The following is a 217,427-nucleotide window of genomic DNA, read 5'->3' on the forward strand; positions in this document are numbered from 1 at the left end:
ACCTACTGACTCCAGTTACCACCAATCGCCTCCATTTCTACCAGTGACACAACGGGAGGAATATTCACCCGCTGGCTCAGGCATCACCGTGAGATGCTTGCAATGCACTCTGAAGCTTGGGAAATGTTACAGGAGGCCCCAGTGTCGCCAATTTCAAATATGTCAAACCTGTAAATATTTGTTTAGCCTGTCTACAAACGGGCTTTGTAAAATCACAGCAGATAAGCTGTTTTTCTGCCCTTCTGTACTAATGCAGCCAGAGAGAAGAGAACATTGCAGTAACTTACAGTACCACAACTGCAAAGATACCTGCTGTTATGTCTCTGGATCTTTGAGATATTTGCAACAACCTGACAAAAAAAAAAAAAAAAAGACAAATCCCTTCTCCAAAGGTACATAAACTGCCCATCAGCTACTGACAAATTATTTGCATGTTGGTCTTTTTTGCAACAGAGATTCCTACTTTGAATAACACGAAGATGTGTATAAATCTCTCTATGTAATATACACTAAATCTTCCAGTTCTGTCTGAGGCTGTCCTGTAACTTAAACACTTCCCTATGACACTTTTTGTATACATTTACTAATAATCACTTAATGGTTTTCATGGAGATGTATGTTTGCATGCACACTTGCACATTCTGCTTGATTTTATTTAAGTCACATACTGCTTTTGGCAGACAGAGGGGTAGGTAAGGTTTTTCAGTTTTGCTTTTTTTTTTTTTGTCCTCCTAGCCTGGGAATAGCAGATTTGGTTTTAATCAGCCTCTTTGCAGTCTTGAACTTTTGTCCTCCTGGAATACAGTGCCATTCATTTGAGGATTTCCCTCTGTCTAATAAACATTAATGAATCGCACTCTACAATTCCCTTGTGATCTTATCTCAGTTTCACAGATGGGGAAACCAGAAACAAATTAAGGGGTCTGCACACACCGCGGATCAAAGGCGGAGCTGGGGAAAGAACCCAGTAATCCTAGCACAATCCCCTGCTCCAGTGACTGTAAAAACGCGTTTATACCCACGCAGCTGCGCTGTCAGTAACCGCGTTGCACGGGGCAGCGCGGTTACTTTCAGGTTAGCCAGGAAGGATGAAATTGCTCCGTTCCTAAGGTTTGGCTTTACACATGACTGCAAATTCTGGGAGGGAAAAAGAGAGCCGTAGCTCTGCCATCTCCCTCTACTGAATTATTCCTGAGGATGTCTTATTTTCCCTTCTGAGCAGAGGATATCTTTTCTCTTCTGATGAGCAGCGAGATAGCAGGATATGGGGAATATTCCAGTCCCTGCTTGTATACCACAGCTTTACTGGTCTTCCCAGAGAAGAGGCCTGACTTCCTGGGGAATTTTCTTGTCCTTGCCCCGGACAAAGCGGTCCATCCCATGATGAACATGGCATACCTTGGTGCTTGTGAAGAAAACCGCAGCTGTTAATTACATTGAGCAAGTGAAGACGGAGAATTGCCTTGTGCCTGGAATCTCTAAGGAGGGCCGCTTTCTAGAAGGAAGAGCCCCAAGCTGTCTCGTCACTGCAGACGAACAGAATAAACCGATGTTCCCTGTGAGCTGCGCTCCCTGTCAGCCAACCAGCAGTTTTTCTGTCAGCCGGGATTTTGGTGGTGCTGGCTGTGAGTCATCATTGAAAAAGCGTTATTCTTAAAACACAGGATGAGCACTGTAGAAAGAAGGTGCCAGACACAGAAAAAAACCAAACCCCCTTTTACACCTCCATCTGCTAACAGTGCCTTGCTACAAAACATTTACAAATTGACAAGTTTCATTTCAAATTTTGCTCCGCTTCTTAAGAATTGCTTCTTTTTGAAGACAGAATCAGATGCCTTAGCCTTTCTGCACAATGGATAGATTTTCCTTGTGTTTAGCTCCATGGAAAACAACAATTTCTACAGTGCAGCCTTCTGCCAGGATAGCCAGGTTGCTCCTAACTGCGGTCACAGGTTTCTGCTAAAAAAGGCTGCAGGAAATACAGCGCTGGCAGCAATCTGCACTTCTACCGGCTCAGCTTGTTTTGTTCAGCAGGTGGCAAGGGACAGCGTATGGCCGGATCCAGGCCAGGAATTGCTCTAGCAGAATAAAATACAGGTATTTCTGTGCCGGGAAAGGATTTGCAGTGTCAATCTAGCCTGAGAGCACATCTCAGCTGCAATCATCAGCATGGTTGAGCCCCTGTGGAAGCTCCTCAGCCAGATCTCGCTTAGCTTGGCACGAAGGATGAGGTAACCGCTACAGCAATTCCTCGTCCGCTTGCTGCTGGCCAGACAACCCTGCACAGCTTGCGCCGAAGCCTGTACCCTCACCCCTTCCCGAGCCAGCCGGTCCGAGGGTGCCGGGGCTTTCTCGGCACATGGCCGCCGCCGCAGACCTGACCTGCGGTGAACCGGTTACCGGCTCGGGTCTCAGAGCCCCAGTTCTGCAAACGTTTCTGCACGAAGCTTATTGTATGCAGCAGAACAGACCTGGCTCACCCCCTGCTAGCCTCAACCGTTACTCTTAAAAGTCTGCTTTCTTTTGTCTTTAAAGTTGGTCTACGACAGGCCAGCAACTGGTTTTGTTAATTCACCACCCTGACACGTACGCCTGCGTCACCCTTTTTAAATTTAACTCCAGTGTCAGATCTGCAGCTGTTTCCGAGGGCACGTACGTGAATGATTGCTGCTCCTGCCAGGTGCAAGCGTGAATAAAAAGCTTGCAGGCCGGGGAGAGGATTGGGCTTTGCTCAGCTGTTTGCATTCTCACACAGAGCACGGTCCCTCCGTCCATCAGCCCGCACGCACCGACCGGACCGGTGAGGAGCCGAATATTGGAAACAATTTGGTGATGCTCGTACAAAGCCGCTGCTGAAGATGTGCACTCTCTGTGGTTTAGAAAAAGCTTTTACAGCAATCCTCGGAGCAGCCCTTGGATCAGTGAAATTATCTGTACAGAAATATAAATGCAGGATGGCATGGGAACAGTCTCCCCGGAGACTAGGGTAGGGTAGATTGGAGAACATCTAATCTTTAAATGGTGCCTGAGATTTTCGTGTTAAATTGGAACATTTTCTTCCCACGCTCACCTAAGAAGATGAAGGCAGGCAGCTACTTACGGGCAGTTAGCATGTACACTGACTGCTGAGAGCAATCAGGGGGAAAAAATCCACCAGGCATGGACCTGACCCATCTCCCTGAGTCCCCACCTGAAGTGTTTCGCTAATCCAAGACTTTTTGTACCTACAGTAATGAAAGCTGATGGCTATTTTAAGAACTTCTCAGGCTTGCACTTCTGTTACAACCCATGGGAGGCTTCTAATCTATTTCTGTATGTTGGATATAATTTCTCCTTTGACTTCCTTATCAAATGTGCAAAATAATCAATAATTCACTGAGGCTCTACATTCCCATTAGAGTGGACCATGGCTGTGGTTTAAATATGTTCCTGTGACTAAAATAAGCAGATACCCTAGGCTCTCCTGGAATTGACCTCTTGGATGTGACAGCACCTCCTGCCGCCCACAGTAGTTTTGTTTCCCCGGCTGTTAAATCTGGGTCAAAATACTGCACTTTTGTTCTATATTAAGACCATAGAATAAAAGCAGATGACTGCTTTCCCAGCCTCTCTTCTCCCGGAGGGGAACTCGGGGTGAAGAATTAACCCCTGGTGTGAGCTTTTCTCACGATAAATCATTAGGAAAAGCCAGATCTCCTCGACGCTCTCCCAGAATTAGTTGGCGATGAACTGGAGACACCCATTGCCTTCCTCCCCTTCCCGCAGCCCTCACCACTGCAGTTAAAGGCTCAGCCGTGATTACAGGGTGATTTCCTTCCACAGCCTTGTTTTGAAGGACCTGGGATTCATGTAGCTTAATTAAGAAGAAAAAAGCAGGTATGAAACCCTCCCACCCCTTACCACTGGTGCTGTCACCCCTCCCAAGTCGGTAATAACCTCATCCCTCGCCCTGCTCTGGGGTCAGCTCGGGTTGTGTGGGGAGCAGGAGATTAAGTGACTTGGCCAGGGTTAGATGTGTCGCAGAGGGTGTTCGAAGCCCGAGACACCCAAGTGCCACATCCCCGGGTTAAGAGGTCTGGCTAGACCCAACCAGCACCGAAGCTCTTCCTTACCAGAGACTCAGCCTTGAGACCCGGGCACAAGGAGACAGGCCTATCAAACAGACCATGAAAAAACAACTCACGTATTTTGCCCGTGAATCTACAGACCAGAGGTTACGTTTCACAATTTCCTCTTGTCCCGGTGATTAACCCTTCGGTATCTTCAGCTGTGGGTGTCTGCAGGATCCAGCGACAAGGGCAGAGCATGCAGCAGCCACGCATGTCCTGGTAATGACTTCGTTTCTTCCACCAGCTCTGGAAAAACAAAAACAAAACCAAATCCCTGGTCATGCATAATTGTGGCCCTTTTATTCATGGATCTTAAATTGTACTCCTTCATGAATTTTAATGTGCAGTCCATTTTCTTTCCACTAATCCTACATTAGTCTGGAAGCCTTTATAGACCGAACATTTGCCCTCCTTAGCGCTTTATTCCCTGCAGCACCGCGGCTGCGGTGTCCCCAGGCGCTGCCCTTGTCTCAGCTGGGACGACAGCTAGGCTCCACCGACGTTGAAGTCCTTTCTTACTAGGTGCTCTAGTTGTGTGCGTCCGTGGCAAAAGCAGCAGGCCTGTTGAACAGACACCCCGCAAACAGCAGCTTATTTATTTTGCCAACGTTTGCTGATCTATTGGTGTGGATATTAGTTGCACAGCATCTGAGACAGCACCTGTCTATGAATCTTTAAGACTACGCGTCTGTAAATCTCTTTTTCCGGCTAAAACCATCTCCACAGGTCATCAGGAACAAGTGAGAACCCTCCAGGAAATTCTCCTTTCCCAGGAATTGCAGCATTTCTGCGTTGATACTGGTGAGCAACACACAAGGGCGGAACACGGACAGCTGTGCACCACCGTAGACCATAAGATGCTCAATTTTAAATGGCATTTAGATTTGAAAGCCAGGGCCGTTAGATGCTCTAATCTCATCTTCTGCAAAACGCAATTCGAGCCTGTTATTTCACTCCTAAATTTAGTAATTCGTTCAGCTGAAGTGATGCTGCCAAATGGAAGACACCTCGACTCGATTTGAAAAGATGACGAAGCCGTCGCTTCCTTCGGCAAGCTGTCTCCGCAAAATCGGTCTGCCAGGGCTGTCCCGAGGAGCGGAGGCTGCGATAAATTGAGGCAGGTTGATCTTTTTGCGTGAATTGGTAATAATATATCAAGCCCTGCCCTTCCATGTGTCTCACAGAACCCTTATTAGATTAAAAAGGAATATTGTACAGTCCTCAGCTATAAAGTTCTAAAAATACGGGAACTTTGATGTATAAATGCACGTTAAGGACTTTTCTGGCTCTGACTACAAACGTTCCCAACCGCCACTAATTTCACATCGCTTGCGGAACCAGCAGTAATATTTCTTTTCTGAGCTATACAGAATATACTTCGTATTTTAAGGATCCCCGGCCCTGGGGATGCTTTGTGCTGGCGTGTGCCACCTGTGCAACAGGCAGGCGGAGGCAGAACTGAATCTGACTCAAAATCTGATTCAGCTTAAACAACGCTGCCCTTACGAGAAGCGTGGAGTCCGAACCAGGCCTGCAACTCCCATCTGTTTCTTATTTCTATAACGGGCAAGTTAAAACCCTGAATCCAAACAGCTCTGAGCTTTGAATCCGAGTTTTGCAGCTTGAGTCCATTACTAGAAGGACAACGTCTGGCCCAGCACGGGCGCACTTCTGGAGTTGAACGCTAGGATTTATAACGCCGCGTTAAACGAAGGGTGCAGATCGCTGGTGGACTAACGGCTAATCTGGGGGGGTGCTTGGAGACAGAGACTCATGGGTTGGTGAAGAAGTTCAGCCGCCTCTTTGCTCCCCGTAAAACCGTTATCGCAACACTCGTGGACTTCAGTGGTGTTTTGTGGGTTGATTGATGTTTGAGAGCCCCTCGAATGCTCCCCCAGCATTAGGAGTGAATAAAAACCTGCACCGACTCTGTATGTTAAGTATTCTATTAAGTGACATTTACTGTTACAGTGATTTTACTGGGTTTTTTTTTTTTTCTGCAATTTGATGTAAAAAATCATCTAATCTGTAAAGCAAGCAGCTTTTTAGGCTTTTATGAAAAAAAAAAGTGAGTGTATTCGGAAGAAGCCTTGTCTCTGTCCCTTAATTGAACAAGGCTGGTGAAGCCTGGTCTCCGAACGTGAACAGAATTTGGCAATACCGTTCCCATTAGTGCAGAATAAACCCATTAAATATGTAATGGCTTGTGTACAATGTAGATTAGAAAAATAATTGTCAAATTACAAGGGTCCTAATTATTTTCCATCCATCTGCCTTTACACTAAACACCAAGTTTTGATGCTTCTCTAGATGCTGGGTAAATTATTGAACTTTTAAAGTGATGTTCTGTTTATAGAATGGCAATTACTCAGCATCGGCCTTTGTTTGGAGAGGAATCCCTGTCCATCCTCGCTAATGGCTTCTTCTGATCTCAGCCGACGTGGAGGATTTCCTGAGCATATTAAAAACATTATTCACTCTGCCTTTTTACCTTAGCCAAAGATTTAACGCCTTCAGCATAAGGACTGTATGTTTTGCTGTATTTGAACTGGATTTACCCTCTGACGGCTGCGCTGTGCGCTCTGCTCCCTACGTACGCGCGTAGGAGCCAGCAGAGTTCTTGAACTTGTTAGATCACAGATTTTTGGGGTGAGAATCTTGGTATTTAGCACAATGGAGTGTATGCACCTCAGAGTACCTTTGACACCTGAAAACCTGTCCTTGTCTCACTGCCAGGGTTGGGTGAGCGTTAGCTATTTTTCACGTCGTGGACCTTTTTGCCCTACCTGGACTCCCCATCAAACAGCCCAGGTAAAACCTGAATCTCCGGAGATCTTGGTGGTCCAGTGCTGGATCCATCCCCACCTGGACAAGGTAGACATCTTCCTCCAACACAGCTCTTTTCACTACGTACGGAACACCTTTCAGCAAACATCCAGTTTTTATTTACTGTCCCAGAAGGTGGGTGTCTCTCAGAGGTTATGTATGTCTCTCAGGTTTCCCAGCTTAAAGAAAGATGTGAGCCTCTGAACTCATATTCCAAGATCAGGCAAAAGGCAGCAAAAAGCCAACTCCTGCTGCTGATACATCCCTTAATTTGGAAAAGCTCGGAAATATTATTCCCTACACCCTGAAGCAGAACGTCATGACCTTGAAAACGCAGCCAGCATCTGGGATTAGGTCCTTTTGCGGTGCGTGGGTTCAAGTTTAATCTCTCACAGGTTTTGCAGTGCTGCATCCTGCTCCTTCCTGGCACTGCTGGGACCACGGGCGCTCGGCTCCTTTCCAGGGGATTTGCCATCTCAATCCATCGCTCGCTCCAGGATTTGAGTCTTCTCCGTCACGGAGCAAACCCTGGGTAAATCGCTTTGCTGATGAGAATTTAAAATCTTTCCTTTTCCCCTCCTTATCTTGCACTTTGAGGTATTTAATTGAGGCACGGCAGTGGATACACTCCCGTAAGATGGTTCACAATGGCTTTAAAAAAAGGAAGTTATCGATTGTTGGTTCCACGCTGCTCAGCTCACCGCGTGCCGTGGATTTTAAACCACCGGTGAATGCAGAGGGGGATGCAGCTGGATTCTGGTTTATCTTCTGTTTGAAAAAAAAAAAAAAGAACCAAAAAAAATTGTCGTATTTTCCCCCTTCAGCGGCCGCCCACATGTTTGTGATTCAAGAGATTTTTCACCAAGCTTTTTACTGCAAAGTGTTTCTTTGATGGCGTCTTGTGCTGATTACTGTCATTTGTTTTCCAGCCTCTCCTTCCAGCCTGTGCTGTAGATGCAACGTGAGGTCAAAAGGCAGCTTCCTCCGTCCGGGAAAGCGGCTGTGTGATTGCTTTCCATTCCTACCCTTACTCATCGCTGAAAGAGCAATCAGAAAATGCAGGGTTTGTGTATATTTAAAGCTTTCAGAGCGAGAAAGCTCAGCAGAGAGCAGGGAACCCTGTGCCTGGCACCCAGGAGCCTCAGCGCATCTCGGGGCGGGGACCGCCACCCATCCCAGCTCCTGGAGGGTCTCCTCCCTCCATAGGATAAACCCCGTCCTTAGAAAGCCGAGACCAATCCCAAACCGAGGGGCTCCCCATCGCTTGCCCCACAGCTCCTCAGATTTGGGGAGGCCTTGCGCGGGGAAGGTGCGGTGTACACCCAACGCGCTCAGGGTGGAGCAGGGCAGCCGCGGCCCTTCGAGCCTTCTGGTCCTCGAGGAATCGAACGGCAGCCTACGATGCAGAGACTCGCCAGCTCCTCCCGGATCTCCCTGTCGGAGCTGGGCAGCACCGCCAGACTTGCTGCCCTCCGGCCGTGCTCCAAACGCTTCAGGTCAGAATTCCATCTGGTTCAGGACATTTTGTGCTCGGCAGTGAGACGCAATGGGAATCGCTGAGTGGTGCTCTCCTGATTGTATTACCTGGACATAAACCGCTGCCTTTCAACCCGCTGCTGCGTGACCGACAGAAAATAGGAACAGAGGCCGCGGGAGACCGCCAGGAGCCACTTGATCTCAGGCTTGCTTTCTGGAATAAAGCCATTTCAGCGCCAGATCCATCCTGCTGATGGTCTGAAGTGCCCTTGGCATGAGTGGTTTGCAAGGAGGTTCCGGGAGGGCTGGAAGGGTTCACAGCGATGGAAAACAGGGCAGGGATGCTGCTGACGCAGGCGTGCACGCCGGCTCTGCTACGCAAGTGAGTAGTGAGGATTCACTGCATGGGTTTGCTTTACCCATCGCACAGAGACACGTCACTGGGGTGCTGGAGAGCCCCATGTCATGGGGGAGATGACAAAGACTCCTCTTTTTCAAATAAGTGGGTATTTTGCAAGCTCATTCCTGTGCAAACACAGAGACACAGACCCGCTCCTCCCCATTACGCTGTGGAGGGATGGAAACCCCCCGAAGCGGAGTGACCCCTGACACCCACTGCAATCATTTTAACGGCATCTCGTAAGATGTGGAAACCAGGGCCGCAATGGCTCGCTAGAAATCTGCCTCTGACAACGGGTACCTGAGCTCAGTCCCAGGAGTGCACATCCCCATCCACCAAGCCAACAGCCTGGCGCAGGGCGGGATTACGCCACCCGGATACGTATAACAGAGAGGTTTCAGCCTAATTTTGGGAAGCCCACCTTCTCCACACCCCCAGTCCTCTGCCATCCTCCTCCAGAGACACAACAGTGTTTTGGCTCAGCAGCTTGGCGTAGCGCCGGGGCGTTTCAGCCGGCCGTGACGTTTACAGCAAAATCAGATGGAAATCACGTCGAGCGCACGCGCTGGCCAGCGTGACCAGCAGCATCCAGCCCGCGTCGTCCTTTGGGCAGGACAAGACTGCAGATGTAATTGCAGTTACTGCTTGCTAGAGAGCGATGCCTTTTCATGGTAGATTTAATTTTACTCTCTAGTACTTAGTTGTTTTTTTTTTTTCCCTTAACTTGCACAGAAAAACAAACCTGCAGGGCACAAGGGAGGCATTGTCTTCCCTGCAGTTTGACAAGAAGAGGCGGTTAATTAGCAAGCTGCAATCAGTGCCTGGGAGAGAGCGGCACCCGCACCCCCAGCGCCGTTCGGTGCCCTTTGCAGGTTGCTGCCCATTTAAGCCCATTACTTAAAACCACACAAACTGCAGAAAGATTTTTTTTTCCCTCCCATTCAATATTCAACCGTTGGGCTTAAAGCTAAAGCTAAATGTTGAGCCTAGCTAAACTCTTTATAAACAATGCACTTAAACATCTGTGCGACCGAAATTTCCTCCATCCATAGCAATTTTCACGTGCAAAGCTCATCAGACACGTCTGATACACCTGCTAATAGCTCGCTCCGGTGCACGCTGACAGGCTGAATTACTGATTTTTCCCTAATTCTTTTTTTCTGTCTCGAAACACGTTCTCCTCTGTCTAATGTGAATTCATCTTTTCGTCCAATCTATTTGACAGATGCACATTTCAGGGATCAAACCGGTTTGTGACGCAGACACCGGTCCCTAGCGTGAGCTCCAGACCTCGACGCTGACCTGGCGTCTCTCTGCGAGCCAGCGAGGAGGCCCTCAGAGCAGGTGCTGGCCCTGCTCTTATCGTCACGAATAAAACGAATGCAAGAACTGCAGGATCTCAAACGCTGCTCACTGGGCTGGGTGCGCAGAACAAGCCCGGGCTTTGCCCCGCGTCTGCCGATGACCCGGCCACACTGGGGTCCTTGGGACGCAGCAGCCACGCGCCTGCTCCTCTGCAGGAGGCAGCTCCCAGCCTCATCCCAATTAATCGTCTCCTAATGACTTTCTGAACCAGCAGGATTTCCTTAATTATACCACATGTTAGACTTTAATCAAGAAATCAATCTTCCACGCCAACCCGAAGCCCGAGGGTATGGCACGTTTGGCGAAGAGGAGCCCGGGGCCTCCCTCGCGCCGCGCTGAGGAGGTCCCTTCAATGCCACCGGCCATCCCTGTGCACCACGGGGCTTGAGCAAAGGCCGAGGACTCCCCAGTCGCGGCCCCGGGGGGACAACGGCATCGCCGTCAGCACTGTTGTGTAACTCTCACTTTGCCGGCGTAGGACGCCGCTGTCGTCCCCGGAGCGTGACCCGCTGACGGTCCCCGCCTGAAGCAATCGCTGCCCGGCGGTATCACAAACTCAGCAGCTGGGGTAACACGCGCCGCCCGTGTTTCGCAGGGAGCGGAACCAAGGGGCATGTGCTCACAGGGGCACGAACACGGCTGAGCTCTGCAAGGAGAGGGCCTGGCTTTGTGCCCCACTGCGTGCCCGCTCGCCCTGCCGCAGCGACGTCAAAGCAGCCGTTGGGAACGCTCCTCATTTACAACTACGCAGTAACAAACGTGCGGGGACGGTCTGCAGAGCAAAACAGGCGCGGTCTGCAAAATATTAATCATTTGCTGCCACCCCACCAAAACGACGCTCTGCTCTGTGAGTAACGCCGGCGGCTGCTGGAGGATGCTCGCTCTCGGCTGCGGCCGTGCCCTGCGGCTTTTGGCAAACCCGTCAGCTTCTCCTCCTCACCCTGGTGCTGCCCCGCTCGCCCTCGCCCTCGGACATGCATCGGGAGCAGATCCGGGCACCCACTAATCCCCACCGGGCCCTGGCAATTTGTTTCTTTAACAGAAAGCAGCAGCAGGTTATAAACAGAATTTGGAAGCGGTGCACGCCAGTGCAGGGCTCATTACCAAATCTAGCTGGAAATTGTTTAATTACGACCCCCGCACAGCCTCGTGCCTGTGCCCCAGCTCAGCCGAGCCCTGACATCCGTATATTTTTTCCGCCGCCTGACGCAGGATGCCAGGCAACGCGCGGCCCTCGCGTGCCGGCTTAGCGCCTTTGTGCCGAGCTGGATGCGGCGGGGAGAGGATTTGCATTTTTCTGCAGGCGGCTTCGCCTGCTCCCATCTCACGCCGAGACCGACGCAGCCCCGTCTGCACCTCCTGCCTCCGCAAACCTTGTGAAAATAAACATAAATCCAGGGGCTGCTGTGATCTGCTCTAGGATCAAACACCATGCGAGGCTGCTGTCATCCAAAGGAAATAATATGTCTAATTAAATATTAATATTATTTTGTTCCAGTTTGTGGGATGCTGAAAGGCCGATTGCAGTAAAGATTTATTTTGAAGGATGCTGAGCATCCCAGTCAGACAGACAACATTTCTCTGGGCTCCCAGATGCCAAGGCCAGGAGGGAGGACGCCGGCTCGGGATGGGGGATGCTGGTGCCTGACCCACACCCCAAACCAGACACGAGCGCCTGGGGGTAGAGGGGAGAGTGTCCCCTGCCCACGATGCCCTGCCCACACCCGTCTGGCACAGAGGAGCCTGATTTCACCCAAATTAGCCCCAGTCCCGCGGTGCCAATGGCTCCTCCACAGCGGGGTCCCACGGGGTCACTGGGGACTGGGAGGTCTCGCCCCGACCAGCCAGGTGCAAAACATTCATGGCAGCGTTTCCCAGCACAACATCCCTCAGGTTTTTTTACAGCTGGTTAAGGAGCGGGGTTCAATTTTCTCCTCTCTGAGGAGCTCTGGCTGGGGCAGCCAGCCCCAGTCGGTTTTATTTTCCCTGATACCGGTAGGAATTTTTTTGCAAGAGCTGCAATGACCCAGCAACTTAAAAAAAAAAGAAAAAAACCAAGTTCCTGCAGTTTTTGACCTCGAGATTTGCAGGGCCTGGCTCTCCCTGCACCCCACAAAACTCTCCCCCATCGCAGCAAGGCGGCAGCAATGACGGGAGAGGAAAATAGAGAGATTTTTTTTTCCCCTCCCTGTTTATAGCAAGGTTTTTTTCTCGCTAATGAAATGCAAATACAGGAAGCAAAGATGTGACGCAGCAGAATGATTGACGAGCCAGCATTATGGTAACAGAAGAGAGCGAGACGGGGCCGAGCTCCGCGCTCGCCTGCGCCGGCGCAAGCGCGGAACAGCTCAGCTGAAACCCAGCAGGCTGGTTGGGTTTTAAATGGAAATAACGATGAAAACATTTTGGTGCGCGTGTTTCCTCTGCAGAACCTTTGCCAGCCATCGACCGGTGCCCGAGCCGGGGCTGCTCAGGCTCCACGTCCTTTCTCCCGTCTTTCTCCTGCTCAGGTGACAAGGACGCTGGGACAGGGAGGGGATTTCGAGTACCTGCTGCCTTTGCGAGGAGCTAAAAATAAAAAGCATCTGCTAAAAATAATGAATGATCAGGGAAAATATGTTAAACCCCAGAGATCTCCCTGGATTCTGAGGATTAATTTTAAATTTCCCCTTAATCCGGACAAAAATAGCGATGTCTCTGCCAGAGGGTACGGCTCAGCCCCGGGACCGAAGCAGGAGTTGTGCTTCCATCCCACCCAGCAGCGCCCCGAGACCCTGCTCACTCCCAGCGCGCCCAAACCCCAGCACCGAGCTTTTGGGTGCGTTCCAGAGGAAACTGGGCACCCTGCAAGCAGGAGGCCGCGGGGCTTCGGCTGCTCCTGCCAGGGAGGTGGCTCAGCCCCTGCGGCCGCAGCTCCCGGCGACGCCGCCATCCCCAGCGCGGTGCTCGGCGCGGTGCAGGCGAGAGAGCCGGGCTTGGCGCTGCCGGTCGTGCCTGGGTACAACCAGCGTCGGGGTGCTCTGGTGCTGTACCACGCTACGGTCCCCGCTTCGGGGAGGGAAAGGGGCCGGATGTCGCAGATTACAGACTGGACTTCGTAAAAATAAGATTTACCAATACTCTTTACTTTTAGAGGGAAGAAAAAAGACTGATCATAGCAAGATATTTGATTTTTTTTTTTTTTTTTTGTCTTTTTGGAAGATTGCAGACCAATTCCTGAACACACATTGAAAGGAGCAAAGGATGCTCTAGACCCGTGTCCTGGTTTGGCTCCCTGAGCACCGCAGCCACCGCCCGCCCCACTGGACCCCGCACCGCTGGGGCGGCCAGCCCGGCACGCGGCACCTTTCTCCAAAGCCTCAGAACACATTTCCCTGGCTTTATCCGAACAATAAAACATTGACAACATCAGGAGGGAAGGAGAGAGGCGCAGGCTGGGCTCTCCCTGCAGTTCCTGGCTCCCCGCTGCCCGTGCGTGCGGTCGAGAGGCAGCTGAGCATCGTTAAATGGAAACGTCATTAAACGGAAACGTCGCTCCGCGCTCACCTGCTGCATTCGGATCTGCGCAAAGACACGCATGCAGCGGTTCCTCTGCAGAGCTCGCCTGGGACTTTGCTTTGGTGCCGGGAGGAAAAACCCCTTAATTCCCGGGATGAGCCCAGGGCTGGGTGCCCCCAGTGCAGCAGCTGAATTTGGGGTGGGGGTTTGGGAAGCACGGGCTGGGAGGAGGAGGCAGGAGGATGTGCTTTGGGGCCCTTTGTGCAGCAGGGTCTCAGCCTCAGAAATATTGTAAATGCTCAGAGCCCACGAGCAGGCACAAGGGCTCACAGTCCGAGGTGCGATTTGTACGCAACGGCACACAAACACCTGAAACGGGGCCTTCAAACACGCTGCAGACTTCGCTATAATGCCGCTACTGTGGAGCTGCGGCGGCTCCTCGCGCAGCCAACGCGCGTCCCCGGAGCCCGGCGCTGCTCGGGGGGAACGAAATTAAGAAAAATCAGATGTAAGCCGCTCCTTACAAGCTGCTCCAACTGCGTTTTCCATTCAAGAGCGAGGAGAGAGGTAAGTAAATATTTTTCTGGAAAGGAAATGACATTGTGTTTACACCTAATGCTGTTTGCTGAAGCACCGCGTGCAGGCGAGCTCCAGCCTGCCGAGTGTTTACCCAGCTGGAGGAAACGCTCGGCGGCGTTCGGCCGTGCCAGGCACGGTATAGGTGAAGAATTCGGCGTTTATACGCATAGGAAGCCCTGCGGTTTCGTGAGCTGCAGTGCACAAGACCTGGCGTCTGTTTGCTGGGCTGTGTTTTTGCGAAGCCACGGGCCTCGGACAAGGGGCTGCTGTTGGGCCAGGGCTTGGCAAGGGCGAGGGAGATAAAAAGCAAATATTTAAGCCAGGGGGGCCTAAACTGCAGCCTGCCTGGGGCTGGCACCCATCTGCACGGCTCTTCCCATGGTGGGGGGCTTTGTGTGCATGTTGGGGACATCCCCCACGGCTTTCTCTGCTCCAGATGCTTGAAGGCGACTGACCCCAAATTTGCTGTTTCTGCCAAGACCCCTGTGCCACCCTCCCGTACAGGACACAGCGATGCTGGAGGGACACCAGTGCCATACGTCACGTCCCCACACCTGGGAAAGAGGAGGGGAGGGACCAGCGGGAATGAGCTACGGAGCGCCTTCCCCGGGAAAAGCCGTGTTGGCACAGCAGGTTTAACGGCTGGGGCAGCCTCAGGATCCCACCTAAAACCTGTGCCCTTCGCTCCCCGGCAGGGACACCGCAAGCACAGCGTGTGTGACACGAAGCAGAGCTAACCCAGGCTGGGGCTGGCGTCTCCCACAGAAATAAATTTACAACACCCTGAAAATGATGGCCGAAATCTAAATATTTCCCTTGGACAGGGACAGGGCACAGGCACCCGCTGTCGCGTTGCCGATTTGGGTAACCCGTTGCCTTTGCGATGCCTTTGCTTGCCAGCCTGGAATCGCGCACAAAGCTCTCCCCTTCCTGGCTGCCAAGGGTCAGGCCCCAGCTCCGTAGACTTCGGCGAGAGCCTGTGCGATGAAATCCCCTCCGACGCCCTGGGCAGCGCAGGCCTGCGCGTCGCCTGCCGTTAATCATTGATGAGCAGGGCGGTTTTGCGGCGGGAGCCGGCGGGGGATGTGGCTGGGCTCCCCGTGCCCGCAGGACCCGCTCCAGACCTCCCCACCGAGCCCGTAATCAGCTTTCACCTGGGACTAGCTCCGACATTCCCAGCCTCTGCTTCAAAAGAGCTTTTCTTGCTCCTGGGCAACTAATCCAAAACAAGCCCTCTCTCCGTCAGCCAGCATCTCCAGCAAGGGTTGGTTTGGGTTTTTTTTCCCTAAGACTTGAACCTTGCCTGCTTCCCAGATTATTTTGACTGAAAAACCAGGACATGGGACGCACACACAGATGCTCAGAGCTGGGTTGCGATGGGGACCGACAGCCGTGGCTCCCATAAACCCAACCAAAGCCTGGCCTGGTGCAAAGCCTGGAGCACAACCAGCCCAGTTCAGGCTGCACAGTCTGCATTTGGGGAAAACTCAGATTTTGCAGAAGGGATTTCACTCAGGAGCTCTCAGGGGGCACCGTGCAGACACCTCCCGTGCGAGCTGGGTCCGTCCTGTCCACGCTGAGCTCCTCTTCTCCTGCCCGCAGTGAACAGACCCAGAGAAACTCCCTTGTACATTTGAGGCCATCAGAACCTGGGGACGAGTCGAGGGGAAACCACTGCCCTTTCTGTAGGATGGAGCTGCCAAAAACCCACCAACTGAATCGACAGCCCCCAGCTTCCATAGGCCCCAGCAGAACAAAATGGGTTGGGAAGGGGCGTGCAACCGGTCACATCCAGAAACGCCGCATATGATGTGGCTATTATTAAATAATGGACATTTTCACTGCCTTGATCAGGGCGCCAGCAGCAGAGCCGTGCGGCTGTCGGCAGCTCTCAGCTCACGGGAGCTCATCCCCGCACGGCATCAGCATTTGAAAGACCGAATTCACCTTCACGGGCCTGCAAACAGGAGCCGTGCTCACAACCCCCATCGCGGCCGCAGCGACCACCTCCTCCTGCAGCCCTGACGAGCGGGAGCGCAGAGCCGCAGCCGCTCCATGAACAGCTCAAATACTGTGCTCTGAGAGGAAGCCAAGCTCAGATGAAGGACAACAGAGACTCATCCCTTCAGCCAGTTCATTTCCTCCCCTGTAAAACCTGCTCCCACCCGGCTCCTTTCCACTCACCTGCCCTGACACCCATCCGGGGGAGACAAGCTGGAGCAGCAAAACCCAGCCAGGACTTCAGCAGCACCCACACTCCAGATGAAGCTCCCTCCCAGCACAAATATATCACGGTTTCGCCACAAACCAGCAAAACCTGGGGGTCGAGGGAGGCCCTGTGATGGGCACAGGTGGTGCCTCCCCAGTGGCATCACAGCCATCAGCTGCTGGTGCTTCGTTACCCTGTGCAGCAGCTTTATCTCGTCAGTGGCCCCTTGGCTGGAAGTCAGAAATCTGTATTAGTTTGCTGGGGCGTTCATTTTTGTGCCCTGGGAGCATGGGTTTTGGCTGCACTCCTGTTCCGTGCCGTGAAGGCTCCCCCACTTCCCCCGTGGCACCCCGGTTCCGGCAGCGCCTGCGCCGCAGCCGCTTTGCCTCCAGGCAGGGAGCTCCGAAAAAATAAAAATCACCAGGAAGTAAGGAGGGAGCAAAACCCTCGTGTCGACAGGGTGAGCCGTCTGCTAGCCAAGCGATTTGGCAAAGCTGGGAAACCCGCGTCAGAGGCCGGATCCTCCAACGTTTCAGCTCCCCCGACGCCGCGGCTCAGCGAGGAGAGGCCCTTGATTTCTGTCCTGAAACCTTCATAAAAATAGCACAATTATGGGAAAATCCTTGTCCAAGTGGAAAATAAAACACCAGTCTGGGTTTCACAAGGAAGCAGAGCTATATAAAAACGCGCTCCTATAGCCTTCTGTTATTTCTGTAACGCGTCCAAAAGCTCGCACAGAAACCCTTTACTGAGGGGCACGTTTCCACAGGGCGAGGTTGGGTCCCTGCTAAAGTATTTTATTTTTTTTTTTCCCCCAGCATTTTACTTCACCTAATCAGAAGTTTCCATACGTGGAGAACAAAGCGTCTGCAGAAACGTCCTCTGCGGCGCTGCGCGGGGCTGCCCCTGCCAGGAGCCGGCCGCTCCGTCCTGGGCTGTAAATAACAGGGCAGGCTGGAAAATCTCTGTGTGGTTTTTTTTTCCACCGAAGGTGAGTCGGTGATGTCCGTCGCCCCCGTCCCTGCTGTCCTTGCAGCATTTCCCCAAGTCCCCCGGCATCTCCCTTTGGATGTCTCTCCTGGAAAGATTTAATGCAGAATTCACGCTGGCGGCCACCCCTGGCGTGGCCCAGACAAGGTTTGTGCCCAGAACCCCCCAAAACTGTGCCGAGAGGCTGAGACAACCTGCCTGGCTCGTGGTTTTGGGGGGTCACGTGGAGAGGGGTGACACCAGGGCTCTGTTATTTCAGCTGCCCCCCCCCCCAGGACCCCTCTCTGTGGCCAGGGCAGGTCTGTGCCGGATGTCACCTCGGGGTGACATCTCCGTGCCCGGCCTGCTTCCCCGGGACACATCTCGGCCAGCAACGGGGAACAGCCTTGACGCTATTTATAGACCGGGCTGGAGCCGGGTAAAAATAATCCCGACGTGTTTGGCAGCCTGGAAGTGCTACTGTAAATCCTCCCTGTCAGCAAGAAAATCCCCCAGCTCGGGCCGGAGCCGTCGTCCCCGTGGGAGAGATGGCGCAGGGGAAGCCCAGGGGCGTCCGTGGGGCCGAACGCGGAACGGTTTGCCTGAGAAAGGAGAAAAAAAGGATCAGGTGAACCAAGGGAGAGGCGACCGGCAGCACCCCTCCCCAGCTCCTGTGTCCTGACAGAAAAGGGCTGAGGCGCAAATCAGGAGTGTCCAATTGCTCTTGAACCAGGATTAAAGGCCACCGGCACCGCTGTATTTATAGCTTTGTGGTCATCTTTTGAAAAAACCTCACTGAGACCAGTAGGATCGGAGACCTGCCCCGCGCTCGGCCCCGTTGCCCCTTCCAGCCCATCCTCCAGCCGCGGGTGAAGGCCACGGCGGCTCCCGCGGCACCGTCAGCTCACCCGGCGGCACTTCTGCGGGGACCGAGGAGGGGGATTCACCCCTCTGTCCGTCCCCACCACGCTCTCCCGCCGCGGAGCCGTGGGCCATGTTTGCAGCTGCGGCCGCCGGCCAGAGCCCGCGTCTGCTGCTGTCTGAGTCAGCTTATCTGCGCCCGGCTATTAATAAACCGCTTTGGCTCGCTCGCGCTCTAATTGCAGTTTAATAATACATCTCACGCAAGCTGGTGCGAACGCTGCCCCGTATCGCAAATATAGCGGCTGCTCCCTGCGACGCCCCTCCTCGCCCGGCAGCAGGGAGACCCCGGCCCTGCGAGGCGGCCGGGCACCAGAACGGCCTCGGGCCAAGGGGTTCGCTCCGTAAGCGCAGCCCGAGGCCGTGTCGCGGTTCTGGCGCTTTTCCACTCCCATCATAATGGAGCCGAAGGGCTGACGCGGGGTCGGAGGCTCCTCCTGGGGCTGTTGTTGAGAAAGGCCCTCGAGTCGTCCCTCCTGCTCGCACTCGGATGCTCGGGATGGGAAATACTGAGCACCGACATGTTTTCCTGTGGGAAATTTCCCTGTAGGGCTTACGTCCGTGCTGGCGAGGCGCCACGGCTGGTGCACACAATTCAGCTGGCAAACACGAAACGCTCCCACCCAGGAGGAGCAGCCAGCAACCGGCACATCCGCCGTCCCCTCCCCATCCCGCCACGGATCTCTGCTGCCCACGGCGCACCGAATCGCACCCTCCTGCCCCAGCAGCAGGATTCAGGTGCAGAAACAAGACAGAAATATTCTTATTTTCCTCTCTACATCACATAGAAGTATTAGAGTCAACGAAAAGTGTGGGAGCCCTGGTCCCCCCAGGCCTGGCTGTTCCGGGCCGTGGCAGCTGCGGGTGCGGGCAGTCCGGGGGCAGGATGGCTGCGCTGGGCCTCGACCCCACTGCGCCTCGAGGCACGGGGTGCGGCGGGATGCACCGGTGTTGCCGTGTCGGGCTGGACCACGCTGTCCGCGTCCTTACCCCGTTGGGAACAGCTGACGGTGGTGGAAACCAAATCCCTCTCCTTGTGCACACACGCACGGCCGCGGGGCGCAGGCGCTCGGTCAGCTGCCCTGGCGATGGAGTAATTGCTTGTCTCGACAACACGAGATGGAAACGGGGTTAAAACCTCTGGGCTTTCTGAGTGGCCTGGCAGCAGCCGTTCTGGAGCCGCCTCACACCAGGCTCTGCTCATCTCCAGGCACCGCGGTGTGCCCGAAGGACTGGCCTCGCATTTTTTGGAGATGTCATCATCCCTGAGACCTTGCAGCAGCCCTGGGTGGAGGCAGCGCACGCCTCGCCCTCCCGTCTCTCAGGGACGCGGCAGCAGCCTCCAGAGCACACGCCCAGTGCGTCACACGCAGGCGCAGCGCCAACGATGGTTTTGGCGAAACCAAGAACTCTAATTACCTTGAGCCCGTTGGGCGAGCAATTAATTACATCGACTGTCCCGTCAGCTGAACCTGTTTGCCCACGCTACGGGCACGCACGGGACGTCAGCTCCTTACCCGCCTCCCACGAACCCCCCAGCTCCTCCTCGCCTCTGGCCCCTCGGGTGCAGCTTTTCTTGCCAGGGTCTGAGCTACGCTTTGAGATCAGGGCACTTAGCAGCAGATCAGGCCCTCTCCAAAGAGGGTTAAGTTGCTTTTTCAGACACACGGGGAATTAAGGGCGCTCAGCCGGCGTGCGGTGGCACGGTGAACTGCCGGGCACTGGCACAGGGCACGGGGACAGGCCCCAGTTGTCTTCAGCAGCGGGATGAAGAGAGATTGCATCAGCTCATCCAAAACCACCTCAAAGAAAGCACTGCTCTCACTCCCGCCGCGGCTTCAGATGGATTCTCGAGCTGAAGGCACCGGGAATCGGATACGTTGCACCCCGCTCGCCTGGGAGCGGAGAAGCCATTCTGGCATTTCAGTGAACGCCGCCAGACGAGATGAGCGGTGGCAGGCTGCAGGCGCAGCTCGCAAAAACGGTTCATAAAAATGTCACAGCGTGTATCTGGGAGGGACAAGCTCCCTCCGTCATTTGAGCGAATCGCTCTGTATTTTATTGTGAAGGATGGCCCTCCCTCTGCTCGCTTTCCTTCTGAAGTGCAAGCTCTGCGTCCCGCGCACAGATTTTCTTTGCTTCAGGATGCGTGTGGATCAAACCCAGGAAAATCTCGTTTTCTGAACTTCTGAAACGGGTGTTTGTCTTGCAAATACCCAAACGCCAGACAGCTTTACCCATGCTTTGGTTTAACTGCAGGTGACAGGTATCTCCTGCAGTCACCACAACAAGACTTCACACAGTGAATTCTACCACCAAGCAAAACTTGCAAACCCTGAGGCCGTTTTCTGGCCGCTGGGAATTTCTTAACCCATTCTACCGTTCTAGGCGCTGCTGCGTAACGGTGCTGACAAAACCCTTCATCCACGGGAAATGATCGAACGAGAATTAGGGGATCTTATTTCATGGGTTTCTTGCTATTGTTGCTGCTTGAAAAACACCTTAAAATGGTGTAATTCCTCACAAAACAAAGTGCGTGCTTCCCTTGCTGGTGTGGTTTAGGGAAAGGCACCCGGTTATGGTACGACGGTGCCAGGCGTCAGCGCTGCCTCCTGACCCACTTGGGGTTTCCTCTTCTACTGAACCCCAGAGCTCAGGGGCTACGGGCCATCTTCGTGCTCTGCCTGGTGGGATCCTTGCCCGTGACCGCAGCATCCAAGTGCTGGAGTGAGCCAAGCGCGCACCAGCGACTGCTCCGGCCTGGCAGGTGTTGGAGAAGAGGGAAATTTGACTATTTTCAAGCTAAATGTAACATTTCTTCAACAACCAAATTTTGCCGCCTCAAATTTGCACAGAGTAGAGGAGAGTAAAACAGAAACGTGGAGCAGCAGCCTTAGTACTTGAAAATTTTATTTTCTCAAATGAGCACCAACACATATTGTAAATATGACAAACAATACGCCTCCCTCTAATACTGAACTATATACAATGTACAAATACATGAAAAGGTGGAAACCAATTATCTGAAAACAAACAATTTATTACTGAAGCAAATGACCTGAAAGAATATGCCAAAAAATAAAATTAAAATAAGATCAACGAAATAAAAGTATACACAATTTGTAAACACAAGAGCATCAACAGACAGGCTGGTATTGGAAATATTGTCCTGTAGTTTTGTCGGTGGGGAAAGCATTCCCATTTCCTTATGAAAAACAAAACAAAGGATACACACAGCTTGTAACTATGAGAACAGCTTATCTGTGGTTGTACCTTACACAATGCCATTCTGCTTGCATTTAAATATGGGGGTTTTTTTTCTGAATTCAAGATGATTTTGTTTCCCCTCTTCTGCTTATACTTTTTAAACAGGACTCTGCAAAACCTGCGTCTAACGTCATTGTTTCTGAGCATTTAATCTCTGAGGCCTCTCACCTGGTGAGAAGAGCTCCTTCGCACGGAGCTGAGCTCTGCTTCTCGCCGATCTGTTTACCCAACCGAGTGTTCGGCTGGCATCTCTTCATCCAAGAACTGGTTCACGCCGAAACGCGATGCTCCTCCCGAAACAAGGAAGTGCAGTGAAATGCATGATTAACACTCTCACGTAGCAGTTAGAAAAATGCATACAGAGAAAATTCTCTCACTTGATCGTCACAAGAACAACAGATTTCATTCGTAGGGTTTTCTCTTCCGGTATATTTTTAAATCGTGTGCACCAAAACCAGAGAATTAAAGAGCGTGCAACGGTTACTCAGCGCTGAAAACAACTCCTTGCTCAGCAAAAGACAGTCCAGTGGTTTGTGCTGTTGGTCCACTTTGGGATAAACAAGAGACCCAATGAATTAAAAACAAGGAAGGGGGAGAAGGGGGGAGGTTAAAGACAGAAAGGAAACAAACAAACAAACAAAAACCAACCCAAACTTTACTGCCAGAGGTAAACTTTTACTCTAATTTGTTACGTAGCAGCCTGGTTTAAAAAATAAACCAGCAAACAAACAACAGAAAGAAAACCAGGATCCATGTCCAAACACTTACGTTTTAGTTTAAAAACAATAACTACTTAGAAATCTCCATCTTCCATCCCTGCTGCCCCAAGCAGCTGGAAACAGCGAGCCAGAGCTGACATTCAATCCTGTTTCCTAAGTCTCGAGATCTACTTCACTCCAGCCAATACTGGTGCAAGAGAAAATTTCAGGCCCAGACCCTACAAACCAGATCTCCTCAGGGAAGTCGTGCCCAGCCGGAGCCTCACCGGCTTTCGCGGGACTCTCCGCGGGAGCGCGACACGGGGCTCAGGCTGCTGCCGCACGGGACCTCCAGCACTGAGCAAAGGTGTTTCAGCGTGTAACTCCGGACGGCGGAGCGCTCCCCGAGCGCCTGGAGCTGCCTCCCGCCCCACGCATCCGTACCTGCCCGGACCCCAGCCACCGCCTGCGCCGGAGACCAGCTCTGCCGGATGGGAGCGGGAGTGACTGCCGGCTCCCGCCACGTCCAGAGGAAAAATGGATCGACTTACAAGAGGACAACGTATATTATGATTTTTGTTTCCCTTTGAACAGAGATTTTCCAACAAATACAGAAGGAAACAGTATCATTTATAAACAACAAAAAAGTGCTCTCAGGGAGGGGCTCTGAGAAAACAGCACCAAATATATTATTTTCTTAAAATTAAATATTATTTACAAAAGTATATTTCACAAGATAACGGGTTTTTTTCTGCTTTGTATATATTACCATCTGAGTATTTAGTACAGGGGTCAGGATTTCACACCGGATAATCCACCAGAGCAAGACAATTTAGAACTGACTCAAGTCTGAGTTTTGGGGTAGAGGAGGTGATGTAAACTCAAGGGTGCATGCAGCCCGCCAGAGACGAGGCTGCCGCGTTAAAAAAAAAGCAAAGCTGGCTGTTGTTCGTGTTTTCTCAAGGACCTTACCCACGGAAAGCAGCACCACGCACTTTGTGCTCCGCGTTCAGGCACCGCCTGCCCGAGGAGGCAGCTTCCACGGGCCACATCTCCAGCGCATCCCACCCCAGCGGCTACCGAACCAGGTACAGCTAACTCGGACGACCAGAGGGATGCAGATGATGAGGTTCTTTGGTTGTGCTCTGAACGTATCGCTCTGCGAGTCACCAATTTAGCCTGCGCCGATTGTGGCAGCCGCTAGCACGGAGATCTGAGCCTCCTGTCTGGTCACCAGCGCCCAAAGCTGTGTCTACAGCAAGTCCCAGATGAGTGAGCACGGACGAAGAAGTACTCCGTATTTAACGGACACATGGCAGAGAACAAACGCCAACGAGCCTCACAAGCCCATTCTGCCTTATCTCCCTGTACAGTGTATCACAGTCACTCTGCAGATAATTCTCTGGGTGGTGGGGATGTTTACAGGCACACGTATTTTCTTCCTAGCAGGACCTGAGGCCAGATTCCCAGCAAGTGTAAATCTGTGGATGCTGATGGGACAAAGCCAACTAAAACCGGACTCAGATCTCGCCATACTCAAGCTCAGACTGGTTGCCATTGGAAGCGTAACCCCTGTGAACGGTTAAAAACAGCCTGATCTGATGGATCACCGTCCTTTCTGGTTCCAAATACACGGATAAAAACATTTACATCTGGCAGCTCTCTGTAGTAACTTCTCTCTCAGAGCAGCCCTCTAGACAGCCCTGCCTTTCATATCGCTTTTTTTCAGGCGATCACTAAACACCAACATAAAACCACGAGCCCTTGCGTGCTCTTTTTTGAACCTCGTATTAATGATTTGGGGTTATCCCTTACATCTCCCAGCTCAACCAGAGCTCTTTAAAGGCTACGTGTCTGGGGAAACTGAAGAGCTCTTCAAAGAACATAAATTATTTCCCACTAGTCACAACCTAATAAATTGTCACGGATCACCAAGCTAAGGACAGGAAAATGGGACCAGGCCAGTGCCAAAGTCAACAAGCTAGTGGGTACTGCAGAGTTTTGGATTTCCACTAGATTTTTATCACTGAAGGGAATGTGGATGACGGAAGCAGAGATGATCAGAAACAAAGCAGCTGTTACACAGCCACAGCCTGAAGGGTGAAGGGAGAAGCCACCTCCTAACAGGCTAGCCAGAAACCGAGCCGCGGCCAGACTCCATCTCACCTCCCTCTCCAAGGCTGTAAGGAATAGTGGTTCAAAAGAAAAACCAGCCTTTGCTTAGATGGGCCATCAGGTTTGGGCTTCAGCATAAGGACCCGACACGTAAGGTCCACCCTGATCCACAGGCAGCACCTCTGCTCACATCCCCTTCATTTAGCAGCTAATTACTTTCTCATCACCAGCGCTCCGTCCTGATCCCCGCAGCTGAGAGCATCTTGGGGGTGGGGGCAAGCGACAACAGATTACGGCTCCAAAGCCACGGTTTCGTAAGGAGTTACAAAGCCCTGCACAATACTCTTTCCTTCTGGATTAAGAAAGATTTCCCCCAGTGGATTAACCTACTTGAAAGAATTCCACAAACAAAAAGAAAATTCACTCAGAGAGATAAAACTAATTCAGTTAAATAGTCTTGAGTTATGCACCAGATACTGGCTGGACTGCCGCAGAGCAAGCTTCACATTGTCATTTACATCTAATGCAGCTCCCCTCTCACATACGACTCCCCTTCCCCACCAACTAACTTGGGAAGGTCCACGCTCATTAAAATTAAAATTAAAATTAAAATTAAAATTAAAATTAAAATGGGAAGGACTTGTCCCTTGCAGTTATGATGCCCACATCCACCCCTCCCCTTTAAAGTCCAAGCATGGACAATTTCAGGGGTAGGGGGAAGATATTTAGTTTCTTTTTTCTTTCCCATCTCCCTGTACCTGCAACAGGCTTCTGGGAGTAGGAAAAAGGGGGAAGGTTTTGGGGAGGATACCTCATGGCTTGAAATATCCACCTGTGCAACACTGCTACGACCAGCAGGCTCCTCCGCTCCCTCCTCTCCCCTCTCTCACTCACACCATTTCTCTGCCAGGCTCCAAGAGCGGACCTGATGGCTGGGGCCTGGGGTTTAAGAAAAAGATTCTGTAACAGCATTTTCCTACTCGCACATGTGGAGGATTGGTAAAAGACCTCCAAGGATGCTCAGTGGAGGCCGGGAAATCAAGGGGTATCCTGCATTACTAAGTTTGTCCCCATCCTCCTCTATGTGATTTCCTCTTCCTTGCCTAGCACGTGCTTTTTTTGTCCCCCCTCTGTCGTATCTTCTAAGCTGCAGCTCCAACCCCCTTGTGCCTTAAGCATTTTTCTCCTCCTCTCTGAAGGGCTCAAGAGTCAGGATTTGGTTTATCCAGCTGAGAGGATGCTCCCCGCCGCTGTGTTCTGTTGGGATGTTTGGCCTACCTACCCTGAAACAGCGAGAAAAAGGAGAGGCAGGGAATCTCTCCAGCCTTCAGGTCCTCCCCCCTCAAACAACAAGTTCGGAAATGGCAAACAAAACACACAGTTGCGATTAGCTTGCGGGGGGAACTGGTTACGACTTGTGCTCAGCCGGCTTCGACTGAAGCTCCACCGATGGAGCGGCGGTTTTACGACTCGGAGAGAACGCAGCCGTGAGGTATTTTTCTGTCCATTCAGACAAGTAGATAGTTTCAAGCCTTGGTTAACCAGGACTTAAAGGAGAAGTACAGTTTCAACTTCTGACGACCTCCCTTTGGGCCCACTCCCCACCCCCTATCACCTTCTCCTGCCCAAAACTCCGGTCTTCCTCCCGCACCGAGACCTTCTGATAAAATGCCACCACAGAGCCAACTTCAGTTTGTACTTAAACACTCGTCAACATGGAATGGCTGTCGGGCATTCGGTGCATTCTCTTAGCCAACGCCAGAACAGAGAGAGAAGCAGCCAGGGTCAACTCACAAACAGATACAAAGCAAAGAGACAGAGAGACAGAAATTTAGAGGCCAGTCACCAATAAAGATGGAGAAGGGTGTGAAGATGCTCCCAAATTGCAGAGCCTCTAAATGCATGGAACCAAGCGTTCAGTCACTCTCTCACTCTTGGATATAATGTTCGGTTGGATGGCATTCTCTTACACGCTGTAGGGCTAGGCGCTTCCCGTTCAATCCCAGCCATTATCCTTGATCATGTGAGCTAGTTCAATGATGTATTTGCCTTCTTTATACTTCTGGCTGCTTTCAAAAGCGTGTTCCTAAAAAAAAAAAAGGGGAGAAAGAATGAGACCAAGATGACACCTGAAGGTAAAGTCGCAGTTACAGATCAGATCTGGCAATGCTGGTACAAGTCTTAGCCTTGTCTACAGAGTAAACGGTCAAACTGCAGGTCCTCCTGGAATTTCAGGAAAATTATGTTGGAAGAATAGTAAATCCTGCTTCTAGCTGTCTTTACAGGTTGGAAAAAAAGAACAATCGGCACCATGTAAACGTGTGGCTTTCTGCAGGCAACTGCTCCTTGAACCGTGCTTTAGGAATCATCAGTGCTGAAACCCACCCCTCGCTAGGGTGGTCCGTGAATTTATTAATGTTTGTTAAGAACGCAGACGTCCTCTGATGAAACATGCTGTAAAAGCACTGCCATCAGGAACGAGAGGGATTGCGGTAAACTTCATGGGGAAATGGAGCGAACGGGCTCCGAGGGACGAGAAGGACCTGCTCCAAACAGGTGTGCGCTTGCAGCTACAGAAACACGCAGCGCTTCAGCGCTGCAGAACTGAAGTAAGGAAATCTATGGGATGTCTACCCAGCAGGGACTCCCGCTACTGAGGCTGCACCCTCAAATCGTCCAGCTCAGCTCAGGTGTGCTGTTTGCGTGCACGTAATGCATCTGAAATAATGTAATTCTGTTGCTGGAGAGGCCTGGGTTTACTGCTATGTTTACAAAATTTTGCATTTTGTTCTAAAATAAACTCAATTTATGTACTTAGTGTCCTTCTCCGGTTGCGAGATCCACGCTGTGCTTCTGCATGAATTCCTACCGCATCCATTTTTGATGCTTTACTTTTTATAGCCTTTCAACTGATTTATTAAAGAATATTTCTGTCTAGAGGCCACAGATACAATACACGTTTTGTTCAGACACCGGTCAAAATGTTTTGACAAACAAGTACGCTGCGTGCCTCCTGAAGCAGAAATTAGGATGTAGCATAAGCCTTTATTTGAAGGTAATTGAATTTATGAAGAGCAAGAGACAGCAAACAGATAAACTCCTGTTCAATAGCATTTCCAGCGGGAAGGACACAGGATTAACAATATATGGATCATTCTGTTATCCTGATACTGTCTGTGGAAAAAGACAATATGAACCACAAGACTGATTTAAGTTACCGTCATTTACGTTAAGTATCACTAAGGGATGCCCAGCAAAATCAGACCCACCGTGTTTATTTGCAGTAAAAAAAAAGCAGTAGCCACAGAGAGCTCCTGCTCCCAATGGATGCAACGAACACAAGGCAGGAGGCAAAACGGGAACGCAGGCAGGAAAAAAGACCAGACCCTGCGTTTCTGCTTCCCAAGTCAAAGGTATTTCCACAAGACCGTGTTACCATACACACACCTTCAGAAAGGGCTGGAGTAAAGATGTCGACAGGAGAAACAAACAATGCTGATACTCACATATTTCCAACCCAGTGTGGTTTTGCAGTTTTCACAGTAAATATCTGCAACCGCATGTAATCCTGTTAATAACACCCGCTCCTCTGCAGGACCACAACCCACATTAACTCTGGGGAAAAAGGAGAGATGCTCCCTATTAGTGTGCCTTTCCACACCAAGACGCTACAACGAAGCCGACAGCAATTTTACTGCAGTGTCTGAAACCGTAATCGGGAGGTTCAGGACACTGCGTACCACAGCTGTGCCCAAAACAAAGATCTCTTGCAGTTCCCAAACAGAATGAAAAGGTGAAACAGAATTTTTATTCAACTAAAAATTCTATAAAGCTTTGAGCAGAAGATTAATAACATTCTAGTAAACGGCACTAATTACGCATTTGAGAAAGATTTTCATTTTCAAATTGATAAAATGGTACTTTTACTTTCCCAAATGGAAACTTGAAAAACGTAACTGAAATCAGTAGTTCTTCTGAAAGACATCCCACCAGTGATCTCACCAAAACTGTTTTCAATTATTAGGAAAATGACACTCATTTTTTATGCTGGTTCTAAAAACCAAGTTTGTATATAGGTATTATTTATTCTCTACATTTACAAAACTTTGACTCTTTGGTCCAAATACCTTCTCTGAGAAGAGAATGACTCATCTGTTAGCTCTTACTTCTCAGTCTGATGATGAAAAAACCTTTTCCTAGCTGCTTATCTGAAACCTGGGCATAAAATCAAATATAAATCAGTGCTGTTTCCTGCCTCTTTCTCCAACCATTTCCAGCAAGCTCCCAAGTCTGAGGCAGAGGTTTTCTAAAGGAAGACTGTCCTTTTGTATTCCTCTTCATGACGGTTTTCTTAATTCTATCCTAAGAGATGCAGAGGTGACACGTACGAAGTTATACTCACACTGAATTGAAGAGGTATGCTCGTCCTTGGCTTCCTTGAAAGGACTGAAAGGCAAGAAAACAAAATTCAGTTGGCTGGTTGATAGAAGTAAGGCTAAACCAGGAGCTTTCCTCAACGACAGTCACAGTAGTTACAGCAACTGCTAGCCAGGGCCTGGGAGACACACATCCTTACAGTCTCCGAGACGGAAAGGGCACAAAGCGAAACGTCAGGAGGAGATGAGCACTAACGGACAGAGGTCTTACCCTGCGGACGGAAAGGGAGCAGCTGCCTCCAGCTCTAACGCCTGCCCGTTTTACCAGGCGTACTGGCAGCCCACTGGGTACTTCACCTGACACTACCGGCATTTCCAGCACTGGACAAGCCAAATGTACTTTCCAAGAGCCAAGCTGTTTTCCCAGCAATGTCCCAGCAATGTCTACTTTCACCCTTTCCGTTTATGAATTTCACACTACTGCCTCAACCTTACCTAATGCAGCCATGCTGCCAAATACTGATTTGAATCTCTTTTCTAAAAACAAGGTGCTCACGGAGGCTTCCCATTGCACTGCCAGAGTTTTCAAACGCCGCTGTTGCACTTGACGACACGTGAATTCCCCTTTGGAAGACTGCACAGATGGATGCTGAACCAACTGAGAGACTGGGATCTGTCTGTGCACAGTGCTGTGCACACAAATACAACCTTTACTCTAGTGATTCTACAAAAGACCTTAACCTTGCTGAGGTGTCTGCAAGCCTTCATATTCCCACCGATGCCAGGGAGATCTTCAGGACTGGATCGAAACACAGGACAAGATACAACTGGATAGAGATGAACGTGGACAAGAGAGAACCACATAGCAGCAAGACCACACCAGACAATCACCAGTTGTTACACATCCTCCATGCCCAATGTTTCCTCGGGATCTTACAGCACCACCACGAAAAAGCAGCTTTTTGAAGAGAGCAGGACAACACCAACCCAGCAGGACACTCCAGGTTGCCAGGACACTTCCCAGAGCCAGCAGGCTCCATTTGTCTCAAGTCTGTAACATCATCCTGTGACGGTGCCTCGCTTACAGGAGCTGGCTCACACACAGCGAGTGCTACCTGCATTTTTAACGGACTCTGACAAGCACACACTGAATTAAACATTTGGTGCTTATGAGCAAGAGCGCAGCTGCTCTCTGCACACAAGTTACCTTATGAGATACCTCAGGGAACGTACGCACTGAGGGGCAAGGAGCTGGGAAAGTCAAAGAGCAGCTTTTCTGGACCATTTAATCCTTTACCTCGCACCTTACCAAGAACCTTGGAATATTTAATGGTCTTCTTAAAACCTCAGCTTCTACAGACAAGCGATGATTTCAGATTAAATACTCTTAAAAGGGAGGACACAGAGTTTTGAGAGAAAAGAGAAACACTCAGGGTTTTACCTTTCCAGCCCATTAACACTGGTCATCTATTTAGTTAAGAGCAACCTCACCCTGGGGCATCACAAATGTGTTCTCCCACACAGAATCATAGAATCGTTAGGGCTGGAAGGGACCTTTAAAGGTCATCTAGTCCAACACCCCTGCAAGGAGCAGGGAACATCACACAAAGCAATCTCTGGGAGATCCCTGCCCTTCCCAGGTTGTCCCCTTCTATCAGTCCAGCCCTAGGGATGCACCCCTACAGCTCCGCAGCCGCTCACAGGGAAGCAAAGTCAAAGCCATGCCCGAGAACCAGTAAGCCTGCAGATGGATCTGGATCCCATTTCTCACATTCACACACACCTGCGTTAACCAACTGCCCCCTCCACACTGAGGAGGCTGCTGCAGGTAGCAGCAAGCAGCTCTGTGACAGCCTCTAAGATGTTCTCTCCATCCTGAGTCCTGTTCACGCGAAAGGCAGAGATGGGGAATTCACTCACCAGCAGGAGAGAACAAAACACATTAGAGGTGTGATTTAAAACTGCTCTGACAGTACAAGTACAGCCTGTACGGTGCCCTTCTCAGTGTCAAGGTACTCTCCAGAAGTGGCAAAGGCCCACTGGAAGATCCCCAATTGTAAGAATGTATGCAAAAGGCTCCTTACCACGGAGCAGGGGCACCTCTGCGGGCAAACACAATGCAGGCAGGGAGACATCCAGCAATGAGAGCTGCCTGGGAGGTCTGCGTGGCAGCAAGGGCTCTGCCAACTATAAAGTCACTGCCTGGCAAAAGAATTGACTCAGTCCTGGAGGAATAACTGTTCTTCAGAGGAATCTGAAGCCCAATAATAGCTGGCACCCAGGGCACAGAAGAGGCACTCTGGATTCAGAGACGATGCCTGAGGCGCCTGGATATCTCTTTCACTCAGACAAAAGCAGTGCCCTGAGGAATGCCTCTTTTCTTGGGCAGGAATTAAACAGGACACATGGCTCAAGCATGTTTGTGTAATTGCATTTATTAGAGAAGCTTCTTTCAATCCTTCTGCAGCACTCCAGTTCTTTATTATGGTTATTGTCAGCTGGCTGATACCCCTCATGCCAACTAGGTCCAGCCTGACTGCGACAAAACACACACTGCATTGTTTCAGCGTCCTGTGTGGTAAAGTAGGAACCCACACAAAGCTCATGCCCCCGAGGCCAGAAAGAAGAGACCAAGCCAGACCCAGGCAACGCTCTACCTCGCTGCAAAAAACAGCGGGGGCACGGGCAGGCCGTGCTGCAGAGGGATACCAGCCTGGAAGGATGGACTGTGGATGGGGGTATGGGGATGAAACAGAAGGTCCCACAGCAACATGCGTGCCATCAAAGCAAAATGAAAGCAGATGAAGCTTGCTAACCATCCAGTCCTTCCCAGTAAATACTTTTCCATAAACACCAAAGTGATTAAGTTTGCCAATAACAACAACCATGGGAGCAAAGTTTTTATTGGTACAGAAATAGGATTTTCCATTACTGCTGTACAAAGGCCTGTCTTTAACAAACAACAAAACCAAAGCCATCAGCTTTGTGTTCGGGGCTCACTGAACGCTATTCCAGACCACTCCCAGGGGACAGCAGCATCCTTTCTGAGGTGCCCTTCCTTCCAGCTCAAGCCAGTGCTTTAGGGTATCTAAGGGCGGTCACTGCAAAAAAAAAATCACATTAATTATCTCCTGCCCAAGCAGAACTTTTCAACATATCACTGCTCAGCTTTCAGTCCTCCTGCCTGTCTTAATATTCCCCCAGCTAGCTAAGGATCTGGCAAATCATATAAAAAGAAGTGAGAGAAGTCTGGCAACCACCTCAAGTCCACCAGTGCATCTGCTCTCTGCCCGACGGAGCTGACTGTATCTTTATAAAGGTGCCACAGGCAGGTTTTATCTGGGTGCTGTAACCTCAGCATTTTCTGGAGATGCTCCTCCTCTTCTTGCACTCCAGAAAAATTGGTACATGCTGTAACGGGCACTATGAAAACAGAAGAAACAGGTATATTTATACACAAACAGATGTTCTTTTCTGTGTTTTCATGAAACCCAGGAAGAGATTTCCACAACATGCTTGGCTTTCACAGAACAGTGACAGCAGTAAGACCTACTTACTATGCTATGCATTTTCTCTACGTACATTTTCTTGATACACATTCAAAGGTGTATCTCACACGCACGCTTTTAAATCCAGATTACTTATTCTTTAAAACAACAGCTCCCAGCATCGCTTTCCAGCTGAAAGCAATGGAAAGGATTTTTTTGTTGTTGTTTCCCACTGAAAGCCCAAGCACATATTTTTCTCTGCACCGCTAACGCTCAGTGTCTGGCTGGAAACACATCTGTATATGCCAGCAACAAAACTCTCCCTCCCCATCCTGCCTGAGCCCTCTAAAAACAACACAGGCTTCTGAGATGTGCAATGCACAACAGCTTACTCCTCCTGACTACTCACTTCCAAAAACCTTCCCCGCTCAGCATGGAAGCCTCTATAAAGCTGCAGGCCCTAAGGAGCACTGATTTGAGTACCCAGGTGGGAAACCACAAGCCTGGAGTCAGCAAATTGGCTGCAGAGCCTCGCCTGTCTCTCCTTATGGCAGAAGCTCCGTGTTCAGATGCCTTTGGCAGCTGCTCTGGTTTCAGAAGTTCCTATCACCCAATTTACATGCACTCATTACGGCCCCTTCAGCCGTGCTGATTCCAAATCAGATCTGTTAAATCATTATTCTGAAAAACAAATACTTAGTGGGGGGTGGGTGGGTTTGAGGGAAGCAGCTTTTTTTCCCTTGTACCATATAATGGATCTGGTTTAAAGGGCAATCACACAGACCACTCAACAGTCACAGCATGAGGGCAGACACAAGTCACTCCGAGTAGGAAGTTCTCAAAACTGAATTTGCTGGCAAAGAACCACAGTGCAGAACTGCAGCTCTAGCGAGAGCCAGTCTGCAGCACAGCGAGTTTGGGTTTCACACAGGCTGTTAAACTAGATCTGCTGCAGGAGGAGGCGTAACATGCAGCTAGCATCTCAGAAGTGCCAGCTCCTTTGTGTGAGACACGTTCTGCTCGCTAGAGATGGACTCAGCCTGCAAGACTCAAAGCTGAACCCTCACATACTCAACACTCACGACCTTGGGAGCTGTCATTTGGGTTTAGTCCATTTATTATATTCAGACCTCAATCTGAAGTGCTGAATCTACAATTCTGTTTGCTCTGAGCAAGATCCATGACTCCTCCTGAGGCTTCTTCGGTGGAGCAACAGCACACAGACAACCACAGCCACATGCAGAGAAGGGCCATGCCCCTCCATCACTCCAGCCTGTTTCACGTTCCACCTGCCTTCCCACCACCATCAGACCTTGCGCTTGTACATTCCCGTTACCGGTGGCTGCTGGAGACACAGAAGGAAATTTTTACATTCAGTCAGCACAGCCAGGGAAAGGCATGAATTCTGGATGCGCTCCAGGCACGCCTACACGCCACAGCCCTTTTCCCTGGTACCTACCGCTTCTCATTCACTGTGCAGCCCACTCAGCAGTTCAACACATTGAACAGATGATAGGATTAATACCCCAGCTCTTTGTGACAGCGTTTGACAACAGGCTAAACACAGAAAGAGCTGGCTAGAATCATCTGGAAAAATAGGAAGCAGTTGCCAGGACTAAATGGCTATATACTGATGTTGTTCTCTGCAGGCTGCAGCAGAGAAAACCCCCACCTACCTATATCCAGCTGGCAGCCTTTTAATAAACCAATAAAACAAAAATGAAAAGGGAACTGGTCCCAAAGAGGTACAAGAGGAAAAAGGAACAGAGCGTGTCCTTCCACACCATGCTCTTGAAAGCTACAAATAATTCTCACTGCAAGGATGCAGACAGGAGCAGAGGGCACAAAGCCACCGCTGGAGATAATGGCAGTCGGCACGTCCTAGGCAGTGTGAAATGACTTCAGGAGAAGCCAAACAACCACAGCCATCTGGACTCTTCAGAAAAGGACATGCTTTCTGCGTTTGTGATATCCTCACCGGGACAGAGCAATTCAAGCAAGTGAGTAAAAGAAACAATGTTATGAACTCTGGGGTTTGAGAGGTAAGGAGGTCTTTGGGAGACAAATGAATCCAATGATCTATTCAGAGATAGCTCCATTATCACTTACTTCCCCCACCTACACGTATAACCTTTGTTTTTGAGTTATTAGTAATTTGCACAACACTGTCAGTAGGACTTATCTTCTTGCTGCTGATTTAGTCTTTAAACACCTAAGGATGAGATGTTCTCATAAAATACAATTTGAACAGGGAGAAAAGACCTTTCAGCGTGACGTCAATCCAACTGGAGCAGACACGAGTTTGCATATAAAGATGTGCTCCAAAACTCAGGCTCTCTTCACACTCATCCCACTCCCTCTAGCCCTTCATCCCAATTCCTGTCAGCTGCTATCCCACCTAACAATCAACATCACACAGAAACCTCTGCCTTCCCAGCACCTTTGAAGCCCTAATAATTATTGCAATAACTATTTGATTACAAAGGTAAGTCCTACGACGTGTTTAGAGGAACCACTATGCCTGGCAACAGCACTAGGTGTACAATGACTCTGTGAGGTTACCTGTGAGTCATTGTGCAGTGGAAAGAAAGTTGGGACAATACAGCTACAAAAATACCTGCCGCAGATCCTGGAGGCTGCCCAAGACAGCGTGAGGCGTTTCAGCCATCTACTTGCATCCCACTCAAGTATTTCCCAAGGGAGCACAAGTTCAATTAGCTGGTCCCTGTATCTGCACAGACTACAGAGACCTCCTCAGGGTTCATTAATTCTACCTTGTTCTTCCTCGCAGAAGGGACGGTCAATGATCAGATTAAAGCGAGATTCAATTTTGCTCTGATTATGCGATACAGACCCCTGTCAAGGGAACTGGTTACATTATTCCACCTCATGCACAGATGTGACCTTACCCCGTTCAAACCGCGTTCCTGAGTTTTAATTGGGGTTTAACGTGGGTCCTTAATGCTATTTAAAGCCCAAAGTCGATATGGAATTAGTGGACCAAACTCATCTCTGAAGTAATTCAATTAATTCAGCACGGCTTTATTCCCTGGCAGTTTACATCGCTGCGTGATTACACAGTGAATAGCTACGAGTCTGACGCGTTTCATCCCAAAAACAGCTACAGCCAAGCAGTTTTACACCATCTTTACGTCTCAGGTTATGTAGCCTGTGAGAAGGAAGATGCACAGACTGGAGAGATGAAAGATGTTACTACATTTTTCATTTTTTTTTTGTTCTGATGGGAGATGTTATTACAATTTTTTATTCTGCCTCCTGGCAGCAGCAGATGTTCATTCAATCCCCTTGTTCCCTCCACATCCGATGCAAGCAGGGGCAAGCCGTGTTTCTGATAAGAGCCTTTTGTCCTAACAGGAACCAACTCAGCGCTTTCACCGCACAGGATAGGTGGGGAGACACTGCAGCCAGACAGTGCAAAAGGTCTGAACACAAACACACACACCCGCAAAAATACCAGCAGGCTGTCCCGCTGGCATCGCCTCTGCCCCCTGCGAAATAAATTCTCTGCTGCTCAGAAAAAGCCACGTGATGAGGCTGTCAGGGAAAAGGTGAATTTAACAGAGCAAATTATCAGTGACTAAGAACCTCACACTTCTGCTGTATCCTGCTTTTGTGGGGAAAGCATCGATTTCTGCTTTGTGTGGAGGAACCTCAGCCCTTCAAACTGTTTCACGTTGCAGAAACAATGCTGTGTGAGCTGGGTCTAAGGCCTCTATCCCCTGTGCCACAACCAGAAGAGACTGAAGGGCAGGCTTTCCAAAGAGGCTGAAAGAAGTTAGCTGTCACCGCCAGCTGAAGCCATCTTCAGACCTACTCGAACCTACCAGAACCCTTTAGCACGCACGCGGCTTTTGGCTGTGCTCTGAAATCCAAGTGTTCTGGTGCCACATGCTATCTTCCCTCCTCCTGATCCTTAAAATGCTCAGCTTGGCTCAAAATCAGGCAAATGTACAGAGCAGTTGATTTTTTTTTTTAAATAAGAACTTACAACAGGGTTTTAGTGTGGTTTTTTTTTTGTTTTTTTTTTTTTAATAAAGTGAGATTCTCGCATCTTTTCATGTTTCTAGGAGTTGAAACTAAGAAAAATCAGCACTGTTCACAAGACTCCCAAAAATGCTAAGGAAAACCACAAGAAGATATCCGGTGCACACTCTGCGGCGCTATCCTCATAACATCAACGCTGCTCAGGAAGACGGAAAGCAAACGGGACCGTACAGATGCGCGACCTCATCAGAAGCGCGCCATGAAACTGCTCTGTCCTGTTCATCAGAGCGCTTCCCGAACACGCGTCAGCACAACACGAAGGCGACACCAATGCCCCGACGGGGCTGTGTTGCTCCCAGGCAGACAGGCTGTACAAACTGATCTAAATGGGTCAGGATCCAGGAGCAAATTCCCAGTTATTAATGCACGTGTCAGTACGACTGTCCATTGGCACCAGAGGGGAGAGCAAGACATTTCTCTCAAAGGGAAATTTCATATTGCCGTTGCAGAGGAGAGATCTCTTTGGAGGCTTTGCAATTAATGACAATGAGTATTTAGGAACACAGAAATCGCCTAAAATTTAGGTTTTCATTTTTCCTCAAGCGCACAGATTTCTAACACAATTTAAGCCACGACTCCGGTAAGCTAAAGCCTGATCAAAGCTCTCTAAAGCATGTCAAAATTCAGAAAGTAGTTGCTAACTGCTCTCGAACACACCCGGCAGGCTCCCCTCCAGCCTTTGACGCAGTCGAAATGCAGCGCTGTTAAGTCTCATCGTGTTATCATCAGTCCTGTGCTGCTCAGCCTCCTTGTTAAAGCCCTGGGCTCCTGGACCCTGCTCTTCTTTATTTTTAAATGTGCTTCTAGCCCAGAGACTTCAAAGTGAAATTTCAAAATGTGAACGCTAAAGGCACAAACCAACTGAAGGCAAATAAAAAAAATACACCACATTTATTACTTCTATAAAACTGAGCTGCACAATATTTTGGGGCTTCTCTTGTGATGACCCACCGAACATAAGCCTTTGCATTTTGGTATGTAGAAGAACAATATGGAGAGAAGCACTTTGTTATTTACTGTGAGAAACTACAGAAGATTAAAACAGACCCCATTGGTGTGTTTCTGGATACAGAGAGATGAAAAAGGCATTTTATTCTGGTGAATGTGCAATTGCTACAGCAGCAGCTGTGGGGTTTTTCCCCCATTTTTGAGTTCTGCTGTCTTCCTGGAGGTTGATGCCGGCTCAAAGCATCCAACAATCAAGCCACTTTAAAAAGGAGAGGCAGAGGGGAGGGTGATGTCCTTTCTTTCCACATTAATTATTGCTACTGCATGGGTTTTAGAGATAAACAGAAGACAGAACTGGGATGGAAGATGCAAACTGCTAATGCAACAAGTTATTTAATTAGCAGCATAATAGCGGCTGCCCGTGTACCAGTGGAACACTGTATTCCTTTAATACTGTCACTAAGCTCACAATAGCACCAGTGCTGACAGGGAGAGCAGACTTGCTTTTCAGCAAAAGCAGATCTGTCCAGGGCAGCAGATCTTCTGTCCCTGGCTAAGATCCGCTGCAGTGAGATGAAGCCACCACATGTACACCTTACTGCTGAGAAGGTTCAACCTGTTGCCTAAATTCTGAATGTTCATCTCTACTATAAAACAAGCACTGTGGTACTGAAATTCATTTTATTACTGTGAATGTGCACCAGAGGACAGGTCTGCAGACACCGAGGTCTCTCAGCCACATCAGAGTGCAGGACAGGTCCAGTTTACGGATTTGAAGCAGAAAACGTTTGTACCCACGCCTGCATTTCTCCCCACCCTGCTCTCTCACAGCTGGGCTGGAGTGGAGGTGTTCATATTTGAGATACTCTACAAGCAGCTAAGCTTGATCTGATTTTAACTCATCCCTTCCATGGCAATCACTGCTGAAAGAAAAGAGATCACTGGAAACCTTCAAATTCCAGATTTCAGGTAAAAACAGTCCCAGTTTCCACCTTTGTTATTGCTACTTATTCTAACAGCTGTGATTTCCACACAAACACAGAGTATTTTAAGAGAGGAGACTCTGGGTGGAGTTTCCTTGTGTGTTGGAGCTTCAGTTCTTGCCTGTTTCAGTTCTGCTGGCTGAGAAAAACCGTCAGGCCAAACACCTCCGACAGACGGACGCTGAGGCCCCTCTCAAGAAGCCAGACTCCTGGAGAGATTTGCGTCTTGCCAGCAGGCGTAACAGCTCCCCTAAACCAGATGTGAAGCCCTCTGATAGCATTTCCTGCTGTTATAAAATGAGACTGCAATAGAAAGTATCACAAGAGACTCCTCCTGAGAAGCCAGGGTCTTCTCCCCAAGAGGCAGTAGGTGAGAGCCCCTCTCCACATGGCCTCCACACCAGAGGTCTCAGAGATGTGAGACTCATATCTGCGTTATTCCTGGGCTCGTTCTTACAACTATAAATCAGATTAAAAGTACACACCTGCATGGGAAGTTCATAGGGCAGCTCAGCCCATCAGCAAGCCATCGAGCCTGCTGGCATTTCCTCCTCTTCCAACTGCAAGGGCCAACAACTGTAACACCCAACAAACCCAGGAAGGCTCAGACCTGATCAACTCCATGCTCCAGTTGTTCAGGATCTGCAGCAGTTGCAGCAAAAACCCTGATGATTCACTGTCCTTCGTCCCTGGCAGTTCCCTGGATAATAAATGGGAACAATATTTTATTTATGCCCAGGTCATCAATTCTAAAGGCAGAGGAAGCAGCAGATGAAAGGAGAGTTATTTCCATAAAGAAAGTGATGGATTAGAAAAATCCATTTTTACCCTCTCCCTCCTCCCTGACAGGGAATTCCAAACCATTTTGAATTATTACCTTTTTTCTTCTTTTTTGGAACAGAATGAAAAATATTAAAATCATATAGCAAGTAATTGCTGTATAAACACAATCATACAAGAAGGTACAGATTTCCTTGGGCTCCTTCTGTTAAACAACCACATCCTGACTAAGTAAGATCCTGACTGTCTCGGATCCCGTTACGGACAGTAGGAACTGAGGGAGCACGGTGACTCGTAGTGTAAGCCCCAGCAGAAGCAATTAGACAGGACACAAAGATCTAATTTAGGCAGCTGTACTATGGAGTATGTACTACAAATACTCATTACACAGCTCAGATTTCATACCCTGACTTTTTCCTGCAAAGGGCATTTTTATTTGTTTATTCCCTCTCAGATAAAGGCTGATGAGAGGTACTCAAATGACAGCCTTCCAGACCCACTCCCCTCCTCCCCGCTGCAATACAGGCCAGCGGCAGCAAGGCCAGCAAACACCAGTCTGTCTTGTAAAGGTCCTGGGGATGGGTTTGATTGCAGGAGCTCATCTCTGCCCAATCCATGCTCAATCTGGTCAAAATGCTGAAGGAAAAGGCTCCTGTTCAACAACTTTGATGACACACTGTTCTACTGAGAACCGAAGCGCTCTCAAGCCACATTTAATTTTAAACTTCACGGAAGCCAAGAACTACAAGAAACCTTACCACAATTTCACAGCAGTGAAAGGGGAAGCTCAAAATCTCTCGCAACTCTCACGGAACTGCTTGCTTTGCTGTTCATCACTTACAGCTTGAACTCTAGCAATGCTTGCAATTAAGAGTAAGCTCTGAATAATACCTAAAAGTAACAATTCATTAGGGAACAAGAGCTGAAAAGCACGATCCAAAAGCTACTGGACAGCGTCTAGAAATGTGCATAAAATTGATAAGCTTGGTGCATAAAGAGCTAACAGCAAATAAACGAACAGAAGCTTACTGTGCGATGCTGAGCCAGTAAGACTAATACAATTACGAAATGCACACGCTGAGAAGATGTTACTGCTGAGTCTGAGGCTGGAACAATGAGATCAGCCCCGTCTCCATTCCTAAAAAGATGCCGAAATGCTAATGATGTGAAAGAGAACCACAAAAATGATACAGAACTGGAAAAAATAAAATTGCATCACGACAAAGTTGAATCTGTTTAACCTATCAAAAAGCGATCAAGAGTGACCTTGGCTGCTGTATACCACAACCTTTTATAGGGAGAAATAGTAGGTACTACAGATCTAGTACATTAGCAAAAAAAAAAAAAAAAGGCAAATAATGGCTAATGACAGGAAGCACAAGCCAGACAAATCTAAACTTAAAGTCTCCAATTTTTAATAGCAAGGATGATTAACCAGTGGAAAAAATGACCAAGGGGAGCAGTGAATTTTCCCTCTTGAAGTCTTCAAATCAAGACTAAATGCTTTTTCAGAAAGACATGCTGCAATCATGATGAAATCCACTGGCCCGTGCTCTGGAGGAGGTCAGATGTGATGATGAGATAGCTCCTCCTGGCCTTAAGAGTTCATTACCGTGAAGCTGGGAACTTAAATTCATATTTGGGAAGAAATGAGATCTACTTCTAAAGCAAGAAGAAACCGCGTGTAATGAAAAACAGTAAGAACTTTACCCATGAAAAAGGAGTACCTGCCTCACCCCACGTAGTTTTTTTCCCACGATGGAAATGTAGGATTTTCACTTGACTGGTCTTGGACACTTACTAAATGCCTCTTTCTTCTTCCATTAGATGAAAGTTTTGAAACAACAACACTGTAATTTTAAGATTATTGTTTTAGCTTGTGCGCATGCTCCTCTCACCCAGCAAATAACTTCATGTCTTCAAGGTGAACTGACATTCAAATATCAGCTGGTTCATGAGAAGTAAAGCACTAAGAACATTACACACTGCCTTGCCCTCATACTCAAAAAGAAAAAAAAAAAACCAACAAAATGCCCAGCAATTGCTGCTTCCTTCACCTATACATGGTGCATCAAATGCTTCCAAGTAGTTGAATCCATGCACAACTTATCTGAAAGCCAGCACCAAAGTCTCCAATCCTTTTAAGATCCTCCAGTTGCCACATGGAGCAAAGTTTGATGTTTTCAGCACGCCATAAAGCTCACTGAGAGGCTGTTGTACCAACAAGCTCAGGCTCCAGCAGTCTGCTAGCCAGAGAAGCAGCCAGGCCACAATGATTTGGAGCGAGATTTGCTTATAAACCTTGCAACTGCTGTCTGTAAAGATAGAAAAGACAGCTTCTAAGTTTTGCTAGCTTCTAAGCTAACAATCCAAACCCAGTTGAGAAAGTCGGACACACACAAGGTCTCTATTTTTTCTATATTCGCTGTGCTGGATGAGCTGCAGCCTTTTGTGTCGAAGGATTTCACATTCATGTTCAGTAAGGGTCTCGTGCAGACATCAAAGGAAAACTTTAAACTTCCTCAGCAAGCCTTAGGCTAACTTCAAGAGGATACATCACTGCATAATGTCTAGCAGTTGGATCACAGTAATTCATGAAAAAAAGAAACTGCAGGACGCCCACAAGACATTCTCTGCATATTTCCATAATCAGGGACATTTCTGCTGAATTACTGTTCATGTAGCAGAAAAAGTCAGCAACCAAGACGCTAATGCAGCTGCGTTTGGCTTCTTTCTGCTCTCTTCCCATCTTTTTCTACTGGGCACCAGGTACAGGTGAATTCAAACAGAGAAGGCTGACAAAGAGTTTGAATGGCACATCTGTCACTTTGAGAAAGAGAAGAGATGCTATGTACACCGTTGCATGTCCATCGCGTTAGTTGTTCCCCCAGGCCCCACTAGAAAATTATGTGGAAGGCGCACTTCTCAAGAAAAGCCCCTCAATCTCCTTCCTGGAGAGGTTTTGCCACCACTGACCATCGAATACATATTTTTTTCTTAAGCATTCTAAAAACCATGAGATGCTGTGCCCGAGAAGGATAAATGCAACAACAAATATCTTTCACTTATTTTCTGGCAATTGGAAGGCATTGAAATATGCTTTTTAACTACAGTCGCCTGGCACAGTATTTTTGTTTTTACAGTAAAGCCAAAGAGGATTAGGACACACTGTACTAATTCACAAGAGCAGACAGTACCTGCTCCAGAGCTTTATCTTCCAAGCAGACTGGACAAAACAGTAGCATTTTAATTGTACAGGTGGGGAAAGGAGGAACAAAGACATTAAGGGACTTACTCAAGGTCACACGGGAATCGGTTGCAGGACAAGGTTGAGTTCCCAAAGTCTCAGTCCACTTAGGCATTGGAAAAAGCAATGAAACAAGAGTACGTGCTAAATTTGGCACAGATTTTTAAGTGATGCATTGCTACAAGGGAACAAGAACCTCCACTCATGCTAACCCAGACACCAGAAGGAAAACTAGTTACTCACTCCACCCAATCTATCCGATCACCTTATATTTCCTAAGTCAGTAAGACCTTTCTTGGCCAGACGATCCAACCCACAATTTAGATCTTATTACAAATCAGACATACTAAACCACTTTCTCCCTCCGGCTGCAGAAGATAAAAAGGCCAAGCAAGCAGGCAACATTTTGGTAACTGGCTTCACGTAACAGCTCTGGATTTTCTTAAAAGCTTCGGCATCGATCGTTTTCTTTAAATAGCAATGACTTCTTGAGAAACCTTCTACCCATTTTAATGCACAAGGTTCTCCTTAAATAGAAAAGAAAGCAAAAACTGTCCTGACAAGGCATACCTATCAAAGGGTTTTGGATGCCCAGTCCTGGCAAAACACTTTGAAGTCAGAGTAAGTTAGCGCTGGTGCTGAAGGGCTAAGAGGGGAAACTCGGAGATGAAGAGGAAACAAAGTATGGACTGACACAGAATAATACTGGGATTCAGCTCCAGCTTGCGTTTCAGCCAACAGCCTGAGCCAATGCTGCAATTTATATGTATCCAAAGGAGCTAAAAGCTCATAGCATGCAAAGCAGCACAGCTCTCATGTGGTCTCTGCACAACTTGGGGCAAAAGGAATAGAGGAATTAATTTCATCAAGCCAAATCACCAACACCCTGCTGTTACATAAAAGCCTGTTTTCTGGGGAACGTTTCCAAAGATGGTGTCATTTGGGCTGTTTTGATTAAAGTGACATAGTCAGGTTCAAGATGGGATACACTGCAGACTGAGAAACACTCCAGCTTGACAAAATCTCCCACTCCCTTCTCAATCCTCACGGCGCTTGTTTCTTCCTTCCGTTTGCCACATTTTCATATGGAAAACAAGCACGACAATTGCGCTGCCTGGTTCTCAGATGCTAATATAAGGCTGTGATGAAAGGACTGCAGAAGGCCTCAGGGAGATGTTTAAAACCTAACTCAAACAGATAAAAAGATGACTATTTAAGTTTGCCTGGGAAAGTTTCTACACATATTGGAAACCCCTTGAGGCAGGGACTGCCCTTCTGTTCTCGGTTTAATAGCCAGCTGTACAAATTACGATTGCACAATTACTTTTATAGGGTTTTCAATTATACAAAGAATGTATCTTATTAAGGTTTATAACTCTGAGAAATAAAAGCTAAAACCCCAAACCCTTTGCATGCAAGTTGCATGACCCCGCCAGTGCTCCACCAGCAACGCCAGTCCCAGCACCACCATAAATTTACACCAGTCCACAACCAACTTTTAGAACGAGCAGATACAACCACTGCAGCACAGTGTGGCGAACGCTTCCGTGATTCAGTTCGCACAGCCTCACATCGCACTTTCGTACCTTCCCTCTCGTGTCCGTATTTCAGCAGTCAGCGTTCCCAGGCAGTTTTTGCATGCCTCGGTGGCCAGAAGCTCAAATTCCAAACGGTCTGCAGCACTGGCATTGCCCTGCTGGAAGCTACTTACTTGCAAAGCTGGCGGTATTGCACAGCGGAGCAGGAGCGTGGACACGGAACGAGGAGGGGAAGGAAGTGTCAAAGGTGAAACCACTGGGCATACACAGCCTTGTGTTTTCCCTGGCTAGGGATCAGCTAAGCAAAAAAAAAAAAAAAAAAAACCCAACGAAAAAAACCAGAAAACACAGAGTACAAACTCTAATGGACCATAAAAACATTAAGTAAAATAAACCACCTCCTTTATCCAGTAAAGCATCCTTCTGTGTCCATAAAATGCAGCTGGTAACAACCCTCCCAGTGAAAAGGCAAGGGAGCCACTGCCCCATTTTAGACACCTCAGCTGAGCACAGGAGCCTTAAATCACACAGCTGATCCAAGGGGTTGAATGTACTCCGCATCCAGACCTGGGCACAGACTGCTGCAGGCATTTACATTTCAAAATGCCTTTCTGTTGAGGAAATGTACAACCTTCTCCTCTTTAAAAGCTTGAGGCTTTGCAGCCCTCAAGGACAGCTCTGCTGAGAACCACTGCAATTGTACCAGGACCAGAGGAACTCCCAGGAGACCAGAATGACTCACCAGTGATAGCCTAACAGGACGCCTCTCTATTCAGAAGGTGCAAAACCCAAAACTGTAGCAGTCTGCAATCAGCATCGTTCATATCACAATACTTAAATTCTATTGTTTGGCATGGAGACAACATCTGAGGTGCAGATCAACCTGGCCCACGCCAACAACCAAGAGCAAAAGGAAGGAGACAGCCCCCAAAGGAAGAAGACAGGTCTGAGCACCCAACACAGGGAACCCAAAATGACCTCCACAGCTGCTAAGGTGTCAACCCTGTTAAGGACAGACGCCCTTCATGCAAGGCGACATATTCTTTTATTTTCCATGCAAACAGGAAGGGGGGAAGCATTACACACTTTCTAACGGGCAGAGCACCCCTGTCCCTTGCGATCCCACCCTTTCTCTCAAGGCTGCTCCAAGAAGCTGAACTGGTTTAAGTTGCGCATGCACACACACACACACAGAGCTCACAGCGCAATTTCCTCTCATTTCAGCCAATAAGTCTTACAGTGCGTCTACTTCTTCCGAACACAAATTTCATAAGCTGAATAAAAGTTATGGAACAGTTGATTGCCAAGGCAGCCAAACCTGGAAACTTGATGCCTGTCCACAGCCAGGCACTGCAGGCTCCAACAGACACACTGAGAAAGTTTAGTTTCCTCACTTCAGCAAGAGAACCTCTTACTGGCCTGCAAAGGCTCCGGACTCATTGGCTCTGAAAGCTTTTCACTGAGCTCACCCTTCCCGTTCTGATCAACGGATCAGAAGACAGGACAGAATCCTTCCATCCTCCCCAGCTCAGAGCACATCCTACTATCCACTCCTTGCTTGTTCACTGCAAAGCATCTTGCTGTAGACTGGCAAAAATAGGAGGGTTTCAGCAACACCACCTCAGTCTTTGGAAAGCCGTCTTACATTTCCTTAGGAGCATCAGAGAATCTTCCCTTAAATAGAGGCTTTAATGCAGTCACTCGGTGCAGCCCAGAGTTTAACAGAGAGAACATCTCCAGACACTTTGCCTCCAAATCATGATCACGCAACAACCCCTCTGGCTACGCTGACAAGCATGTACATGAACAAGAAGTATCGGGAAGGTAATTTACACAGCTCTGGCCATCAGCTAGTGCAGTTTTACCGCTGGAAAGGAGAAGGAGGCAGCAGTATCGTGGGAAGAGACAGTAAGCACTCCAGAGGCCCAAATTTGGAAATCTGTCCCTTAGAGCTATTTTCAAGATCACTTAAAACAAAACCTACAGCTCACAAGTAGATCCTTTAGGCTGAGAGCCCATTTTCTGAGCAAAAGCTGTGGTATTGGTTAAGGCCAGGCACTTCCAACAGCAGCCGACCTGCAGCGCGAGCGAATGCACCCTTCCGCTCCCTGGGGAGGAGGCGTCCGCCCAGCACCTGCGGGTGAGGTCATGCACGTACCTTGGAAATGAGCTCATCGTGGTTGGCAAGATGAGCCCTGCAGTGAATGCAGCTGTAGGTCCTGTGGCACGAAGGCAGATATGCCTGGAAAGTCTTGGACCTTGTCATCTTCACCATTGGAGCCACTGAGCGCTGCGTGAACTCTGGGGTGGCCCAGGAGGCACTCCCGCAGGACGGGTCGCACGGGAAACACCGGAAGACACAGGTAAAGGCCGTGGTTTGGCAGGTGATGGGTGTGGGGCAGGCTCCACACACTGGTGACCGCTTCAGAGGAAGAGATTCAGGCAGAAGGAATGGGGGACTTCACACAAACCTAAGTTCAGAAAAAGAAGAGAGACAAAATACTCAGCTCACAAAGGCAACAACTGTTTCCTAGCCCACAGGACAATTTAGGGTTTGATCAAGAGAGCAGGGAAGAGTCAGAGCAGCCAGGAGACAGATGTGATGTCTGTGGATTAGACCAAGGAGGACAGAGTTTTATTCACAGCTCAGCCACTGACTTGCTGACTGCCCTCATATCTTCCTGCTGCTGTTATCGACCATCTCCCTATCGCTCCAGCATTTGCAATCTCTATTCATTCTTCCAACACTTAATGAATTTGGAAATTACTAGAGAGGTCTAAAGATGCTAAGCTGATTTTCACAAAGCCTAGTCTATCAAACACCTTTGGGGAACCGCACACGTTAAGGTCCAACTCTGCAGCACCCCTTGGAGAAGCTGGGCTCTGTTAGCCAGGGGGAAAGCCGGGACGCAGAGTGGGCCCTGCCAGCCGCTGTCCTGTGTGACTCACCCATGCGACGCGCGCGGGAAAGCTGGGAGCTGGACGTGGGTTTCCTCAGCCACCAGGGAAGTGCACAAGTCACCAAACCAGTTCTTCTCTCCATTCTGCCCTAGTTTCCACATGGGAAATGCAGGATTACTTCACTACACTCTAACTCCCTGCCATCTCTGAAGGTAGAAGCTACTCTATAAACTGCAATCTAGTAGCTTTTCTTTTTTTTACTCAGAACATCTGACAGCAGTCAAAGTAAGAAGCAGCCTCTGCTGCTTCTTAATAGCAAGAGACAGTTAAAAATCCTATTCAGGATGGAAACACCTTTTAACAATCTGACATCTTCTGATGGAACCTGGAAGGCAGCTCAAGTCTGAGTGTCTTTTTGTTGGCAGAAATCAGTTTTTCAGATCCCACATCTATAAGCCTTACCAGCTACAAATGTTTCCTTTTAGGATGGAAGATGCATAAAGGATAAACCAAGCCGCTCCCCTCCCTCTTTGATACATGGCGTGCATGCACGCTCTAGAAATTAATCATGAACTCTGGCTGCTCCTCCCAGGAGGATTTTCCTTTCCACAAAACATGTGATTCTGTTCAGTTTCTGAGCGTTCACTTTGTGGATCAAATACTGGAACAATACCACCTCCTCCTCAAAAAAAAAAAAAAAAAAAAAAAAAGAAAAACAAGAAATAAAACCCCGACATCTGACCTGCAATGGAAATTTCTGAAGTAAACAGAAAAGTAGAAGAGCTTAAGACCTGGTCTCTAAGCTGGTATGAGTAACTCGCCCGAAGTACAGCTGATAATCTTCCAGGTTAGAATAAAGCCAGCCCGGGTCACCACGCTGGCACACTGCTAAAATAGCTCCCTGGAGCGTGCGTGTTAAGCTGGCTCTGCTGCTGCTCTGCAGGATGCACCCTGCCAGAAAAAGCACCGGCCACGCACCTTGCTCAAGGTATGTCGCAGAGAACGGCTGGACCAGAGCTGTTCTAAGGAAATACATCTCTCTGGCTTGCTAAAGGGGAAACTGTCAAAACAGCAGGATGGAAATCAGAAGGTCCATGGGGGAACTGAAGGCAGGGCCCAACAAAATTGCTGTAGGAGGCAGTCCTGCAGAACTCATAAACATCCCGTTTAGACAATCTCTTCTGCCCAGTGTTAGCATCAGTCAGAAGTATCTCATCGTGGTGAAATTGTCCAAGTCATACTGAAAACAACGACAAAAATCAGACTGTGAATCGATTACTGCTGTCTTCTGGAAAGCCTCATGTGCAATCACCATCAGACAGCGAGATCTGCAAAAAAACCCGTCGCTTAGGTACCAAAGCACCATTTATGGAAACCCCTGTCTGCAAGGGGGTCCTAGGTCTTCTTGTCATTGTTGACAAAGAAGATTCAAGGTATCCAGGTTGCTTTAACGTTTCTGAAAGCATTACCCACCGAACCTGCTGCCAGCTGGACAACCCCCAAAAGCCAGGCATGCTTATCTGCAAGCTTTCCAGTGAACAGGTCCTACAAGCACCATACTGGAGGGCTGCCATGGGCTCACACGGCCATCACTGGGTGCAAAGGTTCATTATATCATCACCACGCACAGTGCTCAACAGGAGGTGGACACCAGTAAGGTAACAAGATACCAATTTTTTTCTTTTTTTTTTTCTGAAATATTTTTCTCTTCCTCTCCAGAAGGCAGATCCCTTACGTTCAAATGGGAAAAAAAAAAAAAAAATCTTACTCATCCTGCAAACTGCTGATAAAGCATATCTATCATGATCATAACAGTCAGCACTTACATGGCACTTCTCATCCTTAAAGCTCTTTGCAAACACTAACTAATCTGATTAACCTTTTCCAATTAAAGTTATGGAGAGACCTCTGGAAGACCCATCCAGACACAGAAGGGCTCACTTTCCAGCTCTTTAGGAACTGGATCTGCTCTTGTTCAGCCAAAAGGGGTCTTGTTCGGCATTTATCTGGAATTTATCTGGCCAGCCTGCAGTTAAACAGACTGTCTGTGCACTCTTTAGCACATAGCTGCATCTCTGGATTTCAGCAAGATCTTTTACGCTAACTGTGGATGTAAAAGAAATCAGGCACCTGTATCCCGCCCCAGTTCTCCATGTGCACCAGAATTTAGTCAAAACTGAGTTAGTTTTTTCATTAGGTAGCACTGTTTTCCCCTCCAAGGTGAGGGACACTTTGAGGATTGAACTCTTAGGTTTGCAACAGGGCAGAAACAAGATGCAAACCTAAGCAGAATCCTTCCTTATTTTCTGCTGATTAGATGCAAGCAACACATCCCAGCTTTCCTGCACGAGCCAAGTGCCAGCCTTCACAGTCACAAGACAACAGAACCATCCCCAAATTCCAAGCCCCTGATTCAGCAGCTGATACGCTACAGCCCAGCCATAACAGATCTCACAGCCTGGAATTTGTGAGCCGTGTGCCTCATCCTCCAAGTGCAAGGAAGCAGGAGACTAAGTGTGCTCTTTCTGGGGCCAAATGCACGGAATCCAAGGCAAAGCACCAAGCCCTGTCTGAAAGAAACAGATGATGTTGGACAGACCAGCTGGAGGTAAGCGCAAAGAAAGGACTGGCAAGCACTTCTGAATGAGAAAACAGACTGTGTCTAAACCTCAGATTTCACTGATTTGTAATGAAATAGTGCAATCCCCTCTTTCTTTTCTTCCACACAGACAGGTAAATATACCAACCATCGGTTTTACTACTTCCCTCTCACATTGTCACACCAAACATCTCATTTCTGAAGAAACGCCTGGCACTGCAGCACAACAGTCGGAGAAAGCAGTCCACAGGCATCCTCAAGGCCAAATGGAGACATTAATGATACCCAACCAGAATCATGTAAGAGCAGTCCCTTAATTTATTGTTTGCTGACCCTCTCTCCAGGCCTCCTAAGCAGCAACGCTCTAGAACGGGTAGAACAGGAAATACCAAAACGGCATTTACCTGACAGAGAAACGAACACACATGCGCACACGAATTACCTGCTCCATGCAGCTTTCTGAAAAATCATGTAATGAGCATTCACTTTTTTGACCTCATAACACATTTAACATCAGCAAAAACATTTGCCCTTTTAGAAGTGGACAAAAAAAATTCTTCAAGAGAGACGTTATCAGAGCACAGATGAAAATTAATTGCAATTCCTGTTCTCAGTACTGCGCTGAGAAGGAAAACCAAACCGATCTCTTTGCTCAAGGCAGGTAAGAGAAGAAAGATTTGTGAGCTAAGGTCTTGGTGGGAAACCTAGGTGAGAAATTGCCTTGAAAAAACTTCAGATAAGCCCATACATGGCAGCCATACTTTATAAAGGCACCACCGTCATACAGCATTCAGCCCGACAGCCTGACGGTTTGTGTGCGCTACCTACCAAGAGCTCTGTCCTCACCATAGTAAGGGAGAGGATGGAAAAACAATAGGAAATGCATTCTTACGTGCTATGAGCACAGCTTGTAGCTTGTATGGACACATTTCTGCCTCAAATATCATCCTGAAATGTATTAAATGGGATCTGTGGCTCTCAGCAATGCAAAACCCAACCTCCTGTATTTTTTTTCTGCCCTAGTAGCAAACACATTTGAATTAAAATACATTTAACAGCTAACAGTGCATTCATTCTACTGTAGAACAAAGGCACGCGGATGATTTTAGGCTGTGCCTCTGGTTTTTCAGAATGACAAGTTAACGCTCATCAGCCTCACTGACGTGGGCATCAGTGGAGTCATTCCGTTCACTTTACAGAACAGATGCTTTGATTACTTTATCATCGTGCCCAATACTGTTAGAGAGATAAGTATCTGTCACCAGTAACATAATCCAGTATTTTTCTTTTATCGCTCTCCAAGAGAAATTTATCAAGTCGATGGAAGAGAATTCTGTGCATATAATTAGTTCACAAGAAGTCAGAAAACTGGTTTAGACAAAATGAAAGAATTCTAGGGAAGAAGCTTATTAACACCTTTTATTGTGGTTATCGGTGAGAGAAGCAGCTGAACGTACTGCTTGCATGCACAGTGCACGTAGGGCTGCCCTGCTGCTAAGTTTTAAGCAGATGCCACTTCCATGTGACCACGACACGCACTGTGCTGTTCAAATAACTTTTTGATTCAGCATTCACCCTCCACCTGCCCAAGAGGCACTTTTCACATGAAGCTGTTAGCAACTCAGGAAACACAAAAAAGGAGAACGGCCAAGTCTGTGCCAAGCACTTGCTAGACAAGGCTACTGCTTGTACAAGTCCATATGCCACAACGGCAGAGAACAAAAACTATCACACACAAGTCTGATTTTGCATAAAACCCATATGCAGTGCAGCTCAGATGCAAATGTTCCTGATGGTTCTGGCAGGACAAACAACAGGTTTGTTAGGTCTGAGGGTTTGTTCTACGGATTATTTAATTTTTAAGATAAGACACTTTAGTCAGTTAAATACCGATTAGAATGCAGCAAATGCTACAGAAAGCTGCCTTTACTAACTGTGTAAAAAGTGTGTCTATTTGGAAAGCCAGCCTTTCTTCTTTGGTGTCTCTTCTCGTTCATACAGAAAGAGCTAGAGCTATACTTATGCAGAGTACAAGAAAAACACAGGAGGAATCGGGTCTGGAGAGTTTTCTGTTTCTGCAAGGTCACAAACTGTAGCAGTGTTACTTCAGGGTCTTAGCGCGATTCTAAGAAAATGCTTGAGGTAAGCACACTTACTTACCAGGGTTTTCTTGACATGGAAACTGCCTTTACACTGCTTAATGCATTGCAGCTTGAAAGAGGAAGGCTAGTCTCTAAGGTGACATGCTAAAGCTGGAATCTGGATTAAAGGTCCAGTTTGGCTGGTCTTCCCTACGGAATAAAAATTAGTGTCAGAATGTCAGGTGCTGAACCCTCAGAGACACCTGGCACAGCAAAGGAGCTTTCACACGCTGATGATGTGGTATCGCAACAAAAGATCCTGGTTTGGGGCAGCCCTGCAGATCCTCACTACCACACAGGACTGCCAGAGCTTTGGAAACGATGAAGCCAGATCATCTGGAGGTAGGAGGGTAGGAAGTATGCTGTGAAAGGCCCTGAAAGAAAGGATGACCATTCCGAATTCAAACACAGAACACAAGGGAAAGTCAAGAAAGAAGTTTAAATAGCGTATGGGTGTATACAGTGTACCTGTACTCCTTTGGTATCAAGTTTCTGAAGGGCACCAATTTCAAACACTTGATAAGATGACACTGCACGCCGCTCAGCAGTGCTAGCATGACCAACAAAAGTCATTACTGATACAGGAACTGCAAGTGCCCTTCTCCAATGCCTGTGCTCCTTCAGCTCACTCTCCAAGCCTTGCAGACAGGAAAATAACAAGAGAAATGGTGGAAGACTGTCAGCAGGAATCCTCTGCATTCACTTTTATCAGATACATGGACACACCTGCAATACAAATAATAGCACGGAGCAGGTTTCTCAGACCACCTTCAACTAGAAAGGTACTTAACCCCCTTTTTTCCTCTGGATATCTCCTAGCAAGCCACTTCATTTCTGTGGGCCCCAGTTCCCTTCTGCACCCTTCACCGCTGGGAAGCACTTTGTAACTTCTGGGAAAAAGGATCTGGACGGATGCAAAGAGGCGACACCGATGGCAGAGCCCTTGTTCTGGTTTTATTTATTTATAAAACCAGAACAACCCTGCAGACAACGGCCAGGTAACCACTAGAGGGCATCGGAAAGAGACTCGCCAAGAAGCAATTCAAGATTATCTGGTCACAGGGAATCAGGGACAGGCGTGACGCCAGCCCTGCTGCACCACCGCGCTCCACATACCACAGCAGCCTGTCAGGAAAACCAGCAGCTATTATCTGCTGAGTAGCTAGCCACACTAAAACTGTCAAAACTGCTGCTGCAATTGTATTAATCACGTTTTAAGGGGGTTTTGGTGTTTTGGGTTTTTATCTTCTTTTTTTAAAAACAGGGAATACGTCAGCCTACGGTCTGCCACAGCTCTTCCCGTCACAAATAGAATCAGCATCCCTACAACCTTCCTGGTCTCTCTCTGATGGAGAGGCTTTCTATGAAGATGATGTGGAAGGTACATAAAAATGAGCTGAAACTTAAAAGGAACAAACAGCAAATCTTTAAAACTCAGTCGCGTTGATTTACCTTCTGTCAATTTGGAGATTAAATCAAATTTTAAAGTTTCACTTATTATTTTTTGAACAGGTACCATCCACACCAGTGCGTTTTCAGGTTCTCAACTGCACCCCTGAGGTGAGGAGCCAATCCAGAGAACTCCTGCATTCGAAGGAAAGCTTTCCTGTATGGCACTACAGTACATAGCTGACTGGAAAGCGAAGGAACAGGTAAAATTAACTCAAAGACAGTGCAGAGATGCTGCTTTCCAGACTGCAGACTAGAAACCAGACGACCATGAGAACTTTCTGACTTTATTGACAGATCTAAGGCTGGCCTCGGACCATCCAGCGTCAGAACTGCTAACTCATCTCTCCCCGCATTTCAGAACAAAGCACGCTGTTCAGAACAATCCACTCCGACACACCACAGGCACGGCTGGGAAGCAGGGAAGGGAAATCATCTGTAAATTTTAATCAAATTCTTCCCTTTGCAATTTCACCTCCAAAGGCACAGGAGAGCTAGGCCAGACATCATCTCACAGAGCTGGCTTCAGAATGTGCTACCTTTTCTGGGCCTGTCTCGGAAACCACACAAACATGGACCGGAAAATTCATCCGCTACCGAGGAATGACTGACACCGCTGGCTGAATTCTCTTCCCACTCTCCTACAAGTTGCCTGGCAGCGGTATCTTTGCAATGCAGAAGAGTCTGCGTTGCTGATAACAAGCAGCATGGCAAGCATTAGAGCTGCAAGCTGCCCACCCCTGCTTTGCAGGTACGCTCCATCACAGCTGAACCCAGTAACCAGCCACAACAGATACCAGCACGTGGTACCAAATGCAGGGGGAAACACACGCAGCAAAGCATCACAGTTGGCCAGGACAAATTTGAAACAAGCCAGCACGGGCTTTTGCTCCTACCAGCAAAGCCCACTTGTGCCACAAATAAACAAAACCTGCAAGCTGAACTAATTTGAAACACAAATGGCTCCACTTCCCCTTTTACATTTTGCAGAAACTCACGCCAGCATCCTCCACAATGGGATAAGAGTCCTCCATCTGAATTGGCCCAGTAGATGAGGCACTACAGCGAGCTAACAGCAATGGCTCAAACTCACAGCATGACGTAGCTCTTCAATTCATACTCATCTTTGCGCCAAAGCAAGCTATACGTTCGATCTGATGGTTGCGCTTGGAGCCATAGATCAAGGATATCTTATTTTGCCGATATTATGCATATGCAGCATTCTACAAAATGAAAGATGACCCTCTCCTTGCTCTTCCAGTACCAACTTGAACCAAAGACATCAAAGAAAAGCTCTTTCCATCCATCTGACCAATTACTGAGAAAAATGGAAACACTCTATCTTCCCAATTTCTCTTCCTCATTTGTGTTAATTGTAGAACAGTCTAGCTCTCCAAATCACCTCTTATCATTACATTTATTTTCTGCTCCTTACATCACTCTATTCTCTTCCTTTTTGGCCAACGTAGGTATGACTAGGATTGAATTAATTTGGTCTGCTGGATGGATCATCTGTTTCTCTGATAAAGGCTGGGTACTGACAGGGAGCACGGTGAGAACGTTTATCTACTGCAAGTATCCTTCCATTCTCCTTAAAGTCATTTGTAGCTGCAAGAAGGATCTGCCATAGCTGCCTGTCATGACTTATTATTTGTTCCCCTTGTCAAATCCTCTAAGTTTTCACCTGCTCAGGAAACCCACCTGCTCAAAGTGTTCTTCTCAGGAGTACCTTTCAACTAGCCTTGCACTGCCCAGAAGCGCATCTGTCACGGGACAGACAGTGACTTTATTTTCTACTCCGTTATATCTGGTTCTTTCTGAATAACGCTAAGGATGATGCTGAATTTTGGCTGATCTCTGCCAGCAACACTTTTTATGCAACACTTAACTGTATTAATGAGGCACATACTTTCCACGGCAGTTCAGTCACCATCCTTCCAGCTTTCATTTCCACTGAAGGCATAGCAACCCACTTGTCAAGGGGGCAAAGTCAGGTGAAGATTTGTAGCTTGAATCTTCAGGTGGCAGATACTTTATAACTAAACCTAGTTTAAGACGGTCAAGTCAGCTGTTACCTTGCCAGTTTTTGTCACCAGTTCCTCCTGGATATCCTCACTAGTCAGCACACTACCGCCAAGGTATGTGAACTTACTCCCTCCTTACAGCTCTGAGCCTACTGACGCATGCTTGAGCTGGGAGTTCCTGGGATCCTCATTAGGTTTTTTTTTCCTTCCCAGTTAATTATTAACTCCATCGGCTTTTTTTTTGTGATGCTAGTCAATCTGTTTTTAATAACATATTGCTTGAGCCATCCTTTAGTAACATTTCATCAGTGAAACTTCAATCTTCCGGAGTTCGGTGGCTGAGCTATGAATGCCTGGGTCATACCGTGCTACATTTTTGTCCTCATAATACAGGCACTGCCAACGTGAAACAGGAGAAGTGAGAGTGTCGCTTTGACACCACTCTGCCTTCCCTCTCAGCTGATCAAAAAGTTATCTGAAGGGCAAATTCAAAGCATCCTCAGCTTTCGAAACTTTTTAAAAATAGCCTTTGCTCGACCTCGGGACTTTAGTTCTGTACCAGTCACAACTGCAGTAAAAAGAGAGTAAAAAAAGCTGCATACTTTTGTGAGTCAGCAAAACATCCCACCTTGTAACACGCTACACCAGCACCTGAGCAGGGGTAAAAGAAACGATCTCTAGTTGAACGTATAAGCACGCACGAAGAGACCGGAAGGCAGCTCTTACAGGTTGCATTCCCACAACTTCCAGTGACTCACATTGCCTGGCACAATCATTTGTTAAAGCAAGAGTGAAGCAGGGATAATAGCTATTTACTAAAAACAGAGGAGTGTGATTAGTTTTAATTAGCATTGTCAAGTGACTTGAGATTGTCAGGTACAAGATATAGGAGAACTAAGTCTCATTAATTATGTTATTTCCTGCAGCCTTAAGTGGCTTGGCCAGTCCAGCGACGCTTCCGGAGACGAAGCTGCTCCCGACATCCGATACATTCCGTATCAGCGGGTGAAAACACTCCACTCGATAGCCACGTCTGCCAGGCCTGTCTGAGAGGGTCACCAAGCCAGAACACAAGAATAATCAGCTTATTATGTACTGCAGGCCAACCACCTGCCCTGACAAACGAGGAACAAAAAGGGAAATAAGATGTGGCAGAAAACAGACTCAGAGAGAATCAATTGCCAAACGTCGTGCAAGACGAAGAGCAGAGATCGATGGAGGCAACAGGGAGGATGATTCAGGCCCAGGACCCAGCACTCCTGAGCAGCAGCCCAAGTGGAAAATTTTATTTTCTTCCCCCAAAAGAAGAAAAACTATAAAATGCCTTTGTTTGGGGAAAAAGAGATCCAGATCCTCAGCTGGCACCACACCACCAGACATGCTGATTTACCAACTAAATATCTGTTCTAAAGAACTGAAAAACCCTTGAGTCAGAGCAGTCCATCTCTTCTACGGGCTCATCTTGGCTTCTGGAAGGAAATGGAAACCTATCTTTAGCCCTCAGTTACTGTGATTAGATCTAGAAGAGATGACCTCTGAATTCACAAGCACAGAAAAGAGGGAACATCGTGAAGGATCAACTTACAGGTCTCTGTCAAGGACGGGAAAAAAGGAGGCAGTGTATTTTGCTACAGTTTCAAAGCGACAAATACACCCTGCTACACCACTCTGCCTTGAGCATCACAGATCAGCTTCAAAGCAGCCTAAAGACCCGAACCTTCAGTTTCTCCATTCCAGACTCCACTTTGTGACCCCTCTTGAAGGCCACTGCTCCAGCACTTAATAGTTGACCTCTAATGAAGGCTCTGCTTAAGTTCAAGCAAACAAAGGGTTACCAGCAAGTGACCGAAGCCCAATGAAAGCCTCACATTATTGGCATTTCTTCAAGAGGCTTCCATGCACACGGTCAAAAGCAAGGCCACAGCGCAAGAACAACAAATAAACGCTTTTTACTCCTCTGCAATCCTTGCAGTGCTTGTCTAGTACCACACTACATCAAGGAGCTCCCACTTTCTAAACTGCTAGCCAGGACCTACACCAGAGTGACCAGTTCCTTAATTAAATTCTCTCTCAGCAACAGGTATTCAATCCGTGAGTCAAGGAGCCTTTGAGGGAATGTGGACTTACAGGTAGCGATGCTGCCTTCCTCAGTACAACCCTGACTCAGCTACCCACACCAAACAGCAAAGAAAGGAAATCACTTATTCCAAATCTGTGGATCAAGAGGATGCAAGAGACCAATACAGTTTTGCCAGTTATCCCAATCCTAGCACCATGAAAAAGAGACACCTGCACTTGACATCTTCACCAGATGAAAGCAATGTCTCTGCCCTCCCTACAGCACTTCCAACTCTAGCTTCAAAGCACAAGGCTCACTTTTAAATCGTCTTTCAGCAGGAAACAAGAATTAGGGATGCAGTGAGAAAAGGAGAACGTCTTAATTCTCTATGCAAGCACTGCCGTTACACAGCATGCAATGTTTACAAGAAACCAGAGGTGTGGATCCCAACACGATGAGATCTTCAACAAAATCACTGTGAGCGTTCTGCAAGAATGAAGTCACAAAACACATCCTCTCCAGGCAGGATCCTCTCATGGATTATAAGTAGAGCTCTCTCAGGATCTGCTTGTTTACAACTGCCTAACTCAGCAAAGGCCTCTCTGTGCTACCCAGCGTAAGCTTAAAGTAACCATAAACACATTAGCAGAAAATCCTTATCTGGAGCATGTAGTAGGCCCTGAGGAAGGCCGTGTGAGGATGGCAGGTGTACGGTCCCACCCCTTGCCTAACTGCTGTCTGCAAGCTAAGAACGCTAGTTTGATGGGCCTTCCCCTTTCTATTTTTTAAGACAGAGGCCAGAAAAAAGTGGAGACGGATTCATTCCAGTATATTGTGGCAGAAAGGTGTGGAGGATTCAACTTCTTTTTCTCCATCATTAAAATAACATTTTAAACTGGAATGTTTCAAGCTCTTTTAACTTAAAAAAAAAATCTGCATTAAAACCTTACAGTACAGACTCATAACTCGGTCCATGTCTACTTCTGTGAGCTCAAACTTCTCTGGCGTTTCTGGATCAAAACCAGAAGTTTCTGTGGAGAAGCACAACACAAAGGACCCCTGACATTTCACCTTCTGACCCTGGACTGCAGCATGGTGCTCTGCAGAAGAGGAAGCTGCTGCACCCTTAACTAGAGGCCAGAGCAACAACACAGACCAGCCCAGCTACCCCTGCTCACTGGAGGGGACCGGTTTCAACGCAGCACACGCAGACACCGCCTGCCTTTGACACCAAGCGTCACCCAGGGCCGAGGGTGCCCTCTCCACAGGCTGATCCAGGCGTCCCGCAATCTCTCTCTTTTTGCCACACCAGCCATGATGTCACTTCTGTTGCACAGAGCCACAGCCTGCAGCTGGGAAAGGCCTGGTCTCCAGGGACTCCAGCAGCAGTGTTGGTAAATAGAGCGGCGGCAGGGCGCTTCTCCCCGCTCAGCAGCCAGCTGGCAAGGGTTCAGGAGGTGCCCCCAACACCCGGGAGGAGATGCTGTGCCTCTGTACCTCTCTCTGGAGTCGCAAGCCCAAGCCTCACGCACACCTCTGCAGCGGGGCGCGGATCTCAGCCGGGGTTTCAGGCTTTTATTGCGCGTTTACCTGCTACGGCGAGACGGTTGGTGAGGAAGGGCCATCCCCTGCTCCTCCTCCTCCTCCTGCGGGTACCTGGCACGGCCGGCCGGCCGGCCCCTGCCCCCCTCCCGCGGGTCCCCTCGCTGGAAGGGCCCGGGGAAGAGCACCCCCCAGCCCCCCCCGCCCGGGCGCTGCCCCTCGGCCGCTCCCCAGGGCTCGGACCTGTTGCCCTCCCCGCCTCCAGCCCCTCGCCCGGCCCCGCAGACAAAAGGCCGCCGCTCGCAGAGCCCGGCTCGCCCCGCTGCCAGCCCCCCGGGGCCGCCGCAGGCCCCTAGCCCCTCTCCCCCGAGGAGAAGCCGCCTCATCCAGGGGGGCGGCGCCGCGGGGCAGGCGGCCCTGAGGCAGCCGCCCCCGCTGCCCCACCGCGGAGGGAGGAGGAGGAGGAGGAGGAGGAGGGGAACGCGGCTGTGGCGCAGGTCCCCGCGGCGGCCCCGCCGCTCCCCGCCCAGGCCCGGCCCTCGCCCCCCTCTCCCCGCCGCACTCACTCGCCGCGGCGCGGCCGCTTCGAGCGCGTCCCCAGCGCAGACCGAGCGCAGCGACCGACGGCACCCGGCAGCCCCGCAGCGCCCTCCCCCTCCCGCCGGGGCCCTCCCCTTATAAATGCTCCGCCCGCCTGCTGGCCTTGAGAGGCACCACTGCCAGCCAATCGTCGCCCGCTGGCACATAGCAACACCCCAGTGGTTGGCTGCTGACAGCCGCAGCCCATTTTTTCTAGACCAATCAGAACGCTACGGCTGCAGGGGCGCTCCCGCCCCGCCGCGCACACACACGGACGCACGCATGGCCCCCCCCGCCCAGACAGCAGCTGGGGCGGCGGCAGCCAATGGGAGCGGCCCTGGCGCTGCCGGCGTGGAGCGCGCGGGGGGAGAATAACAAACAGATGCGCTTCCTCTTAAAGGCGCAGGCACCTGCAGCAGCCGCCCGTGGAAAAGCGGCATTCCCCCCCCGCGCAGGCCCAGACCTGAGGGGCCGGTTTTTGGTTATTCAAACCCGCAATCGCCCCATTAGCTTCATCCCGCTGCTTACCACGGTTTTTTTTTTTCAGTGGTGATGTTGGCAATTTTACACCCAAATACCTGCAGAGCTCATGTACACACACATACATGTGTACATACGTGTACATACATGTATACGGCAGCACGCACGCACACAGCTAAGCCAGGAAAAAGCGCAAGGGCAAAATGAAATACAACTGCCTCCAAGCATGGTAACTCAGAGACAAGCAGCGCACAGCCCCCAGCAGGCTCACGGTTTTAATTTCGGCTGACGACACGCGTGGCACACCGCTTCGTGAGCGCCGGTAACAGCAATGCACCGCTGTGGGACGTACGGGTTTAAGTGGTCTCTATCTGTCCTTCTCTCCCATCAAAAGATAAAAATTATTTATCTTATTAGCTGCAATACATCAGCTTTACAAATTCACTCCTGTTCTGCACCGCTTCAGCAAGTTCTTCAGAATATTTTAAGCAATTCTCCAGTAATTGGTAATTACTGGTAACTGCAAGGGCAATGTTCTGTTCCATCTGTTAGATGTACGGACTCTAGTACACACTAAGTACGGGGTGATACAAGGTAAAGTCTCACAACTACCAGGAATATTATTTTATTTTTTTTTATTACATGTCAGTAGAAAAACAAAGTACAGCTTTCTTCCACACAAGCAAAGCGCACCCCTCTGATCGCACTCCTAAAACGCACGCCAGCTAGCTAAGGGTTCCCACAGACCAGATTTTAAAATAGAAAATGACATTTTTTTTCTCCCCATAAGGCAGTGGTACTACCAAGTACAATTTAAACATGCTGTTAACGAAGATTCAAGCACCGTGGTAGTTACTGGCTACTAAATACACCCGAATGAAGAAGGAAACTGCCGAGTTATCTTTAGACGCTACAAAAGCAACAGGAGCCTACTTTGCAGACTTACTTTAAGCTGCTTCTTTTCTTAGGTAACCTCCTTCCTCTTCCAGCCCAGCAGCGAGAGCTAACACATCAGGTTTTCATCTCACCACTGCTAAATGAAGCCGTATTTAACGGATCCAAACAAGGTTATGTGCAGGAAGTGGCGGAAAAAAAAAAAAATTCTTCTCGAACTTTAAATCATGAGACTTCTGAAAAGTAACCACAAGTACTCAGAGTTGAAACCATCAAAATAAATTTACGCATCATCAAGAGCCTGCTGTGTAACAGTGAATTTTTTCAGTTTGCTAATAAAAAATATATTATTATTTACAAGAACATGAAGATTCTTTATATGTATACACACCCATATACGAAGCGCTCTGTTACAATAAGCTTGCCTTGGAATGGAACTGAACTGGAATTACATTGATCTAGGTTCAGCATCGCCACGGAAATCAGGGCTTCACACAGCTTTGAAGTCACAGGAAAGTAAGACCTTAAAAAAGCCAGTATTTCTTCTGTAAACTATGTGCTAATCCCTATGAGTTACGAAAACTGAACGCTTTTCAGGGGTAACAGTGCTTCATTAGCAGCACTTCACTCATTTTTGGGGGGGAAAAAAAAAAAAAAAAAAAGAGAAGCTAGTTAGGTCCCAGTTACTTTCTCACTGAAGCTTCAAGTCACATTTTCACATGCAATTCTGTGTTACAGAGTTTGGTCGCAACCTTTGTGAGCATATTCATCACCATCATGAATACTTTCACTGGGCTAAACTTCTGGGAAATTTTTTCATTTAAAAAAATGTGACTTTTAGATCTTGCCTATTTGGCAGCTTGGCTTTCAACTGAACAGCTCAGCAGGATTTTTAATTTCTCTATTTGCATGCATCCATTTTTTGGAGCCTGAATAGCACACAAGCAGCCTGATGGATAAAGCATCGCTGACTGGGTCTAACGTTTGCTACTCCACTACCATGGCAACTCAAGAGGGGAGAAAGCATCGAATCCCTTACCGAGATACTGCCTCAACGTTTTTATTGCTGCGATAGGATGAAGCGGTACTCAACATCTGCTAAAAACCTCGGTGCCTTCGCACTCAAAAATTTACTTGTACCTGGCGTTACTGGCCTTGTAATCAAGATACCCCACCTAATATCGCCTTTTTTCTTTAATTGTGAAGTGGGGATGCTTCAAACTTTTTCAGAGACATTAGGAAACAACATCTTCAAGTACTCCAGATCAAAGAAAGGCGCTTTCATCTATTAACAGCAGTAGGGTTCCCCCCCCCCCCCCCCCTGCAACCTGGCTATTTTAGGTCCAATAACGAAACAACCAGTGTTCCCCACTGCTTCACCGCGTCCCCCCCAAACCACCAAGGTGCAGTGCAGCTTCCCCATCCCCGCCGAGTCCCGGGGAGAGCTGCGCGCAGGGACAGAGCCCCGCCGACAACCGGCGGAGATCAGCGCGGCTGCGGCGGCCTCCTGCGGCGAGAGGCGGGAGGACAGGCGGGAGCCGGCCCCGCGGGCGTTCTGGCTTCTGTTAAACCAGGTTTTGTGGCTTTTTGTTTTCTACATACTTTTCAGCGGGGCGCTTCACGCAGCCAGGGAAACAATCCGTTCCCCACGCACGAGGGAAATTCCAGGGACGAACCAAGATCTCTCGGATTTTTACCAACAGCAAGGATCTTGCTCATCAACGGAGAAAAGAGTATCCTGAAAACACACAAAAATAGCTGCCCCTCAACCCTTCCCGCTCTGGATAAACTGTGTTAAGTTCCTCTGAATCTTCTGTTTGAGTACCAAGTCTCAGTCCTGCAGATTTATGATAAATCACACAATCTGAAGTGATCACAGACAAATACCTTCCATGTTAAAAGAGACGTGAATATTCACTAATGCTTCCCAATTCCCTTTTCTGGTTTACTAACCATTTAGAATGCACAATAAGTAACAAAATACTGCCCAGAGCAACCCGGGAAACCCTCTCATCAGCCTGCCAAAACCCTTTAAAAGTCACTAAATGCTGTCACACGCAAAAACCCCCACTTCACCTCTCTTACCTAATATGAAGCCTTAAGGCTTTAAAATTACATTTGACCTTAAAACCTAGTATTTAATGTAATTTAATGGAAATCCAGCAGGAAAGCTGGAAATTTACCTCTAGGACTAGAGGAAACGTTAACCTGCTCATCATCAGAAACAGAAAGCGCTGTATTTATAGCGGACTGTCACTCAACACAGGACCACACAACACCGCACAGAAGCTTGCTGCAAACGGCGTTCCTGTTCTCATGAACATACTCAGGACACAGCTAGTTCGCCGTCTCCAATTCAGAAGCAGACACCTGTCAACTCCCAAAGGCTTTTTATACTCCATAATCCATTGATCTTTCATTGATCATCTGCAATCTTTTGCGTAAGTCGTCTACAAAACTGAGCAGGTAGAAGAGTCACTGCGTGGGGGAAACGGTGAGAACAGAAGCGTCCTCAAGACACTACAGAAAGGTATTTCAGTAAGGTTATCGTTTAAATTAAGTCTAAATTATCAGATACTGACCATTTCACCAGAGACTAAATAGAAAATTATGATTATTAACCAAGTGAAAAAAAGCAGAGAACGCCCTTTCACAATGAAGGCTCTCATTTCACACTCAGGCCAGTTTTACCGAAAAGTTCATTTGCCCATGGAGAAGGCAGGCCAGGTCCTCTGCAGGCTTCATTTAGCTGCACAGTTGCAGAATCTACGATTACCACGAAAACCAATGTCACTGCCAAAAATTTCTTAAAAGTTCAGAGTACGTAAGATACCCTCTTCTTCTCAGCAACTCTATTCATATAAAAAGATCAGTATCAAAAGTTCAATGTTTACTACACTATAAACATCAACCTCAGAAATTATACTTTTCGGCAAAGAACTCTCAATTAAGTATTCAGTCTCAGATCTTTTATGAGCAAAGACGTTTTAATGTGTCACACTTCAAGAGCATGAATCTTTCTTTACAAGAAAAGAAAAAAAAAATCACTTCATAGATTTGGAGCTAGAGAGGTCCACAAGACTTTCTGCAAATTAAAAATGCATGGAATATATGCATCATCCTTCATACATAAAACATTTTGCAACAGGATTGAGAACACTGGAAGTGTTGAACAATATTTAGAGTTAAAAGTACCTGAAAAGAATCTCTCCTTGTAGAGAGAGATTAACTGAACATCCTCTCGGACAGCTGGGCAAGTTCTCAACAAACGCTTTTCTGTACAAGTGGTTTAAAAATCACACAGCAAGTTGTGGAATATTCAAAACAATGATTTGCTAGAACAAACATTTTACATTTACCTCAATTCCGTATTATTTTGTTACAGTTATCATGGCCTAAGCCCCGCGCCTCGGTGCTCGGATTCACGGCCTCATCCACGCAACAGTATCTGTCTCATGAGATCAAACTTTAGCTCTTGTACTAAAACCCAAATGAATGGCTGAATAAATTCAGCAGCTCTTCCAGCACCAAACCACTTCCCTCCCACGTAACTTGACTCATCCAAATTTCAGATATTAAATAGCAGACCTATCAAAGAGAGGTCATGTATGAAGAGCACAGTCAAAAGCTACATCAGATGTAGGAAGACTAGTGGTTGAAAAATGCATTGAGCATCTTTGAGGGCAGAAGTTTCCAACACCACTGCTAGAGAGAAAAAAAAGAAAAAGATTAAAATGAAATTTAAAAAGTAAGTTTGTCACTTCAATAACTGTGTTTTGTCATTCAGCACAGAACAAAGCAAAACAGTTTATTTACGCAGTGGTCAGGGAAACCTGAGAGAGAAACTAAGTCATCACCTGTCCCTTGAGAGATCAAGTCCAGAAATCAAGACTGGTATTTTAAAATTTAGCTTTTTCTAGCCCCCCAAAAAATGTTTTAATGTATAAGTGCTATTTGGTAGTATTGTCTAAACCAGAATTATATTTTCACGTTAATATAGGTATAAATAGCAGTAAAACGAAGTTGAAGGAAAACACACTGCATAAAATCTTGAGCTACACACTGGCTAGTAAACCAAATTAAGACAAAAAGGGTGGAAGTTTTTCAGGTACCTACTGAGCTGCATATGGAGCTATTCTGTAACTATTCTGTGACTACTAGAAAGCAAGCAGAACTATGTCTAAACTGATTATTAGCACTTATCTGGTCTGAAAGGGAAACAAGCAGCTCAGCACATAATAAATTTAATCCTTTTTCCTGTGAACAGTGAGGAAGTTACATTTTCCTCTCTGCCATTCCACAAGCCTGATTAAATTAAGAGGAAATTGAATCTGCAGTCATCTTAACCAGGGAGATATTGAGAAGGACACTATTAACTCCTTTGCCATCATCATCATATGATGGCATCACAGTGATTAAATTGTAAATGCAGTAGTTTCTTCTGACAACCTACTGACAGACATAATGAAACAGCAAAGGTGCTCCACGATTACAAGTGTGGCACAGCAGCCAGCGGAGTGAAATAGGAGCCCTTCCAAATCTGAGTCAGCAAGGGGAAAACATTACTTACTTTAAAATTTTTCCTAACAGTGAGTATACCTTGCAGTAAATATACTCTTGCATCTGGCTACTGTATTTATTATTAAGATCCATCATTTTCCCATGAAGTTCCTTAAAGAAATAAATACTATCACTAAACAATACTTTTGTTCCAGCAGCACCTGATGATTACACGACTGAGCTTTATACATGTCACTGTGTATAGTTAAGCTACAGCAACCAAATTCCTTCTGAACACCCCTCCCATTAATGTGACAACACCAAAACACGCAGGCATTGTAGGCTCAAATCTGTTTGACACGTGTAACACCCATTCACAACGACAGAACAACATGTGAGCTTCCAGAAATACCTTCCCATCTAACTCCATTCCATCACACCTGGGGTTTCTCGCCTTTTGCCAGCAAAGTTTCTTCCATGTCCACGCACATAAACTTAACGAATACTGAATGTACTTTTGTGGAGAGAAAAGACTACAATTTACACACGTCTGAGATTGACACTTGCTTCTTTTACAAGTAAGGATATAAATCTGCTTTGGGTGAATTCATTTAACAGGAACATTTTCATTTGTTCCTGAATCTCCTGACCAACCTTAGTCTTCTTTGGTCCCTCACACTAAAAACAACTTCTCATTCATCAAGCCAATAGATGTTAGAACTACAAACGTGCAAAAGACTTCTAAAAGATCGGCTTCCTTTGGGAAAAGACTATTTCAAAGTAAGTGTAATCTAAAATAAGTGCAATCTTCCTTTCTGGAAAGCTACCTATTGCCGTGCCATGGTAGCCTGACAGGCAGGTCAGAACCAGGGGCAAACTTACACCTTTGCAGTGGAACTGGGCACCAAACCCAGAACCTGACTTAAATACTGTATTTAGACCTTGACCAGTAAGTCACAGTATTACCATCACATCAGAAAGGGGTCTAAATACAGTTGCAACTCAAGCTCAACATTCTTATCAGTAAGAATAACGGGTAAATCTGTACTGACCAAGTGAGTTAATTTTGGTAAAAAAGTGACTGCCTTTACTGACTGCACTTCACAGGCGAAACTATCTGGCTAGCCACAGATTCCGCTTTCTATTTCCCCTGGGAGTTGTTTTTCTTTTTTGCCCTACAGCTTATCTGAAAACTAAAAGCAACACAAGAAACGCCTACACACAGAATACACTTTCAGAAACTCTTTCGTTTCTGCCCACTAGAACGTAACTGGAATAACTGACATGTCTTCACATCTGCTTAGAAACACTTGTGACGGGTAAAACAATGCTTATTATCTACAGGTATCCTATCCAGCAACTTTCTTCCCAGTCATCACTACTTGTGAAGTGCGCTGTTGCTATATGAGCTATTTACAAATGTAAACTATGTCATTAAAGTTTTAAAATAAATAGACAATCTTTACATTAGGTAGCAACTTGACAACAAGGTAATAGATCATCCAATTACATCTTTCAAATGAAATGATCTGTGTATGCTGCTCAATTTTTTTTTAAACGAAGAAAATCCTTGGCTCACAATCTATTCTGCAAGAACTTCCTTGGTTTTCTTCTTTTACATTGGATAATTGTGTAAAAACTCTTTAAGTTTTGTTGGATAGTCTGTCATCACTCCAGTTGCACCCAGATCAAATGCCCTCTTGTATTCTTGTTCTTCATTCAGTACCCAAATATACACCTACGAGACGGGATAGAGAGACAGAATATTACAGGAAATACTCAAATTTTTTTTAAAAAACAGATGACTTTTGACCTAAATTGTTTCATGTGAAAGAGATAATGCCACATATATATTTAAAATTGCAAATGTTTACACTGTGATGCCAAAGACACGCACACAAACATATCCCACTTCTTCCCCCTCACCCTCCAAAAGGGGGCATTTTCTAGCAGTGACTCCAACTCCATTTTGTTACCTGAGGCTTCAGGTATTTCCAAAAGTCAAAATATTATTTTGTGAAAAGCCCAAAATAGGTAAGCAGTTTAGCAGATTTTTTAGGCTTAAATTCGAAGTGGGGAAAAGAAATAATCTCAAAGGGATTTAAATTAAAGAGTCTTTTGTCCAAGCATACAATTCTTCTTTTGCAACTACAGAACTGCAAACGTAACAGCATGAGCTATTGCTCAGGAACCAAAAAGCAACCTGCAATCCTAGTAGCACAGCAGAACATGCTGGGGAGTACATGAACCCATCTTAAGGCCCTCTCTGGCTGGTTCAACTTCTCACTAGGTTAAAAGCAAGTTTCCTTCAGCTGTGCCACGCTGTACCTGAATGCCCCGAGCAGTGAGGTGGTCAAAAAGTGCTTTCCGCATTAGCAATCTGCAGAAAGGAGAAAGATATTATTTAAGAACTTGAAGTATATATGAGATTTTCAATGCCTGCTGATGTGCGTAATAGAGTTTTCCACAGAGCTTTTAGATTCAATGTTTTCCACAAGAAACACAAAACATTAGAGTGGAAATCTAATTATAGAAAACTTTTAGTCAAGTAACTCAAGACTGGTTAACACAGATCCCCAGAAATTTGCATTAGCTATGGATATTTGTACCAGCTCTTCTGAAGATCAAATCCAGCAGACTCCTCCTTTATCATACAGATACCCTGTGCCATGTCCGACGAATCAACCCCTTTACGTTCAGAACAGATTTTATCCTTCACACCAAAAGACATCAAAACTCTACTGGCCACTCAGGAAGTCAAACTAACAGATGTCAGTCACAGAAGCAAGAGCCAGAAGACACGAACTGCAATCACATTCAACCTGTGAAAGCGTATGAGTAGGTTTCCTCTGAAGCACAGATATTCTGAAAATGTGTTCCACATAAGCCAAACAGTATTTCCTCTGATATCGTTACGAAACAGTCACGATCCCATGAAACGTGAAAGCTGCATTCTGAATCTACTTGCATGCTAATTAACTGAACACACTTAACGACAGAAACTAAACAGGCTAAATTGGAGTAATGCACACTGTAACTGCACCTTGGTATGTTTCAGTGTATGAAAAATAAAAGGATACAGGAACACCTATGTTAGATTTGAATGTGATTGATGCTGCACTGACAATAAACCTAAAAAAAATGAAAAAAACCCAAACAAAACAACATAACAAGTAGCTATAGCAATAGCTGCTCTTAGTTGCTTAAGCTAACTAACACATAGGTAAAATATAAATAAAAATTTAGTAAGATTAAAATCTTACGTGTCAGCTAGCCAGATAACAAATTTCTGGCTTCTTGTCATTTTCTCTGGTTCTTTCAGCCTGTTGAGGAAGAAAAAGGTTACCAGAGCACAGATTAAAATATTATTTGAGATGTTCCTGCAAAATGAACATGAAGAATTAATCTTACAAGCACCCCACACTAACAACTGAGTAACTCAGAGCTGGCTAGAGACAGGTTAAATACAGAGAAGCAGAAGATTTCTCTTAGGAATATACAAAAGTGCCTAAACTAACAAAACTGTATTCTCAGCCTGCGGATACTCAGACGAAACCAACGCTCAAGCTGGCTTTATCATTTACTTTCTTTACTACCATTTCAGCGCAGCACCCGCTGACGGACTCCAACTCACTTGAGGATGATAGAAGGCATGGGAATTTCCAAAAATTCTTCCTTGAAAGGAACGAATGGCAGCAGACCAGTGTAGAACAGGCCAAGAAGCAGGAGCACACGTTGCGAGCAGAAGATGATGGGAATGTCAGCATTCTGCAGGAACCAGGAAAGAAAGATTCTAAATTACCTTGGTATATTGTTGAGTCTGGTGCAATTAAATTCACTCATCAATGCATGTTTAAAGTTTAGCACCTGCACCTAAAGATTAGGCTGCCAACTGTTTATGATACGCCTGCCACTGAATTTAAATTACTCTTTCTGGTAGCTTGGAATCCAAGCCAAGGTTTCACCCAATTTGAAGGGGCACTGGGACCTGAAAAGGTAAAGTTTCACTGGTCACAGTGCTGCTTTTGTTACCTGCCTTCACCATCTTTCCTGACTGCATGACATTTCACAATACGTTTTTAAAGATGCTGGTTTATGAACCAAAATATTAGAGCATTGATGATACAAAAATGAACAAATACAACTGCTGTTCAGATAGGAAATGGTGTGTTGTCCTGTGCAGATCAATCAGGACAACATCTGTACTCTCAACTACATCAATTTCACTCAGGTGGGTAACTCCCTCAGACACACAATAAGCAATCCTTAGAAAAACTGCTTTTGTACCAGAGGAATGATGTGCAAAACAGGCTCTAAGAGTTCCCGGCATAAAATCATAACATCCTATATTTTATAGAACAAGAACAAAATATGGTTAAGCTTCATTCCTTAAGTATTTTACTGCACAGTATATAGGTGTTAACTGTGCTTAATTTATTTTAACAGTGTAGTAAGCAGAATACAATCTAAGTGCAAAATTTCTCATCACATCTGAAAGTCCGGCACAGCTGGACAGATCTTGATTTACAGGCTGCTTTTCTGAACATTTTGTCACCACACAGTAACAAGCAGGCAAGAAGGAAGTTAGCTGGACCCATTCTTACCTCCTTAAGACACTTTGATACAACCTCATAGCTGACATTCCCCCACACCGTCAAATGCTCTCGCTTATACTGACTCACCAGCTCCGAAACCTGCAATATAAAAAAGCAGAACCCTAACACTTATTCATTGAAAATTATGTGCAGAATTATTTAACTGAAACTCTACCCGTTACTTTTAAACTACATCAGTCATTACAGAAAATATAGTTCTTCTATACGCTCTCCCTTTTTACGATGATTGTGCTGCTTTGACTGAAAAGAAACAGTGGTTCAGGTGTTCAGGTCAACAGATTTAAAAAAAAAAAAAAAAAAAAAGACCATTATACTTAAAAAAGACATATAAAAATTTCAGAAAACTAGATGGTAAAACAGTATCTGACTGAAAGCAGATTTCCTTTTCTGTAATGAATGCTTATCTTTACACTGACATAATGTTTTTACGACGCTTTGGTAGGCAACAGTCTATAAGACGACCCTTCATATGAGGTACAAACCAAACGTGTCTGGCTGTGCAGCATCAGTTCCATACCAAGATAAAAGATCAGTAAAGGGCTGTTTGCTGAATACCTTGCACAAGATCACTTCTCCGTCTCCTGCATTACCTCATACATGGGGCAAGATCTAACACGAAGGATGAAGCAGTCCAAGGATGCAGATTTTAGTGTCACAGACTGCTAGCAACTCCAAGAAATTTTTATTTTGGAATTTCAACATGGTTACATAACATTCAGTCTCAGCTCAGCGTAGATTTTCATGTACCTTTTTGATCAGCACATTGTTGTTCACTTTGATGTCAATGTTGACAGGAGTTTGTGGAAATGCCTCAAACACCTCTTTCAGGAGTGGAATTCGGTTGTCTTTTCCCTCACATTGACATTCTAGGGAAACAAAAAAAAGTTGTCATTGCTGTGACCATTTTTAATATACCATAGATAAAAGCTGAGATGTCAGACGACTTGTTATCTTAAGGCAAAAATAATTAAAAAAAAAATATATAGTTCCTAGAATTAGCACACTTTTAAACTGAAAAAAACAAAACTTCACTCAGTTATAATTAATTATGACAAACTCACTGCCATAATGAAAATACCCTGAGCATAATCCACATTTAGGTTTGAACTTCATTAAATTCAGTCATTATTTAGCAACAGTAGGAGTGCAGGCATCATTAAAATCCTGAAATAGCAAACACAGGTTCAGTTACCATATAGCAAATGCAACGAGATTTATATGGAACAAGACCAAATGAGAAAAACTTTTCCTTCCAGGAAAATCTACTGAAGAAGCATAATGAGTAAAGGGAGCAGAAGGCAAATCCCCCCAGTTTTATTGTCTGAAAGTGCTTGTGGCTCTAGGAAATTAACTGAAGGCTCTTGCCATCTCTTTGTATTACTGCACATAAACAAGAGATATGTATGTGTGAAGATAGCACGTCATGGGTCTCATCTTGGTGCATGTCAAGTATTTTGCAATTTTGAACAGAAATGTTTAACACAAAATCTGCCTGCTGGACAATTCAAATACAGAAAGGCTACACAAGACAGCCACAAAGCCCCTCAAGCAAGCAAACATCTGATGTAATCTCTGGTAGCCTTTTCTAGGTGGAAGCGCTCTCAATTTTAGCCTGCATGCTTTTTTCAAATTATAGTCCCAGGAATCACAGTTTTCGCAAGAAAACAGGTCAATCTTTTTCTAGGTTTTCCTCTCTTGCAGCTATCTGGTACTAAAATTTAAGTCATGCACACAGTAACTACTACTCTTTCCATTCACCCTTCTGAAAATGTATTATCTGACGTCCTGTAGTGCTTCAAGCCTAGAGTGCACCATCACAATGGCATCTGAGTTGTAAATAAACTCTCTTCTGCCTTCTCTGCCTTTTTCAGAACAAGGCATTTTCACTTGGTGCGCTCTGAAGATCTCACAAGGCAACTGGAAAGCAGTTGCAAGAAGTAGACAAGCAAACAGCTGAAATGTTTAGTTGGAAAAAGATACCTTACATCTCAACCTTAGTCCCTGCCAACTGGTAAGAAAAAAATATATTTTGCTTTGTACAGCTAGGACTGTATGTTCCTTTTAAAACCTCTCTTATCAAGATTCTGATAGAAGCAGATCCATTTTTCTACTCCCTTTGCAAAAATAAGAAATTATCACACTACAATAACGGAAAATTAGTTACTGGTACTGTAAACTGAAATAACAAAAGTAAAAAACTTACCTTTCTGAAATGTGACATCCAGTTTGCAGAGATACGGTGGAAGTTCCTAAAAACAAAGGAAAATGGAACACTTAATTCAAATGCTGGCATATAATCATGAATTTTCTTGAAAAAGACAAAAAAAAATACAATTCATAAGTCAACAAAGTTATTTTTAAAGACAAAAATAATATATTTTTTTTAAATCTTCTTGCCTAAAAAGTGATTTAGAAGCACTGTGTTCATTTTCATTTGAACCACCTGGCATTCTTAGACTTGTGTTACCTGTAGCTGAGTAAGGCAAAATGCTTTGAGACGCCTGCCTGAAAATTCTGAGAATTCCACTTAAATATCAGATAGAAAGACAGCTCTGTAAAACAGGCTTTTAAAATTGTAAATGCAGGTGGGATTCATCTACTGGTTTTCCCACGAAAAATCTGGTCATAGGACAAGGAGCTTGTTGACCAAGCTTCCGTTGTCACCGGTATGGTGAAACAGGCCCACCTCCTATTCTCTTCCATATGTTCTACCTACTCATCCAGCCTACCGTCGGACAGAGCCAATCCCCCTCTGGAAATGTGCCAGTTTTTCTCCCATGAGTGCACAGGGAGCCCAGCTAACTGTTTTTCTTATTAAGATAAGATGAATCCTCTCCTTAGATTTTGCATACTAGACACACACACACGTGCACACAACTTTCCGGCCCATCCCAGCCACTCTACAAACGCATTTTTAAACCTCATCTAGCGCTAACGTTTTTTCTTCAACTTACAGAGTATTTGAGGTCGGATATGTTGACATCAACTCCTGTTGATCTCTTCAGGTTCTCATCATGGGACACAACCACTTGCTCGTCTTTCGTCAGGTGACAATCTAGCTCCAACATGTCTGTTCCTATGTTAACCGCACTGGAAGCAAAGAAGTCTGCCTTGAACCACACGTGTGTTTCGTACAGATCCAGACCTAACACAGACATGTTACTCCATTAAACTAATCCCAGCGGAGGTACTTTATGATGCAACGAATCCTCACAATCTTGCTGCAAATAACTCTGCCGCAGTGGGAAAGCTGATGCAAGAATAAACAACTTATCATGAATCAGGGATGGGATTTGAATTCGGGAGCTTTGGCTCCGTCTTCCACAGAAATCACGTAGCACCCCCGGTGATTGCAGCCTACCACCTCGTTATTGAGAAATCTGCCTCTAAAGTATTGTTTCACAATTTTGAGTGTGATGTTTATTAGTATCTGTACGTTTACCACTGGAAGAAGCAAGCTCTTTTTAAAAAAAAGTAATCAATTTCGTGGTAAACTTAAACAACAAATGACAGGGATGTGCAAGCCTTTTTTTTAAACTTGATTTAAGTTAATCAGGAATGGATGGGTCAGGAAATTTGCAATGGGGCTTTCATGCTTTGGGCTTTTTTGGCTAGCAAAACTATATATTATTTTTTAAATTATTATTTTAATGAAAAAGTTTTACTTTTAAATTAAAAGAAATAAACCACTAAAACACCCAGTCATATTTTTGAACGAAAAATAGCTATTCCTGTTCCAAGCCATTGCTTTGAAAAGTTCTAATCCAATCCCAAATCCACTCTATAGAAGCTTAGCTCATAGGACGAGTAAAGAAAGCAGAAAGCCGTAATAATATTGATGAAAAATAAGTAGAAGAAACCTCACACCAGAATAGAAAAACCAAGCTTTACTCCAACGAGAAGTTAACTGCTCATTTCATTAGAAAAGACACTCAGAAGGTATAATTCCAGCAGACAACTGAAAGTCCCAGTTTGAAGTGTGAATGCTTCCTTCAAATCAGCGGGCTGTTCTTTTCATTCATTTTACGAACAAACTTATAACGTCTGTGAGTACCGGTGTTATACCGGACTGTACAGGTCTATACTGGACCCAAAGCTCTGTGACCAGTAACAGTCTTTTCCTTAAGAAAAGGGCTTTATTGATTGCTGAAGTACAGGCATGCCATAAACATTCACAAATGCTGTAACAAAACAAAACCAAATATAATATACTCCCATAAGTGTCTAACACAATTTCTGGTCCAGCTGGGATAATGACCAAAAAGAGGGTTGTCAAATTAAAACCAATTTGTTAGCTGTTTTCCAGTGCCACTAATTAAGAATTAGGAGAGGAACAAAATCCTATTATACATGGAAGATACACAGCCTGTTTTCTGTAATTTTTCCTCCTGAGGAAAAGCAAATCCAAAAGTGCTGCAGGAGATTTGCCAAATTTGTAGAAGATGTTCCCATCTAGTACCATGTATTATCATTGAACTAGCAAAATTTATTAGAAATATTACTGCTTAAGAAATTCAGGACTGATGCTGCATGGAAAAAGGAGAACAACAACTTGCCTTGTTAAGAGATTTGAGAACTTGCCAGGCTCTTACTAGGAGCTTGCTGCTAAATGAGCTTCCTTAAAGTGCTGCGTTTTTTCAGCTGGAGATCAGTTTGTTCTGCAGCTCTGTAGTAACACATCAAATCTACACTGCTCCAGAGAAGACTCCAGATGTTCTCCAGATTCAGAAGAACGTGCTGGATTCAGATCCAACTGCTCCAGAACTCAAGTTGTGAAGCAGACTCACATTTGCAAATTAAGATGACAGAGCTCTCCAACTGTTTTCAAGTAAAAGGGCACACCAGGAAATACGTAAGAAAAGCCTTACCTTGGAAACTCAATTCCGTTCAGCAAAGCCTAATGTAGCACAATGTACAGAGTTTGCAAATGCCAAGCTGACCACGTACTGTTACTGCTGTAGCTACAGCGCTTAAAGCTTTCTCTCCAAACCAAGTACGTTCATAAAAGAAAAGGAAATACACTGAGAAAGTAATCTGGAGAGAGTTTACTTAGCAGCTTCCTGTCGAGACAATGCTGAAGTACATGGATGTATTAGAGACAATTAAACTTGTAATTAAATTCTTACGACATCCTTTATGCCAGATTCACAAGTACTTTAAGATACTGCAAGTGTCTCTTTTAGCTTAAAATAAATTATTTTAAAATCTAAACCCACCACAGAAGCATTTTAATACAGTATAACATGATTACAGCCCCTCCTCAAACTATTAGTCATTTTATCATGCAAACAAAAAAAATACAGTTTTGGGTACAAATAGCTTATAATTGCTATTCAGAATATTTGTAAATTAAGCTAGCATAGAGCTTGAAATTATCAATAAGGTCCCCCTCTCATACACTCTGCTTATATACTACTAGAATAATTTATGAATTATCATGCAACAGTATTAAATATTAAGTGTAAATAGTATAAATAAAACTATTTGCTTGTCAATACTTAATTACTGTCAACAACAACAACAAAAAACCAACGGGATAGGTCTTAGGCTGCTGACAAGCATTTTCGTTTGGATTCAACTACATCAATGGTCAAATATGCCTGCGTGTGCAAACCTGCAGAAACAGCTCTTGCAGGTACGCCCTCTTTGGCTTCATGCAATATCTGAAGGATTACAAGTTGATTAGTTCATACCAGCTGCCTGAGCCAATCCAGGTGATTTTTCACCGTGTAGATCACCAGTTTTCTTCCCAAATCCTTTTGCTAGCTTACCAGTGGAGATGAGAATGGACAGCTAGGAAGCACAAAGCCTTTACCCCTTCACAGAGTGAGCCAGAAAACTTTCTGCTGCTTAACACAAGGTAATCGCTCTGACTCTGCTTTCTGCAGAATTAATATGCCCTTATTATTCAAACAAGACAATCTCAAACCAAGTAACTGAACTTTGCTACTGGCAGTTGTGATGAGTTCAAAAAGCGGACCTCAGTATCTTCGTTACTCTATAGTTGTAAAACAATTTAAATGGTCAGAAGAGTCTCAGACAAATGTCTGTATTATCACAGAACATTAGACCCGCAGCAGTCGTTACTCTACGTACTGCAGCTTACTTCTGGGAATGAAATAAAAATAGGTTATGGTGTAACTTTCTTTGCAAGAGTCCTATACATATGAAACCAGTATAATACTAAATGAAAATTAAGAAACGGTTAGGAAAAAGAAGCGCTTTACAGAAAGTGTGGTAGCAGACTTGAAAAAGGCAGGCCAGCAGGAAAAAAAAAAAACAACAAAAAAAACCCCCACAAAACTACGCTAAGCTTCCATGGAGACAGAAAATGCTGCAGCACTTTGAATAGCACTGTTTGGTCGGGAAAGCTGGCACTTCTCAGTCTGCAAGGAAATGTGCAAACCGATGAGGCTACTTAGCACAAAGCACATTAAAAAAAACCAGACAAAACGAAGAGAAGTCTACATAATTTGGTCACTGCTCATTGGCAGCCGGAGTTTTAGATATGCTTCTTTTTGAAAAGCCTTTGAGAACCTCGTTAGAATTCACTACTTAAATGCTGGAGGCTTGAAAAGCTTTCCAGTACCAACTCCACGTCAAACCCCTGGATGAGAGGCTTTCACACACTGCGCGAATGAAGTATGTGTACAAAGCGAACATAACAAACATTCTCAATAGCTTTGCAGCTAGCATCTTACGAGTTAGTTAATGTTACGATTTCAATCGCAGTTATTCTAGGAGACAAATTATTAACCTTCTGTACAGAGGAGGGAACTGGATACCGCAAACCTGTGGAGTATCTAAGAGAATGGGTTACAGACATCACAGCAGTCACCAGATTAGACTTCCTGAAATCCAGCCTTGTATGGCAATTGGTATATTGGTACAGGCTACGAGCTGAAATACCTTTTCCAAAACATCAACAAAACCCAGTGTGATACTAGTTGCGAGAAATAACTTCATAGTGATAAATTAACGGAAGGAATTGCCATTAAAGATGGAAGCAGAACAAGAGGAATCATGCCTCGGGAGTTTTACTTCCAATTGCCAGTCTAGCACATTATTGTGTACAAATCAGAGCTTGCGGTACCCCAATTCCTTCTTGTTTAAATTACAGTGATGTTTAGCAACCCACAGGAGTCGTCCAAGGGACGGATGACTTTCATAAATAGGACACTGTAACCCGAAAAACTGATGGAAGTCTTATCTCTCTTGATTGCTTTACTCACTAAAGATGAGAGCACCGCTGATTTAAGCGTTATTGGTTCCATTTGTACTCACTGGTGAAAGGCTGCCATCGTGTTTTCCAGGTTCTCTCCAGCACCTACAAAAATAACAAAAACTAAAACATGTACAGAACAGTTTTCCTCCCCTCAATCCCAGTGGAAATAATTTTTTTTTTTAAATTATTCCAAATGTACGTATTTTGAGGAAATATTTGCAGGAATGCATATGACGCTAGAGTCAGAAATCTGTGTTGCCACTAACCTACTAGGGAGGCCCAAGAGACAGAACTTTCTGAAGGTGAAACAATTTGGAAAAAAAAAAAAAGAGGGGGAAAAAAAAAAAAAATAAAGACTGTTCTCTTGGATTTGTATAACACTTTGAATATACAAAATAAAGTGTTTATTTTACCAGAGGTTGGCTGCCCCGTTTTTCCCTACAGGCACTGCATTTGGCTATGACAATATGCTCCACAGGTGCAATGTACACAAAAATTTTATTTCAGGGTTAGTGGGAGGAGTAGTAGGAGGAAAGGTAACTAGAGGGGGAAAAAACATGAAGAAAAAAAATGCACAAGACTCTCTAAAGCGGATATTCTCTAAACACATAACCCAGTTGATGCTCAAAGAGGTGACAATCTCTTTTTTTCAGTGCAAGGATACTTCCTGAAACAGCACGACTCTGTCAATAAAGGATTATGCTGCTGGCAAAGGGAGGTCTCATACACAAGGAATGAAACACGCATCAACTCCAGTTAAGAAATGAAAGGACAAGCAAATGAAATTTTCTCTCTGGCAGAAGCAAACTCTGCAACTCTTAAACCATCATTCTCCACATAAAAATCTTTGAAAAATCAGCCTGGTTCAGGACTGGAGAAGATTGCGCCTCCTCCCTCCCTCAGAAAATACACAGTATTATATATCGAAAAACAAAACAACTACAGGAAGATACACACACTGATGAAGACATCTATGTAAATTCTAACTGCTCTTTGACAGTGATGAATGACAGACTTTGTAAACAATTACAAAAGCTTTGCCTGTTAACAAGAGCTCACCAGTACGTACTTATCTCAGTCTGTGCTCAGTTACCTAATGAAAGCAATGCAATTCTGTGCACGCACACTAGCAATTTAAAATTGTTATCAGGTTACCTTGCACTGGTAAGTTTACAAAATGAAAGGCTTAACTGACTTAGAGTCATAACGACAAAATCTGCACGGTTTGATGTAAACCAAGACGGTAAGTCCACAGCAGCTTCTACGATCAGACATCCACCAATATTTTATGGAATTTGATTGCAGAACTAGGAATGGGCTGAGTGACAGAAGTGAACAAGGGAGAGAGAGCGTGAGAAACTCATAATGTACTTCTGATGATTGCTTAACAGATAGGAAAAACCTGCAAAGGACCTGGATGATGAGTTGTAAGTTAAATACAATACAAATTGAGGTTTTAGATAGCTGATCAGCTGTGACAATGCAGCCCGTACATCCTGAACGGTAAGAGGGGGGGAACCAAACAGAGTCAATCTTCAATTTGTGAACAAAAAAAACAGTATCCTAGCATTCCTGGGCAGAAGTTTCCAAAAATAAAACTTTAAATGACTGCTCTAACAAGTCATATGCTAGGGAGATAGGTATGGCGAATCAAGCCAGTTGGTAACAAAACGCCTGACTTGTAGTGTTTTGAGGAAACGAGGAAAAAAGTTGAGAGATGAGCTGAAACAGGAATTCTAGATCAGCAACAAGGCTTTCACAAACCACATTCAGAAAAGGGAACTATGACAAGCAAGTGATTTGATGTACTAAGAAATTTTCGCTCCTTAAAGACGAAAAGGTTGGGCTGACTGAAGGGCGTCTGACTTAAACGCATCTCCAGATTCACGTATTGTCCGCCTGCGTTGTCGCATTTCCCATGCAGGAATTACCTTCTCCAGCAGATTTTAGCATCCTGTGAGCCAAAATGGCCACACCCGAACATGACTGCATACTCTAACTTTGAAAGCACCACGGTGGGACAACAGGGAGTCAACATCAAGCACTGGCTCAAGGAAATGACCCTTAGAAGTTCTGCTGGTTTGGGTTTTCTCCTCAGTGTAAGCAAAGAAGCCCTTTAGGAAGAACGTTGCCAGGAGGTCAAGCGAGGTGATTGTTCCCCTCTACTCAGCACCGGTGAAACTGCATCTGCAGTGCCATGTCCAATTCTGGGCTGCAAAGGACAAGACAGACATGGATCTACTGGAAAAAGTCCAGAGAAGGGCTGTGAAAACTAAGAGATGAGAGATTCTTGCATACAAGGACAGGCTGAGGGTGCTGGAATTGTTTAGCCTGCAGAAGAGAGGCTCCGCAGGATCTTACCGACGTGTATAAATATCGGATGAGAGGGAGTAAAGAAGATTGAGCCAGACATTTCTCAGTGGTGCCCAGGGAAAGGACAAGAGGCAATGGGAACAAATTGAAACACAGGAAATTCAATTTATAAACATAAGGAAAAAAAACGCCTTTTTTTCTTGTAACACTGATCAAACGCTGGAAGAGGCTGCCCAGAGAGGCTGTGGAGCCTCCATCCTTGGACGTATTCAAAATCTAACAACTGACAAGGTCCTGATCAACCTGCTTTAGCTGCCCCTGCGCTGGTCAGATGAGACAATCTCCAGAGGTCCCTTCCAATCTCAGCTATTCTGTGATTCCGCAAAAACCAGCATGCTACCAAAGACCCTGCAATCCAGTCCATATAGTTGGCATTGACAGAGGATTCTAATACAGAGTATCGAGACTTAATTATTTATCTCAGAAATAACCAATTTTAAAATTATGCAGAAGTGAAGAAATAATTCACGGGTTTCCACTGATGAGCTAACAAACCGAGATAAGCAAACTCTTGCACGACGAAAGAAGTGAAATCAAAACCCACAGACTTAAAAAACTTCACACACAAGGCTTCATCTCAGAGGCAAAAGCCAAACAAGCGTTATCTTGATCTCCAAAGTTAACAGGAGTAATGCAATAGGAAACGTGACACTGCACCTAAAGCTACAGCATGAGTGAAGCCTGATGAGAACTTCAGTCTTACAGGAATTTAAGTTGCAAGGCAAACACTACAGAAAGTAAAGAGTAAGCAATCTTCAGTCTCATAGTATTGGATGAGCAAAAAGCTGCTGAGATGTTAAGGTTGTACTTCTATCGTAGGTTTATTTCACAGTATAGATGTGGCCACAGAACAATTCGAAGCCTGTGGACTTTGTCTCTGAATGCCTAATGAATAATCCTCCCGTTGAGCAAGGCTTCCTGTTGTTCTAATGGTGCGTAGTGCAACGCCGAAACACTTGCGTTCTAGGCTTAGGGCTGTGTATCTTAACTAAGGTCACTGCAAAGAAGTGAGAACAAAAGAAGATTAAGGAGATCACACCAAGTTCCGACAAAGTCATCTACAAGTTTTTAATAGCTTGCAAATTAACAAACAAAAAACTAACAGTCAAAATTGAGAACCTTTCTTCATTGAAGGAAAATACATACCTACCAGGAAACAGCTGACGTACGCATTCCAAACCAAAACATGCATTTTATGCTATAGTTAAGACTACAGTTATAAAGAAACTTAATCTGTCATATAAACTGAATGAAAGAAATACAAGTAATAAAAATCTACGAGAGATGAGCTCTAGTTTTTGTATTTTAATAATTCAAGGTAGTAGCATAGTTAAGGACTATTGGCTAGAACTGCGATCAAACATTGCACAAACTGGCACTAGAGACAACATTCAGAACTGTTTAAACTCAGCATCTGACATATCTTACATAGAATTTCGGGGAAAACACTAGAAAACTGACTATTTTCACAAATTGAATGAGGCAGCAGGTAAAAAAGCTGAATTGATCGCCACAAAACAGGAAAACAGTTCGCTGTATTTTTTTTCCTGACAATGCTTTGGAAAAGGTAGAAGAAACTTTAAAAACACCTTTTAGCTGTTTTAAATAGAAGCAACCAGCCTACCCACCAGGCTCCAGCACAAGGTGTACGAAGGGGACAAGACCCAAAATGGGACCGGTTTTACCGCGGCACTGAACCATTAACTGTCCCCAACAGCAAGGGGAGCAAGAAGAGTCACAGCAAACTGCATTTCTTCTGAAAGCAGAAAGCCAAGCAAATAGGCAGCTAGAGGCAGGAAGATTGATCTTTTGTACCTGATCTAAGCACCACTCAGCCGCCTCTCTCATCAGGACAGAAACACCAGAATCATTAGGAAGAAAAAATATGTACGTTTGAGAGCGAAACCATCACGACCCAGCTGATTTCGGCTGACGCGTTTTGAGTTCGGAGATTAATTCAGCTTTGAAATCAAGCACTGGTCAGCAGGTGGCACCTAAAATTAGGTTGCGGGAGGAAGGTTTAAAGCCAGCCCGCTGCGAGCGACGGGCACCGCGCAGCAGCCCCGCGGGACCCTCCCGCACCGGGCGGCTGGGAGAGCGGCGTCCGGAGGGAGCGGGGGGGACCGGGGGAGCCCCTCACCGCCCGGAGCCGGGCAGGGCGGCAGGGCTGAGGGCGCGGCGGGGGGCCGAGGGGAAGGCGGGAAGCGGCACCCACCACCCCCCGCCCCGCACTCACCGCCGCGGTGGGAGATGTGCCGGCAGCGGAAGCGCTGCCGCTTGGGCCGGTGGAGCAGCCCCGGACACTTGAGGAGAAGCACTGAGGTGAGGACGTATCCGCCCAGCGTGGAGAGCAGGTACAGGGTGGCCGACATCCTTGCGCCTCCTCGCCGGCTATCGCCGCTCCCCGCCCGCCCTGTCCCGGCCCGGCCCGCAGCCGGTTCCCTGCGAAGCGCCGACGCTGCGGGAGCCGCTACCACTGCGGCCGCGCAGCCGCACCGCCTCCCCTCCGCCCCCGAGCCGGGGAGGCGTCGGTGCGCAGGCGCGGGAGGACCCCCGCCCTTCCCGCCAAGGGCTCGGCTGCGAGGCGGGCTGCGCCGGGGGGGCTCGGCCTCACCCGTCCGCCGGGGCCTCCCAGTTATATTTAAAATAGTTAAATGCCGCGAGCCCTTTCCAATTACACACTTACATTTCCCATTTCTTTTTCCCCGGTGCCTGTTGTAACACAGCCACATCTCTCAGACAACTGCTCTCTCTAGTGCTTTTCATTTTATTGATTGCGCTGGGGAACGGCTAAGTGCTTGGTAAACCCAAATTTATTGCGGCGTGCAGAGAGAAATACCGTCGTCTTCGCAGACGGAGCGGGGTGTTTTCCAGACCCTGCTGATCAGAGATGTACACTAAACAGAAACCAGGTCTCAGCTCCGGTCATGCAGTATAATTACTGTATTACAACAAATTGGCAAATTAAATTTTCTATGCATGCTAATTAAAAACAAATATTCTTGAAATTAAATTAGGTCTCAGCCTACAGCCACTATCACTAATACATCTTACCTCGACAAAAAGTCAGAAGCTGATTTACTGTGACGAATTTTTTGGCACCGACAGTCACTTCTGAAGCTCAGTACCTTTCAGTACATCACATAGAACATTTTTGGGAAGTGGAGTATAATTACCCAGACTCCCTCAATTTGAGATATAAACTGGGCCAAACCCATCCTTTTAGCAACCAGAAGTCTATTTAATCACTACAAGTCAAGCTATACCAACAATTAAGCTGCAGCCGCTTAAAATGAACAAGCTTACACAGCTCTATGTTTTCCACAAATTTACCAGCAGGTTTAGTTTCCAGAGATCTGTCATTTCAAAATATTAAATTAAGTCAGCCTTTAAACAAAATCCGATCCATGAATACAAATGCAGTAAAACAGTTCCACTTGATACAGGTAAGCACAGTTTCCGGCTATGGTGTTAATACGAATCAGAACTGCAATACCTTTTTTTTTTTTAAAGACAAGATCAAAACCAAGATTTCTCACATCACCACATTAAAAGCATCTATGGTTTACGTGCAAATAGCTTGTTTGGAAAAAAGATAAAAGATTCTGCCCATCATTGTCTCAATATGACAAAGGAAACTCTTGATTTCAGGCAATGCTAATTTTTAAATATTCCTAAGTATATATGTAGAAAAATATGATGGGGTAAAGCACTATCATCAAAACATCTAGTAATACAGGCTCAGTATACTGTGATAACCAGCTTTTATTTTTTACATATGAAAACTTAAAAAATGGGAAATTTACATGCCTCAGAATGCTTTCTCCGCTTTGATATCAGACCTTATTTTCAACTTGACTGTGGGCTTCACTAGGTCACAGTGATAGCTGTTTGGTAACAGACATGAATCAAAATCCATGATTCGGATTGAAGATAAGTCTTTTTAAATGAAAACCAATCTACCAGAATAATCCTTATTGTGTAACTGCTTTCAGTATTCCTCGGAGAACTTTGTAACTCATTAATTGTTGGCTTTCTTTGGGAGGAAAGCAGGGTCCACGTTCCGTCACGTACGCATAAGGAAATCTAAGCACCCACAGCCCATCGGATGGAAGCGTTATCTCCTGCTTCTCAGGGTAAAATATAGGACAAGGTGGTGGCCCTGGCTGAACCTGAAAACAAAAGGAAACATGAGCAGATAATCACATGTTATTAGAATAAAAAAAAAAAAACAAACCTAAACCCAAAACTTAAAAGAAAACTGCATCCAAGGAAGTCTCCTAAGTCTTGCCTACAACCAGGTTCTTATCCACTTGAGCACGCTCCAGGAAAACCACCGTGCGTTATATTGCGAAATATTCATAAATTTCCAGTTTTATTACAGTGAAGATGCTGAATTTAAGGCCGTGCATGGGGTCTTACCAAGGAGATCCACAACACAAAATACAAGGCATTCGCCTCTTGGGCAGCAGTAAATGCTGCGTTAAACGCTCTAAACCAATGTGAATTTTCAAGGATTTCAGCAAGATTTAATAGAGCTCTTGTATAATTTATATTAAAAGATTGAGAAAGTCTTATTCGCAGGAGGAACTGATGCGTGGAACCCACAACACATAACATAATGGATATTCCAAACAAAAACCACATCCTTAGGAGTCAAAACCTGTGATAAAGATGTAAGCTGGGAATGAAGAGCAAAATAAGGATCAGCACAAACTGAACCTTCAGTTCTTGCCTCAAACAATGACATGATAAATTGTTTCAAGTGCCAGTCAGTATTCTTCCTTTGACTTCTAAAATAAAGCAGGTTCATATCTGAGTCGCTGAAGGTGTCCCATGAAATAAGCCAACTCCACTGTGATTCAGTATTAAGGATCTTATAGCACTTCCCAAACAGCTCCAAGGGCTACAAAACGTCCCAAATCCGCCTCCCCCCACCCCTCTATGGATGCGTTTTGTGCTATTGTTACTATACAATGAACACCAATTTTCCTACCATAGTCTAACAAATAAGAAGCACTTATGTGCACAGTTATTTCATACAGCAGTAATTGACTCGTTCATATTTTACTACCTTAGAAAGTAAGAAAGTGTAAACAGAGCTTTTTCTCTGTTTTTTTTTAAATATACATTTGAAAATGGGAAAAAATCTCCAATAAAAAAAAAAAGACACCTTTTCACCTCCTAAATTCAAAGGGTAACTGACAATAATTAATCTCAGCAATGAGTCACTGCTTTTCCCTCTGACATTTAAAATGATAAATTCATTCTTAGAGTCATTACTCACTTGTTATCTTTTTAAAAAGAAGCCATTAGTACACTATGAAATGCTATTCATTCATCCTTGATAAAATATTTTTTAAACTTACTTTATACAAAGTATATACAGCTGGCATAAGCCAATCTTGAAGTTTAAAAAAACAAAACAAAACAAAAAATTGTTTATCAGACAGATACTTTTGGCGACTGCAGCCTTAGAGAACTTGACTGAAGTTGGTTTGAGTTGGAAAGAGTTCCTCGTAGCGTCCCTCTAACACCCTTTACCAGTCACCCTTGCACCTTCCAGTCCTGCGATTAACACTGCAACAACCAGCCCCGTCTCTGCAATCGCCACATTCCCTCTTGCGTTTCTTACCTGAGGCGTTAAAGTGATCTGCAGTGGAGCATCAGGAACCACCACAAAGAGCCTCATGAACTGAGCGTAATGTGGCTTAAGTCCTCGCCCCTGAGTCGACGACAGGATGTACAGCGGCATGTCGGAATTGAGGGCTTTGATGGCGGACTCCTTCGGCCCCCCTCCCATCACTTTCATGACCTTATCAGGCCCTGAACACATGAACCTCCTACCACGTGCGTCTTCATATTCAAATCCTACAAAAGCTCGAGCTATGTCATCCCTCCGTCTTCCTCTTCCCATCACAACCGCGCTTCTTTTTCCAGGAACAGCCTTGTTAGGTGCAGGCCAGGAATTGGTATCCAAGTCTCCTTCATCTTCAGTTCTTGTCCTGATGACAATGTCCCAAGGCATTAAATAATTCGTTCCTGGGATAAAGCCTTGTTGATCTAAACCTGTGTGGAAGTTATAAGCCTTAGCAGGCCCCAGCTTAACCAGTGACCAACTGGAGAATTTGGGCAAAAGGCCTTTGGGGCAATTGGAATGGAGCATCCCGGGGAGGTACTCGACAGTGGATGCCTGGCGATCTACCAGGCTTGGCCTTTTCTCACTTTTGGAGTCCCCGCTCTGCCCGTGACTTTCTGTGTTGTCCCCTCCACCCTGGGCGTCAGGCGGGTAAGTGCCCAAGCTGCCCGTCGACTGACCCAGGCTGAGGGCTAAGCTCAGGCCTGTGCTTTCTCCTTGTGTCTGAGGTTCTTTTTCTTTAAGTTTCTCAATCTCGCCTTCCGGAGGGGCAGGTGATGACTCATCCCGAGCAGGCGCCGGATCAGGTGTGCTTGGCTGAAATATGGGAAAGTTGATGTGCTCCAATTTCCCACAGCATTTTTCTTCCAGCAGCTATGAGAAAGAAAATGTGGTTAACTTTCCATCTTCCGTCTTGGAGATGAGGGAGTTGAGAGTCATAACATCCAGCGGCTACAATTAAGGTTCAAGAGATGTGCGCTACGTGAGAACCAAAGCAGCGATGGGAATACAGCCTACAGACAGGACGGATTTAACATTCACATGAACCAACACACTTGAAGTGTAAATAGATGCTCCTGCGTGCATGTACTGGTGAAGACTGGAAGTGCCCACTCTGGTCAACCCATCATGCAAACAATTTCTCCTCCCAGAAATACCCGCCCCAAGCAACCAGTTTACAAGCTGATAAGGTTACAAGGAAACTTACTTGTAGTCACTTCAGAAGACACACTTTGTTGACGACGCAAAAGCACTGCTTGAAGGAAAAATAGAGACCTAACAGTTACCTGGTAAAAGTCATAATTAGCTGCTTTGATATCAAAGGGGTCATCCCGAGGAGCTTGTTTCCTTCCACAGTTACAGGCACCAGTGGAGCGAGCCCGGCTGTTGTGGTACAGAACTGGAGGATTTCTGTCTGCTTCTGGCTTTTCCCCTGAAAGCAAAAATCAGTCAAACCCTAGATCAATCGCTCACCATTTCTAGAGTCTTAAATTCCCTTCATCCACTGCTTCCTCCGTGCTATATACATATGCAAAATTATTTGCCAGCAATGCCAGTTTGTAGAGAACTCCCTCCCTTTCCCACTTTTAATACAAAGTTGCAGTGTAGGTGATACCAGTAAACCCAGCCTTCTTTGTTTGTTAAAACCACTTCCTAAAAGGCAGCAATAACTATATCAGACAGTTTCTATTCCCTGATTGACATCAATCAAGCTATTAAAAAAAAAAGGGGGGGGGCATTTAGGCTTCCTGGAGAACTTTTGTTCTCTTACCCATCTCTGGTTAGGGGGACTCCAGTGTAATGTCTCTAATTAGCAAGATGGAATCAAAGTTACTACTAACAGCGCACTCACTCCTAAACACCACAAAGGAAACCTGCACAACTGCTCTGCTATAATTAATTCCACTGTACAAAGATGATGCTTTAAAGCTGCCAAGCCTTCATCCTCCATAAAGAAGCAAGAGTTGGTGTTTTCAGCCTAAGACAAGACATTTTAAAGCAGATACAAAATTAAACCGTGAGACCCACTTACAAGTGAGCTGCTTTACCTGCTTTTGGGAGCAGATGAAACTTATGCACGCAGTGCTGGTCAGTTAAACTTCGCTCTTCGCAAAGCTGATGCCCGTTGCTCCAGAACTTGTAACAGTCCTCGTTAAGCTGCATGGCGTACTTATGAAAGGCTGGGCCACGGGCGTGCTGGCTGTACACACGCAAGGCCTGTGCCAACTGGTTCTTATGGACCGTCATGGTGTAATTGTGGGGCAGGTTGGACTGATAGGCGCTGTGGGCCATGGGGAGAGCTTTTTGGCAACGGTTTTCTGAGAACTTGGTGTCTATATCTAAGTAGCCTTCCAAGACTTTGATGCTGCTCATGATTTTTGAGCTCAGTTCCCCAGTGAGAGAGGTCGGGTCATCATCTTTGCCTTCAATGGTCACTTCATACAGTTTTAAAGCTGCCGCAACCCACTTCTGGTAGGTTGGGAGCTCGAAGTGAGAGGGCTGCGGGTTCCTCCCCACGCTGTCATCGAAGCCCTTCTTGCTGAGCACCAGCTCCACGTGCTGCCACAAGAACTCCTTGAGGGTGCAGTCCACCAGCTGCCCAGAGGAGCTGGAGCTGCTGCTGCTGCTCTCCGCGTGGAAGGACAGCTGCTGCCTGCCATGCCGCATCATCTGATACCTCCTGGGTCCCGACAGGGTGGGAGTCAGCAGCGAGTCAGTCTCTCTCATGGTGCAGTTGTTCCTGAGCTGGTCGAGAAGCACGGACACCGGATCATCTCCATCCTGGGCCCCACCAGCCACAATGTACACAAAGGCCTGGTTAGCAGGCACAGTGAACAAGCAGTTGATGCTCTGGTTGGTTAGCACTCTGCTCTTGCGGAAGATGCGGTAGATCTGATCCTCCAGAGCATGCTGCAACCTCCTCTTGGGGGAGTGCTTCTTGGGGGGCGGCTTTTCCAGGTGACCGCAGGGGTCCTGGCCCCTGCCTGGGAGGGGATCCACCTTCAGGGCCCCATTGAGCTGGAAGAGGAAGAGGAGGCGTGGAGGGCACGGCCTGCAATTGAGCTTCCACTCCTTGCCGACCGGGCAGTCTTTGATGGCAGCCTTCAGGGAGGGCAGGACCTTCTGCCGCAGCCCGTCCAGCGCCCTGAAGAGGCGGTCGTAGGTGATGTCGAAGGAGCAGGTGGGATGCACCAGCAGCAGGATGTGGCAGACGGAGAAGAGGTAGAGGAGGCTCAGGCAGTGCAGCTTCTCCTGGTGCTTCCAGAACTCGTGGGCCTCGGCGTGAGGCAGCGGGGCCGGGCCGCCAGAGGGGTGACCGGGCCCGGTCTCCCTGCTCTCGGCCGCCGCCAGGTCCCCGCAGGCCCGCAGCAGCTGCGGGGTGTCGCAGATGGAGGTGAGCACCAGGTACAGCACCCGGTTCTCCTGGCTGTAGTAGGCCTGCAGCTCGTTGTAGTCCTTGGTCAGCGGGTCTTCCTCCTGCCCCGAGGCACCGTCCTCCAGCTCGGGGTCGTCCTCGAAGAGCGGGAAGACTTGCCGGTCGCACACGGTGCTCACCAGGGCCGCCTTCTCCGAGCACAGCTGCAGCGCCGTTTTCCCGAAGATTCCCACCACGCACACCTCCTCATCGCCGGCGCCTCCCCCCTCGGCGGCAGCCGTGGCGGTCAGCAGCAGCTCCCGCAGGCTGACGGGCCCCACCGCCGTGGGCGCCCCCCCTACGGTTCCCGCCGCTCCGGGCTGCGCGGCCGCTAGCGCCATGGCTCCAGCTCCGCCTGCGCCGCGCCGGCCCGGAAGAGGCGGAGCCTCGGCTGCCCCGCGCATGCGCGGCCCGGCCTCGGGGGCGAGGGAGGCGGCGGCGCCATGGCGGGGGGGAGGAACGCGCTCTGCGGGGACGCAGCCGGAGAGAGCGGGGGCTGCAAGGGAGGCGGCGCGGCAACGCTTTGCGATAAAGCCACGAGCAATGGGAGAGCGTAGGAGCCGAGTTTTGGAGGGAATCTGCCGAGAGCGGAGGTTTTCGCTTCCGCAGAGCCGTGGTTCCCCGAAGGGCGCGGGGCGCGCTGGGAGGACAGCGCTCCAAAACGCTGGAGAACTTCCACTCTGGCGTCATCTCTCCGGAAAGCAGCTTCAGCGGCTGGGGAAAGCGGGGCCTGGCCCCAGCCCGGCGCCGCGGGACGGGCACGTGGCCTGGCCGTCGTGAGCTCGACGCTCGGCTGGAGGCGGCTTTCGGCAAGCGCGGCCCTTGAACGCGAGAGGCGATCTGACACCAGCCAAGGCCGATACACGCTGCAGTTACTTCATACATCCTTTCCCACGTAATAGCATTGTGGAAACACACAGCCCTTCACTGTAATACCATCAGAGCACCAAACCGTTGCTTTTCTTTGAACATGTATAATTACCGTCAAGTCTCTCTTGTTAAAAAAGGTAAAAACAATACAGAATTTCAGCACGCGCACACGTATTTATATTACAAGCAGCACCAGTGCTGGGAACCTAATAGTCCCTGCTTCAGCAGCAGCCAGGTAGCAAAAGACTCAGGAAATGTCATTGTTTTTTTCCATTAACAGAAAAGATGCAACCAGATAGAGACACATTAGAAAGACGCTGCCTTTAAAAAGCAGAAATTTGCTGAAGGGGTTTCACAATGCCCTGTTCTCATATGCTCTAGATTTACTTCCAAATACGTATGCCTGAGCGAGGTAAAAATGGGATTCAAGTGGCTTCCTAACCACAATTGAAAAAGACATTGTTCCATAAACCTACTTTTGTTCATCAAAGCTGTTTGCTGCGCTTAACCGGGCAGGCGAGGGACTCTTTGGATGAGCCATCTGTCAAAATAAGGAAAGGGTCAGATCTTGGAGGACGAACTTAGTACTAGTTATGACTGAGATAAAATACAGTGCAATTCTTAACTGACATTCATAAAAGAAAACAGACGCAGCAAAAAATAAATGACATTGTTAACACCCAGATTTTGTTTCCTGCAAACTGGAACTATGAAGTTACAGATCAGTTGCCATCAAAACAGCAACTTTTCTTCTTACCATTATCAAATAACTGGCTGGAAGACGGGCATTTCCATTCTGCAGTTTCCTTACCATTAACGTGGGAATCAGCCTATTTGTAGGTACTTAGGGCTTTGGGATGAGAATTGTGGAAAGACTGTAACTTACGTGATGCATACCAGTGGCAATGCACTACAGGGAAAAAGATCAGTACAAACTTCTGTGGATTTTAAAGTTTATCGTCAAAAAGAAAGACACCATGACTTGCCTGAAATTTCCGCCGTAGTGCCTGTGTCATTATTGGTGTCAACCCAGACCCACATTCAATGTTTTCTTTATTAGTTAGTGGAGTGCCACCAGGACTTCTGAAAAGATTAGAAATAAGAGGAATTAGGATTAGTGCCTTTTTTTTTTTTTCCCCTAGGAAAACCAAAACAAGAGAACAGAAATGAACTTACCTTTGTATATTGACTTTCTTCAGATGTTTTCGAAGATCTAACTGATTTTTAGTAGGGGTACTAAAAAAAAAAACCAAAAAACAACCCACATTGTTAAGATAAAACATTTTCCACTCTGTAAACAGAGTTCATCACTGTTCAGAACAGAAAAATCTAATACCAAAGTAAGGAAGAAAGAGTCTTACATTAAGGAGTTTGTAACGTGAGCTGATGGCTGGGATTTAGGTCTTAGGCTAACACTCTGTAAATCTGAGACACTAATTAATGTCCGGCATGTTTTCACTGGTGATTTTCCCTAAAATGAGAAAAGAAATGTTACCACAAATAAACTTCAGAAGGCCTCACTGACCTTAAATCTATTTAATATTTATACTCTGAAAGACTTCTGTGGTCTATGGCTTGAATGCTTTTTTGAATCATTAAGATTTTAATGTGCCTTGGACAAAAATAGATTTATAAAAAAAAAAAAACCAACAACAACAAACTTTTGGAAATAAAATTTCAGCTAGGCAAAAGAAAGCCCAAAATCTGTCGATAACGCGTACTGTCGATAAAGCGACATGAAGGCTACATGCCCTTAATCTAAAACTGTCCTGCACGCCAGCCGAGACTGGAGTTAGTCACTTAATTTCTTCACTTCAAATGCCCATGTGCAGAATTAGAAGGATTACTTAAAGCTGATCACTGGGTTTTTGGAAGAGAAGAATTCATTTATTGAAAAAATCCTACAAGGGGCTAAGACAAGCACTGCAGGAAGTACGCCAGTTCCAGCGTGGAGTTTGCCCCAGTACACCATCATCCGTTTATCCGTGTGTCCTCCAGTTTACCTTGTCCACTCTCAGGTTGCTGTCCGTCTTCTTCAGTTTAACGTTCAGGAGATCTTTGAGAGTGATCTGCATCGGCCCATCTTTTTTCAGTGATGGTGCCTGACAACAAAGGTGGTTGGAAGGGAAATTAGGATCGGCAAGTGACCGAGCTCTCACAAAGACGCACATTCCTGAAGAAACCAGGTCCAAAGAACCCAGCCAGATGTAAAGAAATAGAGGAACCTTCTTTCTCCCTACCAGAAGTGCTTTAGAGCCGTTGCCCTGTTTGAGGAGGAGAGGTGCTGGAGGCAGTTTTGGTGGGGGCAGCGGTGGTGGTGGTGGCGGCGGGGGCGGCGGAGGAAGAGGTGGGGGGGGTACAGATACAGGCTGCAGCTGTATTGCAGAAGGTCCGGATACTGCTGACAGCGGGCCCATCTGCGCTGGTACAGGAGCACCCAGAACTGGTTTATTACACCTTTGACAAAGAGAATTTTCTGAAGACAAGCCTGCAATTCCATTCGTCTGAAAACAAAATAAATAAATACGAGAATATTAAATCCACTGGCAAAAGTAGATAGAATTTCAGAGAACAGAGGTTCTAGCTTCAGTTGATCAATAAAGACGTAAAAAGCCTCTTACGAGACTCGCCAGCAAACCGGTTCCCTCTAGCTATGAGGTAGCTGCAGTTTAGTAATGCTGAACGCAAAGAAAAGGTGAAACACTGCCCAAGGAGAAGCTCTTCAGATTTCAGTTTATATGCACTGACCACAGTTCCGTACATGCTTGCACAAGCAAACAGTACCCTGCCCCACTGGGACTGAGACTGACCTGGAGGGTTCCTTGTAGTCTGGCAAATTCAGCTTCCAGCTTTTCCAGCTGCTCTCTGAACGTATTTAGCTCCCTTAAGTAGATTTGTGATGGAAATATGGTGTCTTTAACCACCTTAAAACTCTAGGCATAAAAAGAAACCAGATAAGGGTTTTCACCAAGTCGTTTCCAGAGACAGGGCTATGATTACTATTGAAAGTTCTATCGCAAGGTCTTCTCATTGCAGTCAGTGGAAAGGCACAACGTGAAGATACAAAATATCACCTAATAGTTCCTTGGCAGGAACCCAAAGAGTGACTTTCTCCAAAAACCTTTAACTCTATCTACAAATTCTAAAGTGTAATCCCCATTTGACCTGAAAAATTAATACAATCATTTCTGCTATGAAAGAAAGACCGCACCTTCTGTCAGCGCAAATCCTCCTGATATTGCAATAAGAACCCCTACAATTTCACAGATGCATTTAATGTCCACAGTGGCCTTGACACTCTTCTCAGACTCCTTCAACAGTAAACACAAAGTACACTTTGGATGTTTCAACAGACATAACTAAGTGGACAGTTTAGTCCTCAAATCTGACTGTGTATCCTGCGTCTGAGCGCTAAGAACACCCTCACACAATGGCCAAAATAGAGAAGCAGAAACTTACCTGGGCAACTGTGTTCTGGCACCAACAGTATAAAAATGACGCAGTTGTTTTAAAGGGTTTTACCACATTTTTTACACTGGGCAAGGCTAGCGACCAGAGTGAGGATAGATGGCTTGGAGCAGGTGACGCGTTCGGAGCAAGATCACCTGCTGACCTGGGACAAAACATTTCAGAATGAGGCCATAATTATATTTATCATTTCAGCCTTTAAAAGTCAACTGTGACCAATCATCCGGAAATTACAAGTACCAGCAACAGCAGGTGACATCTGAGCAAACATGAGCACAGAGACCAGGAAAGATCAAGATACATTTTGATGAACGAGGGGAAAAAAAATAATATTTGTAATACGTTTTTATCCAAACTGCTTTTCCTGCACATTAAAGCTAATGACAGACAGAGTACTAGAAGATATACAAGATGAAACAATTTCACAGCATCCGTACCAGGATGTAGATAGACTATAGACTCGAAAAGCAATTCTGTCACCTCAGTTCCATGAATCATTGAGAGCAAAGAGTGGACTCAAAAACTGAGTTAAAAGGAAAAGTTCAAGCTGATCCTCTTACCGTGGAGAAGGACAATTTGAGCCCTGGGGGTTTGCAGCATGTCCTTTTTTTTGCAGTAGAAATTTTGCTCGGGCTCTCTGTTTTCGTCTGTGTTTCTTATACTTTGCCATTACTGTTAAAAAAAGATACATTAAAAATTAACGCATAGAAATACACCCACTTTCACGTGGGGACAGAGCTATTGCCAAATAGATAGGGAAGAACAGGGACTGCTTCTCAACAGCCCAGTCAGAAGTTATTCACATCTGTCTCCTCAGGGGTCCGTGCTGGGCCCAGCCCTGTTTTACATCTTTGTCGGCGACACGGACAGTGGGATAGAGTGCACCTTCAGCAAGTTCGCCGATGACACCAAGCTGCATGGTGCCGTCGACACGCTGGAGGGGAGGGATGCCATCCAGAGGGACCTGGACAGGCTGGAGAGTGGGCCCGTGCCAACCTCATGAAGTTCAACCAGGCCAAGAACAAGGTCCTGCACCTGGGTCATGGCAATCCCAGGCACAAATCCAGGCTGGGCGGGGAATGGATGGAGAGCAGCCCTGAGAGAAGGACTTGGGGTGTTGGTTGGTGAGAAGCTCAACACGAGCCGGCAATGCGCCCTTGCAGCCCAGAAGGCCAACCGCATCCCAGGCTGCATCAAGAGGAGTGTGGCCAGCAGGTCGAGGGAGGGGATTCTGCCCCTCTGCTCTGCTCTGGTGAGACCCCACCTGCAGCACTGCGTCCAGTTCTGAAGCCCCCAACATCAGAAGGACATGGACCGGACCAGTTGGAGAGGGTCCGGAGCAGAGTCACAAAGATGCTCAGAGGGCTGGAGCAGGTCTGCTGTGAGGCCAGGCTGAGAGAGCTGGGGCTGTTCAGCCTGGAGAAGAGGAGGCTCCGGGGAGACCTGAGAGGGGCCTTCCAGTGCCTAAAGGGGGCTGCAGGAAAGGTGGGGAGGGACTTTTGTCACGGGAATGTAGTGATAGGAGAAGGGGCAATGGCTTTAAACTGGAAGAGGGGAGATTTACATCAGGTGTAAAGAAGAAACCCTTCCCTGTGCGGGTGGTGGGGCCCGGCCCAGGCTGCCCAGAGGAGCTGTGGGTGCCCCATCCCTGGCAGTGCCCAAGGCCGGGTTGGACGGGGCTGTGAGCGCCCTGGGCTGCTGGAAGTGTCCCTGCCCAGGGCAGGGGGGTGGAACCGGAGGAGTTTTAAGGTCCTTCCCAACCCAAACCATTCTGTGAAACCACAGAAGGAGGAACCAGGCCCAGGGCTTCCCTGACCAGCGTCACCAGACCAGCCGCCCCTCGCCCCCCCGCGCCCCAGCAGCCTCCCCGCTCCCGCGTGGGGCCCGCCTCGCCCTTTAGGGAGCCCACACACAACTGCCGCACCCGAAACACGGGCACGGGTGACCGGACACGGAGCCGCCCCCCCGCAGCCGCCGCTCACCTCCCCGCCCGGCGCCGCCGATTCAAACCGCTCCCCGCGCCGCCCGCAGCCAATGGGAGCGCCGCTCTCTACCGTGTCGTGTCCCCCGCCTCCCGGCCCGTGTTAGCAGCCCGCTGATTGGCCGCTGAGCGGACGCGGGCCCAAGCCCGACGGGAGCTGGCGCTGCCCCACCCCGTCCTGGGACGCGCTGAGGCGATCTCCCCCGCCATTGGATAAAGGTTTTTTAGCTCGGCCAATCAGCTGCGGGATGCCGCTCGGCTGGGAAAGGCCAATGGGGACGAAAGGTAGGGGAGCACGGACCCGCCGGAGGGAACCGGAGGAGGTGACCGGCGCTCCCCTGCCCCGCCGGAGACGGGCCGCGGCTCAGCGACCGCTCTCCTTCCCGCCAATTGCAGCGGTGCGCTCCCTACTCCAGCCAATCACCTCTAGATTCCACTGTAGACCAATAGCGGCAGGCGGCGCTCCCCACTCAGCCAATCACTGACAGCTGCTTTTCTACCAACCAATAGGCTCCCCCCTACCTCGGAGAGGGTTTACATTCTCCCTCACCCAATAGCGAGCGCCCTCTGTCAGGGACGAACCAATGGGAGACGAGCGGCCAGTGACAGCTACCCAATGGGAGCCGCCGACTCTCCCATCCTGCGGAGCGAAGGGGGGGGGGGGGTGGGTATCTCCCCGCCGCCGCCTGAGGAATGTCAACTATTCAACATGGAGACGGCGGTTACCAGGCTCGAGACCATGGTGAGTCCGGGCTGAGGGGCGACCGGACCGGGGGCCGGCGGCGGGAGCGTCTCGGAAGGCACCGGGTTTTCGCCTGAGGGAAGGAAAAGGGGGGCGCGGGCGCGGCTGGTGGGAGGGGGTGGGGGGGGGCGCGAAGGGAGAGCGGACGCTCTCCCTTCGCGCCCCCCCCCACCCCCTCCCACCAGCCGCGCCCGCGCCCCATCCGGGCCCCTGAGCAGAGCCCGCGCTGCTCTCGACGGAGCTGCCGCCGTTCGGGTCAGGCGAGTTCGGCCGGGCCGGTCCATTCTGCTCTCTCCCCCCCCCCACCCCTCCAACCACGGCGAGGGGGGGGGGGGGGGGGGCGGGGCTTGATGGTGCCGCTCCATTCACCCCCTCAGCGCGGGGGCAGGGCCCGGCCATTTCCTTCTCACCTGGGGGGGGGCGGGGGGGGCGCGCAGGATGTACCGGACGCGTTTCTTGCGGTCAGGAGCGGGGGGAACGGGGCCGCTGAGCGGGGCAACCGGACCAGTGCGGTGCATTTCCCCATCGCGGTTGGGGGGGGGGGGGGGGGGCGTTGAGCAGAGCGCTCTCGGACTAGTCCATTTTTTTTCTCTCCGCGGGGGGTGAGGGTGGAGCTCTCACCTGGGCTGGCCCATTTTCCCTGTGGGGGTGTCCGGGGAGGGGAGACCGGCTTGGACTGTTTAATTCGTGCGCGGGGGGGTGACAGGGAGCAGGGCGATGTGGCGGGATGGTTTCCCGCCAGTGGCTGCCGTTGTGCCCCGCTTCAGCCCCCGCTTCTCCCTCTCCCCGGGAGGACGGGGCAGGTCGAGAGGAGCCGGGGAGCCTCCCCCACCGCCTCGCCGCCGCGGGTGGGCGCTGCGGGGCCGGGCCCGCCCTGAGGAGAGGGGCGGGTGGGGGCCGGGACCCTCAGCCGGGCCGGGGCCTCTGGAGGGGGGCGGCCGCCCGCCCTTCCCGCCCTCCTTCCTTGGCGGGGCCGGGGGTGTAGCCGGTCCCGAGGAGAGGCTGGTTTTTCCTTCAGCCCTTCGAGTTCGTGCAGTTTTTCAGTGTTTAACTTCGTTTCGGCGCTCTCTGAGCCAGCCCCTGAGGGCAAGGCTGAGCTACCTTATGTAAGAGCCGCCTTTCTGCCTGCCCCGCTCATGGAAAAGCGAGGGGAAAGAAAAAAAAAAAAAAAAGCTATGCTGTGCTTTCACACAGAGACCCTGGAAAACTGTCTCTTTAAACAGCCAAGTTCCCTGTGGCATCCTTCAAATCTTGCTCTTGATTTTTGCTTCTATGTAATGTATTCTTATTAAAGCTTTTTTTTTTTTTTTTTAGTTAAAAAGCTTTGGCCATATTTTATGCATCCAAATGCTTAATAGATAATATAATTTATCTTCTTAAATCCTTACATGAATTAAAATGCTTGTACTGACACAGTTCTCCAAAATATGACGCTCCTTTGGTTCTTGGAAACTTCCAGAAGTTTTTGTGTAATTTTAATTGTCCCAGCAGCAGTGTTAGGTGCCTTGATTGGTAAACTACAAGTGTCCTCATGGAGAGAAAAGTACCTTAGTCAATACAGAGACAAATAATAGGCTTTGAGGTTTTTTTTTTCTCCTGTGGCAATCTTGGTTCCAAGTTCTCATTAAGAAGTAAGTAAAAATGAGTTTAATAGTCACCTAGTTCTTATCTGTACACAGTAACATCACCAAAGTAGAATACTCAAGAGAAATGAAGAGTAGGAGGAACACTGGGAGAACATGGTGGGGAATATCGTATATCCACGTTATCCCGTCACCTAGTGAGTGCTAATTTTCACTATAACACACAGAACTGGTGTGCTGCTTAGTGCCCTGTGTTTCAGCTTGTTTACTTTACTTTTACTTTATTGCTCCTTCAGTCGTTTTTCCCCGGAACAAGCATACTGCGTCCCTTAAAGCATTAGGAACAGTGGGCAAGGAAGTGTTTGCTGTCTGAAAAGAAGCAACTGGCAGAAAGTTGTCTAAATGTGAGCTGGTTCTGCTGACATGCCTTTGTCACCTCACTGAGTGACCTGATTGTCACTGCGATAGGAAGACACTTCCGAGTGAATGTTTTAAGCTATAATACCGTTTCTGTTAAAAAATAAAAAGTAATGGTTTGAATAAATGCTAAATTACCTGCATTGGTTGAAAGATCAGAGAATGCAAACTGCGTTACCTAATTCTCAGTTTTACTGCGCTTTAAAAACAGGGTGGTGTGTTTGGTTTTGTTTCTTCTTTGAAGAAACCGTGCTTTTGAGAAGGTGGGGTTATCTCTGCTGTCCTCTGGATACTGAACTGCGGTTATCATAATGAATACTTAGAATGGTAATACTACGTACGCGGCATTTTAGTCCAGTGACATGCTACATTCTTGTCAGAGCTCTGAAGTTGTTATAATTTCAAATTCAAAACCTTGCCCATAGTGTAAGCTTTGTCTCCCCATAGCTTTTGTTAGTGTTTTTTTTTTTATATAAGCCTAGTTTATAAATAATGATTTAGAAATCAGTTTAGAAATACCTAGGTCAGATGTTGTTGTTTATTTATTTGTTTAAGATGGTGGGTTATTTCTGTGTTTTATGGAAATTTTGCAGATTAGTCACTCTCATTTTAGGACATGTAAATAATCAGAGAGGTATTTTGGCTCCCTTAAAGTTAAGAGGGGCTTTTATATATGGTAGTGCAAGAAAACAGTAATGGGACACTGTCTGCTTTGGTCTACGAGTAGACCAAAATGATCACTGCATGAATAATTTCAAGATGGAGAGCTCGTTCGGGTCAATTATCTGCACAGATGCTTCGTAACAACTTCCACAGCTTTTGAGACTATAGCTTGATCTTTCACCCTTTCTAATGACCCCAAATCATTTAGGTAATCCATTTGCGAACTTAATTGATTTTGTTTTCACCCTATTAGTCTCACATTTTTCTGTTTGTTTCTTCTGTTAATTTCTCCTGGCAGAACATGGAAGATGGTATACGTGGCTGCCTTCCACCATTAAAACTGCGGGGTGGCGCAGGGCAGTTGCATCTTCACCTGTTTGTTGGGGGAGGGTTTGTTTTTTGGGTTTTTTGGTTTTGTTTTTTTTTTTTTTTTTAAGAAAAGGGTGTTTTCTTAAATACACCTTGAACAATTTCACTTATTAATTTCCTATATACAAACCTCATTCAAAAGTGCAATGTTTCTCTTTGTCATTGTTTAAATTAATCAGAATATGTACATTGGCAACTATGTCTCAGCTATTGCAGCTTTGTGTCTCTTGCTTTTCCTTCTGCTCATTGTTTCTTTTTCCTGGATTTCCCGTGAAGTCAGCTCTCTCCACAGAAGTGTGATAAAATAACACCTCTTATTTCCCCGGAGGTTTTGACACGCATTTCATGGAAAGCTTTGTTTTAATCTCATGGAACCAGGGATAAACTAATTTGTAGGAGCTTAAAAAGAACAACGTGTATGAAAATACCAGGTAATCGATGGTTATTTGAGACTATTGCTCAAAGTACAGTAACAAGAAGAGCTGCGTGAGCCATAACATCCACAATATGAGATTCATCATGCGAAAGAATTGTAAAGCTGACTTATTAAATTAAACAAGAACACGAATACTAGGTGCTGTATTTTAGAACTTAAGCACCTGAGACCGTGCTGTACAAGCGTTCACTGAAGTCAGCTGGGACCGGAGATCATTCCAACAGCTTCAACAGACACAGAGTCAGGCCTCTAAAGAAAATGCAGCGCGTGGTGGTTGCTGGTGATGTTTCCTTCTGTACAACAATCTTTTCATTTACCTTTAGTGCTCAGGACTTCACATGCTGAGCTAGTGCCTTCCAGTGTGCGCTTCAGGTGTCTGCGCTGGAAGAAATTTTGTGGACATCCATTAAACTGTCAGACGAGCCGAGAATGCGTCATTCAGTGCAATTTAGTTAATTTCTGTCACTGTGTTTTTGGTATAGTGGACCTACTTTTTTCTTGAGTGGTGTCTGTCCAGTGCCCTTTTTATGTTGTACTACTAGTGATCACGCACAAAAAGCAGTGCAATGTTAAAAGGGCATTGGCCAGCAATACGATCTGCATTATTCATTCTTATTATTATTAGTATTAGAGTCACAAGTCGAAAGTCACAGAAGGTGATTTGCAAAGCAACAAAATGGGTTTGCCACTTTTTTTTTTTTTCCCACTCATTATCTTCTGGTTATTTACCAAGGAGAAATGTTAACTGGTCTTTTAATGACAAATACCATCATCTCTGTGTGTGTTTCCTTAGAAGTAAGTGCCCTGCAAAGAGGAAAGATGACTGTATAGCATTCCTGTTTCCTACAGCGTGTTCTAGAGAAACGTTACAGGTGTGGAGTTGACTCAGGTTGTTGCTCTGCGTGCACCAGCTATCATCTGGATCTCTCCTCTCCGTTCCTGCTTTGTTGCGTTTTGTTGTTAAGAATCTTAGTGCCTTCAAACCCTAAGAGTTCTCAAACTTTTTATATGAAGTTACTGGTTTTGTTAAAAAGAAACACACTTATTGAGATTTATGAAATACACGCCCACTGTGATGGTGCTCTGACGTCCATGTGGTAACCCCAGTGCTAACGTGCACCCACAATGTTGGGAAATGAGTGGCTGTCTAAGTGCATTTTAAAGTCATTCAGTACCCACAAGTGAGAAGAATAAAGTCTAGTGTCCAGAAAATGTTCCCTGTTAATTTGCTTGCTATGAGGCAAATCTAAGAAATAAATAAATTTGGAAATGTAGTTTCCAGTTAAGAGCGCCAAATTGTTCTGATAAATCTGTTGAGCATTTTGATGGGTGTTTCCCTCCTTTTTTTTTTTTTTCCCCCTTCTTGGTCAGTGGAATGATAGGGATTGCAAATAATACTAATATGTTGAAATATGTGAGTTTTTGTGTGTCTGACGCAGGACTTGGTGACCGTTAACCTTATCCAATTCTCCATGATCCACAGAAACCACTATCTGACTCGACCTACTTTTTCCGATACGTATTTTGAGTGTATTTATTACTTGTACAGAACTCTTGCTGCTAACGAATGCTCTGACTTTATTGCACTACTGTACTTTACAGCTAGCAGTGCAATAGTATTGTCAAAGCATCTGAAAGCAGAGTACGCAGCAATGGCTTGAGTCTCGCCCCACAGTTCCTAACGCTTTCTTCCAAGCCTGTGAGTAAATCACAAGTTTACATTTCACAAATTTCATTTGCTGTGCGATTGTGGTACAATACTCATCATACCAATGGTCCTAACCTAGAACATTAAGGTGGGATTTTTGCAAGGGTGTGTTTTTTGAAATACAGCAAGAAATAAATATTTATAAAACAAAGGAAGAATGGATCATAATGGAGGAATACATGGCAGTGCTTATAAACATGCTTTGAAATTGCTGATAATAAATTTTGTTTCTGTTAGAGTTAGCATACCTTCAGGAGAAGGCAGTGGTACTGAACTGTGTCAGTATTTTCGTTAAGCACAAATCTTATAATTACAGCCACACGATGGATAAGCATTCAGCTTCACATTCAATTTTCAGTGTCTTGAATCGTAGTAGTAGCATGGTACTAGTGCTTACTGTCATTCTGTAAATCTGCAATCATCAATATTGAATATTTCAGGGATAGAACTTCATGGATATTTTTGAAAGCCACCCATATTAATTGTCTGCCTTCCCAAAAATTAATAATCAAAATGAGGAGTTGGAGAAAAGCAAAAAAATATCTTTTTGGGGTGCCTGCCTCTAGAAATGAAAACCTAAAAATGTTCGCTAGTGGAGAAGAAGAGAAACAATTGAGCAGTTAGGAAAAATCCCTCGTGAAGTCTTTAAAAATACATAGTGTCATAGAAAGTATTTTATTCTTGCATTTTATCCTGCCTGGTTTCTGGGGTAGATGTGGGAAGGAGTTTTGTTGGGCAGATGGTAAGTTATGGGAGTAGCGGGTGAAAGCTCGCCCTTTGATTTATAGATGCTCAAGGTCTTCACTAGATTTATTTTCCTTTTCTTAAGCTATTATTTGAAAATTTACTGAAGGTGTGTATGTACGTGAAACATCATAGATTTTCCGTACATCAGAAAGGGGATTTTACTTTATCTTGGACGGAACACTATTCCTTTAGCCTAACTGAAGTTCCAGAGCCTCAGAGGTCTTGATGGCAGTTCCTGAAGGTGGACCCCAAGCTGATGTTTCCAACATATCCAGGCTACATCCAGAGACTACCAGTGTTTGTCACTGGCTACCATTACAGCCCTGCCCGGTAGTACTTTGGGATACAGTTTACAAATACAGCCGAGGGTTGATCCTTTAAAAAGTTGTCATGATTGCTTCAGGCTTCATCTCAATATAAATAGTGAAACCCTCGCTGAATTAAGTAAGTTACAAGCACTTTCAACTCGCGTTCATCAGCTTCTTTTGTGACTGCAAAATCCCCAAATCATTACGTTAAGAAATTAATGAGTTTTTTGTGAAGTGGGAAAACTGCTGTTAAGAAATACTAGTTGTTTAAAACCATTATTTAACTGGTTTACAGTAGAAGTCCTAAATAGCTATTAAAATTGCAGACTAAAATTAATTAAGTAATAATGCTATCAGCAGACTGTTTTACAAGGCAATTAGATAATTCTCTGGTGGCTTATTTATCCCAAGGAAAGAAATGTGATGTCATCAAATTTATTATCTATTTGTCAGTCTGGTTTATTGGGGAATAATACAATGTATTATGGCTATTAGAACCATCTGAGAGAATGCATTCTTAATATAATTAATAATAAAATCTCTGTTGATGTGCTTGGATCCTGAACACTTATTCATAGTCTCTGCTGTGTAAATAATGGAGTATTGCAGTTTTGCTTACAGCACTTTTAATGTTTGAAAAGCAATTAGCCAAGAAAAAGCTCTAAAACTGATGAAAAAAGTCAATATCTCTGGAGAAAAAAATCAAACATCTCGTGCATCCAGTGAAGATCAGTTGAAAAAAGATGCATGTTCTTGTCTATTGACATGACTTACATCTTTGGTTGCTTCGTAAAAACTTCTCGTGAGAGGTTTGGCATTGCCAGGGCACGTAAGATAGGAAGAGACGAAAATGTTTTCATGCATTTTGGGGAGCTGCATGAAACAGGTACTAATGGCAAGGTGCAAGGAGAACCATTTGGTAATTTGGGTTAGACAAATGGAAAGAGGATAAAATTAATCAAGCGTGTGTGTAGATGCACGTGTAATTCTTACATGTGAGAGGAAAATGGTTATGTTAAGTCTGAAAGTTTATCGCTTTGTATTTTTCAGGCTAGAAGTGTGTCAGTGTAATTGGCAAACATTAGCTTATGATATAGATTGGAGGAACAGAAACTTACTTTTATAGTACACGAGCCTTTAAAATGGAGGCATGTGGCTTCTGCTTCCCTGAAATGCAGGAAAGGCGAATGGTTGGGGTTTGTCTGCAGTTTTTGGGTTTTAATGCACTGTGGCTGATCTTAAATATTTTAGTTCCAGAAGGCAGAATCTGATCTGGATTACATTCAACAGAGACTGGAGTTTGAGATAATGAAAAGTCTTCCTGATAATCCAGCAGCAGAGGTAGTATTTTCAGATTAAATTAATAGATTTAATTGTATTTTGCATTAAACTGGTAATAAATGGGTAACTTTCTTTAATCCTAAAATATATGTGGCTGTTCTTTTATCTAGCTGTTAGGTTTTCATTATTATTAGAAAGTATTTCTTGCATCATGTCTTGCAATAACTAGCCTAATATGAATTCAGCACAGAAACTAACAAAATAGCCTTGATTTCTTGGTTTAGTGAAGTTCTCCCATGTTCTGCTTTGAGAAATGAGTAGTAATGTTAACACCTAAATTTAAGAGACAGATTCCAATCTGAGCTAAAACGCACCCTTGCTCAAAGATAAACTTTCTAATAAGCACTGACTAAATTGAGATTAAGGGGAGAGATGAGAGGAAAATAATAAATGGCATCATGTAAAGCGTTTTGTAAGTCAGTCCTTGTCTCTATGTATATTGTGACATATAGTGGGAAAATAATCTTTTTAGTTAGAAGTCCATAACTTATTCCAACTGAGAAAAGCCATTAAAATTCACCAGCACGATAAATTCATCCTCCTGTATTTGCTGCGGAACCATAGAGTTGTGCTGTTTTATTAACACTACCTAGCATTTTTGCGTATGAAAAATTAAATGTATAGATGAAACAGACGCTGACAGCTACGCTTTTCACTGTAAAGGCTCGTTTCATGTTATATTTTAGTGGCTCTAATGCCTACACTTTTAATTGGTATGTGGCGACATTATTTTTATCTTCCTAAATACATTAAATGTACTTTTAATTTCCACATAGGAAAATCCAGTTGCTCTCTTGGAAGAACTCTCACTGGTGAAATCTCGTTATAAGACGTTATGTATGCAGCTGGAAAAAGTTTCCATAGAGCAGAGAGAATCCATGAAGGGCATCCGTGCTGCTGTAGAGAACACAATGAAGATGGTTCAGGCATTACAGGAACAAAGTGATCTTGAGGTAGTATTTTCATTTTAGTCCCTGGGGTCTCGCTCATGTAAATGAACATGTATTTGCGTAACCTTCATGTAGATGTGAGTGCTTCCATTGGAAACTGTTTTACGTGCAGACTCTTAGAAGATAAGAAGACAGTTTACCTGAAGAAACTGTTTGCAAGATTGGAGCTCTTTTTGTAAATCATAAGCCTGATTCATCCCTCAGCAGTTAAGCGAGTGGTGTTCAGTTTTGGAGTAGAAGTAATACCTGAATAGTGTGACACACGTTTGAGAAGTGTCACAGAACTTGATGCCTCTGCGCACAGCCTGTGTCCCAGTTCTATGCTGATTTTTTAAAAAGTAGCAACCTTCAAGTAATTAGAAAGTGAAACCAACTTTAAAAGGCAAAAGAAGCTTTTAAATGGCAAATGTATTTTCACTGTCTAAAGGGAGTAACTTAAAATTAATGCATTGTAACATACGCAGTGGAACTGCTGTTAGTGCAAAGTATTTTTTTCCCAGTATGATAATGTCTGTCTATTAAAGAAACCCGACAACAAGCAACACATTTTCCGAAGTGGTCTTCAGAGGCTGTGTCATTACAGTTTTGCAGAGGTTGTGAAAGCATTAATTTATCTCATTACAAATAATGAGATTTCGATCAAAAAAGATAATTGATGGTCTAGTGGCAAAGACAGAAAACTGGTGTGACTGAAACACATTCCCAGATCTGAGCTCTCACTTTAATGTTCTAATGACAGTGCCCCAAGATTGTGTTTAATCTGTCAACAGCTCTAGATAAGTTACTGCTAAGTCTTTACAGATAACATGTACTGGAAAATGATTTAAAAGACAGTAGTTGTACGTCAGAGAAAGGAAAAAATACTTTCTCTTCCTTTGTTCCAAGGATATGCTGCCAAGAATAATTTCATATTTGGATTTTGTTAAAGTGGAAGACTCTAGTCTCTTGAGTTATATTTAGACTTTTTAGATAAAGATTTTCTTGTACTTTGTATATTTCCTAAACCAAAAATAAATTAAACTGTTCTGGAGAAATGTAAGTCTTTAAGTGAAATACTTCTTTTTATTGAATAATTTATCTTCTTTCCGTTGAATCATTGACAGTATTGATGTTAAAGGAATATTATGGTTGGATTTTTCAGAAATAGTTCGCTTGTAAATTTGCTTTTATTTGAAGGAAAGTAGGAATCTACTATTAGTTTCCATGAGAAAAGTGCTACACAAACATTGAGGTCTTCTGTAAATATCATCACCCTAGGAACTGAAAGTATCAGAGTTACTTGTTTGTGTTTTTTCTAGCGCTTACCTCTGTCAGAAGAAGAACAGACTGCAGCACAGCAGTTAACCTGGCAAACTGATAAAGAAGTGGAATCGCTAGTGGAAGAGGTAATTAGGCCGCAGAGTGTCAGTACTCCAGAAACCATTAATCCTGAGTAGCTCAGCTGAAGTCAGAAGGGCTGTTTTTGTGACTTAATACCTCTCAAATCAATGGAATTCTTCAGAAATGGGAAGTGGTTACTCTTGTTGATCTTACTGTTCTGTTAACTCACTGCATGAGAAGCCTTTGGGTGGGAGTGAAGAATGTCATTGATTCAAACCAATGTATATCCAAATGGAGATAAATTTAATTTCATGTAAAATACTAAATAAATTTTGGAATATGAGTAACAATAAGTATATTCTAACTGTAATGCAGCAGAACATAGATCTAAACTAATAGTTGATAGAAAGTCAGATATTGTCCCATAGCTACTCAAAGCACAAACTTTTAATATCATTATCTGCAAAGATTTGGTCTGGATCTCATATTAAAAGCAAAATACTAAAGAAGGTTAATAGAGTGTAATTATCTTTCTGACCTTACCTTTTTCTCCGTGTCTTCTCACTGCCCACTATTCTTCAGTCAAAGGATGCCTCGCTTTCTCTCCCTTTATTGCCACGGTTGGTTTGCATGAAAGCTGTCCGGTATCTTGCAGCTTCATTCATTCTTCCTTTGCAAATATCTTCTCCTGTCTTGAAAAATGCTCTCAATTTCTGTCTTCCCATTATTTAATTCTAAAGCACTTAAGATACGGCTGGCATAAACCAGGCCCAATGCAAAATGTAGCTCTATCCTGCAGCTACAGCGGGCAGGTTAATTGGTATCTGTCCCTGTGTTGTCAGGGAGTATGAAGATGTTCTCTGAGAGGCAGAAAGAATGGAAAGATGTCACAAAGGCCATGGGATTTTTTTTGGCAGTGCTGTATTTCTGGCTGAGGCGAGTTAGATACAGCTACCTTCAGCTTGTCAGAGCTGTCAGCCTCTGAAGGTTGCTTGAGAACAGGAAAGCCATCTTTTCCCTTTGCTGCGTGTGCAGTGCTTTCAGCTAGATCCACGCCAGAATGCAATGGGGAAAGCTGAGCAGGCTCATCTGACTTGTATATAAATCTTCTGGTATCAGTTTAAAACTTACTTTTATTTGAAACTAGGGTTTGTTTAATGCCTAAGATTTCGCTGTTGACTTCATTCAGTGGCTGCAAGATCCTTGATATTCCAATGCTAAAATGTAATTACTCATGCACAAATGAAATTGTAAAAAATAATTTCTAAAGAAGATTCCTACAGATCCTGACATGATCTCTTGTTTATTTTTAGCCATTGTGTTCAGGATCTACAGTCTCTGGCTCAGCTGAAGGTAAGTGCCGGAAGAAGAATCTTCCTGCTGGTTTTTTTCCCCACCTTGACTGATCTCACGTACACACACCCAGTCCCAGTGAGTAAGCTTTCTGAATGGTATCAGTCTCTCCTAAGAATTCCATCTCTAATATTGAACTCAAATAGTTCTGTGCTACTTAAACATATCAAGTTTAAACATATATAAATGTATGTAGAATTTGAGGAGTAATGAATGAACTGTTTTGCTTTCTGAAAAATGCAGATATTGTAAATAACTGCAGCTGACAAGGGCGGGCGAGGTCTGTTTTACCCCTAGTACAGTAGGGGCAGATTGCACAGTAAGTAGGAGTGGGCTGAGACCTAGGTTTGGTTTCTGAGCTCTGAAAAAACAGAGAGCCTATGATGCACAGTAAATTCACTGTTTTCACTCTCAAGCACTAGTGACTACTGCTTTGATGTGAAGAATTTAGACTTTAGTATAGAGAAAGTGAGCCCTTAGTTGTATTCCACATATAGTTCTCAAGTCTCTGGGGAGTTTTCCTTGCTTTTGATGGGATGGGAGTGGACATTGTTGTGTTTATGGTCTGGAAGAAATGGTGTACTAGTCTTACCTAGAAATAGGTCTCGTTTAATCCATTTATCCCTACTTAGAGACAGGAATTTTCCTAGTTCTTTAAAAAAAAAAAAAAAAGAAAAAGGAAAAAAACTAGTTACTGACAGACCGAATTTATTAATCCACACCAGATCACACGTTAAATGATTTTTCCCTGGGTCTGCAGATACAATTTCCTGCTGGAAAATCTTTCTTTAGACTCGTTTAGGGGTTTTCTTAAAAAGTAATGAAAGTACTTTCTATCTCTGGCCTAATTTCTGAATTTCTATTTCTAATTTTTTAGAAACAAAATTCAAACCATTGACTGAGGAAATACTTACGACTGTGCCAAGGAGCATCAGAAGTACTGGCAGACTTGAACAGTTTGTACAGGGAGTTATTTAACCACTTCATTGTAAATAAAACCAGGTAAGACTTTCATTAGTAAGTCATTAATTAGTAAGAATTTTACAAGCTGTAAAGAAATTCAGCCTTTTCAAATTAAACAAAACCAGACAGTTAACCATTTGCTGCTGTATTGTAACTTCATGATTTGATTTTACTCTACGCTCTTCTTGGTTAGTTACATACCCCAAAGTGTTAGGCCATCATACAAAATTAATTTGTGTAAAAATGGCTTGTATGATTTGATAATTTTCAAAACTGCATGTCAAGTTCTTCAGAAGCAGGTTTTTTTCTCTTTGATTTCACTATACAGATGTCCAAAACTGAGGCTACTGAGGGCAGTTTTGCTGACAGTCATACTGCCAAACCCTTTTAGCTCTCAGAGTCTGCACCCAGACTGGAAAAGCAAAGCCCTGATGCTAAACCACGACCCCTGAACCCTGCCCTCCTCGCACCAGCCCCTCCTGCCTCCCCAAGCCCTGACCCCTGCCTGGGATGTGTGCTGTGGATTTCTTGCAGGCTGCTGTTAAAAATGAGGAAGTTTTAAACTCGGGAATTCTGTCTCGTTAACCCTAAGGCTGGATTAGCAAATGGCTGTTCTCAGTTTGAAGCAGCACAGAAAAGTTGATGACAATCTGGATAAGCATGAGAATTACAGAGCACTTGCAAAAATAATTCATTAAACAGAGCGCGCTTTTTAGCCTTTTTCTGCCAGACCTGATGTTTGATACCCTGTTTTGCTAAATAGTTTGTTTTTGTCTTACAGGGCAGCACTGAGTGTTTCGCAGATGAGCAAGATGAACATGAAAGCCACTGACTCAAGAATACAAATCTTGAAAGAACTTGCTATTGTGGAACTTGATAAACAAGGAAACGTTAAATTAGTGGTGTAAATGTAAGCTCAGTCTGTTCTCATTTGATGTACAGGCAATTCGGTCGTAGCTCCTGGATTATTAACAAGGAAGTATTTCTGTGGTGTCTAGGAGTTAAGTCCACTGTTGGAAAGCTGTTAATGTTTCTGTATACAAATTCTATTTATACTTAACATTGGAGAGTTAAAAAACATTGAGGTTGATATTTTATCTTTCATATTTATAGGACTATAGTTGATGCGTTTTCGAAAAGTATTGTTAGCCATGTGACACTTCCATGTTCTTGCTTACATTCCTGAGTGGGTTTTTAAGACAAATAACCCAAACCACTTAATTGTTCTTACATTCCTGAATAAATGATGAAAGCTAAGGAGACGAGGCCGTAAATTTATTACGCTTTTGTTTATGTGGCTCCTGACCCTGAGCCCTGCCCTGACCCCTGAACCTGGTCCCTGATCCTCTTTGTTTTCCTTTGATGGGAACTTTAGAGTCCAGTAAAATTGAGGTTGGAAGGGACCTCTGGACATTGTCCAGGCCAACCCCCTGCCCAGAGCAGGGCCAAATGCAGCAGGTTGCTTAGGGTGCTGTCCTGGAAAACTCCAAGGATAAAGACTTCCCAACCTCTCTTGCAATGTTTGAACACCCTCACAGTAAAAAGAGGGATTTGTTTTCTTATGTTTAATGTTTTGTATTTATTTCAGTGTAATTCGAGAAAATCCCTACATTTTCTTGTGAAAAATGATGGCTGTCAAAGGAGAGAAATCTAAATTAGTGCCCTTAGGAAGGGAAAGGCTAATTTCTGCAGTCATCAGTGAACTGGTTGGTCTATTTAGTTTGTTGGGAAGAAGAACAGGTTGTGTGTTGAAGAAATGGGAGGGAGGACAGGGATAACCTGATTTTATGATGTCCGCTGCCGAGAGTACGCTTTTACCTACAAGATTGCTATTGCTTCACAAACTGCTTTAGCATATAAGCATTTAGATCATATTGATCACTTTCAATACAAGACTCCATCCTTACTCTCACCACCTTCAACAGCGTTAAAGATGTGTTTAGTGAAACCTGGTTAAAACATTTAGAAGATCCCTGTTAGTGGGGAAACAGCTGCAGCTGGGATTGCGCGGAGTGCCATTTCACTGCCGCCCTGAGGAGTCACCTCGCCTTGCTTGCGCTTACTCCTGCAATCTGTCATCAGCCCAGAGCAACGTGCGTTCAAAGCGGCCCCGCGGTTCCCCCGGGCGCTGACCGGGCCCGGCCGTTACCGCAGCTCCCGGGAACCGGGCGGGAGGCACCGCCCCGGGCGCTGACGGCGCGGCGGGCGGGCTCGCTGTCACTGCGCATGCGCAGTGCGGGGCGGCGGTTAGGCCGCGCCTCCCCTCGGCCGCCGCAGGGCGGGCTGCGCCGCTGTCTGTGAAGATGGCCGGGGCTCGGGCGCAGCCTGTGCCCGGCGGCTTCTGAACCCTCTCTGCACCTTCGCTTTTCGCCTCCGGGCAGTGCGGTAGAGAGAGGGGCTGGGGAGAGCCTCCCCCGCCGCCTCCGGGAGCCGCGGCCATGGACGAGCAGAGCGTGGAGGTGAGCGGTGAGGCGGCGGTTGCGCTCGCGCTCCCCGAGGGAAGGCGGGAAGGGCGGTGCGGGGGCAGCGCTGCCTCCCCGGGGCCGCAGCTGCGGGGGAAGCAGGCGGGGCCGGCTGCACCTTCTCCTCCGCGGGGGATGCGGAGGAGGGCCGGGCCTCTCCAGCGGGAGCCTGGGGCTGGGCATCCTGACCTGTTTACGGGTCAGGGGAGGGCTGGCGGGTGGCGCCGGGGCTGCGGAGCGCTCGGCGGGTCCCTGTGCGGGGGGAAAGGGGCCGAGCGGCACCGAGCTGCGGGTGGAAGGCAGATCGGGGCTCTGCGGTGGGCAGGGATGCGCACAGCAGGGAGCTTGGCTCTGGCGCCGGGCAGGAAGGAAGCAAGGCGTAGAGAGGTGGCATTTCTAGGTAACACGCAGCTATTTTACGTAGTCGGGGTTAGAAAATAAAACTGGCGGAGCATCCGCGGTGCGTGTTCGGGAGGAGGATGGAGACCTGGCGTGGCAGAACCCGTCGTGGCATGCGGGAAGGTACAATACTCGGTGGCGGCTGCAGCCTGGGCAGCTTGCGCGCCTTGCTGTGGTCCGCATTAACGGCGACCAAACAGGAGAAGAATTTGGAAGACATTCTGTGATTGCTTCCTGTAAATGCGTGTGTTGCATTCTAATGGTTTGCAGCCATTGTGGGAGATGCTGAGGTACCTACCTGTAAATTGAAGATACGCCTCACTTTAGCACTGATTTATCACTTTAACTCTGTGGGGAAAAAGCTAGCCCATCTGAAGAATCTTGCCAAGCTCCATAGTTAAAGCCAGGAGGGATCTAATTCCTGTACAACACAGAATGTAAAACTTCTTTATCAATGAAAAATTTATCAATATGGAAAGCAAACATTACTTGTCATTTCAAAATACATTTCTCATTTTGGGAATGGAGAGAGATGAGGTGATTGTATTCTGCAACAAAATGCTTTTCTCTTCAAATCGATATAGTAAAAAAAAAAAAGGTCAAATTACATTTTTATTGCCCAAGACTGAGTAAATGAGGTGTGACAGAGTGTAGAAACTGTGGAGCTGGCGCTAATGGTAGGCGGTAAAAGAACGTAAGTCTTATTTAAAAAAAAAAAAAAAGCCCCGTCCAATTAAATCCATCTCATTAGCATTCTGTGTAATACCAACATGCACTTAGCACTTACAATGCTCTTGCATTGGTTTAGTGCCAATGCATTGAAACTCATGGGTTCAGAATCTGCAGGTACAGCACCGTTTCTTCTGGCGACTGTTCAGTCCTGTGTGAACACAAATAGGAATCATATCTTGGCTGCAGAAAGGCCCATCTGGAAAAAGGTAATCCAAACGAAGGAACTGTCTTGAAGAAGAGTGTTACAAAATGGGTACTGAGAGCTGGTGTAGCATAGGAGAAAGTGGGGAGAAGAGCCATGGTGTTTGGCTTAGTCTCTCGCTCTGAGATGCGCTACCCATGGCTGTTTGGAATGGGGCTGTGTTTATGAAACCTGGCCCTCTGCCCGGGAAATAAATGCAACTCTGATACGTTTGAAGTATGCGGCTTAACAATAGCGGTAATCTACCCTTTGCAGAGCATTGCTGAAGTATTCCGATGTTTTATTTGTATGGAGAAATTGCGTGATGCACGTCTGTGTCCTCATTGCTCCAAGCTGTGCTGTTTCAGTTGTATTCGGGTGAGTTTTCATATTATAGTTTGTTCTTGCAAATATATGAACTTAAAAATGACTGAGCACACAAACACTTCCATCTTTCTTGCCCATTTTCCTGGAATTCCAAGGATTCCTTTCTCCTACTTTGTGCTCTTTAGTTTCCCTTTCAGAATGTTTTATGACACCCTGAGGAAAAACTAGGCAGGCTGTGCATTGCATTCAGTAGTGCTGATTATAGGGACTATCTGGAATAATTGCTTTTAAGAAACAGACATATAATGATCCCTTCTTTAGCATCTTTTGGGAGTCAGTGATGCTTGTCGGGAAAGACAAAAGTTGGAGCAGGAATCAAATGCTGACTGCATCTGTCACTATAGAGCACTGGTAGGGCATAACATCACCTCTTGTCATCTTGGAGATGTTTCTAAATACTTACCAAACTCGTACGATCCGATCCGATACGGGCTAAACCTTTCTCGAGGCAGTCTGGTACAGCAGGCTGAGGCAGCATCAGCACCTCAGTTCATTTATTAAGGTCATGGTTACCAACGTGTAACGCTCTGGTTCCAAGTCCAGACCCTGCTAGGTGTTAGTGTAGTGGGAGAGGGTTCAGCTGAAGTTTTCAAACTGCTGGTAGCGTTTCCAGAAATGGGAACAGACAATCATCATTCACTTTGAAAGCTGTGACAAGAACTTTAGGTGAAGGATTTGTGTTAAATATTAAGAATTTTAGATGGCACGTTGTTACTGGGTGATGAGAGATTATTCATGAAAATCTTTAAATGTAGTAGTGAGCTGACAAATATAAACCCTTCAGCTGCTGAGCTTTTACACTTCTAAGTTGTAGTGGGCAGGTGAAGTTCTTTACTCAGCTACTTGTCTTCGGAGCTTTCTGGAAGAGAAGTGTTCAAAGGATCCTTGGGGATTTGATCATTGAACTGCAGGTATCTAACTTGCTTATAAATAGCTCGAGGGGAAGAAATAAGTTACCTTGAAGACTAAGAACATAGACTCCAAAAAATATGCGTGCTCTATTTCTTGCTTTCTTTTGTTGGTCTGTGACTATGGGAGTCTGTGCCAGGTGTGTGGTTTTTAATGTAATATTTGGTACCTCAAAATTCTATGTATAATTTTAACTGAAGCGTCTTTGACATCTAAAGAAAAGTGGTTGCTTTGTAACTAAGATACAAATAGCAGCTTCTTCTGTGACTAAGTGGAACAGTTAAATTGCAAATCTGTAAAAAAAAGGAAAAATATAGGAAGACTGTAATAAAAAGAAATACCTCCTAATTAACATTAGAGTGTACTTGCTTGCATGTCTTTTCTTCCCGTCTCTTAAAAAATGTTTTTCCTTTTCCCTTCACAGCGTTGGCTGACTGAACAAAGAGCTCAGTGCCCTCATTGTAGGTAAGGTATTTTTAATATCAGGAATTGGGTGTACTGTCCTGTTACGAGCGGTCTTTTTTCAGCGCAGGTTGCACTAAATTTCTAAGCTTGATTTTTTGAGACCTGCCTGCTGTTACTGTAAAAACTTACCCTGGTATAATACTTATTATAAAATATGTTCTGGTTTTGTGCCAAGCTAAGCAAGATCTTTGTTCTTACCCTATTACACTGCTGTTTTCAGTGCGTGTAGCTGGTGTAATAAGAGCAACTAGGTGGTATTCCCCTTAGAACTCTTTATATTCTTCTTGCAAGAGTCAGAAACTAGAAACTTTGGTTTTCAGACTGAAATGTTGACTTTATTTTTTATACCTTAAGTGTTGCACATTTGTCTGAGAGTTGTTCGTTCATTCTTTTTTTTAATTATTATTATTATTTTTTTAATACAGTGTCCCACCCCATCCTCCCAGGCCCTGGCACCCCTTAGCACTTCTAGTTCTTGAGTACCTGGCAATTCTACCTCTTGATAGACCAGAAATTGCAAGGTAGCACATTTTTTTCCCCCCTAATGGAAGGGAGATATTTCAAAACAACTAACCAACTATTTCTGCAGAACTTTTTTAATATTTGGCTTTTAAAGTATTAGATTAATAGCTTTAAAGTACTTGTAAAAGGTAGATACATTTTACCTCCTTACAAAGGGAATAATTGAAACACTGCAATGGGGATAGTTGAATAATGAGATAAATTGAAGAAGCACCAAGAAACAATTATTTGCCCGGCATTATCCAGGAGCCTATCAAGAAATCTGGAAATAGTTCTTGAATTCCCCATGCAGCTATTCTACCTGTCATTGCAGGGTAGTTCATTGTGGTTCCTGCCTCCCCCAGCCCCCAAATGAGCAAATCAACTTAAAACATTACTTTTTTTTTTCTTCTTCTTCCCCTCTCCCCCAAATAACTAGTACAGCTTCAGCATTTTGCCTGTGACTTTTCCGATAGTGTAGAATTGATGAACTGAATTCACTTCAATGCTTCTCTTTTAGCTCCTGGAGCTGTGTTCTTACTCTAACTCTATCAATGCTTCTTGCAGAGCCCCGCTGCAGCTACGAGAGCTCGTAAACTGTCGTTGGGCAGAAGAGGTCACACAGCAGCTTGATACGCTTCAACTGTGCAATCTCACAAAGCATGAAGAAAATGAAAAAGACAAGTAAATGGAGCATTCTTCACATAAAGCGTTCAGCCCTATATGAGCAGGCTTTTAATTTCAGCTCGTTATTAAAATCAGGGAACAAACTGGTAACTTAAAAGCTGAATTGTGCTCACTGTCTGACTAAAAGTTGAAGTTCATTTCTGTCATGCTTAATGGAATGAGAAAAGCTTTTCAGGGTGGTTTGCCTAGAAAGCTACAACTATTTCTGGTTTGGCGCAGTACAGTTAAAATGAGAGAGATGGGAAACGTGAAGGGTAGTAATGCTTCTGAGGGCTCTTAGCCCTCTTAGTGACCACACGTCTGAAAGCAGTCTTCTCGCCATGGCTAGCTCATTTGGCAGTCCCATTAGGGCTGTGGGTGCTGATTTAGTATCAGCACACAAAAGCAGAGAAGCTGTTCTGAGAAGAGGTCTTCTAGTCCCGTACGAAAATGTGATAGATAAACCCAGTTTGAGGTCAAAGGAAATACATAAGGTCCTACAGAAAGCACTACTGTCGCTGTATCTGTCACGTTACTGCTGTCCTTTCTCCTTCCTTGTCTTCGGAGCCTCCTGTGTTTTCAGATATATTCTCTTCCTAGGAGCAACTGTCAGTACTTTCTCAGCAGGCTTTTCTCCTGGGTTTATCCCATTACCAGTGCTATTATGTGTTTTAAGATATAGTCTGGAGATTTGGAGAGAAGTGTGAGAAGCAGCTGAGACTAATTATGTGTTCTGTACCTGCCTGCTCCCCAGGTTCCTGAACCCTAATGGAGGGGGAAGGGAGAGGCATGTATTTTGGGTTGGACTGGGCTTTGCTCAGTTTGTTGATTGATACAGTTCCTGAAATTTTAAGAAATGACAAAGATCAGTTTGTCCAAAAAACTTAGGAGCCATTAATCTGCAGTTGCTTTAGGTAGCGTAGGATTAGGATTTTAATAATGTGAAGTATTAACTTCTAGAATTCTGAGCTTGATTTGTTGATGATATCCTTTACCTGCTGGGTGGAAATCCAATTTTATTAATGTACCTTTTCTCTATGTGAAGTACTTCCTGAGAGAACACTAAGAGCAACATCTATTTTAAAAAAGATTTTCACTGAATATAAGTATTCTTCTTGCAGAACTGTGCTGATGTTTTGTGCTTTACTTTCAGTATTGGGTAACAAAACACATGAAAATGTTAAATTGAGTTTGCAGAAAGTTCATAGCTATTTTCTGTTGATGATATGTGCATTTTTTGTTAAAGGTGTGAAAATCATCATGAAAAGCTTAGTGTTTTCTGCTGGACCTGTAAGAAGTGTATCTGTCACCAGTGTGCGCTTTGGGGAGGAATGGTAAGAAGAGACTTGCTGATATGAACGTGGTGCGCTGCGATGAGAATGCAAGCGTTATGTTTGCCAGCAGTTTGAAGAAATAGAAAAGCTATGAAACTATTGTTACGGCTATTGAATTGCCGTGCAAATACTGTAGCTGTATGCTTATTTATAATCTAATGTGAACATCGGTTGTGAAAGGCAGTACCTTCTGTTTGTAACTAGAGGAGGAAGTTGAATGTTTTGCTGAAAGGAGGTCAGAATTACCGTCCTTGTTACAGACTTCGTGATGTCTTGGTCAAACTGTAGATGGTGCTGATAATTTTATGGGCAAAGGAAGAAGACTTTCTCAGAGAATATAGATAACACTTGTGGTATTTAAGTGTCCTGGCCTGTAATCTTGAATATCTTCAAAGCTGTATTAGTAGCACAATTCACTACCTTGTTTTCTTGATCCTTTCAGTTGAGTATTTCAAGGAGAGACTGCTGTCGCTGTTTGGAATATAAGTGGCTAACACTGCACTGCCTTTGTTTGGGAAGGGTGTTTTAATAATAATAATAAAAACCAAACCCTTCTATCTTTATTTGATTTGTTAGTTGCGTGGTGAATGCAGCAGTTTATTTTTGGAGGACTGTTGAGACTCCAAATAATTCTTGACAGGAAGCTTTGATGGTATGAAAGTCAAATTCATGACTTCTGATGAAGGGAAGTGAAAGACAGACTTCCTACATACAATCTGCTCTGGAACTTTTCCAAAATGAGTGATACACTAGGACGCTTTCTTCCCCTCTCTTTCAGTAATTTAATAGGAGTGGAATAAAGTTAAAATGGGATGCTGTATTATTTATACTACCTTTTTTCTTTTTTAACAGCATGGAGGACATACTTTTAAGCCACTGGCAGAAATCTATGAGCAACATGTCACAAAAGTAAATGAAGAAGTGGCAAAGCTTAGGAGAAGACTGATGGAACTGATCAGTTTGGTGCAAGAAGTGGTAAGAAATTGACCCAAAATAATGCTAACTTTTCCTGTAGTACACCATTGTCAAAGGATAACTGTAAAGTGGGAAATGGAAATAGTACACCACTTCATACGCTCACAGTGTTTTCAGTACCTGTTCAGAAGCTGTTGCTCCTGTGAAGATAATCAAATTATCCCTCAGAGAGACATTTTTACTTTTTAGTTACACTCTTTTTTTATACAATGTGGAAAGATCAGCATATTCTCAATACTGTTTTTGTAGCTGCCGGGCAGAAGAATATGCGAGTTAGCATATAGTTATAGTTAACAGGGACTTTTTCTTTTGGTGTCTGCTATTTAAAAGCCAGAGTTGTGCAGTTCTTCGAAAGATGTATTTTTGTCGACACTTAGGAAAGTGCAGTCTGCCATGCTAAACAAGTATAAAAATGGTTTGTTCTAGTAAAGCTTATTTTCCTTTCTTTAGGAGAATAAACCACAAGTATATTTGAGCCTACAAGGTGGGCTGTAAAGCAGCTCACAAGTTAGGGATTTGAAGTTTGTGTACCTCCTTTTTCTTCCCCATAGGGGTAAATGTGTTAGACATGTAACTATTGACATGTTCAGCTTTGGCAGTTTCAGAAGGAATTCCAACAATTCAATACAGTTTTTTGTATTCTAGGAAGGATTTTCTGTGTGTGTGTTCTGCTGAATGCTGTCGCATTTATTGTGTAGTCTTTGTGCAAATAAAGTAAGTTTGTTTTGTTTTTAAATAGGCTTCTGTACAGTTTTTGTCTGTGCTGTTATTGAGGTAGTTCTTTGCCACATGCAGTGGTAGATTAGCTCTGCTTCAGCTTTAATGTGACTCACGTCACCAAGTGGGCTACTTGTAAGTATTTGTAAAATGATGAGAGCATTGCGGCCTTCACCTTCCAGGGTGAACAGCACAACTTTTAACAAATTAATCTTGTTACCATGAAGGTAACTTTTCTGTGCTGCTCGAGGTAGAGACGAGAAGCTGGCACGTGTATTGACAAATCTTGATACTAAAGAATCCCCATATGACAAATCTCTAGGTAATGAGGAAATGTTCCTCAACTTTACTGTTCACCTTTGGTCACCCACCAGAGGGCACGCTTACGTATTCAGTGAAAGGCAAACGGAACTTAAAACTGGCAACAGGAGTAATCTGTAATACACATTCCTATTTTCTTATTCTAAACATGCAAGCTTCAGTAGGACCAGGATTTCGCCCCACCCCCTCATGGTAAAATAGGACTGGAGGGGACTCCAGGGAGGCCTAGACATTTCTGGGATCTGAGAGAGTGGAGTCAACATGTAAATGAGTGAAACGTGCAAAAGGTGTGAAGGCTTTCATTTTGTGCATGTTTTTTCCTGAACCCTGTTCTAGGAGAGAAATGTGGAGGCAGTGCGTAGTGCGAAGGATGAACGAGTTCGGGAAATCAGGAATGCAGTGGAGATGATGATTGCCCGCTTAGACACTCAGCTGAAGAACAAGCTTATAACATTAATGGGTAGGTATTGGCCTGATCTGTTGTGAGTAGGAGCAATGTATTAACAATATGTAAACCTGCTGAGAATCTTTCTTGCCCTGGCAGTACGACTCCTTACGCACTGTATGGTGTTAAGCAAGTTAACTGCTGTCAGAAAGCTTCTGCCTACAGCAAAGATTCTAGTTAGTCGTGTAGTTACTGTGATACAGGTCCAAGTTGTTAGGTGTCACCTTGTTACATTCTGTTAGAAACTCCTGCCTAATAACGTGGAGAACGTTTCCATCTAATTGGAAGATGTTTAGTACCTTTCACCTGAAGTGTTTTTGCACCATCGTTTGGGTTAGCCAAGAAGTTCAACTTTGTAGTTTGACATCTTTGTAATATATACTCCTTTTAATGTAACTTGAAAAATTAGGTGTCTATGTGAAATGTCTGGTGAGCAGCAGTTCAGATCCTTAGGTACAGGCAGCTTTGTCTGCAGATGAAGAATGTGGCATCTGGAATCAGCTGCTAGTTTGGTTCCCGACACTTTTGTTAACCAGTCACTGATCACTTTAGCTCTCCTTTGGTATAAGTAGAGGTGAGAAGACAGGTGGTACACTTACAGATATTAAAGCTTACAGAAGCAATGCTACTAGAACTTAAGTGTAGCTTTCGACAAGAAGGACAGAGTGTCCTCAGTTGGCTGTAACTCTGTACGTGCTTTGCTCAACTAATCTTGCCTTGGTTTTTCCATATGCGCTTTCATTTGCGTAAGTGCATTGACAGGAGCACGTGCTAAAAGAGACATCTTCTTGGGATACCACTTTCTTTACACACTCTTGAAATGTTATATTTGTTTACCTTAGTTTTGCAAGGTGTGCAACCGGTAGATTAAAGTATACAGACTAATAGGTTCTTAATATTGTATCTAGGTACTTGTCTCTGAAATAAAAGTAAGGCAATAAAATAGCTGTGCTGAAAATGCATTTCTGATGCTTGAAGCCTTCACACGCACCCCCTCTCCCTGCCACCTACCCAAAGAAAGCCTGAAACGTTCATGCTTGGAAGATGTCCTTAGCTTTGATAATGCTTATATTTATTCTCATAGTTCATCTCCATTAAAACCAAACCAACTTGAAACATAGCTAATATACATTTATTAAGTTCCTCTTCAACTCATGTCAGTACTTTAAAATGTTTGCTTTACGTTAAATCCAGGATTCGTACATATTTTGTGCTTATATCAAATACAATAATCAGTCACAAGATTTGATTTTGTGTGCACTGATGAAAGCTGTGGTAGAACGTCTTAATTATTTATATGTACAGGTTAACATTTTGCCCATGGAACACCTTTTTTTCTAACAACTGCCAAACGCTCTTGAGGTATGTAATGTATGACCGAGACGAAGTAAATCTCCGTGATAGGAAACAGACAAATGTGACTTAGGTTTTTGTTCTTTCTCATTATGGTCTTTATGCGAGTTGAAATGCACAAACACGTTTAAACATTGTTTGTTCTTTTTTGTAAAGAAAACACTTTAAACATCAAAGTCAAGAGAAATGGTGGCTTTTACAAGAAAGTGTCAGCTAATACAAAAGAGAGGCTGGATGAGAGCTGGTTCAGTGGAATCAAACCTGCTTTTTTTTTTTTTTTTTTTTTTTTTTTCTTTTCCAAAAAAGCACCCCAGAACAACAAACCTGCCATTTCTGGGACACAGAATGTTTCATTACTGTCTTAACCTCAAGCGGGTTCTTCACTACAGCTCTAATTAAAAATGTAGGTGTGCTTTTAAATTTCTTTCTCAATCAGCCTTGGTATATTTAGAAATCCTTTACCTTAGTAGGTTGTTCTGGGGCAGCTTCCAGGTAAAAAAAAAAAAAAAAAAAGCTCAGTTTCTTAAAATCCAGTGAGTATGTCTTTATTTGTCTTTAAACACATCTCTTCTTTGAACAGGTCAAAAGACATCGCTTACTCAAGAAACTGAACTTCTGGAATCCCTGCTTCAGGAAGTAGAACATCAGGTGATTATTAAAAGAGCTGGAATGTTCTGTTAGATAGATCCCTCCTCAGTCAGCCTTTCTTATTATTTTATTTATTTTTTAAACTGTTTATTGATGGGTATTTCTTGAGGATATCTCTTCATTAAGTGGCTTCAGGTTGCACAATTTCTTCTTAAAAACAAGTGTGTCTTGTAGAAATAATGGAAGGTGTTCTGTTGCTTGAAAAACTAGTACAGGGACTAATAGCAAAACCACCTAAATCTACACTTATGTGTGTGTTAAGGTAATGTGGCATTTAGACGGTGTGGGTAGATTTTGTTAGTGCTGCAACTGCATGTGGGTAGTGGTGGCTGTAAGTGAGAGAACAAAAATATTCTGTTTCTTTTTGTGCTTTTGCGGAAAACTGAATTGATTCTATGTCTTTTATTCCCGTCCACCTCTCTTTCCAAGAAGGTGACGTGGTGTCACTTTTTTCATCTTGCTTCTAGCTGTACAAGTTCAGCTTTTGTAAATGAAATATTGAAGTTCTGCAGAGCTTGATTGTATTTTTCCTGAACAATTTGTGCTTGCACTGGAGAAATTGAAGGGTTTTCTTCCTTCAAGCATTACTGCATCCAGTAATTATCTTTCAGCAGAGTGTGGCGTTTTAGTTGGGAATGGAGGCTAAGCTTCTTTGTGAGTGAAGCCTCTTGTCCTGTATTCCTTTTTCGTTTCCTGCACTGCTGTTGATACAGTAAGAATGCTAAACTGGCTTTATCACCTAATCAGCAATTATCATGTTCTCCTTGCGCTTAAGTTAATTATTTCATACCTATGACGGAACGTCTTAGTTGAAGAATTGATGACAGCAGGAGGATAAGTGCTCCCGCATACCACGCGTCAGCGTATTTTTCGGTTGTTTGTGGAGAGCTCTCTGTATGTCGATCATTCAGAAATTACTTAATGTTGCAGCCCAAATGAGGACCTTCTAAATCCTGAGTAGCAGTGCGTATGCAACTCTGCATATGCTTCTCTTTTCCAGGAAAGAAAAACATGAAAACGATTACAAATTGGTGTTAGTGAAACACGATCTCTTCTCTATCCAAAATAGGAGGAAAGGCTTATTAACTAAAAAACCTGAGAAGATGGAAACATCTTGCAGCTGTATAGGTTTCTACTGCTTGTTTGAAGTCATCATACATGTCTTTGTCAAGACAGGCTTTAAATTTAATATTCTTTTTGTGAAAGTAATAGTATTATTTTAAGAACTCATAGCAAAAATGTACGTTAGTCTCACTTAAGCCTGACAGAAAGTCTGATGTGTAAGTCTAAAATATTTGTCCAATGTTTAAAGTATGAATAAGAAGCAGAGTAGATTTCTCTCCTTAAAAGAGGTTTAGAAAATATAGTACCAGCTATTCAAGGAACATCTGAGATTAGATGTTACTATTAAGGAGTAACTAAAATGTGAAAGAACTATCCACTGTCACTGGAGCTTGTATTACTGTGTTGCGATGCATTTGAGCAAATTATCTTAATGTCTAATTAAGCATCCTTTCCAGATTGATTTAATTTATTATTGTTACCTAGACACAGTAATAGATGTGACTTGGTCTTAATCAGACATTTTATAAATCAGTTTAACCTAACTGAAGTACATAGTAGTTGCTGTAACTTTCGTTTTAGAATTTCAGAGCTTTAAATATTCAGGGCTTCCCAAATGGATTACGCAGGCTTTGGAGTGAGACAGAATCTTATCTGTTTTAATTTTGTAACAGAAATTTTAGAACATGTGACCATCAGCTATCATAGGCAAATTCTTAGTCTTAAGAGCTGACAGTTTCAAGGGAAATAAAACCCAAACAAACAAACAAAAAAACCAAAACCAAAAAACCACCACCACCAAAAAAAACCCCTTCAAGCTTCATTCTATACTGCATGGTGAGTAATCTTTCTGAAGCTGTGGCAGACATGCAATTTATTTGTTTAAAACCAGAAGTGGTCAAAACCTATGGTTTCTGCTAATGGGATAAGGATTTTCTTTTTTCTTGTTTTATTTTCCCCACATAGTTACGGTCATGCAGTAAGAGTGAGTTGATATCCAAAAGTTCAGAGATCCTGATGATGTTCCAGCAGGTTCATCGGAAGCCTATGGCCTCGTTTGTCACTACTCCTGTCCCCCCAGACTTCACAAGGTAAGCATTGCGTTTCCTTTCTGTTGTGGTTTGAACTTGAAAGCCATCTTACAAAGGTTTGTTTGGCTTGCTAAAAATGTTTACAGTAACTTAGAGGAGAATATCTCTTTCCTATTTTACTATATGGAGAAGAACGTTCCAGTGAGTCTGGGAGGTAGATGTATTCTTACGTGTGTCAGCCTTTTGTAAAACTGGGGCAGGAGAGTGCCGCTGCACTTGAACATGTGGGCTTGAAAGAGCAGATGATAGGTTGCTGGAGAGCTTGCCCGATACCCGTCTGTAACGAAGGGGAGTCACGCTTCACGGCTATGTGAGCAGTGGCAATGGCAATGTGTAGGGGAAGGTGATTTGGTCTGTTTCTGTGTTAAACTTGCTATCTCTGACTGAATTTGGGTCCAGGCTTATACACTGGAAATTATAAACCGCTTAGCTTACTCCTCTTATTACCTATGCTGCAAGTAGGCTTTTCTGTTCCAGCAGGGCTTATTTTATGTCTGTAGTCCCTGCTGGGGACTCAGGACAGTGGATTCCAGCTGACGATTTTTTTTCTTTTCTACACTTAGTTTGCTGATTTGTCCTTTTTCTCTTATTATTGGGTCATTCAGTATGTAATTGCAAGGCTCTCATGAGATGCCTCTGCAGGTCACCTTAATTCAGAATATATAGCCAGAATCACTTAATATCACATTTCTTCATAAAGAGGGTGCTGCTAGTGCTGGGTTCTGAGGAAGTCTGTTGGGAGTTTAGGCTAGCTGGCTGAAAAGCACCTCTGAAAAATTGAAAGTAGGAGAAATCTTGAAAGAATTCCTCAAATACTTTTGTGTTCTCTAGCAGAAACTGGTTTGGCTTGCTTTTAAATGCAATCTCAAAACTATTTTCCTGACATCTTTCTGAAAAGAATAATCGAATGCCTCTCTGAGGAGAGTTTAAATTTGAATGTTCATTTTCCAATGGCAGTAAAGTACCTCTTGCTTTGAAACCGAACCATTTAAGCTTTTTGCTTTCAGCCATTATATAGTTTCATCCTTTCTAGAACTGCCAAGGAGTCATACCTTAAAAATTCACCATATTAAGAGATTATTAGCCATCACAGGTAAAAGGGAAATTCCTTTTAAATAGTTTTGGTTGCTGTTCCCTTCATGATGTAAAATATTTATATTATTGTGTGATATCACCTGGAGAGGTCCTGGGGAGAAGGCTTATAAATTGAATCTTCAGGAGTACTGAAATAACCCAGTGTAGTCCTAGTGAATTTTAGTGGCTCTGGTGACCTAAATAATCTTAAATGCTTCTGAAGATTCCAAAAGTTGGGATTTTTAATGTCATGGTATGGAACTGTAAATTTTTTTTTTTTTTTTTTTAACACCTCCCTAGTGAATTGGTTCCAGCCTATGACTCAACTACTTTTGTCTTGGAAAACTTCAGGTAAGAATGTATCTTAAATTACTGTGAGTATCGTGAAGCTTTTTCTCTTTCTTCTGTACCTGAGTAGTATTCTTTAAAACACAGAATAGTCTCTACAGAAAACTGTTAGAGATCAGCTAAGCTATAGGAATTCAATCAAAAATCGCTTGTTTACCGGGTAAACAAATAACCCTAGCTAAACTGTTATTGAAAAGTATTTTCCATGACAAAGGCAAACTAGTTATCTTTATTTTTTGAAAAAGATTGAATAATTTGTCAAGGAATACTTATATTTGTATGGACACTTAATATTTTGCCTGGGCCTCATGCTGCTGCATGCTCTGTGCAGCAAGAGAGATTGTTCTAGAGTGTAAGAGTGCAAGTGTATATGCAGCTTTCATGGAGGGATTTGCTGTGTCCCAATAGCAAATGTTTTTTCTCCTTTCTCAATAGTACCTTGCGTCAGCGAGCAGATCCTGTTTACAGCCCACCTCTTCAAGTGTCAGGACTTTGCTGGAGATTAAAAGTTTATCCAGTGAGTTACATTTTCAATTAGAGTTGTTGTCCCATCCAAAACACTTAACCAGATTCATATGCTTCTCTTGTAAGGAGACATCAGTTAGTCTCTTCTCATGTTGTATATAAAAAGCTGTACGACAGGAGCGTAATAAGGTTGTAGATTTGATCACCAGCCGTTGGAGTATTCCCTCTCTGTCTCCAGATAACCAGCACGAACGTTCTCAGTGTAGTTAATCTGGTTAATTTAAAAGCCGGTAAAAATGAATCTTACCAATATGCTGTAGGAACTTTAAAAGGTATTTTTTTTTTACCCTTTTTTGTCTGTCAGTGGTTTTTGCAGATGTTTCTTACAGAACTGAGGTATAGAATAACTTACCCTGCTTATGTTTGTTAATAATACTTACTTGGGAGGAGAACAAGATGTTAGTTGAAGGGGAATCTGGTTTACTGTGCATCCAGTTCTCAGATGCTGCCATTAAAACATGTATGTTGTACTAATGTCCTTCCAGTAGGCTGAATATGCACGTCTGACATGATATCTTTATCAGCGTTGGAATGTTAACCCACATATAGCGTGATCCTTTTACAGTCTGCTAGTCCGGTCAGTGCTTCCAGGAAGCTGTGGCTGCTACTACCGCTGTGTTTGGCAAAATATGTGTTTAGTGGTGGAGTTCAAGTTTTGGTTGTTAGTGATTTACGTGGCGTCTTCAGAGAAATGGGTTAAATTTTAAGCCCAGAAATGGCATTCTTGTGGTGCAGTGAGGGACTCCTGTCTAAGTTTTCATAGTATTGTAAAGCCAGGTTTGAGTATGTAAGGTGTGCTGTCAGAAGGCACTAAAATTTATTTTTTAAATGGTAAGTTGAAATATTTCTTCAACCTAGAGGATTCAGGTTGAGCCATTCTTCAGCCTTGATTAAGGTGAGTGTGATGGAGGTTTTTGCCATATTTTTTTTCCTTGATTTTTGGCGATTCTAATATTGTTTCTCAGTTAACTGACCTAACTTTTTCGTGTTGCATGTTTTTTTTTCTAAATAAATTGCTCTTCTTCCAAAAATTAAGTAGCTTTGAAATGCAACTGTATGTAAAATATTTCAGAACTAATGTTTAACCTGAGCTGTTTTCATGTTGAGAATTTGAGAAGAATGGGACTGTAAAAAGCTGCTAAGTAGATCTTATGAGCTTTTTTTACTGCTTTTTCTATGCGAAATAATTTTTTTTTCTGATACATTGACAAGTGTTTGCCTATTCAGTCTTGCACTTAGTTGAACCCCTAAAACTTTAATAGAGTAATTAAAGCTCTGTTCTGAGATCTGTGTCTAGACTAGACTGCATATGTGCTTCCAGATGCAAACTCCATGTTGATTCAAGTTACACTAAGAGTTCTAGGTCACAGAAGACTAAAAATCAAAACTGTAGCATACAAAGTAAACTCCTGCTACAAATTCTGTTTTGATTGAAACTCTTTTCTAAACTTCAAGGGTATATCGAGGTGTGGGGTTTTCCTGGTTTTCGCTTTCTTTTTTTAATTAATTTCTCTGTATTGTATCTGTTTCAAGGATGGAAATGGAGTAGTACGGGGCTACTACCTGTCTGTGTTCTTGGAGCTGTCCGCTGGATTGCCAGAGACATCCAAGTAAGCAAACCTGTAGTAAGAGCAGATTTATTTATTTATTTATTCCCTACTTGAAAAGCATTGAGATGTCCTCAGGTTCTGTAGTGTTGCTAGGGACTGATGCAAAGCCCTCTTGGAAAGAGAATTCTCTTGTACGTTGAGCTTTGAATCGTGCCCAAAGGTAATATTTTAAGGTTGTTACTCAGTGGCTTTCTTGAAATAAAAAGCAAGCTGGCAAAACAACCAATGAAAGTATCTGTTTCCAAGTATTCAATCCTAGAGTTGGTTTATCACCAACTCTAGGAGAAGGGAGAAGAAAGTAGTAATGTTTATACACGTGTTCAGTAAAATTTTAAGACTGAATCACCTCTTCATCTGGGCATGCAAGCCTCCTGGGGAGTGCAGTTCTGTTAAACTTCACCCATTCAGCAATTCTGACGTCTTTATTTTGGTATTAATAGCTGTGGTCTTCCCTTGTGTAGGTATGAATACCGTGTAGAAATGGTTCACCAGTCCACTAATGATCCCACCAAAAACATAATTCGAGAGTTTGCCTCCGATTTTGAAGTTGGAGAATGCTGGGGTTACAACAGATTCTTTCGTTTAGACTTGCTAGCCAATGAAGGCTATTTAAACAGGCAGAACGACACTGTGATCCTAAGGTAAGGGAGACAACTTAGTGGGGCTCTTTTCTGCTATCGTTTCACAAAGTATCACACCTACTACTGAAGGAGGAAATAATTAAGTAGTAGAATTTAAAATAACTGTGACATGTTTTGTCATAAATGGATCTCACTGTCATCAGCTTTAAAGAAGAAAATGTGCAGAAGGGAGTTGTGGAAAGTTTAAGTATTTCTCTTTCTTTGAGAATAGCTACACCTGACACTAATAAGCCTGGGTTAGAGATCTGTAGCAAACAGAATTAAAGGCAAAAGGTGTTTTCTCCCCCTTTTTAGAAACAGTTGTAGTGAGCACAGGAGAACTTTGGGAATAAAGGAAGTCTGCAATTTAAGAGACCTGATGCTGTCAATGGGAATTGCAATGTTGTGACAAAATATAGAAGCTTACTTCAAATATTCTCTTTATAGTCCTACTCTTGCTCTTGGTGAACGTTCTGTAGTGTGTTAATTTTTTTAGTGTTGGTTTGTGAAGATAACTGCCTCTCCTACAAAATGCTTAATGTTGTCATTGAGTGCATTCAGGACACTGAGTATATTAACATGTCTGTTAAGTTTATTTCGTCACTAGATTTCAGGTTGTATGATGTTCTTATGCAGGGCTTTTTGGATTGGAGGGGGGATGGCAAAAACAAAACCCAAAACAAATAAGCAGACCCCTAAAAAATTTTCAACTGTTCCTTTGAAGGTTCCAAGTGCGCTCGCCGACGTTCTTCCAAAAGTGCCGAGATCAACACTGGTACATTGCTCAACTGGAAGCAGCTCAGACAAGTTATATCCAACAAATAAATAACCTTAAAGAAGTGAGTGAGATGTATATTACTGTAAAATCACCTTTTACTGACCAGTAGTTATCTGTTTTAGGTTACAGTGTTCATGTTTGACAGTTGTGTTTGTTCAGGTTACTATTGGTAGTTTGATATTGGCATTATTAAAATAGTATATATACAAGTCAACAAACTTGATTTGATTACGAAGCTCCATTGTCATCTTCTATGTATACTTTTGTGTATCCCTCTAATATTAGAGGCTTGCGATTGAACTTTCCCGGACTCAGAAATCACGAGGCATTTCACCTCCGGACACCCATCTTAGTCCCCAGAATGACGACGGTCCAGAAACAAGATCAAAGAAATCTGGACAAAACACTGAAGTACTACTTGAGAGTGTTGCTGCTCCAGGATTAGTGCGAGATAGCAAGGAAGAGGAGGAAGAGAAGATCCAGCATGAAGACTTTAATGTAGGAACTGTTTTTCCTGCCTCTTTGTTTATGTGTAGCTTTTTATTGAAGGATAGCAGTAGAAACATAGATGAACTTCTGAATTGTAAATTAATTATCTTATGTATGGGAACATGAGATAACACACTTGAGAGCTAGCAGTGAGAGATGACACTAGAAAGATGTTCCAGAACAGAGCTAATACATCCCACCACGAAAAAAGTTTCCAAGTTGCAGCTGAAAAATACAACTTCTCTGTTTGTTACCAGGCTTTATTGTGCTTTGAGACCCTCCTAGCTCCTGCATGATAGTGTGACACTCTCAGGAGAGTTTCTGTTCATAGCTTTTGGCAAATGCATCAAAGTACAACTGAAATGTTTTTTTTTTAATAAAGACTTGTTCTGTTTTTCCTGTAGCACGAGCTCTCTGATGGTGACTTGGATATAGATCTTGCTGGAGAAGACGAGGTGAACCACCTTGATGGTAGCAGCTCTTCAGCTAGTTCAACAGCAACTAGTAACACTGAAGAAAACGATATTGATGAAGAAACGATGTAAGTAACTTAACATGCCTTTCAAATCATCACCTTGTGTCCCAGGGCAATCATCCTAATTCCAGTGGAAACTGATCCGTTTGCTATGTCACAGGTATGGTGTGGGGGGATTCCAGTGCAATGTGAGGGGTGTTTCCTATACTGGAAACAACATTAACTGATACGGTTAACACTAAATGTTGACTTTTTGGTTAGCTAGTTGCTATCCTTCCAAACTCTTCATTTATTTTAGTGTTGTGTTCTGTCTTTGACAAGTGATAGTCTGTGAAGGTTCTTCCCAAAACACTATTAAGAAATCTGTTTCTACACTGCAGCGAAAGAGAGGTTTGATATTAGGAAGTGTTGTAGTAGTAGGAGAGTGATAATAAGGACAGTTACTTGAACTAGAGAATTTAAGGTTCTTAGCTGAGACGATGTCAGATCCTACGATCTTCATCAAAACATGAAAATGTGTTGTAACACTTACAAATATAGAAGTTTGCAGGATTGGATTTTACAGTCTAGATATGTATGGCACTTTTGGACTCTTGGTTAGTGAGTCAGTCATTAAATTAACACACTTTGATTTGTTCAGTCTGTGTAGCTTGGAATGCAGAAAATACTATTTACAGTGCTTCCTGTTGTTTTCAAGGTATGTGCTGTAACGTTTAACAAGAGCTGAAAAAAGCTAATAATTGTATTTTCCTTTTTCCACCCCAATCATCTCCTAAGGTCTGGAGAAAACGACGTGGAGTATAGCAGTAATATGGAGTTGGAAGAAGGAGATCTCATGGAGGACGCAGCAGCTGCTGCTACTCCTGGAGCATCAGGTATGAAAAACAGCCTTCAGAATTCCTATATATGCAAAACGCTGCTGGATTCCTTCCCGTGTTCTTCTTGGAAGCAACACCAAGCTGCGTGTTCTGCAGACTTTTCTATTTTTGGAAATGCTGCATCATGTGGCTTGTACTGATTATTGCAGTGTAGCAGAAACGTTTCATTGGTTCAACTAAAAAAAAAAAAAAGCGAGAGGTTATCTTCTGAATGTGCTTGTTTAAAAATGATACGTAAGTTTGGAGGGAGGCTTTTCCACCTCTTTGAAACCCCTTCCATTCCATTCCAATCAAAAGTAGACTGACAAGTTTTTACAGATGTCTGTGTGGCCTCGATGTGTGACACATTCACTTAGGTTTTAGTGCACTGTGAAACCTGAAATATGTGGAGGGAGTGAAGTAAAGAATCCTTACAAGTCAAGCAGAAATACATTTTAAATGCAGTAATGAAAAGGTGCTCTAGGATTTCTTGCGTTGTATGTGCACACTCTTTCTCTGTAACTCTTCCTTAGGTACTAGCCATGGCTACACCGCTGCAAGTGGAAGACCCTCAAGGAGAGGAGGAAGTGCCCTAGGCTCAACGGCCGGTAGCGGTTTACTAGATATAGATCCCTTAATTTTAATCCACTTGCTGGATTTAAAAGACAGAAATGGTATGGAAAACCTGTGGGGCCTTCAGCCACGTCCACCTGCCTCTCTTCTGCAGAACAGAGGTAACTGTACGTCACACGTCAAATGATTTAATTCCAACCTGGAAATGTCTCTGAGAACGCAGTCCCAGGGTTAGAAGCAGATTAGAGGAGAGGAGGGAGGAAAAGAGAATAGTGAGCACTCCTTTTCACTGATAGCTAAACTTCCCTGTCCTCATCAGTATGCTGCGTCTTTGCCTGCTCTGACGCATTCTTTGTCTGAATGGTTGACCTCAGCTTGAGAACTCCAGAAGTGTCTTCCAGGGAAAGTCTTCTCATCTGTTTTTGAGGGATATGACTGAACTGGCTGTGTGTTTTGTGGAGCAGCGTTGCAGAGATCCAGTTAGTGCAGTTTCTTTGACAACAGCTGTGGGAGATGAATGAAAGGCCCTTTTCTAGAAGGGGTTAGCACTGAAAGACAAAACAACACGGAACAGCTGTCTGTGAGGAAGCAGTTACCTCCCTCACTTCGTACAGTTTGTACACTTAGTGGCTGGGAGTACTGGGAGCACAAGAAAATAAATCCCGCAATTTACGTGTGTATGAAAAAGGCACTTGAAACAGAACTAGAAAATTGTGTGTAGTAGTCAGGCTGGAAAAGCACGTGTAAGCACTTGTGGAAGAAAAATTCGCTCCAGAATTTCAGGAGCGAAAAAGAGTGGTGGTATTTAAACAACTGAAGACTTCAAAGAGTATTTGTGGTTCAGTCAGGACCCTTCAGGCAAAACCAGCAATTAACTTCCTGTGCAGCAAAAGCAAGACAGCTGGCAAGTCTGGCGCCATGGCTGTTACTGAAGGCTGCTCGTTTCTCTTGTTTTGTTAGTAAGAATTAAAATTAAGTCAAACCTCAATAATGCATTTATCATGATTAACACCTGTTTGGAGCTAGCTGGCCCACTACCACAACATCTTACTTCAGGTCATTCTGAAACAACCATTTGGTGACTTAATGGAACAGAAGAGGAATAATGGTCCGTTGGCTGCAAATAAATGCTTGCTTTTGCTGCAGCAGTGACATGGGTGTTATTGAATCTGAAAGCTAGCTCAAACTGCTTGTTGCTTTGATTAGCTTTGTAAATGTAGTCACATAAACAGTGAGATTAATTTTCAGCTGAATGTATTCTATATTTCCAAAAAATTGAAGTCACTTCCTTAAGTGTGAAAAGGGGAGCCAGCACGTGAACTCTAAGTCTCAGCTCTGTTTTGCCTGGCAAAAAGCCTAGACAAAAGGGCGTTAAGAGAGGGCATTGCACCTTGTGCTGTACTACTTGAGCAAGATTAAGCTCTTCTGTTGTGTTGGGCAGCTTCCTGGGTGCCTTTAGCTACTGGCTACACCTGTTTGGCTGAGGTTCCCTCGAGGTTTGACTGTTCCCAGAGCTTATTCAGGTCAGTCAACTAAGAGAGAGCTGCTGTTACATTTGGAGTTTGCCAGACTTCACCTCCCAAGGTGAAGGTTTCTAAGAGCCACCTGGCTTTATGGTTTTGAACAGCTGAATTTGCAGTGGAACGCTTAGAGAATTTATAACGCTTCAAACAGACATCAAAGCTGATCTGATTCTGGCTGAGCAGCATGCGGGCTTACGGAGGTATCAGCTCCTTGACCTGATCTTCTGGTGCTGGGTACTTAAGGGAATTCCTTCCTCAGTTTCACATTTCTTTGAGTTCTGGATGTTAACATGAAATGGTGGTGGTAAGAGAATCTTATACAAGCACTTGTCAAATTTGTTAAATGTTTTTATAAAATTTGTTAGTAGCTGGCAGCCAGGTTTGTGAACTGAAGCTTGTCTGGCAATATAGAGTAGTAGCTTAGTTGTCATCAGAATTCATGCAGTGGTGTTGGGAGCCTTGCTTCTTCCAGCGAGAAAGTTCTGGGGCCTTCTTCCACAGCAGGCAAAGGATGAAAATCCGCTGTCCCGGTAGCTGCGCAGTGCTTGCAACCTCAGTACTGTGATTCTGTACTAGCACAAAAGAATGTATCTATCCCTCATTTTCATAGCGGGGCAAAAAATAGAATTCTTGTAGTTGTTAAAAATAGAGGTCTGCTTTTATTCTCGGTTTTACTTACCTGTTGTGTTCTTTAACTTTTCCTTTGGTAAAGCATCATCCTATTCTCTAAAAGATCGAGATCAGCGGAGACACCAGGCCATGTGGCGCGTGCCGCCTGACTTGAAGATGCTGAAAAGACTGAAAACTCAGATGGCTGAAGTTCGAAGCAAAATGTCTGATGTAAAAAACCAACTATCAGAAGTGAGAAGCAGCAATGCTGGCTCATGTGATGGACAGCCCAGCTTCTTCTCCATCGAGCAAGGCGCTTTAGCTGCCTGTGGAACCGACAGCTGCAGCAAGCTGCAAGAAATAGGAATGGAACTACTGACCAAGTCTTCAGTTACCGGTTGTTACATAAGGAACTGTAAGTACCTGGAAAAGGGGGGTTTAAATGTCACTCGTGCAGGTGTCGGTTGGATAGGTGGTTTATGTATCCAGGTGTCTGGAAACAGACCTCTTACCGTTACTCGTGCTCAGGTTCAGCTGTAAGAATCCAGAAGCATAAAACCTGCACTGCCTTTAAGTAAGTAAATGTTGCTGAAACTGGTTTCAGTCCTTGGCAGAAGCACCAAAACTTTTGCTCCGCAAGCAGTGGCACACCTGATGCAGTGAGGATGTGCTGGGGTTTAACCCAGAATGAAACTGATCCTCGCTGAAGGTCACTTCTTGTTGACTGCTGCTCTCTGTCTGGCCCGTCTGTGACCTTGAGGATGTTTTGTGATGCTTGCCAGTGAAAAAAAAAAAAAACCTTAAAATTCTAGACTTGCTATACTTTAATAACTTGAAATCTTGCTAAAATGAGAGTAAGCCAAGGTTTTCTCTGCAGAGACTTTACCTTTTGAAAGGTGACTTCTTTCAGAGAGGGGCCTGTGTACCAGTCTGTTCAGGTGCTGTCACTGGGTGCTGCTGGCAGCACTGGTACGCCAGTGTGGAATCTTTCGGATTCCAGCATGAAGGCTGTGTGAGTGCTTTGTTGCTTGTGATCTTGAATAAAAGCACTTGTTAATCCTCTCTGGCTTCCCTGTTGTCTGGGAGAGATGATTTTCCAGCCTTATGCATTTTGATTCAAGTTATTGCTTGCGTTTTGGAGCCAAGATGAGTAAGGAATATATTATAAACATGAGTGGACGAAAGAACTGCTAGAAGAGTTCTGTTCCTCTCCATCCCTTTCGGTACCGACCAGCAAAACAGGGCTTTTGCAACTCCAGCAAAGGTCTGGCCTGCATTTCATCACTTCCATAGAGCAACGGATTCCTTCTCCGATGGTGCACATTAAGAGAGAGAATTGTGTCTTAAAGTTTGGGGCCCTGAATTGTGCCATCAATAAGCCGTGGAAGGATCAAGCCACTTCTTTGGAAGAAGTGGTTGTGTGGTTTTTAATACCACCTCTGTCCCCAGCAACCTTTGAAGGATGAGGCATTTGCTACAGCACTGGGAAGACCCTTCGTTCTGCAGGGAACGAGCAGAACAGGCATACAGTGCTCTGTAAAACGGAGCAATCGTCCGGCTTGCCTTGAAGCCTGGATCCCCCCCACCCTTCTGGGGTATGCTGACAGCAGAACTTCATGTCTGCTGTTCTGCCTGGAGGAGAGAATGGTTAGTTAGGGAAGTGGTGAGTGGCAGTCCAGTAACTTGCCTTTTGCTCCTGCTTTTGAGGTCCCTTGTTACACTGGACTTGGAATTTAAGAGCTGAAGGCGTGGTTCTGGCTGTCCTTATCTGGCTAGCCCAGTCTTTGACAGGAAGAGCGTGGAAGGAGTTTTGTGCAGGCTTGGGAGTTAAGGAGCAACGAGACTGATACGGAGCCTGCCTTCACTTAAAACACGCATAAAGACAGAATATTGTAGCAGTTTGATTAAAGTCATATCTTAAAATATTTTTGCAGCTGCAAGTAAGAAAAGCAACTCACCCAAGCCTCTTCGCTCTGGAGCAGCAGGCAGTCTGTCTTTACGACGAGCTATGGACTGTGGGGATGGTAATCTTCGCTTAAAGGGAGACGGTCAGACTTCTGAAGGTAAACAGGGTCATCGTTACTCGTGTGATGTGCTGCATCTCAGCATCTGTTGTACAAAAGCTTTTCAAGAAGTCTTTTACCTGGCAGTGGAATTTCCCTGAAACTTGGCTGGACCCTGTCTCAAATCTAGTTAATGTTATTGTACCTGTGCGGACCTTTGATAGCTGAGCTGCTGTGGAACACTGCCACGCAGCTGACTTGTTGGAACGTAGTAGATGTCACGTGTTACTTCTGGTCTCTGAAGATGTTTCGGGAGCTAACTTGATAGTGAAAATCACAAATCAAAAAGTGCTGACCCAGGCTTAAATTGTGATTTGAGTTAGAGGGAATTCAGGAAAGCTGTGGGTACGTGTGACGGAAGAACTGTATGGTATTGCTGCTCCCAGGTTTTACCATGCTCTTAAGTGGTAATGAAACAAAGTACCTCACGCAGGAACTGGTATTTTTGCCTCTCTTGAATGCTCAGAGAAGGAATGCAGTACTGCAATTGTTTGCTTATAATGCTAAATAGAAACAGAAGGCTTGGGTGAGAAACTGGAAAATATTGTGAGGTTGTTACACAGTGTAACTGATCTCTGTGCGCAGTTTCACCCTTGTCCGAGCCTAGAAAGGCTGCCTTGCTGCAACCAAACCACTTTGCACCTAGAGCTGGGAGAAAATCCAGTGGAGAGGGGCCTGTGTTACTAGGAGATAAGTGGAAAGTAAGCGTTAGCTGCAGAAGAGGGGGAAGGATGTGCTTACCCGAGTCTCCCGTCAGAGGTGGCAGCTGAAGCGGAAGCTCTGTGTGCTCAGGGAGCAGAGAGCAAACGGTGTGCGTCGCCACGTGCTGACGTGAAAATGCAAGGCTGTAAGAGCGAGGAAGGGGTGCTTGTGCATCCAGGTGTTTGGAACCAAACTGGTGATGTAAAACAACCGGATGCTTGGCTTCTTGAAATAAGGCTGGATGTGCTTTGAGATTCCCTCTTCTCTCAGGTGCCTTGGGGAGCTCAAAGCTGAGCAGTCGGCATCACTCTGCCAGGGCCCTGGCGAACAGCAACGCTTCTGAGGCGCTGCCGAAGCCAGAGGAGAGACCTTGCGAAGGTTCCGATTCCGATGTGGGAGCTTCTGGCTTAAATGGCTTAGCTGCTGTAGAGAAGACCAGAAAAGTCGGTGGTCTAGGGTAAGAGTTTTATTGTTTTTTCCTCTTATCTCCTCCCCCACCTTCCCTTGGTCTAGGAAAAAAAAAAAACACACCAATCTACTAAATCCAGGTGCTTGTAGCATGAAAGAGAAATTACTTTGAAGTTTACTTGTTTGCTGCTGTTCCCTCTGGATATCAATTTTTGGTTTTATAACTAGGTTACAAGTCATCTTTTCTTTTTTTTTTTTCCTTTTATTTTGAGCAGCTGTGGATGTAGTCTGACACGTTGATTTGAAAGGTAGGCCCAGTCTGTTTCCCCACTAGTCACTGCAAAATATCCTCTCACAGAAAGTTACCACTTTTGATTTCCTCATTTAAGACAGTATTTTTCACTGTGCCTCTACTTCTCAGCAATTGCGTAATAACTCCCCGTTGGCTAACTAAGCGAAGTGCAATGGAGTGCAGTTTGGGGTTTTTTTCTAAATACCAAGAGTCACCATTTTTGGAAAATACTCATCACCAACTTTTCCAGGTTTATTTTTTAAGATTTTAAATATTTCTAAATCAATCAAAGCTGGAAGTTTAGGTGGATATGCAAGAGTCTTAAGCAGGGAGTAAAACCAGGTGTGGCAGTAAAAGGATTTGTTTCCATAGCTGGACTAAAACTGAATTTCTAATGTGGGTTTTTGTATTTCTCTGAATTTCTTTAAGATCAAACTCTAAAGGATGTCGTACAGAAGGAGCACAATCAGGTGGTCTGGAAAACAGCTCTGAAGCTGGTGAACTGCAGAGTGTGCTTTCTGAAGGTGCTTCTGCAGGGCCAGAGGAAGGTAAATGGGATGTTTTAGAGGGCAAATGCAGTCTGACAACACTCCAGTCTACGATGGTCCATTTCTGTAACGGAAATAGCTTGAAGGGGAAAGAGAGTTGGAAGCGGGGGGACACACACACCCAACAAACCCCAAAACCTGTTTTCATGGCTGTTGAACTTTGCTTGAACATTTGGCAGCTGTAGTAGAAGTCTGACTGAGGAGAGAACGGCTCTGTGTGGCTGCTGTCTGTGGAGAAGTAGTGGCATTACGGTGCAGCAGGAGCGTGAAGGCCCAGCAGATAACGCTGCATGCTGCCATCTCCTTCTCTGCGCTCTTGGTGGCTTTTTGTGCCTCTTGATACGTCTCCAGGTCTTTGCTTTGGTGTTCAGTTGCACGCCCTTGAAAATCACTTCTTAGCTAATTAAAATAGTAGCCACTGACCTTGGCTTTGAAGTCTTCTGCCTTCAGGGACAAACCACGTTGGTAATGACCTCCACGTCCGCACGAGAACCTCTCCAGCCCTTCATTTCTGCCGGGTGTTGTGGTGCGTAGGCAAGCTTCCTTAGAGACTTGGAGGAAACTTTCCTCCTCCCTTCCTGCATCCTTTCCATGCTGGAAAAAAATATTATCGGCTTTTTTTTTTTTTTTTTTTTTTTTTTTTTTTGAAAGTCCGTGTGGAAGAGTTTTTTTTCTTATCTTGCTCAAACTCTCCTGCCTTCCACCCCTGCACTAATTTGAATTTCAATGACTGAATTGTAGCGCAAAGCCTATATTAAGGTGCCAACATCCGTCTCTATCTGCAGTGTGCAATATTGTGTGGGAGTTGGCATTTACAGAAGGTCTCTCAGTGACAAAACTGAATTTCTGCTCTTAGTCACTGCAGCGTGATCGTGATGCGCTCCCGCAGTTCTCCTATTATAGCAGAGAGCCTAATAGGAAAATGTTTTAAGAACTGAAATACTTCATTGTTAAAAACCCCAGGAAACAAATATTACAATTTTTTTTTTTTTTTCTTTTCAGAGGAAAAACTACAGTAGAGTTGGCACCTCACTTAACTACTTGCTTTTTCTTAGCAATGAGTATCAGCTCGTAAGAAGTAAAAGAACAGAGCAAACCCCTTTTGTCACCTACAGAACTGTAAAAAGGGAGAGTTCTGACTGCTGTCCGTGCACGCTCAAGGTCTGGCAAAACAAAAGAAGCTGCCTTGATTGTCAACAGCTATGGGTTTTTTGTAGGAAAAGCATAGTTATTGTGTGAGAGACGCTGAATAGATTATTGCTGCTTGAAGGGTCTGGTAGGTACCTCTGCCCCAGGGGCTGTACTGCCCCGAACTGGTACAAAAGCAACCTTTGTTTTCTGTCCTGGTGGTAGAGGCGGCCTGAGCAGCTGGCAGGGCAGCGCAGGGCAGACAGGAAGGAGCTGTGGACTGTGAGTCTGCGCTCAGCTGGTGGCACGTTGGAACTGCTCCTCCTGAGCAGCAAAACGAGGCTGTTCTCAAAGCTGGTACCCGCGGCTCGGTCACATTCCGTGGCGCTTTGGTAAATACGTTGAGCTCTGAACCTGCTCCTCCTCTCGTTCTCCTGCCAGAACTTGGTATTTGGTATTGGTAACTCTTACATGGGGGAAAGTTGAATGCTCCAGCTACATCGACCTTACTGCCATCATTTTTGCCTTGTGGTTTTTTGGTATTTTGGGTTTTTTTGCAGCTGGGGTATGTCAGAAGCATGTCCTTCATCTCCTACCAGGAATGAGCAGTGACAGTGACATTGAATGTGACACAGAAAACGAAGAGCAGGAGGATGCCACCTCTGCCTCGGAGGGGTTTAACCACGCCTTCTCTGTCCAGCCCTCAAGCGAAGGTAAAATTGAGGGTGTGAGCCCCCTGCCCCTGCACCCCTGCATGGCTGCCTTGGAGCGCCCGCGGTCCAGCGCGCGGTGAAGGCAGAGATCCCCGGTGGCGCTGTGCTGGAGCTCGAGCAAGCACCAGTAAGATTTGGAACTCCTCTTGGGATCCTAATTAAAACCCGGTCACAGCGGGAGAGGGGAACGCTTCCTACCCTTGAGAAGTCAGTTTAGGTGAGTCTCCCGGGGAAGTGTTGGAAAACCCACAGCTCTAGTTTTTCGGAATGGGAGCTCCCTGCGTGCCGGGATCGGCGCTGCAAGTATGCCGATTTCAGGGGGTGCCCGCTGCCTTAGACGTGGATTTGCATCTTAATTGGCAGGAGTGTGCTTTGAGCACTGCAGCGTAGCTTGAAAAACTCACCCCATGTGTCTCTGGAAAGCTTTAACCTTCTGGAGAAACGAAAAGCTGTAAGGGGACAGCTGCCGTGAGGCGAGGTTGACTGTTGGCCTGAATAATCATCCCGCACCGCATTCGCAGCGGGGCCCAACAGCTCGGCTGGGTAATTAGTTTGCTGCTTTGCTGCGTGTCTGCAGCAGGCACTAAAACCTCACGGAAGAACCAAACATTGCGCATATCTGTGCTTGACGTAAAGATATCGTAAATGTAGAACCCCGTGGCAGTCCTAGCTCCGCGCCAGGCACGTGGGTGCTGGTGTACCAGGGCTGAAGCACAACGCAGCGGGCCCTGCGGGTGACGGGATGTGAACTTGCTGTGTTCTTTGCTCATCTGGTGAAGGCTACTGGGTTTTGTTTGGTTTGTTTTCAGCCTCGGAGCGGTGCTCGGCGTTCCCAGAGGGTGATCAAGTCGCTCCTGATGATCTCAGCTTTGTTACTGGAGAAGACAGCACCAGGTAATTGTCGCTGTCTGCCGCAGCGAGCCCGTGAGGCGGCTGCAGCCCTGGGGATGCGCGTTTCCCGTCCGCTCCTCGAGCTGCGGAGGTTAGAGGCAATGAGCTTCCTGTGAGTAGAGGGGTGGGTGTTCGTACAGTCTGGCGGGCTGCGGGCTGCCCCCAGGAGACCAACAGCAGCCCCGTGAGCCCCTGCTCCGCTGCTGTGAGCCTGCCCTGCCTCCTCAGCCCCACGCTGCTACTGATGTTTTCAGTGCAGCCTTTAGAAATTAGACCGTGCTGAGGGAGCACCGGCTGGGGTTTGCACGCCTGTGTAATCATCGATAGAAAACTGATGGGATTTATGTACCCAGTGTGAAATTTTGACTTGTAAGGCTTCAAGCAAACACAACTTTAAAACTGTCCCAGTATGAGGGTTCTCAATGAAAGCTGACTTTTTTTTTGGAGCAGGTAGAGAACAGGCGCGGGGCCTGAAGACTGCTGGCTCGTGAGTTCGATGGAGCTTGGCCAAGGCTGCTGTGGTGGCTGTGCGTGCTCCCCTCTGTCCAGTGCCCTCCCGTGGGTCTTCTGCAGTCGTCTTACACCTGGTACTGGGGCACAATGACCTTTGAGGGCCTTAGGCTAAAGGTTGCATTCCAGCTGGCTCTGCCAGCTGCTGCTGCTCTGGAAACGTGGCCAAAAGGTGCTGGGGCCCTGTGTCAGGCTGTGTGTCCTGTTGTGTCACTGAAATAACCGTGAACGTGCGAATGTCCTCACTGAGCAGTATGAACCGGGCGTGTGCCTGCTGAATCCTGCAGCTGCGGTGGAGCGAGAGTTCCCTCAGTCGGTGGTGGGGACCAACTGAATGCGTTGCCAAACTCTTTGCCACTGCGTGTTGCGTTTTGAGCTGCTGAACGACTTGTGACGCTGTGACGGAAGCTGAATGCCCGGTTAGCGACGAAGCATGAGTACCTGTAACCGATAGTTGTCCGTGTCCGAGCTGCCTGTCCTGCCGTCTCTGTGAGTGTTCCACAGCGTACGTGCTGTACGCCTCGTAGTTTAAACTTGTTTGCACTTTGTTAATAAAATGAATGTTGAACTCTGAGGTGAGGCTTTAGAGGTGTGTGTGTGAATAAGTAAAAGGGCCGAGACTGGCGGGGTCAGCAGGATGTTGCTGCCATGCTGGACTCGCTTGTTAGTCCCAAGCTGCTGCAACGCCTGACTGCTCAGAGAACAACTCTTTCCTGCTGTATGCCTCTTGCTGCAATTTTCCTGATATATTCAATGAAAAGTACTTAAATCCACCTGGGATTTTTGATAGCTGTGCTAATAGCAGCCACACCAAGTGTTCAGATCTCCTGTTTTCTGATAGGAATTGTGGAGAATCTGCAGTTTTTACCCAAAGGGTTCGGGCAGAGCTGCAGCCCTGGGCTGCGCTGTGCACAGATTGTTCCAGGGGCTGGGCACTGACTGGGGCCGCGACGAGCTGCACACTGCGCTCGTGAGTGGTGTTTACTGTTGTACAGGGCTGCGTGGTGATTATTGTACACAGCTCAATTAGCAGTAATCACAGCGCTCTGCCTCTTCACCACGTGCAGATGCTTGGCTCTTATGAAGAGGCCCAGGCTGAAGGAAGTTCCTCTGATGAGCCACAGGAGCTGCTCTGGAGCTGGTGTCCGACCGTTGCGGGGACAGGAACTGAGCCAGCACCAGCCGCCTTTGCTCACCTGACTGAGAACAAACTTACACAGCTGGTTTTTAAGCAGGGAGGGGGGAGAGGGGGGGAAGGGTGAGGTATGCAATGAACTTACGCTGGGCTGCAACAGCCCCTGCCCGTCCTGATCTGCCCGGGGCTGCACAGGACCGCGCAGGACCACAAAGCGCACATTACACATCAGGCCCAGGGAATCTGCATTCTGTGGTGGTCGCTCTCCTTTTTTAGCTCTTAAATAAACAGACCAGCTGAAGTGTGGTTTAAATTACTGTTTTATTAAGATATTGGTAAAACTTCAACAGTTTTTTCTGTATAAACAGCTTTCATAAATAAAATATGACGACTAATACATGGTTATAACTGAACTCATGTGAACTGTAGAACAAGATTGCAAATGGAAGGTCCCAGCACGGTTAAATGGCAGCTGTACTTATTCACTTCGCTGAGAACAGGGTGGTTTCACGAACAAGGTAACACAGAACAGTGAACAGGAGCACCCGCTGCAGCAGCCGACACCACACCTGGCTCTACACGAGCGTTCGGGGTGATCTCAGCCAGCTTCCCCTGTTCTTGCTCCAAGATGCCTGCTAGAGTGAAGAGAGGAAAAAAAAAACCTAACAAAATGCAATTCTGACATACAGGAGTGCAACTAGACCCTGATGGGTGGGGTTTATTTCTTCTTTAGCTTTAATGCTGGCAAGTAGAGTGCATCACCTGATTAGCGAGGGCTGGAAAAGGATAGGAACATTCAAGCCAGAGGTTGCGTTAATGCTTCGTTATTACTTATTGCACGTGATACGAGGGTAGAAAGTTCAGTTCCTGTTGCAAAGAGGGTATGAGTTAAAGAAAGATTGCCCCAAATTACAGGCATGAACAAAGCTGCAGTATCCCCTTTGATGGCCTGCTTTGTGTGACTAGTGCTGACTGAATAAATTGTGTTAAACCAGCCCCTAATTTAGACCAATCTTTCTCCTTTTTTGTTTGTTTGTTTTTTTTTTTCTCCCCCCCCCCCGAACATTGCTAGGGTGGGGAGGAGTTAGTGAGGAGAGAGTGGACCTGAACTACATGTCCATACAACTCGTTACGCCTCAGCCTATCTGCCCGTAGGACAACACGTTTCTCACCGACACGCAGCGTTCCAAACCCGCGGAGTTTCTGTGCCGATGCACCACTATCAACGCGGCGTAGGTTCAAGTCTGCTTTGACATCGTCCTTCAGCGTTACAATGCACCCTAACTCAAATACTGCATGGTTTGAACTTGCAAGGACAACTGATGGCACTTCTAGGTAAAGAGAAGTTATACACCTGCGTTTCCACCCACCTCAGTGCAAACTGAGCCGGGGAACAGCTCCCTGCTCTGGCGCGATACCGCTCTCCACAACGCAGCTGTTCCGCAGAGCTGCACACCTAAAAAGTGTACACGGGAACCTACCAGAGCGGGGCCGGAGCAAATCGCGCCGGAACTCACAGTGAAGAGCTTACGAGCAGGTTTTGAGCAGCTTCAGACAAACGGCCTGGAGCCCCTTCCTCAAAACCAACACAACTTTAAAAAAAAAAAAAAAAAAAAAAAAAAAAAAAGTTTTCACTACCTACCTCCTAGTTCTGCAAACACGGTTAATGGGCAAACTGAAACCGATGCAGGTTGTGTTAACGCGGAAAAGGGATACTTCAGCTCTTTATTGGAAAGATTCGTTATACAAATTTCACCACCACTAAGATACACGATAAAAATACAAAACACAGGTCACAGACTGGAGCTCAGTATCAACAGTTAATAAATACAGTGCGATACCGTTATAGTAGCCTAATATTTTTACACTGTCACCAGATAGACAACCAAAGTACGAGATACAGAACACGCAGATACCGCTAGAGAGGGATTATTGCTTACGTCAGCAAGCAGCAAGTAAGGGCACAGGAGTTTGAACTGAAGAGAACTACTTCCTACCACCGGTGGCATTAAGAGAAAACACGGCATTTCACAAAGCACTGCTTTTTGTCAAGAGCAGCATATCAGACCAATAACCACTACTGGTACTATTATAGAACTCTAAAGGACTCACCTTACAAATGGTTCCTATCTATAAATACGCGTTTAGTGAAGAAATGAACACTTCCTACCTACACAATGTTTGTACCTGACCACGCTGGCACTACGATGGAGGATTTTTCTCCTAGCAAGATAAATGATATGAGTCGCAGAATTACCATTATTTATGAATCCGCACCTAAAAAGCCAGATCCTTCCCCAAACAGCACGCATGCAGTCCAGTGCTCTTCAACTGCTCCTGCAGACTGGGAAGAAGTTTCTCATCCGCAACGGTTTTTCGTTCTAATTTACTCACAAAAGAATTGCACTTACACCTCCCTTCTCTCCGAAGCACGGCAGTCGGCTGTACGATGGACTTCCGACGCATCATTATTACTGTGAATAATTTAAAACAAAGGCACCGCAGAGATGCCCCAGAGTTACATATTTTCACGGTTTCTCAAATTTCCTCAGTAAATCTGACTTGGAACAGATGCTGCAGCTAAAGAGAACGTTGACAACAGCTAAGGCTTAATAAGATGACAGATAAGAGCCAATGATCCCGTAAGATTAAAAAAAAAGTCTGAGAAAGATCAAAGGAATCTAAAGCCACACTCCAACTCCTGGTTACTCACAAAGCCTTTTGCTGTTCATCAGATTGCTTTAAAATAGTGCATCAAAGGTAGAAGAAGCAGAAATTGGCAGAATTCAAACCTTGCCATCTCGTCATCTTGAATAATCTCCTGACTACTTAATATGAAAATACTTTGCAAATTCTAGCTAAATACTAATACTGGTATTAAATTGTTACTGCTGTAGTGATATGAATTGTACAATAAATGCCTATGAAGACTGACTTTATTCCTACTCCCCCAAACGTCTTACTGAAACAAGGAATAGTAACAGGATGGGTATTTGGTGGAGCTGACGGGGATCCTCTGCTCACTTACGTCCCAATTAACCGCTCCCCTAAGCGCTCAGCATCACCCCCAGGGCAGGGAGGAGCTGGGGGGTGCTGGTTGTTTCCCAGTTGGATACGTGACACTCTGCTCATGAGAACAAGGGCAACTGACATTCCTCACTTTCCTTCCCGAGCCCAGGTTTAACCGAAGCGGAGCTCCGGCTCGCCAGTGGATTTCACCCTCTGCGCTGAACCCCAAGCGCAGCCCCTGCTCAGCCACATCCACGGCATTTCCGTTTGCCTCGCGTTGCGCCGGCAGCCCGGCATCTCTTCCTACGCGTGCTGGAAACGCCAAACTGCAGCACCACTGCTCCTTGCAGACACAGCACCTGACCATCCTTATATTAAATTACGCCTTTGCCATCTCAAAACCATTACCGAAACCAAACAGCTCATCCAGTTGCTCGTTATCTCTCGCAAGCAGTTCTCCAGTTTGACTGGTCGAGGGACGGCAGTACCGGACCGAACATCTCCACAGATCGGTTTCTTTTAAGACCTGAGATGAAGTTACGGTGGAAAGAAGTTGGCTCAAAGTATTAAGCGCAATCATGTTCAATTAAAACTAATTGAGAACAGTTTCCTAAACTGACAAATGAGAAGAATGCCACTAAAAGCACCAGAAAGATACGAAATTCCCTACACTGCACCTCTAGCCATAGGAAATAATTTGTTTAAAAACTACAAAAAACATTTTTCTTCATATTCCACATTTTATGTTACATGAAAAAAAATAGGTAAATTATGAGTCTGTACCTCAATCGGAGTCTGAGCACAGAGCAGCAGGAGCTTAGTTTGTCCGTTCCTAAGTTACCTGGTAAAACCCCGTATGGCTTTTAGTCTTTTACCTGCAAAAGCGGATGTCACTTTCTAATTCACTTAATGCTCGCCTGAAATAAACAGAAAGCAGAACACAAAAAAACCCCCACACACCTTGACTTCTACGGCAACTTCCCCCCCCACTCTAAAAAAAATTTGGCAGTTCTAAACCAGAATCTTTCTCTGCATATTGCTCCACGGACGTTACCTCAGGCAGGTCCAGCTTTCCGGGTCGCTAGGGCCGTCCCCTAACCGTGCCGGCTCACCGAACCAGCGCTTGGCTTCACCGGTGAAAGTGGCTGAACACCCGCGTGTGCGGGCGGTGGGCAGCTGCGGCACTGCTCGGGGGGGCACCACCAGCACACCGGACTGAGATTGAAACAACTACGATTGTTAATTCCTAGGTCTATGTACACATGGTTTGAGCTTTGCAGGGGACTGGAGTACAGTTCTGAAATGCCCACCTTTTTTCGCTTTCTGATGATGCCAGCTTTATTTTGGGAATGTCTGTTTTGGGAGTCTGGCAGGGAAACACGAGGGGGACGGTTACATTTTACAGCGTTGATGAAGGTATGAATCTGGTATACAATTACTTTGTCTTCGCATCAAAACCGCGCTCTCGCTGTACGCGTTACCGCTAGCCAGCCTCCACCACGGGGAGCGTCTGACCGACAACCTTGTGCTACCGCGGCCCCGGACGGGTAAGGACAGGCTCGATCCTCCTATATGGGAAGGCTCACGAGCCACCAGCAGCGTGTGAAACTTTGGTTTGAGCCTGGCTCCTCGTCGCCTTTTCCCGTTACAGAGCCGGAAGTGAAGGAACGCAGCTGGTTTTCCCAAGGATTTGCACAGTTCATCTTCCAGCCCAAAGCAGGGGGATAAACCCCTCACCCTGGAGATGCTCCGCCCTGCAGCGCCCACACCGAGAGGAGCGCGGAACGCCCTGGGATCGCTCTGTCCGCAGAGCGCTGACGCGGTGCGCTCTGGCGATTCGTTCTTCACTGTTAAGCCGCTGATCAAATTCGCACTCTTTGGTATGCCAGGAGTGAACACTGGGACTGGTGGCAGACATTTGGCACTCTGAGGTGTACTGGTTTCTGTTTTTTTCAGGTCTAAATAGCCTTGATCATCAAACAGGTTAACGCTGGACCCTATGCTTAAGCTAGTTCTGTCCGTGAAGGAATCCACTCGTCCTTCGTATCCTAGGTCTGCAGGTGCTGAGCACTGGTGCTGCGGCCACGGTCGTTTGCAGTCTCCATGGTTTTCCTTATCTTCCCCGCTGTCTTCTTGGCCACCTTGAAAAGAGTTCTCCGTCCAGTCCGACTCCTCGCTAACATCCACTGCTGCGTTCATGTCCCTGAGAAATACTACAATGACGGTAATGTTGTCGCTGGAACCGGCATCGCGAGCAGATGCCACTAATTTGTGTGCTACCATGCTGCTGTCGCCGTTATTCTCCTTGAGATGGTCAGCCACCACTTTGACTGCCTCATCGGGATTGACTGTGTCATAGAAGCCATCGCAGGCTAAAATGAGGTAGTCTTCAGAGCCGTCCAGTACAGTGGAGGCAGAGTCTGCATCCCCACAGATATATGGCTTGTGCTCAGCGTCCCCTGTGGAAAAACCACACACAGATACACAAGAGCGTGGGTTTCCTGTCACAGCATCTGGAAGCCCTTTTATTAACACAGCGGGGAGCCAATGATTCTCACCCCAAGTGAAATAAATTCTGTGGAAATTATTTCCTCAAACTGTAGAGGAAAAAAAAAAATAAAAAATGAGGTCATTGCTCACAGGTCTATCTTCAGCTGTATTTCAGATTGTGATCACCAGAAAATTAAAGTTTTAATTAAAAAGAAAAGCAAGTCTGAAAAAGGAACTCAAGCCCCTTCTTACCAATAGCTCTGGAGACTGACAGGCTCCCATTCACCCTCCACGCTCCAAACCAGACCACACAGCCACCCAGTGCCTCGATGCGCTTCTTCTCATCCTAAACAGCAAGGGAACACAAGAGTTGTTTGGGCAGAGCGCTCCCAGCACTTCAATAAATATTTGGTGTTTTCACAAACACAGCATGGTGGAGGCCGCAAGCCCCACCAGATGAGAACAAAGCATCCGCACACAAATCCATAGCAACTTCCAAACAAAGCAGGGTAACGGGAACACACGCTGCCGCTGCAGGAGACATCGGGAAGGCAACACTCAGCATCCCAGCGCCCCATGTAAAGCAGAGACCTGTCAGCTGCAGCGGCAGGCGCCGCCCGGGCGCGTTAAACCAGGCCGTTCTCACCTCTCGATCTGGTTTGTGGGGTTTCATCAGTTCCACAGCCTGGCCCCTCCTCACCAGCATAACCTGCGAGTCCCCAAGCCACGCCACGTGCAGCATGTTGCCTCGGATGAAGGTCACCACCCCGGTGGTTCCACAACGCAGACTCTGGACAGGGTGAAAAACAACGCCCCCAGTTTTAAATAAACCAGTAAGAACCATTTCAAAGCGTGTTCCTGCTGAACTCGAGGACAGAACATGTTGGTATTCCAATACGCAGCCCGTTGGAACAGGCAGTGCTTTCCTCACTGCTACAACTGCTCGGGAGCAGCCCCTCGGAGCCAGCCTGGCTGAATGCAAGTGATGGATTTTGCCCTGTGACTTCCTTTGCCCTGGAATCGCGTCTCAGAAGCTGGACTCCGCTAGCGATCTGCTGTGCTACTGTTTTAGCGACTTCCCGTGCCTGCTGCCTATCTGTTGATAGACACGCATGCACGTTAATGAACTTGGAGGGAGGTTTATTTGACAGTATCTTGAGTTCTCTGCACTTAACTCAGCCCTTGCATGAGTTCAGGAGGCCTAGAGTCAGTTATCCATTTATTCTTGCTTTCTGGAGCTAAGAAAAAAGAAAACACCCCAAGGACTAAACCTAGTTAGCATGTGAACGTAAGAATAGACGCAACACGAACTGGATGTTGTGAGAAGCGGAGGCTGACATCCTTATGGAACACGAAGCAGCCCACCAGTGGGCACAGGCTCTGCGGACTGTGCATCGGCAGCAACGTGCTGACCCCTGGCCTGTGCCCAGCACAGCTCCTGGAGCACCCCTGCTCACAAAGGGAGAATTTATAGATCAAGATTCTCAGAGTCAAGCCCAGGTAACTCAGTCACCTCTCTGGCTGCCTTCTGGACAAAGCGCTCGTCGGTCACACGGAAAGCTCGGCACAGTGCCTCCGCCGGGTCCTGCTGAAACATCTCCTGATGGACCATGTTCACGTGGAGGTGGATGGAGGCATAGATGGCGGCATCCACTCCTCCATGACCATCAAACACTGCAAAATAAGCTTGCTCTTCTTGGTCCTGTCAATGGAAACACACAGAGAAGACAACTCAGGAGAAAGTAATGCAAACAGCTATTCGGATTGGCTTAAAACTTTTGAGCTTGAGATCTGTGGTGTCCTCATTAAATTGCACTTAGAGGCAGAGTCTCCACTGGAAAACAAACCACTCAGACCACCTTTAGTTGCATCAGTGGGAAATTTCCACCTTACTGCTGCTGAATTCTACCTGCAAACTGCAGAAGATGCCCTGTGAGAATCACCCGTGTAGCGCTCTCAGTGCTCCTTCTGTTCCATTTCTTACAATTCAGTCACTCAACTCAAATAGAAAGTGCCATTCTCATCAGATCGTGCAGGAGTTTTTGTCACTGCAAAAACCACAGAGAGAGAAGAACATCCAATACAGTTTGCCTGAAGTCTCCATCAAGACTGGAATCCACCAGGGATAAAATGCCAGTACGGTTAAAATGTGAAGTCAGCCAGCCTCTGCTTGCTCTTTTTTTTTTTTTTTTTAATTTAATCTAATCCATACCACCTTTGCTTGTTATTTTTTTTAAAAAACCCTGTATGTGCTCTCTCACCAGATAATCGCGATTACGTTCACAAATCAAACACAGCAAAATCACTCCTCTTCAAGTCAATTTTCTCAGCTTCCCCTGTCTGTTCAAACAGAGAAACAGCTCTGTACCAGGAGACATCGACTCCTGTGCCTATGCAGACACATAACGCACCAGCCCACTGTCAGCACCAATTCAGCCCTGACAGCCATCGCACTCCCTGGAATATTTGTACGTCGTAATTTTTAAGTAATGGGCTCCAACACAGATTGGAATAAGAAAGCTGACAACTGACAGGAAAGGAAACATCTGCCTCCGTTTGCATTAATAGCATTTAAAGGCAAGAACGGGGCAGAAGATGGTTATTAAAGTGACAGGATGCAATAAAGAGTCAATTAGGCAGCAACCTGATCCTAACGGGAAAATTATTGTCACTTTCTTCCATTTGCCATTCTTCAGTGTCCAGTTTGCTATCTGAAGGAAGAGCAAGCATGCGCGTTTGACCGACGCCACATAAAGAAACCAACAGAGCGAAGTTCCACCAAATTACTCATGTTGCTAGATTCTTGTGTGAACTGCACCCCATTCTCCTATAAGTTTTGTGGTTTAGGTTTGAGTTTTGTTTGGTTTTGTTTTTTTTTTTTTTCCCCACTTTCTTTCCTTATTCTTGCTTTTGGCTTCTTCCTCCCAAGAGAAAAGGTTGAAAAGCGGCACAGACCCATCCCTGTAGACAACTGGCATCAGTGATGCACTGTAAGCTGAACCACGTCCTCATTTCTATTGGCAACCTTCTTCTACACCTCAGCATCTCCAGCCAAAGAGACGGTCCCACCTTGATTTATCCCATGGTACCACAATGTGTCAGTTGCCACTCACAAAAGTAGGGCTGCTTTCTGCACGACGGCGGGCCAGTCCCTCAGCCACTGCACGAGCGGCTACGTCGGGACGGCCCAGACACAAGCTTTGTTTAGTTAGATGACATTTCACCAGAACTCTGTGATAATCGCTCTTTTATTCCATAGACTCTGTGTAGAAACTGCACGTCATACTACGCTCCAGTTACAGAATATCAACTCAACTGACTTAAAGCAGATTTACCTCTTGACAGTCAATCCTCCTCAGGTCCCTCACAGCTACAGCTCTCGTTTTCCCAGGAGAAGACTGCCTAGTTTCCCCAAGAATGGAAACTGTATTTAGTGTGCACATTTGTCTTCCACATGATCTCGTCTTACCTCAAGGTTGAAGAGCATGTTGAAGTCTGGAATGCAGACGTGCTTGTCTTCCATCTTCCTGCGCATATTCTTGATGGCATGGATGGATGTCTCGTAGTAGCGGTGGGGCTTCGGCTGGAGCGGAAAGTCTTTCACCCAGTTGCTGCAGATCTCATGCAGTTTGCTAAAAACTAAGCGGGCTAGCTTCACCGTCTCGATCTCTGGGGAAGGCAAAAACCACAAATGAAAGGCTAAGAGCGTTATTAAGTGAGACTTTTTTTTTTCTTGCATACATTACAAAGATGAAACAAAACCATTTTACCCAAGCAGTTGAAATGGATGTCAGCAGGGAAATTTCTGGGCTCTGATGCATAAAAAGAGGAAACCAAACTCCCCATCATCAGCATTCATCAGTAAGCAGCTCATTGTTTGTTTGTCTTTTTAACTTAAACATTCCCCCGTGCCTTTGGGGAACTCATTTGCAGCATCAGAAAAAAAATGAAAAGCGAGTAGGTTTCCCTCAGCATTTAATCCCCCGTGTCGCTCCGCACAGGGCGATGCAGCTGTGCCATGGCGGCTCTGACGGGGACCTCATCGCAATGCATCGCATCACCTATGGAAACCACAGTCCAGCCCAGTGACGTACTGGTTTTAGACTAAACTATCTAATCTGAACAGCACCTCACTGCAGAACGGAGGCAACACAGCGAGAAATAATCTACAGAAATTAGCAGTGTTACTTTAAGATGTTTCGGCAGAGTACACATTCACAGCGTACACGTTCAGGTACCTCCTCGGTTTCGTAACATTATTTCCAGATTCCTGACTAGACAGCGTGTCAAAGAAATCTGCATAAGCAAATGAGGAAACTATAAAGGTCTGAAATTTAAGAAAATGCTGAACTGTCACTCCTGAGAAACAGTAATTTTAAAATGTGAAAACTCAGGCACTTGACAATCATTCTGAAGTTCAGGGGAGGAGAACAGGAAGTAACAATCGGAGCTGAACACATCCAAATCTCCTTGTTCATGATCATTCACCAAAGGCAGAGATCTTCAAAGCTAAACAGCAGCAACCCGTGAGTGTCAATCATTCCTGGAGGAGGAACGGCCCAAATACAGGGAGCGGAGGGGAGGGATACAGCATCTCTCACTTCACAGAAGAACCTAAAAGCAGCATTTACCGATTTCTGTACTAGGTCTACACAAGATGTGGGCTATAGTGACCACAGGAGCAAGATATATTCCCAGCTCTGCTGATAAGTAGTTGGTTCAAGCTTGGTCTGCAAGAGCAGCCATTGAGCTGGAATTAAACTATAAATATAAGGAAAAGGAGGAGTCCTAGCTTTTGACCACACAGCTTTAAAAACAAGTGGTGGAAATCAAATGACTGGGTCCTCCCACCACTGCCATAGCAATGGCTACCGGTTCTTCCGCAACACCCAAACTGCTCTCACCAGTGCCACCAGAAAGCTCTTTGCTGGGTAATGTATTTATAGAGGTAACACGTACAGCCTGAAATGTTCAAATTATATTTTCCAGAGGTGAACCCCACAGACCTGCTCTTCCATTTCCTTCCACTGGGCAGGTACGAAGGGACACGGTGTACACTTCAACGTCACGCTGCTGTTACGCTGCAGAGCGTCGCTCTGAAGGAGGGAGGGAGTAAACCCATCGCTGTGCTGGGATACTGCACACCTTCCCCAGCAGGGAGGATGTGTGGTGGCAGCTCCATCAGTAATTGCTCTTAAGGTTAAAACAGGAGAAAGGCCCACAACAGTCAAACCGCCCCCTCACAGCTGTAAATTACTCATCAATTGTTAATGTTGCAGCGCTGAGCCAGGGCTGACTCAGCTGTCATTGTGGTTGTGTCATGGAGAATTTCATCTCCCTCCTGCTGCTCCAAAATCCCCAGCGTTGGAAGTAGCACTTAATTGTACCACAGCTAGTGGGAAAACCAGTTCCCGAAGACGATTTACTTATTTTAGGGCAAAATCAGGGTAGAAAGAATACCAGTAATCAGATTCTGGTTTTTAGTACCTAAATTTAAGACTTTTATTGAAAATGTGGATGGTGTGACAACAGGGATCAGTACATAGGTTTGTAGACATGTCATTGAGCCAATGGTCAAGGGTTTTCCTTCATCTATGAACTCCGGTTTCTGACTGCTCAATGACCTCTTTGTGCCTTGGTTATAGTAGTCCCATCTCCTAGCACCTGGAACGACTGGGTAGTGGGACTTTGCAATTTGCTTTGTGAAGTCTGCTGGATATTTTAGATACCTCCACCACATCACGCAGTCCTACTATCCAGCCTCCTTTGCTGGTTCATTAGCAATGCTGACCCCCCACGTGAACATCTTCCTCCACGAAAGAGAAAACTAAAAGTTCTTAACCTGACCTTTCAAAAAGGAAATCAAACGTCTTTCAGTTCTCATGGAAGCTCTCGCTGCTCTCCAGTTTAACTGGAAGAGAAGAATCAGTCATGGCCTATGACCCTCAGATTCCATTCTTGATATCCAAAGACACATGGTCACCCTGAATACATCAGGCCTGTGTTCTTACATTCCTACATTTGTGGGCTCAAAACAGTTTTTCTTCTTTTAAGATTAGATTCTTTCATGAAGCTTCTAACTTCCTTTCCACCAGCACACCAGTAACTGCTTTTACCAGTTCTACACATGCAATATGATTTGTCACATTGCACTACTCCAGAATTTTTTTTTTTTCTTCTAGCAAATTCAAACTTGAGGCAAATCAGGTAAATGTCTCCTTGTATTACACAGAGTAAAAATCTTTCAGGGTTCATAAGAAAAACTGACATCGAATTGGGCATCAAAACCAGCCAGCTAAATTCAGCTCGTTTCCACATTCTGCAGCGGTTCAAACACTGTCAGGATAAACAGTGAACTCTAAGCACAAAACTTCAAGATGCAGAAATCCCATTTTCATCAGCTGTGACAGCTCCCTTTGTTTTCTTTCGAAGCATGAAAGCCTCCCTATGTGGTACCAGTTAGGGCACTCCTCAGCCGCAGCTCTCCTAAGTAACCAGCCCGGGTTCTCCAAGGACTCCTACTGGGAAAGTTCACTGGGATGGAGTTGCTGACCTTTTGCAATGAAATCTCCTTCAGTCTGGCATGAATCTCCCCGGTTTTGTCACGGTTTTCTTAGCAAACCTTGCATCACTTGAGGTAATGCTCTGTTTTGAAAATGATAATTTATGGTACATTATTTGAAATTGCAGTATTCATACGAAACCATTGCTTTGCTACAGTCCAGAATATGTTCTCTCTCTTCCTCTCCCCCTTTATCTTCTTATTTTAACACAACACTGCGTCTGTAAAGGTATATTTTATCTTCAAGTACCTTCATTATGACAATTCACCTCAACACGCTGCATCTGGAGTCCTATTTTTAGTGCCTGCTACAGCCTGTACACATATCAATCTATATTTGCATCTGTGTGTTACAGATTTAAATATATTTAAATGGCAATTTCTGTAGGTGTGAGGGGTTTGTGGTGGGTTTTGTTTTTCTTTTTCTTTTTTTGTTGAACTCTTTAGATATGCTGTGTGGAGGCTTAGTCAACATTTCCTTGGAGACTGTCAAATATTTATGCAAGTCTCAGAGATCTCAATTTGAAATTAATGAAGGCTGCTCAGCCAGAACAATGACAAATCTATTCCATTTACCTGCTCAGCAGGAGCAGGCAGCAATACCTACAACAAGGGAACCCATAGCGTGTTCTTCTGTTCCTTAGGTTTCCAAAGGCCTCAGAAATACAGCAGAATCTTCCTTTTTGAAAAGCTAGATTTATATATCCTACTTATCCCCAGAATCATGTACTGATGTTTTTTTATCCAAAAAAGGAGGGAATGGACAAAGTGGTTTGGTGACTGCATTTTCAAGATCAAATGACAGAATTCCTCTCAATACATGTGAGAAACATTGTTCTTCATTGTAATGAGCACCCCAGAAAGTTTTTCAAGGCTATTTAGGTCAGTGGAATCCTGAAACTATTTAGGGTGCATGGCTTTGAGCTGGATGCTGCAAAAATCTTGTTAGGCAACTCAGATAAATGGAGAAAAGGAAATTTTCCTTTTAATCGTGAAATATCTTTATACTATCCTTTGCTAAAAAAAAAAATAAAAGCTGTAGTAAAAACTATATTGATTGAAGTAATTCAGAATTAAATTCTCTTTTCCCACATATATTTGACTTCGCTCTAAGGATGAAGGGGGACAACTGGCATTTGCCAGCAAGCAGCAGGACCACATAGTCTTAAGTCTTTATAAAGAAATTCAGGGGCACTGGATACCATCTTATGAAGGTGCACTTAAAAGAAGGGAGTGATTTCCACTTTTTCCACTTGGTCTTAAGGAGAAAACAATTGATAAAGTACAAGTATAACCAGAGAAAGACATTTTAAAATAGAGAAGGAATTCAACAGTGAAAGTTGAAACTAGACAAGATTCAGAAATGAGAAAGCTTTGACTAAGAAATTAGCCACTAGCTCTGTCAGGAGTGGTGGTGAATTCTCCATTAATCTTTTTACATCAATATGGGATATTCCCTTCCAAGAAATCTAGTCCAACCTTGTTTAGCCAGCTGGTAGAATGAACTAATTTGAGGAAAATCTAGTACAATTCAAGTGGTCAGAGTGGATGGATCACTGAAGCCAATGCTGACTTAAAAAAAATCTGTGAATTATCTGCAAAGTGTTCCAGGATACAGTGTAAATGAACAATCCATACCAATGTAAAATTGTGCGCTATCACATGCAGATGTACTTACGTATGATCCCGTCCGCGTTGTCCACGTGCTTTGGTAAGTAGTGTGCCGAAAGATCACTCTGAAGGACTTCATCTGAAGTTGCTCTAGCTAAAGCAGTAGCCAAAAATGAAGGGCAATTACTGGAAAAGAAAAACAAACAAACAAACTCACAAAAAGAGATTTTAATCTAATTTAGAAAAGTAACTTGCAGTCAGGGAAGTACATAACAACACTTTTCTATAAACAAAAATGTGAACCAAGATCTGTAAAATTTCCGATTCTCCTTTGCTGGAGAGCACCACAACCCTGCAGCAAAACCTGAAACTCACCGTACGGATTTCAGTAACCGTTTCACTCTTATGCTCCCTGTTTCTTAAGTTTTAATGTTCCATTTCATAACCCCTACTTAAATGCTTTTCAAATCTAGACTTGACTCCCCGACAGAGTCTCGCTTAGCACAGATATCCTGCATGCGCAGTGTACACTTTTATCTTAAGCCCGTTCTCTCCAGTTTCTCCCAAGGACTGGAGTCAGGATTCCAAAGGACAAGAGAAGTCCTCAAATTTAAAGCGTCCAAAATGTCACCAAGGGACTCTGAAAGTTCAGGCGAAACCATAGGAGGTATGAAGCTGATGTGCACGAGGTTAAAAAGCTCCCTCATGAATGATCTCCATCAAGCGTAAAGTGGCTTTGACTCACTGTAGCTTAATTAAGCCTGGTGTCTCCCAAGGTTAATTTCTCTATAGCAAACCAAAGCCACTTTAATGTACGTTCATTCAAGAGGAGTTGAATACCTCTTAAATTATGCAAAAACTTGTATTTCCCATTAGTCTTCCCTAACTTCTCCAGGTGCCTCTTGCTGACTCAGCCTGAAACTTCCAGTTTCCAGAGTTATCAGCAGGAGGAACAACGTCCTGCGTAAGACGCGTCTGCCGCGGCAGGATCGCGCAGAGACACACAAGCTAATCAGTCCAACCAGATCCAGAGCAGAAAAACTTCTACACACGAAACCGGACTTGTCAGACTTCATTCTGGAGCCTGAGAAGCACCTGGCAACCGTCACTTGCGCTCACATTGGGTTCACTGCTCTGGAAAGCCAACTGCCGTCCTAAACTGGCCCACACGCTGTAGCTCCAGCACTGAAAGCTGAATTCCAGGGGGGGGAAAAAAAAAAAAAAAAATCCAATCAGATTCACTACACTTTGAAAAGCCATTTTACCGTAAAGTTTTCTAGATTCATGATACCAAATGCCACTACGAACAGTAGGATTATGTAACAGATTTAGAAAATGTGCACAAAAGAAGTCCTCTATAAATTATTTAAATGTAAGATTAGCAATAAATAGCTATGTCCAAGTGATACATCGTGATGAGATAAGCTCTGACCCTTGAAGTTACGCAGAAAGCCACTCGCACCGCGTTACCACACCATCAGTAAGAGCATTTCCTAGAACTGGCAGCCGAGTATTCTACTCACGCAGCACCGCTGAGCCTCAGCAACGTGCGCGCTAATGAAGCACGGCTGCTGGAGGAAATCAGCTGTCTTAGGACTGGCTCTCCCCAGCACAACACGGGAACTCTGATCCTGTTTACAGACAGCAATGCGCGGTGGTGAGGGTAACCAGCAAGAGGAAAACTCTCCAGGACCTCCTCTACTGCTGGGGCATGTAGAAGCTGATTTTCTGTCTAGTCTTGTCCACTTTTATTTAGCACACAAAGAACAGGGTTTTCCTTTCTATTATTAGCTCCAGTACGCCAGAGCGGTGATACTGGTTACTGTTCATGTTATGCGCAATTTCCATGTTACAACAAAAGCAGGAGATTGCGATGCTGGGGGCAGAATAATTAGCAACAGCAGTTAGCAGCACTGTGAGGACAGCATTCTGAAAAAATGCAGAGAAAGAGTAAGGTTCAGCCTAAATAAGGCGCAGCAGAAGAATCCGCGCTGGAAGCACTGACAAACACAAGCGGAACAGAGCTCGCTCCGGGCACCTGCAGGAATCCCAGCTTGTTTCCCAGTCCAAGGCTCACCTTCACCAGCTCAGTGCTGAAACTTCTTAGGAAAACCAAACTTGCTTTGTCCCTTCAGGAACATCCCACTGATGGGCAAAGAGGGACGCTTGTTAAGAACTGAGGCAAGAAGTCACTAAAATAGAGACTTGGGATACAAAGAGTGAGAAAAAACACTCCCCGACACGAGGAACCGCTGCTGTGCCCGGGCTGGGAAGGCAGGAAGGCCAGGTCTGTGAAGACCCAGAGCCATGAACACCCACATCTGAAGTTTCAGATGTTATTTTAACCATAGAGAAGGACTACAAAACTGAAAGCTGCATTTCCAGCATATGTAGCTGGTCAGAATATTCCCCAACCAGCTCCAAACGCTATTTACGTGTCCCCACAGCCACCGCCAGCAGTTCCACACGGGAGCTCTTTATCCAGCCAGAGAGTGCATTTCCATCACAATACTAAACCTACACAAAAACCCGCTAAAGATGTTATTAGATAAATTAGAGGATTTTAAGTACATCCTTCCTGATTCTCTGGCAGCGTGGGTGTGTTTAGAACACCCACAGTTGCATTGCAGCAATCCTGGAATAGCTCCGCTAAGGTAATAAATCAAGCCTAGAAGTGGGCCATTTCCATCAATTAAGTTTGAGAAAAACAGTCTGAAGTGGGCTTCGCTCAGCCCACGTATTATTATGTTACAAGTTTAACACACAACTCTGCTCCTTCCTGATAGCATTAAAGACTTTCCAAACGTTTTCTCTGAGCTATTCCTCTGCGCTTTAAATGTAATATAAGGTCTCCTACTAAAGAAGAAAAAAAGGGATGGCAAATTTAAAATTCTTATTGCATGGAAGTTCACCGTTGGGGTTTGAGTGACTTATCAATTTTGACGGAACAGGTAGAGAAAATAAATCAGCTGAAGGCTTTCCTTCTATGTCTGGCCACTCTTCGTCCTAATAATAACAGCTGCCTGCCAAAGAATTAATTGCCCTTGACATTTGTTCATCACAAAGCTTCTTATGTAGCTGTTCCAGGCCTGCGCCATGTAAGCAGGGAAGTGAGCGATGCGAGCAGATGACTTCCTCTTCCCGATTAGCACAACACAAAATTTACTTCTCTTACTTGGCTCCTGAGAGGACTTGAGTTGAATTACTTCTCCCTGCAAGGAACAGCAGACTGCACTGGAGGTTTTTTTACTTCTTTTAGAATAGATTGGATGTTGGAGTCAAACCACTGTCAGGACACTTTGTTTCTGTTAGACCAAGACAAAACGAAGAATCAGGTCTTGGATCTTTGGGTTTATCACAAAAGTGAACATTCAGGTGAGCGCCCACAGCATCCCACAAAACAGCAGTTTCCCACTCGAAGGATCAGACTTTGCCACACGGGGAGTCCTCACCTGTCCTCACATCTCTTAGCAAAGCAAGAGGCAGCAGACAGGGGACACAGGGACACGGGAAGTGCACGGAGTCCTGCTGCTGGCGTAACTGAGGATTACCCGTTGGCTGCTGAAAAGAAATTCTTCTGCCACATTCTAGATGTTCAGATGTTATTAGTCATTAAGTTATGGCAAACTGAAACCGGGAGGGCACGATCTTGTTAGCAGAGAGCTACAATGCCTGGGTCTGTTTGTAGCCATACCACCAATTCAGCAGCTGACCCCGGACAAATCACTTCATCACTCAGACCTTCAATTCCTCATCGACAAACAAGGGACGATAATGTCATCGTGTCATCTCCTCAGGAGAGCAGGAGAAGGACTAAGGCTGTAGCAGGCTTAATTCAGTGTTTATAAAATATCTGGAGATTTCTAGGTAACAGCACAACGGAAGGGGAAAATACCCAGATGACAGTGGGAGATAATTTCAATCGACACAAGATTTATGGAGCTTTCATACTTTTTTCTCCCTCCACATTCCCTGTTCTCATATGCTGCCAGAAGTGCTAAGTGTGGAACGTAGGGGCAACCAGAGCTCCAGACCGGCAGGTTTAGTCTGACGCAGGCAGCCCACTCACGGTCATAAACAACTCCATGAAGTAAACACATTTTTAAAAAGTTCATGCATCTCAAAAGGGGAAAACCGTGACAGACAGACATCAAGTTCTTAAAACTCTGGAATGCTGGTGTTCCTGGAGCATTAGCACTGCTGATGGGAAGACGATGCTCCAGGCGCGTTACTGCCCTGGACCAAAGTACACAATCGAGAGCCAGCAGTGCTGAAGATACCTAACGCTGTCATGGTCCGGTGCGACTGATGAGGCACCACTAACCCCAGAAAAGCAGGAAAAATGGACCAAAACGTACTGGTGCCTTTCAAAGGCCAAAACGGTCAGTAAATCAAAACATACAGTGTTCCCTATTACCTCAAGAATCCCTGACGCTACAGAACAGCAATTGTTTTAGTTAGAACGAAACATGATTTAAATAGAAATGCTATTCAATCTGCTGAAACACAAAACAAATCCACAGGCCAACAGCATAAAGCATCGTATCTAGTTTCACACAGCAATCCAAGACCAAGAACATGACCTGAAAAGAACCAAGTACAGGACATTCCCACGAGGCCTGTAATTTATGGCGTTAGTAAAAGTCTTTGTAGGGCTGACAAGCTAACTGCACGCGTTCCAAAAGGCATTACACTAGGGATGCAGCTTGGTAAACTCTCCTTGTTAGTGTGGCCTGCTGCAAGTTCTTGTTAGAAAGCAAGTTTTGCAAGATTCAGTTCAAGAAAAACCTAATTTGTCCCCAGCCTGTATTTACAAAACACTTCGAAGTCTCATGAGACTCCTTCCAGATGGAGCTTCTGATACAGCCTGGAAGGGCTTTGAAGCAGCCTATAAAGTCTTTATTACCGAAAGTTCCCATGCTGAGAACTGCAAAAGTAACGAGCAGAGAAATTCTTTGGGAAGATCCTTGGCTGTTTACCCAGCCCTCCCCTCAGCCGCCGCCTGTTTCAGTGGCCATTTGGAAAGACAGGGTACCAGCTGCGGGGCTTGTTTGTCTCCTAACTCCTGTAAGTCAGACAGGACTCAGAAAGGACTTAAGCAGTCCTTAGATCTCAAAATAATTATGGATGTGTCTTCTAATTATGCCAGGCGAATGCTATTTCCAGCTCCGCAGGTTCTCCTCTCCTTACCCAGACGCATCGCGCTCTCCCGCAAGCTCACTGCTCCGCTCTGACCTGTGCTGGTCTGCTGCTCTGCACAGCTGGTGAAAGTTTTGATGCTTATTTGAAGCCTGGTCACGGTGGACAAACAGAGTATGGGTTTTTTTCCCTAACACAGGGTGAAACCCTGCACTAGATTTTAGCTGCTGCAGTGAGTTTCTAAAAAAAACCAAAAAACAACAAAAAAAAACCCCTGCAAACACACACAAAAAAGGAAACAAACAGAAAAAATAATGCACCTTTTAAAAGATTGCATAACCAGAGCTCCTTGAGAAGTCATTTGAGCCGGCAGTGTTGAGACAGTAAAGATGCTTGATAAATGTGTTTGAAGCTGAAAATGGGCTGCACAAGGAAGCTGCTATCTATAGGCTTCAGAGAGACAGCTGCCTGGTCACGTTCAAAAGGATTCTGTCCTTGTAGTGACAGTTGTAAGCAACAGAAGCATAACACACAGCCATTACAAAAATACACTCCTTCTGATGTGTTTACCATCCCCATATTCTATACAGACACTGTGGTGGTTATCTCTTTTTTACAAAATATTTGACCTTTTGCATTGTGCTCACTGCCATATTCTAGAGACTGATCAAGTTTATACAGATATTTTCCTGCTGTCAAGTCTATCTTAATGGGACATTAGAAAAAAAAAAAAAAAAGGTGCACTACTCATCAGAGAACATCTTGAACAGCTGGATTAAGATGCTTCAACATACTGATCAGAAACCCAACGGGCAGACAGGCTGAGCAAGCACAAAAGCCTTGCTCTCTTACAAACCAGACATTTGAAATCACCTTCTTGGAAGGATGCTACCAGAATTTCATCTGACAACACAGGCCATTAAGGAAAACCTTTGGCTTTTAACTTACTAGCTTCAACACATGAATTACACCGAGACCTCTGATCCATTTTCCGCTGCGCAGCAAGTCACTGCTTCCTTCCTCGGAGGGGTAAGTGCACATGACAGTACATAAAGCCAGCGAAATGTAAGCAAGACAAAATAAAAAGGTCACCTTTGTCTCTTTAATGAGGTACAATGTCATGAAAGCTAGTGTATATTTTAAAAATAAATCGTTGCTGACCACAAACCACTCATAAGCATTTGAGATTTAATACTGTCACTAAGATACAATTGACGCTGAAGGGGTGAACTGTGAAGAATCCAAGCTACATAAAACAGCTGCTGCAGAGCTACTCGGCTGAACAGATCATCTGTATGTTATCCTTGAAACCTAATTCTATGATTTTTCTAACCCATTCTCACAATATGGCAGCTCTGAGGTTACTTACATTTCAATCTCCGCAGAGCTGATGCTACCTGCATTAAAGGCTGCTTTAAAATGACAGAAGTCGTCTACAGTAACATGAACAACCCTTAAAAACCCAAGATGGATCTTCCAGGAGCTGAAAGCCAAATTACTGCAAGAAATTCAATTCCCAGAAGTGACTGTATGATTGTTTTCTTCATTACATCAAAGAACTGAAGATACAAAGTTTGCTGTTGAAAATCACATTCCAGGAGCAGAGTCCTTCACAGCCATGTTATCTCCACCTGGTATTAAAAGAAAGGCAAGCCTAGACTTTGACGGAATGCAAAGAGAAACCATTTTATTCCAGAAATGGACCAGAATCCACAAATCTCTGCTATAACGCATCCTCAGCGTCTCAGTATCTATATAGCAGTCTCCCCCTCTAAATCAAAGCCTTTTCTGTCTCCCCCTAACTGATCAGAACCTTTTCTATCTGAGTAGCAAGTTTCTGAGGGATTGGATAGTTTTTAGTTACTGCTATAAAACGCATTTTACACTATTAAAAAAATATTATTGTAAAATTAAAAAAATACTAGCAAGCAGATATTTGATGAGCATTTATTATAAAGCCTAGATCCCTAGGGCTCAGCTATGTAAAAGCAAACATAGTAGTAAAAAATGATATATTTTTTAAAAATTTATTAGCTTCTCACTAATTAATCAAAATAGAGATAATTTATTGGAATTACCCATACATGTGACTTTCAGGAATTTATACCAAGGCAAAAGATCCTTCTGGTTTTTGTTGTTATGTTTTACAGGGATTACCTTGCATATTTACACGCCACATCCTCCGTTCCGGCAGAAATGCTGAGCACGTGAGTGACACGCACAGCTTGTAACCGGAGTCTTCCGACTGCCATCCCAAAACCCACTGCCCACTTAGCATCTCCGTGTCTGGAATGGCAGCGAAGCCTACATCCGTGCAAAACGTGTGCTTCCCTGAAGAAGTGCATTCTGAACTGGAAACCCAACATCACCAGCAGTTATCTCACAGCAAGTTTCTCTGCTAGACTGAGGCCTGTTTGAAAGCTCGACAGGACGTTAAAAATGTCATTGATTTTTCTCTCTTTGGCTCTCAGGCAATTTGAAAGTCAGCATAATTCAATATCTTTCTACTAGCTCCATTAGCAAAGAAAGGAATCCATGCTTCAATCTACACTGCGTTATTGGAAAAAGTAATTTAATTTTACATCTGAAAGTGCGCCAACATCAGCATAAAACTGTACACAGTATACATAAATTTAATTTATAAATTCTGTATTTTGTCAAGCCAGAATGAGATGCTGTCTCAAAATCAATGAGAGCGTCCAAACTTGCTGTGCAGATATTTACATATATTCTTTTTATTTCAGGTATTTAACGTTCTAGTCAGAGTTTTTGATGATTTTTCTCCTTACTATAAAATTTAATGACACACTATCTAGAAAAGTTGGTGTTGCAGAAAGCCTTGTTACAGCAGGCATGCTTTGCCCCTGCAAGTTCAGGCCTATCAATCATTTACTTACCGCTGATTCACCTCCTACTTTTTCTCCCTGTTAAAAATAAACTTTCATTGATACTTCCCTTAACCTGAAGGGATATACCATACACATTTGATGTGTCCAGAAAAAGTTAAATAAGAATCAACCAGTGTAGAGCATCTATCTTATTTCAGATCAGACGAACACGCCAAAGTTCAAAAAGAATACTCAAAAAGAAAAATGTATTGTGCTGTTATAGTTAATGGCTTAATTTTAAACAAATGAAACAAAAATGCTACGCAGCAGCATACCACTCTCTTCATTTACACCTCTACTGCAGATCATCATTAAGGCAAACAAACGTAAAATGACTTCTTTAAAAAAGGGTGAAGACAAGAAATCTCCAGCACCCATTCAGACGAGCAGCTTCCAGTGCCCCCACCCAGAGCTGGTCCCCAGGTGACCGTGCTTGTATTGTAATATTTGCCTTCATACAATGAGAAAAAATAAAAGCTCTAGGCCAGGATTTTCAAATGACATTTGATCACTTAACTTCTTTCAACCCATTGAACAAATATCAGATATAAGGCAAAACACACCCCAGAAGATTTACGATCACTGAGTCAGCAGAGAATGTTCTCTCGCTCCCTTCTCCCTCTCGTGAAACGCAGTTCATCATACAAATGGCTTGGGTGTTTATGCCAGATGTAAGATTAGATAATTAGTCATCTGAGCCCGGGATGTCAACTCCTTTGTGATACAAAATTTATTCCAAATGCACCATTTATAATCAGTTGACTTGCAAAAGCATTCTGGTATTATACAGTAATACATCTTATGATGTACAGCCAAGTATCTGCCGCTCTGCTGTAACATATTCTGCTTCTGCCGTAGCAATATCCTGCCTGATCTTAGCCCCTCCAATGACTTAATTTTTTCCTCTGCAAAATAGGGATAATGATATTGACCTTTGGAAAGCAATTTCAACTCTAATGATGAACAGGACCAAGAAGGGATGGGTATTATTAATTAAACCCTAAACCAAGAATGGAACAAGAGAACAGCAATTCACTTGCACTGGTCACCAGAAAATACTTGCTGCTCTTTCACCTACTTTTTCTTGAGCATGACATGCAAGATAATCAATTAAAAGCAAACATGAAAAGACTATACTGTACCTTTAAGAATAATGTTACAAATAAACATGTGAGTACAAGTAGATTCAAATATTATACAGAGGGGCAAATTAAAGATTTTATTGGAACCTCAATTTCAGTATTACTGACACTGATGCACACAGAACAAGACACCGGAATGGCAAACGGGGCTCTAAGATCGGGGGTGTGCTCTTTTAAAGGAATAAACCTTTACTTACTCTGGAAAGATCGCAACCTAATTCCCACTGTCACTTGTCCTTTGCAGAATTGCAAGGAGTATTGGCAGGTTTAGGGGTTTAGGTGTTTTCTTTAAAGGATAATCAAAATGTTTTACCTATTCTGTTTCACATTAAAGTCCCTAATGCACTCTGTTCTACTGTTCTAGTTACTTCAGTCATCTTTAATAAATAACAGTTGCCAGTAGTAGTTAAGCCAACAGATCTGAATTATTTATAGTGTTAGGAACAGAACGGCAGATAAAATGCATTAGGGCCTTCAGTTGTTCTTGCCTGAATGACACAATGGCAGCCTTTAGACGGTTTTTTCCACAGGCTGTAAAATATTCTGCTTCCAATCCTGGTTTAAAAGATTTCCTCAAGAGACAACAGCCAAACCTACTGCTATCCATCTTCAATAACCACATTCATGAAGAGCAGGTGAGAGAGAGTCTTCCAAATATAGTACCTTTTTTTTTTTTTTAATAAGGACTTTGATTTGATTGAACAGGTCACATTCAAACTGCCATTTAGTATTATTAACCAGAACTTATTTATTTAGATGCTATACCTTCCAGTTAATGATCTAAAAGCAACTCATAGTGTTGAACTCAGTGTTTCTCTTCTCCTTTGCCTATAATTCCTCCTCACTTCAGCAGGAAAAAAAAAAGCACAGGCATTATCTTCATTTTACAATGGCAAACCCAACTTCACATTCCAGGTTGGAAGATGGAAATCCCAAGTCCTGTCTCTCCTCTATGCCTCTTTTGAAGAGACCACATCAAGAAACATTGAAATACAAAAAACAACAGGGACAGAAATTATCTTGACAATCCTTGACAAATTATATTAAACATAGTAGTTGAATTTATGCTCTTTGTGACTTAAAAGACGCATTCAAATATCTGTTTTGATTGACTGACAGGGCAACGTGCCTCGGCTGAGCTGTGTCTGGGTAGAAATTTGGGGAAACATCTTGCTTTCCCATCTTGTACTGGCATCACAGGGGACTGCACCAGTGTGAAATTCACTATACACAACCAAGTGACAAGGAGAACCGTGCTCCCAAATGATGAGGAGAGATTTACACCAAGATGCTGCACAGAGAACTGGGGGAGTAGTTGTAGCAACATAAGCTTAAGCCAAAGTTTTCCTTTTATAGTTCACCTTCCGCTTTCTATATGGGTCTATTTACAGCAGGAAATGCTGCAAATTGTAGCATTTCTAAGGAGTAAAAAGAAGAAGAAAAAAAAAAATCCAGAGAGGTAAAAAACCAAACAAAACTCCTCCTACCAAATACTAAAGACAAGGGGTCTGGGGTGGGGCGCAGCAGAAATCACACTGTCAGGCCACGTCAGGTTACCAAGGCATCTGAAACTGGCTCCCTTACATGTCAGATTGTGAGAATGAGCCACGGCATCCAAACTGCCAAGCAAGCTCAAGTGACACGGATCTCTGAGCCGCCCCGCTCCCCCTTCCTTGGCTTAGCTTCCCCACTCTCCCAGTTCAGAGGCTTACTTAAAATCCGCACTCCGATTTTACCGAGGCAGTTGTATCAAACGCGCCGTGTGTCACAGGAGTGACCATGCTCAGAAGACGGAGAATATGGCTTTCGCTGTGGGTAAAGCAGGTCCTGAGCCTGCGTAACATACAGCTTGCCTGCAGTATGCAGCTATATATAGCTCTTTTTGCGCACAAAGGCTATAGGAATTGATTCCGAACAAGCTGAGGATTTCAACCAAGTCTGCAGTGCTGTAGCCTCTCTCCCACCCTGAAAGGTACAGTGAATTATTTAAAACTTGGAAAACGTGTCCTAAAATTATTTCCAGCACCATTTAAAAACCAATCTGTGTACACATTCCGTTCACTGCTATAATGTCAACTGAAAAGAAGAGCTGTCACCTTTTATGGCTACGACATGACAAAGTAAATCTCAAGATTATAGACATTGTTTCTCCACCATGGACTTCTCAGCACAAATTCTACCTGCCTATTCACCAAAATTAAGGTTTTGTTTATGCAAAAGAACCAGTCTTTTCTTAAAATCTTACTTGTTCTATTTTGTATGAGCCATGTTGGATTAACACATTCAATTCACCCACCTCGGAGGCAGTAATGCTGCCCCCAATTTATTGCTGCTCATGTAGAAAAACCCAACACCTTCTTTCTCTCTACCCCCCCAAAAGATTGATACATTTTCCTTTAAGTTTATTATTAAATCTGTGATCTCTTCAGAAGACAGATGAGCTCTAAATATACGAAAGAATCTGTTACATAATACCTCAAGAAAGGAGGCAGCACACGACAGCCTGTACACAACACGAGCCTGAGTGAAATAAAAGCGGAAAGGGGATGAGATTCTGTTATGGTCTTGCCTTTGCCCAGTGCCTGGACATAGGTCCACCCTGTGTGTAGTCAAACATGCAGCAGAATACGGAATCATGTAATACATCTCTAAAACTTAAGTTTTTATTTCTATGGGAGACAAACAAATGCAAACAAGCAACATTATCTGGAAGTTAATTCAGGATCTGGCAGGAAACTTACTGAGATCAGAAGACATCGTCCTCAAACACAAGAGAACTTGTTTGAAGCTCCATGAACCAGGACTGTAAACAATACACTAGCGAGAACTGACTCACCCACAGTGATGAGCAGGCTCAAAGCTTCTTCAAACGGAGCCGTGTCACAGTTACAATCAGCAGTTAAGAGAGTTACTTCAGAGTCACACTATCAATTACAATGGTAATGCATATTCAGGGAGTGATATGCAGACAGAGAATATGAAATCAAAACATTAATAAAAAATAACGAACCTTTGGAGACAAATTATTATCTTCTATAGCTACAGTGCTTTATACATTCCCAAATTACTGAGAATCTAAAAATAAATGATTGCTTCTACCAGCACTGACATACAAGCTACCCTGGATGAAAAACAGCCAATTGCTAACCATGGATAGAAACCTTACCCAACTGTTTGGAACAAACAGCACAAAATGGACCACGCTAGAAAGACCAGCGGAATCTATGCAGGAATTGAAGTTACCCAAGCTAAAGTTTAACCAGAATAATGTGAATATCCTCTTGATTTTCTACACCTACGATGGGATTTTGAATAAAAATGAGAATGGTTACAATCATCTGTCTACCTTGATATCTCATCCCCTGATCTACACCATCCTTCTCTCACCATTCTTTAGCATCGTACTGAGACGCTGGCTTGAAGGAAAGTACTCAACATCTGTAGCTGAAATACATATATATATATATACACACACACGCGTGTATGTGTGCGTGTTTAAATATGAACAATCACCACAGGCTCCTTGGGAAAAGGGAGAGAGAAGATTACTAAAACAGGTAGAAAAGTCACACAAAAGCACGTAGCTAACCCAGGGAAGACAGCAGTAAAACACTGAGTGATATTTTGAAAATAAAAAATGCAACCAATTCTGCTCCCAAATCACACAGCCAGGAGCAACTCTACCAGTGACAATGGCCTTGAAAAGCTACAGAAACAGAGGCCTCTGAAAGGCCCAGTTCCAGACTGAGGGTAGCAGTAAACTAGAGCAGTAATGATGTAATCACAAAAGAACAAATTCAGGAGGCGGCAATCAAGTAAAGACCAAATCCAAGTATGTTTTCTTGGTTGGAACAGAGAATTCTGTGAGAGGGTTTAGGCAAACCACGAGAAGAGCCACGAGAGCATAAGAATTTCTAACCGTCAACAAAGCAGCAAATGTAACAACAACAAAAAAAATTCTTTTAAATCGGTATTCTAAACCCACACTGAAAAAGAGCAATGAATTACTTTTGTGGGATTTAGCTGACAAAGACTGCTAATAGTGCAGCTGGATCTATCGGAAGTACAGTCAGGCAGCACAAAGATTGCCTCAAGGGCAGACAGTTTTCCAATAAAAATACAGGTGGTGCACCTGCATGAGTGAGTTTTTTAATGATGCATGGAGTCAACATAAAAGACACAACTGCAATTGGTTAGACTGAAAATAATATACCAAGAAAAAAAAAAATATTAGGAACACCAGCTGAGCTCAGAGATAACATAGGAAAAGTTACTGTTAAAGCAAGATTTAAGTTACAATAACACAGCGGTCGTAAATTGGAAGATGTAACGTGATAAAAGACTGAGCACTGCTCCTAGTTCTGCATCTGACAAACGACACTTCTGCCAGCAAATCATTTAATCCCTACACATCCATCCATCTAGATGTCAAATAGGTTTATTGCCTTAAAACTTCAGAAGAGTACTGTGAAATTTAGTTCATTAATACCTGGACACTATGCTTTAATCCTTGGATAGAAGGTGCTGGGAAAGGACACCATATTACCAAATTAAGACTACCTAAAAAATACTATTGTATTTACTTTAGCGAACTCCTCATCTGTCTCTCTCTCCTATTTCAGCTGTTGGGTTCCACAGAGCTTCATGACATCCTCATTTCTTTGTCTCAGATCAGTAGGACGAGAGCTGTGGTCACAAACAAGAAACATCAGTGGTGTCCGTAAGACGGACAATTAGCAGTTGTTCCCGTAACATACAGAAAATATAGGAAGAATCCCATTTCATCCATGTAGTCACAGATATGACTCTAAAAATCTGATGTTTATAAAGTACTACAAAAAGCATATGGAGAACTACAGGGGGTATGAAAGAGTAGTCTAGGTCCAAATCTTCCCTGAAGTTACAGAGAATGAAAAATTAGTGGCTTGATTTGGCATGAGCTGAAGACACTGAAAACTTCCAGAACTGCAAATGAGGCACCTTGCATAATTAAACTCAACTACTGCCTTTAGTATGAGGGGGGAAAAAAAACCAACCCCAACAAAACTCAAAGTTCCAAAAACCTTTACAGGTATAAAATATTGTAGATTTTCATATGGGCAGAAAAAAAAGGCATGTTCAGTCCTACAGTCTTTAATGGTTAGACATATATTCATTAGCTCTGCTTTTCTATTTCAAAAGTAAAATTAGATTAATAAACTGCAGCAATATGAAATAAAGCGGAATGCTAAGGCAGCAATACAAACTCCTCAGGGATCAGGGAAATGAATCAAGTATAATATATTATAGATTTGTTATGAAACAATAATAGACTGGTGACAAAAATCTCTCCCTTTAATCAAAACTCTGTGTTTTCTAATACTCAACCTGTTCTTTTTGATCAGTGCTGGTTATATAATCATCAGCCATGCCACGTTTTTCCTGAAATCATGCATTTGATTTATAGATTTGTATTAGTACCCGAGACAGCGAGACAATCACTTCATTCCCAAATAAAGCACAGCAAGGTTCAGGCCTTAGCACTAATACACTTCCAAACGGGCTAGATGGCAGCAAAAGAAAATGCTTATGACAATAGAGACATCAGCTCCAGGAATCACAAAACAAAGAAAGAGAAAACAATGCACACAAGAACGCAAATCCAGCTTGCTCTGCCGTTCCAAGCCAAGGCAGACCACGCTCCCTTACCAACAAGGGCAGCCCGTCTGACAAATCCAAACTGCCTGGCTCCTCTGTTTATAGCTGCATATTAATTCTTGATATTTAGCACAGCTTGTCAAGAATAACGCAGTATTGCACAATTCTTCATGAGTTTGTTCTGCCTTTCAGCTATGAGTCACCATTATATTAGGAAAAAGTGAGCTCAATTTAGACAACACAGAAGGGTAAGTTACATATTTTCTTAAGGATGCTGATCCAGGGGGCTACTTTTTTTTTTTTAATGTTTTATTTCTCTCATCTTCCTCTCTTTTTTTTAAAGCAAAACCATTAAGATTTCATTAATCTTCACTACGCGGCATCACGGGAAACAATTGCAGTCCTGGACATGAGGGAAAGGGGTTTCTACATTTGATGGAGGAGGACTTCATCTCTCTGCTACGCCCCCTTTCCTGCAGGAATGACTTAAAGGAACAAAGGAGAATTCCGTCAGTATTCTTCCCCCTGCAAAATATATTGCCCCAATCTACCTAGCAAGAAGGAAAACGGAAAAACTGCAAACAAATATTAGCATGTATAGCAATTTCTTAAATAGAGATCTAGTTTTGTTAGGAAGAAAATGTCTGTTTTGATAGCAAACTTCATTTAGGCTGGAAAAGGAGGAGCCTGTGTGCCCTGTTTAGTACATGTGTTGAGTTAAATGTGATCTCCATGGGAAACAATAGTGAATCTTCCTGATTTTAACGGCTCTGGGATCAAAGCTTTTCTCTGACGTTTAGTAGTGGTTATGAAAGGTTTGCAAGGAAGATAACAGTAATGTACAATAAGACATGTCTGAGTAACTTTTCAGGTTTAGGTATCTGCACAAACCCTCTACCAAGAAAGAAAAAAAAAAAATAATAGCATGATTGAGATTAATTTGCATACTCGCTACCACAATAATTGAAGACATCTCTCTTATAATGTGAATGTTTCAGGCATTTCATTCATAAGGGAGATTGACACGCTGATGTATTTCACTTCCAAGTTAGAAAGTATTTCTCTTTCATTGCAGCTATTCTGTGAAATTTATTAAAGGAAAATTGTGAGAAAGACTGATAAGAAACAGTGCGTAACACTGTCAGGGCTGCAAACACATCTGCATCCTGTATCCACAGCCTTCAATATGGGACCGAGATCACAGAAATAATCAGACATTTGCTCCTCTCTGTCCTCTCCGTCGATGATGACCTTTGCCCCTGCCCACTTCAGGCACAGGCAATGCAAAGTGACTCCTCCGGTCAGCCCCCTGCTCTGTGTCGCCCAAGTCTGAGAAACTGATGATTAACAAGACCACCTCCCAACATTTCTTTGGACATCCTTCCAGGACAAGCCACTTCCTCCAAGAGGGATTATTGTGATATGAAGTTGCAGAAAAAGACAAGAAATGTGAAATGGTCAGGAAATAGAGGAAATTACAAGGAAAAAAAAGTCCTGTACTACAGGATGTTCCAATAACCAGACTGTATCTATTTCCTTCAAAGTTTCACTGCTGGAAATAAAATTTAAAGAACCTAAAACAACAACCAGTTAAAAAAAAAAAAAAGAAAGAAAGAGAAAAAAAGGCAAGCTGATTTCTCTTGACATGTGTTTAGTACCGTTTCCTGCTGAAACCCTTAGTCAGTGGGAGTACTCAGGGAGACACTCAGATTTACATAAATTTGAGACAGAAAAAGGCTCTTGGTCTAAGTCCACTGCACTGCATGGTTGGGACTGAGCCTTGCAGGGGAAGTCATAGCAGCCTCCAGCCAGACACAGAGCTCTGTCTCAGGGAGAATACATAATTTAACTTCAGAATACTTTCTTAAAGCCATTCTAGTGCACTCTCCTTTATACCATTAGCACAGTATTTCAAGGCTTTTCATGCATAATATGTAAACTCTAAGTTATGACTTTACCTTAATTTTAAACAAATAAAGCATATCTAAGTCCATTTCATCGTTGTCACATAAATTTTAAATATGACTATGTGCCATTTCTGATCATCTGATTTTTACTCCTCTTTTAAAGGGAACAGTACACATATTGTAGCCACACTCAGCAGCTAATCCAATACAGAACTACACAAAATTTAAAAAATGCACAGTGCAATTTATTTAAAAACTCAACTTGATATAGTGCATCATCATACAGTGGAAGAGGTAATGAGTACTTAAGATTTTTTTCCCGTTACAGCCAGTAAATTCAAATATCAATAACTCTTTTATAAGAAACTTCATCTGTTAAAGACCTAAGTGAAGCCTAAGCCACTCACCAGATGATATTATGATTCTCAGCTTGGAAAACACAGAAGAGATTTAAAATAATAATCCATTTGCTTTTTTGGCACAAAAAACTCCAGAGTTCCACGATCAATTTCTGTGCGTACGAGATCCAGGACAGAAATAAAAGGGAGCTCGCCTGACAATGCTTGTTGAAAGGAGTTTACTAATAGGACAGGTAAAAACTGGCAGAACAAAATTCAAACGCGCACCTCAGTGTTCACTATTTCAGCCATTCCTGTGTTTTTATGGTTACAGTTTGACCTCCCTTTATCGGGGGGAAGAAAAAAAAAAAAAAAAAAAGACATTCTGATTTCTGATTTTAAGAGAAAAATGTAAGATCAAAGTATGAAGAATTTGGAGGCTGTAACAAAAAGAACAGATGGCTAAAGAGCAAATGCACGCCCCAGTTCACTTCTGGGCCCCTGGTACCAAGCCTAAGCCAAGGACGTCAGCAGAGCCCCTCCAGTGAATTAGAGCCCTGCGAACGCTCGAGGGTCACGTGTTATCTGTCGTACACGTGCTGCACATGAGATGTCTTGTGCAGGCACTGGTTACTCACCATCAACTCAAGCTGCAGCCGTTCTGTACGGACATCCATACATCCTGGAATGCCTACTGGATTCGAGGATAAAGTCTGTTTCCTCATTTTTTCTCCTCCAACCAGATAACAGCCAAACTACTTAAGCCACAATAAAGATCTTAGTTTTAAAAATGCAAATATTAGAGAGAAGCAATCAGGGAGCAACAAGAACGACCACAGGTTTAGAAAACCTTACCCATGAATAAATGATGATGCGTAAGGAAACGTAATTCACATATGAAACAACAAGACAGACGAAGGCATTCTATTGTTTTCTGTGTTAATAAGGGAGGAACAAACAGCATTGAAAAAATTACCAGGACAGATTCAGCTTAGGCAGTGAGAAAAACTTTCCACCTGTAACTAAAATTACCAAGAACTGGGATAGCCTGCATAAGGAGGCTGCGGGATCTCCACTACCAGAAATTTAGAGGCGAGGTCAGAAAAGTACCTCTCAGGACACAGTTTGGATTTAGCTGGTTCCACCTTGAGGCAGAAAGATGGACTACATGACCTCCTGAGCTGCTTTTCAGCCCTATTTTCTATGGTTTTTCTATTCTATTAAAAACATGTGAAATTTCCCTTAGCTCTTTTCCTTAAAAGGAAGGAGGGTAATTCAGGAGACCCAGTATCTCCAGAGCACAGCCCTTATTAATTAACCTCATAACGTAACCTGCAGTAACACCGTGCAGCGCTGCGTACCCCCTCCAGTGCCTGTCCTACATAAGAGTGTCTTCTGGCTACAGAATGTAGAGCTTGATCACACAGGTACTGGTGTGTCCTAACTCTCTCGGAAATCAATGGGAATCTAGGTAACTAATTAAGAACTGTAATCAGGCCCTTAGTCCAAACCAATAGAAAGGCATCCTTTTAGAATAAGATTAGTTACTTAATCATTCAAAACAGGCACCAAATAATACATTGGCCGCCTGTGGAAGGTGCACCTTTTTCTTAGGTCCAGAGCCTGCCTCTCTCTTCGCTTTTCCTTTTAACACCTAAAGAAAGAGAAGCCAACTCTCTATCAAAGCAAAATCTACTCGGCCTTTACACTGGTGATAACATTTTATGGTTGTTCCCCAGTCGGGGTTGCTCGTTTATGGCTGTAAAAAGAGGAAAGACTGTGCAGAACCAACCCTCTTACATCTGTCTGTAAAAAATTATTATGTAATGATTTCAGTTCTTCTAAGTCTGGTCTGCCCTGTTTAAAAAAAAAAATTAAATAAATAAAAATCCTAGGGAAGCATCTCCCATGTAGACAGATCTTCAGATATGTTACACTGGCAGCCTTTTACTGGAGCAACACTCTTTGCCTATCCACTGTTCTCATCCCAGCTGGTAATCAGAACTGAGAGACTTAATTACTGTACCTTTCAATAAGGCTTTAATTTTATTTTTGTTCTTTCTACTGCAAATGCCCATGAATCAGAGGGTCACTTTAAGCACAGAATTCAATTTAATTATACTCACAGGCATTTTTATCATTAAACAGGTCAACTTATTAAAAAAAAATCTTGATTATGAATAATGGAAAGCCTGGCAGGCAATGCAGAAGAGTTTCACTCTGAAAGCTCTCGCATCCATTTATTTAGATTTGTTCAGTAAGCACTGGGCAAGGTCCCACTGAATGAACACGACAGCATTAACTGAAACTACATCTAGTATTTAATTGTAAGTGGATTTTAATGCTGATTTATTGACTGTTATCATGGGAATATTTACCAGTATTTGTAAGCCGGACCATTATCTGCTAATAAAAGCAGGGAATGAGAAAAGCAACACAAAAGGTCATTGACTGAGAGTATGACTGCGTATTCCCCAGCCGAATCTGGCAAAATCCTTCCCAAGTTACAGAATTATGTCAGGTCCATTCTTCAGGTAGGATAGGATTCTTTTTCAGAGAGGACACTGTTTTAATTACATGCCAGGGAGGAGGTCTCTGATGGACTATCCTCATCTGAACTAGATCCGAAAAGAAAAATCCATGCTGTGCATGAAAGACTCCATATGCAAGGCAGAAGACAGTAAAAATTCTGGAGAAACAAGCAGCAAACAGAAGTGGTCTCCTGGAAAGCTATTTTCGTGCTTAACTATTACACCTCGGTACTTCGCTTGGGTCTTTTCAAGGCGATCGTTTTGCATATTTTTGCTCTATTCTGTATGCAACTGTGCGTCACGTGATTTCTGTACGTTATTTATAAGGCTAAGTAGTCAAGTAATTATACATACTGGTAATTTATATATCTCACCTTCCTTTGTGCTCCCCATTTTAATTAGCTTTTTGTTTGTTAATAGCTCAACAGGCCTAGAACTTATTTATTTACTTAACAGTTCAGTCAATACTAATTTGCAAACTAGCTGTTAGTTTTTAACCGCTTGTGGTATGTATAAAAAAGCATCAATTCAGTTATTCAAAGCTAAAGTCTTTAAAAGGTAACTACACAACAAGGATGCAATGCAAGAAGTCAAAGTTTTTACTGATTTCAATTACAAGAATTGTTTACGTTCATCTTTACGTCCCTACAACACAGAAAAGAAATCAAACCGCAGCGAGAAAAGGCTGTTCCAAAGAATCACCTTAAAAGAGTCTGGCTGCAAAGCCATTTATTCTCTGTACTTCAAGACAATATGGAACGCTTCTAATTCACCCAAGAGTACTTACTGATAATAGACAGCCACAAACACCGACACCAATACCTGAAATAGAAAAACTTGGAGCAATTTCTGCTCCTGGAAAAGGTTGCGCTTTTCCCGATTCATTAAGGTATCCAGATAGAATAACGGTAGTAGTTCTCAGAATCCAGAAAGACAATGTGGCATTACCATGGCCCTGAATTCCCATGTTTCATTTTCAGTTTCCTTCTCTACATAAAAGCACACATCACACAGTTACAGCATTACAAAATGGTCAGAACTACAGACACACACACAAAAAAATGACCGTGTGGATTTTGTTTGGCATGAACTGTGGCTTATCATCCACGTGGTAGCTGATCTCAGAGCTTCAGGTGTCTGGATTTTAGCAGAGAGAACTGATGCAGCACAGTCATTCTATAAATACAGAAGTTTATTCAAACAAGGATTTATCCAAGCACACAGATGTTCGTCTCGAATCAGCTGCAACGAGCCCATATTTGATGTTACTTCCTTTGTGACTACTGTCTCAAGCCCTCAGATGTCTCCTCTCACAGCTCTGTAACATCCTCCTTTAGCTGATAATGTTACTGTCCTGTCCAGGCTGGAAAAAGTAGCAGATTTGCTTATAATAAGTTCATTTACCACTACCTAGTGATCTATTTTTACTCAGATGATTCAACTTACTACGTTCCTACAGTGTACAAGGCTGACCTAAGTTCCTTTAAGTTATGACCTTAGGAATAACCCTACATTTATTAGTCAAAAATTTCCAAGACCAAGTAGCATACGGAAACAAACCTGAAGTCCAACTAAAAAAAAAAAAAAAAAAAACAAAACCAAAACACCAAACCAGTAAAAACACACAAACTTGCTTCTGCAATATAAGGTACACCGAAGTGGCCCTAAAACATGCTTAATAGTCTCCAATTAGGTCTCAGATGGCTTACGTTAATTTTCCAGGTATTATATATTTGTTCTTGTATGTTTGGATACAACAGCAGGGATATTTCAAATTATAATTTATATTTTTTTAAAAAGGGCTCCTTATACTTTCCAGAAATTGAAAGATTGGAATTATTTAATCAGTCCATGTCAGAATGAATTTGCAAACTTAGCTCTGTATAAGAAACTGCCTTCACTCCAATCAATGGATACCTTAGATTTATCCCTGAATTATTTTAGAACCACATTTTTATCAGCAAAATTGCTTTCAAGCAAATCAAGATTCCTTTGGAAGTTCTAAAAAGATAACATTACACTTTGCCATTCACAAGTTTGGACCAAACAGAACACCTAAGGAACATTTTGATACCTATCCATTCCTCCCTTCCTTGTCTGTTACAGTGGTGTGACGCTTGGATATTTAACTGGAATTCTCTACATGAACGTAATCTTTTCTTGTTACCATTTTTACAAGTTCCTGAGGTATCGATCTTCAGAAATAAGGTAATCACTAAGAAATTACACCATGTACAAAGAAAACAGAACACGACTTGCTTCTTCTGCTACCTTCTCACACTGCGCTACTTCTGCATCTGCCCCCGTTCCGCTCTTCTGTTCAGGCGCTGCTCCTTCCGTAACTCCGTGTATGAGTTTGCCAAGTGACAGCGACCAGAATCCTAATCACATCCTCTCCGTCACTCAGCCCTTCCAAGGACGGCATTCCTGTCACCTTCATGCCAGGGAGCGAGCACACAAAGTGAACCAGCTTGGAGGCACGCTACAAAGGCCGAACGGGACAAAGGCACAGCAAAAGCAAAGCACCAACAGTGGATGGCGGCAACAGCAGCGCGGTGGTGACTGGAAACCAAGGGCTCGCTTAACGCGCAACCCGCAACGGCAATGCTTTTACCCTGGCCCCGCGTGAACGTACGGAAATATGTATGAGAAGTCTCAGGATCTGGACGGTCATTTCTCATATTCCAACGGAATTTCAAATGATGGCTACTGCACAGAGAAAATGCTTCTGACCCAAAGAACCTACAGTTTAAATATTTACAGTGTCAAAGGCAGAGGAGAGAAGGGCAAGAGAAGTTAAGTATTAATGGCATGAAAAGAATAATGATTTGCCACTCACCTTAGTTGCACAGTTTGGGGGGTAGATTTCTATTTAATAACTGTTTATATTATGATGAAATTAGGGGAGATAACAAAACACAAAGAAACATAGGGGAAAAAGAGACACAGAACAACTTTCAAACAGAGACCTAAAACATATCAAAACGATGGTAAAAATAAGCAGCACTCAGAACGAGAAGCTTTTGTAATGAAACATTAGCCTTGCCGCCACAGATGCCAGTCCCCTGAACTGAGGGAAGGGAACCATGGGGCAGTACCCAGAATGCAAACCACTCAACGCAAAAGCGGCTGCAGCAGAGGAGGAGCGGATCTGACACTTGCTAAAGAAACCCGTTAATCACAGGAGAAATACTTGTGTTTTCAAGTCAGAATACTGGTCCTGAAAAATCAAATATCTGCATAAATTCCTCATCCTATTTCCAAACTTTCAGCCACAACACAACTATTTCCATTAAAAATGTGATTATACAATTTTATATGTCTGTGTTAACAATTAGTGTACGATGTAAGAGACGTCCCACATCAAGAGATCTAAAAAAAGCCGTACAGGTAACATGAAGCGTATTTCAAACTGACACTAAACCACTTATTAAAAAAAGTTAGATCATGGCTTATATCATGCAAAAGTGGCAGATATAATCTGTAAATTGGAATTAATTACATACTGCACAATCTCTTCCTATCAAATCTGAGGGCTTTTTTTTTTTAAAAAAAAAAAACACAAAAAAATTTCAACAAATTATTTGAGATTTTTTTAATGGAATTTTTTTTTTAAATAGACAATATCAAATCTTAAAAGTTCTACTGAATTTCTGTTGCTATAACAACGTGTGAAAACCCTTTTTCCTGTTGAGGACATCTGTAGCTATTTTTACATGCAACAGCTGGATTTGTCTGTCTGAATTTTACCCATAAGAAAAAGTGTTTTATTTGTTGTCTTTGAATAAGCTTTTAACATAATGACAAATGTCAAGTTCTGGCAGGCTCAAGAGCTGAATAATCTCTGGTATAAAACACACATTACAGGGCAAAACCGTAAAAGGAGCAACAATTTGATTAAAAGCAGCGAGTCTCACGTTCCCCCCCACGCATGCGCACCTCCTCCTCCCAGATCTGGCACTGGAACAGCAAGGGCAGAATAAGTCTTTATAAATGAGATCTTTGATCTCAGGAGATACCACCTCTGTACTCTAAATTTGTCTAAAATTTACCAATACAGGAGAGCACCGAGAACCTGACTTGCAATTTCCTGCAGAACAAAGCACACGTCAGGCAGCTGGAAAAAACCGGCACGCAGCTGGGATGCCGAAATACGCGGGAATATATAACATTCTCATCTTTCTCTACAAAAGTTTCTAGAAATAAAATTGGCAAATAAAACCGGGGATGAACACATCGATTTCTCCAAAACAACATAAATAGCTGAGCTGCCACAGCACCTTGCAGAACGAGGCCACGTGTAATTTTGCCCCAAATCATAGATATCTGTAAGACTGGAAACAGAAATTAGGAGCTCTGGTCACAATCGTACATGAAACAGAGATCAGGCAACAAAAAAAATTGACATCTAGAGAGGACAATTTTATTTCAAAACTCCCCTTTATACTACGTAGCAATGTATTTATTACTATTGCACCATAATTTAGAATATAGTATCATTATAATGAATTGCTGGAGTGAACTGTTCATTCCCCATGAGAATTAGGAAAGAATGAATTACTTCCCAGCGCTCATTAGAAACCACCGCTCCCATACACGGCTCGGCTCTGCAGAGCCTGGTGAAACCCATGTCCCTGCCTACCTCAGGCAGAGACGAGGCTCCAGTAACACAAAGTCTTTCAGAGGGTAAGAAGTCACAAAAGGCGACAGGGATTCCTGAAAAATTCTCTCCTGCTGTTTCCAAAAAGACCTGTTACTTATGAACTGAAATCACAAAAAAAAAAAAAAAAAAAAAGCAAACAGACCCCACTGGGATGCTGAAAGTATGCATACATTATAAAAAGGTAATAACTGCATATATGCCTGGTGCACATGGGTTACAAGAAGAAAATTTGCTTTATTTTTCAAACACAAAAGAGGAGGGCATGACATTTTGCGAACAAGGTCCTGTATCTTTTTTCTTTCAGTTCTGATTTTAGCTGTAAATAGGTAATTACTGTAAATGCATCTAACGCCTACACCATTTCTAAAACAGCACAGAATTGTTCCTGTTGCATCTGCTGATCAATAATTACTGATGTCATGCAGAGACAGGTAAATTGCCAGTGCTTTAGCCTAGGACATTTCACGTTCATACAGACGCCTACAGTTTAACGCAACAGTTAGCAAGACAAAAGACAAAACCAGTCTTAATTTTTCTTCCTAATAATTTGCTTCCAGCTGATTGCCCAACACATTAAAATGTACTACGATACACTGAAAAAGCTTGCTGACTATGACTTGGATGCCAAGAAGATTTACAGGCCAGTGGTGGACAATAGTTTTGTTGACACTTTAAGCTGAATTTATCGGAGAGCTTCCCGAAGAGAGAAGTATTCAATCACCCGGTAAATATCCAAGAACATGCTTGGTGTTGCTGTTCTTCCCTTGGGCAGGAATTCCATACTTTGAAGGGTGGCCTTTCCTCCAGACCTACTGGGGTCTGTGATTAAGCTGTATGCTGGAGAATTGGACACAGGGTTGAGCTTAAGAGTTATTTCCGTGCTGCTTAATATACAGGGCTTGAAGCAGCACAGAAACTATAGACCAAATGGCCCAGGGCAGTAGTTTCCCCATAATTCTCCAAAAGAACAGAACAAACCAAAAAAAAAAAAAAAAAAAAAAAAGAGTAGGAGCAGAGGTCTGAAACAATTGAAATCCCATGTCTTGAGATGCCTGCCAGGATGCCCTGGTAGCTAAGTAACTCTGAAATCTGTAGGACTGATGAATATACCTAGATACTTTGCTGTTGTTAGTAAGGAAATAAAGAAAAATAACGTGGAGAATAAAACTGTCTTGGAATGCAGGCAGGACAAAGCAGAGCACTTCTGCTCCAGGATTCATGATCCATGTGAAGCCTAATCTGAAGGGCCACTCATGAACCTGGAGATTGCAGTGGACTACATCAATCTTCAAGATATGAGGCCAACATACACAGCAAAGCGTACAGAACGTAGAAGTCTGACATAACGTTAGGGCAACCTACTTGCACGGGATGGAAAGCAACATATTTGTTAGAATATGGCAAAAAACAAGTAGTTCAAGCAACTTAAAGAATCTGAGAATGACCTTGTGTTAATCAGGTTAGCATGCCCAAGGGAGTGGGAGGGAAATCTCCTTACTTAATAAGATCAGTCTTGATTTTAGAGATAACAGGGACATAATTACAAGTTGGCGAGGATGATGTGACCTCCAACCCATCTTTTTAATCCTCATCGAGAGATACTTAATGAAGCCAGTGAAAGTGGAAAATAAAATGGAGTAAGGAATAATGATCAGTGCCAAAGTCCAGTGAAGAAATCGTCAATAACAACTATGCCAAATGTTGTGGAACTGAAAGAAAGGAAACGTTTTAACATCACATGAAATAAGATCTGCATCTAGTGAAACCTTTCAACGCATCTTGTTAAACCAAAAGACTTCAAGATACTCGCAGTTTAACAGTATGGTTTAGATCTTTGACACACAAAATGAGAACGAAGCGTACAGAAAACAAACTGGCCTTTCTCTGTAGTAACCTTCACACGCAGCATACATCTTCCCAAGTGACCTTCCAGAACGACTAGCCTTTTCTCTCTACCATTTCTATTTACTGTGGCTATTACAACAGGTTTTTGGAAGCAAACTCTCAGCAATCAGTCTTTAGAAACACAATAGGACTTGCTTTTTGCACAAAGGGATACATACATCTGTAACTTTGCAGGTGCTACCATCTGCTCATGTATTAGAATTTGTACCCACAAAAATCTGTTGGTACCAAACTCTTTCAGCTACTATAAATACCTTTGGTTTAACACTTTGCTAATTTTATAAGGAATATTTAAAAAATAAAAAGCAAGAGCTATGCACAAACATCAGAAAAAAATATGTCCATAACACCACAGTCCTCCCCATCGTCTTTCTGACTGGCAAGTCTGTGCTTATCAACTGGTTTTTTTCTTATTAAAGATATGGTACAAAACAGACTCTGCAGGACAGAAGATAAACATTAATGCTGACTTGAACACTATCAAAAAATTAACTCAGAATTATATACTATCAACTATTCTATTTTTCTAATGTTTGATATCAAAGTGAGGGAATTGCAAAGAGTATTTCTGTCAACAGTGACTGACCTTGAATTAGGCCTCCACATGACAGAAAAGACTCTTGAATTTTCAGCGGGTACCCTGCACATTTAAAGACCATCAGGGTTCAAAATACATGAGTGACACTAATCCCCTATGTGCTGAAATTCTAAAAAGTTACCTTTAATAAACAGGATCAGTTCTCTATGATCAAAGTATCACCAAAACATTACTAACGCTCTTTACCACTATTTTTCCAGATTACCCAACATTAGAAAACAAACAACAAAATTATAGCCTAGTAACTTCAAGATGGTATTGTTCTCTGTTCACAATTACTATATGACTCTCAAGCTGAAATCAAAAGTTGCTACATAAATCTAATGATACTTAACAAATCTAAGGTTTAAATAAATTTAAAGCAGAAATAGCAATAGGGGATAGCCAGGGCAGGGCGGGGGGGAAATCAATGAAAAGCCAGGAAATTTCTCAGCGTTCTATCCTTCGTGTCACAAATAATCTCTCTAGAGATATATACACACACACAGAATCGAATTGATGCTTTCAAACTGACAAGTGTGGTTAAAAATAATAAAATCAAGCCCTTTTAATCAGAAAGCACTGCCAAAAGGTGCATCCGCTGAAACCTGCCAGTGATACCAAGGCCTGGCTCATCTGGCTGTTAGGAACACGACTTAATGAGCAGAGAGTGTTCTTTAGCCTTCCACGTCTTCCCAAGCCATCACCTCCTGCCAAAGCTCAGAAAGGTGCTGGCAAGCTCCTCTCAGAGCTCCTTGGCTGGAGACTGAGTTGCTATGATATATGTCTGCAGAATAATAATAATAAAAAAAAAAACCAACCACATACCGTAGAAAATGTGAAGATTGTGGGCATGTTCCCCAGAAAAAACTTATTTGATTCCAGCAAGTCAAAAGCAATCTTGACCTATGAATATCTAAGCGAAAAGAGAACTGTTCTTCCCACTATCGGTTCCAATTTGTACTCATTTCTATATCAATCCAAAAAAGAGAGAAAATAGGGGAAACAAAACCAGTATTTTGCTGAAAAAATACTAAGACGCTATAGAAAGAGTTTTTCTGTTGTTATAGAAACACAGAAAGCACAGGCTAGGAAAAAGAAATGCGAATAAAGAAGTAATTTAAACTGCAAATACAAGTGTGTTCTTGCTTCCCAGAAAAAGTCCTTCCGAAGGATTTTGTTCCTGCTGTGGATCTAAGCAACCGAAAACTACAAATTCTTCCCCACAGAAACGCAGATAAAAATTTGAAAATCCACTGTAACAAAATAATAAATAGGAGAAGGAATGAAAAAACAGGCTGAGTTATCAAACTGGTATTTTCATACACACAAAGAACTCGTCTCCTGAAAACGGGATGCCTCCAGACACCTGCTTGTTTCAAGTAATCAACAAAGTGGTGAAAAAGGACATGATTCTGCATTTATCTAGAGAAAAATATTTCTTTGTTCCTCCCCCACATTTCTATTTGTATTTCGTACATATTGAGCAGGTAGTGAAAGAAATAATTCTCTGAATATAAATTACTTCATAAAAATTGGTTGTTTTATATGAAGCTCCTCTCAACAGGCAGAATACAATGTAAAAATTGACATTATCTGTTAGTCTATAGTCCTTTGCACATAAAAATGTTAATTTAAAATATTTCCTGACGTAGTCCTAAGTCACACCAAGAAATAACGGTAAATAATTGTACACATATAACTGATTAGCAAAATTTGCCTTTGAAATTCTCATACTGTCTTTAGGCAATGCTTAACGAAACGGTACAAATCAGCCATGCTAGTGATGTAATGTTCTTACGTACCCGGATAATCTACACGGGTCAGGTACCAGGGAACTTCTCAATGGAAATGGGGCGAGGGTTCATAACGGATCCTTTACTGATGAGCATGGAAAACTGGCACGTTCTCTACAGAAGGACAGCACGTGAGTGTATCTTTGAATCCAACTGAAAATACCTTTCCATCACGTCAGAAAGAAGAAAACACATTTTTTATCTGTAGCAATGAACATATCTTATGTAAGTCAACAATGACAGACTATGGCAGAGGGCTTGTCATCACTCCTAAATATTTAAGAGGAAGATTGTAAGTGAATCCTCAGTATTTTTAGCACCATGGTTTTGGTCAAACATCCTGACTGCACCTACTGAACAATTACTGCTGCTGATGGAACAACGGGCAGGAAATCAACTGCACATCTAGTAAGCACTTCTGTAAATAAGCTGATCTTTGAAAATAGTTTCTCTTCCTCACCAAAATAAAACAAACCAAGGGCAAAAGACCATAGGGGTCACATTATGGACCCAATGACTTCTAAATTCATTCTAGAAAGAAAACCGTTTTTAGTGTAGTCATCTATCATTCACTCAGCACAGTAGCTCTGTACTCCCTGCAGGGCAAGGTCTCTTCATCCTTGCTTCCGTCATTTTAAGCTACAGAGGGGAACAAATTACACACCTAAGACCACTGCTGGTTTTTAATTCATTCTTAGACCAAATTTTTAAATTATTTTGTGACTGAGAACTCAATTCAGGTGTCTGAACTGTGCTGACAGTAACAGTATCGGTTAAGAAAAATGCAAAAACTCTTCATGCATATGAACACGTACACCCATAAACAAAATCAAGCAATATTCACATAGATGCTACCACTGTAATTACAGAAAGTGACTGAACTGCATTAAATTACTAGGGTTAACTCTGGCTTGCTGAGTCCATGCACTCGCACACACCTTTGGCTCCAAACGTCTGCCAAACTCACTAACGTTCTGCACAGAGAAGTAAAACTTAGAAATAGAAACATGGATCTTATCAGGATCTAACAGGACTTCCTGGGGGGAAAAAAAAATTCAGGTAAAGGAGAATGTGTGAAGTTTTTCAAAATGAAGTATTTTACCTCATTTTGTGAGGATACCCACAGAAAGCCACTCCGTACTTTTCCAATATTCTTTAGCAACACACACAGAAAAAAACCAAGTCTCTATGTATTTATGAACATGAAAGTGACACAATAAAATACTGTCACATCCCTATCTGACCCACCATATTTCAAGAAATACAGATTGAAATTCTAACCTGCCATGGAAGACCCTGTTGAAAGCCCCGGAGGCTGCCTGCTTGGGAGCTTTACTGGTGGTTCATAGCCAAAAGTATAATTATCTTTACACTCTTCATAAAAACTCTGGGGAAAAAGGCCACAGAACACGTATCTTCCTTCGGGCCAAGTGTGAGCAGGACGTGGAAAGCACCAAGATGATATCCCTCCTGATATCCCATCTGTACTGCACTTATCTTTGGTGCACAAAATCAGTTACAATCTCTGCCACAAAAGATACAATACACTGATTTATCCTTAATTAAGGCTGAAGTACAGAAACAAGATTTGATTGTTGTTTACCTTTCGACATCTGTCGGTCTCTTTCAAACACAGCGATTTGAAAAAAGGGAAGAAACCTCACTAATTGCTCTTAGAGCTGTGTGAAGAGTTCAGGCTGTCTGTTTCTGGGCTTTTGTAGGGAAGGGCTATGTTTCAGATATAGTGTGTGTTGCTATGGTAATTATTATTTTACTGAATGATATACATTCAGAACTGATTTCATATTGTCAGACTGCAATTAAACAGATTAGACTGTGTATACTCACAATTCTGAAATATTTCCAGTTTGTTTTAAATTTTGGGGCATGTGAAAAGCACTGGTCTGACAGCTCTGGAAAATGAAATACCAATTCAAAAGGCAGCTCCAGCTGGACAGGTTTCCTCTCACCTCCTCAGTGGTCTATTCACAGGCCAGTGTACCTCCGGAGCTGAGACACTGCAAGACATTTTGGTGCCTGAAGTCAGACACTGTCTTTCTGGCTCCTCACAGCTACAGCCATCTCCTGCTCATTCTTCTGCTGCAGACTTGAAATCTCTCTTCCCAGGTGGCTGTACTAGCAGCTACAGAAATCAAACATGCTGGCTTCTATCTTCCATCATTACAGTACTGGTCAGGAGGAAGTTTCCAGTTGCTAACCACTGAGAAAACCTACCAGTGTGAAGATAAACCACTTTCCTCACCCTGCAGTCCCTTCTGCCACCATGCAACCCCTGAGGACAGAGCATCATTCCGAAAGCAGGTAGGCATCCATACGGCATCAGCTGCAACCCTGTGTCCCAGCTTTGTTACCAGGACCCCTGTACAATAGAACCAAAGCATGAAGTACCCACTCTTATTCACAAACCTATCATTCATCACTTTTATTCCAGATCCAACACATACTTTAGACTGAAAACAACAGTTTTCAGCTTCATCTAGCTCTCTCAAGTATCTAACTGAAGTTATAAAAACACAGAAGCAGCTGAGGAAGAAAAATGAGAAGCAATATGATTTAATTTTCCTGAGAGATTCTAAGAATCTCAGTAACTAGAGAGACAATATCTCTACAATATAAAAAATATGCTAAAATTGGTATAACCAAAACCACAAAACCATTTGGATTTTTATTTGCTGTGCCTTAGTTTGGCAAAGGAAGAAATTACAGGCTGCACCTGGGTTGGGGCAACCCCCAGTATCAATACAGCCTGGAGGATGAAGGGATTGAGCGCAGCCCTGCCAAGAAAGACTTGGGGTGCTGGTAGATGAAAAGCTCCACACGAGCCACCAAAGTGTGCCCCCAGCCCACAGGCCAATGGCATCCTGGGCGGCACCCAAAGCAGCGTGGGCAGCAGGTCGAGGGAGGGGATTCTGCCCCTCTGCTCTGCTCTGGTGAGACCCCACCTGTAGCACTGTGTCCAGCTCTGAAGCCCCCAGCACAGGAAAGACACGGACCAGTTGGAGCAGGTCCAGAGGAGGGTCACAAAGATGATCAGAGGGCTGGAGCACCTCTCCTATGAAGAAAGGCTGAGAGTTGGGGCTGTTCAGCTTGGAGAAGAGGAGGGTCTGGGGAGACCTTATTGCAGCCTTTCAGGACTTAAAGGGGGCCTATAAGAAAGATCAGGACAAACTTTTTAGGAGGGCCTGTAGTGACAGGACAAGGCATAATGGTTTTAAAATAAAAGAGGGTAGATTTAGACTACACATGAGGAAGAAATTTTTTACGCTGAGGGTGGTGGAGCACTGGCCCAGGTTGCCCAGAGAGGCGGTGGATGCCCCATCCCCGGAAACATTCCAGGCCAGGTCGGCCGGGGCTCTGAGCAACCTGATCTGGTTGGAGATGTCCCTGCTCCTGGCATGGGGCGTTGGACTGGGTGACCTTTACAGGTCCCTTCCAAAGCAAACCATTCTGTGGTTCTATGATAGAGGCAAGAATAGGAAATCAAGAGAGCCCAGGCTTGCGCCTAGCTTTATTACAGGCCTTTTTTTTTGGTAAATAGATCAATTGCAGAATCCTATTTTTCCCCATGCTAAGAAATAACTCAAAAAAATTAATATACGTGAGTAGGGATAGTCAGGGAGATAAATGACGAGTTTGGAAATTCATGGATGAGAAACACTAGAAAAATACACAGAATTGTCAGGAAATAAAGTAGCTGTGCAGCTTCTCAACAAAGGACAATCATCTCTGAAAGAACAGCAAATTCAGTGTCTGCCTTGGTTCTAGAGGCCCATGGCCACACACACACAATAATACAGACAAAACAGGTTAAATTTTTAAGCTTCAAAGGGAGGACACCTGACAAACAGACAGTAAGGGAAATTACGAAATGTTATTTAACTATCCATCTGTTTTCTTGGTCATTCCCTCCAACAGGTAAAGTATTTTCATAGGCTGACATGTTACAGTTTGTGGGAGCAAGTCAGTTAAGAGATCAGGAATGAGTCAGCAGTAGAAGGCTGACGGAAATATTAATCTTGGAGAAAGAGCCAAAGGATGAGAGGAAAACAATACCATTCAAGACCAGAGAAAATAACAATGGGCACAGAGCGTCTGAAAGGTGAACAGACTGGTTGCCGCACAGGGGAACATCAGACTTCGAGAGGCTGGTACAGCGGAGGCGACAAACAGAGAGGAAAAATGACTAAAATAAGGCAGAGCCTTGAAAATTAAGATAAAAATAATTTTTCTTCCAAAAGGAGATCATAATTTACCCAAGGAAGGTCATGTCATGGCAACATGACTGGAGCAATTGTACAGCATTTGCTGTTTCCCTCAGTGATAAGGAATCAACATAATCTAGTCATTTCTCTAGCGCATTTCAGACAGTTCACAAAGGGTCTGGCATCCATTCAGGAAAGTCTTGACTTATCTTTCTGTCCCAGTTCCCAACCCTGTGAATAGTGGGGGTATTGTCTGTCACCAGCATAGCAGTAACATATCTAATTTATTCACAACAGTACACACTACCTAAAATCACTAAAGCAGGAAAGACTTTTTCATGTCTTTTGGATCAAGCTGTCATGTTTGCAAAATATACTTTGCTGGGTATCCCTGACATATGGTCAGAATAATTTGGTTTGTTTTCTCATATACAATCTTGTTTCAAGGAAAATTGACTATGTGAGAGCTATGGAGGGGAAAAGGATGTGAAATGAACCAGTATTCGGTTCCAAGGGAACTTATAACACAAATTTAATTTTAATAGCTATTGAAACTGTCTGCTGAGCTTAATATTCAGGTGAAACCTGACTAATCCAAAATGGTGGCTTTTTCTCTTTCCTACACGTTTTAGAAAAACTGGTTTTGTTTGGAGAGAACAGAGAAATACAAACAAGGTTGTTCGCATTCAGACCAGCAACTGCCAAAAGAGCTTGAAAAAGAAACCTTAACTGTAATTTCTGCATCTGAAAAAAAAATGCGAATGGTTAACTCATGTCAGGATTCCACAATACAAGTTTAGTAAAGCTCATAATCCTCAGCTTTCCAAAAGGGCCACGATATTAGAAAGAAAGCGTGAAGAAACAGCTCATTCTTTAAGACAACGCCAGCAGCTGATGCGTAAGTGTCACAACAACGTCCCCAACTTTCTCCTTAAAATGGTTCTAACAGCATCCTTCAGCCTTTGCCTGGTTAACTTGCAATCAGCACATGTGAGGCTGAACTAAAAGTTATTTTAGGAGCCAAGTGGAAAGGAGATTCAGCATTTTTTAAATTGAATTGTTTTCTATGGCTTAAGACTGTTTCCATGGAGAGACCACAGCATATGAACAACTTCAGGCCAAGTGCTTTGCTGCAGGCTTATCTGAATGAAAGCACCATAGCAGGAAGGATAATTGAGGCCAGTTGTTTAAAATTCATGGGCATTCTCCTATACTTAACACAGGAGCAGTTTATTTTCACTATTTTGATCTGTTAAGCCTTTAAAAGTTAAACAATGCTATATACACCTTCTCTTAAACAACACATCTTCATATAACATTTACTCAGGATGGAATAATGTTAGTTGCAACAATGGCAGGTGACGGTGGCAAAGTGGCAGCCTTGTGCTCTAGATGAATGGAAAGGGATGCAGATGGGGAAAAAAATGTCTATCCTAAATTCACACGCAAAACAGTGGGCTCTGAACTGACTGTTACCACTTGGGAGAAACATCTTGTAACTTAAAATAAATAGGTCTATTAAAAAGCCAGCTTACTCGTCACTAAAGGAAAATAAAGCAAACTGAATGGCAGTAATTATTAGAAACAGGAGTGCTGTTATACTGCTTCCTAAACCCTGACTGTGTGCAACTTGAATACTACCTCTGGTTTGGATCATGGCTTTGCATACACACAGAGATGAACAAGAAAAAGTACAGAAAAGGGAAAAAAAATGAACAAAGGAATGGAACAGCTGCTCTTTGAGGAGAACTAAGAGTTTATATTGCTCAACAAAGTCACTTGAGGGCACTTGTGAATGAACAGCACTCCAGTTGGATATGCTGTAGGTTCTCACACACCTCCAGAAGGCAAACCCAAAATTCAACTTTTCCACCAGACATTTCACCATTTCACCAGACAACATCCTTCTCCCTACATATTTTTAAGACTACAATGAACACTGCTATATACATGTAGATATTTTGGAGGATTTCTAATCAGCTTGCAGTTCTCCCAACAGGAAGTGTTACGTTTTGAAGTCCACATTCTTAAGACTCTATAACACGCAATAACTGACGTATATTAAACAATACCTATATCATCTCGAGGTTGCCAAAATTACCTCTATTTTATACTTTGGAAAACCAAAGAAACAAATATTAAATGGCTCAAAAAATTCTAATGGGCATTTTTCAGAAACAAGGTTTAGAGTCCAGATGCTAATGTGTAAACTTGAACTACTGATAGACATTTATAAACTAAGTCCTGAGAACATTTTCAGAGCTCAGTAGATCATAAAAATACTACTAACATGCCTTGTTTCACATTTTCAAAATAAGCATAAAAAGAAGCCTACAGTAATTTACATACATGCCTTTGTCCTTTCATCTAAACTTCTGCCAGGCTACCAAAAAAAAAAAAAAAAAAACCCAGAAAAAAACCCCTGCTTTTTATCTCCTTAACCTCCTTGGAAGCAAGATAGCAGGCAAATGGGAAACACAGACTTTGCAAAAGGTTTTCTTAACCATACTCCTGGACTCTTAAAACACAAGCCCTGAGACACAGCTTCCCTGCCCCGTGCTCATCCCTTCACACGAATTGCTGGTTTAATCCGCGTTTCATCAAACATAATCAGTCACACTGTGTGGGCTGTGTCTGGACTCACCACAGAGCAGAGCCGCACGGAAACAGGGCCTCCATTCCTGCCCCGTCAGCTCAAACTCCAGTTCAGCGCATTCAGACTGCGGCTCTCGTGAGCCCGAGCCGTGACACCCGGGTGCGATGCCGTACGCCTTTTCCCGTCAGGGCAACGTGCAGCCCATTTACGGAGGCAAGGTCAAACTAGTGCCACCGTACCGATAGCTTAGCACAGTTACAGAGTAAATGTCACAGTTTCATACTCACATCCCATCCCACAAAAAACTGGGTGCAAAACACTTCGATATATTTCAAGTTTTTGCCAATGAAAGATTATTCAGTTTGGATCGTTCAGATGAATCCAGTTTAAGAGCCTTCACCTTCCGTTTTAATTCCTTGCACTGAATTGTTCATACTATGCCTGGGATGGAAGAACATCTGCACGCTTTTCCCAAGACAGAATTGTAATTTAAAACCCGAATGGAGTACGGAGGACAGCAAGAAAATTTCCCCTGGCAAGTCAAGATGTTGCTACTTGTACTGGTTTTGCTCCTGGCTCTCCTGTTCATGATAAACGTGAGTGTCAGGTCCTCGTAACTGAGTACCTAATCAGACTAGCTGATCCTCAGAATACATAGCCGAGTCTGAGAACATTTACTACAGCTAAGGAAATTCCAAGGCACTTAATACCAGAACATTTACCTTTGACACCAGAACCCCTGTATACACGGGAGGAACAATTTATGCTGACATTTTCCACAGCAATGCTCTCTTCCATTACAAATGCATCATGTTCTTTCCATTCTTATACATAAAGAACAATGATCTTAAAAGTAACATTTCGTTTTACAGGAAATTTTAACTAGTGCGATCATCATACCCAAAGGAATAGCATGTTAAAATATTATTCTCTTGAACTTTGCAAAACACAGTAAGATATCAACATGAATGACAAACCTTTCACTGAATTAATACACAGGCGCTGTACTGAGGTATTTTTGCAGGTAAAGGTTAATTTGCTTCTCCTTGCACAAATAATAACGATAATTAAAAGAGAGTCCATATTCACTCACTCAACACAAATTTCCTGGAGACGAACAGCAGTACACAGAAGCAAAACGACCAGATTTTGACCGAGTTCTTTGAACTGCATTTCTCAGACTAATGAGGAGGTATCTAGTTAAGACGCAAGCGAGCAGCCGTGCGAAAGGAATTCCAGCCTTTGTAATTCTCTGTATTACGAGAAACATTTCTAAACACTGGCAGACATTTTGTAACCACTAACGGCAGACTGGCATATTATGCACAGATCAGAATCACTGTTTTATTATCAATATACGGTGTAATACATACGGGCAATCCTTTGCTTTTTCTTTAGGAGAGAAACCAGTTCTGTAGCAAACGTGGGTAAACGAAGCAAGGACACTGCTGAGCCACAAAAGTACTCTGAGCCAAGATCCTGGAAACAAAGCGTGTCAGCAGAAGAGAAATGGGAACGCTAATTTATTTTACTTCTTGAAGTTCTGGATCTGATTCCACCTTTTTACTGCATCACTGGGAATAAACTCAAGAAACAGACAGGCCTGCTTTGTCACATCTCTTCTCTGGAGAATTTTTAAAAAGAATCTATTTGCACCATTGCAGGGTGAAAAAATCTGAATCAACAGTGACTTGCTCAGCTAGTTACCGACTCCGAGACAAGCCAATCAAGACGACAATGAATCCAACTGTAGCAATTACCCCCAATGGATTTTACACATTCAAAAATATATTTATGATGCCTCATTAGCTTGGCATGATGAATAAACTCCACCAATCAACATTTATGTTACTGGATTTAACTGCTATTACCCTTGAGCTGAAAAGGAAATGGAGAAAAATGTAGGCTTGTAGGCGCTATTTTGACCAAGGGCTTTGTTACGGGTGAAGAAAAAAAAAAATGTCAAGAGGGGTTTTTTTTGTTTTGTTTTGGGTAGGGGACAAGAGTTATTCACCTGCTTTAAATGTTCTTGTTAACAGGCATATCTTACAGATAGGCAAGGATATAAGGTGCTGCGGTCTTCACAGTAAGAATGTCAAAAGTAAATGGCAGCTTTAACATGAGAGCTGAAAGTGATGAGCACCTACTCATTTAAAATGAGCTGAGATGACGTGACCTGGTGGCATTGGTCTGGTTCTTCATATGCAACTGTCACTACCACATAAATCATGGGTAGAACTGCCAGCAGTGTGCACTTTAGATGAGCACTGACTGGGGAAGGGGACACAGGAACAACCACCATAAACAAAGAGCCCCTGAGCAAACCCCTTTCTCCACCAGAATTACTTGGACTGGGAAGGCGCCGTAACAAAAACTGGTACTGCAGTTGGCAGAACTTGTTCCGAGAATTAACACAGGACTTCAGTTTTACAAAAGAAACGACAGTCTCTACCAGCCCTAAATTAAAACATATTTATTTACAGAGCCTGTGTATGCATGCGTCTGTGTCTATACGCTTTTAAAGATAAAATAGCAAGCCGACAGATCTCAATTTATGGAGAGTTAGAATTAAAATAGCCTACTTGCTGATTACACCATTCAGCACTAGGCTGTCTTGGCCCATTTGATGATATTTTTTCATTGCTGAATGCTATAACATTGTCTCATCTCCAATGTATTTAATACCACGTTCATAATGCCACTAAGGTATTCATTGACCAGAACATTTCAACAGTGTGTATATAAGACTTCCATCATGCAAAAATAACATAAAATTTGCTAGTTTTGTCTGTGCTATCTATCTGTACATTGGTAGCTGTAATCCCAAAAGTCTTTATCTCTCTCTCTCCTCTCTCCAGTGCAATACTGAAATGGCTCATGTTATCAAATGGGGAAAAAAAAAAAAAAAAAAAAAATCTGGGCTTATGTTATGCCATATTAAAAGCTCAGCATTATTTCATTAAACAGCCACATTCGCTTTGTTTGATATTACAATCACAGATCTCACTCTTTCTGACAATACATAATCCAAGATATTTGGCACTCTATCAACAATTCCAGACTTGGAAGGATTATAGATGCGCTGACAGTTAAATGGCGTTAGTTCTCTGCCAAAGATAGATAAGTAGCAGGTACTCTTTGATAAGTCCTATCAGAGCCACGCTTTGACAGGAATTCCTTTACAATGCTACTAAATCTTACGCGATGAACCTCATTACACACACTGCCATTTGCCCCACTACGGGCTGAACTCCCTTGCCACCAATAAATACATTCCATTTCTTCCCCCAATTACATACACATTGCTTTATATTCCAGATTCAGAATAAGTGATCAGGCACGATGGGGCTGGGAGGGGGAGAAGATGGAATGCTTTTGTAATAACATACAGAGATCTAGCCAGAATGCTTAATCTGGTTAGCTGTAAGACGAAAATCTGTCTGGTGGCTTTGTGACAGAGGAATGAGCCTATGTAGTACACTGCAAACACCTTATTTTAAACGTTTACACACAGTAATTTCCATCATTTGCCCACGGTGACTCTGTTGAAAGAAGTTTCTGTAGAAACATTACAGTTGGGGGGGATTAAATATTAGATCTTTAGTTACAATGATTCTTCCGCATGCCAGATTTTTACAATATAATTACCCACAGAGGAACACACACGCAGAGCATGAGGATACATGCCAGCACCGTTCAGTAAAAGCAGATCTAAGTTGACTGAATTTTCTTCTCTTACAGAAACACCATGACGCTACCTTCTGCAGAATTTGGTCATACTTTTACTCACTTAACTGGATGCTACATCATTACAAAATCCATTCTGAAATCTCATCTTCAATACAAATTTGGTAAAATAACAGAGCTCTAGCAGCAAAAGCATTCCTGTGCATGTAAGGAAGATTTCAGATCAAACATCTCAATAAATTAATTTAAAATAAGTGTATTATAATATCCTAGATTATTACCTGCCAAAGCTCAGTGGGTGGTCTCTGAAGGCCTACACCATCAGGAATCCCAAGTTCTTAGAATCCTGTCAAATCTGTCTGCATCCACCCCCTCAATGTTTCCAGTTTCCCTCCTTCTGCTTCAGAAAGTAATTCCCTTGGTAGCTGTCACATTAAGGTACTGGGATACAGTCCTCCTGCTGCACTTTCGGATTCCAACTGAACCTGACTGTCAAGTTCACAAACGGAAAGCGAGTACAACCCACTGCAGCGTCTTGAGATTAATTTGCCTTGAGCTAATGAAAGTCAATTTCTAATTTCAACCCTTAATTGTGATCAATAGGGCTTGAATGAAAGTTATTCATACAAATAGAGAGATAACTGATGATAAGAATTCATATCCAACGTGGCTATTTAGGATTCTGTATCATCCGGGTTTGTTTCTTCAAGCTCAGACATCTTTCAGAAGGAGGCAGACGACAGCTCAGTGTTACCACAGGAGCAAATCTGGCAAAGAGCACAGTAAAAACTGGAAATGGGTTTAGTCATATGCAGTCAAACCAGATTTTAACTACCTATTATCACCATATAGCTATTTTTTTACATAAACAGGCATTCAATAAGGTGCCTATATACTTCATTGAGAGAAATCTGTTCCCTGCAGGTGCTAAGGCCTAACTCCTGACGCAGACATCACCCCTGACTCCTCACTCCCTCTTTTATACTCTGGTGATACAAAGCACGTGAAGCTTATTTACATTCATATGGCATTTCATTCTCTGAAATATGAGCTAGAGGAAAATTTTATCCTTTGTCAGGATTTTCTGCACGCTTAATTCAGAACAAAACAAATCAGCACAAGAACTTACATACTCACACTAACATATCAATTAACTGATTTTATGTTTTTTATTATGCTTACAAGCATGCTATTTTTAACTAAGGAAACAAAATTGATCTTACTGGTGAGCACAGGCAAGCTTGTTTACTTTCCTGGGTATAGGTAAAAGCTGTCATAGACAGGATCTGGGCTGTGGATTTGTGAGCTTTATTTTTATTGAACATCATGGCTTGGCCAATAGTTTGCAGAGATAAAATCATCTGAAAGATATTTTCAAGCATGATATCAAGGCTAACACTTCCTAAAGTGCTTTGTCTATGTTGCCATTTTTCAGGAACTTTCCCAGTTTGTTGTTCCCACCAGTGTTACGATAGGGGTGGCAATTTTAGACACCTCACTGTAAAATTTCTTTTTATCATGTCACGTACCCTTGCACTGAGACTAGCAGCTTGTATTTTTCTACTCATACTAACAACAGTAGTCTCTGCTGTTTTCAAGGATACTACGGTAATGGTTTTACAACTACGCACAGAAAGCTACAGTAAAGGTACAGTAAAATTAATCAGCCATGTATCTAGCTACTCCTGCTGTTTTAAAAATGGAATTTGGGGAGTTACAAATATACTTAATACAGCTGCGAGTTCTTTATGTCGCGGTTAAGTCACTCCACACTTAAATTCTGCTAGCAGCAAGCAGAGTACCATACCATTCTTCGTATACAAGACAGAACAAATCTACTAATTATCAGTTCCATCCAAACTGATGTATTTTGGGAGCTGGACTTAGTAGATTAGTTGCAGTATTTGACCTTTGAAACTAAGTACATTGTCCTCCTCACAACCTCTAACAAGCAGCAACCAAAGTTCATTAACACCCGTTTCTGGGGTAGCTTGCTATGTCAATGTACTTCTGGTTTTTACGAGACTTCTAGACAATTTATTATTTTCCATTTAGAAAACAGTAAAACAACATGAGGAGGAACTGGTAGAGAATGACAGATTTATCTTTTCAAACTGCTCCTGGAAGTATAAAAGCATCTATGGCTGGTTTGAATACAGAAACGCTGGTTGAACAAAACCATTTGGACCACCGATTTACCTCGCCAGACTTTCTTTGTCGTGGAAGACACATTCAACAGGGATAAAAGAGGATGGTGAAATGTAACAAAGATTACAATTGTGTAAGTCCATAGTAACAACATTAAAGCTGTTGCAGTACAGCTACTTTTGACAATTATATTATTGAATAAATAAGTCAATATGGTTCACAAAAAAGTGTGCAGCTTTTACCAAGGAATCAAAAAGAATATACAGTTTTTCACCTTGGAAAGGGCGACAGGGCACCAGTCCTTGAGTTCTCATCGATTTCAGCTGTCCAGACTTTAAATGGAACTGATTAGGTTATTACGTTCAGTCAACATTTTACTCAGATGTTTAAACACAGCCCATTAGGTACGAAGTTAGCAGGTAACTGCCTAAAGCAGTGAGCACGCTAGCAATTTCTTTTAATAGTGTTTTAGCTGATCTTATGTTTCAGATTATCTAATCACTCTCAATTTTTTAAAAAATTATTTTCATTTTACACAGTGGCTATTACATTTTTTCATTCTGTTCTTTTATTCTTAAAGTGTTAATTAGTGACCTGTACCTATGACTGGAAAACAACTCCACTTAGACTTCCTCCGTTACAGATTCCATCTCCTTGAAGAACTGTTTTTCAGGGTCTGAGTGATGACAAGCACTTTACTTAGACTTGGAGGAACTATTGAAGCTTCAAAGCATGCATCAATTTCAATGTAAATGTTTACAGGAAAGAACTTGGGTATCACAGCTGAAAAATCCCCACCTCTCAAGAGCAGTCTAGAAGACTCCATATGTTTACTCACAAAAAAAAAATCTGAAAGACAAATGATTAAGTATTTATAGTGTAACTACCAGTGGTGAAACCTCAACAGTATTTTTTACAGCTAGACATTTACTCTTCTGAAAGACATGAGCAGCTTTCCTCACATTCTACTGATGTGAAGAAGGTCCAGGCTTCACCTCACAGGCTACCAGCCCGGAAGGTAGAACGCCACAGGCTCCATCGCTGCCCGCAGCGTATCACACCTTACCTTTTCCTATGGGGAAAAAAAAACCCAACAACCAGATCTGTACAGTGGGTGGAACTGTGGCCTAAAGGAAGCACTGGAGAATTCTGAAGGGCACAACTTCATCCCCTGACGGCAACTTGTGCAATTTCACGGCAAATCTCCAACTGTTTGAAACAAGCAAGTACTTTCAAATTTTAGTTTGCTGTCTAAAAGTTAAAAATGTTTCTAAGTACACTTTTCAGAAGCAAAAACAACACCAGATTTTTTAAAAATTATTTTATATTATTTTAAATTTAGGTCAGTTGCATTGTTCTGAGCTAAACTGCGATACAATGACTCCCTGGTCTGGCAGCATTATCTACTCCACCTTTTCTTTATATATTCTTCCCTCCTCAGTATTACAGTGGCACAAGAAAAGCACATGTCAAACAAGACTGCCAGCTCTGGATCTTTATTTGTAGCAGCAGCACAATATAATTGTATTTTATTTTATAATTACAGAAAGACATGAAAAAATTTTGATGGGGGAGTAAAGGGTGGGAAGTAAAGATTAAGAAGGAAAAGGATTTTCTTAAGTGGAGAGAAATTTTTGTTACGTTTACTTTTAAATCAAGACTGACTTGCCTTTTTTTTTAATTATAAGTTTCTTCCAACCTCCTGCCCTCTTTTATGTATTTATCCTTCCTTATTCATAGCACAGAAAAGTAAAACAAATAATCTTCCTTAAAAAGAAGGATAAATACACAGTAAATTAATTAACGCGGTTCTGAAACAGAAGGGTTTATGAAACTACAGGATGTGTTAGTTTATTCTTGGATTTAAAAGCAGCAATTTTTTGAGGGTCATATCCTGTGCCTTTTTATTTAGCCCAAACTTCCTTTGACATAACTGGGAAGCTCTTGATATGCAGAAAATGCGAATTAATCTCCATACGCATTGTCTAGCTTGGCATTTTCCTGAAACTATCCATGTTTATTGTTGCCACCGGTATTACCACCAGGATAGCTATTTCAGACTTCTCGCTGTAATAATTTCTATCACGTCACTTAACCTTGCTCTAAGTGAGACCAGCGAGTCGGATTCCCTGCTGCTCCAGTGGGTAACATTGTTTTGTCACCAAAACCAACCAACTAGGAAAAGTAAATACAAGTCCCTGCAGAATGCATTTCAAGGGTTGAGGCAGACACTTCAGCTAGACGCAGCTCTGGTACTGCTTCTAGTAAAATATCTGATTTACTCCGTTCAATTTTCTTGACTGTCCTTCACAAGATCAATTTTGCAGCCATCTTTTTTTCTAGCAAACTCTCCGAGTCCTTATTCTACTGTAAGTACTCACACAACTCTCAGATGCCTATCAATGCAAAATCCCACGAGATCCCATTATAGAATACACCACAAGGCTACCAGAATAACGTGGAGATATCATATTTTAAATTCTTCGCAGCAGTGAGCATATTGGAAAATGAGGAAAACATTCTGCTGGCAGATAGTATTTAAAACGCCACATGATCTTATGCTATTATTTGCTTGTCAATTTTAACAAATCTAATTTATTTTTATTCCCAGCCGACAGAAATTTGAGGTTTCACTCCCACATAGAAGCAGCCCTTGAGAGAGAAAAAAAAAAAAAAAAATTTTTTTTTTCCTGATTTAACACCTGTGAAAGTTTTCTTTTCTAGGTACTAGATGGCCACAGGCAAAATAGAATGGTGGTGTCCCTTTTTCACCACTAAAAAGAGAGCGCTGAATTATTTTATCAGTCCTTCCAAAATCCTTCAGTGCAGCCCAAAAGAGCTCCCTGAAAAGCATCTGTAACTGGTAACAAGATATGAATAGCAAACCCGCGTAAAAGCAAGAGCGTAAGAAAGTGCCAGATCTTTCTCCAACTTAAAGTACCAGCTTAGTCCCCAACAGCTTGCAGTGAAGTCAAAGCCAGTATAAGTACAGCAGTGCGCAACCAACTTTCAGTGTAGGAAATCTGCCACAATAAAACAGGGATTCTTAAAAAACTCTCATTATTTTTGCTACTTTGCAGACCCATTTCACAGACTGACAATGATTCTCTAAGAAATGTATGGAAGGAACATGGGTGGGTCACTAAGGCTGAGAGATTATTTCATTCTTTCTTCCTCTTTCTGTTTTATTCTTTCATGCTACCTGATGAGTTGTTTTTCATATCTTGACAAATATAAAGCCGACTTCCTGAAAGTGCTTTCCTTTACCTTTCTGTACTTCCTCAACAGATGTTTTTTATCTCTATTTCAGATGGTAATTTTCTCAGATTTAAAAAAAAAATAGCCCCCCACACAAGGTGTTACTTCCAGATTTAATATTTTGCTCCACTCCATAATAAAGAGGATGAGACTGACAGCTTGTAACTCTTCTTACTCTGAATTTTCGCCTGGCTGGGTAATTTTTGTGCATAAAGGGACTGATCAAAATTTGGTGTTTAAGATTGCTCAGAGAGACAAACAAGTAAATATATATACACACAAACATGTGTGTCTTACTGTAACATTTCTTGGGCTGTTACAACCTTTGTCTTTATTCCTGTTAAGATGTACAGACATAGCATGGAAAGAGAAACTGCATCGCTTCATCAGAGGACAATAAGTTAAAGTAAATAGATTTCAATATGTTAACTCAAAACCAGCTTTTTATTAAGCAAATTATATATTTTGTAATATATAAATTATACACTTTCTGATTTTAAACAGTCTACTTAATATAGACATTAATAGAAATAAAAAATACCTTTTATAAAAAACTTTAATTAATATACTTAGAGTTCATTGCCTTCTGCATTAAATTTTCAACTAGTTAGGATGAATTTAAGAAGCATTTTTCAAATTTCGTGTATTCTACCACATACATTGATTCCAGACAATTAAAAATGCCTGTTCTTACTCCCTATTGACAAACCTTTCTACTCACATCTCCCAAAATACAGGGAGAGTTTGTAAGATTTTTTGGGGGAAAATATTTTAGGATATTTAGTAATTTTGTAGGAGAAACTATTTTTTTCTTTAATCCCCAGAGACAGATTTAGAACTCTGTGGCTTGTCTCATGTTTTTAAAAATTACTGTACTGTATGCCATAAACATCAGCAACGTTTATAAAAACAAAGTGAACGTGAACTGCACCAACTCGGTTTTGTGAGGTGCTAAACAAAAAGTATCCAATATCCAAAAACGTTATTCTAAAATTAGTGTACAATGTAATTAGCAAGATTTCAAGTATTCTATGTGATCATTTGGGTCACTCATAATCAGCCAAACCGAAAAAGGTTAAAGGAAAGTTTAAACCACTTAAAATTCATTCTGAACTGAACAATGCACTGGGGAAGAGGCTCAGATTACTTTGCGTAGGCTCGGGTCTCCTCTCCAGCCCAGCAGCCTGGGCATACATCCCCAGCCAGACTCTCGGAAACCAAAATAAGTGGAGAAAAGATGCAATGGGAATTGCACAAGTTTTATGCAGTGACAACTCTAACCCTCTTTATATGGAAGACAATTATTTTCATGGATTTTACACAGTTCCTACCATTGAGGTAAAAGGTTAAAGCTCACACTTTTTTTTTTATTTACTTTTTAAAGGCTGTGCAGTATTTGGTTAAGGGGGAGCTCTTTCTCTCTTCTGATCTATCCAATATCATAAATGGATAACATATCTCATTTTCTCTTTAGTTTTCTAAGGCTTCAGCATACCTCAAATTTAATCCTTTTTGGGCACATCAAAACTACTATTAGGTACTGCTATTTGCCATCACAGGGGAATCGTATGTACAAGCATCACTTTGTAATCACTTCCATAGGTCAAAAGTTTAAAATATTCACTAAAAATCCAAGATCTCTGTTAACTCTTCTAACAGATGTTTCTTTGAAATTAACAAAGACCAAGCTTTGCAGTTCAGCACAGTGTTTATACCATCGCTCATTCCTACTGGGGGCACTTTCACCAACAATTCACATTTGAATGTTAAGGTTAGGATCAATTCAGTTTCTTGTAAAATTGGATTTAACATTCTCGGAGTGCCAAGAAGAGGAGAGATTAAATTCATTTGAAAACAGATACATCCCTTATTCTCTGTAGAGTATACTCCAGCAAGAAAGCAGAAGTAAGAACAACCCAAGGCAGCCGTGTTCTGCAAGCAGAAATCGTATCTGTTCCCCAAACAACAGTGCTCCTCCTAATCACCACAAATAGCGAGCTTCTGACTTCTCGTTACCTAACACACAGGTTTTTACACAGCTTTTCAGCAGAAAGAGGTAATAAACTCTTTTAAGATAGGGAGCTTTATACATAAATGCATGCATTCAATCATATTTGCCCCGAACACAATGATTAAATTACTTAAACAGAATGATATGACTTATAAGAAAAGCTGGCAAAAGCTTTAGTTTAAAATATATGTGTGTATGATTAGTTTATATTAGCTTATTAGTTTAAATTCCTACTTCTTATGCAGGTAGGAGTTTTGGATAGTTTACTACTGTCTTCAACTGGACCCATAGGTTCCAAAAGGAACGGAATGTTTCCACTGATTTTCAAGTGATCAATTATAAACTAATAAACCAAATACACTATTAAAAAAAAAAACGTACCATGAGCTTTATCAACGCAATCATATAATTTCAAAAAATAGTCAAGCAACGTCTGATTGAGCCAAAGCTCACTGCATGTAAAGCTAGCATACACAGAAAAGCAGACTTATTTACTTGATATTTTCTCTGTCGAGAAAAAGGAAACACGTAACTATTTGTTGAATTCTCAACTACAGTTTCACCCTTTCAAGTTAGGACTGAAAGTACAAGAATCATTCTAGAAGCTAAGTAACGTAACACGTAGAGTACAGTGTTCGTAACACTAATGAGGAATAACTTACCACATTCATTTCAGATTTTTGAACCTCAGTAAGAAGGTCATAGCCTGAGGTGAAAGGAACAGCCCTAGAGACAGTGCCAGGAAGTTAAAATGCCAAGCCTATTTTTATACGCTGCTTCTATTTTTAGTTACGTCATGATGGAAGTACAGAGCCTATGAAAAAAATCACATCTCAAATGAGGGAAAGTACTCAAATTCCTATTTGTAATGAGAGCAAAAGAAACTAAACTTGAAAAAATGTTAGGTACAATTTAACAGACTTTACTGGATCATAAAAGGCTGGCAAAAGCAGCTTCAAAAGCGTATCCTCTGAGAAAATGAACTTTAAGGAGTTACCCACAATTTTACCCAATTAATCAAATATTCCTTTTATTGTAATTACAGCTACAAAAAGTGCAAATGTTTCCCAATTCAGACTTGTCTGCATCCAAGCACGTTTTCCCATGATCAAAGTTTAGCAGGCAACTTTTAAATTCTGATCTACCAACAAAAAATATCAAAAACTTTTCAACTGATAGCATGCAGAGTTCAGAATCGGTGAGCAGCAGTACAGCTTACAGTCTTGGTTCAGTTACTCAATCATTACTTGCCTTTAGCTGTTTTCCATCCAATACAAACATAAACTGAGGTAATCCTGCAATCTAGTTAACTCGTTTAACTTCTGTATTAATTATTGAAGCACCCAAGGGCAGCTATTTCCCTTGCAGTTCTAATTCACGACTCTGATGATTACTTCTTTACGCACCTTTAATAAGACATTTTGTAATGTTGTTTCTTCCTAATGAAGTACAAAGGCAGAGCAGAAATGTTTCTGTAAAACAAGTCCACAACCTGCATTAATTTTCTCTAATCACTAATACGTTATAACAACAAAAAAATCTAGAATATTTGTTTAGTGGTTGATTTCAGCTAAACCAATGATGTGGACCTACGTTACAACAGGGAGGAATGACCATTTACAGTTTGGTAGCATGTCGTAGGTTACTGACATCGATTGGACACATATTGTCCAAGACACATTCATTTTTATAACTATTTGCATTACATAATCATGATTGCATTGCATAAGACAGCCTTGCAGCATGGTTCAAAGAACGCCTAATGTTTTAAAGCGCTAACTCCATTTCATCTCATTTTTCACGTATCTTCCCTAGCCAGTGAGAATACTTCCTAGGAGAAAACCCAAAAACCAGTATGCACAAAACAACCTGAAGAAAGAAAGCGATGCAGAACAGGCAGATTATTTCAGAGTGACATCAAAGATAGGAATAAACAGTACTCTCATTATCTGTGTACTACATGCCCGGTTGCTTTGGCTTTTCATGTGATCATGTAAGTAATTTAGCAAGACAACAAAAAATGAATGAAAATGTACACCAGTTACAGAACAGTCAAGGCACTGAAACTTCCACCAGCATGCTGCAAAGCAAACTAAAAGTTTAACCTCAACATCAAGAAAAATATATTTTAAAAAACTTTTGTGAAAGGAACCACAACTAAGTAGATTCATTTCTTCAAAGTACTGGTGGAGAAATGCTCTGCCATTGCTGAAAGGAATCATAATGAGGGATTTTAAGGATAAATACGTTCTATGCAGAGTGCTTTGTGCAAAAAAAGTAGAGTTACTAAACAAACTCTATAAAGGAATGAAGCCTAACATGCTCATCACATCCAAAAGATAGTCAAAAGTTGTTTCACAAGATGGTTAAAAAGATTTTAGTTCATCAAAGGTTTTTTAGTAGCCTATAAACAAAAAATAACATATTAAAAATAAAGCTTATTATACAGATTCATATATATATTATTTCCTGATAATACAATTGAGTTGCAACAGTAGTTATATAAAGTCCAAGAAAAGAATGCGTTGGCACAGGTCTAACTCTTCCCTCAGTCCATACGGAAAAGTAAATAGCTTCACTAGCAGTAGTAGAATCTATGCAAATTGCTCTTGGGTCAAAAAAAATCTTGGTGTGAAAAGCTGCTAACAAAATTAATTCATTTTAGTTTGTTGTACTACTAGCAACATTCATTGAAGTTAAAGCACTGGAATGAATATATTCCCATAATCTCTTCACTAAGAATGATTTTTTTTTAATGCTATATAAAGCAACTTCCAAGCATAGTCATCACTGCACTTGAAAAACTCAGCATCCTTTTAATCATAAATTAGTAAGTTTTGAAATGTCACCATATATGTTAACCATTGCAAAATGTAAATCTGCAATTTAAATAGCTCATTTTAGCTGATACTCTTTTTTTTAAAAAGAGGTATCAAAATAATCTGATTTCATTCAGTATTTTTAAAAGCGTGGGAGCATGAACTGAATATGCCTCAAAAGCAACATAAAGAATCTCTCACTGTGTAGACCATTAGTCGTGTTTTGAAAGTGACTATCACTAAATACTACCTATTTGTAGATTATAATGATTTGCAGTCTAAAGTGTACAAAACTTGCCCATCTCTGTATGCTATGGTATCACCATCATCCAATATAGAGGCTGAATTTCATAGTAGGTTCTTTTAAAGAGTAATAAGGCATTAATAACAATACTGAAGTTCTCTCAACTTTCTGCCTGCACTTCTATCAGATGATGTAGAATTTCTCTATTGAGAAGCACCAGGACTCTAGGACCAAAACCCCTTGGGTCTTAGGACGCCGGCGTCTGCAGCCATACCCACACAGCTCTACATCGCCGCGGCAGAGCTTGGTGAGTCTCTGCTGAGTCTCTGGGACTCCAGGCCACTGTTGCTCGCTCTGTAGCACATGGCTGGCAGCCTCAGGAAGAGATTCCTGATCTTGGAGGGGGCTCCAGTGAGACATGAACATAGCTACAACCTGCCTCACGTCCCTTCCCCTCCCTCAGCCATAACACTGTCATGCTCTTACCCAGGAATAAGCTACGGCGTAGAACCAAATCATCCACAGAGCTAGGGGTAGGAAATTTAACGGTCTCTGTTTGTCAAACCCCCTCATTAACCATCAGAAATTTCCAAAAACAGGTGCAACCAGTATCTAGGCCAGTCCTTTACTGTAAGCATGGGCCAACATTATCATTGTTTCCATTGTAAAACCTCATAAAAGGTGATGAAACAAGCATCACCCTAAAAAGGATTGTATTTCTTTTTCATTGGTCCTTGTGATTAATATTAGAGGTGGCAAGTAGTTAATTATATTTCCTAAAAGGACTTTTAGATTGCAATCAATGGAACAGGTGATAAAAGACAAATTAAAAGAGTAAAACATCACAGCCTATTTAATATGATGTTCAAAAAGCCAGTTAGCTTAATATATGAATTTCAGTTCACAGAGAGTGACAACAATACCAGCTCTCACAGGACAGGGGTTAACAAAGCAAGTTAAACACATCTACTTCTGCTTTTTAAAGGGAGAGGACACAGTCTCTTCACTCATCAGTGATGGAGACAGCAGACTGACGATTGTTTTCAAGTTAAGAGCTTGCCTTAAGAAAAGATTTCTGGTCACGTAAAATTACCAAGAAAAAAGTTTTTCCTCTTCAGCTTAAAATTGCAAGTTGAAGGGCAAAAACTCCATTCTTATTTACCGTCCACATTTTACACAATCCCAATGCTAAAATGTTGAGTCTACATTGCCTTTCTTGATTTTTCATAGCAAGACTGTGGGGAATACTTAAACCTAAATACAAATATTTTCTCTCGTTAAAATAAAGAAAGGATGAATTTCTAAAATATCACTTCAAGTATTGCATTTTTTAATCCTAAACTTGGGATCTATGATGTGCTGTGAACGGTGCATGGTATTCTGTGAAGAAATCTGAAAAGACAATGGCTAAAAGTTTTTCTTTTCATGTTCCAAGTTAGAGTAAGATTTTTGTAGTCCTCAAAATAATCATTTTGTCACCAACACCTCACTTAAGATGATATAACATTATATTTTATTTTTATTTTACTTACAATCTTTTGCAAATCTCAAACGGGAGAAATAGGCCTACTTTCTAAGCTTGCTAAAGATGCCTCTAAATTAATATTTGAAAGCAAAATATTGTACCACCAAAATCACTGAAAGTAAACCTGAACCTACCAATGACACCAACTATATCTATTCCCACCAAAGCTTAAGGAGGGGAAAAAAAAAAAAAAAAAAAAAAGAGAGAGAGAGAGAGAAAAAGCAAAGCAAGAACAATATACAACTGATTTTTTATAATTATTTCATTTGTACAGGAAAAAAAAAGTGTAACAGCAAGAAAAAGTTGTTCTTTCTAGTGGTACAACTTCTAAGGGTCCACTATTTTACTCAGGCTGGCCTTCTGCTCTCTTAGCAACCACGTATTTGTTGATTAGTTTTTCAGATGTCTTGTCAAGAACTAACTCTTTAAATACATCAGATTTGATAAAAATATCAGTAGGAAGAGGAAAAGAACAGAGCATGACATATAGCTTTGTTACATCAATTTAGTAAGTTGTTCCTTTAAAATAAGTCAGAAATAAGGTTCACTCCAGAATCGCTGGCGGCAAGCAATGGGGTCTCATATTTAACAGATGTAAAATTAAGTCCTTAGTATATTTGTTTCTGCATAGAAACTATTTAAATTGTATAACTTTCTCTTGAAAGAAGTTCAAGTTTTAGAGAAGACAATCATAGAAAACTTCCAAGCTATCAGCCAATGTTCCAATGCAATTCTTAAAATATTATTCTTTCTCAATTGTTTTCTTCATCTAACATACCTCCTATTGATCCTATTTCACTCTGTTGAGGATCACTAAGAAAGCACAAGGTACACATTTTGTGGTATTTAAACAGATATAAAGATTACATTAATCTCATTTTCCAAGCATACGCTGTCTCTAGAAAGAAACCAGGAACTGGAAATCTCTCAGGGGAATATGACTCTTTTGGAAAATAGCAGGAAAATCTCAGAAATAGGAACTCTCTGATACTGATCTACACAGTGGCAGAAAACCATTATACTTTTTCATGACTGGCAATATACTTTTTCACTTCTGAGATGGTCTTACTTCCCTCAAAAAGAACTAAAGCAGTGTGCTTAAAATAGCTGAAAAACAGCTGTTGCATTTTTCACAGTAATGGATTTGATCCTCATTCTACATATAATGCAAACCAGTCATTTGACTAATACATAGTTACAGTTACAGAAAACAAGCCTTCACAATATAGTGGGTTTTGCTAATGACATACCAATAAAATGTTCCCCTTTACATGAGTTTTCATGTGCTTTTTTTTTTTAACCACTATCATGACCATTTGGCACAAGAGTAGCATTAGTCACATCCATGAAGTTTCACATCTCTGGAGTCATCTGACTAGTTGAACCCGCAGCTGTAAATGGGGAAGACATTCTACTTTTGCCTATTTTATAATCTTGTGGCAGCTTTAAGTTTTTCTAGTGACTGGAGAGTGTACTAAAAATACAATACTTTACTTGAAGAACATTTCTGCATGCTTGCACTTACCTCAGACTCCACCACCACTCAAGAAAAAGCTATTTCAGTTATTAAAAGTTATCAGATTTGGCTTACAACATTTTAAAATGTTTTAAAGAATTACATTTTGCAGGTATCTTAGCTAGACAGATATAAATCAACGTCTGTTAATCCTCAGTTAAAAGATATTAATTTACTATTTGAAAATACATATTCTATACATTGTCAAAATATTTAAGCCTTTGGAAAACAATTTTCTTGCAATGTGATCCCCTGCTCCCTTAATTTTGAGTCAGATATTGCTTTTTGCCTCACAATGTAGGTGCCTATAGAAGGAAGCCTGCATTGATTTCACCATAAACAAAGCCAAGGAGGTGCTTCATTCAGTAGCCGTGAAAAGATTTATACAAAGGCTGAAAAAAAACCCAACCAAATCCACAACCTGGCAAGAGCTATCCCTATATAAAGAATCCTCTCAAAATGTCTTTCTTTTTTTTTCTTAATAATTTTATCTATCAATATTGACTTCAGAAACTGGGGCATCTAAGCCAGCCTGTCCTGGGGTGTGGGGACATGCAGAGAGAGAAGGGGGCAGGGGGGAATTCAAGATCAAAATAATTTCATAGATTCACTTTAAATAATACTTTAAAATAATCTCCTCTATGTCTAAAACTTTAAATAAAGTAATCTGACTTTTGATTTCACAAGTCCCTTTTAAAAAAAAAAAAACAAACCACACAAAACACATTCCAAATACGTAGAAGGGACTTGCCTCTCTCCTCTCTACCACATCCTATGAAGGTGCTGCTGTATTCCAGAGAAAAAAGACTTTCCAAAGGTGGCAGGGTGAGCTTGTGTGAATAGGAGAGCTTTGTCCTCTGCAGCTATCATTGTGTTGTCCCTACCGTCCACAAATACAGAGGGCAGATGAGAACTGAATTGAAACAGACCAAGCAGTTGTAAAAACCCGGTTCGTTATTTATTTATTTTTGTGACTGAGTAACACCTCTCATTACAATTATCAGCTCAATAGCAGAAAGCTCCCCGGTGTGCTGTGCATATTTTCACAGGTTCATCTGTCTCCTCCTGTGGCATCAGTTTAAAAGGGCTCCTAAAGAAACGCCACTAACAACCATTTCTATTTCAAGCCTTCAAAGCCAAAGCTGAGCACAAACCAAGGCACTGGTAACTGATCTTTAGGTTTCAGTCCACAGACTTTTCACACCGGGAATAGATCCCATCTGTTTCCTCTTTATGTACCAGCCTTTAGAAAGCACAGATCTGGAAACTGCTTCTGTACAGAGCAGAGTATAGCTGGCTTTCCCCAGCTGATGGTAGAAAAAGCCCCATGATTATGGATAGCTTTTTCCTACTCCTCTTTTCTCCCTGGTCTGTAAATCCATGGTGTGGTTTTCTCCATGTGGGGTTTTTTTTGACGGGGGAGGGAGAGGGACTGCCTCTATTTCCTTGCCCCTTGTTCTCCTCTCCTTTCTTTCTTGGCAGAGGTTCCCCCATTTACAAACCCTCACGCAGGGAACATTTCCATTTCGAGCCTCAACACAATGAACCACAGGCAAACCCCCCTCCTGCTTTGGCACCAGAGCGTGAGACGTTTCCCCCGCCACTCTCCCTCCCCGAGCAAGCTGCTCTCCAGATGGATGCCCGTGGCTCGCCCTTCTCCATTCCCTTCGCCTCTTCGCTCCCTGTCCCGGCGAGAGGGAAGGAGGGGGGCACAGAGCAGAGGCGTCTTTTGAGGAGAGGGGAAGAGGACAGAGCAGGACGCTTCCATCCCGAGCAGCTCGGCACGACCAAAGTCCTCAACTCCTTGCCTGGGGGACCTTCCCCTGCCCTCCTCTAGCAGGACGCTCTCCCTCGGCCCCACGCCCTGTCCGAGCCCCCCAGCATGGCGGGAAGGGGGGGCTTCACCGCCCCACGCCCTGCCCTCCGCCTGCCCCCACACAGGAGGGACCCCTCAGCCCCACACTGGAGATTCCCCACACACAGAAGGGACCCCCTCCGCCTCCCACCCCACGGAGGGCTCCCCTCAGCCCCACTGAGGGGGCTCCCCTCAGCCCCACGCCGCCCCCCCCACCCCAGCCCGGCACTCACTACTTGTAGAGCTGCTGCAGGCAGAGGTCCAGGCACTCGCCCTCCACCTCCTCCTCCGTGATGTACTCCGAGAGCGGCCGGGGCAGCGGGGGCAGCGGCGGGGGAGGCGGCGGCGGGGCGGGTGGCTGAGGGTCGCCGGCGTCGCCCTCACCCTCCTCCTCCGCCGCCTCGGCGGCCGTTCCCGCTTCTCCCTCTGCCTCAGGGTCCTCGCCAGCGGCGGCCTCGGCGTCCGCAGCGGGAGGGGGAGCCGGAGCCGGCTCTGCCCCGAAGGGCCCGCGGAACTCGCCTAAGAACAGCTCTAGGAAGCGGCGGTAGCTCTTCTCCTCCGCGCTCCCGCCGCCGTTGCTGCTGCCCGAGCCGCCCGCGGCCATTGCTTCGCATTCCCGGCCGCCCGCCGGCGGATCAGCACTGCGCCCGCAGAGAGCTCCCTGCCCGCCGCCGCCGGCAGCAGCCGCCTCCCGCCCGCCCAGCCTGCGCGCGCGCTCCCGAGCCGGACCCGCGGGGACGCGCACGCCGCGGGAGGGAGCGGGGACCGCGCCTCAGTGGCGGGAGCGCGGCCGGCCCTAAGGGGTCCGGGCTGGGCGGGAGGCCGGGCCCGCGGCGGGAAGGGAGGGAGGGAGGCCGGGCGGGGGGAGGCAGGTGGGGGGCGGGCGCGCTGACAGCCGCGCCGATGTGATGAGTCACGCGAAGGCAGCCAGACGCGTAGGTTCCTCACAGGAACCCGAAGGAAACCTGAGAGTACGATCCTTGTTACCTAATCTCTGCCTCAGGATTTCCCTGCGCTCATCGTTTCCGGCGCCGCTGTCGCCTCCGCCGGCTCCCTCCCGCTGGCTGCCAGGACGGGGCCAGAGGGTAAGCGGGGCCGGGGCTGGGGGCGGCCCGGCCCGGCCTGGCCTGGCCTGACCTCGTGGCGGGGGGGCACCGCTGCCCCGCGGTGTCTCTGAGGAGCGGGTTAGCGTGAGGGAAATGGCCATTAAACGTACGGTCTTTCAGAAAATAAAATAAAAAAAAACCAACCCTCTGTGGAAATCCTGCGGTGCCGCCTGTGCGGCTGCGGGCAGCCCCGCACCGGGGGTGAAGCCGGCCCGGATGCGGGGCCCAGGCCGAGCTCCCTGCGCGTATGGCGGCGGTGGGGCTGCGAGCCCCCAGCTCCCCACCCTTCCCTCTCAAAAAAAATGCGCGGGAAGAGGAGCTTTGGGGTCGTATTTACCCATTTCCAACAGTTCACAACCAAACTTCTGACACTAATTTACCTCAAAATCGTCATACGAGCAGCCATACCCCTCCACAAGTGATGCGTTAGGTGGGATCTGCACATTCGCTGCTCTGGCAAAGGGGGGATCATAAGTAGCTGAAGATGCCACACCGAATGAAACTTAAAAGTTATAGCCAGTCAGTGGGAAACAAACTGTAATTAATATTCTACTGCTGTCCAATACACGTCTTTCCTTTGTGAAAGGCATTTTTGGCTTGTTTTATTCATTGCTGCTGAAAAGCTATTTTCAGAGCTATCAGGTCCATAAATGCCAACAATGAAGGGGTATAATTACCACACATTTAAAATAGCTTGTACACATGGGAGGGAATGATATCCTTAATGTCAGATATACCTTGAAAAATGGCCAAATCACAAGCCTCATATGCAAAAATATTCTCAATTTTTAATGGATTATAACAAGGACAGCAGCTTGCTGAAACCTGTTGTTCCCTGCATTGTAGTCGTTACCTCTGCATGTCAGGTGCTGCTGTAAATCTGTCTCCTGTTTGGTAAATTGTTATTTCAGAGACAAACTAATTTTAGAATACTTCCAGCAACGGCATTGACTGATCATATTGCAATCTTGTGAATATATAAACGCCATGAGAGTTAAAAATGTGATTGTCACAGTTAGTCTTAGTCTTTCACAGCCAAAATCTCTTGCAGTTACAGAAAATTGCATAGCTTCTCCTCAAAGAATCTCTCTTTAAGTTTTTTTTTTCAGTATGCCATTTATATGTTTTCAATTTAACATTCATTTATTTAGGAGTGCCAGGTGGGTTTGAGGGATCAAAAACATTGCAGTTCTTTTTGAGGAGATAGCCCACAGTTGATGATGTCATTGCTGGATTTTGTTTTTATTTGTTTAGGTTTTTGTGTGCTGCATCATCAGTGAGTCACAAGCCTCAAGAGAATGCATTTCAGCGCAGGTATCAAAAAAGCAGTTTTAAGTTCATTATTAGTTGCTTTTCAACTAGTAATTTAGAGGCAGTTGGAGTTTCTGAGAAACTATAATCCAGATAATCTTAGTGTAATATGATCTCAATTCTAAAAATTCCTGTTATAACAACATCTTATGGAAGTAACAGCCAGTTCAACAAGATGTGTGATCAGATTCATGTTGCACGATAAACAACAATTAAGGCTATCCAAAAAAAAGATTCATAAGCATTTAGGTAGTATTTTTCTTAAATTTTTGTTAATTGTATATTTTCCTAGTTGTTTCAAACAGCACATAAGACTATCTGAGAGTCATACCTACTCTGTTTCATGTTGAAATGTTAAAGTTACCAGATGTCCTTGATTCATCTTGGCAGTCCCCGTGCGCTTTTCATCATTTGTGTAATTGGAAAGGACACTAATTAAAGTGAAATAGAGTAGAACTTTGTACTCAGGATACTTTGTCAAGTTTTGGCACTATGGTCAAGTTAGTATTGTTTTGCTTCGATATTAAATAAAGAGCTTATGGCTCTAAGCCATGCTGACATTTGTTTCTGGAAGGGAAGGTGAAAAACCATTCTTATTAACCTGCAATGTGGAACATATGGTGGCTGTGGGTGGTATGGCGAAGTTAGGCAGCCAGGAACCTGCTGTCGCTTCGCTATGTGGAGACGGTGGGGTGGGCAATTACCGCAGACGGTAGCCACACTGCTATTTACTGCTGTCCAGAAAAGGAAGCTCTAAACACAATGTATTATCAAGTAAAGCACTAATCTATGAGAGGCGTGTTTGGTACTATTATGAAATGTTTTTAGCGTTCAGTAACTCTGGAAGCTAAATTAAGAATGCCTCAGTGCACCCTGGATTGCTGAGTAGCAGCAGCATGAATGGTTCCTGTGTGAGGAGGTCAGGTGGATGGAATAAACCCACAATTCATAGAATTTTGAGTCTGAAATCATTCATTTGCAACATATTGTCAAAAAGAGGTTAAGACTTGCACTTGGCTTGAGAAGGAAACACAAGTGTTTGTATCTTTTCCAGGTTCACCACGTTGCATTATTTTTTTAAAATAAGGTTTTAGGGTTGTATTGGAAGAAATCTGTTTTATTTTGGCCTTAAAATGATGTCTTCCTCTTTCTCTTTTTGCTGTGAGAAATAAGCAGGATTTCAGCAGGCCTTGGGGAGGTGACCTGAATTGTATAGAGTGCAAAAAGAAGTGCTTGTTAATTTTTTTGTAACCTTTGGAAGTGAATCCTGTACACTGACAAGTAGAAAACATTTAGGGGCATTAAGAATGATTTGACAATATTTAATATACCTGTAATATATGCTCCAGAACCATACAAAATAATATAATGGGAAAACCCAATGGTAAATAAGCTACCTTTCTAAAGTGATCTCTTTAGGGCTTTTGCAATAAACCAGAAGTAATTTTAGACACTATTTTCTGTTTTCCTGGCCAGATGAAACCACCAGAAAAGCAAGTTTGTCCAAGCCTTTGGCTGTTCTCATTTTGAAGGCATCTGCTGTTGAATGAATATATATCTGTCACCTTGTGAATGAGACTGTGTAAGTCTGTTTGTTTTATAGCTCTTCAAACTCAATGAAACAGTTATTGTTCAATTCAATAAAATAATTTCAAATGTTTAAGAGTAAAGACAGCAAGAATTTGAAAGGAAAGCAGTGAGAAGACTCTGGTTGACAAGCTGCATCAAGCTCCAGTTAATTTTCTTAGGTTCAGTCTTTGTTCAACTGCAGTTTTAAAAAGCACCATACTTGAGTTGCCACAGTTTTACTGGCTCCTTTACCACAATAAGTACTGTATTAGGATGTTCTTAAATACCAATGCCTTGTCTCTGTTTATTTCTCTTGCTTTTTTGTTTTTTAAAGAAGAGTTTTGAGGTCAAGTCAGCTTTTCCAGTTTACTAGTCAAAGATTATTCTGAAATATCCACATCCATTGCAAAAAGAGGATTTCAGGCCTGGATCCCACTTCCAGCTGTCATGGAAATTTCCAGTCCCATTCTAAAGGAAAATTCCATTTTCAGCCTTCCATTCAGACCTCTGTTTAGGAAAGGGAGTCCTCTGAATAGTGAGAAACAGGATATTAGTCCATACCTATGCAGTTAGATTTGGAAATCTATTGGAGAAAAGTATGTGGCAGAAAGAACTAATGGAAGCCGAGCCCTTCGCAACGACTAAACAGGTCTGGAACACTGTCAAAGCAGATCGCACAGCACGCCATTTTCCCGTTAGCAAAGACAAAATTTGTGACGTCGTAAAGCCCGTGACGGACTGATTGACGTGTGCCTGTAGATTAGTGCCCATGGGATTGACGCAGTGAGACACAGCTGACCACATAACACTCAGTAACGTGGTCTGGATGTTGTCAAGTCATGAGATCATCCTGCAGGCAGGAACACGTGAGTCCAGTATCTTCTTGTTAAGGTTGGTCCACTTCAGCAATCAGTCACACTTCATTATCATAATTTCCTTTTACTGCTAAAAGGAGATGAGGGGCGCAGACCTCCTGGATATCAGTGACCAACAGAGCTTGCTGGCAGTGTTAGTGTGTCAGGCCCTTCCTCTGCACTTTCCATTTTTGCAACACATTTCATCTGTGGCAGAGGTCCCACAGTACCATACCGTGTGAATACAGCACCACTGGAATTCCTAAGCCTGAAGCTCAGTTCTGCTCAGAGAAGGCAATACAAAATGGTGTACCACTTAAATCCCATTTATACTGTTCTAGGGGCTTCATGGTGTGTGCATATTCTGCCCTTTTCGGGTGGCAGGTGAAGCTTATCCTAAAATGAGAGCAAAGGTCAAGCCAGGCTTGTTCAGGCAGGTGCCTAGTGGGATTTAAAAAAACAAAAAACAAAACCCAAAAACTGGTTCTTCCACAGATTTACTTTAAATTACTTGTTCATCAGCTTACTGCAGATTAGATTCCTGATTCTGTGATATCCTGCTCCAGTGACAAGACCTTGAATTTTACACACTTAGTTAGAAATATCTCTTAAAAAGAAAAAAAAACCAACAATTAAAAATCAGCTACTTAAATGAGTACCAGAAACCAACCACTGTTGTGCCCAGACTCTGGCTGTTATTTTTGTAATATATGTGCGGTAAGAGTAGAGATGAAATAGAATGGTAGGAGCCGCAGACTTTAACGTATATATGCAGCTGATGCTAACTTCTTTGAACAGTCTAAAATTCTATGACTTAGGCACGGAAATTTGTGTTAATTATATAAATAATTAATTAGTAAATGACTTTTAAAGAGATACATTTATGTGATGTATTCCGTAACATTTACAGTCAAATATGTAGTCAGCTTATATACTAAAAAAAGGTGTTACAAATTATGTTACGATCTCGTATCGACGTGCTATACTGTGTAGGAATAATTTTCGTGCTAAGGAAGTCAACTCGTTGTTTAGTCCAAAACATTTTGTTTTAGCAACATGTATAATACAAAAAGAATAACTAAGTGAAGTGTAGTTGTAACTGTGTTGCTAAAATTGCAGTGGTTAACAATAAATAAATCAGAGTATTAGAAGTATGCAAGACTCAAAAATAATGCAATGTGAGATACCAAACTGAGCGAGTATTTAAACAGCATGTGTGGAGACTTCGAGAAAAGCATCCAGATCCACTTAGAACCATTTATTGAGGTCTGTAGAGTTTCCTTTTCACTTTCCTATAGACATTACTAGATATTTTATATTTTAAACTGTCTCCCTTCTAATTGTGCTCATTATTTGAAACTGAAATGTCTTTTTTTTAATTTCCAGATGCTTCTCTGGCTCCATTTAAATCAATGGCAAGTAATTCTTGTAATAAAATCAACAGTGTTAGCTATAATTCTTGAAGAAGGATTTAGTAAAATACATACTTTTCTGTGCATCCTATCAGCAGATAATCTAACAGTTGTACTGTTTACATAGTGATTGAGTTATTGCTTTCAATACCATTTATTATTTCTATATAATTAAAACTGTGTAGAGTTTAGACTCTCTAATAAATAGATAGCACATATTGTACGAATATTTCTTGCTTGTAGGAAGCAAGACAGTAGCTCACAGTTTAACAGTGGGTGCATTTGTGGGTGAAATTCAGTACTGGGAAGGGGGCCAGTTCCCAGTGAGTTCATTCTTCAGCGTAGAACATTAATGCAGAAATCTTGCCCTAGCCAGGGGAAGCCAACTCTCCTGACCCTAATCATCCGAAATGACTCTATGGCTAGGAGCCACAAGACGTCAAGTACGCAGCCTGGGGAGCCAGGGAGAGGGGAAGCCCAGGAGCAGGTAGCAGCTGGCAGTGGTTCCTCGGCGGAGGGGAGGCCTGGTGCAGAGGAGGGCTGGGCAGGCTGCTCGGCGGCCCTAAGACGCTGCCAGCGCTGGCAGCCAGTGGCTCGCGTTCCCCTACAGTCGGGCGCCTGCGTGCCTACCCTTGGCAGGGTCGTTGTGCTTGAACTGGTTGGGAATCACCAGTTACCTTCTCTGGTTCTCATTCTGTAAAAAGTATTATTTCACTTACGAACTCTGTTGTAATATTTGTGTTACTGCAGAGTAAGTGCTCTATTAAATTTCCCTCAAGGTACTCTGTCTTAGAAGAAGAAAGCGTCAAGCCATACTTCATAGCCTAATCAACTATATTTCTTCTAGAATTAGCATGTGTAAAAATAATCTAATACAGCTTAGTGTGTCTTTCTAAATAATTACAATCCTGAGTGTGGTAAAGACTTCTGAGAAGCCGGAACACAATGACTTCTCCTTCCAACTTACATATCTTCTTTTGTTCGGAAAAAGGGTGGAGTTAAAAAGGCAGGCAGTAAGGATTTCACCTCTGTCATTAATCCATTAAATGCCTTAGAATAAATCTCATTCTAAGTTCAATCCCTCCAAAATAACTAAAGGAAGAGTAAGTGAAATTCAACAGAAAAACAGATGTTGTATTTTAAATGGTTTTTTCTCAACACTGTATTCAACATTCAGGTCAGCAGCTGAGTCTCCTTCTCCATTAGTCAGCTGGTTTGTAGTTGAATTCAATACCAGACTTTGATTGCATAAATGGAACCTTGGCTGCACCTTCTTACCTTCAGCTAAGCTATTTCTTCTCCGTGTTTTCTTAAGTGTATTCTAATTGGAAGCTAGTTGGTTTCTGAGTGTTTCATAATGGAAAAGGTGCAGAACACATAAAACCAGGAAGAAATAAATTGTTATTTTCCCTCTCCAAACTAAAGAGTTTCAAAGCAGGATTCTGGACTTGAGAAGAAGTGTACTGTGACCACAGTGTTTTCCTGTTGCCAAGCCGTGTGGTAGATACGGTATTCTTGTTGTGGTGACCAAGTAGGTTCCTACACCGCAAGTAAATGTCACCCCTGCAAAATGGAATAATTCTAAACTCAGCATGATGGTTAAAGCTCTTGGCTTTCAGAAAACTGGGACTTAAGCAGCAAATCAAAAAACCTATTTTCTTTTTGATTCAGTGCCATAACGTTGGCTTGTTAGAGTCTTATTTTTCGTGCAGTCCTAAAATTCTCTCATGCCACTCACTATTGTGCACTCATGCTGTGAAATGCAAGAGAATTCCAGGCACATGTAAGAAAATATCAACTTGCCACAGAAGATTTATTGGTGAGGCAATGGTCAAATTCTTTCTTTATATGCAATTCTAAGCCTGGAACAGCTTCCTTGTCTCCAGCAGATGAGAACGAAATCCGGCTCATTTAATCTAATTTTGTCTCCTCCAACAGATCCCTCTCTCTAGTTCTGGTCTACAGAGCTGATTTTCGTAATAGCTTCAGTACAAAAAAAAAGAAAAAAAAATTAAAAATCTCACCATAGAGAGACTCCAGTGCTTCCTTTAGATGTTTTGTAACTCCCACTGTTAACCAGAAACCATGCAATTTTTTTTTATTTTGATAATGATGCCTGGAATACTGGGAGATCTAACATTTACTCAAACAAAACAATTTCTCTTGGTATAACAGGATCAGCATCCCAGCTGAGGCTTCTGGATGCTACTCTACCACAAACAAAATTAAAAAAAAAACCCCACAGTCAGCTGAAATTAATAGTATATTGGAGACATGCCCTTACTCTTCTCACACATGGAAGAATGTGTTGAGAATATTAAATCAGAACACAATAAAATGAGAGAAATGGATGATTCCATAAATACCAAACACGTTAGATGGCAGCTATCACTAGCAACTGGCCGTGCTTCTTAAAATATGCTACGACATCCTTAATGGATGGTTTTCCTTGTGGCTACGTAGGCATGTGTACTGTGCTAGCTCCCCCCTCTTCTTGCACTGCAATACGTAGGAAGCTATTATTCCCAAACGGAGCATTTGCTTGCTGACATCACATGCGGTAGGATCCTTTTGTTTGCTTGTGTCTCCTGCATTGAAATGTTTGTCTGAGTCACAAATCCTGCCGCCTTTCCCTATGTCATGCTTGCTTGAGAGCTTCTCCCTGACTCACAGTTTTTAAATTTTGACACAGCCCAGTTTGCTGCACGGCAATTGAATACTTTTCATATTTTTGGATGTAATTTATATCTAAACACTATAATGATCCAAAAATTGCTGCCACTTTGTTTGCAGCTTTTTGAATAGAGAGGTTTTGTGACTCAGATTCAGCACTGAATTTTGTTTCAAGGCAATGTCAGTTTAGTGTTACCAAATTAAAAATTAAAGGTAGTGACTTCCACAACTTGAATTCTCCATTTAGCCTGCTTGCTGAGTTTCTTCAGCTGTAACATTATCAAGCACTGTGCCAGAAAGGGGTCATATGTGTGCATGTGTACAGACAAACACTTCTCCTAATTGAAGTAATTAGTATTTTGCACTGCAGTACCTTTCTTCTCCTCTAATAATCA

The 217,427-nt window shown here is 43.8% G+C and overlaps 7 protein-coding genes and 1 long non-coding RNA gene across 32 annotated transcripts; 2 read left to right on the plus strand and 6 right to left on the minus strand.

The window, feature by feature from the left end:
• Positions 1-17,243: 17,243 nt before the first annotated feature.
• On the minus strand, positions 17,244-18,450 carry LOC147598315 (uncharacterized). Its single transcript, XR_015260655.1, has 2 exons — positions 18,340-18,450; positions 17,244-18,033 (listed from the first exon to the last, which is right to left on the minus strand). It is a non-coding gene; the product is annotated as an uncharacterized LOC147598315 (long non-coding RNA).
• A 2,795-nt stretch (positions 18,451-21,245) lies between these two features.
• YPEL2 (yippee like 2) lies at positions 21,246-59,213 on the minus strand. 16 transcript variants are annotated; one of them, XM_086763080.1, is made up of 8 exons: positions 59,139-59,203; positions 58,102-58,620; positions 47,737-47,998; positions 46,016-46,328; positions 28,835-28,878; positions 27,939-28,047; positions 22,413-26,518; positions 21,246-22,166 (listed from the first exon to the last, which is right to left on the minus strand). In XM_086763080.1, exons 4-7 carry the CDS (start codon positions 46,130-46,132, stop codon positions 26,429-26,431), a joined length of 360 nt encoding a protein of 119 aa, XP_086619206.1. In that variant the 5' UTR covers positions 46,133-46,328; positions 47,737-47,998; positions 58,102-58,620; positions 59,139-59,203; the 3' UTR covers positions 21,246-22,166; positions 22,413-26,428. The 16 variants fall into 16 exon arrangements, with proteins under 16 accessions (XP_086619206.1, XP_086619209.1, XP_086619220.1 ...); XM_086763083.1 differs by having other exon boundaries at positions 58,528-58,623; XM_086763094.1 differs by lacking the exons at positions 58,102-58,620; positions 59,139-59,203 and adding an exon at positions 48,232-48,737 and having other exon boundaries at positions 25,265-25,371; positions 26,279-26,518; positions 47,737-48,086.
• Positions 59,214-63,499: 4,286 nt separating this feature from the next.
• Positions 63,500-81,669, minus strand: GDPD1 (glycerophosphodiester phosphodiesterase domain containing 1). Its single transcript, XM_086763272.1, has 10 exons — positions 81,476-81,669; positions 76,926-76,968; positions 72,596-72,731; positions 71,845-71,890; positions 70,389-70,507; positions 69,630-69,719; positions 68,660-68,793; positions 68,289-68,348; positions 67,354-67,405; positions 63,500-66,763 (listed from the first exon to the last, which is right to left on the minus strand). Exons 1-10 carry the CDS (start codon positions 81,609-81,611, stop codon positions 66,641-66,643), a joined length of 939 nt encoding a protein of 312 aa, XP_086619398.1. The 5' UTR covers positions 81,612-81,669; the 3' UTR covers positions 63,500-66,640.
• Positions 81,670-81,986: 317 nt separating this feature from the next.
• On the minus strand, positions 81,987-88,633 carry SMG8 (SMG8 nonsense mediated mRNA decay factor). The gene is made up of 4 exons (XM_010130630.2): positions 86,926-88,633; positions 86,164-86,309; positions 84,875-85,750; positions 81,987-83,411 (listed from the first exon to the last, which is right to left on the minus strand). The coding sequence occupies exons 1-4, from the start codon at positions 88,631-88,633 to the stop codon at positions 83,214-83,216; spliced, it is 2,928 nt and encodes a 975-aa protein (XP_010128932.2). The 3' UTR covers positions 81,987-83,213.
• A 596-nt stretch (positions 88,634-89,229) lies between these two features.
• PRR11 (proline rich 11) lies at positions 89,230-94,693 on the minus strand. Its single transcript, XM_086763153.1, has 10 exons — positions 94,613-94,693; positions 93,191-93,302; positions 92,622-92,775; positions 91,973-92,095; positions 91,403-91,666; positions 91,166-91,264; positions 90,524-90,633; positions 90,339-90,398; positions 90,149-90,245; positions 89,230-89,703 (listed from the first exon to the last, which is right to left on the minus strand). The coding sequence occupies exons 2-10, from the start codon at positions 93,298-93,300 to the stop codon at positions 89,635-89,637; spliced, it is 1,086 nt and encodes a 361-aa protein (XP_086619279.1). The 5' UTR covers positions 93,301-93,302; positions 94,613-94,693; the 3' UTR covers positions 89,230-89,634.
• Positions 94,694-95,275: 582 nt separating this feature from the next.
• SKA2 (spindle and kinetochore associated complex subunit 2) lies at positions 95,276-108,771 on the plus strand. Of its 2 annotated transcripts, XM_086763304.1 has the most exons (8): positions 100,504-100,520; positions 101,359-101,720; positions 102,836-102,925; positions 103,702-103,878; positions 105,174-105,260; positions 106,509-106,548; positions 107,426-107,550; positions 108,293-108,771. In XM_086763304.1, exons 3-7 carry the CDS (start codon positions 102,893-102,895, stop codon positions 107,524-107,526), a joined length of 438 nt encoding a protein of 145 aa, XP_086619430.1. In that variant the 5' UTR covers positions 100,504-100,520; positions 101,359-101,720; positions 102,836-102,892; the 3' UTR covers positions 107,527-107,550; positions 108,293-108,771. The 2 variants fall into 2 exon arrangements, with proteins under 2 accessions (XP_086619429.1, XP_086619430.1); XM_086763303.1 differs by lacking the exons at positions 100,504-100,520; positions 101,359-101,720 and adding an exon at positions 95,276-95,353.
• Positions 108,772-109,806: 1,035 nt separating this feature from the next.
• On the plus strand, positions 109,807-139,469 carry TRIM37 (tripartite motif containing 37). Of its 6 annotated transcripts, none has more exons than XM_086763134.1 (25): positions 109,807-109,970; positions 111,562-111,663; positions 113,006-113,046; positions 114,115-114,231; positions 115,460-115,547; positions 116,400-116,522; positions 117,897-118,020; positions 119,939-120,006; positions 122,035-122,159; positions 123,534-123,584; positions 124,017-124,098; positions 125,640-125,716; positions 126,178-126,357; positions 127,061-127,175; positions 127,400-127,612; positions 128,008-128,144; positions 128,856-128,953; positions 129,469-129,669; positions 131,744-132,055; positions 133,575-133,703; positions 134,676-134,862; positions 135,535-135,653; positions 137,342-137,494; positions 138,304-138,388; positions 138,833-139,469. In XM_086763134.1, exons 1-25 carry the CDS (start codon positions 109,950-109,952, stop codon positions 138,837-138,839), a joined length of 2,955 nt encoding a protein of 984 aa, XP_086619260.1. In that variant the 5' UTR covers positions 109,807-109,949; the 3' UTR covers positions 138,840-139,469. The 6 variants fall into 6 exon arrangements, with proteins under 6 accessions (XP_086619260.1, XP_086619261.1, XP_086619263.1 ...); XM_086763135.1 differs by having other exon boundaries at positions 138,836-139,469; XM_086763137.1 differs by having other exon boundaries at positions 137,381-137,494.
• An 863-nt stretch (positions 139,470-140,332) lies between these two features.
• PPM1E (protein phosphatase, Mg2+/Mn2+ dependent 1E) lies at positions 140,333-208,740 on the minus strand. 4 transcript variants are annotated; one of them, XR_015260665.1, is made up of 8 exons: positions 208,341-208,740; positions 153,770-153,888; positions 148,999-149,198; positions 147,043-147,231; positions 146,176-146,319; positions 145,782-145,875; positions 144,350-145,498; positions 140,333-143,565 (listed from the first exon to the last, which is right to left on the minus strand). XR_015260665.1 is itself a non-coding variant. In XM_086763177.1 (7 exons), exons 1-7 carry the CDS (start codon positions 208,709-208,711, stop codon positions 144,432-144,434), a joined length of 2,130 nt encoding a protein of 709 aa, XP_086619303.1. In that variant the 5' UTR covers positions 208,712-208,740; the 3' UTR covers positions 140,333-144,431. The 4 variants fall into 4 exon arrangements, 2 of the variants coding, with proteins under 2 accessions (XP_086619303.1, XP_086619302.1); XR_015260664.1 differs by having other exon boundaries at positions 143,823-145,498; XM_086763177.1 differs by having other exon boundaries at positions 140,333-145,498; positions 146,230-146,319.
• Positions 208,741-217,427: the final 8,687 nt, after the last annotated feature.

The sequence above is a fragment of the Chlamydotis macqueenii genome, chromosome 19 (assembly GCF_036417535.1).
Source record: "Chlamydotis macqueenii isolate bChlMac1 chromosome 19, bChlMac1.mat, whole genome shotgun sequence".
NCBI classification, from domain to species: Eukaryota; Metazoa; Chordata; class Aves; order Otidiformes; family Otididae; genus Chlamydotis; species Chlamydotis macqueenii.

Excerpts from the sequence above, each read along its gene's own strand:
- YPEL2 (XM_086763088.1), bottom strand. The coding sequence starts at position 46,132 with ATGGTGAAGATGACAAGGTCCAAGACTTTCCAGGCATATCTGCCTTCG. Across the intron at positions 28,048-28,834 it reads GCATACCTCTTCAATTCAGT|AGTTAATGTGGGTTGTGGTC; the intron begins GTGAGTATAACT and ends CTTTTTCCCCAG. Across the intron at positions 26,519-27,938 it reads CCACACTGGGTTGGAAATAT|GAACACGCTTTTGAAAGCAG; the intron begins GTGAGTATCAGC and ends TTTTTTTTTTAG.
- GDPD1 (XM_086763272.1), bottom strand. The coding sequence starts at position 81,611 with ATGTCGGCCACCCTGTACCTGCTCTCCACGCTGGGCGGATACGTCCTC. Across the intron at positions 76,969-81,475 it reads GCACATCTCCCACCGCGGCG|GTGCTGGAGAGAACCTGGAA; the intron begins GTGAGTGCGGGG and ends TTATTTTTGTAG. Across the intron at positions 68,349-68,659 it reads ATGCCTTCTATCATCCTCAA|GCTGAAAGAACCAGAGAAAA; the intron begins GTGAGTTGGAGT and ends CTTCCTCAACAG.
- SMG8 (XM_010130630.2), bottom strand. The coding sequence starts at position 88,633 with ATGGCGCTAGCGGCCGCGCAGCCCGGAGCGGCGGGAACCGTAGGGGGG. Across the intron at positions 86,310-86,925 it reads TCATCTGCTCCCAAAAGCAG|GGGAAAAGCCAGAAGCAGAC; the intron begins GTAAAGCAGCTC and ends TTTTGCTTTCAG. Across the intron at positions 83,412-84,874 it reads AGATCACTTTAACGCCTCAG|GTTCAGCCAGGGCCACCACC; the intron begins GTAAGAAACGCA and ends TTTTGTTTTCAG.
- PRR11 (XM_086763153.1), bottom strand. The coding sequence starts at position 93,300 with ATGGCAAAGTATAAGAAACACAGACGAAAACAGAGAGCCCGAGCAAAA. Across the intron at positions 90,399-90,523 it reads CACGTTACAAACTCCTTAAT|TACCCCTACTAAAAATCAGT; the intron begins GTAAGACTCTTT and ends TTTTTTTTTTAG. Across the intron at positions 89,704-90,148 it reads CACTACGGCGGAAATTTCAG|ATGGCTCATCCAAAGAGTCC; the intron begins GCAAGTCATGGT and ends TTATTTTGACAG.
- SKA2 (XM_086763303.1), top strand. The coding sequence starts at position 95,321 with ATGGAGACGGCGGTTACCAGGCTCGAGACCATG. Across the intron at positions 102,926-103,701 it reads CTGATAATCCAGCAGCAGAG|GAAAATCCAGTTGCTCTCTT; the intron begins GTAGTATTTTCA and ends ATTTCCACATAG. Across the intron at positions 103,879-105,173 it reads AGGAACAAAGTGATCTTGAG|CGCTTACCTCTGTCAGAAGA; the intron begins GTAGTATTTTCA and ends TGTTTTTTCTAG.
- TRIM37 (XM_086763134.1), top strand. The coding sequence starts at position 109,950 with ATGGACGAGCAGAGCGTGGAG. Across the intron at positions 116,523-117,896 it reads TCAGTTTGGTGCAAGAAGTG|GAGAGAAATGTGGAGGCAGT; the intron begins GTAAGAAATTGA and ends ACCCTGTTCTAG. Across the intron at positions 127,176-127,399 it reads AAATAAATAACCTTAAAGAA|AGGCTTGCGATTGAACTTTC; the intron begins GTGAGTGAGATG and ends CTCTAATATTAG.
- PPM1E (XM_086763176.1), bottom strand. The coding sequence starts at position 208,711 with ATGGCCGCGGGCGGCTCGGGCAGCAGCAACGGCGGCGGGAGCGCGGAG. Across the intron at positions 147,232-148,998 it reads ACATGCTCTTCAACCTTGAG|GACCAAGAAGAGCAAGCTTA; the intron begins GTAAGACGAGAT and ends TTCCATTGACAG. Across the intron at positions 145,876-146,175 it reads CCCACAAACCAGATCGAGAG|GATGAGAAGAAGCGCATCGA; the intron begins GTGAGAACGGCC and ends CTTGCTGTTTAG.